At 39.1% G+C, this 288,358-nt stretch overlaps 11 protein-coding genes and 1 long non-coding RNA gene across 36 annotated transcripts; 8 read left to right on the forward strand and 4 right to left on the reverse strand.

The window, feature by feature from the left end:
- Positions 1 to 14,040: 14,040 nt before the first annotated feature.
- On the reverse strand, positions 14,041 to 24,543 carry LOC114473991 (zinc finger protein 184-like). The gene is made up of 5 exons (XM_028463819.1): positions 24,299 to 24,543; positions 16,976 to 17,928; positions 14,545 to 14,576; positions 14,159 to 14,331; positions 14,041 to 14,084 (listed from the first exon to the last, which is right to left on the reverse strand). The coding sequence occupies exons 1-5, from the start codon at positions 24,333 to 24,335 to the stop codon at positions 14,041 to 14,043; spliced, it is 1,239 nt and encodes a 412-aa protein (XP_028319620.1). The 5' UTR covers positions 24,336 to 24,543.
- A 13,968-nt stretch (positions 24,544 to 38,511) lies between these two features.
- LOC114474023 (zinc finger protein OZF-like) lies at positions 38,512 to 160,634 on the reverse strand. 8 transcript variants are annotated; one of them, XM_028463872.1, is made up of 6 exons: positions 151,678 to 151,815; positions 143,827 to 144,050; positions 140,241 to 140,306; positions 139,739 to 139,796; positions 138,391 to 138,561; positions 38,512 to 40,134 (listed from the first exon to the last, which is right to left on the reverse strand). In XM_028463872.1, exons 3-6 carry the CDS (start codon positions 140,289 to 140,291, stop codon positions 38,834 to 38,836), a joined length of 1,581 nt encoding a protein of 526 aa, XP_028319673.1. In that variant the 5' UTR covers positions 140,292 to 140,306; positions 143,827 to 144,050; positions 151,678 to 151,815; the 3' UTR covers positions 38,512 to 38,833. The 8 variants fall into 8 exon arrangements, with proteins under 8 accessions (XP_028319673.1, XP_028319671.1, XP_028319670.1 ...); XM_028463870.1 differs by lacking the exons at positions 139,739 to 139,796; positions 140,241 to 140,306; positions 143,827 to 144,050 and adding exons at positions 154,343 to 154,528; positions 160,392 to 160,634 and having other exon boundaries at positions 151,678 to 151,848; XM_028463869.1 differs by lacking the exons at positions 139,739 to 139,796; positions 140,241 to 140,306; positions 143,827 to 144,050 and adding exons at positions 154,343 to 154,540; positions 160,392 to 160,634 and having other exon boundaries at positions 151,678 to 151,848.
- On the forward strand, positions 52,594 to 67,563 carry LOC114474038 (uncharacterized). 4 transcript variants are annotated; one of them, XR_003675337.1, is made up of 5 exons: positions 52,594 to 52,649; positions 56,889 to 56,954; positions 57,065 to 57,122; positions 65,433 to 66,067; positions 66,206 to 67,563. It is a non-coding gene; the product is annotated as an uncharacterized LOC114474038 (long non-coding RNA). The 4 variants fall into 4 exon arrangements; XR_003675338.1 differs by lacking the exon at positions 66,206 to 67,563 and having other exon boundaries at positions 65,433 to 65,822; positions 65,898 to 66,162; XR_003675339.1 differs by lacking the exon at positions 66,206 to 67,563 and adding an exon at positions 55,916 to 56,012 and having other exon boundaries at positions 52,598 to 52,649; positions 65,433 to 66,162.
- On the reverse strand, positions 74,198 to 78,879 carry LOC114474036 (foot protein 1 variant 2-like). Of its 5 annotated transcripts, XR_003675335.1 has the most exons (5): positions 78,707 to 78,879; positions 74,801 to 75,485; positions 74,530 to 74,620; positions 74,335 to 74,396; positions 74,198 to 74,247 (listed from the first exon to the last, which is right to left on the reverse strand). XR_003675335.1 is itself a non-coding variant. In XM_028463908.1 (2 exons), the coding sequence occupies exons 1-2, from the start codon at positions 78,726 to 78,728 to the stop codon at positions 74,851 to 74,853; spliced, it is 657 nt and encodes a 218-aa protein (XP_028319709.1). In that variant the 5' UTR covers positions 78,729 to 78,879; the 3' UTR covers positions 74,204 to 74,850. The 5 variants fall into 5 exon arrangements, 1 of the variants encoding a protein (XP_028319709.1); XR_003675334.1 differs by having other exon boundaries at positions 74,335 to 74,620; XR_003675333.1 differs by having other exon boundaries at positions 74,530 to 75,485.
- LOC114474026 (zinc finger protein OZF-like) lies at positions 86,686 to 96,749 on the forward strand. Of its 3 annotated transcripts, none has more exons than XM_028463887.1 (3): positions 86,686 to 86,942; positions 92,107 to 92,304; positions 96,308 to 96,749. In XM_028463887.1, the coding sequence occupies exons 1-3, from the start codon at positions 86,906 to 86,908 to the stop codon at positions 96,370 to 96,372; spliced, it is 300 nt and encodes a 99-aa protein (XP_028319688.1). In that variant the 5' UTR covers positions 86,686 to 86,905; the 3' UTR covers positions 96,373 to 96,749. The 3 variants fall into 3 exon arrangements, with proteins under 3 accessions (XP_028319688.1, XP_028319686.1, XP_028319687.1); XM_028463885.1 differs by lacking the exon at positions 96,308 to 96,749 and adding an exon at positions 93,528 to 95,078; XM_028463886.1 differs by lacking the exon at positions 96,308 to 96,749 and adding an exon at positions 93,528 to 95,078 and having other exon boundaries at positions 92,119 to 92,304.
- Positions 102,357 to 116,755, forward strand: LOC114474020 (zinc finger and SCAN domain-containing protein 12-like). 4 transcript variants are annotated; one of them, XR_003675331.1, is made up of 5 exons: positions 102,357 to 102,606; positions 108,422 to 108,864; positions 109,724 to 111,582; positions 112,952 to 113,287; positions 116,258 to 116,755. XR_003675331.1 is itself a non-coding variant. In XM_028463865.1 (4 exons), exons 1-4 carry the CDS (start codon positions 102,570 to 102,572, stop codon positions 113,031 to 113,033), a joined length of 2,421 nt encoding a protein of 806 aa, XP_028319666.1. In that variant the 5' UTR covers positions 102,357 to 102,569; the 3' UTR covers positions 113,034 to 113,331. The 4 variants fall into 4 exon arrangements, 3 of the variants coding, with proteins under 3 accessions (XP_028319666.1, XP_028319667.1, XP_028319668.1); XM_028463865.1 differs by lacking the exon at positions 116,258 to 116,755 and having other exon boundaries at positions 112,952 to 113,331; XM_028463866.1 differs by lacking the exons at positions 108,422 to 108,864; positions 116,258 to 116,755 and having other exon boundaries at positions 112,952 to 113,331.
- LOC114474028 (zinc finger protein OZF-like) lies at positions 118,986 to 127,189 on the forward strand. The gene is made up of 2 exons (XM_028463894.1): positions 118,986 to 119,242; positions 125,058 to 127,189. The coding sequence occupies exons 1-2, from the start codon at positions 119,206 to 119,208 to the stop codon at positions 126,365 to 126,367; spliced, it is 1,347 nt and encodes a 448-aa protein (XP_028319695.1). The 5' UTR covers positions 118,986 to 119,205; the 3' UTR covers positions 126,368 to 127,189.
- A 584-nt stretch (positions 160,635 to 161,218) lies between the features above and the next one.
- On the forward strand, positions 161,219 to 172,841 carry LOC114474029 (zinc finger protein OZF-like). Of its 2 annotated transcripts, none has more exons than XM_028463895.1 (2): positions 161,219 to 161,463; positions 169,693 to 172,841. In XM_028463895.1, exons 1-2 carry the CDS (start codon positions 161,427 to 161,429, stop codon positions 170,994 to 170,996), a joined length of 1,341 nt encoding a protein of 446 aa, XP_028319696.1. In that variant the 5' UTR covers positions 161,219 to 161,426; the 3' UTR covers positions 170,997 to 172,841. The 2 variants fall into 2 exon arrangements, with proteins under 2 accessions (XP_028319696.1, XP_028319697.1); XM_028463896.1 differs by having other exon boundaries at positions 169,705 to 172,841.
- A 718-nt stretch (positions 172,842 to 173,559) lies between these two features.
- LOC114474033 (gastrula zinc finger protein xLCGF3.1-like) lies at positions 173,560 to 185,328 on the forward strand. Of its 3 annotated transcripts, XM_028463904.1 has the most exons (3): positions 173,560 to 173,802; positions 182,921 to 183,406; positions 184,551 to 185,328. In XM_028463904.1, exons 1-3 carry the CDS (start codon positions 173,766 to 173,768, stop codon positions 184,553 to 184,555), a joined length of 528 nt encoding a protein of 175 aa, XP_028319705.1. In that variant the 5' UTR covers positions 173,560 to 173,765; the 3' UTR covers positions 184,556 to 185,328. The 3 variants fall into 3 exon arrangements, with proteins under 3 accessions (XP_028319705.1, XP_028319703.1, XP_028319704.1); XM_028463902.1 differs by having other exon boundaries at positions 182,921 to 185,328; XM_028463903.1 differs by having other exon boundaries at positions 182,933 to 185,328.
- A 6,114-nt stretch (positions 185,329 to 191,442) lies between these two features.
- Positions 191,443 to 197,532, forward strand: LOC114474034 (zinc finger protein 135-like). Of its 2 annotated transcripts, none has more exons than XM_028463905.1 (2): positions 191,443 to 191,698; positions 196,220 to 197,532. In XM_028463905.1, exons 1-2 carry the CDS (start codon positions 191,662 to 191,664, stop codon positions 197,212 to 197,214), a joined length of 1,032 nt encoding a protein of 343 aa, XP_028319706.1. In that variant the 5' UTR covers positions 191,443 to 191,661; the 3' UTR covers positions 197,215 to 197,532. The 2 variants fall into 2 exon arrangements, with proteins under 2 accessions (XP_028319706.1, XP_028319707.1); XM_028463906.1 differs by having other exon boundaries at positions 196,232 to 197,532.
- Positions 197,533 to 201,065: 3,533 nt separating this feature from the next.
- On the forward strand, positions 201,066 to 224,716 carry LOC114474031 (zinc finger protein OZF-like). 2 transcript variants are annotated; one of them, XM_028463898.1, is made up of 5 exons: positions 201,066 to 201,233; positions 209,214 to 209,279; positions 209,389 to 209,446; positions 213,034 to 213,204; positions 223,523 to 224,716. In XM_028463898.1, exons 1-5 carry the CDS (start codon positions 201,213 to 201,215, stop codon positions 224,155 to 224,157), a joined length of 951 nt encoding a protein of 316 aa, XP_028319699.1. In that variant the 5' UTR covers positions 201,066 to 201,212; the 3' UTR covers positions 224,158 to 224,716. The 2 variants fall into 2 exon arrangements, with proteins under 2 accessions (XP_028319699.1, XP_028319698.1); XM_028463897.1 differs by lacking the exon at positions 223,523 to 224,716 and having other exon boundaries at positions 213,034 to 214,426.
- A 39,610-nt stretch (positions 224,717 to 264,326) lies between these two features.
- Positions 264,327 to 266,725, reverse strand: LOC114474772 (dynein regulatory complex protein 1-like). The gene has a single exon (XM_028465283.1). The coding sequence runs from the start codon at positions 266,587 to 266,589 to the stop codon at positions 265,063 to 265,065; it is 1,527 nt and encodes a 508-aa protein (XP_028321084.1). The 5' UTR covers positions 266,590 to 266,725; the 3' UTR covers positions 264,327 to 265,062.
- Positions 266,726 to 288,358: the final 21,633 nt, after the last annotated feature.

Consider the following 288,358-nt stretch of genomic DNA (forward strand, 5'->3'; position numbering starts at 1 on the left):
ATTCAATGCTGTGTATTGTGTCATCCTGGATATTGACTGGTGGTTAGGGTAAAAAGAGAATCTGTCAGTTGTGGAAACAAGTTCAAAGTGGCCCAGGCAGATTTCCCCCCATGCCCCATGAATGCTAAGTAAGTAGGACAGGGGCTCTATGACAAAGAATGTTTGGTTAGGTGAAGCTAACAGAGAGATATCAGGTTATACTGATCCAACTTCATAGTACAGGCCCTAGAAGTTTCTTGGAAGTACAAGTTTTACTTCAAACATCACATCCAAAGGATTTCTCTCTAGTGCAGTGGTATTCAAGACATTATTGAGTAATTTTTCTCCATAATGCAATCCTTCATTTCTTTTTTCAACTTTCTTGTGTGATACTCTCCTGTCGGGTTCTGTTCTGAATCACAATGCTTACCAATGGTAATACACAAACCTCATTGGTTTAGCCGTGTCACGTAAGAGAGAACTTGCATGTGATTGGTTTGAGCGTTTCCTTGGAGACTAGAATGCTACTGTAAATACTGTTATAGCATTAAGTTTTAATTCATAAACCCTGTTTAGTCTGTGGGTCCGGGTCCACATGGCGCCCCCTGTGAGTTCGGAACCAGACCGGGGTCCGTCGTTTGGTGACCCCAACTCTAGTGTGAATTCCCATGTGTCGATTCAGGTTAAATCTTTGAATAAATCCTTTATTACAAACATTGCAGACATAGGGTTTCTCCTTTGTGGTAGTTAACATGGGCATCTTCAGATGCGACTTGCAAGAAAATTGTCTTTGGCAAACATCACAACCAAAAGGTTTCTCTCCAGTGTGAATTTTTATGTGTCTATTTGCTATTAAATTTTTTACCGCAAACATCACAACCGAACGGTTATTTACATACTTTAGTTATTGGTTCGGCCCAATAAACTACAAGTTGAAGTAAAACACATGGCTGCTTTAGCATCTATTCTGATTATGAGTTGGAACAAACGTAGGCTGCACGCAAAACGTGGTGACTACAACTGCACTGTCAGAGTGTGAGTGTAGCGGGTCCCGGTCTGGTCACCGCTAGCAGATGTATAGATAATCCTCCCGAGAGGAGCGCTGTAAGTGTAGGAAAGACACAGCAAAGCCGGACACATGTGACTCTTTCTCCATTCAGTTGGATTATATTTATTTACATATTCAAATTAACACTTTTCTGCATTTATGAATTATTCTGTTTACTGAAGCACTGTTATAACCACAGATGTTATCATTTACACAAAATGTCCTTTTTATATATTTTCACAAAAATACGAAATTCAGTATAAAACCAAAAATAAACATTTCTTCACAAAAATATGAAATTCAGTATGAAACCAAAATAAACATATTTCTTCACAATCATGTCATCTAACTTTGTATCACCAATCATGTATATATTATTGTTTAAACACCTTGTTTTTAACCTCTTAATTAAGAGTGTACATTTTGTAGTATCTATTTATCTATATATTTTAAGTATCTACTTAATGTCACAGAATAACCTTACATGCAGTTATAGATTTACACAGACACCATTAACTAACAAACTTATTAACAATCAAACATGACTAACTCCTAACTCATGAACTCTAACCACACCAACAGTCTCAGTTTGCGTACAGGCCCTAAACCAAGCTTCACATGTAGCACATTTGTATCCCTACAATAGCATTAGCTTTAACAACCCAACAATGTATTGGACTCACACATCACATTTCACACACAAAGATAGAACCACAAACACATTATTGCCCCACAAAACAACCCACAAATGACCAGGAGCCAATACAGATAGGTTTATCAAGTACACAATTACTACGGTGTCGACCGCCATTTTGCTTACTCTCCTCGTCACGTCGCATGAAACTTACATTTCTACACACATTCACACATTTTAGCTAACAGGCAACTTATCACTGGAGCTCCCCATTATGTTATACACACCTGTACTCACATAAAAGGTGAAAAACTAACCTGTAAGTGTAGGAAAGACACAGCAAAGCCGGACACATGTGACTCTTTCTCCATTCAGTTGGATTATGAGGCACGTCCGGTGCGCACCACTTAGAGACCCAGTGACGTTTCAGGCTAGTGTCGCCATCTAGTGTCCGTTTCACAGCATGACATGGTAAAGTAAAATGAAACTTTGCAACTATAATAAACTTAAATTGACTTTGCATGGGCAGGAAACCAAAATAAAAACATTTCAACAAAACAGTCATTTTGTGAGTATCACATCCACCCCGACAAACAAAAATGGCTCCTGACATTTGTTACAACCAAAAGAAAAACACCTAATATTCACTCTAATAAACTTGAGGAATGACGGGCACACAGTATGCGTAATCCATGTACATTTGTGGTATGAAACAAGTAGGTAGAATGTACTGTCTGGTTGAATGTGGCATGAAAGGTAAGGACACTGAGGTAATCTGAGAGGAGATGGAATCTACATGAGTTTGCATTGAAGGTTGGCCAAGTGACTCATACGTGAACACTGGTCTTGGCCTCCTCTCTCTGGCTGACCTCCTAATCTCTCTGTGTGCATCGTCTCTCGGTACAGTCATTACAGAGGGGGTATTTGTCCCGTCCACCTGTATTTGATCAGCATGGTCAATCTGTTCATCTTCTTCAGGCTGAGGTGAATGTACGATTCCACTTTGTTCATTCGTCTGTGATCCATCACTTGCTAATTCCATTTCACTTCCGTTTGAGCTTTGTTTTTCTTCTCCTTCAGGTAAGACAATCTCATCTGCTTTCTCTCAACGGTACCGTATTTGAACGACTCTCGTAGGTCATGACTGGTCCCTTCAGATTTTGGGAGGGAACCTTTGGAGGTAATTGCTTTGGCACTGTCATATGCTCCCAACCCGAGGCTGTTGGTCTGCCTTGTCCAACCTGATCACTTCCCATCTTGACTGCAGGTGTTCTCAACCAATAACCTCCCGTAGACTCAGTCTCATCATCAGTGTCTGTGGTCTCAGCATCGTCGGCAGGGCTCACTTTCTGTTGAGGTAGTTTTTGTCTCTGGGAGCGTTTCAAGATAGTGTCAGTTGGCTGTGCTGGGTTTTCAACAGGCAAGTCATTGGATAGCAGTAGCAAGTTTCTGTGCATGGTCCTGTTCCTCGCATATGGGTCACCTTCAGGGTGAATGACATACACAGGGTTGTCAGAAATTTGCTCTTTCACCACATATATTTTCTTCTCCCAGTATGAGCGTAGTTTACCTGGTCCGCCTCGCTCACCCATGTTCCGAACGAGTACTCGATCACCGGGTTTTAGGACCACTCCTCTTGCCTTTTGATCATAATAGGACTTGTTCTTTGCACTTGATGACAAGCTGGTTTTGTTTGCAATCTTGTACGCTTCTGTCATCCTTTTTGACCATTTCTCCGCATATCCTTTGTGTGTCACTGATTCAGTGTTTTCCAATAGACCAAACAAAAGATCTATGGGAAGACGGGGATGTTGACCATACAGCAGATAATGAGGTGAGTAACCTGTGGACTCGTGGCGAGTGCAGTTATAGGCATGGATCATTTGCGGCAAATGTTCCTTCCATCTCTCTTTCTCCTTGTCTGTCAGTGTGCGCAACATTTGTAACAGCGTGCGGTTGAATCGCTCAGCAGGGTTACATTGTGGGTGGTACGGAGAAGTTCTCGAGTGTCCTACCCCTGATAATTGTCCGAGGGTGCGGAAAAGGTTATTTTCAAACTCGCGTCCTTGATCGTGGTGAAGACGATTTGGATAACCAAGACGAGGTATGTAGTCATTGTAAATGCGTTCAGCTGCAGTTTGACCAGATTTGTTTTTGGTCGGGTAAGCTTGAGCAAACCTGGTGAAATGATCGATCACTACCAGAATGTACTCGAAGCCTCCTTTGCTCTTCTCCAGGTGCAAGTAGTCTATGCAAACCAAATCAAGCGGGGAAGCCGAGGTTAGGCCACCCATCGGTGCACGAACATGTGTGGAGGGTTTCTTTTGTTTTATGCAACTGCATCTTCTCGTGACATAATGCTCTATACATCGCTTCATATGTGGCCAATAGAAGCGTTCTCTGGCAAGGTGAAGCACACGCTCTGTGCCAACGTGTCCCATGTGATCGTGGAGGTGTTTAAGGGCAACTGACCGATACTTGACAGGTAGCACTAACTGTTTTCTCTCTGGTGTTCTGCGGTACAGGACTCCATTCTCCAAGTAGAGTTGACACCACTCATGAAGAAGCTTGCGGGAGAGCCCACCCACTGAGTTTCTGACCTCACTAGTAAGAACACTGTTTGTCTCTTTCAGTTTTATTACTTCCCCTATTTCAGGGTCCTCTCGTTGGGCTTTTGCCAGCTCATCTTGGCTTATTTCAGGCAAAAGTGAATGAGGCTGTGGAATTATATCAACAGAGGAGGCACAGAGTGCAGCTATCCATGCAACATCTTTCTTCTGAGCTGCTCTACCACCTTCCCACGTTGCATGCAGCACTTCATCAGACAGTTCCTCAGTGCACGTTGCTACATAGGTGTCAAAATCAAGCGGGATGCGTGAGAGGGTATCAGCGTCAATATTGTTTTTCCCAGGTCTGTACTTAATATTGAAACGAAACTCTGACAATTCCCCAACCCAACGGTGCCCAACTGCATTGAGTTTTGCCGTACTCATGACATATGTGAGTGGGTTATTATCAGTGTAGATGGTAAAATGTGGGGCGTAGAAAAGATAGTCTATGAATTTCTCGCACACTGTCCACTTCAAAGCCAGGAACTCGAGCTTTCCACTGTGAAGTCTGTAATTTCGTTCTGCAGGTGTCAGAGTTCGTGACCCATACCCAATCACTCGCATTTTCCCACCCTGTTGCTGATAGAGGATTGCGCCAAGCCCTTTCTCCGATGCATCAGTGTGTAAGACGAATGGCTCTTCGAAGTTGGGGTATGCTAGGACTGGAGGATTGGTCAGCATGGTGACTAGTCTTTCCAAGGTGCTTTGATGATTAGCATTCCACTCAATGGGTGTTTTGGAAGGGAGTTGAGGACCTCTAGACTTGCAGTTACGTGGAAGTAGTTGGGGCATGGAGGACTTGACTTGGAGCAGCTCATACAATGGTTTTGCTATTTTTGCAAAATCTTGTATGTATGAACGGTAGTAACTTAGGAAGCCAAGGACCTGGCGGAGGTCACCAACTGTTTGGGGTGTTTTGGTTTTTAAAGCCATCACCGTGTCAAGGTCTTTGGGGTCAACTCGAACTCCCTCAGCTGACACCAAACGTCCAACATAGCGAACTTCCTTTTGGAACATCTCACACTTCTCTGCTCTTAACTTCACCCCATGGTGCTGTAGTGCTTGGAGAACCTTGCGGGTCACCTCAACATGGTCAATGAAAGATCTGGAGTAGCACAGTAGGTCATCCAGGTACGGAATGCAACACTCATCTCTAAGGGGGCCTAGCATTTCCTCCATGCTCCTCTGGAATGCTGCAGGTGCATTTGAAAGTCCAAATGGGATTCTTGTCCATTCATAAAGCCCCCAGGGGGTAATGAAGGCAGTGAGATGGCGTGAATCTTCTGCTACAAACCCTTGGTGATAAGCTTTACCTTGGTCGAGTATGCTGAACATTGAATATCCACCGAGCGTGTCTGTCAAATCCTGTATCCTTGGCAGTGGATGTCGGTCCGGTACAGTTTTTTGGTTTAAGAGGCGGTAGTCTATACAGAGGCGCAAAGTGCCATCCGTACACACACTACTGGGGCAGAATTGGAAGACTTCGATTTTACTATCCATCCCTTTACAAGAAGATCTTGGATGTATTCTTTTACCTCTTTGAACAGTGGTTTAGGGATGGATGTGTACGCTCTCTGTACAGGAATATTGTCTTTGAGGTTGATGACCATTTGCAGATTTGGAATACAGCCAATGTCATTTCCGTCCCTCGCAAAGGCGTTTGACTCCTCATGCAGCATCTTTTTTGCAGCCTCCTGCTGTTCCTCCTCCAGGTGGTCAAGCTTCACCGGTGGGTTCCACAGGGATGAGTCTGAGCTGCTGATTCGAGTCGTGGTGACTTCCCTTACAATCGCAGCAGGCTGTGATTTGTCCAAGGTATCTGCCTCCACCACATTTTCAATATGCTGCAGGATTCCTAGAGTGGTTTTGCCTGATATTGTGATGTCATGGTTAGTATTGTTACATACTGGAATGGTGACATAGGGCTTTGTTGGATTCTGGATCTCTAACAAACCTGGACCTGTATTCCATTGTTCAGCTGACAGGGTGTCCTCATCTGTTTCAAAAAACACCAGCCGAGTGGAGGCATCCATATTTGATGGAACCCGACATTTCACCCATGACACTTGCCTAGCTGGGAGTACAATGTTTTTGGCCCCTGTTCTTAATCGTCCCTGCTGCATGACTGATTTTGCTGTCTGAACAAAGCTGACAAGAGTTTTAGCTGTTTCGTTGGGGACAGATATGGCATTACTGAGAAGGTTAGTAAGTACCGGCATTAGCCTCTCTGGTTGGCCACTGATTAACACTTCCAAAACATTAAAGCCAATCAGTGGTTTATCTGTGGGATAGCTGCTGATCAGAAATGGAACACTAATTGACATATTAGGATCCAAATTCCCTGGCAAGTTCACTGTAATAGCTACCCACCCATCATATGGAATGAGGCCACCATTTGCTGCAATGACCTTCAGTTCCTCCTCACCTAAGATCTCAGAAACTGGGTGAATACTGAGGTCAGGTAGATATTCATCTTTCCAGGCACGGCTGATTATACTAACTTGTGACCCCGAATCGAGCAATGAGGCAACTGCTAATCCATTTAAATAACTCTGAACTAGGGCCTTTTTCCCAATCAGACCAGCAACCACTCTAGCTTTAGCTACACGAGGTAGTTGGAAGGGAGGTTGAGCTACTTGCATGTTGTGACTTCTGGTGTTTATTATTACTGGTTGGGGGGTGCATATTGGAGATGAGAATGGTGTTTTGTCAATTTTGAACTCACCCAATGGCTGGGACTTATTTACAGACTCGGCCACTAGATGTCCCCCTCCAATGACCGGTTGAAGTTTCCCTGTCTCTTTGATCGTTCTAAACAGCCTGCAGCACGGTGTCCTTCCTCCCCACATATGAAACAGTGTTTACAGTCTTGTCTGTCTTGTTCCACGCAGCTTGGACACCCATAGCGTTTCCCACATTTTGATTGTGTCCTATTTTGACTGTACTGGCGGCCATTGTAAGCTTGTTGCTGGTGGGTTTGCATTGTCATAACCAGCTTGGTGAGTGCCTCTACTTTGGTAGTGAGGTCCCTCAGCGGATCTTGTTTTGTTTGGGTTGGCTTTAACTCTTCACTCGCCGACTTTGTGTTAGGTCTTCTGACCCCTTCAGGCTCGAGCTGCGCGCTGTGTGCATTTGTTACATTCTGTCGGCGGGATGAACCAAGTCTTTTCATTCGCTCATTTTCTTCACTGGTGGTTTTCATCACCTGTCGAAGGATCATCTCATCAGTGACCCCACTGTTGGATAATAAATGTTTCAGTTCTCTACGTAAATCAGTGTGTTTGTGTCCAAAGCCTTGGTACACTGTATGCAGGAAGACATCTTGTACTGTAGCTGCTGAGTATTTAATGTCCGTATCAGTCAGTTTTGATGTGAATAGGATGCGTTGTTTTAAACCTATCACACGATACAGAAATTGCTGTGGCGTCTCATTATCGTCTTGTCTTGTACACATCAACTCTTGGAATAGTTCTGTACTATTTTTTTTCTCTTAGGTGAGTTTGGAGAAACCCCCTGAGTTCAGTAACTGTAATGTCATCTTTGTTTATCAGCATCTCTTTGAATATGCCTGGCTTGATGATTTTGAGCACGCCACGAACAATTTCTGATTCAGAAAATCCTTCTTTAATCCCATCATCAATTTGTTTGCAAACATTGCTGTAGCTGATGTCAGAAGATTGATCACCAACTTGACCACCTTGACAACTTGAATTCTCGCCTCGGAAGGTAACTGAGGTCCCTAAAGGATACCATACCCTCACGAGCTGACTGGGGGACAGGCTCACCCAGCATATTACTGCACGGCTGACTAGGTGGGACAGACGGTGATGTAGCATTTATTGGTAGAGACTGTATGAGTTTCTTGCTCAGCTCTTCGTAGTTAGAGAGTGCTTTCAGCAGCTCAGCATTCGCTGTGTCAGATGTGTTTAACACTGTAGCCCTAACTGAGCCAAAACCTTGTGCAGCAATATCACTAGGTGATGCATTACTGGCTGAAATAGGTGTGAGCTGACTCTGAACCTGCGTATAAGTAGTGATTTCAGGTGGTGTTTGGCTAACGACTGAATCATCAGACAAGCTAATAAAGTCAACCAACTTTTCACCATCATGTGCAGTATTTAATCCATAATCACCTTTTACTTTTTCCTGTGACGTGCCATCATGAGATTTCACTAAATCATCAATAGCATCTTTTAACATCAGCAACTGGACCATTCCTTCGTCCTCTCTGTCGAGTAACTCTTTACTATACATGAATGAGTTGAGGTGGTCATAGTATACCTCCTGATCCCCCTCCGAAAACTCTGACTGGTCCACGTCCAATGCTGGGTCCACCGCTTTGGCTAACCGAAGAAGCTCTTCAGCTGAGAAGGTTAGTAGGCTCTTCCTGATGTCCCACACCAGGCTCTTCCTCCCACCATTTGACATGATGGCTCCTCTTCTCCCTCACGGCTGGCAACACAGTTTAACGATGGTGCAGTCGGCTACGGATGGCAGATTTCCAATTGGATAGGACGGTTGGTTGGTGGCTGGATGATGCGGCCTTTCCTCCTAGTTGCTGATCTGTGTTGTCATCAACGTCATTCGGCTTCCGATCCAGTAGGTGGCGCCGAACTATCCCGGACGAGCCCCCAAGAATCTGTAGCGGGTCCCGGTCTGGTCACCGCTAGCAGATGTATAGATAATCCTCCCGAGAGGAGCGCTGTAAGTGTAGGAAAGACACAGCAAAGCCGGACACATGTGACTCTTTCTCCATTCAGTTGGATTATATTTATTTACATATTCAAATTAACCCTTTTCTGCATTTATGAATTATTCTGTTTACTGAAGCACTGTTATAACCACAGATGTTATCATTTACACAAAATGTCCTTTTTATATATTTTCACAAAAATACGAAATTCAGTATAAAACCAAAAATAAACATTTCTTCACAAAAATATGAAATTCAGTATGAAACCAAAATAAACATATTTCTTCACAATCATGTCATCTAACTTTGTATCACCAATCATGTATATATTATTGTTTAAACACCTTGTTTTAACCTCTTAATTAAGAGTGTACATTTTGTAGTATCTATTTATCTATATATTTTAAGTATCTACTTAATGTCACAGAATAACCTTACATGCAGTTATAGATTTACACAGACACCATTTACTAACAAACTTATTAACAATCAAACATGACTAACTCCTAACTCATGAACTCTAACCACACCAACAGTCTCAGTTTGCGTACAGGCCCTAAACCAAGCTTCACATGTAGCACATTTGTATCCCTACAATAGCATTAGCTTTAACAACCCAACAATGTATTGGACTCACACATCACATTTCACACACAAAGATAGAACCACAAACACATTATTGCCCCACAAAACAACCCACAAATGACCAGGAGCCAATACAGATAGGTTTATCAAGTACACAATTACTACGGTGTCGACCGCCATTTTGCTTACTCTCCTCGTCACGTCGCGTGAAACTTACATTTCTACACACATTCACACATTTTAGCTAACAGGCAACTTATCACTGGAGCTCCCCATTATGTTATACACACCTGTACTCACATAAAAGGTGAAAAACTAACCTGTAAGTGTAGGAAAGACACAGCAAAGCCGGACACATGTGACTCTTTCTCCATTCAGTTGGATTATGAGGCACGTCCGGTGCGCACCACTTAGAGACCCAGTGACGTTTCAGGCTAGTGTCGCCATCTAGTGTCCGTTTCACAGCATGACATGGTAAAGTAAAATGAAACCTTGCAACTATAATAAACTTAAATTGACTTTGCATGGGCAGGAAACCAAAATAAAAACATTTCAACAAAACAGTCATTTTGTGAGTATCACATGAGCTGTGCAGTTATCATTGCTGCTGGAACCCCAGACAAGCCCCTAAACAAGAAATTGAGAAATGTTTACTAATTGTTCTGTAATTACTCAATACCAGTGATGTTGATAGGTTTTAAATGTAGTGAGTCCCCGGGACCCACAGGTGGTGATTTCAGTGGGTCTCTGGGAAATTCAATAGGTCCCCAATAAAAAAAAATATTTCTTTCTATTTCTTATATTCTTCTATTTCTCAAATTGTAGTGTTAAACTCTTTTAATGGTGGTATGATAATGCTATAATTAGCAGATATATTCATGTATGTTCAAAATGTATCTGAAATTAAACAAATACAATTCAAATGAAAACAAAATGGTGTCCGCTGTACAAAAATAAATTATCAATAAAAGTGCTGATTTTAACACAAACAAAACATTCTCATCATCATGACAGAGTCAAAGAACAAATTGTCACCAAAATCTTCTTGTCTGAACATCAACTAAATCAAATGAACTGAGTCAATCACTATGAAACTTATAGCACAAAATGTAACTTAACTAACAGTGCAAAGTTTGTTGAGAAAAATAAAGTGATGCAGATATGTTTGTGGGGTATTGTAAGCAGCTAGTTAACTGGCTATTATTGTTGTAGCGGCTAAACTAGCATGTAGTCAAGGTGATCATGTCTGCGCTGATTTAAGGCGTAAAGGGGTCCGCTGACGGCTACGTTACTGTGATTTTAAACATAAGTTGATGTTCACAATGTATCGTACCTAGCAACATCACTGCTTACTACTAAAAAGTTTGTATCTTTGACTTAGGGCCCCATAAAATCCATTTTATTTTTTCCCAAATTCCATTTTTTCCCCCCAAATTCCGTGTTTTCCACTTTATTTTTTTTTTAAATATGTTTTTTTTTTTTAGAAATATTTATAATTTTTTAAAGAAAATGTTAGTTTTTAACTCCTGTGAGGAAACAAAATAAATACTAATACATAAAAAAGTCATAATTAAACAAAAATGTATGTCAAAAATAAAGTAAGATACAATTAAAAGGTAGATATAAATTGTAGTGACATGGATTATTCTGACAGCTCCTTTTTAATTATTTATATGTCATATAAAGATGTATGAGAACAGCATTAATGTCACCCAATTTCCTCTCAGGGATCAATGATTTACTGAATCTGATCAGGTTTAATGATTAGGTTTTGATCAACTTAGTTTAAATGAACCTAATTTAAATGATCCTATCTTCTGTAGCTCTGATGAGATGTTGTTCGAATGTAACATTCTAATAACATTGTTCAAACAGACTTTTATTTTGTAAACCGGAAGATCCCATTGAAACGTTTGTACTTGAGGTAGCTAGCTGACTCTGAATGTGTAGCTATAGACACGGACAAAAGGCTGAAATAAAAAGAACTGAGAACACGGACTGAGTTATTCTTAGTTAGCCAGACACAACAGTTCGAACACTGAGCAGGGGAAGATGATCACGTTTTCACAGAGCACCGCTGCTCTACACAAAGCACGGACAAAGCTTTCAGGGGGGAGGAAGGTGCACTTAATAAGCGGTCCCAGGAAACATTTTAAAATGAAATCCGCGTTAACTGGCTAGTTGGCTAAACTAAAATATACTCAATGGGATCATGTCTGCGCTGAGTTAATGTGTAAAGGGGTCTACTGATGGCTACATTTCTTTTGCTAGTTACTGTGATTTGAAACACAAGTTGTTGTTCACAATGTGTTGTTTTTCATGGGAAAAATGAGGTGCGTCCCTGGGATGCATGGATAGTGGATTTACTGCGTCCTTTTAGATTTTTATGCGTCAGGGACGCAGGACGCGTACCTAGCAACTTCACTGCAATAGACTAGAATATTTTTTTGTTTGATCATATGAATATTTTTTTGAGATATGGCCAATTTATTGAGGAAGAATTGTGTCGATTTTTGCACATCCTATTTAACATTTTCCCCTTACAATAAGGAACTACACCACATAGGAAACTAAAATTTGGCTTAGCAACAAAATTTTGGTGGGGTTTGGGTTTGGAACTTCAGTAAACAACTTAGCATATGTCTCAGCTCCCCGCAATTTGATCAGCTTTGAGCTATGAACATAGACTGTTCACATCACTAATGATTAGTCACATACATGCATTGATTCTGTTTAATAATATTTCATGAGATCATGAGATGTCTCACTTTTGGGATGCACACTGTCTGCAGCCCTCAGAAGCACTATCTCAATCTACCAATTCTGATTGGCTGGTGAAACGTGTTCGTCCGCCAGGGACACTCCCACCTCCTATAAGAGGAGGAGGCGTCATTCAAACACCTCTTCTCATTTTAAAGCATATCTTGCGTCTCTCTACCTGCTCACCTGTCCTCAGACAAATCTTTCTTTTAGCCCCCGTCGCCAGGCACTGATAAGAGTTAGACGCACGCTTTTATTTGGTCACACCAGATCAACTAGCGCTTGCCTCCGCTCAGGCAGCACTGTCTTTGACGCCAGACCACGACTCGTGCTCGGACGTTCACACACCAGTCAACAACCTAGCTCCACACTCGACACCACACCACGGATGTGCAGCAAGTTCTTGCTGAGATGGCTCGGAGTCCCTCCATCTTTCAGGGAAGTTGAGTTTTCTCCTATGCTCTGACTGTGACTGACCTGCTGCCAACCCCAAGAAACCTGAAGATCTGGGGAGGAGAGGAAGATCCATCTTGCAACCAATGCGGAGCAGTCACCTGTACACTCAACCACATAATGACCGGCTGCCCAAAGGCATTGGCAGAAAGGCGGTACAGATGGAGGCACGACAAGGTCCTGACGGAAATCACTAAATGAGTGGAACAGCAGCGAGTCGAAGCCAACAACAAGCAGGCCCAAACGCCTAAAGCCACATCCTTTGTGATGAAAGGAGATAAGGCTTATGAGACCAGCAAGGTGGCCAATAACCCACCCACTGCCTTGCAATGAGTTTCCGACTGGGAGTTGAAAGTGGACCTGAAGACCAGGCTTGTCTTCCCTGCAGGACGTGGCAGACATCACTCCGACCAGATATGGTCCTTTTATCCAGGAGCACGAAAACCATCATAATGGCTGAGCTCACACTGGGAAGAGAGGCTAACCACGTCCCACCAACTGAAAAAAGCCAAGTACCAAGACCTGGTTGATGAAGCTGTTTTAAAGTGGTGGCATGCAACCAGCTACCCCAATGAAGTTGGCTGCCACGGTTTCCCAGCAAAATCGGTGCACTACTTCCTTCAGAAAGTGGGCCTGGAGCCTAAACAGCTGAAAAAAGCCACCAGAGACATAGCTGCAGCAGCCGAGTCCAGCTCGAGATGGCTGTAGCTGAAGAGAACCCACAGTTGAAACCCTACTGCAAGTGAAGGCTAGTCAGTCTTCGCTGCCCCACTCAGGCGAGGGGTTCAGGTTAAGGAGCGAAACACCTGAGACCATGAGATCCCTGCTGATGATGTGGAAGGGTTCCAATAATGTGGAAGCTCCAATAAACACCATCTTGGAAGACGATTTGCATCATAGTTAGGGTAGTTCCTACAGCAGTATCTTGTAGCAAAGCATCTCTGATGTTTATTTAACCAGAAGCATGATTTAAAATTGCATGTGTGAAATGTGAAAACATCTGGCTGTCAATGGTATGGAAACTCAGTATGTAAATATGCATATAAGACTTTGATGTGATGTGTTCATGCCTGTGTGTATTTTGTGTTGATTAATTCTTGCATTAAGATTGATATCTGCGTATGAATACTATAAATAGCTGAGTGACAGACTCTACTGCTCTACGGGACTAATGAACGGCTGATTAAGGACAGGTGCGGGTGCGCTCTAGAAAGGTTAGAAAAGACAGAGGAGAAACGGCAAAGAAGAAACGAACACAGACACAAAAGGAGCCCAAGGATTACGAGTGGACGAGCAGCCTTAACCGGGACGGGCACCAGAAAGCTACGGAAGGACAGAAGGAAAGATTACCGTACAACGCACATGACAGCTAAGTTGAAGGGAAGAGCTCAATTTACCTGTGTGGGTGTGATCTCTACTGTGGTGGGTGGCAATCAGAGGGTGACTGTGTTGCTTCCCTGCCGCAGCCAGGAAGAGGATCATGGACTCGGTGGCGGACGGGTGCCGCAGGGCTCGTCGCATTGAAGCTACAGAGCCGTGCTTGAGGGACAGATCGATTCGCTCGATCCAGCTGACACAGCACAATCACCTTACAGCGCCGTGACCAGATAAGTTGAAGGGAAAAGTTCAGCTTATGTGTGTGTGTGAACTCTATGTGGGTGGCGATCAGAAGGTGACTGTGTGATGCTTCATTGCAGCCAATGTGGAGAGGACCACGGACGGATGATGTGTAGACTGGACTTCAGAGCAGCGCTGGAGTGACAGATCCAGTTGGTTGCTCTACCTGACACAGCGCCCTCTGGTGGATGGTGAACTCTGACAAAATTTAACCATGGAAAAGGAAATATATGCGGGTTTGGATGGATTGTGAGCGGGGCTTGACAGGCATTGAGCAGCCAAACTTGTATAATTTCTAAACATTTAGCTTTACACTCTGTGGATGATTTAACATTTAGATTTAGATTTAACATTTAGAGCCTGTACTAAAAAATGAGATAAGTGAAGCCTGAATTTATCTCCGTTAGCGGGCTTCACCAAACCAAACATTCTTTTTCAGACAGAAGCTGGACTACAAAGCACGATGTAAACTTGATAATTTAACCCAGGTGATTTCAGACAGGGTGCATGCACGCTCCTGTGACAGCGATGGAAATTGCTGTGTCAAACCAAACACATAGAAACTGCGTAGAGATATTTACTTTACAATTGATGAATAATTCTTTAAAAAAATAAATAATTAAAATCCATAATTCAGACCAAAAACAACAGTAATGCTGCAGAAAAAGCAGGAACTAAGGAACACAGGCAGGAAGCTGCTGATATTGTTAATGTGTAAAAGTGTGAGATTATCCAATATTAATCGATGAGATGATAAATGGACAGCGCTCTGATCAGTTTCACTTTATTACAGCCCACACGTTTCTATTCAGGTAGACCAGATTATCTCACACACTGGGATGAGAGCAATTTTTGTTTTGGGTTTTTCAAGTAATTTTACAAGTTTGGATTTAGTTGTGTTTTTTTTTTTTTTTTATTCATTTTGTGTATTTTTATGGTCGCTTCATGTGGTTTTGGAATCATTTTATGTATTTTTTATTGTTGCTCTTGTTTGTTTTAATTCCATGTGTTTTCAGAGTCGTTTTGTGTATTTTGTTGTTTTGTGTTTCGGATTCATCTTGTGTGTTTGAATTTTGTCATTTTGATTGATTTTGGATTAATTTGGGGTTTTTGGAGTCATTATGGGACTTTTGGTGTCATTTTGTAGTTTTTTCAATTTCAAACATTTTTTTTTTCAAACTAAATATTTAGGTAAGTTAAATGAAGTAGGCCATATTACTCATAAGAATAATCATAATTTAAAAAAAATAATAATACAATTATATATATATTAAAATAATTGTGCAGGTATTATTAGCGTGCCAAACAAAAACTACCACATGTGTCATGGCTGACACCAGTGGTGTATTCAATCACGTAAAATACTAAACTCTCACTTATCAAACAGACAACAGTAAGACAAATCAATCCCATTCTCTGACATGTAAAAAAAAAAAAACTATATAATTTTTTTATAAAGACATGGTTGTTAGCATCTGGGAGCATCAGTTGTTCTGTGTTTAATGTGTGTTACTCTTAAATCATCGGATATGAGCATGACCAATCAGGTTGGCAATACTGATTAGGTTTGGCTACTTTGGCTTTTCTAAAGAAGCTGTTTTTATCTTGACGTTTGATTAAATGTGATCACGACTATACAGCACTTAGTCCCATGTGTCTCACACATGCCCACTGCTTTGTTCTGGCCCCCAGGGGATCAATAACACTTGTTTTATTTCAAAATAAAAGAGGCACAAAGAAAAATAGTCATTTACGACAAGAAAAAAAACATCTATCATGTCTTCCTCCTCAGGCTAAGTACACAGAGGTCTCTTCCAAATAGTGGCACACACTAAGGGAGCGTTCACACCGAACACGACTGAAGTGTCACAAAAAAAGGGTTTCTCCCCTGTGTGGGTTAACATGTGTTACTGCAGTTCAGATTTGTGATTAAACCCTTTTTCACAAACATATTTTCAAAGTTTCACTCCTGTGTGAATTCTCTTGTGATTAACCACTTCACGCTTGGTAATAAATCTTTTCTGACAAAAATTACATTCATAGGGTTTCTCTCCTGAGTGGATTAACATGTGAGGCTTCAGCTGATTCTTCTGCCTAAATTGTTTACCACAAACATCACAACCAAAGGGTTTCTCTCCTGTGTGAATTCTCATATGGGTCTTCAGATCAGATCTGGTACTAAATCCTTTCTCACAGATGTCACAACCATAGGGTTTCTCTCCTGTGTGAATTCTCATGTGGATCTTTAGAATTGTTCTGTTACTAAAACGTTTCTCACACTTGTCACAACCAAAGGGTTTCTCTCCTGTGTGAATTCTCATGTGGATTTTTAGATGTGTTATGTCGATAAATCGTTTCACACACAAGTCACAACCGAAGGGTTTCTCTCCTGAGTGGACGATCATGTGTCTTTTTAAAGACTGGTTGCAGCTAAACCTCTTTCCACAAACATTACAACTAAAAGGTTTCTCTCCTGAGTGGATTCTCCTGTGTGCGAAAATACTCCTCTTATGAGTAAATCGTTTCCCACACACGTCACAATCAAAGGGTTTCTCTCTGTTGTGTGATGTTCCTTTGGTGTTGTTCTCAGTCCTAACCTCAGATGTTTGAAAGCTCTCACAGCTCATGTCCATGTGTTCACTCTGAGCTTCAGACTGGGACAAAGGTTCCCTCCAATCCTCACTGTCTTCTGTTTCCTCTCCATCACTGTCTGGTTGTGTACAAGTGTTTGCAGCTTCTGGGCCTTCACTGACGTCTCCATTTGGTTCCACATGGCTCCCCCTATGAGTCTGGACCCGGACCGGGGTCCGTCGTTTGGTGACCCTAGCTCTAGTGTGAATTCCCATGTGTCGATTCAGGTTAAACTTTTGAATAAATCCTTTATTACAAACATTGCAGACATAGGGTTTCTCCTTTGTGTGAGTCAACATGTGCATCTTCAGATGCGACTTACGGGAAAATTGTCTTTGGCAAACATCACAACCAAAAGGTTTCTCTCCTGTGTGAATTCTCGTGTGGACCTTCAGATCAGATCTGCTAATAAATCGTTTCCCACACACGTCACAATCAAAGGGTTTCTCTCTGTTGTGTGATGTTGCTTTGGTGTTGTTCTCAGTCCTAACCTCAGATGTTTGAAAGCTCTCACAGCTCATGTCCATGTGTTCACTCTGAGCTTCAGACTGGGACAAAGGTTCCCTCCAATCCTCACTGTCTTCAGTGTCAGAGCAGTCTGTTTTCTCTCCATCACTGTCTGGTTGTGTACAAGTGTTTGCTGCTTCTGGGCCTTCACTGATGTCTCCATTTGGTTCAACTTTCATGAGTTTAGCTGAGCAGGTTGCAGGTTCTCCTTTGATGTTCTCCTCACTTTGTCTCCAGTGTAGCAGAGAACACTGAGCTTCCTCCTCTTCATCTTCAGTCTTCACAGTAACAGCCGTGATATCTGTCTCCTGCTTTTCCTCCAGACTTTCCCACAGTTCTTCCTCTTCCTTCTTTATGTGGAGATGATCCTGGAGCTGCAGTCCATGTTTAGAGGAAACACCATCAGGAACATCTGCAGGCAACACTGAACCCAAACAAGACCATCAGAGACGTCTCTACACTCATTATTCACATCATTAAACTCAGCTCTACTTTACATATCAGTCTAATGAATGTAAAAATTATTCTAAATTACATTTATAATACAAGTATGAGTGTATGGGTGTGTGCACTGATATTTATGTATATGTGACGCTACACGGCAAAACAAGCACAAACACTAGACTAATTTTCTTTTCATTTTTGCTAAATATGTTAGTTGAAGGTATAAAAAAAGCATATGGAAGTAAATCTGTGCCATCGGGTTTTGAATTTGAATTTTTAGAACTGAATTTTCTTTACATTAAATTTTCAACACTGAATTTTATTTGGCATCTAAATCAGACTTTGAATTTTAAAAGCCATCCAATTTCTAACACTGATTTTTTTTGCCTATAATTTTTTTTCAATGTTTAAAAAAATGATATGTAAAAAAATTCAATATCTCAAAAATTTAATGTAAAAAAATTAAATGTCACAAAAAATTCAGTGCAAAATAATTCAACATCTGAAAAAATTCAGTGTAAAAAATTCAGAATCAACATCCGGGGAACCAAAGAGAAACAATCAATCCCTGTATCAATTGATCCAACGTCCAGCCAATCAAGTTACTGGAAGTAACTTGATTGGCTGGATTTGGTCATGTGATGCCGAAATAGGAAGGCAATGACGTTCAGGTGCTACTGCTTTGGTCACAGCCCAGCATGGCTCAGAATACAAATTTGTAGGGGTGCACCAATTTCAAATTTCTGGCCGATCACCAATTTTTTTAAATGCCTGACCTGCCATTACCGATTTTGGCCAATCACAATTCTTCACCTTGAATTTTCCAATCTTATTTTATTATGAAACATTCAACAACACCTGTGAAACATTACAAACATGTTGTTTTAACTGCATGTGAGGTAGTTATCTCAAATATAAATTCAAAGTTTAGAACATTGCTGTCCAAAATATTAAATTACATCACTTCTTTCAGTCTTTCATTTTTCAAATTTTAAAAACAAAATAAACACGTCCAACAGGTTCCACTGCAGACCTGTTTGGAGCTCTTTGACTAAAATAAAGTGCACAGCAGTATTTTGGTTTTACAAATAAAGAAAATCACAGGGTTTGTGGTAAGTGATAAAATAATAATCTACAGCAGAGATTCTCAACTGGTGGGTCAGGACCCAAAAGTGGGTCGTGGACCTGTACTGGGTCGGTCGCGGACAGCTGGTCAAAAATAAATAAATACTTAATGTCTCTCATGATAGACTTGCCTTTTATTTTGATAGAAACCTTTTTTTTTGACAGGCATGCTGTGAAATGCATGTTGCACAAGAGAATATATATATATATATATATATATATATATATATATATATATATATATATATATATATATATATGTGTGTGTGTTTTCAACAGCTAGTTTTGAAAAACTAAATTTGGTTGGTTGAATTCTAAAAAAAAAAAAAAGTGGGTCGCGATTTAATGACAGTGGCAAAATGTGGGTCCCAGGGTGAGACCAGTTGAGAACCCCTGATCTACAGGACAAACTACCAAAAAATCTTAAACTACCAATAATGTGTCCTGCGTATTAAGTTTCCTTGTATTGCAAAAAAAAAAAAAAATGTCCAAATGCAGCAGCTTTGTGGATATTTAAATGTAAAAATATCCCCCCCGGAGACCGGGCCTGCCAACCAAAGCGGACTGTCTTCGGTCGGACCTGTCTGACAGGGCTTTCAGAGCTTTACCAACGTGTCTCCGCGCCCAGCGCTGAATGGTCCAGGCCATGGGGAAAGTGATGGGTAATTTGGTGCTCCAGGAGTGCCTCACTAACCTTTCCGATGAGGAAAAGAGCGACCCTCAAAAATCCCCGGCCCCATGTCCACCTGTGTGTCCGAAGGTGCTTCTGCAAACTGCTCCTCAGGGCCCGCAGTTCAAGACGCATAGACTGTCTGCTCCTCGGCCCGCCTTGCCGTCTCAACACGGTTTGTTCGGCTGGCCCAAGAAACCTTCGGCCTCAGCTGCAGCTCTGCAGACACAGCCCGCTCAGCGCACCCAGACCAAAAACAAGAAGAGAATGACCTGACCGCTCTCCTCTCTTCCGGTGAAGCATCTGGATGTTCCCCGTTCTCCAGCTCTACCTTTCAGCTTTCATGCGTGCACCATTCGCCCTATCCAAAATTTACGTGCTCTGAAAAGATATGTCAGGATATACAGGTTCAGGATGCTCATTCACGCCTCCCTGCTGCGCCTGGTGCGACAGATTGATTGGTTCACATTTGTTGATCTCAAGAACGCATATTTCCACATCTCGATATATCCTCCTCACAGAAAGTATCTGAGATTCACTTTCCGGGGGACATGTTACGAGTACCGTGTGCTCCCTTTCGGCCTCTCACTAAGCCCGAGGGTTTTTGTGCGGTGCACGGAGGCGGCGCATGGCCACGTATTTGCACAATTGGCTGCTTTTGGCACAATCGGAGACGGAGGCCAGAGTGTTATGTCACCTATCCAATCTAGGTTTTGTGATAAACGCTAAAAAAAAGCATGTTGTCCCCAGCACAGAAAATAGTCTTTCTGGGACTGTCCCTGCACTCAGTTTCTTTCACAGCGCACCTCTCAGCGGAGTGAATGAAAGCGTTCAGGGCATGCCTCGCTGTGTTTTCGACCAGGCAGATCTGTTCAGTTCAGATTATGTCTTCGGTTGCTCAGGTTGATGGAATCTGCCACCCTCTTAATCCACCTCGAAGGCTTTGGTTATGCCAGAGTGCGGACGTGGCACTGCGCCATTGGCAGGCCTTGGGTTTCCTGACGCACAGTGTACCTATGGGCGCTGTCACCTCCAGGAAGGTGATCTCCACGGATGCCAGCCAGACAGAATGGGGTGGGGTTCACGAGGGCCGGTCTGTGAGGGGCCACTGGAATGTGGACCTCCAGCGCTCTCACATAAATTATTTGGAGCTTTCAGCGGTGTTCCTCTCGCTGAAACGCTTCCTCCCATCTCTCATAGGACATCACACCCTGGTGAGGATGGACAATATCACAACCATGGCATATGTCAACCGCCAGGGTGGGTTGCGCTCCAGTCGTTGCATATGCTGGCACGCAAACTGATCCTGTGGAGCTGTGGTTGTCTCCTCTCACTGAGGACGACGCACATCCCGGGGGTCTTGAAGATGGGCATGAACCTGCTTTCCAGGGGGGCACCAATGTACAGGGAGTGGATGTTACACCTGGAGGTGGTGGAACAGTTATGGGCTCTGGTGTCGACTAAGCAGGTCAGTGACATCCATGCACTTTTGGAGCACTCATCATGTGCTCAGCTCTTCCCAGGCAATGAAAAGATGATTTTGAAACCCAACCTGGCCTTTGTGCCAAAGGTGGTGGGCTCATGTTCTCCTACTGACTTGTTGGCCTTTTCTGCCTCACAAGGTGAACAGCGGCCTCATGTGTTGTGTCCAGTCCGTGTGCACTTGGACATGACAGGGAGCTTCAGGAGGAGCAATCAGCTGATCATCTCCTAGGCTAATCCTCATAAGGGGAAACCTGTCAAGAAGCAGCGCCTGTCACACTGGATGGTGGAGGCGATTGCTTTGGTTTTTACGAGTCAGGGTCTGCGCGCGCACTCGACTCAGGGTCTAGCCACATCCTGGGCTTTGTTCAGGGGAGTGCCCATTCAGGACATACATGCGGTGGCGAGTTGGACCTCGCCTATCACGTTTGTCCATTTTTATATGCTGGACATCTCCGCTCCGTGCGTGGCACGAGCAGTTTTACTGTCCTGATATATAAAAAACTAAACTATAAGCATTTCTGCAATACGAGAGCAACCACATCTCATAGTGAGACATCTCACAAAATATTATGAAATAGAACTTTAGGCTGTTTACATAACCCGGTTCTATGGTTAATATGAGAGAGGTCTCAACAGACATCCTTCTTGCTTGGCCGAGTGAAAAGAGCTTATTCTGAATGACGTGCTGCAGTCTGCCTCGAACAGCATTATCTCAATCTGCCAATCAGGATGATTTAGTAAGACACTACTGGCTTATATTTATTATTATTATTATTATTATTATTATTATTATTATTATTATTATTATATATTTTATTATATTATTATAGTGTTTGATTTTTCTCACACAGAGTAACATAATAGCAGCCTTGTATTGCTGCGCGATTTGTTCACTCCCTTCTCTGTGTGCTGTAATCTCCGCCCTCGCTTTGATTGCAGCGGGTAACAGTGCTTCACACTGGTATCTTGTGCCACACAAGAGAGGGAATGATGCATTGATTAGCAGGGCCAGCAATCACAGTAATCACTGACAGCTGTGTCTGCTCCATCATTAATATCAAATACATAAAGCGGTAAAATTACCAACGTGGACAGTTAACTACAATAAGTAAATCAATATAATAACCAGCATGTGACTAAGGTTCAAAGATTTTAAGCTGTGTACAAATTAATTTAATTTTGCTGAATTAAATTAATTTTATGATTACACGTTTCTTAATACAGTCCAAGTATGATCCGTTGATTTTATTCTCCATTCATTATTAGGAGCACAGAGTGCTTTTTTTCTTTTCTTTTTTCCCCCATTCTCTAACAACTAATCACAGATTTTAGCAGACTGCATCATATCCAGCAACAGGGTCCTCCACACCTCCTCACTAAAATAAACAATTCTGTCAACTCGTTGCTCAGAGTTGCTCTCAGAAACTTCCTGAATCACTTTTAGTTAAGATTCCTTGCTAGGAATTTTTAGGCTAAGTTCGGAGCTCTCCAAGAAGCTTTGTGAATACAGGCACAGGTAGTTAGGCTGCTCCAAAAGAGAAGTCCCAATGTATTACAGTGTGAAGATCTGCCTAATTTTTCTGTCCAAGCCACAGTTCAAATATATGTTTTTCCCCTCATACTAACAACAGAATAACATTTGTTTGTGTGGAAAGCCTGATTTTATGAACTTCTTACATTCAGAAATGATCAGCGCACATTAAATCGCCATCATCATCATCATCATCATCATCCGTCATCAATGTTACACCATCCTTCCAAGAAAAGGAGTGGACAGCAAGGAGAAAATATTATTAAATGTAACACATTTTGTCCTGTGTAAAACTGGTAAATTTGAACTTATGAGAAATGCTTATGGTAAATCTTTTGGCTTGCATGTGTAGCTTGGAGGAGCAGTGCGTGTAGCGGGACTATGATGAACACGGTTGGATCCGTCATCTGACATAATGCACGTCGCCACATTGACTGGCTTTATTACCTGGATACGTTTATTCAATACCTCATCCAGGGTCCGTTGGCCTGTATGGGATAAAACTTGTGCTGGTAGGAATTGAATTTGAATTGATGGTTTGAATAATTGCTTTTAAAATCTGAATCTGAATTGGTCTAATTTGCAATTGAATATATTGGTTTGAATGTGTATCATGATGAAAATGAAACTGTATTAAATTTAATTGAAAAGTTCAGCTCCTTAATTCATTCTCAGTTTTAGTTTCTGTACATTCCAATTCAGTTTTTCAATTCAATTTTTTGTGCCACACATCTGGGACCTGGCCTCAGGCGAAACTACTGTAAATAGGAAGAATTTTTCAGCAACGCGCTTTATGTTCGTTTTACATGGCGTGTAGACTGTCCCTGTGTGATGTCCAGCAAGGAGCGGCCCAACACTAAGGTTTGTGAAATAAATTAATATAAGAAATCAGAACATGTATGAGAGGAAGAGTCATGTTTGCATACAAAATCATAGCCACAAAACCGGGAACATACAGGAGACAGCGTAAATTCTGCCCCGTAATACATGTACAGGCTGTAATATCACCAAGTTTATCATTGGTTCGGTTGTTAGAGCTACTGTCTTTACCAGGGAGCAAATATTTATTTTAGTTTTAATGGGCTTTATTTAACGGCGAGTAGTTCTTACAGCATTCCACCAGGCAGCAGCATATTATCTGTAATTCCATAATTTCTCCTACATTGTTTTTTATTCTTTTCTTTTTTGTATTATTCTGTTTTTATTGTAAAGCATTCTTGGGTGGCACTTTTAAATAAAATGTATTATTATTATTAAACCAGCTGATAGTGTATTGTTTTCATTATTAGAAAAAGTTGTATTTTATTATTTTTTAAAAGGTTACCTTATTCAGATGTACACATATAACAGGAACTATTCACAATAATAAAACACTATTTATAAATTGCTAAATATGCAAGTTTATAGCGTGATGTAAAATTTCATCTTCAGGCACAATTTTTCCGGGTTTTAGTATCAGATGTCTCATTGTGGGACTAACAGAGTATTATCTGATCTTATCTGATGATAAAAGTGAAAAGTCCAAACCTGCAGAGTGTTCTTCAGCTGAAGAGTCTGTCATCATGTTGCTAAAGCTAAGCTAAAGACTCGAAGGTGTCGCGGTCAATCTGGTGACCGTGTTAGCTTGTGAACGACCTTCGTTTACGTCTTTTCCCTCCAATGAAGAATGGTTCATTAAACACTCTATTGTACAGCACAGATGTGTGCTCGGTTTATCTGAACTCTTTAAACTGATCATTACAAACACACGGAGAACTGTTCATTTCTTCTTCTTCGGTGGTTTTTAATGGTGGTTGACAGTAACACAAAGCGCACTTTACTGCCACTTAGCGGACGATCAGCAACTTTGACATCGGATCAACTTTTTAATTTCTTATTTTGTTAATAATATTATAGGAAAAATTCAAGGCTACAACATAATGTGACAACATCAACAAATATACAAAGGCTGATTTGAAATACTTTGATTAATATTGGCAAATAAAACTAAATAAACTAAGATAAACAATTAATTCAGGAAACAAAATCTCAATAGTTTGGGAAATCTTGGCAGATGGATAAGATCTGATAAACTTGACATTATTATTATTATTATTATCTTAATTTTCCAATATTTTATAAATGTAAAAAAATTGAATATACATTCAATAATAAAACATTCTACAAGATTTAAGTAAATAAAGCTACAATCATAGTTTCACAAGGAACACTTACTCAAATTAAAGTTAAATCTCTGATGTAAAAAAAACAAAAAAAAACACACACACTACCAGAGTAAAGATTATTTAATATTTTAAAAGGAAATAACATTCTTCTTTTCCTGATGTTTAACATGTATCTTTTTGATGCATTACCGCCCATACGTTTAACACAAACTTATTTTGAGATTGAAAATATGAATCTTAAAAGAAGTTTGTGTTGAAAGCCAAAATGTTTTGCATTTAATCCATAACTAAAACGTTAGGCAGCAGAATAAGAAGCATATGATTTAAGATTGCATGTATAGAAAATGTACTTATATTATGATTTTAAAACGGTATGCAATGAACAAACGTGTACATTTAACATATGAAGCAGCTTACCAATATTTTAATGTGGATATTCATCACTCTGCTGCATTCTTAAATTCCTTCACAATAAAAGCAAAATATAGTTTCTTTTCATTTGGGTGCAGACACTGAAAATGAATCCCGACTCACAGATTGAGAACCTGTGACCTCTCTGTGGGTTAAGGTTCTTCTCCTTTTCTGTTGTCTCCTCCCAGGCAGTGGTGGCTGGTGCATTTTTCTCCAGGGGGGGCTACAACTCCAAAAAAGATATACACCAAAAACAGGGTTTGTGTAGCTTTGAGCAAAATAAGTTAGGAAAATTGCAGTTACTGAACTGCTTTAACTAACCAAATTTATTTCCACAGAACCCAAAAACAACAAGAACAAATGTAGTTTTTACCAGTGGCATATATACAAATGCTAGGGGCGCGGTGTCACGGTCTGAGTTCACATCATAGTGAGATTGTATATGAGCATATATGAGCATGCGTGCACATGCGCACTACCGAAAAATGAATTTTTACTATAAAAAAAATAATAATAATTCATTTTTGTTTATTTTTGTTTTCAAAGTGAATGGACACGTGTTTTATTTGTTTATTGGATTATGTTAGGGTTAAGCTTAGGGTTAGGGTCAGGTTAGGCCTAGGGTTAGAATCTCAGTACGGAGGTAAACTCAAACTGTGACACCGGCCATCATAGGGGGCGCAAAATTAAAAAAAAAAAAAAAATTATTATTTTTTTTTATTGTGTATGTTTTTTTAAAAAAGAAATAATTAAACAATCAAAGCGCTGATATTATTAGCAAATTAAACTTGGTAGTATTATTAATAACTAGCAAGTCTAGTTTTAATAAAAATAATAAAAAAATAGTTTTATTCTCGCCCCCTAAATCTATTGACAGTCCAGTTCGGAGGCGTGACAGCAGTGTCTGTTTTTCCACAGTGAGCTGGTTTAGGGCCAGGAGTTTAACAACTGATTCACATTTAGCAATTTTGCAATTTCTTCCTGTGCATTTTTTTTTTGCAATTCCTATCTCGTAATGCATTTTTGGTGTACTTGGGGGCGCTGGCGCGTCAAATTTTTACATTATTAAAATGGGAAACAGCCAGAAAGCGTGCAAATGAATTTTGTTTGAATTTTTGAGACTGTACATAATGGTTCAGTGGGTGAAAAGTAGTGTGAGTTGGTTCCAATACCGGGAAAGAAAGAAAGAAAGAAAGAAAGAAAGAAAGAAAGAAAGAAAGAAAGAAAGAAAGAAAGAAAGAAAGAAAGAAAGAAAAGATAATAATCCAACCCAATAACAATGTTTCCCCCTTTTTGAGTACCATGAACTATAGCCTACGACATGACAAAGGTCCCTGATCATTGATGGGCACGTGGCGTTCCCATAGGCTCTGCTCCTTCCCTCGTGGTGTGGCCACCACAAGAGCAAGAGGCCCTTCACCAGCTCGTGGCCCTCGGGCCTAATAATAAATAATCCAAACTGCATTTTCATTTTCTTTTTCAATTTGTAACTTCATTAAAAATAATAAAAGAAATTACATTTAAGTTTTAATTTTCAAATGATGGCCCAGAAAATGGTTACCAAAATTATAAGTGAAATGAAAAGTAAAATGTATTAGCAGAAAGGCTAATGCATTGAAGGTTGTATCTGCCTTATTTGACTGATAAATCAAATTGCTAATAAATAATGAAAATTGCATTTTAATTTTCTTCTTCAACACTGCTCATATGGGGGTCTATTCTCCTGTCTGGACTTAAGCGCTTTTTTCCATTACTGCAGTTTCACACTTTTCTCCTATGTATATTCTCCGGTCCAGGATCCTGGCATGCCCATTGCGCGTAGGCAGGAAGCATCCAGCCACCCCTCCTTTCTCAGGAACAGCTCCCCTATCTAGTTGTCTTCGCTGTCTGCAACACTAAAAGTTGGGAACAGCATCAGAACGAGGAAGACCCCAGCCTTCAACCACACCCGTCAGCGAAAGCTTGTTGGCGCCTCCGCCTCGGGCTTCATTGCCACTTTACAGTCGCTCGTTCGGCCTCCGTCCGATGCGCTTCAGTGCCCCTTTCTAACACAGAGTCAACTCTTCACCCAGGAATCTCCCCATAACAGAGTTCATTACACATTGTTTATCAATGAAGGCGTTTCAAATTAAAAGTGAACTTTATAATTTTCACGGATTTCAATGACATTTACAAGCGTTGGGAAAACACCATGTTCAACTGTATTTGTAAAGCAATTTACAACAAAATCATCTGTGCTTATCAAAATATAAAATTCATAATAAGAAAGAAAAAACCCAACAAGATCCACATGAACAAGCATTTAGCCATCTAACAAAATCAACATTGTAAAACACCATTAAAGAAACATAAACAATTATTCAATATAGCCTCTATACTCTCCCAACAAGATATATCTCATGACATGACAGAACATCCGTTGTTTGTGTTGGAAACACAGAAAATGAACAACAACAACAACTCAGAACAGCCTCAGTGAGGAACATCCACAAAACCAATCCTTCCTGTTGTTCCATTCACTGTGAAAAGTATGAAACATGTTCTGACCTTACCTTTGCTGAAGGTCTGGTAACTCATGTGTTGGTCTCCATCTTTTAAAAGCTGTCGTTTTTCCTCAAAAAAAAAGTTTCTCTGTTGTCTCTAACGCTGTCATCCTGCCTGTAGCATTATCCCGCCCAAAGCTTGAGAACGTAGCAGCAGCGGTCACGTGACATCAATTGATTCATGTACTGTGAACTTATGTATAGCATTTACCATAGCGCGGTTACGTCCAAAAGCAACATAGAGAGCTTCCTTTGGACGCAAATAATTGTCATCTTGGGGAACTGACTGCGCATGCGCAAACACATAAAAACACGCTATGGGAACAAAGGCAGAGCAGCCGTGTGCTTTTGGGAGGGGGCGTGGCCTCCTCCTGCCTTACAGCGGAGTGAGACTGCAGCCGTTCCAGGAAATAGCGCTGTTTAGTAATTTGGGCTATGAAACACACAAAATGCGGACACTTTCAAACTTATAGGCACTGTAGGCTATTAGAAATGGAAAAATACATCATTTATAATTATATTATAATTAAAACAAATAATCAAAATATCAATTCACCCTTGGGTAGGCACTGCCTACCTTGCCTATCCTGACGGCACGTCACTGGTGATATCTAGACTGCCCCAAAAAAGCCGCTGTGTGGCTTTTTGGATTTACGTGCATGAGAGAAGAGAGCCCTTAATGACACAACTAAAGAAGACAAAGATATCATTGCATTTTTGTTTTCATGCCCCGCCCTCCGTGAAAAGCGTTTCATAATTCAATTTGACTTCTCAATCCCAGACGGTGCAGCAGAGTGATGTCAGTGGCCGCCCTTCTTCTTCTCGGATTTATTAGCAACCTTTCCTAGCCAATGGATTTTATAGTGGTCATTTGGTTGTTTTCATGCATGTTAATGTACTTGTGATACACTTTCTTTGTACACGTTTGATATATATATATATATATATACAACACGCACATACTGCTTTGAAGTCCTCGATTAACGGCCACACACCACACGTAGGTCCAACACTTCGAAAAAAGGCAGATTTAGTAAAAATGAACAAGTGATATTTGTAAAACAGCCATGAGTTTTAAATGCTGCAACAAATATTTAATCATAGATACAAATGTGTGCATATCAGCCACATCCACGCCCCGACGAGCAAAGATACACTGCAGCTCAGTCTGTAATTTACAGACAGTCACAGAATAATCCATATCACAGCTTAGAGTGTGTGCATTCCCAGTTCATTACATTTCACTGTTTTATACACACTAACATTTTTTTTAAATTTTAATTATAACAGATTTAAAAAAAAAAAGATTCAGAATTCAAAGTATCTAAATCTAAAATAGTGGAGCTCAAACAATGAAGCTGCTTTAGGTTCATAAATGTATAATCGCCTCAGCAGATTAATGTTTCTGAAAGTTTTTTTTATTTTGATCCTTTAACATGTATTTAATAAAAGTTCCAAATTTAAAAAAAATATTTCTACTCTTTGTTGCACATCACATCCTAAGGGTTTCTCCCATGTGGAGTGTCATATGTTTGACTTGAGCGTTTCCTTGATGGCTAATATACAGTTAGGCAAAAAATTATTTGGCAGCCACTGAATATGCAAGTCGTCCCACTTTAAAAGATCAGAAAGCCTGTAATTTTAATCATAGTAAAAACGCAAAATTTCAGCTGTCCTCTGATTTAGACCCAGAACAGTTGCTCTGTATTGATGAAATCCACGCTGAGATGGGAATGTATAAAAAAAACATATTCGATAAAAACAGAGCAAGGAGGGGTGACGCGCTGAACACTGAAAGAGTAAAGCAATATATTTTACAGCATGAGGAGGAGGAAGAGGAGGGTGTGAAGTGAGGAAGGATTTTGATGGAAAATGACTGCTCTCCAGAGCTCTGCTCATCAGTCCTAGCTTTGTTATGAGACCTTGAATCAAACCGGTGCTGGCACTGATGAATACAGCACAACCTGTTTCTGTACTGTACGTAATCTAATCTAACATGATTCCGCAAAGGACCAATTTTTCTGTTCAAAAGTACAATGAATAATGCAGCCATCATGTATAAACATATGAAAAACTGTACACATTAACACACATTTGATGATATGATGATTAATATAATGATTGCCGTAACAATAGTTACACTTCAACTGTAAGATTTATTTGTAATTTTTAATGCAAAATAAGTATTTGGCACCGACAACAAGAATTTTGGCTCTCACAAACCTGTTACCTCTTTTTTAAGAAGCTCTTCTATCCTCCACTCATTACATGTACTGATGGCACCTGTTTGAACTGGTTATCTGTATAGAAGACACCTGTCCACACCTTCAAACAGTCAGACTCGAACCTTTACCATGACCAAGACCAGAGAGCTGTCTAAGGACAAAATTGTAGACCTGCCCAAGACTGGGATGAGCCAATTTACAAAAGACAAGCAGCTTGGTGAGAAGAGATCAACTGTTGGAGATATTATTAAAAAAATGGAAGGAATACAAGACCACTGACAATCTCCCTTGACCTGGGGCTCCATGCAAAATCTCACTTCGTAGGCACGACACAGAGACAGAGTTAACAGTGAACAAGTGATTTAATTTACAAGTGAGGTGAATGTGCAGAGTCTTTCCTTCTTCAGTGAGCGGTGAGGTGAGTGTGGAGCAGAAGCGTAGCAGGCAGGAAGGGAGTATCGCTGAACGCTGGCGAGCACTGGGGTAGATAATAATCCGGCACTGAGTGGAGGTAGAGTCTGGTCTTTATGCACTGGAGGTTGATGAGCTGATGAGGAAAACCTGGCTCCTCTGCTGGGGTCTCGGGCGGGAGGCTCTCTGGGCCCTTCCCTCGGGGGGTTGGGTGCGGGTGGGTGGGGGGTGCTGGATGCTGGCGGGGGGCCTTGGGGTTGGGGGTTGGGGTAGGTGGGGGGATGCGCTGGGTGCTTGGCTGCTTGGGGCTTCCTCGGATGTGTGTGTGGGGGGTGGTGGCTGCCTCTCGGCCTGGGATCTTGGGGGCATCTGGGGGGTTGCTCGGCCGCGGGGGGGTTGCCTGGGGCTCCCTGGCCCCCGCTCTTTCTGCTGGCCTGGCTGCATCTGCGGGCCCAGGGCAGTTCCTGGGTTTGCAGTAGCGTTTTTTTTTTGCACATATACTGGTATACGATGCACTGGCACGCCTTGGGATGTGGGATAAAACTCATTGGGCTTAACTTTAGACACGTTAATCCCAAATACCTGCTTTAGGTACTACCATTCACTCATTCCCCCTGTTCACAGCCACCACCATTATAGCTAAGCTTCACACTTGTCACCATTCTGGCTGGATTACACAACATAATAAGCACAATTTATTCTACAACCTCACATCTCACCCTCACTGTAAAACAATCTATTCTTCCCCACCTTTTCTATTTCCTGCCTTGAGTCTCTCCTCCCTGCTCCCTTTCCCCTCCCCCTCCACTTAGGTGTAACACTGCTCTCCCTTTTTATATCCTCCCTATAATAAAAGATTTCTTACCCTTCCTTAGGGAGGGCTGGTGATGGTCACAATTAAGCAATAAAATAAATCAATGTATTTTATTGCAATAACAAAATATGCATTGCTGTCTCATAATGATTGCACTTCCTGTGGTGTTGACCTTTGACAGCATGTGCAGACAAGTAGAAAAAAAAAAAAAAGGAAAACCTGGCTGCCACACCTGCCGCTGATTACAGGAAACAAGAGGAGGACACACCAGAGGAGCAGACAGAAACAAACACACACAAGTGGGAGGGCACTGCACAGAACTAACCATAACACAATGACCTGAAAAGAGCTGGGACCACAGTAACAAAGGTTACCATTAGTAACACACTACGTTGTCATGGATTAAAATCCTTCATTGCCTGAAAGGTTCCCCTGCTTAAGCAGCACATGTCCAGGCCCTTTTAAAGTTTGCCAATGATCATCTGGATGATTCAGAGGAAAATTGGGAGAATGTAATGTGGTTAGATGAGACCAAACTAGAACTTTTGGGTATAAACGCCACTTGCCATGTTTGGAGGAGGAAGAATGCTGAGCTGCATCCCAAGAGCACCATACCTACTGTGAAGCCTGGGGGTGGAAACATTCTGCTTTGGGGCTGCTTTTCTGTAAAAGAGACAGGACGACTGATCTGTATTAAAGAAAAAAATGAATGGGGCCATGTAGCATGAGATTTTGGGAAAAAACCTCCTTCCATCAGTGAGAGAATTGAAGATGATACAAGGCTGGAACTTCTAGCGTGACAATGGTCCAAAACACACTCACAGGGCAACAAAGGAGTGGCTAAAACAATTTAAAGGCCCTGGAGTGAGCTAACCAGTCTTCAGACCTCAGCCCAATAGAAAAATCTGTGGAGCGAGTTGAAAGTCCGTGTTGCCCAGCAACAGCCCGAAAACATCACAGCTCTAGAGAAGATCTGCATGGAAGAATGGGCCAAAATAGCAGCTACAATGTTAATGCATGCAAACCTGTGAAGACCTACAGGAAACATTTGACCTCTGTCATTGCCAACCAAGGTTACATTACAAAGTATTGAGTTGAAATTTTATTTAATTGTTCAATGCCCCATTATAGAAATATTTTTTTTTCAAAAATCATACATTTCCTGGATTTATTTATTTTTCATATTCTGTCTCTTACAGTTAAAATGTACCTGGAAATGACTGAACTCATCTATTTAGGTGGGACAACTTGCACAATCTGTGGCTGCAAAATACTTTTTGCCCCTCTGTAGAAGCATAATTTAAGTTTTCATTCATGAATCCTATTTAGTCTGTATGTCCAGGTTCACATGGTGCTCCCTGTAGGTTCGGACCTGGACTGCGGTCCGCCAATTAATGAACCCTGCTCTCGTATCACAGCCAAGGGGTTTCTCTCCTGTGTGGATTTGCATGTGGACCTTCAGATCAGACTTGTGACGAAATCCTTTAAAATGGTAAATGGTAAATGGTAAATGGACTTGATTTAAATAGCGCTTTATAACCACACCGAAGTAGTCCCAAAGCGCTTTACATATCAGCTCATTCACCCAATCACTCTCACATTCACACACCAGTGGGACAGGACTGCCATGCAAGGTGCTAGTCGACCACTGGGAGCAACTTAGGGTTCAGTGTCTTGGCCAAGGACGCTTCGACACATAGTCAGGTACTGGGATCGAACCCCCAACCTCTCGATCAGAAGACGACCCTCTACCACATCACAGCCAAAGGGTTTCTCTCCTGTGTGAATTCTCGTGTGATTAACCACTTCATGCCTGGTAATAAATCTTTTCTGACAAACATCACATTCATAGGGGTTTCTCTCCTGAGTGGATAACCATGTGAGACTTCAAATGAGTCCCGTCCCTCACTCGTTTACCACAAACATCACAACCAAATGGTTTCTCTCCTGAGTGGATGATCGTGTGTCTTTTTAAAAAGTGGTTTTGCACAAAGCAATTTCCACAAACATCACAACTAAAAGGTTTCTCTCCTGTGTGAATTCTCATGTGGATCTTCAGATCAGCTCTGTTGCGAAATCGTTTCCCACACACGTCACAACCAAAGGGTTTCTCTCTGTTGTGTGATGTTCCTTTGGTGTTGTTCTCAGTCCTAACCTCAGATGTTTGAAAGCTCTCACAGCTCATGTCCATGTGTTGACTCTGAGCTTCAGACTGGGACAAAGGTTCCCTCCAATCCTCACTGTCTTCAGTGTCAGAGCAGTCTGTTTCCTCTCCATCACTGTCTGGTTGTGTACAAGTGTTTGCTGCTTCTGGGCCTTCACTGATGTCTCCATTTGGTTCTATTTTCATGAGTTTAGCTGAGCTGCAGGTTGTAGGTTCTCCTTTGATGTTCTCCTCACTTTGTCTCCAGTGTAGCAGAGAACACTGAGCTTCCTCCTCTTCATCTTCAGTCTTCACAGTAACAGCCGTGATATCTGTCTCCTGCTTTTCCTCCAGACTTTCCCACAGTTCTTCCTCTTCCTTCTTTATGTGGAGATGATCCTGGAGCTGCAGACCATGAGTGGATTTTCCTTTACAGGAAACAAAAAAGGTTTGTTTGATTTTGTCGTTATTGTGTATATTTTTCTATCAATTGTGTTTATTTTTGTCGTTTTTTATGTTTTGTATTATTATTGCATTATTTTGTAGTTGTCTTGGGAAATGCCAAACATTTATACATTATTGTTCAAAGTAAACTCGTGCTAAATATCACTACAAAATCTCATGATATGACAGACTTCAGCTTCTGGAATATAAATATCTTTATGACACACACTAAACCCTCACCCACACATTTTGGGACAATACCAAACATTTCCACCATATTTTTTACTGTAAAATTAGTGGATTCATGTCTCTTTTTAGCAAGTGTAGCAAAAACAGATGGACACGTCAAATCTCATGCTACATAATCTTGCAGAATTTCAGCACATGTCTACAGCTGACAAAAAATCATTGACCAATAGTATGCTCCATTAACCGCAATGAACAGGATGTCTGGAGTTTTTTTTCGCCTGTAATGAGTATGTTGTTATGCCATTAGATATTTTAAATTTATTAAAGAAATGTTAGGAATATTGACATGTTATAATGAAAAAAAATAAATAAATAATATTTGTACTGTAAGAAAATGGTGATGAATGCCTCATCATTTCTAACTCTACATTCAGCAGATACAGCCACAAGAGATCTCCCCTTCTTCAGTCTTTCAGAGGAGTACAACTGTGCCAATGTCAGACCGGAGATAATGCTACTGGATTTGAGTGACCCAGTTGTAGCCCAAGCTGCCCCCATCCTGGCCACCGGGAGGAAGTGGACTCCACTGGCTGCAATTGAGCAGGCAAAGGCATCACTCAGACACAAGGACATTGTGGGCTGGAGGCAGGAGGGAAGGAGTGGTCTTGGTCTTGGGGCCAGCACACTAGCCTGGAGCAAGGTCACTCCAGCACAGAGATGTAAGCTGGTGGTCCAGGAGGTACGTCATGAAGAGGAAGCGGAAAGGTGCACACAAGCTGTGGCACAGGCAAAGCAAGGACAGTGGATGGCATGGGAAGGAGTGGAGAACAGGAAGATATCCTGGAAAGAGCTGTGGGAGAAGGAGACATTCAGGGTGAGCTTTACCATTAGGACTGTCTACGATGTCCTGCCTTCTCCCACAAACCTAAGCCAGTGGTACAGTGAAGACCCCACGTGATCTCTTTGTCTAAATCCAGCCACACTGAAGCACATCCTAGTGGGCTAGAAAGCCGTTGAACAGATGTCAAAGCCTTCCCACCCCCGTCATCCCACTGGCAGGCAACAACATTTGTCCATGAGGGCGGGGGTCAAGCAAGCCTCACCATGTTAAGACCAGACAGTGGGCAGCTAGGTGATGCATGGGACTGGAAGATGCTGGCAGACTTGGGCCAGCCCAGCTGAGATCACACCCACCAACCTGCAACCAGACCTTGTGTTGTAGTCAGCCTCGAACAAGCTTGTCTACATCATGGAGCTCACTGTGCCCTGGGAGAATGCAGTGGAGGAGGCCTACGAGCACAAAAAGCTGTGATATGCTGAGCTGGCAGCTGATGTACAGCAACAAGGTTGGAAAGCGAAGGATCATCCGGTGGAAGGGTTTCACAGCTGACCAGGTGAAAAGGCAACTGGTGATACTCCACGCTGGTAAAGTTGCAGGACCTGATGGAGTCTGCCCCAGAGTACTGAAGGCTTGTGCTTCGCAGCTCTGTGGAATATTCCAGCACATCTTCACCATAAGCCTGAGTCTGCAGAGGGTCCCTGTGCTGGGGAAGTCATCCTGCCTGGTTCCTGTTCGAAAGACGCCACGTCCCAGCGCCTCCAAGAATTATAGACCGGTTGCGTTGACCTCCCACATCATGAAGACCCTGGAGAGACTTATCCTTGTGCAGCTCCGACCATCTATCAGACCACACCTGGACCCGCTACAGTTTGCCTACCAGCCCAAGGTTGGAGTTGAGGATGCCATCACCTTCCTGCTCAACCGCATCTACTCTCACCTGGACAAGCTGGCGAGCACTGTGAGAGTCATGTTCTTTGACTTTTCCAGTGCTTTTAACTGTATCTGTCCGACTCTACTGGGTGAGATGCTGACAGAGATGCAGGTGGACTTCTCCATTGTGTCCTCGGTTTTGGATAACTTAACTGGCAGACCACAGTATGTACACCTGCAACATTGCGTATCAGCAACACCAGGGCCCCTCAAGGGACTGTACTTTCTTGCTTCCTCTTCACCACATACATCACGACCTTCAGCTACTGAATTGAGACCTGTCATCTCCAGAAGTTCTTGGACAACTCTGCAGGGGTTGGATGTATCAGGGAGGGTGACGAGGTGGAGTACAGGGCTGCTGTGGACAGCTTTGTCCTATGGAGCGAAACCATCTACAGCTCAATGTGACAAAGACCAAGGAGCTGATTGTGAGAAACAAGAGGCCAGTCAGCCCTATCTCCATCCAGGGGGTCAGTGTGGACATTGTGGAGCAGTACAAATACCTGAGAGTGGTGATAGACAATAAATTGGAGTGGAGGAAAAACACTCACTCCCTCTACAGGAAGGGCCAAAGTCACATCTATTTTCTGAGATGGCTGAGGTCCTTCAACATCTGCAGAGAAATCTGAGGATGTTTTGAGTCAGTGGTGGCGAGTGCAATCCTGAGGGTAGCCGACGCCAACAGACTCATCCGCAAGGCCAGTGACGTTGTGGGGATAACACTGGACTCTCTGACAGTGGTTACAGAGAGGTGAAGGCCATCTTGGTGAATGAGTCCCACCCACTCCATGATATGCTGATCAGTCACAGAAGCACCTTCAGCACCAGGCTGATCCAACCACTGTGCTCCACAGAATGCCACAGGAAATTATTCCTGCCTGTGGCAATCAAAGTGTATAATGCATCACTGTAAGCTCACAGCTTCATTGTTGTAAATATGTGTACATTTGTATTATTTTTTGTAAATACCTGTATCATATTTGTATATAAGTTGTACATTTGTGTTATTATTATTATGATTATTAATAATCATAATAATAATCTTGCTTTATTTTTTACGACTGTAATGTGTGTGTATTTGATCCTTATTTTTTAATAGTCTTTTACTTAATTATACTTATTTAACGTTTATTCTTTCTTTCGTCTTGTACGCCCAGAAGATCCAGGGTCACTTCTCCTTCAGTGAGCCAAGAAGTATGTGGAGGGGCAAGAAGTACATCATGGACTACAAACCCAGGGGAACACAATGTTCCAGAGATTCCTCGCTGCCTGACGCTCTGAACCAATCCTACACCAGCTTCGAGAACTCTCCCACCTCTCCCACCACCACCACCACCACCAGACTCATCCCATCACCAGGAGAGGAGCCCCAGCAGATGTGCTGAGGAGGACCCTGCAGAGGATTAACACAAAAGCTGCTGACCCAGACAACATCCCTGGGTGGGTGCTGAGGTTCTATGCTGACCAGCTCTCTGAGGTGATGAAAGACAACTTTAACACTTCCCACATACAGTCAGCGGCCCCCACCTGCCTGATGACTGCCACCATCATTCCTGTCCCCAAAGGCTCCACAGTGACATCCCTGAATGAATCAGCCTGTGGCCATGAAGTGCTTTAAGAAACTGGTCATGACTCAGATCAAGGATACCATTGATATCACTGTGGATCCACATTAGTACGGGTACAAGAGAAACAGATCAACAGAAGATTCCATTTCCTCCATGGTCCACACCGCATGCACACACCTGGACAGTGGACACCAAGGGCTCCTATGTCCGTCCGTCTTCATTTTGTGAACTTCATTTCAGCCTTCAACACCATCAGAGGCTGGTCCACACACTCAGCACACTGGAACTAGGCTTCCCCCTCTGTAACTGGGTCCTGGACTTCTTATCAAACAGGCCAGTCTGTGACGTACCACGACAGATCCTCCTCCCCCATCGTTCTCAGCACTTGAAATCATAGTAAATACTAATTCAGATGATCTGCATATTCTCGTTAATTCCATAATTTATCCTCTTTATTCTTTTTATTCTGTTTTTTTATTATAAAGTGTCCTTGGGTGACCTGAAAGGTGCTTTTAAATAGAAAATATTATCTAACCAGCTGATAGCGTAGTGTTTTCATGATTAAAACAAGGTGTATTTTTATTATTTCTAAAAAAGTTACCTCATTCAGATGTACATATACAGTATGTTCATAACAGCAACTATTCACAATAATGAAACAATACTTATAAAATGGTAAATATGCAAGTTTATAATGTGAGGTAAAATTTAATCTTGAGTCACAATGTCGATCAATGCCAACCACAGTCAAACACATTACAATATACAACTATGGATGCTGCACAGAAAAAAAATGCAAGAATATGAGAAGAAAATAAGTTATTTGACAAAAAATACTATACAATAAAGGTAAAAGAAATGAACAATCATTTATATACATACAAATACATAAGAATATAAAAATAAAATAAGGCATTTGACAAAGAAATGAACTGAATAAATAAATAAAATAAATAAGAATTATATACAATAAAAGTTGAAAAAACTTACAATTATATATATATATAAATGCATACATACACTGTATAATAAATAACAATTATTATTTCCTGTTATAAGACCACATTAAAACCATAGATGGTGACAAAATGTAGAACAGAAGTGTTTTTCCATTGGTCGATCTTAAATGTGTTTTAAAGCATTACAAAATGACATCTTTCAAAATGATGTGATTATTAAGACACGTGAAAACCAGTAAGAAAACCTTAAAATCTATCCTGAAACACACAGGAAGCCAATGCAGAGATTTTAAAATTGGTGTAATGAGTTGATCCCCTCCTCCTAAATCACAAACATGTTTTTTCTCCTGTGTAGCTCCTCATGTGTCAGAAAAGATTTGGTTTATCTGTTACACTTTGACCACAAACATCACAAAACATTAACCTTCAGTGTGAGTTCTCATGTGTCGCTTCAGATCAAACCTGCGGTAAAACCTTCGACCACAAACATCACAAACATGGGGTTTCTCTCCTGTGTGAATTATCATGTGTCCAGAAAGACTAGCCTTAGAAGCAAATTGTTTTCCACAAACATCACAATCAAAAGGTTTTTCTCCTGTGTGGCAACTCATGTGTTCTGAATGTCTCGTCCTTTGAGTGAATCCTTCATCACATGAATCAAAACCACAGGGTTTCTCCCCCGTGTGAATTCTAATGTGTCGTTTAAGTTCAGACTTGCGAAAAAACCCTTTAACACACATGTCACAACCAAAAGGTTTCTCTCCTGAGTGGACGATCATGTGTCTTTTTAAAGACTCATTGCGCCCAAAGCGCTTTCCACAAAAATCACAACTAAAAGGTTTCTCTCCTGTGTGAATTCTTGTGTGGATCTTCAGATTTGCTCTGTTGCTAAATCGTTTCTCACACACATCACAAACACAAGGTTTCTGTCCTGTGTGGATTATCCTGTGTGCGAAAATACTCTTCTTATTAGTAAATCGTTTCCCACAAACATCACAACCAAAGGGTTTCTCTCCTGTGTGAATTCTCATGTGATTAACCACTTCTAGCTTGGTAATAAATCTTTTCTGACAAACATCACATTCATTGGGTTTCTCTCCTGAGTGGATAAACATGTGAGACTTCAGATGAGTCTTGTCTCTAAATCGTTTCCCACACACGTCACAACCAAAAGGTTTCTCTCCTGTGTGAATTCTCATGTGGATCTTTAGATTTGTTCTGTCGCTAAAATATTTCCCGCACACGTCACAACCAAAGTGTTTTTCTCTTTTCCGTGATGTTCCTTTGGTGTTCTCAGTCCTAACCTCAGATGTTTGAAAGCTCTCACAGCTCATGTCCATGTGTTCACTCTGAGCTTCAGACTGGGACAAAGGTTCCCTCCAATCCTCACTGTCTTCAGTGTCAGAGCAGTCTGTTTCCTCTCCATCACTGTCTGGTTGTGTACAAGTGTTTGCTGCTTCTGGGCCTTCACTGATGTCTCCATTTGGTTCTACTTTCATGAGTTTAGCTGAGCTGCAGGTTGAAGGTTCTCCTTTGATGTTCTCCTCACTTTGTCTCCAGTGTAGCAGAGAACACTGAGCTTCCTCCTCTTCATCTTCAGTCTTCACAGTAACAGCCGTGATATCTGTCTCCTGCTTTTCCTCCAGACTTTCCCACAGTTCTTCCTCTTCCTTCTTTATGTGGAGATGATCCTGGAGCTGCAGACCATGAGTGGATTCTCCTTTACAGGAAACAAAAAAGTTTTGTTTGATTTTGTTAGTGTATATTTTTCCATCAATTTTGTTATTTTTGTAATTTTGTATGTTTTTGAAAGTCATTTTGTTTGTTTGTATTATTTTTGCATTATTTTGTAGTTTTTTTTAGGAAACGCCACACATTTACACATTACACATTGTTCAAAGTAAACAGACTAAATGTTTCTACAAAATGTCATGATATGACAAACTTCAGCTTCTGGAATATAAATATTTCTATAACACAGACTAAACCCTCACCAACACATTTCCACCATATTTTTCACTGTAAAACGAGTTCACAGGTTCACAATATAACTAGTTTTTATAGTTTCTGTTTCCACTGTATCCAGAATAACAATAATCTTTCTCAACAACAACTGTTGATTGATTTGTCACATGACTGTTCCAGGGTTTAAGTTTGTTTTAATTAGTTTCACATCTACCTGTAGCTCTTTGTTTTTTAGACTGATGACAACTGGTTTGTAGTTTTATTTTAGCAAGTTTCACTTTTACAGTTACAGTTGGAACCTTTGTAACTGAATATCCTAGTTACATTACAGCAACCAAATTAAACTATACCAACTAAGTGAATTAATAAAAATGGCCTGTGTAAAGGCTTTTTCAATTTCAAAAATTATCTTGTGAAATCTGTGATCAGTTGACCTAAACAACTCAAAGAATCGGAATCGTTTAGACCAGGAATCGAAATTGAGAATCGGAATCAGAATCGTTAAAATTTAAACAATGCCCAACCCTAGCAAACAGGAAAGACTCTGTGGTGTGTAGGTGACCAGCCATGTTATTTCTTGGCAGAAATGCTTTTAAACACTTGCTGTACATTCAGCTGACATAAAAATCTTGTTTTCAAATATGTAGAATAATTGTGAATTTATCAGTAGCAGTAGTAGTTTTAATATTTTAGTTAATTTTTTGCAGGCACCTTTTATGTTCGTCAAATGTATTTAAAAGAAACTAAAATTAAAGAATGTTATATAACTGTTGAACCTTGTCATAATTGTATTTATTTATATATTTTTTTTAATTTAAAAAAAAAATGTTTATTAGTCCTAGTCTCGGCTCCTGGAAGTCTCGTCTTGGTCTCGGTGCATTCTGGTCTCGGATAGAGTGATCTTGAACACAACACTAGGTGAAACAACAGAAGCTATGCCCCCACAGCACAGCTCCTTACCCTGGATGTCCACTGGATCCGTTACTGCACTGTAACTGCTCCGCTGCGTTACTGCAGCGCCATCTGCTATCAAGCAATCTCCACCGCCTCTGGTTTTGCTGCGTGTCTGTTGCAGCAAGGACTCGGGAGATGCTGCTAATTCACATTTAATCATGTGCAAGTTGTATTGTATATAAAGAGCCACACAAAGGCAAACAAACTTTGTGTCCTTCAAGAGCAGCATCTGGAAATCAACTTGGTCCTGTTGGTAAGATCTTCAGCATTTGTGATATAACCATGGGCAAGCGCAATATTTTTACTTGTATACGAAACAGATAATACATGATGGTCATCGATCTACATACAGTATCTATACTATAATGCAAGAAAGGTCTGTGTGTGTGTGTGTGGAACAAATATCTCCTCGACATGGTATGTGTTCGACCTGAGACTTTGTCAATTGCTTCCAAATACCCCGCGTTTGTACATCCGTTATTTTGGAGTAATTTGATCATTTCAAAATGTTTATTTTAATTTTATTTCACCTGGACGGCAGAGTCAGGATTGCCCAGAAGTGAAACTTATTCAGCTTTTGACCTCAGTGTGTGAGGGGGTGCTAGCACACCATCTATATCTACAGTATTTCACTGCACAGCTCCCATCCGGTGCGTGCCAGAGCTCCTGTGGACTTCTCTTTTGAAGAAACATACTTTTTTTACTGTTCCTTATTTGGTGATTACATTTGAATACGTTTATTTTCATGTTAGTTTGACCGTTCGCTATTTAGACCAGACGGAGGGGACCCGGATGTTATTGACGGGCTGTGTTGAAAGCTGCACATTTCTCCGCGGATACAGCATAATAAATGCTGATATTTTCAACACGTGCTATATAACCAAATGCTCACCTTGGATGTACATGCTGAATGCACACACAGCCGTTTAGGGAGAGAGTTGTGACAACGGAAGAGTTCCCGAAAGTTTCAAATAGTTCAGATTTAGAATAACATTTAATACATTAATAGATTCATCATTAACCTAAGAAAAATAATAAACAACATTAATATGTCCATTTCAGTGCCTGTTCCTAGGAGAACAGCTGCTTTGTTGCTTCTGCTTGCAAGACTGCAAAAGAGAACAAGCCTGGACTGGGTCCATTCATTGAATCAGCGCAGGCAGCAACAAGGAGATTGCCGCCTGTGCTGGGCTCCAGCATACTGCAGCAGTTACGGTGCTGTACTGGTGCAGATTTGCATGGGATGGAAATTGACACAATGACTTTAATGGAAACTAAGGATGCACCGATTGATCGGTGCCGATTTCCCTTATTTTGGTGCATGTGAAACCAATCTTTTCGGACGATCTTTTCTACCTCCGCAAACATCTGAAAGCAGAACAAAGTAACCTAAAGGTCCATTTTGGTTAAGTCATTGCCGTAAGCACTCCACTCTAAGCAGCTCCTCTCTCCCGCTTCAGTGAGAAGGGCAGCGGGAGGCTTCCTAAACGTACCACGGCAAAATTTAAGCAGTTAAGAATTACATTCTGCGTGAACTCATCCTTTAGTAACTTAGTAAGTTGACCATTATACCGAAAAACAGAGCCGTTTATGACAAGGGAAGTGATGAGCTAGCTGTCTCTCAGTCTCGCACGCACCCACACACTTCTACTTTCATGAGTTTAGCTGAGCTGCAGGTTGCAGGTTCTCCTTTGATGTTCTCCTCACTTTGTCTCCAGTGTAGCAGAGAACACTGAGCTTCCTCCTCTTCATCTTCAGTTTTCACAGTAACAGCCGTGATATCCGTCTCCTGCTTTTCCTCCAGACTTTCCCACAGTTCTTCCTCTTCCTTCTTTATGTGGAGATGATCCTGGAGCTGCAGTCCATGTTTAGAGGAAACACCATCAGGAACATCTGCAGGCAACACTGAACACAACCAGGACCATCAGAGACGTCTCTACACTCATTATTCACATCATTAGACTCAACTATACTTTACATATCAGTCTAATTATGTAATGATTATTATAAATGACATTTACAATACGAGTATGAGTGAATGTGTGTGTGCACTGATATTTATGTATGTGTGACGCTCCACGGCAAAACAAGCACAAACACTTTAGATTTATCAGAAGACAGTGATATTTTTTTGCTAAATATACTTGTTGAAGTTATAAATAAAGCACTCCATGCTTCAAATAACAGTATCAGATGTTTTAAAATGATAAACTTTGTTTTTAAAACGTCTTGTTTTGGTGCTGAGCAGCTTCTATGTTTCAGAGGAGGAAAATCCACAGCTGATGAACATAAAGGCTTTCTTTAGTTATTTACATACTTTAGTTATTGGTTCGGTCCAATAAACTACATGTTGAAGTAAAACACATGGCTGCTTTAGCATCTATTCTGATTATGAGTTGGAACAAAAGTACGCAGCACGTAAAATGTGGTGACTACATCTGTGCTGTTAAAGTGTGAGCTGTGTTGTTATCACTGCTGCTGACACCCCAGACAAGCCCCTAAACAAGCCACACTACAGAACTCACTCACACATGCTGTCCCTAAGAGACAGACAGACTAAAGTGGGTCACATGCTAATATTGCTATAGAAGTGCATGTGTTACTTTTTGCACCAGTGATGCCTGAATCCTCGTTTTGTGAAACTTTAGTGAGAATAAAAAATGGTCCAAAAGTCCAAACAGGATGTTGGGTCATTTCATGTCATTTTAATAAATGGTCCACGCACTTCTATCTAAAATATTCAGAAAGGTTTACTAATTGTTCTATAATTATTCAATAAGCACACTGTTTTTTTTTTCATCGGATGAATATTTAAATTTTTTTTAGATATGGCCAATTTAGTGAGGGGGAATTGTTTCGATTTTTGCACTTGTATCTTAATACTGTTGACTAATAAAATGCACTTATAGGACTGTTGTATTAAAGCAATATTACACTGGAGGTCGTGCTGTTGTGCTGAATATCAGCATGGCGTGATTATCTACGATGCTTAATTATAAACTAATTTCTCATGTTCTACATTTACGATTTTTGGGGTTTTTTCTTTTAAAATACATGAATATAAATCAGAATGTGATGGCGAGGAGTCGTCGATGGTCTATGCTTGACCTGGAACGATGGGAATAAATAAGTATGTTCTGACTTTAATCTCAGGTTTCTGTTTTTAGGAAACAGTAAACTCATGGTGAAAACTGTTGTTGTATTCATGAGTGATCTAAGTGTGACTGAATATCAATTAACTCTATATAAATGAGTATATAATCTAAATTTTTCTCCTATTATTTGTCTTATTTCTGTATTTGTGGCTGCTGTACCAATCAGACAGGGTGATACTAAAACCCAGAAATATCCATAAACATTTCTGAGACAAAGCGGAGAGGAGACAGAAAATTCTTCCTCGTACTGCTATAATATAATAAGTTCATCATTGTACCGGTTGTTAGAGCTACTATCTTTACCAAGGACATGATATTTATTTCTGATTATTGTTTTGCAGAGTTCTATTGGTCTTTATTTACCAGTGAGTAGTTCCTACAGCATTCCATCAGGCAGCAGCACCGCTCGGAAACACTTGAAAACCAGTTTTTATTTATATATTTATTTTTATTATTGAAATCATAGTACATACTAATGTTTTGCATATTCTCTGTAATTCCATATTTTCGCCTCTTTATTCTTTTCTTCTTTGTATTCTGTTTTTATTGTAAAGTGTCCTTGGGTGGCGTGAAAGGCTCTTTTAAATAAAAAAATTATTATTATTATTATCTAACCAGCTGAGTGTGGGTCACATTGTTTTCATTATTTGAAAAAGTTGTATCTTTATTATTATTAAAAGGTTACCTCATTCATATGTACATATACGTTCATAACAGGAACAATTCACAATAATAAAACAATATTTATAAACTGGTAAATATACAAGTTTATAGCGTGAGGTAAACTTTAATTTTCAGGCACAATGTCGATCAATGCCAACCACAAATCAAACACATTACAATATACAATTATAGAAGCTGCATGGAAAAAAATAAGAAAATAAGGCATTTAACAAAAAAAATTATATACAATATAGGTCGAATACATTTACAATTATATATATAAAGAATTGTGATAACTGTAGTTTTCTTTATAACATTGTGGATACAGAGCATTAAGTGAAAGTCACTGAGAGGTTGATCTACATTAAAACATCTACTGACGTCTGTAGTAAAGTTCTCTGAATACAAACCTGTGGATAATATAAAGGAGGAGATGATAATTTAAATAAATCCACTTTTAAGGCTCGATTGTTTTTTTTATTGTTATAGAGTTAAATCTGTAGATCACACATCTTTGAAGGTATTATAGTGCAGTGAATTGTGACACTGCTCTTGGAAATGATGGGTCACGGGTTCGCGTCCCGCTTCAGTGTTTTTTAATGACATTTTTCAGGACGTAGAGATGACTCTGGCGACAATATTACATTAAAAATCAATATAAATGATTCGATATCAAACGGCAGTCATTGTCTTTATATCCAGTGTAACAGGAGGGCTCTCTATGCAGACATCCTATGCTGCTGACACGTCTACTCAGACACATTTTATTCATCTCTCGTCACGTCACTTAAGCAATAAAGTGATGAAGCGACCAAAAAGTGTGACTAATTACAGGTGATTTGAGCCACTATTGTCACTGAAGACTGAACACACCTTTAGAACAGGCTCATATTCCTCAAACACCGGCTTATTTCATCCATTAAGGTGAATAAATCACTCTGTTCCGGGTGGTTGTCATGGCAGCTCGATTAAATCTCTGATCCATTGATGATGGCTTTTTATCCCGCGTGCATGTCAGTAACCCAAGGTTTACATACTCAGGGTTGATCGACCCACTTCATACCAGCTGTAATGGAATCAGATACCCAGAGTTTCCCATCACTGGGTTTGTTGACCCAGAGTTTATGGATAGACTCAGAGTTTGTTAACCCTCTTTTATGGAACACACCTCTGGTAGAATATTGTAGGAACTATTCACCGGTAAATAAAGCCTAATAAAACTCAGCAAAACAATAATGAGGAATAAATATGTTGTCTCTGGTAAATATAGTAGCTCTAACAACCGGTCTAATGCATTTACTCTGTCTCCGGGTTTTAGTATCAGCCGATCAGATGTCTCATTGTGGGACTAACAGAGTATTATCTGATCTTATCTGATGATAAAAGTGAAAAGTCCAAACCTGCAGAGTGTTGTTCAGCTGAAGAGTCTGTCATCATGTTGCTAAAGCTAAGCTAAAGACTCGAAGGTGTCGCGGTCAATCTGGTGACCGTGTTAGCTTGTGAACGACCTTCGTTTACGTCTTTTCCCTCCAATGAAGAATGGTTCATTAAACACTCTATTGTACAGCACAGATGTGTGCTCGGTTTATCTGAACTCTTTAAACTGATCATTACAAACACACGGAGAACCGTTCATTTCTTCTTCTTCTGTGGTTTTTAATGGTGGTTGACAGTAACACAAAGCGCACTTTACTGCCACTTAGCGGACGATCAGCAGCTTTTTTTTTTTTTTTAAATTTCTAAAGATTCTTCTTGTCTGCACATGCGGTCAAAGGTCAACACCACAGGAAGTGCAATCATTATGAGACAGCAATGCATATTTTGTTATTGCAATAAAATACATTGATTTATCTTATTGCTTAATTGTGACCATCACCAGCCCTCCCTAAGGAAGGGTAAGAAATCTTTTATTATAGGGAGGATATAAAAAGGAGAGCAGTGTTACACCTAAGTGGAGGGGGAGGGGAAAGGGGAGGGGAAAGGGAGCAGGGAGGAGAGACTCAAGGCAGGAAATAGAAAAGGTGGGGAAGAATTGACTGTTCTTCGTATACCAGCATATGTGCAAAAAAAAAAAAAAAAAAACGCTACTGCAAGCCCAGGAACTGCCCTGGGCCCGCAGATGCAGCCAGGCCAGCAGAAAGAGCGGAGGCCAGGGAGCCCCAGGCAACCCCCCCGTGGCCGAGCAACCCCCCAGGTGCCCCCAAGATCAGCAGCTTTGACATTGGATGAACTTTTTGTTTTTCTTATTTTGTTAATAATATTATAGGAAAAATTCAAGGCTACAACATAATGTGACATCATCAACAAATGTACAAAGGCTGATTTGAAATACTTTGAAAAATATTGACAAACCTATTCACAAACAGGCCAATCTTAATAATAACACAGTTCTCTAAAATATTAAAACAAATATTTATAAACAGATTTGACAGTTTTTATAGGGGGAAAATTAATTAATAACAGATAGGCAGTATGGTTTCGGGAATAATCGATCAACAGCACAAGCACGAACATATTTAATTGTAGAAATAACAGATAGTATTGATAAAACAGAATATATAATTGGAATGTTCTTAGATCTTAAGAGGGCAGTTGACCACAGTATACTTATAAGAAAAATAGAAAAGTATGGTTTTAGGTGGATTGTTTTGGACTGAATAAAAAGTTATTTATGCAACAGAAAACAGTTTGTACAGATATCCCAGAACAAATCATGTTGTTTGAATATTAAATGTGGGGTAGCACAGGGGTCAATTTCGTGGCCAAAATGTTCATAATGTATATCAATGATATTGGGGATAGTCATTATGGAGATGTGTAAATTAAAAAAATGGTTTGATCTTAATAATTATCATTAAACCTAAATAAAACTAATTTTATGTTATTTGGAAATCAGAAAAATAAATAGATGTAAAAGTAAATCAATCAATCAATCAATCAATCTTTATTTGTATAGCGCCAAATCATAACCAATGGTATCTCAAGGCACTTTACAGTAGAGCAGTCTTAAGGACGGACTCTTCATTTTATGGATACACACATATGCATGTATACGTATATACACATACATATGTATCCCACACCCAACATGAATTCATCATGGCGGCAAGGAAAACCTTCTGTTAAGCAGCAGGAACCTTGTGTGGATCCCATTCCTATGATGAACAGCCATCCACGTTATGCTGTGTTGGGTGTGTGCAGAGAAAAGGGTGGAGACAGAGCCGCTGAGTCTCTGTAACTCCACACTGAGGATCCCACGGACCTGCAAGACAAAAGCCAGAAGGAGTACAGGAGCAAACACACAAGGGAAGAAGCAGACATAGAGGGAGTGTTTGAAAGAGGAATGGGACCCTCTCCGGTCCCTCTCTAACCTAAATGACCTCTCTCTTAACGCCCTCTCCAACCTCTCTCCAACCGAGCATGCCAGACCCCCCCCCCCCCCCGGCAGTCTATGCCTATTGCATCTTAATTATGAGCTATGAGCTGGTTCCTAACTAAAAGCTTTATCAAAGAGGAATGTTTTGAGCCTAACCTTAAAGGTAGAGATAATATAGGGGGCATATAGGGGCAATATAGACAATTTTGGGTGTGATCTTGGACCACAAGATCTCCTGGAAATCACACATTAAATACATTAAAGGGAAGTTGGCGAGTAGTATTTTTATTGCTGTGCTGGGCAAACAAGGTACGTTCTTAATCAAGAAGCATTGCACACTTTTTGTTGTACAAAGAGTAAAACTGATGAACTCATAACTGATCACTTTCTCCTTTCATTCAATGCTGCTCTCACCATTACTACCACTAAGCTCTCATATCATTCCGCAACATTAAAAATATAAATCTCAACACCCTCACCTCCAGTATTGACCACCACCTGGACATAAATACATTTTCCACCCCTGATGAACTGGTTATGAATTACACTACACACCATTCCATTCTCAACTCCCTGGCTCCGTTAAAATCCATGTCTGTTTCATTCTCTACTCCTGCCCCTTGGTTCACACACCATCTCCGGCTCATGAAAGCCAGAGGTCGCCAAATCGAGCGCCTCCATAAAAAAAAACCAACCTCACTATTCACAAAGACATGTACAATAACCACATCCTCCAGTACAAAGAGTCCATTGCTATAAAGAAATCAAAATATTATTCCAGTTTAATCAGTTCAAATAAAGGTAACTCCAAGTCTCTGTTTTCTCTCCTCAATAAACTCACCTGCCCCCCTGACTCACTGCCACCTCATTTCTACTCATCCTGTTAAACCTTAATGTCATTTCTCTCCTCAAAAATCCAGAACATTCATCGCCACCTCAGTCAGAACTCTCCTATCCCCATCCCACCAGAATCCTTCCCATTTAATCATTCCTTTTCCACTTTCCAACTCCCCACTCCCTCTGAAATCTCAGACCTCATCCGTCAGTCCAACCCATCCTCTTGTCAGTTGGACCCTCTCCCCACATTCCTGGTCAAAGCCTCCCTCTCCTCTCTGATTACCATCATATCTGCCATCATCACTCATCTATCATCACTGGAACTGTTCCCTCATCCTTCAAAACTGCTGCAATAACCCCAATCCTAAAAAAAAACAATCTCAATAACTTCCGTCCCATCTCAAATCTCGCCTTCAACAGTAAAATTCTCAAAAAAAACATTTGCCTGCCATCTTCACTCTCACCTATCACACAATAACCTTTATGAACAGTTCCAGTCCGGTTTTCGCCCCCTCCATAGCACTGAAACAGCACTCATAAAAATAACCAACGACCTCCTCGTGGCAGCTGATTCTGGACTCCTCACCATCCTCATCCTCCTCGACCTGAGTGTGGCATTTGACCATCTCTCACACCACCCTTCTGAACAGATTAGCTTCCATCGGCATTACCCACACCCCCCTTAACTGGTTTAAATCCTATCTCTCAGGCCACACTCAGTTCATCCAGCTCAAATCCTTCAAATCTAAACCCTCCCCTGTCACTACAGGTGTGCCCCAGGACTGAGCCCTGGGGCCCCTTCTCTTAATTATTTACCTTCTCCCCCTTGGCAATATCTTCCGTAAATTTGGCATTCATTTTCACTGCTACGCAGATGACACCCAGCTACCTGACCAGTAAACCATCTTCTACCCCCCCCCCCCCCCCCCCCCCCACCCTTCCCTTATTGACTGTATTACAGAAGTTAAATCATGGTTAAATAATAATCTCCTAAAACTCAACAGTGACAAAACAGAGGTTCTCCTCATTGGTATAAAATCAACACTTTCCAAATCCAATAGTTTCTGCATCCACATGACAACTCCTCCATTTCCCCCTCCCCACAGGTTAAGAGTCTGGGTGTCATCCTCGACAGCACTCGTACAAATCCCAAATCAATAATATCAGCCGGTCTGCATTCCATCTCCGCAACATTAATCGCCTCCGCCCCTCCCTCACCCCTCACACTGCCACTATCCTTGTCCACAGTCTCGTCACTTCCAGGCTCGATTATTGCAATTCTGTTTGGTCTCCCCAGCAAATCCCTCCATAAACTTCAGTTAGTCCAGAACTCAGCTGCCCGCATCATCACCAAAACCCCCTCTATCTCCCACATCACTCCTGTCCTCCGCCAGTTCCATTGGCTTCTCATTCAATCTCACATCCACTTCAAGATCCTTCGGTTAACTTTTCAGGACATTCACCTCACTGCCCCCCTTACTTGACTGATCTCATCCACGTCCACACTCCATCTCGCTCCCTCAGATCATCTTCCTTCATTCATCTGTTCCCTCCACCAGCCTGCCTTACCACCATGGGGAGCAGAGCTTTCAGCCGCTCTGCTCCCCGGCTCTGGAACTCACTACCTCTGGATTTCAGGAGCATGGACTCATTCTCACAATTCAAAGCCGGACTCAAAACTCACTTATTCACAACAGCATTTCCCACCTGACCCCCCTGCTCTGTCTCTGTGTTTTAGCTTCATTTTTACTGTGGTTTTTATACTGTTTTAGCTTAAATTTTATTGTGGTTTTATGTTGTTGTGGTTTTATCATGTACTGTTAAGTGCCCTTGGGTCACCTGGTGACTTGATAATATGTGTACATACATCTTTATATTTGTTTCCACATGGCTTATATACATGATATGTATTAACATAAATACTGCAGATAAACAAATAAACTGCTCATAAGTGAAAGGAGTGTTAAAAAGTCCCCGTGTTGTTGTTGCTCTATATCAGAACTCGTGGAATGTCTCTTGTCCAATCAAATGACTTTGTCGGAACTAGGGGTGAGTATTGGCAAGGATGTTGCAATACAATACGTATCACAATACTTGGGTCACAACACAATATTATCACAATATATATGGGATATCACGATACATTGCGATATTCTACCCAGTTAATAACAAAATTAAACGTAGAGATGAAAAATCAAGTTGCTGTATATGTTCATCAGAAGATATTGTTCATTCAGAGGACAAATTGAGTCAAAACTATTTGCTTCAAATCATTCTATTTATTATTATTATATCTACCGGAGTGGAGGTGCGGAAGTGGCATCATTTTCAAGGTTTTTATGTAGGAACAGGAGCTGGTCAACATGCCCAGTAGTTTGGCTGCTCTTTGAGAAGTGACAATGTCTCCAGCACTAGAAAACACACAAAATGTGAAAAATACAATAAGAAAAATATTGATTATAGAAAAAATATATTTTGTTTCCTCACAGGAGTTAAAAAAAAATTAATAATAAATAATTATATTTCTTTTTTTTTATTTTTTTTTTTATATCACTTATTTGCCTCCGGCCGCGCCACCACACACACCCACCTAGCACGGCCCAGGGGAGGCCCCACAACTCACCCTACCCTCCCCCCGAAGCTACACAAGCCGGCCCCTGCGGTCCTCCAAGTGAGCCCCCGAGGAGGAGGGGGAGGGGGCGGCCCGGCCCACCGCGCCAGCGGCACGCTCAGCGAAGGCGCGCCCCAGGGAACCAGGCCAAGGCGCCCAGACCGGCCGGCGGAGCAACCCACCGAAATAATTATATTTCTAAAAAAAAAAAAAAAAAAAAAAAAAAAAAAAAAAAAAAAAAACGGAATTTAAAAAAATGTAAGTGGAAAACACGGAATTTAAAAAAATAAATAAAACGGAATTTGGTAAATAATAAAACAGATTTCATAAGGACCTAAACTACCTCATCATAACACTAAGTTAGCGGATGTCGGCACGGCTGCAGCATGGCTAGTGTAAAGTAAATAACCGGGGTTATTTACTTTATTTAGTGTAAAGTAAATAACCGGGGTTATTTACTTCATTATTTATTTATTACAAGTCTTGGTCCTCTTAAATTCCGGTCCACCTAAAATCCAGTAGGTGGCGGTAATGAACTTTTTAAGATTGCCAACTGTCTTAAAACCCCCAGGAGAAGAAGAAGAAGAAGAAGAAGAAGAAGAAGAAGAAGAAGAAGAAGAAGAAGAAGAAGAAGAATTTGAAAAAAATAGTAGAAGAAGAATGAGGAGGAGAAGGTAAGAAGCTGCTTTCCGTCTTTAAAGCTGATTATTGTCGGTCAAACCTTCTTTAGGAGAACATCTGTACCGTTTTTATCTTCCTTACACTGACCGTTCCACTCAGCCCAGTCTCAGGGTAACACGGTCACCAGTTGAACCGTAACACCAGCTCAGCACCACAGATGTGGTACTGTGTAGCATCTCACTGTACGAGGACTTCTATAGCAGGAGTTCTCATCTGTTTCACCCTGGGACCCACATTTTGCCACAGGCATTAATTCGCGACCCACTTTCTTCTTTTTTTTTTTTGTTTTTTAGAATTCTTCAGACCAAGTTTTGTTTTTCAAAAACAGCTGTTGAAAACACATACATAATCTTTTTTAAAACATAAATCTATATATTTTCGTGTGTAACATGCGTTTAACAGCATGCCTGTCAAAAAAAAAGTTTCTTTCAACATAAAAGACAAGTTCAACATGAAAGACATTATTTTTTATTTATTTTTGACCAGCTGTCCGCGACCCACCTAGTACTGGTCTGCGACCCACCAGTTGAGAATCACTGTTCTATAGCATACCTGTCAAGTTTTGAATTTGAAAATAAGGGAACTTTTCAGGCGCCCACTGCAGTCAGACATTAACATTTTATTTTATTACATATTTTCTTATAATTTATCATGATCACTCATATGGTTCTCTGGTATTCACTAATGACTTATTAGACACATTTATTGCAGACTTTACATCTGTGGTGCTTACATCTTTTACTTATTATTACATTAAAATACGGGATATTTACAAAAAAATACTAATACGGGAAGATGGCGGAAAAGAGGGGTAAAACGGGATAATTGACAGGTATGTTCTATTGATCTATACTAGATATGTGCACTACTGTTCATATAGATCTATACTAGATATTAGAGCCCTTGCAATTCAGGATATTTGCTGCCGATACTAGTATTGGGGGGCTTAAAAATAGATATAGATATAGACCAAAAACAAGGTTTGTGTAGCTTTGAACAAATAAGTAAGGGAAATTCCACTTACAGAGCTGTTTTCAAACTAACCACATTTATTATCATTGAACCCATAAACAAGTAAGAACAAATATAGTATATAGTAGTAGTATATACCAGTAGTACTTTTTTGGCTCATGTACCCCTTTCTGTCATTTCTGAATCCAAGTCCCCCCTTATGTCCAACTACTGTACCACATTTTGCTCAGAATACTATGAAAAAACATCTATAGATGATAATGATGGAATTAATGAGTGATAACACACATTTTAAAGAATCTAATTTTGTAAATAAGTTGAAAGAAACAGTATTTAGTGCCTCATGAATATATATTTATTTCTATAGTTTTTATCATTTATGATCCTTGTTTTTTCAGTTTGTGATCTAATTAGTATCATTTCATTTTGTGTATTTTGTTTTTGTGTGTGGTTGGTATTATTTGAATTATTACATTTCAATCTGTTTCTTATGTTGTTTTGAATGTGTTTCTGTTATGTTTGTTTAATTTGTAGCAATCTTGTGTGTTTTTCTCATATTTAGTGTGTTTTTGTTGTCATTTTGTGTGTTGCTGATAATATTATCTTTTCTTTCTTAGTGTGTGCTTTTGATGTCATTTTGCATATTTTGTTGTTGGTTGTCTGTTCTTTTTATTATTCAGTATATTTTTCTCTTATTTGGTGTTTTTGTTGTTTTGTGAATTGCTGTTAATATTTAGTATTATTATCATTTTGAACTAAAGAAATAAACATCATAAAACCCCATATTTTTAATGCTTTCATTTGTTAACTTTCCTTCTCTCTCTCTCTCTCTCTCTCTCTCTCTCTCTCTCCCCCCCTTGTAATGCCATTGCGTACCCCAATTTGAGAAACTTTGGTATATACAATAGAGTGAGTGAGTGTGTGTCAGGGTTATTGTACTTCTGTTCTTGGACCTCTTCTGTTTAGCCTCTATATGCTTCCTTTAGGACAAATTTTACATTACTGTAAGGTTGATTACCAGAGCTACGCAGATGACACACAACTATATCTATCACTGAACCCAGATGACTATGGTCCCATTGAGGTGTTGTGTGACTGCTTAGAAAAAGTAAACTGCTGGATGAGTGAAAACTTCCTTCAACTAAACCATGACAAGATGGAGGTGATTTTCTTTGGTAACATGGAAAAGAGGACTGCTGTCAGCAATTATCTGAGTCTGGATCTTTAGAAAATAAAGACCAAGTCAAAAACCTTGGTGTTCTGATTGACTCAGATCTTACATTCAGCATCAGATCAAATCTATCACAAAAACGTCTTCTACCACCTAAAGAACATCTCCAGAGTGAAAGGTTTAATGGCTCAGAAAGATCAGGAGAAACTGGTCCATGCTTTTATCTCCAGCAGACTGGATTATTGTAATGGTCTTCTGACAGGAATCCCCCAAAAGAGCATCAAACAGCTACAGCTGGTTCAGCTCAGGTCTGAACCAGAACAAAGAGGTCAGAACACATTACTCCAGTTTTAAAGTCTTTACACTGGCTCCCAGTCAGCCTCAGAATAGACTTTAAAGTTCTGCTGCTGGTGTATAAATCTGTGAATGGGTTTGGTCCAGAATACATCAGTGAGATGTTAGTCAGGTATGAACCCAGCAGGTCTCTCAGATCTATGGACACAGAGCTGAAGTCAGCATCACATGTGAACATTTTTAAAACAAAGTTAAAGTCACTGTTTTTCTCTACTGCGTATGATTGAGAGGGAGATTTATCTTCATGTTGTTGATGTCATGTGTTTGTTGATGATTTTAATTGATTTTACTGATGATTTTAAATGTTCTTATTGATTTTAAACAATTGAATGTTTTATCATGTAAAGCCTTGTTGCCTTGAGTATGAAATGCGCTATACAAATAAATTTGCCTTGCCTTCTTGAAATTTAATTTAATTTGTTTTGTTTTTTTTAATTTTATTTTTCAGATTTTAAGTTTTTCTTCTTTTTTAGTTTTAGTTAGTTTAACAAGTAATTGGATGAAAAAGGAAGTGACCAACATAATTTAAGACCTGACAAAATATAATTTAAGACCTAGTTTTACAAATATGGACATATTCAACATTTGAAATCATCAAATGTACTTTATGTTTTTTTGCCTTCTCTGAAAAGTGCTTTAAATGGGTCCTACCTGTCTTTATCCATGCTGAGTCAGCAGGTAGGCAGGGAAAGCAGAATTATTTAATTTCTCTTTCTTCATTTTGCTTCTCCTTCTAACGTCCCACGGCTTCACCTGTCAAAGCCACTTTATGACGGACTCCCATGGCAGGAGGAGGGTGTTGTGTAAATGATCCAGCTGCATTCAACTCTGCACTGCCACAAAGTGTATCTGGACGCAGGTAAACTGCGCCCAGAGACACTCCATTGACTCGTATTGAAGAGGAGTTATTGCGAATGCACAATATTTGGTGAAAGTGGACGGTAAAGATTTTTGCGCCCCAAGAAGAAAACACGTCACCAATCAGACACAGATAAACGAAACAACTTTATACATCATTATTATCTATATGATATTTATTCTGATTATCTAAATACAGATATAACTCTGCTTTGTAGTATTTTTAATTCTTTATTAATTTCATATATTTTTTATGTCTACTCAAACTAACATGGTGAGTGGGGGGGCGGCGCCCTTGCGCCCTCTATCCACCAGCCGCCACTGCTTTAAAAAGCTGATAAATCGGGTGATAATAAAACCTGGAAACATACCGGAGACAGAATTAATGTGGCCCCGTACTGCATCACATACATTGGACCAGTTGTTAGATCTACTACCCTTACCAGGGACAATATATTTATTCCTGATTATTGTTGTCATTGATCTATGCTACATACATTCCTGTTTATATAGATCGGTGCTACAAATGTTAGTATTCATATAGATTTATACCACATTCATTCCTGTTCAGATAGGTCTATGATACTTATGTTTCTGTTCATATATACACTAGTGCTACAGATGTTCATGTTCATATACAGTATGTTCCTGTTCATTTAGATTTATGCTACGTACATTCCTGTTCATATAGATCTATTTTACTCATGTTCCTCTTCTTATAAATCTTTAATATGTATTTTGTGTTCATATAGATTTATGCTACGTATGTTCCTGCACATATACTGTAGATCTATGCTGATCTATTCTGACATGTGGACAGTGAGCATTTGATTTAATGTTGACCTTTTGTTTAATTTTTCGTTGTGAATAATTGCAGTTGATGAAGGAGATCATGACTCAGCAAAGGCAGGAGGCCATGCAGACTGTCAGAGAACCTGAGGAGGTAGCATCACAGATCTATTACCATGTTTACTGCAGACTCTTCTAGATTATATATTTCTACAGCTGCTCACACTCATCATTAACTGATTAAATATATTTACTGTTTCCCAGAAACTGGAAATAAAAGCTTCGTTCCAGATCAAGAGGATTCCAGCCGACTTCCTGTTTGGTAATCAATGTTTACTTTTATTTTGAAGTGAATCAGAATCAGAAATGTTTTAATGGCCAAGTACAGTTTTTTAAGACAGTACAAGTAATTTGTCTTGGTAGTCGGTGCGCGAAACAAAAAACAAAGAACAAAGAAACAAGCCAGCAGCAATAATAATAATAATAATAATCAACATAAAGGATGAGGGATAAATAAAGGATAGATAGAGAATATATATGTGTATATATATATATATATACTGTATATATATATATATATAGTGCAATGACTTCTAATTTCAAAAAGTAGGTTATATTCAACCTATTTTTGGGCGCAAATATGGGAAATAATAATAATATGAGTTTCCGATTCTTGAAAGAGAGGTAAGTTCTACTCTGAGTATGTCACCATTATGGTTGAACAATTTATTTCATTTGTGATTACTATTACAGTGCGTATGTATGTAGCGCAAATCTGAGTGTCCCAGACTAGTTGAGCGGCGAACCATTGATGAGGAACCGCCAGCTCCAACATCAAGACTAGGGGTGTGAAAAAAATTCGATTTCACAATATATCGCGATTTTTAAATTTTTTTTATATTTAAGAAATATTTTTGTGTATTTGTGCAATATTTCAGTGGTGGTTACAATGCTTTCAATGTGTTGCAATGGTTATTTGATGGCAGTGTGTAATACCTGCAATATTTATGTATACCCAGACATTTTAGTTTCATATAATCTGTTGAGATCAGTGTTTAAACTGATACAATAGGATCAATTATTTTTTCTTATTTTTATGCATCATCAGTAACTCAGGGTGATTTATCCTTAATGTTCTCACTTACAGTTGTTACAATGCCGTCATTATGTCGTCATGGTTACTTTAAGACTGCTACACAGAAGTTTCAGTGAAAACTTTATTTTATGATGGCAGTAACACTGCATTTTCTTTTTTCAGTGAAAATGTGCAAAAACACTAATAATAAATAATAAATAGGATGTTTTGAAGCAAATAGTTTTGACTGAATTTGTCCTCTGAATGATCAATATCTTCTGATGAACATATACAGCTGATTTTTCATCTCTACATTTAATTTTGATATTAACTGGGTAGAATATCGCATCGTGACCCACGTATCGCGATACGTATCGTATTGCAACATCCTTGCCAGTACTCAACCCTAATCAAGACACCTGAAACAGTACAAATAGCGGAGGGCGAGGTGAAGCACAGACTACAGGAAAAACATGATACACTATGATACAGTCGTTTCTAGTGGTTAGGTTAATATTAATATTAAACATCTAGTGGCCATCCACCATGCTCTGAGTATGCACCATTACAGACGAGATTTTGTCTTGTCATGGGCGCACGTAGTGATCTCAGCGATCACTACAGTAGAGACACTTGCCCGCATTTAAATTATTGCAACTATACGATGTACGCTTTAGTAAATGAATAGGTTATGATTGGAACGTTCTCTCACAATGGTCTGAGATGTTGACCATTTACGTGTAATAGTCTGTGATTGTGACCAAACAACGAGACCATGTTTGTTTTAGGTTATTGCTATTATACGATATAAGCTTTAGCAAATAAGTAGGTTTTGAGTTTGTTTTTAAAGGTGGCGAGAGTAGCAGCCTCCCGTACTAAGACTGGGAGCTGGTTCCAAAGGGGAGGAGCCTGGTAGCTAAGCACTCTGCCCCCTGTTCTACTTCTGGACAGTTTAGGAATTTGCAGAAGACCAGCAGACTGAGAGCGGAGTGATCTGCCTGGACGATAGGGCACTAACAGGTCTCTAAGATACACAGGAGCTTTATCATGTAGAGCTTTGTATGCTAACAGGAGGATTTTAAACTCTATTCTAGATTTTACAGGAAGCCAATGAAGGGAAGCCAATACTGGAGAAATATGCTCTCTACTGTTAGTACCTGTTAGTATTCTAGCTGCAGCATTCTGAATTAACTGGTGACGTTTTAGTGAGTTATTGAGACATCCTGACAGTAAAGAGTTACAATAATCTAGTCTAGATGTAACAAATGCATGGATTAGTTTTTCAGCATCACTTTGGGCCAAGATATTCCTGATTTTAGATATTACATTTCATGTTTGAGTTTTCACTTTTTAACGTTTGGAACATGTTCAAACATTTTGAACAATAATAGAAAACAAATTGTGTGCGTGTGCGTGTGCGTGTGCGTGTGTGTGTGTGTGTGTGTGTGGTTGTGGTACCACACTCTCACGCACACGCATTAGCCGTGTTTGTGTGTGTGTGACTCGCTAACTGTCCGTCTCTCCTCCGTGGGCTCCACGCACGCGCTTCAGCCGTGCCCGTGTGTCTCACGCCCAATGCGTGAGTTAAGAGCTTTGCTAGTATATCAGTGGGACGCACACGCATCAGCCGCACACGTGGATGCACTCAGTAACTCACATCAGGTTGAAATGCGGGAGACTTGAGGGCTTTGCTAGTATACCAGTGTGAGTGCGGCTGCTCAGATGCCCGTCCCCCCTCTTTGGTCTAACCCTCCGTCCGGTGTAACCAGCGTTGAGTCCGCTGTGATTTCAAAATAAAATGAAAATAAACGTTTCAAAATTGAATCACCAAATAACTCCAAAATAACGGATCCACACGCTCGCGCAATGTGGAAGCTATTAAAAAAGTTTCAGGTCAAACCGACACCGCGTTAGGGAGAAATTCACTCCACACGCACACAGAACTTCCTAGATAGATAGATATCGCAATATGATAAAATGAGATTTCCTAACTGCAAAAACTGAAAAAAATGAAAAAAGTTCTGGCTACATGACTTGCAAGCGGAGAAGCGCTAAGCAAAGCAGGCGGATGGAGATTTAACCTGTTGAAAAACGGCCTCAGGCTCAACAGAAACCGACACTGCACAAAGTTTAGCACCAAAGAGGAGCAGAATGTCCTAGATGCTGTGGTCCCCCGCCAAGCAACGTGTTTACGCGGCCCGCTCCGAGGGCCATAACGGACTTGCCGCAGGCGAGCTCATGGGGGATGCGTCAGTGTCCGCGAGGGTGCCCGGTTCGTCACTCGTAACCTAAACCCCAGTCTGGACTGGACTGTCCGACGCCGCCATGGGCACCCTGCATACCTCCCTCTTTCACTTCCTCCTCCACCCCCCAAATTGCTTCCCAGACTGCCCACAATGTTGTGGCAGCCCACTGCTATCTGTGACGGGGATATGGGTGTTGCTGTTATATAATTATTGACCTTAGAGTGAGTGTCGCAATACAAAGGCTACAGTGGCACAGCAGATAAGGAAATGCATAGGGTCAGGGGTTTGAATCCAACCTTGGTCTAAAGCGAGACATGAATCCATAAGCTTTCCAGTGAAAAATATGGTGGAAATGATATTGCCCCAAAACGTGTGGTTTATTCTGTGTCTTAGAGATATTTACATTCCAGAAGCTGAAGTCTGTCATATCATGAGATTTCGTGGCAACATTTAGTCTGTTTACTTTGAACAATAATGTGTAAATGTTACATTTCCCAAGACAACTACAAAATAATGCAGAAATAATTAACTCTATCCTGAATAAAGTATCAATACCACAAAGCGAGTATCCGATACGATACTTGCAAAAGTATCAATACTAACATTGCCTTGTTCATCTCCTAATATATCTATGGTTCATCTCCAGTTTTTTTTTCCTTGCCTGTTTCAATTGTCACAACTTTATTTATGCAGACACAAGTGCAGTCCCTCCCCTCAGCTGCAGCTGAATACACTAATAGGGCCTTATAAAATCCGCGTTAACAAAATCGCGGACGGAATCACGGAATCGACCAATGAAAACAGTTTAATGCGGAAATGGACAGAATCGACATGAAACGCCGTCATCGTGAGGCAAGGGACGTTTGAAATGTTCCAGGAGCGCTCATTAGGTGCACCCTCCTTTCCTGGCTGCACAACGCACTGCCTAAAACACTCAAACACTGTCTAAAATTGCCAAAAATTACTGCGCTAATCATCACTGACTCCTAAATTCAGAGCCACCAGTGCCCGTTTAACTTTGCTGTGCCTGTAAAACTTTGTCCGTTTTTCATGTAGCGCAGCGGCTCTCCGTGAGAACGTGATCAGCTTTAATCAGCTTCACCTGCTCAGAGTGTTTGATCAACATCTCATCTGTGCTACAGAAGATCTGTGGGAAAAAGTTGCATGTTGTTGTGGACGAGACCATCAATACCAGGGATTGTAGAGTCTGAAACATCGTAGATTAATGATAACTTTTGATATTGTCAAATATTCTGACCCCTAGTGGTGAAATAACCTTATATCCTTGTGTCCATTTATTTTTGTGTAATCATTATGGTCTGGAACAATGTCATCAGGATCATTAAAATTAGTTTAATTTAAATTAAGTTGATCAAAACTTAATCAATAAACCTGCTCAGATTCAGCAAACCATTGAATCCTGAGGGGAAATTGGGTGACTGTGACATTAATGGTGTTTTCATAAATTTTTATGACACATATCATTAAAAAGGAGCTGTCGGTATAATCCATACCACTACAACTTATATCTACCTTTTAATTGTATCTTACTTTATTTTGACATACATTTTTGTTTGATTATGGTTTTTTTATTTTTTAGTATTTATTTTCACAGCAGTTAAAAACTATTATTTTCTGAAAAAAATGATTAATAATTTGAGTAAAAAAATGGAATTTTAAAAAATTGAAGTGGAAAACACGGACCTTAGAAAAAAATAAAACGGAATTTAATAAACAATGAAACGGATTTCATAGGGCCCAACACTACCTCATCATAACACTGAGTTAGCTGATGACAACCAACGTTAATGTGGGAGCTTGGCAGCAAATGTTTACAGCCCTGCCTGTCTGTAACATAAACAGACTATGTTTAATTAAAGGATAATACAATTATTTTGTCTGAAAGTGTTATGTTTCTCTTAAAGTCCCAGAATGAAGCTGAGAAAAGTCGTCCAGCAGCTACTAGACAGAAATCATGGCAACCTGAGACTCAGCCTACCCTACCAGCCCTTTTTGTCTGGCAAAGAAAATATGCAGCCAAGTCACCAAAAGCACCAAAAATGAACAGGGCTGTAGCCGAATACTTGAGCATTCTCATTTTTGAGCCTATTTAAATACTTTTATTATGACCAGAACACTTGTTTTTAAATTTGGCACATTGTTCTTAAGAATATTTAATAGTATTTGTTTTGCACTATGTTCTTAAAAAAAGTTTATTTAAGTTTTTATTGTTTAGAGGTGCTGCTAAATTTTGTTATACTTTCTCAAAAAGTGTTGCAGTTTTTGTTGTTTACAAGTGTTGTAAAATGTTGCACTACATTTCACTTAATTTAAAAATACTTTGTATACTGTTCATAGTTTATTAAAGGAGATTATGCATCTGAATTTAGATTTTTTTTTTTGCCCCGTGGTATCGAAAATGGCATTGAGTATCGGTATTGAGTTTTAAATTCCAGTATCGTGACAACCTAGAAATACAGTAGTCCCTTGTTTATTCCGGGGGTTATGTTCTAAAAAATAACCCGCAATAGGCGAAATCCGCTAAGTAGTCAGCTTTATTTTTTACTATTTACTATTAAAACATACGTTTTAAGGCTGTAAAACCCCTCACCACACACTTTATACACTTTTCTCAGACAGGAATTAACATTTCTCTCGTTTAAACACTCTCAAAATTGAAACCTTCGTAGATTTTAAAACATAAACCTGTTTGATTGATGCCAAACGCCATCAGTCTTTGTTGACGATGACATCAGGCCGTCAACACGGACACCGGTCTGTTTACCCTGTCAACCATGGAGTAGAAGCTGTGTGTGACCACCTGGAGCTGTATGACACGGCCTTTATAACCAGGACCGGACTAGGAATAATTTGGCGTGGAGGAGAATCGGCGAGGAGGTGGTAGTAGCAGGTAAAAGTTCTCTCTGTAGTACTGAGCTAGGATAGCATTAGCCGCTAATCACACCGGCTTTTTTCGCGAGTGGTTTATGTTTGTGAGAGGAGAAAAAGGAGCGCAGCTCCTCGCTTCAGCAGGCAGTGAAACTCACTGTGTTGGATGTGTCGCTGGTGGGTGAACGCAGCATTAGCCAATCAGGACGGAGAACACAATGCCCGTTCATACGCTGTAAAAAAAAATGAATCCAAAATTGCACTGTAAAAAAAAAAACGCGGAACACCGAGGCCGCCAAGGTGAACCGCTTCATAGCGAGGGACTACTATGAGAAAAAAAATTTTTACAACCAAAACAAACAAAATTACTCCAAAAACACACAAAACAACAAAAAATAAACACCATTGAGAGAAAAATATACACAATAACAACAAAATCAAACAAACTTTTTTTTTTTTACCTGTAAAGGAGAATCCACTCATGGACTGCAGCTACAGGATCATCTCCACATAAAGAAGGAAGAGGAAGAACTGTGGGAAAGTCTGGAGGAAAAGCAGGAGACAGATATCACGGCTGTTACTCTGAAGACTGAAGATGAAGAGGAGGAAGCTCAGTGTTCTCTGCTACACTGGAGACAAAGTGAGGAGAACATCAAAGGAGAACCTTCAACCTGCAGCTCAGCTAAACTCATGAAAGTAGAACCAAATGGAGACATCAGTGAAGGCCCAGAAGCAGCAAACACTTGTACACAACCAGACAGTGATGGAGAGGAAACAGACTGCTCTGACACTGAAGACAGTGAGGATTGGAGGGAACCTTTGTCCCAGTCTGAAGCTCAGAGTGAACACATGGACATGAGCTGTGAGAGCTTTCAAACATCTGAGGTTAGGACTGAGAACAACACCAAAGGAACATCACACAACAGAGAGAAACCCTTTGGTTGTGACATGTGTGGGAATTGTTTCAACGACAGAGCACATCTAAAGATCCACATGAGAATTCACACAGGAGAGAAACCCTTTGGTTGTGACGTGTGTGGAAAACCATTTAGGGAGAAGACTCATCTGAAGTCTCACATGTTTATCCACTCAGGAGAGAAACCATATGAATGTAATGTTTGTCAGAAAAGATTTATTGCCAAGCGTGATGTGGTTAATCATATGAGAATTCACACAGGAGAGAAACCTTTTAGTTGTGATGTTTGTGGAAAGAGGTTTGGCCGCAACCAGTCTTTAAAAAGACACATGATCGTCCACTCAGGAGAGAAACCACATGAATGTAATGTTTGTCAGAAAAGGTTTATTATCAAGTGTGATGTGGTTAATCATATGAGAATTCACACTGGAGAGAAACCTTTTAGTTGTGAAATTTGTGGAAAGAGGTTTGGCTGCAACTTGTCTTTAAAAAGACACATAATTATCCACTCAGGAGAGAAACCTTTTGGTTGTGATGTTTGTGGGAAACAATTTGTTTCTAAGAGGAATCTTTCTGGACACATGATAATTCACACAGGAGAGAAACCCCATGTTTGTGATGTTTGTGGTCAAAGGTTTTATCGCAGGTTTGATCTGAAGCGACACATGAGAACTCACACTGAAGGTTAATGTTTTGGTTTTGATGTTTGTGGTCAAAGTGTAACGGATAAGCCAAATCTTTTCTGACTTATGAGCAGCTACACAGGGGAAAAACATGATGTTTGTGGTAAAGGAGATGGGCCACATTACACCAATTTTAAAACATCTGCAGTGGCTCCCTGTGTGTTTCAGGATAGATTTTAAGGTTCTCTTACTGGTTTTTGAGTCTTAATCACATTGTCATTTTTGAATGATGTCATTTTGTAATGCATTAAAACACATTACAGATCAACCAATGGAAAAAGACTTCTGTTCTACATGTTCTCATCATCTACGGTTTTAATGTGGTCTAATTACAGGAGATGAAACAGAATATGAATGTAAATGTTTAATTACATTAAACATTTACATGTTTAATGTAATTAACAAACCTGCAACATTCAAATAAAACTGTACATTTTATTTGAAAGTGTTTTTCCAGACATGCAAGCTAAAATAACAGCAATACAGTAATCAAACATAAAAATATAAATCAGAAAAAAGAAAAAAACAGGCATGAAATGAGTGGATGGTTAAATATTAAAAGCAGAGTGAAACGTGATTTGAAAGATAGGAGTTCAGTCCCGTAATGAATATGTCTTGGATTATATTTGGAATACATTAAGAAATGTGTGATCTTGAAATCATTTTAATTAAGCAAAACTTAATTAATTAACACACCTTAAATGCAAAAGAGCTGTAGTTCTGAGAATAATTCAGTATTGCTAAAAGATGAGACTTGAACTGGCATGAGGTTTCCATCTGCATGTCCCAAACTGAAATAATTTCATGCTTTGTTTTTTGACAGAATCTTGATGATACTGATGACACTTGGATGAAGAAAAACAAGTGAACAAGATCCATTCTAGCCTCTCTCAGAAAATTGATGGTGACCTGGACAACGACACAGATGAGAGATGAGGGAGCTGATGAGAAAGAAGAAGGTACGCCAACCAACAGTGAAGAGGTGCCACAAGGGAGAGAAAAAGAAATGGGACAAAAAAAATTACTGCATGTATTGCAACCTGCCACAGAGTAAAATTGCACATCATGTAGAGGCAAAGCACAAGAAAGAAGAACATGTTGCTAGAGCAATATGCTTACCGAAAACTTCAAAGAAACTCCTGCTGTTGGATCAGCTTCGCCATAAGGGTGACAACAACCACAGTGCTACTCTTTTGCAGACAGGACAAGGGGAGTAAGTAGACAACCTTCAGAAGAAGTAAATCTACATGAGTACTTAACCTGCATTTATTTTTATGACCTCTGGAAGGATGAGGTTTCCTGCAAAGGAAAAAAATGATCTCCAAACATCAAAATGATTTGAAGTCCATGGAAGAAAATGCCAGAGAGAAACCCAAAGAAGGTCCTGATCCCAATGCCTACAGCTTGCTAAGTGAAACCAAGGAAAACATCTGGATGAAATTGACTTGTCATTAGAGAGTGAGTATTTAAATCTCAGTTTGAGCTGAGTTTTTTTTCTACTTTTTGGAAATGAGTAGCAGTATACACTCAAAGGGGATCTAGAAGAAACATGATTTATGGCATACAACATGTTTCTTTTCTGTGTTGTCATTACAGTTGCTTTGTCTAATAAACCCAACAAAGGGCACACTTCAGAGCATGTCTTGACTGAGACATCTCCAAGACAACAACAAGATGGTATGCAATTCACTATAGTAGAGGTCATGGTTCAATGACAAAGGGTTAGGGTTAGGGTGGTCTAAAAACCTATTAGTGGGTCTGAAACCTATTGGCCCAAAGACATGTTTTTATCAGCCTGACCTCTCATAGTTGTAATCAGTATTATCACCACTTTTTATTTACCCTTGTCATTTGTAATGTTGCAGGTTTGCGTAAATGTTCCGTGTTTAATTTTTAATGCACAGTGGGGTGGCTTATTGTCACAATGCTTATGTTTGAACTTGTATGAATTCTAGTTCAATTTAATAAATATTTGCAAATGTTGATATGGAACATATAAGACTATCTAATGGTGCCGTGTGCAGGGGCGGATCTACCGGGGTGGCATAGGATGGCAGATGCCACCCCACAACAAAGCCTTGCGCCTATGCTGCCACCCTAATTTGCACACACGAGCACGGAACTATACGGCAGCGGTCCGCAGACCGGTAATGCCCCTCTGCCGCTTTCTGATTGTGGAGCCAACGTTCTAAAACACCAACGAAGAAGACGTGGAAGTATCGCGAGAGCGGCACAAAAGTGCTGCGCACACATGAACACATACACTACATATTTCTCGTGTAACAATTACAAATCAAACATAATGTAAATCAAGCAGCAGTAATTACCTTTCTACTCCTCCAGACCATACACTGTAAAAAAAGATGGCGTTCTAGCTCCAGGAAAGGGCCTGTGAGCAAAAGCTGTCAGACAGCCAATCAAACACAATCTTGTCTCTGATTGGTTCTTTTTGCTCGGTCGCTGTGCATTCTGGCAATCTGCCATAGGCTGCAGGAGCAGCAGGGGGGACTCAATGAGTCTGTTTTTTTTTCACACAAACTACTAGTTTGATGTAAAGCTGTCCTTACATAGTGACAGCTTTAGCAAATATGACAGAAAGTTACTTTTATAAGAGTTGCAGACTGCTCCTTTAACTTAGTCACACACAGAGAGCCCTCATCTTTTAGAATGCAGCATTAGTACTGAGGATGGATGTGCTCAGAATGGAAGTGACATAACTACCAAGCAATTTCAGAATAAAAGAACTGTAAACATAAAAGACTTTATTGCATAGCCAACCCCAAATTTAGCAATCCACCTTGACGTTGTATGGACCGAAACAGTTGACTCCAGTTGACCAAAAAGGTGGTGGATTATTGGGGAGTGTGGCGATGGTGAGATAACACGATAAAAAAATAGGGCAAGCAGTGACACTCGGCATGTCCATCCATTCAACTCTGACCCAGATAGCAAAATAATAATGATTTTGCCATCAAAAGCCCTGTGTCAGTGTTTTATATATATATATATATATATATAAGGGAACAATGTTCAGATGTTAGAGTTGTCACTAAAGCAAAAAAAAAAAAAAAAAAACAAGCTTTAAAGTCACTGACAGGGTTTTTTTTTTTCTTTAGAAAAAGGCTGTTTTCTCAGCTTTTTGTCTCTGAAACTGAAGATTTGTGTAAAACTTGCTCTATTCATCGGCCGATTACGGGAGAACAAAACAAGCCAGAAACAAAAAAAATTCTGATGAAAGTAGAGGCTTCAATCTTTCAGAATCTGAGCTCAGATAGTCATAGTACAAAATATTCTGTGGTTCTTTGAAATCAGTCAAAATGCTCAAAAACGGCTGGCACTGAGGGAGGTTAGAATTTCTGAAAAGGGCTGGCACTGAATGAGTTAATGAGCAGCTTTGTGACATGATGTTTGGGATCAAGGATGATAGGATGTATCGCATCCGGCTCGAGATCTTCTGTTCTGCGTAGTCTGCCTCCCACTTTCACCTACTACTACTACTTGGTAGTCCGTCGGTGTCGACGAAGACATCATTGTGGCGCAAATTTTTATTTATTTATTTATTTATTTTTCAGATATGGCTCCGGATATGACTGGAGAGCCCGATGCACGAAACGCAGCGCCTGCTGCAGGTGGGACACTCAAAATTAGTTCCCATGGGGTCCGCAGTTTGCTATTGCCGGCGGAGTCGGCGCTGCTCCGCAGCAGCGTCGTAAGCCTCGTTGAAGTGCTGCATGCCGGTGTCACAAATGCTTCGCCAGCCAGGTCTGTCGGCAGCGGTGGTTTCGAGGCCAGCAGGTGGGATTCTGCCTTTCTTGAAGGTGGCCTTCAGGTGGTCTTTGTATCGCTTTTTATGACCACCAGCGCTTCTCTTGCTCACGCTGAGTTCAGGGTGTCTAGGGCTGGGAGGGCAGGTAGTTCTGGTAGCTGATGGATGATAGCTGGGTTGGTGTCGTTGGCTCTGTTCAGCAGCTCGCCGAGGTGTTCCAACCAGTGCCTGAGAATTCCAGCACGATCTTTGTGGAGTGTAGTGCCGTCCTTGCTTCGGACTAGGTGCAGAGATCCCCGCTGTGGTCCGTAGATTGTCTACATTGCCGAGTAGATTTGCTGGGAATTGTTGTTGTCCGCAAAGCTCTGGATCTCTAGACCTTTTTCGTCCACAAGTCGTTCGGCATTGTTCTGAGTTTGCGTTGGGCACGTGCACGAAGGTCGGTCCAACGGGACCGAAGGGCAGCTGAGGACGGGTGGCGGAGTACAGCGTCGTGGGCATCGTTCTTTTCTCGCAGAAATCGGTGGATTTCCTCAGCACTCTCATCAAACCAGTCCTGGAGAGGTCTCTGGATGGTTCCGAGAGCGGACTGTGCTGCTTTATAAGCCGCCGTGCTGATGACGTCCCATTCATTGGTCAGTTGCGCGGTGGTGACTGGGGTTTGTGGCTTGACTGGCATGATGGCTGCCAGATTCTCCGCTGTGACACACCTCAGTTCTGCCACACCATTTGGGTCGCAAGCCGCGCGGAGATTCAGTCGAGGGTTTGGCTTCTTCTTTCACACAGGTGGTCGGATGTGCAGACGGAGGACACTTCATATGAGACGATGGTCGGTCCAGCACTCTGCCCCTCGCATGGCTCTCATGACAAGGACATCCTGGAGGTCGGATTTGCGGACAATGACATAATCCAGCAAATGCCAGTGCTTGGACCGCGGATGCATCCACGTTGTCTTGTGCATTGTCCAGAGTTGGAACATAGTGTTGGTGATGGATGGCCCATGTTCTGCGCAGAGGCTGAGGAGCCTGAGTCCATTGCCGACCCGTGTGATGCCCAATGACATCTTTCCACACCTAATAGTTAGTGCCAACTCTGGCGATGAAGTCGCCAAGCAGTAGGATCTTGTCACTGCGAGGGATCTTGCCTTGGGTCGCGTGCAGGGTCTCGTTGAAGCGGTCTTTCTTGTCTTCGTTGGAAGTCAGGGTGGGGGCATATACGCTGAGGATGGTGGCGTACCGCTCCTTAGACAGAGGCAGAGGGATGGTCATGGTGCGCTCGTCAATCCATGCCGGAGTCTCTTCAATGGCATTTAGGAGTGTCGATCGGATGGCGAAACCGACCCCGTGGATACGGCAAGAGTCCGCCGGCAAACCTTTGCAGAAAAAGGTATATCCTTCACCCACTTCTGCAAGGGATCCGTTGTCTGGAAGATGGGTCTCACTGAGAGATGTAATATCGATGTTGAAGCAGCAATGAGCGCCGTGTGCCGCTCTGGGGCGCCCACTGCTAGTCCTGTCGAGTAGTGTTCTAACGTTCCAGGTGGCAATCCGGTATGTTGTATCTTGTCTGGGCCGCCTACGTGTGGGTTGCTGGCTGAGGGCTTCCAGCTGCATCCACAGCCTGCCCCTTTCACCAGCAGGCCCAACGCCGCAGGACTTGGAAGGACGCTCACAATGAGATGTGCGCGATGAAGATTTAAGTTGAGGGAGGGTGCGCTGGCTTTGATCCACTAACTTGGTCACCCACGAAGTGATCTGGTGGCACGGGGAGGTCCACGACAACCGGCTTCAAGAGCGACTGCAGCGTCCTACCGGCAGCTCGGTTTGCTGAGGGCCGTAAGTCTGGATGTTGTCAGAGGAATGGTGGACCTTGGCTCCACCGGTTTGGCTGGCTGAGCTCGAGCAAGGTCATTAGCTGGATAATCAGTGGTGCTGTCGTACTGCAAGGTTGAGCCTTCAGTGAGTTCTTGAATTTCTGCGACTCTAGTTCCCACAAAGCCTTTGTAGCTACACGAGACGGACTTGAGTCACGTCAAAACTGATGTCGAGTCGGTCCAGAGTGTGACTTGCAGGGGAGAGAGTGACATTTCTGTCATACTGCCAGCTGAGCACCAGCTAAAACAGCACACAGTTCGAGGCGTTCACAAATGCAACATGGGCCTCACCTTGATTGTCTTGGGTGCGGAGATAGCGAGAGCCCTGTAAGCTCTTTCAGAGGCATCGCAGAAGATGTGTGCCTCTCATTTTGGTGCCCCAGTATCTGCTACCAACGGAACATAGCATGTGGGGATTTCCACTTTTTGAAGAATAGTTCACTCTCCCTCTGTGTCCAGATATCCTGCAGAGCTTCTAGTCTGATCGGTTCATCCCAGCCAACTCCCACTCTGCACAGGTCTTGTTTGAGGATCTTTGCTCGGGTGGTAAATGGAATGAGGTATCCGAGGGGATCGTATTGCGTTGCCATCACCTTGTAGATATTCCTCAGAAATGGCTGTGAATACTCTACTGGTCTGTGGCGGTACCCAAGGCAATCTGTTAGGCAGTTCCAGCAAAGGCTCCGGGCTGGCTCTTCTGGATCTTGTCGGTGTTGAGAGAGCCACAACTCGGTGCTTGCTGCTTTCGCTTCCACTGGAAGGTGCTCCACAACTGAGGGAGTGTTGCTGGCCCACTGCCTGATATCAAAGCCTCCAGCAGAGAGCAGATTGCGCATCCGGTCGATGATGGTCTTAGCTTCATCAGCATTCATGACACTGGTCAAACAGTTGTCGACGTAGAAGGCAGTCTCCACAAGGTGCAGGATGTCCTCATGACCCCTGCTGTTGTCCTTCACATGCCCCTGGAGGGCGTACGTGACGCAGCAAAGATTGCATGTCATTCCAAATGGCAAAACCTGCCACTTATGCACTGTTGGTTCCTCCTCCCTCGTCATACCTCTCCAGAGAAAACGGAGAAGGGGCTTGTCTTCTGACAGCAGACAAACTTGATGAAACATCGCTTTGATGTCACCACTTATAGCCACAGTATGTTCTCGGAACCGAAGAAGTACGCCAAGGAGAGTAGGGCCTAAGATCGGACCAGGCAGAAGTTGGCTGTTTAGACTCTGGCCATTGTGATGGTAGGAACAGTTGTAGACAATCCTTGCCTTACCATTGTGATGGACAACATGGTGCGGCAGATACCAGGACTCTGTAGAGCTGTCTATTGTTTCAGGATGTAGAGGTTTGGCATTGCCTAGCTGTTCAAGCTTCTGTATTTCTTTACAGTAGGTGTTAGCTAGAGCAGTGCCTTTGGCTAGACGGCGTTCTGTACTCCGTAGCTGTGGAAGCAATGTGAGCTTTGGAGCCCAGAGTGTGTGGCTAGCTTTATGTCTCAACAGTGGAGTGGCATACCTTGTTTCTCCATCCACTTCTACTTTGACTGTGCGCTGTTCCAGCAGCTCTATGGCCTGCTGATCTTCTTTGGATTGGGTTATGTCTACTTCCCACAGACGTTCAACATGCCGCTGCAGCTCTGAGTTGGGAGACATGGTGAAGTAGCAGTGGGAGTGTTCACCAATTAGGTGATTTAAGTTGGCTGGCCTTGTAATGTCCAACCAAGAGCAGTACAGTCAGCTAGCGAACTCCCAGGACGACCAGCTCGGACTGGTTGATTGGGAAGCAGCAGATGTGGAAAGTGAGGTAGAGTGGGTCTAGAAAAACCATAGGAAGTGGCAACCAGGAGCTCCATGATGTTTGTGCCCGATGTTGCCCTGTAACCTGGTGGTGGTGCTGTCACCTGTTGTTGTAAAGGTGGCATTGCGGGGTAAGGATAAGATAGCATATTAGCTGCTGGTAGCACTGGCTGTTGAGTTGAAACAGGTGGAGGCACATACTGGACCTGGGCTTGGCTGTAGACCATCTGTGGCAGAGCACGTGAGGTGACGGCACTCAAGGTTGGTCTAGGAGCCGGCTGCGGAGCTGGGTTGGGGATTGAAGTATGTGGAGGTGCAGCATGAGGAATCATGGTGTTGTACGTAGGCTGTGGCTGGGTTAACACACCAGTAGTAGCTGGGACAATAGTGGCATGAGAGCTCACTTGTGGAGCGGGCTGGGTTTGTACTGATGGGAGACTCATTAAGACAGGTGGACTAATGACTGCACTGGAGACCGGTAGCCATGCATGGGTAGATGGAGTAGAATGGGTTAGGGTTGGCCGCTGAACTAAAATGAGTTTGACGCCCCTGATTTAGAGCAATAAAATCAGCCCGTAATAGAAAGGTAAAAATGACAGAAAAAAAAATGAATCATTGTGTAAGTTACAACATTATTCAGTTGCAGATTTCTCAGTCCCTTTAAATTCACAAATTGAATGATGCTATACAATAATTGCTGGCCTCACAATTCTCCTGTTCTTAAAACACATGACTGCTGTTATTTCTAACCGCACATTTTTGAATTCCTCTCGATGACACAAAAATGGGTCACAGTGAAGATCCTGCATTAAGACTGATATACCTGTCCTTTATTGGTTGGATGTTATCGGTGCATTCCATTCTGTAATATATCATTTATACGTTGAAGTGCAAACTAAAGCACAATAATGTTTTCAAAACTAATTGTTACCTGAACTAAAATCTGTTTTACACCCCTGGTTTAAAAAAAAGCAATGTTTACTTTTATTAACTTTATTTTTAATTATTAATTTTACTTTTTATGTTTTTTTTAATTATTTTATACTGTATTTATTATAGTTTTTTACCGTCACCTGGCTATCTTGACATCAACAATCACCGTAAAACCATTATAAAAGCTACTAAAGTATTATAATGTTAAATCACTCTGTTTTCAATATTAAAACCTCAGATAAAATTTATATTTCTGTCACAAAAATCATTTTAAATGTCCTTATATAAATAATATCCATGTGAACTGATGAAGAAACATCCCAGGGATTAAGATGAGCTCAGATTCTAATAGAAAGTGAGTTTATTAAGCATTTCACCAAGTTTGATTTCATATTATTTATTTTTATATACATATATATATAGTTTAAATGAAAGTAGTCAGTGTAAACACTACTACTATTGCTGCTGCTGTCATATTCTGTGCTGTGGTGATGAACATTTGGAACAGCCTGATTCTCCTCTGAAGTGAATCTGCAATCACACACAAGACATTTTACAGGCATTAGAACAGTAATTAACATCTATTTTTACATTAAACGTGTTTTTCTGTGTAAACGAGAGGCTTTGCCTACATTGTTTTTGAGTGAGTGATTGATTGATTGAAGTCTTTCTTCATCTCCATCCTGTGCTGATGTTTGTTTGTTCCTGTCCTTAGTCTTTCTTCTCCACCATCAGTGGATGCTGGTGTTCCTGTCTGAAATTTTACAGGCATAATTAAAACATGACGTTTTCAGTGTCTTTCTGTGTGAATGAGAGGTTTTGCTTACATTGTTTTGGTTAATGGTCTTTTTTCCTCTGCTGATGTCTCCTGGGGCTGATTGTGGGACACTGTAGTGGATGCTGGTGCTCTTCTATCTTTCTCCTCCTCCATTGGTAGAGGCTGGCGTTCCTGCCTGACATTTTACAGGCATTAGTAAAACGTGATGTCTATTTATACATTAAACATGTGTTCACTGTCTTTCTGTGTAAATGAGAGGTTTTGCTTACAATGTTTTAATAAAAGTCTTTCTTCTCTATTGATGGATTCTGGCGCTCCTCCATCTTTCTCCTCCTCCTCCATCAGTGGATGCTGGCGTTCGTCTGCAATATTTTACAGGCATTAGTAAAACATGTGACCATGTGTTCAGTGTCTTTCTGTGTAAATGAGAAGTTTTACTTGCATTGTTTTTGTGAATAGTCTTTCTTTCCTCCTGGGGCTGATTGTGGGACACTGCAGTGGACATTTTACAGGCATTAGTGTAAAGGAATACCAATGAGAGCATTTTTTACAATAAACATGTATTCAGGTTTTACTTACATTGTTTTGATTGATAGAAGTCGTCCTTCGTCTCTGTCCTTGGCTCTTGTGTCTCTAACTTGCTGGGAATAAAAACGTAATCTCTAAACTCTTAACAAGCTAACTAAACATAAACATATTTACCTATTCCCGAGAGTGACAAAGGAACCACGCCCACTGTGGCCATCAAAAAGAAAGAAAAAATAAAATTCTTACCATATAAAAAGGTCCAGGTGCCAGACGCTGCCCGGGACATCAGAAGCCCCGCAAGACTCAAAGGCCAGCTGTGATTTATCACCTAAAATAACTATTTACAAAAGGGTCAGATTATATACACAAGCCTCGGTGTGAATGTGACCAAAGGCTGAGCTAATCCTGCCAGACACAAGGACTAGCTGTGAAAGATCAGTACAGAATGAACTCTGTTCATGGAGAAGAACAAGAAATTTACAGAAAACTCTAAAATGAGTCACAACTGTCTCCTCACCAAAGACTCACACCGACAGTCAAAGCCGGACGATGGAGGTTCCTCAGAACTTACCTGTGGTCCAAACCCAGAGGGTCAGCCCAGCGGGGGTCGGTCCACCCTGGATCCAAGCCCGGAGGGTCGGACCAGCGAGCGTCGGTCCAGGGTGGAAACAAAACCGCCGGCTCGGCCCGGCCTGCGACCGAACCCTCAGGGTCAGCCCGGCCTGCGACCGAACCCTCAGGATCGGCCCGGCCTGCGACCGAACCCTCAGGGTCGGCCCGGCCTGCGACCGAACTGTCAGGGTCGGCCCAGCCTGCGACCGAACCCTCAGTGTCGGCCCAGCCTGCGTCCCAACCCTCAGAGTTGGCAAAGCCTGCGACCGAACCGTCAGGGTCGGCCCAGCCTGCAACCAAACCCTCAGGGTCGTCCCAGCCTGGGTCCCAACCCTCAGAGTTGGCAAAGCCTGCGACCGAACCGTCAGGGTTGGCCCAGCCTGCGACCGAACCCTCAGGGTCGGCCCAGCCTGCGACCGAACTCTCAGGGTCGGCCCAGCCTGCGACCCAACCCTGCGGGTCAGCCCAGCCTGCGACCCAACCCTGCAGCTCGGCCCAGTCTGCGACCCAACCCTGCGGCTCGGCCCAGCCTGTGACCCAACCCTCAGGATTGGCCCAGCCTGTGACCCAACCCCCAGGGTCGACCCAACCTGAAATAAACAAAGAAAAAAATGTTTAATGAACAGCGATATTGAAACGTCTTTATTTCATTACATTAAAAATATTAAGTTTTTTTTTAACTGAAACATGTTTGGACCTTTCTTTAGTTGTATATTTAAACTGTCCCACAGTCTCACATACAGAAACACCAAATGTTTTCCTTGTTGTTTTTAGAATGTTTTCATTTAAATCCTGATGCCTTTCACTGAATCAATTTGAAATGTCTTGGTGGTCTTGGAAGTAGTCTCTGTGGTGGGTTGGCCTGGGGCGTCCTGTCTGGCTGTCTTGGGGGGTGGGAGGTGTTGCTGTCTGCACCAGGGTTGATGTGGGGTTGTGCGCCCCCTAAGGATAGTGCTGTCTGCGGGGGTGGAGCTCATTGTTTCACTTTTTTTGTTGAGATCTTGCTCGGGGGAGATTTCGTGGTGGAGTGGCGACTGGGCGCGTTATGTCCTACGGCTTGCTCGGGTGTGCTGGGATAATGGGTGGGTATCGCTGTTTGGGCTGGAGTTGTTGGGGCATCTGGGGGGTGGCTCGGTCCCCGGGGGGTTTGTTCATGCTTAGGGGCCGCCTGCCTGGCTGGTCTCGCGGGTCTGGGGCTGCCCTATGGTTCATAATAGTGACTCTTACACGCACAACAGCTGCTGAAGCACCGGCTTTGGGATTGCGCTCATTGAGGTTTAACTTCATATACTAGCTATGGGGAAATCCTTCCTTCAAATGTCCCCTTAAAGCTGCAGTTTGTAGAATTGTGAGACACTCCACATTGTCCAATCAGAACATATGTTCAAAGATGATTATGGATTTTTGACCAAATAACACAAAAAACTTAGATACTGCAGCTTTAAGTCCCTGTCCCTTGTTTTTCCCCCCTCCCTAGGGTATAAAACTGCGCTCTCCTTTTTATATGTTCAGCACTTACCTGGCAACTTCCTGTTTCAGCAGCAGGTGATATGGAGCCAGTTGCTGGGGGTTTGAATTTCATTACAACAGACTTGTTAACTGTTTGAATATACCATTCGACCGGCAAACAGCTTTATTTTAACACTGAAAACTGGCAACATGGGCCCAAAGAAGAATCCAATGGCAGGGGAAGGCATTGATGAGGAGTTGTTTGCTGTTCGACTGAACCAGGTCAAAGAAGTGAAGGATCTACTGCTTCTGAATACCGAGAAAAGTTAAGCGCACTCCCACCTACTTAGAAAGCAGAGTCGCAGACTTACGCGGGTCAATGATGTGATCATCAACGGAAACAAAATAATACCCTGGCCATACGCTAGAGCGCTGACCAATGATGACGGGGGAGATCCCAGTGAGCTGGATGGTGATTCGAGTGACTTCTTACAGTCCAAGGGAATCTGTAAACACATGGAGGCACCCCACCTTCTGCACAGGAGCTACGCCAAAGTCAGACCAGCCGTAATAGTGCGATTCACAAACAGAAAACAGAAAAGCGCACTTCTGAAACGAGGTAGGAAGTTAAAGGAAACAGAGGTTTTCATTCTGCCACTTTCATTAACAATATTTTTGTTTACCAATGGCATTGATAAAAACACAATAAGCAGATTGTTAATAAATGTTATGAATGAATATTTGCCAGTGTTTACAGTTTATGAGATCATTACACCCACTAAAAAAATAATTACTGCAGTATAATTGGGATATATAATATGTAGAGAAAAATAATATGAGTTTTAGGAACATTTTCCTCATTATATGACAAACATTGTCCAATTCCAAAGTATAACAGAAAGCTAGCCTAAAAGCTTTTTTTTTTTTATTTTTATTTTTTTTTACCGATTATCGATAAACATACAGGAGTTATTCAGCATTCATGAGGAGAAAATTAACTTTAATTTAACTCTAATAATACATATACTGTATATATCTTTATCTTAACAGGCAACTTGGGACAATATTTTGTGACGTATACGCTATGCACTTATATATATATATATATATATATATATATTATTACATTTATGCACTCAGTGAAGATTGCCATTGTAATTCATTAGTTTAAATTAGAAGGAGTAGAAGTTTATAAGTTATAGTTCTGTTTTTGATGCCTAATGTACAATTTTTTATGCTCTTTTCCCCCCCATTTTAATTATTTTATTTGCATGTTCAAAAGTTTAGCTAACCCTTCCTTAGGGAGGACGAGTGATGGTCACAATAAAGCAAAAATAACAAATATATTTGTTCATTTTTTTTAATACATTAGATTAAAACATGCACAGTTGTTGCAAAAATATTGCACTATGTAGTGTTAACCTTTGACAACATATGCAGGAAAAACATAAATAAATAATAAAGTTGTCCAGTGATTACTGTATATCACTCTAATGGATGTTTAGCACTTTTTATTATTATTCATTTTTCTATTTTGACATCTATGGACAGCACAATGACATTGGACATTTTTTTTAAATTGTTTTAACGCTAATTTGTAACACTTGTCCACAGGAGACTTTTAATTAAGAAAAATAATGTATTGGATGTATTGTAGCCTACAGGTATGGATGTTTCCTCACACCTCCATACATTAATTTATATATTATGGAAGTATTATTAAACTGAGGGCTATGTGCAGTAATGTGTGATCTAAGTTTTATTAAGTTTTTGAAACTTTGGACGTGTATAACCTTTGAATAAAATTATAATGAAATAAGAGGGTAAACAAATAAATAAGCCAATAATATTTAAATAAGGAGAAATTAAAAAACAGTACAAACAGAATCCATGGTAACTACATATCACCCGTTGAACGTTACTGGCTGCTTCAAAAATAAACCAAAACAAACACTTCATCATCAATTTTATCTTGAAAATATTAAGTAAAACTCGACTTAAAATTATTTATGAACTAAAGTACGAATTTACATCAAAGCTACCTCAGTTCGTACAGGACTTGAGTAAATCTACTTTTTTTTTTTTTTTAAACTAAACAATTCCACCTCTGCAAAACAGTCTGAGCAAGTGTCACATCAGAGTAAAATTATTACAAAAAACAAGAGTAACACATGATAAATTAGCATTTCTTGATTTTCGTTACGTTAAAACCATTTTATGTCGGCCTATAATATGAAACGTTTTAGGTCCCAAACCTGACTTAAACAGACCTAGAATATAAACCATAACATATGTTTAACTTTTTAGTGCTAAAATGATTAAATAAGGTCTATCAGATGAGAATAATTAAAACAGGTCTTACCTTGTGCCACGCGCATGGCCATGGTCTATTTTTCTGGTCTCCGGGTCTTAAAAGTCCCTTTCTGAAGTTGTGGTCCTGGTCCTGTAGAGGTCTACTGATGACTTTTCTCGGTGTTTTGTAGAGTTTTCTCTCCTTTCTCAGCTCAAAAATGCTCACAGCTCTCCTCTCAACGCCTTTCGCTGCTCACTAAGAACGTTGAAGATCAACAGGTGAATTTAAATGTCGCAACCTCCTCGTTTCCATGGCTACGACGCAACTTTATGTAAACACTAAGACAACTTTTCAAGATACACGGTGTTTTTTTTTGTGAGCATTAATATGGGCTCTCTAAATGTTTTATATGACATATTTTAAAAAAAAATAAAAAAAACATATTTACGTAGGGCTAAACGTTCACTTTTACCACGCACGTGACCACCGAGATCACGTGAGGCCAGTGTTTTTCTAAGGAGGACCAAACCTGCCAAAATTTAACATATATGAATTAAGAAATAAAAGTAAAAATCAAAAGAAAACAAAAATACAAATTTTTGTTTTGTATAAAATAAATTGATAATAAATAAAAGTTAAAGATAAAATTAAAATAAATTATATTTGTAGTTTCTTTTTAATTTCCACTTTTATTTATCAATCTATATTTAATTTTTGAACATTTTTATTTTGCATTTATTTATATAATGATGTATTTATATTTTAACTTTTGTTTTTCCCCCATTTATCTATTTGTATTTCATTTTCCTTTTAATGTTTATTTATTGATTCATTAAATTATAAAATAAAAGTGAAACAAATAAATTACATTTGTATTTTATTTTTTATTTCCACTTTTATTTGTCAATGTGTTTTTATTTTTTGCAAAAGATCTTTGTATTTTTGCATTTTTTTAATTTAATGATGTATTTATATTTTAACTTTTGTATTTCTCCCCCCACTTGTATTTATTTATTTGTATTTAATAATTTTGGCAGGTTTTCCAACCTTGGGGTCGCGACCCCAGGTGGGGTCGACTGGAGTTTAAATGGGATCGCCTGAAATGTTGAGTAATTGTGTAAAGAAAAAAAAAAAAAAATTCTTTTACAAATTAAAATCATATGCAACTTTATTCTATACTTTCACTTTGTCAAATATAAATCTGGTTATTATTATTATTATTATTATTATTATTATTATTATTATTATTATTATTATATAAAAATGCACTATAAAAATATCTGAGCTGGCACAACTTGTTACTAATATTCACCAAAAGTGATTTGTACCATGAAAACAGCAATTTAATCTCTGCTTAGCTAAACAAAAGAAGCACTGAGCATTACATTTGATTCTTTAGTGTTTGTTAAATATAGCTCATGATGCTCAAATGTTACAAGTAACAGAAATGGGTTTTTGTTAATAATGCAGGTGTTTTTTTAGATATATTTTTGTCAAATAAAACACTTGTATTAATAAATGAAGCTGAGTTATTAAATGTTAAATGTTGAGTCTATTGCACAGCTCTTTGTTCATTCTGTGAATAATAGGGTTTTGGTTGTTTTGATGTGGTTTTACATAATAAAAACAAGCCCAAATGTTATGTTGGTTCATTAAACACCACATATGTATTTAATTGTACAAAAGTTCAATAAACATGAAGCAGATTGTGTGTCAGTGTTTTCTGTTGGAGTTTTTTTAAATTTTTTTTAAAATTTTTTTTATGGAAATACTTTTTATTTAACTAGCAAGGATCTGTCGACACTGGTTGGTGCCACAATTCAAGGATCGGCTCAAAAAATGAAGAATAAAAAGAGGAAGAAGGCGACAATGGTGGTGGCGGGTAGGCAAGCCTGTATTGGAAATGAACCAGAGAGTGCAGGGAAAGATCTAAGTACTAGTGAAGATGGTATGGAGTATAATCAGGGTGAGTCAAGCAGTGCAGGAAATAGCGATAGAACATTTGGATTAAGTAGTGACAAAGAAAGAAGGGAGCGAGGAGAAATGGGAAATGAATTTAAGGTTATTTTGAGGTTTGCAGAGCAGGGAGGGATTGCGACAATGAATCCAGTCAGGTTGACTACAGTGCTGAGGAAAGAGGTAGGAGATGTTCTGTTGGCAAAAGTGTTAAGGGATGGAAACCCGTTGGTTGTGTGTAAAGATGCTCAACATAGGGAGCATGCATATGGACTGAAAGTGATAGAACAGCGTCAGGTTGTGAGCTCTAGTTGTGTTGAAATGGGCAGGAGGTGGATTAAAGGACTGATATGGGGCGTCCCTGCTGAAATATCAAAGGAGGAAGTTAAACCAAACATATGGGGTGCAAAGATAAAAGAGGCTAGGCATTTGCAAGTGACTCGAGATGGAGAGAGAGGACATAGTGAATCTGTGCTTTTGGAATTCGAAGAAATAGTGATGCCAAAGAAGGTATATGTGGGTTTTTTGAGCTACAATGTCCGGGAATATGTGCCAGGGCCGATTATGTGTTATAAGTGTCAGAGATATGGCCACACAGCAAAGGTATGTAAAGGGAAGCGCAGATGTGCTTGGTGTGGTGAGGATCATTAATATTCTGAATGCAGTGAGGAGCAACCTCGGTGTTGTAACTGTGGCAGGGATCACAGTGTGGCTTATAGGGGCTGTGAGGTGTTAAAAAAGCAGAAAGAAATTTAGCAGGTAAGAGATCATCAGAAAGTCACTTATGCAGAAGCCGTCAAAGTGGTCAATGAAGGTGGAGGAAGAGCTAAAAAGGATGAAAGTGTGAACTTAAGGATAAAGCACGTGGCGGTGGCTGCAGATCAGGAAAGTGTGGTGAAGGTGGATCTAAAGAAGTTGGTCACTTTCATAACTGCTGCGATAAATTCAACTATGGATGTGAAATCAAAGTCAGAAAGAATTCAAATAATTGTTAAAGCTGCAGGGTGTAATCTGGGCCTGAGTGGACTTACTTGGGGGGAGGTAAGCAAAGACCTGTATTATCAAGCCAGGTCACAGAGGCCATGTACTTGATGACATCTTTATTCTGTAAATTATTTTATTATTACATTGGAATGCTAGGAGTTTGTTGGCTAACGGTCAGGAGCTAAAGAAATACATTGATGATTTGCCCAGTAAACCAGAGTTGGTGTGTATTCAGGAAACATGGCTCTGGTCTTGGTTGGATTTTAAAATCCATAGATATATTACTATAAGATGTGACAGTGGTGAAGGTGGTGGAGGAGGATGTGCAACGTTTATAAGGAGGATGTTCCTTTTAGAGAATTGGGCATAGGAAAAGATCAAGAATATGTGTCTTTGGAAATCTGGACAACAGAAGGTGAGGTTGTAGTGATTAAATACTACAACCCTTGTAAAAGGTTGGACCTGGATAAGCTTTTGCAAATGGAAGGAATGGATCATGGTAGGGTGGTGTTATGTGGAGATTTTAATGCTCACAGTACATTGTGGGGAGGAACCAGGAATTACATTAATGGGAATGTGCTGGAAGAGGTGTTGGAGGACAAGAGTATGGTCTGTTTAAATGATGGTAAATGGACCTGTATTGATGTACGGACCGGGAATACCTCTGCCCTTGATCTCACTTTGGTTACAAGAAACATGGCTGGTGTGTGTGAGTGGGAGGTGGTGGAAGATTCAACCGTGGGCAGTGATCATTTCCCTATAATAACTAGAATTTTGTTTCAAGGAATAGTGAGACAGAGCAGTTTATCTGGAAGATGGATTTTTGCTAAAGCTAAATGGGAGGTTTTTAGAAATATATATTATATTTTATATAAGTGAAAGAGAGATTAATCAAGTAGACCTGAAAAATGATATTGAAACTATTGATAGTAAGATATGGACAATATTAATTGAGGCAGCAGGGCAGACCGTACCTTAAAGCAGTGGGAAAATAAAAATAAAATCAGTTCCGTGGTGGACGGAAGAGAGTAGTGCTGCCGTTGAAGAAAGATTTCAGCATTTAGACGTCTGAGAAGAGTTATGAATTATGACAACTTGGTAAAGTACAAAAAGGCTCAGGCTGTTGTACGAAGGGTTATTAAAAAGGCTGAAAGGCAAAGTTGGCGGGTGTTTTGTGAAAAAATTGGTAGAACTGCACCTGTAGGAGAAGTGTGGGGTGCCATAAAGAGTATGCGGGGTATCCGGAAAGAGCAACACTATCCAGTTTTAAAGATGCAAGGTGAGGTAGCAGTTAAGGCATTAGTCAAAATTCACAGTTGTGATAATTTGACAGAGATGGGTATAAGAGGAAGAGAGGAGACTAAAGCAGGGCACCCTGATGCTCTTATGAGGAGGGAGGACAGTGGAGGTGTTATGGATGCCCCCTTTACTATGGAGGAAGTAAATAGGGCAATATCTAGATCTGTTGACTCCTCACCAGGTAAGGACAATATTAGTTATAGCATGCTCAAGAATCTGGATCCTAAGGTGCTCAGGAAAATCTTGGGGTTTATAATAAAGTATGGGAGACGGGTTTTTTGCCAAAAAGATGGAAAGAGGCAGTTATTGTTCCTATTAGAAAACCAGGAAATGATTCTTCTAATCCAAGTAATTATAGACCAATAGCTTTGACATCTCATATGGGAAAGATAATGGAAAGGATGATTACAGATCAGTTAGTGTATTATGTTGAAAGCAAAGGAATTCTGTCACAATATCAGAGTGGATTTAGAAAGGGGAGGGGAACAATGGACCCTGCAGTATGCTTGGAGACAGAATTAAGGAAAGCACCAACTAATAAAGATTCAGTCATGGCAGTCTTTTTATGTAGAAAAGGCTTATGCCATGGTTTGGAGGGAGGGGCTTATGATTAAGCTAAATGAAGTGGGTAAATTAGGTCGAACTTTTAATTGGATTAAGGATTTCTTGTTTGACAGGCATATTCAGGTAAGAGTTGGGACGAAGATGTCAGAGCTGTATTCTGCAGAAAATGGTACCCCCAAGGCAGTGTGATAAACCCAATTCTTTTTTGTATTATGATAAATGATGTTTTTGAACAGGTTGGTCATAGTATTGGACGGTTGCTGTTTGCGGATGATGGAGCATTATGGAAAAGACGGAAGAATATTTGTCATATAACAAGGAAAATGCAAGAGGCCATGAATATTGTTGAAAAGTGGTCTTATTCATGGGGGACTAGGTTTTCTGTGGAGAAAACTAAGCAATGGTTTTACAAGGAAAAAGAGATTTGATGCAAATATTAAGATATATGGACAAGATGTGGAACAAGTGAAGAAGTTTAAGTTTTTAGAAATGTGGTTAGAGTCTGGATTAACATGGAATTTTCATATAAATCATATTGTGTCAAAATGTAAGAAGATTCTAAATGTGATGAGGTGTCTTTCTGGGGATGGGTGGGGGGCAAGTAGGTCAGCATTAAAGAAGATATATAAAGCTCTGATTAGATCCGTTTTAGATTATGGAAGTAGTGTATATGGATCAGCCGCCGTAAGTGTGTTGAAAAAGCTGGAGGTAGTGCAATCAAGTGCATTGAGGATTTGTGGTGGGGCTTTCAGGACTTCTCCTATTTCAGCCCTTCAGGTTGAGATGGGCGAGATGCCTTTGTATTTGAGGAGAACACAATTAGTAATGAATTATTGGGTGAATCTTAAAGGACATTTTGAAGATTGTCACCCTGCAGTAAGAACACTATTACCTTGTTGGGAGAGTGAGAGGGCAAACCATGATTGTTTTGCATGTAAAGGGCAGAGAAATGCGGAGATCATGAAGATAGATCAAAAAAACATTTCTTTGACTGTTCCATTGACGGTTATTCCTCCGTGGTTGTTTCCAGCAGTCTCAGTAGATTTTAGTTTTTTGAGTAAGGAGAAATCACGAGAGTTTATTGGGAATGTGGCAGTGTTGGTAGAGGACCGGTTGAGAACAATATATAGCTCATTCACATCAGTGTTTACGGATGGTTCAAAGGATCCTAACTTAGGAAGTACAGCGTTTGCATTTGTGATTCCAGCTCTTCAAGTAGCAGTGAAAAGGAAAGCCGCAGACCATTTGGCAGTTTTTACAGTGGAGATGTTGGCGAATTCATCAGTGTTACAGTGGATAGAAGAATCACAAGTGAAAGAAATAATTATCTGTTCTGACTCGAGCTCTGTTCTAATAGCAATTCAAAATTTTAAGTCTTCTAGTAGACAGGATTTGGTGAATGAAATTGATGAAAACTTGTACAGACTTTATAGGAGAGGTTTCAAGGTTTTATTTTTATGGATTCCAGCACATAGAGGAATAAGCGGTAATGAAACAGCGGATAAATTAGCAAAACAAGCACTTACTTCAAATGAACCTTCTATGGACATACCTTTTAGTAGGACAGAGGCAAAGTCATTTATTAAAAAGAATATCATGGCAGAATGGCAGGCGTGTTGGGACTCATCAAACACGGGGAGACATTTATACACTATACAGAGTACAGTGGGTTCTAGAAGGAGCACCACTGGAAGTAACAAGGAAGAGAGGATCTTTAATAGATTGAGAATAGGACATACGAGGCTGAATCAAACTTTACATCGCATCAAAAAGCATGATACAGGATTATGTGAGCATTGCAACGACCAAGAGAATGTGGAGCATGTTCTTTTAAGATGTACTAGATATGCAAGACAAAAACAAATTATGCTTCAGGATTTACATCATCAGGGGATGGAGATTAGTGTGAGTAATGTTTTGAATAAAGTTAAAATGAAAAGGGTAATCAAATTCCTTAAAGATTTAGAAGTTTTGGAAAGAATATAGTTTTTTTTTTAGGATAGTGTTATTAAGAATAATGTTACGGGCCCCAAGCTCTGGGGCTGGTGTTGCAGTGATATGTGCAATCTGAAAAACACTGTGAGTGAACAAGAGCAATGAACACGAGGTGTTGCCTTCAATCCAGATTGCATTTTCTTTAGTCATTCACAAATCACTCTATTTCAGTACCACAAATGTACATTCCGCACTCAGTTTCCATCAACAACATATCAATATAAACACACAAAGACACATAACATCATTTCACATCATTTATCACTTTCTAAATAAATGTTCTTCTTTAGCTACTAAACTCACTCACAAAACCAATTTGAGTTTTAGCTAACACTTAAGATGGTCAGAGATCATTAACTTAAATCCTAAAATTAAAGTAAAGTGCATATTAAGAGTTATAAAAATAAATTAAACTCCCAAAAGCGTATTTATTACTATAACATACAAAATAATAAAATAACTATAAACAATGTGGTCACATTTTTAGGTGCACCACGATAAGGATAAATATTAGGAGTTAGGAAAAGGATAAATTGCTGGTTCATACTCCGATACAGTAGGTGGCGGAAAATGCACCTTTATCTGATGAGTGCCACCTGCCAATAAACCACATAAGAAGAAGAAGAAGAATGATTGGCTATGGCTGCGTCATGTTTCATGGTAGCCAATCAGAGCCAGCACACGCACCACACACACACACACACACACACACACACACACACTACAGATTTGATGAATCAGCAGAGATGGTGAGCGTGGAGCAGTCTGATGAAAAGTTGTCATTTTTAAGGTGACGATACAAACACTACTTTATATTAATTGTGGTCAAAGACAAGAACGTACATGTGAAGTGTTCATTATATCCAGGAGTGAAGACTTTGTCCACATCCGTTGTAAACAGCTCAAATTTAATGAAGCACCTCACAACGACACACACATCTAAAAAATCTGAATTCTTTGATACATAGCAACTTTTTTTTTTATTTTTTTTTTTTTATTACAGCAACGCAAATAGTTACTTTCCTTGATAATCATTTACTTTTATTATAGATGAATTCAGTTACTAACTCCGTTACTTTTTGGATCAAGTAGTGAGTAACTATTACTAATTACTTTTATAAAGAAACATTCCCAGAACAGCTTGTAATATTAACAAAATAAGAAATTAAAAAGTTGCTCCGATGTCAAAGCTGCTGATCGTCCGCTAAGTGGCAGTAAAGTGCGCTTTGTGTTACTGTCAACCACCATTAAAAACCACCGAAGAAGAAGAAATGAACGGTTCTCCGTGTGTTTGTAATGATCAGTTTAAAGAGTTCAGATAAACCGAGCACACATCTGTGCTGTACAATAGAGTGTTTAATGAACCATTCTTCATTGGAGGGAAAAGACGTAAACGAAGGTCGTTCACAAGATAACACGGTCACCAGATTGACCGCGACACCTTCGAGTCTTTAGCTTAGCTTTAGCAACATGATGACAGACTCTTCAGCTGAACAACACTCTGCAGGTTTGGACTTTTCACTTTTATCATCAGATAAGATCAGATAATACTCTGTTAGTCCCACAATGAGACATCTGATCGGCTGATACTAAAACCCGGAGACAGAGTAAATGCATTAGACCGGTTGTTAGAGCTACTATATTTACCAGAGACAACATATTTATTTCTCATTATTGTTTTGTTGGGCTTTATTTACCGGTGAATTGTTCCTACAGCATTTCACCAGGTAACAGAAACCATTTTTATTTATTTATTTTTGTTAAATGCCTCAATTTGTCATATTTTTCTTTATATATATATAAAATTGTAAATTTATTCGACCTTTATTGTATTATTTTGTTAAATTCCTTATTTTTTTTTTATATTGTTATTTTTTTCTGTGCAGCATCTATAATTGTATATTGTAATGTGTTTGATTTGTGGTTGGCATTGATCGACATTGTGTCTGAAGATGAAAGTTTACCTCACGCTATTCTTGTATATTTAACAGTGTATAAATATTGTTTTATTGTGAATAGTTCAGTTATGAACATATGTACATCTGAATGATGTAACAGTTTTAAAATTAAAAATACAACTTTTTCTGATAATCGAAACGATGTGACCCACACTATCAGATGGTTAGATTATATATATCTTTTAAAAGCACCTTTCAAGCCACCCTTGGACACTTTACAATAAAAACGGTGCAATACAATTTAAAACTGAATATAAAAAGAAAAGAGAAAAAAAATATGGAATTGCAGATAATATGGAGATCATGTGAATTAGTATGTACTATGATTTCCATAATTAAAAAAGTAAATATAAAAACTGATTTTCAAGTGTTTCTGAGCAGTGCTGCTGCCTGGTTTGATTGGTGTAGGAACTACTCGCCAGTAAATAAAGCTCAATAAATCTCTGCAAAACAATAATCAGGAATAAATATGCTGTCCCTGGTAAAGATAGTTGCTCTAACAACCATACAATGATAAACTTGGTGATATTACAGCCTGTATATGCATTTACTCTGTCTGCGGCATGTCTCCAAAATGTCACAGGTTTAAACAAACTCCCAGGCCACAACAACACAAACACAACAAAAGCCAGGTTGATTTGGTAAAGGTATAAATTTATTAGGACTATGAGTTGAAAAATATAAAAAACCCATGATTTAAGTTAAAAGTTCAGTTAAAATGTCAAATCAGCCCTGCAGGACAGCCACCCCACCAGAGTAGTTCCACATTCCGAAAAGATGGGTGGAGCTACGTATTGCCTTATTATCCACATGTCGTGCTCTCAACCCTGGGCTGTTGTGTGCAGGCACTGTCCCCCAAGTGCATGCAGCGTCCCTGGCCCCCGAAGCATCCCCGACGTTCCGCCTCCGAAGAAACTGCAAGAGGAGTGGAAAATCACTGGCTGCACTATGCACTCTCAGCCGTCACACACACACACACACTGCAGCTGGTGCACGTCCCTGTACTTAACGTGTGTATGGCAGATCAGCCTGTTCCATGCATGCATATGTGTTCCAGGTGCATGCTCTTGTCCGTTCCAACCTCTGGTGTGTCCTCAACGTCCCACTCCCAATGGCCCGCTGCAGCTGCAAGCAACAGGGCAATCACTGGCGGAAACATACACTCGGGTCTCTCACCCCTGCACACTACAGCTCTTGCACATCCCTGTACTTAGCGTGTGTCCCCCTCGTCCAGGTCCGCAGGTGCACACCGTCGTTACGCGGCAAGAGCCTGTCCTTCTGTCGTCTCCAGGGGGAATCCCACAAAGCGTGCTGTTTGCAAAGCGTTCCCTGCGCTCTATCCACCCTCACTCGAAGCCACACAGGTCCACACACTCCCTGCTTCCTCGTTAGTTCTGGGATAGAGCTCTCTGCTTTCTCATCAGGTGTGGCCTTTTATAGTAATTATTGTCAGCATGTGACCAATGGCTGAGAGTCTGGCTCATGAGTGGAGAGTTCATATGTACCCACTGTCACAATTGTTCAAGCAATAAGCCCATGCAGAAAAGATTTACACAAATCAAATCACATACATTTCTAAAACTTCATACATATCGATCCGGGAAGTGACGAAGCTGTGAACCAAGATGGCAGTGGAGTGAGAAAGGGGCAGAATCGGTTTATGTAGAAGTATGCAGACCGGATTATGTTATTGATATGGAAGTGAAATGATAGGGAGCTGTCGAAGATGACACCCAAACTCTTGACCTAAGGGGAGGGGGACACAATGGAGCTGTCAATGGTGAAGAAGAAAGAGTTGAATTTGATGCCAATAAGGAGGAGTTCAGTTTTTTTTGGAATGAAGTTTGAGGAAGTTGGAGATGAACACATTTTTTTATTTCTTAAAGGCAGTGACTAAGGGAGGAGGGGGGAGAGTGGAGTCAGTTTACTGGACAGATTGAGCTGGGTGTCATCCGCGAACCAGTGAAAATGAATACCAAATTTTCTGAAAATATTGCAGAGTAGAAGCAGATAGATGATAAAGAGAAGATGGCCCAGTACGGAGCCCAGGGGAACACCAGAAGTGACGGAGGAGGGCTGGGAAGTGAAGGGTTTGAGTTGGATGAACTGAGTACGGCCTGAGAGGTAGGAGTGAAACCAGTGGAGGGGGGTGCGAGTGATGCCAATGGAGGAGAGTCTATTGAGGAAGATGGAGTGAGAAATTTTGTCAAAGGCTAAACTCAGATTAAGGAGGATGAGGATAGAGATTAAACCGTAGTCTGCTGCCATGAGGAGGTCATTGGTGATTTTGAGGAATGCTCTTTCAGGGCTGTGGAGGAGACAGAAACAGGATTAGAATTTTTTGTAGAGGCTGTTTTGAGTGAGGTGGGAGTGAAGTTGAGAGGCGACTATTTTTTCTAAAAGTTTTTAAACGAAGAGAAGGTGGAAAATGGGGCGGAGGTTATTGAAGTCATTGGGGTCTGTACCGGATTTTTTCAGAATGGGGATGATGACTGCAGATTTAAAGAGAGAGGGGACGATTTCAGTGAACAGGGAGGAGTGCATAATGGCTGATATGAAGGAAGGGGGGTTGAGTGATGCTATTGAACAAAGAAAAAAATGTCCTATTGCCAGCGTTTGAGCAGATGAGAGCAGAGTAATATTGAGATTAAGCATGAGAGATGGAGTCCTTGTAGTGAGATAAATGAGCTGTATATACGTTTTTGTGGATGGTGAGACCGAATTTCGTGTAAAGCCTCTCGAGCTGACGACCTTTAGATTTCAGGGTGCGTAATTCGGGGGTAAACCAAGGGGAGGAACGGGTAAAGAAACCAAAATGTAATTTAACAGTGACAAGTGAGTTCAGAATGCAGGTGAGGCCATTATTGTACTGTGAGACAAGTTCATCAGAGAACGAAGAGGAGTCCAGAGTTAGACTGTTAATGCTGGAGCAGAGGGAGTCCATGTTGATGTTTTTAATGTTGCGAAAAGAGATGACACAAGGTGGCTTGGTGATGGAGAGGCGAAGGGTGATGTTGAATGAGAGAAGTAATGGTCCGTAATGTCGTTCGTCAGCAGTGCAGTTGGTGGGGGTGACTCCAGGGTGTGCCCTTTTATGTGTGTGGGCAAATCAGAAAATTGGTGGAGGCCGAAACTGTTGAGGGATGACCAGTGTTGTCCATGTGTATGTTAAAATCACCCAACAAAATTACATTTGGTGAGAGAGTGAAGAGGTGGATGAGGAGGGCTGAAAATTTGTTTAAAAAGTCACTGTGTGGCTTGGGTGGGCAGTAAACGGTGGCAATGATTGTGGGTGTGGGACCAGATATTTGACAGGCAAGGCATTTTCGTGTTGTCAGAGGGGGGAGTGATACTTAGTCGCATCATTGAGCTGAGAGAAGTGTCCGGGTTTTAGTATCACCCCATCTGATCGGTACAGCAACAACAAATGAAGAAATAAGACAAATAAAAGGAGTAAAATTAATTATTTACTCATTTATATACAGGTAATTGTTTTTCAGTCACACATCACTCATTAACACAACTGTGGTAACATGGGTCAGAGCAGTCATTGGCTGCTCCATAAAAGTGACCTCTTGCTTGGTGCTCGTCTACCCGTTTACTGCCCGTTTACTTCCACGCTCTTTCAGCGCCGGGTGGCAGTGCGAATGGTCACGGCGTAAAGTTGGTGTCATGCCACTCTGGGACCCGTGCTTCTCCTATTACGATTGATGGCTCCGGTGTCTGCGCTCCTCGTATTCTTTTGTTGACGCCACGAATTTAAGCCTTAAGTGATGCTGCCATTTTACCCGACTTAAAGCTCTGTGTGTGTTGCTAAGGTGTGGCCTGCTTCGAGCCGTTTTCCGCCCGCTGAGTCTGGGCTTAGCTGGGATTGTACAAATCAGCTGCCGGCTGGAACAGCTGTTTCTGAGGCTTTTAAATAAAGCTGCCACACTGTTACTGCATCCAGCTTACTGGGACTTTGGCTACAGTCTGGTGCAGGATAGTCAAGAGCAAGAGGTCAAAGGGAGCGCAGCATAGCGGAAGTCACTTTTATGGAGCGGCCAATGACTGCTCTGACCCATATTACCACAAAACAACAGTTTTCACCACGTGTTTACTGTCTCCTAAAAACACAAAGCTGAGATTAAAGTCAGAACATACTTCCTTATTCCCATAGTTCCAGGTGGAGCATAGACCATCAACAACCCCTCGCTGTCACACTCTGATTTATATTAACTAGTACAGTGCCCGTCAGAAGTATGTATTCATATAGTAGGAGCTCATTTATGGCCAAATGAGTATGTGTTTAAAGGTTGGATGTACGAAGAGGTGTACATACTCTGTAGTGTTATAAAAGTGCAAAGTAAAATAGCGTGTGCGATTTCCCTGGTTTAATTCTATGGGACAAAACAAAGTTTACCATTTTAAAACAGTTGATGCTGTTATTTGAAGCATGGAGTGCTTTATTTATAACTTCAACAAGTATATTTAGCAAAAAATAAAATAAAAATATCACTGTCTTCTCATAAATCTAAAGTGTTTGTGCTTTTTTTGTCGTGGAGCTTCACACATACATAAATATCAGTACACACACACATTCACTCATACTTGTATTATAAATGTCATTTATAATAATTATTACATAATTAGACTGATATGTAAAGTAGAGCTGAGTCTAATAATGTGAATAATGAGTGTAGAGACGTCTCTGATGGTCCTGATTGTGTTCAGTGTTGCCTGCAGATGTTCCTGATGGTGTTTCCTCTAAACATGGACTGAAGCTCCAGGATCATCTCCACATAAAGAAGGAAGAGGAAGAACTGTGGGAAAGTCTGGAGGAAAAGCAGGAGACGGATATCACGGCTGTTACTGTGAAGAGTGAAGATGAAGAGGAGGAAGCTCAGTGTTCTCTGCTACACTGGAGACAAAGTGAGGAGAGTGTGTGCGTGTGCGAGTGTGTGTGTGGGTGCGTGCGTGCGTGCGAGCGGGGGGGGGGTGAAACATGAAACTACTAATGTACTCAGCTACTTTAAAGCGAAAGCGGCTCAAGCCATTCCTCTGTCTACATCCCCCAGAATGCCTTCGGTCAGGGGTTGTTAATGGATTTTTTTCTGACGAAGTTCAGTGAAATTATCAAACATTCTATCGCACATATCTTCTATTTCTATTTATTACATGTCTATCACGAAATGTATCGTTATCATTTTATCACCCTGGCCTATTAAATAGTGCTGTTGATTTATCCTAGTCCAACTTTTAACATTTTAGTAAAACTATTTTCATTTTGCGTTTTTAGTTGTAAAATGTCAGTGAGTGCCCTTCAAGGGTTGAACACCGGCTATTACAATTGAATTTTGCTATTGGCTGAGATGGATTATTTGAATTCTCGTGCGTCATCAACTTTCACTGTTGGCCCCGCCCCTCCAATAAAAGCTGGGAGGAGGGTTTCTTCCAATCACAGCTTTCAGTGAGCATTGATTGACAGTTCCATGCAGAACTCCTCTCATCAGCGGAGTTTTTTTGACCAACCTACTGTATGTATGTATGTTCAACACGTGTGTATTCCCGTCTGCCTCCGTGTGTGCGCCAACGTTCTGGTTGCGTGTGCGCGTCTTCCTGTTTGTGTGTAAGTGACATTCCAGGCTGAGCAGAGGCTGGAATGCCAGTGATAGTCTCTGTAGTGTTGTGTGTGTGCGTAAGTGCAGCTTCACGTGGGGATTGTGAGTGTGTGATTGTCGTATTTGATCACAGATGTCACTGCAGCACAGCGCTACCTGAGTCAGCATGTCTTACTGCTTCAGTAGTAACGCCCGTAATCAAGGCAGTTTTTGAATTTCACTCCGAGTGGCAGGTCATCAGAAAGCAGGTTTTTATTACTCTTTAAAGTTCCCTGGATACAAAACTGTTGCAAATGTAAACGTGAGCTTTTAGTCTGTCATAGAGATATTTACTGTACATTCCACAAGCCTGTCATATCATGAGATTTCCTAGCAACATTTAGTCTGTTTACTTTGAACAATAATGTGTTAATGTGACATTTCCCAAAACAACTACACAATAATACAATACTATAAAAAAAAAAACACAAAATTGAAAGAAAATATACACAATTACAACAAAATCAAACAAATTGTTTTTTGTTTCCTGTAAAGGAGAATCCACTCATGGACTGCAGCTCCAGGATCATCTCCACATAAAGAAGGAAGAGGAAGAACTGTGGGAAAGTCTGGAGGAAAAGCAGGAGACAGATATCACTGCTGTTACTGTGAAGACTGAAGATGAAGAGGAGGAAGCTCAGTGTTCTCTGCTACACTGGAGACAAAGTGAGGAGAACATCAAAGGAGAACCTTCAACCTGCAGCTCAGCTAAACTCACGAAAGGAGAACCAAATGGAGACATCAGTGAAGGCCCAGAAGCAGCAAACACTTGTACACAACCAGACAGTGATGGAGAGGAAACAGACTGCTCTGACACTGAAGACAGTGAGGATTGGAGGGAACCTTTGTCCCAGTCTGAAGCTCAGAGTGAACACATGGACATGAGCTGTGAGAGCTTTCAAACATCTGAGGTTAGAACTGAGAACAACACCAAAGGAACATCACACAACAGAGAGAAATCCTTTGGATGTGACGTGTGTGGGAAACGATTTGGACACAGAGGACATCTGAAAATCCACATGAGAAGTCACACAGGAGAGAAACCCTTTGGTTGTGACGTCTGTGGGAAACATTTTAGCAACAGAGGACATATGAAGAACCACACGAGAATTCACACAGGAGAGAAACCCTTTGGTTGTGATGTTTGTCAGAAAAGATTTATTACCAATTTTGAACTGAATAATCACTTGAGAATTCACACGGGGGAGAAACCCTTTGATTGTGACGTATGTGGTAAACGATTTAGAAACAGAGGACATCTGAAGAACCACACGAGAATTCACACAGGAGAGAAACCCTTTGGTTGTGACATTTGTCAGAAAAGATTTATTACCAAGTTTGAAGTGATTTATCACATGAGAATTCACACGGGAGAGAAACCCTTTGGTTGTGACGTTTGTGGAAAACAGTTTAGCAACAGAGCACATCTGAAGATCCACACGAGAATTCACACAGGAGAGAAACCCTTTAGTTGTGACGTGTGTGGTCAATCATTTAATTACAAGGCAAGTCTTTCCAGACACATGAGAATTCACTCAGGGGAGAAACCCTATGGTTGTGATGTTTGTGGTCAAGGATTCAGGTCCAATAGTGAAATGAAACGACACGTCAGAATTCACACAGGAGAGAAACCTTTCGATTGTGATGTTTGTGGGAAACAATTTGCTTACAGGAGTAGTCTTTCCGGACACATGATAATTCACACAGGAGAGAAACCCCATATTTGTGATATTTGTGGTCAAACGTTTTACCGCAGGTTTGATCTGAAGCGACACATGAGAACTCACACAGGAGGTTAATGTTTTGGTTTTGATGTTTGTGGTCAAAGTGTAACAGATAAGCCAATTATTTTCTGACTTATGAGGAGCTACACAGGAGAAAAACCTGATGTTTGTGGTTGAGGAGGGTGAACACGTTACACTTTGCAGTGGCTCCCTGTATGTTTCAGGATAGATTTGAAGGTTCTCTTACTGGTGTTAGTGTTTTAACAATCACATCATTTTGAAAGATGTCATTTTGTAATGCTTTAAAACACATTAAAGATCGACCAATGGAAAAAAACTTCTGTCCTACATTTTCTCACCATCTACGTTTTTAATGTGTTCTTATAACAGGAAAGTTAACAGAATATGATGGGAAATGTTTAATTATAATTTATTTTATTTACATATTGTTTTGCCAGACACACAGGCTAAAGTAACAGCAGCAGCAATACACTGATGAAACATAGAAATATAAATCGAAAAAAGAAAGAACATGAGTAAAATGATCATAATCATAAAATTAGTTAATGGTTAAATATTAAAAGCAGAGTGAAACAGGTGCGTTTTGAGAAGAGATTTGAAAGATAGGTCAGTACAGTTATGAATATGTCTTGGATTATACTTGGACTGCATTAAGAAATGTGTAATCATGAAATTAATTTAATTCAGCAAAATTAAATTAATTTGCACACAGCTTAAAAAGGTTTGAATCTCGTTCCCAGGGGCGGCTCTACCGGGGTGGCATAGGGTGGGGCCTTGCCACTCCTGCTGCCACCAAAATTATTATTATTTTGCTATCTATGTCAGAGTTGAATAGATTTCTTCCTGTATTTCTCTCCAGTTAGTGTGCACACACGCAACTTCCTCTTCCTCCCTGACATACAGAGTGTCACTGCGTTCTCTGTTTTTTTTTTTTTTTTTTTTTATTGTTTTAGCTCACCATCGCCACATTATCCATGACTTCCACACACGCTCTGGTCGAGTATGCGCTGCTGGGAACGTCAACTCTGTACGTAGCGCTATTTTCTCTCTCATAAACTCCTTTCCTCTCTCCCTCTGAGCTCTGCTGAGCACGGATGATCTCACATCCAAAGGTGCACTGCTGCCTCCTACATGTCACCTATTATTTTGCTATCTGGCTCACAGGCTCAGGGTGTTTTCTCGTAATCCTCGTGAAAAAAACGCAAATGACGAGTTATCTCGTCAATGGCACAGAGTGAATTAAAAGCACCAAACAACGTTTTTTGAATATAATACCACTTTCAGTGGAATGACTTGCTTTGACCTTAACTGACCTTAATGTTCACGTTCAGTATGTGTATGTGTACACTTCTTGTTGTGTGCCCATGTCTATATCTTTGTCTTTGTTGTTGTTATTGTTTTTCTTACAGGTCGCTGGCTGAAAATTCGAAGGAGTCCAATCAAATTCTACAAAAGAAAAGGGACATTTTAAATGATTCATCTAAGTCTGAATGTTTCCCCCTCTTTCTGTTTCTGATTGTTTCCATACAGAAAATGCCACTGCTTTTGCGATCCTGCCTCCTACAGCCGTCATGCCGGGTCACTGCTTCTTTTGATGACGAATGGGAATTAAAGGGATGTATTATCCATAACTACAACTGAGAAGCAAAGGGGAAATTGATTAAAATAGACACGTGACAATGACAATATGACATATTGTGGATATTCTAACATATCTATTCCAGAGACTACAGAGACTTCCAATAGAACTCAAAAACTGGTTACATCTTCAATCTTCCAAAAAGGAGCATACAGCATACCCTGGCTTTGACCCTTTGAGGCCGTGGAAGAGGAGGTCGAGGAGGCTGGAGGATACAAAAACGGGTGGGAACAAGAGAGAGGAAAACAAAGACATCCAAAATGATCAGATAAGTGATTTTCCAATGATATTTATCATATAGTTTTAAGAATCCAAATGTATTCTTATGTAAAAAAAAAAAAAAAAAAAAGGAGGGGCCAGCGTCCCTCTATTTTTATTTTTGTTTTATCACAGAAAAATGATTTACCTCAAAACCCTCCAACCCCTTCCTTCTCCCACCAGCACTTAGCGTGCAAAGCCACAAAAACACTTTCAATGGGTTTAAACATTTTTAAGGGTAAAATTAAGTGTTCTCAACATTGAGTTGGTGGCCCAATCTGGGTCGCTTTAGATTTAAATAGGGTCCTCCTGAAATTCTTAATAATTGATCGATATAAATGAGAGATAGTTTAAAGTTAAGTAACTACCGAGCCTTTAAGGAAGCTCTCCAAACCGCTATGGCTCATCACTCCTACGGATGGGATAAATATAGAGAGCAAAAGACAATATGATTGTTCGACTCAACTTAACTTTAATTCTGTCTAACCTTAAAAGGGCCAATAATCTTGCTTAAATAGGAGACACTTTTGCCACCAATTTAGCTTCAAAATTAAGAAAATTAAGTCTCAAATAACAATTATGAGGGACAATAATAAAATAAATGAACTGACAAATTCAGCTAACCCTAACCCCAACATTGTTTAAGGCTATACATTGCATTTAACAGTTATTATTATTATTGTATAATTGTACTACTACTGTATTATTGTTATTGCTATTCTTATAATTATCATTATATTCTCATATTATTGTATTTTTTTTATTATTGTTAATACTTTATATTATAGTTAGCAATGAATAATTCATTTAAAATTAGGTGGGTTAATAGATTGCTCAAGGAAGGAGGTAACATATGGGACATCTTCCCTAACTATTTTTTTGATTCTGCGGGCATTAATTTCTTACTAAGATGCAATTACAGTGAGGAAAAAAATATCATTGAAATTAGCACAATTTCACAAACAAGCTTTAACTGCTTGGAAGCTCATTTACAAACATATCTTCTCTCCAACAAACTGCATAATATGGAATAACACCTGGATTTTGTACAAAAATAAAACATTGTTCTTCTCAAGATGGGTGGAACATGGTATATTATTAGTTTAACAACTGTTAAATGACCAATGTTTTTTGTTAAACGATGAATAATTTCTTAATCGGTGTAAGTTTCCGGTTCCACCCAGAGAATTTGCTATTGTTTTCAATGCCAAACCAAATGGAGTGCTTCAGCTCCTGAAAGGGTGAGATAATACACATCCACCATTATTCCATAAAAGTGCTGGAATTTTCAATGGAAACATTAATACAACTACTACCAACATCCCTAGCCAATATATTGGAACACTAACCCAAGAAACCCTGCTCCCCACTGCTCAGTCCTTTTGGAACAGTCAATACACCAACATAAATTGGAGAAAAACCTGGACCATTGCAGAAATGTTTTGTTTGAGAAATAAAGTTAAAGAAGTGCATTATGAAATAATCCATAATATTTACCCTACAAAAAAAAAAAAAAAAAAAAAAAAAAACACACACACCAACGGTTTGGCATCGAAGAAGAACCCAATTGTACATTATGTGATCATGAAATAGTCAATTACTCACCTGATGTTTCATTGCTCATTTTCTAAAGCTTTTTGGAAGGACATTCAAGAATTCATATCAATGAAAATTCATAAACTTATAATTATCAATGCTAAAGACGCTCTTTTATATGTTAGTGGCCATAGTAAGACATTACATTTATTATTCAGGTAATCATTATTTTGGGCAAATTCCACATCCACTGCATGAAATGGACAGAAAAAAACCCACCTTTATTTGCTTTAATAATGAACTGCACCAAGAAAGCTGCAATGACTCTTTCTGTTATTGAAGAACTCAACATATCCTTTTGAACTCCAACCTTGGAATGATGTTTTCCCTTTGTAAAATATATGTATATATGTGTGTTTGTGCTGTGATGTGTGTTTTGTTAACTGTATAAAAAATAAAAAATAAATAAAATAAAAAATGCTAGGGGCGTCGGCCATCATTTTTTTAAATTACATTTTTGTATTTTTATTAATTAAACAATCAAAGCGCTGATATTATTAGCATACTAAACCTGGTAGTATTATAAATAACTTGCAGGTCTAGTTTTAATGAAAAAAAAAAAAAAAAAAAGTTTTATTTCCGCCCCCCAAATCGATTGACAGTTCAGTTCTGAGGCGTGATGGCAGCAAGTGGCCGTGGCTAAACAACCAAACTAATGATCTGATGCCCGGGGAAGAAAAAAAATGGGAAGAAGAGGAGGAAAACGTGGAAAAGCCAGAGATAAACCAGTATTTGAAGATCCACAACAATTTATGAATCCATGATAGTCAAACAAGCTAGCAGAGCGACCATGCTAAGGCATGTTAGCAGCTAGTGCTAAACAGAAACATTGATTGCATGGCAACAGCTGTATATTAATTTACTTCATTGTAGTTTAACGTCATTTTAGGAGAACTATGTATTATTATTTACAGTATATGTAATGTGACATCACAGTTTGTGTTTTATACAGGGGGCCTTATTTTTTTAATATATATATATATAATGTATAAATGACTTGACATGATCTATAGATGGGTTAACATATTATAGACGCATAAATTATTAAGAATGTTAATATTTCTAATTTAGCTGAGACCTTTTTACTTTTAATAAAACATTATTCTGTATATAAACGTGTGTTTTATTCGTATTCTGTGTCAGTCTAATTCATAAAAAATAAATAACTTTCATCTACTTTTATTTGCTTTGTGCTAAATCTTAAATGTGTACAGCTTTTATTCTATTCATAAATATCTAAATATTTATCCATTTATAATCACATCATGCATATCCTATGACATGGTTTGATTGATAGACTAGTTAATGGGTTCACATTCTGTTTTCTCCTTCAGATTCACTGAGGAAGAGTGACGATGTCATCGATGACTTCGCTGGCAGGAAAACCAGGAGAATCAACTTATAAGGCTGGACTGAAGGATGAAAAGAATGGATTTTTAGCTTGTGTTGGTTAAAGCTGCTTTATAAAGCACCACTATTTTTACTCAATAGTTTTTGTGTGCAATACCTCTGTGAAGTGCAATTGTTTAAATTTATGTTTATTACTGCAATTCCAGTATTGTTACGTTAAACCTGGAAGTTTTGCATCTCTTCACAAAATGTGAATGTCAATAGTAAAACATTTTAGTCACAAGTATTTAGATTAAAAAGAATACTTGATGAGCCAACCCACCACTACCTGTCTATTTTTATCTGTATTTTGTTTTTGTGCAGTGCCTTGCTCTAATAATATTATACATTTGTATTTTGAACGTGTTACTAAGATATTGAAATTGGCTTTTATTTACTTGTTTGTATTCATGTGGATGCGAAACCCTTTTATCAAAATTAAATAAAATGTCAAAGTACTTTTGCTCATGTTTTCTCCTTATGTAAAGCGTCTTTGTGGATATGGTGAAGACCACTATGTAAGTGTTAGAAATGATTCTGATGATAATAATATAACAATGATTTTGCCTAGGCCGCCAAAGAGGCTAGGGCCAGCACTGCATCCACCAACATCACCACATCCCCTCCACATGTCTGCACCTTCACTTTTTCATCATTTTAATGCAATTGGTGTCAGACAAAATTGTTTTTTATTGCTCAAAAGTCATACAATCTCTGACAAAAACTTAAATTGCACCAATAAAAATAATAGTAAACAAAAATATTAAGGAAAACACTGAAGCCTGTTCTACAAATCATAGATTTTCTGCACAATTTAAGAGAGTGTGTTTTAACCTTGGGGTCGGGACCCCATGTGGGGTCGCCTGAAATGTCTTGTAATTGATATGAAATAAAATAAATTACTGATTGTGGATTTATTTTAGATTTTGATTTAGATTTAGACTTTTACAAATTAAAACAAAACACAATATTAAACAACCGTATATTCTATACTTTCACTTTGTCAATTATACATCTAGTTTTAAAAAAATTGTAAGAAAATGCTGTAAAAACATCTGTGATGGCACAACTTGTTACTGATACTGTCAACTCTGTATTTGTAATACAGTATAACAAACATGATCAAAAACTTGTTTGTTTGTTTATGTATTTTATTCAAGACGTAAAGGGCCTGTACTAAGGTACTAGATATGTGAAGCCTAGATTTATCTCCGATAGCAGCTTCACCTAACCAAACATTCACCTTCAGAGAGTTCCTTTACTACGAAGCGGGATATCAACTCACTAAATTAAGCCAGTTGATATCAGCCTGGCCACGTGCACGCTCCTGTGACGGGTGGTGATTACAGCGTCAGACCAATCTTACTTACGTCACAATTGAGAAATAAATCTCAATCTAGATTAAAATCTATAATTCTATAATTCAGACCAAAAACAACACTGTTGCTGCAGAAAAAGCAGGAAGAAAAGAACACAGGCAGGAAGCTGCTGACACTGTTTAGGTGCTTTCACACTCAACCCGACTGAAGCCACTTGATTACATTAAAATCGATGTAAATGATGCAACCTCAAGTTATCTCCTCTAAAGCAAGGTGACGTGTAATTTGAGCGACGAGATCGCGCTCGCCTTCGTCGCTCAAAATTGGAAAATCTGAACTTTTTAAGCGACTTCAAGCAACAAATCCCTCGTCCTTCACTGTCTGTAGAGCGGAGGCTGCAGCCCCTCCATGTTCCCTCCCGCTTCAGTGCTGCAGCGGGGTTCTGTACAACTTACTCAATTTATCGGGGCAAAATTAAAGTGCTTAACTTCTTGAAAACCACAGTAATGCTTATTATTCTGCTGCCTAATTTCAAACTTTTTAGTTATGGATTAAATGCAAACGATTTTGGCTTCAACACAAACTTATTTTAGAATTCACATTTTCAATCTCAAAAGAAGTTCGTGTTAAACGTGATATTTTAAACATTTGCTTTTGTTTTGGTCTCAGTTTATTAAGCCTAAGCAGCAGAGAACCACTGTCATGTGTGACCGAATGATCGTTTTACACTCCGCGGCGGAAGGGGGCGGTAATGCACCAAAACGATAGATGTTAAACATCCAGAAAAGAAGAATGTTCATTCAGTTTGAAAATATTAAATAATCTTTACCCTTGTAATTTTTTTAATACATGTATCAGACATTTAACTTGAATGTAAATAAGTGTTCCTTTAATGATTATGATTGTAACTTTATTTACTTTAAACTTGTACAATGTTGTATTATCTATTAAATATCCAAACATTGTTTCCTACATTTAAAAAATATTAAAAATAAAGATATAATAGATTAGAATATAATAATAATAATAATAATAATATTAATAATAATAATAATAATAATAATAATAATGATGTCAAGTTGATCAGATCCAAATCTGTCAGTATTTCCCAAACTATTGAGATTTTGTTTCCTGACTGAATTGTTTATCTGAGTTTATTTTTATTTATTTTTTGCCATTATTTTTCAAAATAATTTAAATCAATCTTTGTATATTTGTTGACGCTGTTGTCACATTATTTTGTGGCCTTGGATGGTTTCTTATAATATTATTAACAAAATAAGAAATTAAAAAGTTCATCCAATGTCAAAGCTGCTGATCGTCCGCTAAGTGGCAGTAAAGTGCGCTTTGTGTTACTGTCAACCACCATTAAAAACCACCGAAGAAGAAGAAATGAACGGTTCTCTGTGTGTTTGTAATGATCAGTTTAAAGAGTTCAGATAAACCGAGCACACATCTGTGCTGTACAATAGAGTGTTTAATGAACCATTCTTCATTGGAGGGAAAAGACGTAAACGAAGGTCGTTCACAAGCTAACACGGTCACCAGATTGACCGCGACACCTTCGAGTCTTTAGCTTAGCTTTAGCAACATGATGACAGACTCTTCAGCTGAACAACACTCTGCAGGTTTGGACTTTTCACTTTTATCATCAGATAAGATCAGATAATACTCTGTTAGTCCCACAATGAGACATCTGATCGGCTGATACTAAAACCCGGAGACAGAGTAATGGATTAGACCGGTTGTTAGAGCTACTATCTTTACCAGGGACAACATATTTATTTCTCATTATTGTTTTGTACGGAGCCCCCCTGTTTTTTTATTTATTGCAATGCTTATCATTATCGTGATAAATACCAGAAATGATCGGGATAATTGTTTTAGTCCACTGTATATCACCCATTCCTAGTTGCAGCTCAGGTAGATGTGAAACAAAATAAAACAAACTCAAACCCTGGAGCAGTCATGTGACAAATCAATCAACAGTTCTAGTTTAAAAATAATATTATTATTCTGGATACAGTGGAATCAGAAATAATGAAAAGTTATATTTTGAATCTGTTATGTTGTCGGCAAGATATTATATGCATAAATGTAATTGGAGTCTAAAGCCATAAAAGTTGCACCACTTTAAAAAGAAAATACACTAATATAAGACCTCTTTACATGGAGTATAAGACAAAAGAAGTGGAAACTTTAAACATTTTTGAATTCTTAAATCTGTCGATTAAAGTAAAAGACCCCAAGTATTTTTTTTTTTTATGTATATATGTAAATTGAATGACTGTAAATAATTTACATGTTGTATATAAACAGGTAAATGTGTGAATTGTTTATATTGTAATAGTTGTATGGAGTGCACGTGTCAATTTAAAAAAAAAAAAAAAAAAAAAAAAAAGCAACAACTTTCCCGGCCGTCACTGGCCACGTTTACATGTGAGCTTTAATTCCTCTTTAAACTGACCATGTAAATACATAATTCCTAATACTAATTTAATTCTGAATTAAACTTAAATCCAAATTAAGTGGCTGGTTTATTCCGATTTTAATTTCAAATTAGATAATTCATCTTTCTTGTAAACACTTCACTTGCTTAATACAGCTTTAAGGTAATTTGGGTCATTCTGCGCTTGCGCGACTTGCGGCGATGACACGCTGCCGATGACATAATCTAAAATGGCGGCGGCCCGGACTCCAGCCGACATTATTTAATAAGAGCCTTAAAAGACATGGATATAATGAAAAGAGTGGATGGACGGAGGCATAAACATGCAGACTTTCACACAGACACACTCAGACTTATTAAACACACACGGACCTCGGACCTGTTAAACGGAACAGACTTCACCGGATGGCTGGCACTAGGACCCGGAGGCGGAGTAAATGCATTCCGTACTGCATGTACATGCTGTAATATCACCAAGTTTGTCATTTTACCAGTTAAAGCTACTATCTTTACCAGGGAGCAATTCATTATTCCTGGTGTTTGTTTTCCGGAATTTTACTGGGCTTTTTACTTGTGATTAGCTCTTATCTCCCTTCCGCAACGCGGTCCAAACTGAAACCATAGCCAGACACAAACACAGACTGCAGTCGCTACAGTCAAATTCTGAACGCACCTGAAACAAACCCTTCGTAAACAGACAGAGCAATCCGCGGAAACAAACTAGTGTGGGCATCTAGGAATTGAAAAAAACAAATCAAAATTCAAACATCTTTGTAACAATTCCGGAACAGGACGTTAGGAACCGGTTCTCGGTGCCTAACCCTTGTTGAGTTTCACTCAGGGACAGAGCGGGAGAGAGACGGGGCGGGGTTAAGATAGACGGTGGAAAAAGGCATACTGGCGGATCTACAGAAGAAACTTTTAATGTTACATGAATTATATTGATATTACGATATAGTCCATTACTATCTCTTAAATAAATATATCGATATTTATTAAAAACTTGATATATTGCCCAGCCTTAGGGTTCACCACAGATCAGCCGTCTTTACCAGTCTACAAACATTAACCCCCATCCCCACAAACAACCACAGCATGGAAGGTCCAGTTGACAGAATGTTATACAGTGGGGCAGCCACCAATTGTGCAAGTACTCCCACTTAAAAAGATGAGAGGCCTGTAATTTTCATGATAAATAAACCTCAACTATGAGAGACAAAATGAGGGGAAAAAAATCCAGAAAATTACATTGTAGGATTTTTAATGAATTAATTGGCAAATCAGTCGGTAAGATAAGTATTTGGTCACTTACAAACACGCAAGATTTCTGGCTTTCACAGACCTGGAACTTTTTCACCTGTATTAAAGGAACCTGTTTGAACTCATTATCAGTATAAAAGACACCTGTCCACAACCTCAAACAGTCACACTCCAAACTCCACTATAGCCAAGACCAAAGAGCTGTCAAAGGACACCAGAAACTAAATAGTAGACCTGCACCAGGCTGGGAAAACTGAATCTGCAATATGTAAGCAGCTTGGTGTGAAGAAATCATCTGTGGGAGCAATTATTAGAAAATGGAAGACATACAAGACCACTGATAATCTCCCTCCATCTGGGGCTCTCACCCCGTGGGGTCAAAATGATCACAAGAACGGTGAGCAAAAATCCCAGAACCACACGGGGGGACCTAGTGAATGACCTACAGAGAGCTGGAACCAAAGTCACAAAGGCTACCATCAGTAACACACTACGCCACCAGGGACTCAAATCCTGCAGTGCCAGACGTGTCCCCCTGTTTAAGCCACTACATGTCTGGGCCTGTCTGAAGTTTGCTAGAGAGCATATGGATGATCTAGAAGAGGTTTCGGTGAAGGTCATATGGTCAGATTAAACCCAAATAGCACTTTTTGGTAAAAACTCAACTCGTCGTGTTTGGAGGAGAAAGAACACCATACCTAGTGTAAAGCATGGGGGTGGTAAGATCATGCTTTGGGGCTGTTTCTCTGCAAAGGGGCCAGGACGACTGATCCGTGTAAAGGAAAGAATGAATGGGGCCATGTGTTGTGAGATTTTGAGTGAAACCTTCCATCAGCAAGGGCATTGAAGATGAAACATAACTGGGTCTTTCAGCATGACAATGATCACAAATACACCACCCAGGCAACGAAGGAGTGGCTTCGTAAGAAGCATTTCAAGGTCCTGGAGTGGCCTAGCCAGTCTCCAGATCTCAACCCCATAGAAAATCTTTGGAGGGAGTTGAAAGTCTGTGTTGCCCAGCGACAGCCCCAAAACATCACTGCTCTAGAGGAGATCTGCCTGGAGGAATGGACCAAAATACCAGCAACAGTGTGTGAAGACTTACAGAAAACATTTGACCTCTGTCATTGCCAACAAAGGGTACATTATGGAGTATTGAGATGAACTTTTGTTATTGACCAAATACCTATTTTCCGCCATAATTTGCAAATAAATTCATTAAAAATCCTACAATGTGATTTTCTGGATTTTTTTTTTTCTCATTTTGTCTCTCATAGTTGAGGTTTTACCTATAAATTACAGGCCTGACATCTTTTTAAGTGGGAGAACTTGTACAATTGGTGGCTGACTAAGTACTTTTTTGCCCCACTGTATATGTCACTCACATGTACAACCCAAAACAATGTTTGACCTACATAAAGATAAGAAAAACACTAATTTTCTTAATGCTCTTGTGTCTTATTTTGCCTACTGGAAGCACGTCATACATACATACTGTATATCTGTGTTGTCAAATGTGGGCGATCAATCAATTTAACAATGTTGGCTCCAAATCAACTGAAGCATGGCAGATGAGAAAGTGTTTAATTTATAGAAACGACAGGCTGAGTAGGGCCCTATGAAATACAGTAAGACCAATGAAAATGGTTAAACGCGGAAATGGACAGAATCGGCTTGAAACTAGGGGTGGGAACCTCTGGTTACCTCACGATACGATATGTGATGCAAGCTCATGATCATGATTATCTCATGATATGACGATACTGCTATTATCGATATATAGGTCAGAAATCAATCTACAATAATCTGACAATAGCGCAAGCATATCGATAATCGATTGTGCAAAGAAAATATCGCCATATATCGGCGTATCGAGATATCGCCACACTCTTTCCTCACTAGTTAAAAATATTTCTTTAAAAAAATGATAAATATAAAACATGGAATTTGGGGGGGAAAAAACGGAATTTTGAAAAAAAATAAAATAGATCCATAGGGCCCTAGCTGAGAGGAAACGCTGATCCAAGAGGGTACTTCTCCCACTGGAAGCTACAGCATTCATCCTCAAACATAAATGTTTGAAGGGGTACGAACTGAAAAGTTTGGGAACCACTGCACTAGAACAATGGTTTCCAGGAATTTAGTGAACAAAGCTGACTGTTTTTGAACTATAAATAATATGTCTGCAAAGACTATTTAAACTATAAATGAATAATTGCGTGTCTGGACACAAAATTTCCCCACAGTATATGTGTATTAAACACTAGTTATCATCCTGTAGTTGTTCACCATTAGCATCATTAGCTCACATACACACTGTGTAGCTCTGTACGTAGCACAGATTCTAGCATGTTAAGCAGTAAATTAAACTTCTGCGATGAATACAGAGAACATTTTCACATTTTATAGTCTAGTTCAGTTGAAAAACGAGTGTAGAACTGAAACCATTCCAATGACTAAGCATGTTATTCTACTGTAACACAACACAGAAACAAGCACAAAAATTGCTTAATGCACTGTGTTGAATAAAATTCAATGCATTATTATAATTATTCACTGGTATTTGTGAAGTTACCCGTAGTATTGTAGTAGGTTGCTAATGAATTCAACCAGGATTCCAAGCTCCGAGTATGTTTTACGACTGTCCCCTCTGGAACTACAGTATCCTCTTTACCTGTCTGTCACTAATGTTAATGTTGTGCCGACTAGCAAGGAAATCCTTATTATCTTTATATTTCAAAGTAAAAATCAATAAACAGATGAATATCCAGCACTGTGGATATCTCGTACCACGCGTTATCTTGTAGCCACACATTAACTGTGGCCACTAGTGGTGTAACAATACGTCGATACATTGATTCATTATTTAACAATCCAATTACATAGATGCACAACGAAAACATCGATAAACATCGTCATCTTTAAGATACACTTGAATTTTGAAATTCACATAGCACGTCTGTACCATCATTTCCTGCACAGGGATAGTGACCTAACGTAGCAAATGTCAGTGACAACAAAGCCTCGCAACCCCTACTGCCACCCACATTTGTACACGGTACTATGCGGCCGCCAACCAGCAATGCCCCGCTGCCGCTTCCTGAATCAGAATCAGACTTCCTTTATTGATCCCAGGGGGAAATTGCTTTTGTTTCAGCCTCAGAACACATCACAAAGAAAGAATAAAAACATTAACAAAGACAAAGAATAAATAATGAAGAAGTGTATAATTAAGTAAAGACTGTTAAAAATAGGGGTCAGAAACACACACATTACAGTAGTAGAAAAAAGTAGGATAGATAATAATAATAATAATAGTAGTAATAGTAATGTGGAGCCAACCGCTATAAAACACCAACGAAAACGACACGGAAGTAACCCCAGAGCGGCACAGAAGTTGCGTTGTTTACATTGTTGCTCGGCCAAGCGAGTAGTCGAGGAAAAAAAGCCAGGTGAGGAAAGAGTTAAAAATGAACTATATATCAGGAAATTAAATAATAATGACAGCGCAGCGCTATAGTAGTGATGCTGATTTTAAGACGACCAGTACAGTGCCCGTCGGAAGTATGCATTCATGTGGGAGCATAAGGGCAATATTTGCTGGTGCAAAATGTGTGTGCAATTCTCCTGGTTTAATGATATGGGACATGTGCATGATAAATGTGTTTGTTTTTTTACTCACTTTTATATTTTTTGAGTGTAGAGACGTCTCTGATGGTCCTGGTTGTGTTCAGTGTTGCCTGCAGATGTTCCTGATGGTGTTTCCTGTAAACATGGACTGAAGATCCAGGATCATCTCCACATAAAGAAGGAAGAGGAAGAACTGTGGGAAAGTCTTGAGGAAAAGCAGGAGACAGATATCACGGCTGTTACTGTAAAGACTGAAGAGGAAGAGGAGGAAGCTCAGTGTTTTCTGCTACACTGGAGACAAAGTGAGGAGAACATCAAAGAAGAACCTGCAACCTGCAGCTCAGCTAAACTCATGAAAGTAGAACCAAATGGAGACATCAGTGAAGGCCCAGAAGCAGCAAACACTTGTACACAACCAGACAGTGATGGAGAGGAAACAGACTGCTCTGACACTGAAGACAGTGAGGATTGGAGGGAACCTTTGTCCCAGTCTGAAGCTCAGAGTGAACACATGGACATGAGCTGTGAGAGCTTTCAAACATCTGAGGTTAGGACTGAGAACAACACCAAAGGAACATCACACAACAGAGAGAAACCCTTTGGTTGTGATGTGTGTGGGAAAAGGTTTAGCAACAGAGCATATCTGAAGATCCACATGAGAATTCACACAGGAGAGAAACCTTTTAGTTGTGACGTTTGTGGGAAAAGATTTAGCAACAGAGCTGGTCTGAGAATCCACACAATAATTCACACAGGAGAGAAACCCTTCGGTTGTGATGTTTGTGGAAAGAGTTTTGGCCGCAATCAGTTTTTAAAAAGACACATGATCGTCCACAAAGGAGAGAAACTCTTTTGTTGTGATGTTTGTGGTAAAGAATTCAGGTCCAAAAGTGATATGAGGCGACATCAGAATTCACACAGGAGAGAAACCCTTTGGTTGTGACGTTTGTGGGAAAAAATTTAGCAATAGAGCTGATTTGAGAATCCACACAGGAGGGAAGCCTTTCAGTTGTGATGTTTGTAGAAAGAGTTTTGGCCGCAACCAGTCTTTAACAGAATTATGCAACTCAATGCAAAAAAAAACTCTTATAACAGTCAAATAATTTTTTAAAAACGTGCTCTACCAAATGGTTGAAATGTCATTTTATGCTAAAGGTAGAGACGCTAGTTCATGTCGGTACGATTAGCTATTTACAACAAAATATACACATAATATACATAATATAAATCTTCTGATCCTACATCATTATGATAATAATGATGATTAATGATATTTAATGATATTTCATGATATACATGTTTGAATAATTCTGTAAGTATGCTTTTGTACATGTTCGTGTATTACATATGACTAATGGCACATGGTTTGAATAAAAATATTTTTCTTTCTGTTTTACTCATGATAGATGAACACCAAAACATTCTATGGTGCACGACCACGCACTCTTCTGGCCCTTGTGCCTGAAAATCCCCAGGATTCAGATGGAGATCTTAGTGATGATGACCCTACAGATGATCCAGATTATCTGCCCACACCAGCAGATGATAGTGGGGACACTTCTTTCGATTCTATGGATGAGGAGCCCATTGCCTCAACGAGCTCATCCCCTGAACCTCCATCCAAGAAGAGGAGAAAGGGAAAAAACTCCCTCAAAACAGTTTCCTTGGCAGAGCTAGAGGACGAGCCTGGCCCTAAATCAACCTCAGGTACAAAGACGGGTACAAAGAAAGGCGCAAGAAGACCGTGGCGGTATGAAGACATTGAGGCATTCCAGGTTCCAGGCTCAAGTTTTAACCCCCCTGATGCAATAAAGACACCCTTTCAGTATTTTAAAACACTCTTCACTGATGAGATGATTGCACATATCTCTCAGCACACCAATTTCTACTCTGCCCAGGAACTGGGGTATCCAATCAGGACCAGCTCTCAAGAGATTGAAAGGTTCCTGTCTATGTTACTTTTCATGGGTGTTTTCAACTTCCCAGCCATAGATGACTATTGGCACCATGAGTCACGTTTCAGTGTGATAGCTGATACAATGCCAAGGAGAAGATTCAAGCTGTTACGCCGGTTCATTCACTTCAATGATAATCAGCAGTGCGATGGCAGTCCAGACCGGTTCTACAAAATTCGCCCCCTTTTTGACATGCTTCGCCAGCAGTGTCTTCTGATCCCATCAACTTACCAGCACAGTGTGGATGAGGTCATGGTGGCATATAAAGGCACAAGAGCTGGTTCTCTCCGCCAGTACATCGCCAACAAGCCAGATAAGTGGGGCTTTAAGTTGTTCTGCAGGGCCAGTTCATCTGGCATCATCCATGACCTGCTGCTGTATCAGGGTGCATCCACTTTCTTCAACATTACTCTAACTGAGCAGGAGGAGGCGCTGGGTCTAGGGGCCAAACTGGTGACAACGTTATGCAAAACTATACCACTGCCCCGTCTTTCAGTTGTGTTCTGTGACAACTACTTCACCAGTTTTGACTTGATCCAGAACCTGCATGGAAACCTTGGCCTCAGATGCATTGGCACTGTCCGAGCAAACCGCATGGGTGGAGCAACCTTGAAGACGGACAAAGAGCTGATGAAGGAAGGACGTGGAGCTTTTGACTACAGGTCTACTGAAGGGGTGATAGCAGTGAAATGGGTTGACAATAAATGTGTTAACCTGCTTAGCAACGCCTGTGGGATCGCACCTGTTTCCTCTGTCAAACGGTGGAGCAAAGAGGCCAACACAAAGATTGCCGTCCCGTGCCCATCACTCATTCCTGCCTACAATCAGCATATGGGAGGCATTGATCTCTCTGACATGCTGGTGCACTTGTACAAGACCCCAGTGAAATCGAGGCGATGGTACTTTCCCCTTTTTGGATACATCCTTGACCTGTGCATCTCAAATGCCTGGCTTATCTACAAGAGGGACTGCAGTCTCTTGAACATAAAACCGCAGCCTCTCAAAAGGTTCCGTCTGGCAGTTGCCCACACTTTGGCACAAGTCGACAAGCTACCATCCAAAGTTGGCCGACCATCATCATCCTCTCCACCACACATGCCATCTCAGAAAAAATCAAACACCCCAAGACCCTCACAGCCACAACCAGATGTGCGATATGACAACTGTGGACATTTGCCACTTCACTTTGACAAGCGGGGGAGGTGCAACCTTTGTCCAAAGGGAGTATCAAGATGGAAATGCCAAAAATGCAATGTGTTCCTGTGTTTGAACGCGAACCAGGGATGCTTCACAACATACCATCAGAAAACGTAAAAGAAGACCCCCCCACACACACACACACACACACATACACACACACACACACACACACAGTAAAACAAGAGAAGTGCTGTTGCACCCCTGACCATAATCATTGCAGTCGCAAAAAAGGTCAAAAGTCATTTATCAAGAGCCATTTGTGCTGTTGCACGACCTCAAAAACAGTGTTGTAGTGTTGCCTATGCCCATGTAGTTAATGACATAAGAATAAATAAAAAAGACATGGAAGAAATAACCTTTTTATTTGAGTTGTTCTTAATGTTTTTTTGAATGCATAAAGATATCTGACGTTTACTATGAACAGACATCTCAATCGTTTGGTAGAGGCCTATATCTAGAAAACTGTGGGGTCTGAGTTTGAAAAAACAATTGATTTTTGTTATTGCTGTCCTACTTACAAAAGAAATGCAAAAAAATAATTTTTCCATTGCTTTTTTCTTGGTGCGGACCTTAAAGGGTTAACTCATTCAGTGCCAGCCATTTTCAGATTTTCTACCCCCCTCAGTGCCAGCCGTTTTTGAGCATTTTGACTGATTTTACAGACCCACAGAATATTTTCTACTATGACTATCTGAGACCAGATTCTGAAAGATTGAAGCCTCTACTTTAATTTGTTTCTGGCTCATTTCATTCTTTTGTAATCAGCCGTTGAATAGAGCAAGTTTTACACAAATCTTCAGTTTCAGAGCAAAAAGCTGAGAAAAAAGCCTTTTTGTAAAAAAAAAACCGTCAGTGACTTTGAAGCTATTTTTTATTTTTTTGCTTTAGTGGCAACTCTAACATCTGAGCATTGTTTCCTTATATATATATATATAAAATAAAATAAAAACACTGAGACAGGGCTTTTGATGGCAAAATTATTATTTTGCTATCTATGTCAGAGTTGAATAGATTTCTTCCTGTATTTCTCTCCAGTTCGTCTGCACACACGCAACTTCCTCTTCCTCTGCTGCCTCCTACATGTCACCTATTATTTTGCTATCTGGCTCACAGGTGCGGGGTGTTTTCTAGTAATCCTCGTGAAAAAAACGCAAATGACGAGTTATCTCGTCAATGGCACAGAGTGAATTAAAAGCACCAAACAACGTTTTTTGAATATAATACCACTTTCAGTGGAATGACTTGCTTTGACCTTAACTGACCTTAATGTTCACGTTCAGTATGTGTATGTGTACACTTCTTGTTGTGTGCCCATGTCTATATCTTTGTCTTTGTTGTTGTTATTGTTTTTCTTACAGGTCGCTGGCTGAAAATTCGAAGGAGTCCAATCAAATTCTACAAAAGAAAAGGGATATTTTAAATGATTCATCTAAGTCTGAATGTTTCCCCCTCTTTCTGTTTCTGATTGTTTCCATACAGAAAATGCCACTGCTTTTGCGATCCTGCCTCCTACAGCCGTCATGCCGGGTCACTGCTTCTTTTGATGACGAATGGGAATTAAAGGGATGTATTATCTATAACTACAACTGAGAAGCAAAGGGGAAATTGATTAAAATAGACACGTGACAATGACAATATGACATATTGTGGATATTCTAACATAATATTTATTCCAGAGACTACAGAGACTTCCAATAGAACTTAAAAACTGGTTACATCTTCAATCTTCCAAAAAGGAGCATACAGCACACCCTGGCTTTGACCCTTTGAGGCCGTGGAAGAGGAGGTCGAGGAGGCTGGAGGATACAAAAACGGGTGGGAACAAGAGAGAGGAAAACAGAGACATCCAAAATGATCAGATAAGTGATTTTACAATGATATTTATCATACAGTTTTAAGAATCCAAATGTATTCTTATGTAAAAAAAAAAAAAAAAAAGGGAGGGGCCAGCGTCCCTCTATTTTTATTTTTGTTTTATCACAGAAAAATGATTTACCTCAAAACCCTCCAACCCCTTCCTTCTCCCACCAGCACTTAGCGTGCAAAGCCACAAAAACACTTTCAATGGGTTTAAACATTTTTAAGGGTAAAATTAAGTGTTCTCAACATTGAGTTGGTGGCCCAATCTGGGTCGCTTTAGATTTAAATAGGGTCCTCCTGAAATTCTTAATAATTGATCGATATAAATGAGAGATAGTTTAAAGTTAAGTAACTACCGAGCCTTTAAGGAAGCTCTCCAAACCGCTATGGCTCATCACTCCTACGGATGGGATAAATATAGAGAGCAAAAGACAATATGATTGTTCGACTCAACTTAACTTTAATTCTGTCTAACCTTAAAAGGGCCAATAATCTTGCTTAAATAGGAGACACTTTTGCCACCAATTTAGCTTCAAAATTAAGAAAATTAAGTCTCAAATAACAATTATGAGGGACAATAATAAAATAAATGAACTGACAAATTCAGCTAACCCTAACCCCAACATTGTTTAAGGCTATACATTGCATTTAACAGTTATTATTATTATTGTATAATTGTACTACTACTGTATTATTGTTATTGCTATTCTTGTAATTATCATTATATTCTCATATTATTGTATTTTTTTATTATTGTTAATACTTTATATTATAGTTAGCAATGAATAATTCATTTAAAATTAGGTGGGTTAATAGATTGCTCAAGAAAGGAGGTAAAATATGGGACATCTTCCCTAACTATTTTTTTGATTCTGCGGGCATTAATTTCTTACTAAGATGCAATTACAGTGAGGAAAAAAATATCATTGAAATTAGCACAATTTCACAAACAAGCTTTAACTGCCTGGAAGCTCATTTACAAACATATCTTCTCTCCAACAAACTGCACAATATGGAATAACACCTGGATTTTGTACAATAATAAAACATTGTTCTTCTCAAGATGGGTGGAACATGGTATATTATTTGTTTAACAACTGTTAAATGACCAATGTTTTTTGTTAAACGATGAATAATTTCTTAATCGGTGTAAGTTTCCGGTTCCACCCAGAGAATTTGCTATTGTTTTCAATGCCAAACCAAATGGAGTGCTTCAGCTCCTGAAAGGGTGAGATAATACACATCCACCATTATTCCATAAAAGTGCTGGAATTTTCAATGGAAACATTAATACAACTTCTACCAACATCCCTAGCCAATATATTGGAACACTAACCCAAGAAACCCTGCTCCCCACTGCTCAGTCCTTTTGGAACAGTCAATACACCAACATAAATTGGAGAAAAACCTGGACCATTGCAGAAATGTTTTGTTTGAGAAATAAAGTTAAAGAAGTGCATTATGAAATAATCCATAATATTTACCCTACAAAAAAAAAAACAAAAAAAAAAAACACACACCAACGGTTTGGCATCGAAGAAGAACCCAATTGTACATTATGTGATCATGAAATAGTCAATTACTCACCTGATGTTTCATTGCTCATTTTCTAAAGCTTTTTGGACGGACATTCAAGAATTCATATCAATGAAAATTCATAAACTTATAATTATCAATGCTAAAGACGCTCTTTTATATGTTAGTGGCCATAGTAAGACATTACATTTATTATTCAGGTAATCATTATTTTGGGCAAATTCCACATCCACTGCATGAAATGGACAGAAAAAAACCCACCTTTATTTGCTTTAATAATGAACTGCACCAAGAAAGCTGCAATGACTCTTTCTGTTATTGAAGAACTCAACATAACCTTTTGAACTCCAACCTTGGAATGATGTTTTCCCTTTGTAAAATATATGTATATATATATGTGTGTTTGTGCTGTGATGTGTGTTTTGTTAACTGTATAAAAAAATAAAAAATAAATAAAATAAAAAATGCTAGGGGCGTCGGCCATCATTTTTTTAAATTACATTTTTGTATTTTTATTAATTAAACAATCAAAGCGCTGATATTATTACCATACTAAACCTGGTAGTATTATTAATAACTTGCAGGTCTAGTTTTAATGAAAAAAAAAAAAAAAAAAAAATTTATTTCCGCCCCCCAAATCGATTGACAGTTCAGTTCTGAGGCGTGATGGCAGCAAGTGGCCGTGGCTAAACAACCAAACTAATGATCTGATGCCCGGGGAAGAAAAAAAATGGGAAGAAGAGGAGGAAAACGTGGAAAAGCCAGAGATAAACCAGTATTTGAAGATCCACAACAATTTATGAATCCATGATAGTCAAACAAGCTAGCAGAGCGACCATGCTAAGGCATGTTAGCAGCTAGTGCTAAACAGAAACATTGATTGCATGGCAACAGCTGTATATTAATTTACTTCATTGTAGTTTAACGTCATTTTAGGAGAACTATGTATTATTATTTACAGTATATGTAATGTGACATCACAGTTTGTGTTTTATACAGGGGGCCTTATTTTTTTAATATATATATATATATATATATAATGTATAAATGACTTGACATGATCTATAGATGGGTTAACATATTATAGATGCATAAATTATTAAGAATGTTAATATTTCTAATTTAGCTGAGACCTTTTTACTTTTAATAAAACATTATTCTGTATATAAACGTGTGTTTTATTAGTATTCTGTGTCAGTCTAATTCATAAAAAATAAATAACTTTCATCTACTTTTATTTGCTTTGTGCTAAATCTTAAATGTGTACAGCTTTTATTCTATTCATAAATATCTAAATATTTATCCATTTATAATCACATCATGCATATCCTATGACATGGTTTGATTGATAGACTAGTTAATGGGTTCACATTCTGTTTTCTCCTTCAGATTCACTGAGGAAGAGTGACGATGTCATCGATGACTTCGCTGGCAGGAAAACCAGGAGAATCAACTTATAAGGCTGGACTGAAGGAGGAAAAGAATGGATTTTTAGCTTGTGTTGGTTAAAGCTGCTTTATAAAGCACCACTATTTTTACGCAATACCTCTGTGAAGTGCAATTGTTTAAATTTATGTTTATTACTGCAATTCCAGTATTGTTACGTTAAACCTGGAAGTTTTGCATCTCTTCACAAAATGTGAATGTCAATAGTAAAACATTTTAGTCACAAGTATTTAGATTAAAAAGAATAATTGATGAGCCAACCCACCACTACCTGTCTATTTTTATCTGTATTTTGTTTTTGTGCAGTGCCTTGCTCTAATAATATTATACATTTGTATTTTGAACGTGTTACTAAGATATTGAAATTGGCTTTTATTTACTTGTTTGTATTCATGTGGATGCGAAACCCTTTTATCAAAATTAAATAAAATGTCAAAGTACTTTTGCTCATGTTTTCTCCTTATGTAAATCGTCTTTGTGGATATGGTGAAGACCACTATGTAAGTGTTAGAAATGATTCTGATGATAATAATATAACAATGATTTTGCCTAGGCCGCCAAAGAGGCTAGGGCCAGCACTGCATCCACCAACATCACCACATCCCCTCCACATGTCTGCACCTTCACTTTTTCATCATTTTAATGCAATTGGTGTCAGACAAAATTGTTTTTTATTGCTCAAAAGTCATACAATCTCTGACAAAAACTTAAATTGCACCATTAAAAATAATAGTAAACAAAAATATTAAGGAAAACACTGAAGCCTGTTCTACAAATCATAGATTTTCTGCACAATTTAAGAGAGTGTGTTTTAACCTTGGGGTCGGGACCCCATGTGGGGTCGCCTGAAATGTCTTGTAATTGATATGAAATAAAATAAATTACTGATTGTGGATTTATTTTAGATTTTGATTTAGATTTAGACTTTTACAAATTAAAACAAAACACAATATTAAACAACCGTATATTCTATACTTTCACTTTGTCAATTATACATCTAGTTTTAAAAAAATTGTAAGAAAATGCTGTAAAAACATCTGTGATGGCACAACTTGTTACTGATACTGTCAACTCTGTATTTGTAATACAGTATAACAAACATGATCAAAAACTTGTTTGTTTGTTTATGTATTTTATTCAAGACGTACAGGGCCTGTACTAAGGTACTAGATATGTGAAGCCTAGATTGATCTCCGATAGCAGCTTCACCTAACCAAACATTCACCTTCAGAGAGTTCTTTTACTACGAAGCGGGATATCAACTCACTAAATTAAGCCAGTTGATATCAGCCTGGCCACGTGCACGCTCCTGTGACGGGGGGTGATTACAGCGTCAGACCAATCTTACTTACGTCACAATTGAGGAATAAATCTCTAAAAATATGAAAGATTAAAATCTATAATTCAGACCAAAAACAACACTGTTGCTGCAGAAAAAGCAGGAAGAAAAGAACACAGGCAGGAAGCTGCTGACACTGTTTAGGTGCTTTCACACTGAACCCGACTGAAGCCACTTGATTACATTAAAATCGATGTAAATGATGCAACCTCAAGTTATCTCCTCTAAAGCAAGGTGACGTGTAATTTGAGCGACGAGATCGCGCTCGCCTTCGTCGCTCAAAGTTGGAAAATCTGAACTTTTTAAGCGACTTCAAGCAACAAATCCCTCGTCCTTCACTGTCTGTAGAGCGGAGGCTGCAGCCCCTCCATGTTCCCTCCCGCTTCAGTGCTGCAGCGGGGTTCTGTACAACTTACTCAATTTATCGGGGCAAAATTAAAGTGCTTAACTTCTTCAAAACCACAGTAATGCTTATTATTCTGCTGCCTAATTTCAAACTTTTTAGTTATGGATTAAATGCAAACGATTTTGGCTTCAACACAAACTTATTTTAGGATTCACATTTTCAATCTCAAAAGAAGTTCGTGTTAAACGTGATATTTTAAACATTTGCTTTTTTTTTGGTCTCAGTTTATTAAGCCTAAGCAGCAGAGAACCACTGTAATGTGTGAGCGAATGATCGTTTTACACTCCGCGGCGGAAGGGGGCGGTAATGCACCAAAACGATAGATGTTAAACATCCAGAAAAGAAGAATGTTCATTCAGTTTGAAAATATTAAATAATCTTTACCCTTGTAATTTTTTTAATACATGTATCAGACATTTAACTTGAATGTAAATAAGTGTTCCTTTAATGATTATGATTATAACTTTATTTACTTTAAACTTGTACAATGTTGTATTATCTATTATATATCCAAACATTGTTTCCTACATTTAAAAAATATTAAAAATAAAGATATAATAGATTAGAATATAATAATAATAATAATAATAATAATAATAATAATAATAATAATAATAATAATAATAATGTCAAGTTGATCAGATCCAAATCTGTCAGTATTTCCCAAACTATTGAGATTTTGTTTCCTGACTGAATTGTTTATCTGAGTTTATTTTTATTTATTTTTTGCCATTATTTTTCAAAACAATTTAAATCAATTTTTGTATATTTGTTGACGCTGTTGTCACATTATTTTGTGGCCTTGGATGGTTTCTTATAATATTATTAACAAAATAAGAAATTAAAAAGTTGCTCCGATGTCAAAGCTGCTGATCGTCCGCTAAGTGGCAGTAAAGTGCGCTTTGTGTTACTGTCAACCACCATTAAAAACCACCGAAGAAGAAGAAATGAACGGTTCTCCGTGTGTTTGTAATGATCAGTTTAAAGAGTTCAGATAAACCGAGCACACATCTGTGCTGTACAATAGAGTGTTTAATGAACCATTCTTCATTGGAGGGAAAAGACGTAAACGAAGGTCGTTCACAAGCTAACACGGTCACCAGATTGACCGCGACACCTTCGAGTCTTTAGCTTAGCTTTAGCAACATGATGACAGACTCTTCAGCTGAACAACACTCTGCAGGTTTGGACTTTTCACTTTTATCATCAGATAAGATCAGATAATACTCTGTTAGTCCCACAATGAGACATCTGATCGGCTGATACTAAAACCCGGAGACAGAGTAAATGCATTAGACCGGTTGTTAGAGCTACTATATTTACCAGGGACAACATATTTATTTCTCATTATTGTTTTGTACGGAGCCCCCCTGTTTTTTTTTTAATTTATTGCAATGCTTATCATTATCGTGATAAATACCAGAAATTAAAGGGATAATTGTTTTAGTCCACTGTATATCACTCATTCCTAGTTGCAGCTCAGGTAGATGTGAAACAAAATAAAACAAACTCAAACCCTGGAGCAGTCATGTGACAAATCAATCAACAGTTCTAGTTTAAAAGTAATATTATCATTCTGGATACAGTGGAATCAGAAAAAATAAAAAGTTATATTTTGAATCTGTTATATTGTCGGCAAGATATTATATGCATAAATGTAATTGGAGTCTAAAGCCATAAAAGTTGCACCACTTTAAAAAGAAAATACACTAATATAAGACCTCTTTACATGGAGTATAAGACAAAAGAAGTGGAAACTTTAAACATTTTTGAATTCTTAAATCTGTCGATTAAAGTAAAAGACCCGAGAGATTTTTTTTTTTTATTGTATATATGTAAATTGAATGACTGTAAATAATTTACATGTTGTATTTAAACAGGTAAATGTGTGAATTGTTCATATTGTAATAGTTGTATGGAGTGCACGTGTCAATTTAAAAAAAAAAAAAAAAAAAAGCAACAACTTTCCCGGCCGTCACTGGCCACGTTTACATGTGAGCTTTAATTCCTCTTTAAACTGACCATGTAAATACATAATTCCTAATACTAATTTAATTCTGAATTAAACTTAAATCCAAATTAAGTGGCTGGTTTATTCCGATTTTAATTTCAAGTTAGATAATTCATCTTTCTTGTAAACACTTCACTTGCTTAATACAGCTTTAAGTTAATTTGGGTCATTCTGCGCTTGCGCGACTTGCGGCGATGACACGCTGGCGATGACATAATCTAAAATGGCAGCGGCCCGGACTCCAGCCGACATTATTTAATAAGAGCCTTAAAAGACATGGATATAATGAAAAGAGTGGATGGACGGAGGCATAAACATGCAGACATTCACACAGACACACTCAGACTTATTAAACACACACGGACCTCGGACCTGTTAAACGGAACAGACTTCACCGGATGGCTGGCACTAGGACCCGGAGGCGGAGTAAATGCATTCCGTACTGCATGTACATGCTGTAATATCACCAAGTTTGTCATTTTACCAGTTAAAGCTACTATCTTTACCAGGGAGCAATTCATTATTCCTGGTGTTTGTTTTCCGGAATTTTACTGGGCTTTTTACCTGTGATTAGCTCTTATCTCCCTTCCGCAACGCGGTCCAAACTGAAACCATAGCCAGACACAAACACAGACTGCAGTCGCTACAGTCGAATTCTGAACGCACCTGAAACAAACCCTTCGTAAACAGACAGAGCAATCCGCGGAAACAAACTAGTGCGGGCATCTAGGAATTAAAAAAAACAAATCAAAATTCAAACATCTTTGTAACAATTCCGGAACAGGACGTTAGGAACCGGTTCTCGGTGCCCAACCCTTGTTGAGTTTCACTCAGGGACAGAGCGGGAGAGAGACGGGGCGGGGTTAAGATAGACGGTGGAAAAAGGCATACTGGCGGATCTACAGAAGAAACTTTTAATGTTACATGAATTATATTGATATTACGATATAGTCCATTACTATCTCTTAAATAAATATATCGATATTTATTAAAAACTTGATATATTGCCCAGCCTTAGGGTTCACCACAGATCAGCCGTCCTTACCAGTCTACAAACATTAACCCCCATCCCAACAAACAACCACAGCATGGAAGGTCCAGTTGACAGAATGTTATACAGTGGGGCAGCCACCAATTGTGCAAGTACTCCCACTTAAAAAGATGAGAGGCCTGTAATTTTCATGATAAATAAACCTCAACTATGAGAGACAAAATGAGGGGAAAAAAATCCAGAAAATTACATTGTAGGATTTTTAATGAATTAATTGGCAAATCAGTCGGTAAGATAAGTATTTGGTCACTTACAAACACGCAAGATTTCTGGCTTTCACAGACCTGGAACTTTTTCACCTGTATTAAAGGAACCTGTTTGAACTCATTATCAGTATAAAAGACACCTGTCCACAACCTCAAACAGTCACACTCCAAACTCCACTATAGCCAAGACCAATGAGCTGTCAAAGGACACCAGAAACTAAATAGTAGACCTGCACCAGGCTGGGAAAACTGAATCTGCAATATGTAAGCAGCTTGGTGTGAAGAAATCAAATGTGGGAGCAATTATTAGAAAATGGAAGACATACAAGACCACTGATAATCTCCCTCCATCTGGGGCTCTCACCCCGTGGGGTCAAAATGATCACAAGAACGGTGAGCAAAAATCCCAGAACCACACGGGGGGACCTAGTGAATGACCTGCAGAGAGCTGGAACCAAAGTCACAAAGGCTACCATCAGTAACACACTACGCCACCAGGGACTCAAATCCTGCAGTGCCAGACGTGTCCCCCTGTTTAAGCCACTACATGTCTGGGCCTGTCTGAAGTTTGCTAGAGAGCATATGGATGATCTAGAAGAGGTTTCGGTGAAGGTCATATGGTCAGATTAAACCCAAATAGCACTTTTTGGTAAAAACTCAACTCGTCGTGTTTGGAGGAGAAAGAACACCATACCTAGTGTAAAGCATGGGGGTGGTAAGATCATGCTTTGGGGCTGTTTCTCTGCAAAGGGACCAGGACGACTGATCCGTGTAAAGGAAAGAATGAATGGGGCCATGTGTCGTGAGATTTTGAGTGAAACCTTCCATCAGCAAGGGCATTGAAGATGAAACATAACTGGGTCTTTTAGCATGACAATGATCACAAATACACCACCCAGGCAACGAAGGAGTGGCTTCGTAAGAAGCATTTCAAGGTCCTGGAGTAGCCTAGCCAGTCTCCAGATCTCAACCCCATAGAAAATCTTTGGAGGGAGTTGAAAGTCTGTGTTGCCCAGCGACAGCCCCAAAACATCACTGCTCTAGTGGAGATCTGCATGGAGGAATGGACCAAAATACCAGCAACAGTGTGTGAAGACTTACAGAAAACATTTGACCTCTGTCATTGCCAACAAAGGGTACATTATGGAGTATTGAGATGAACTTTTGTTATTGACCAAATACTTATTTTCCACCATAATTTGCAAATAAATACATTAAAAATCCTACAATGTGATTTTCTGGATTTTTTTTTTTCTCATTTTGTCTCTCATAGTTGAGGTTTACCTATAAATTACAGGCCTGACATCTTTTTAAGTGGGAGAACTTGTACAATTGGTGGCTGACTAAGTACTTTTTTGCCCCACTGTATATGTCACTCACATGTACAACCCAAAACAATGTTTGACCTACATAAAGATATTATGTTAAAAAAAATAAGAAAAACACAAATTTTCTTAATGCTCTTGTGTCTTATTTTGCCTACTGGAAGCACGTCATACATACATACTGTATATCTGTGTTGTGTCAAATGTGGGCGATCAATCAATTTAACAATGTTGGCTCCAAATTAACTGAAGCATGGCAGATGAGAAAGTGTTTAATTTATAGAAACGACAGGCTGAGTAGGGCCCTATGAAATACAGTAAGACCAATGAAAATGGTTAAACGCGGAAATGGACAGAATCGGCTTGAAACTAGGGGTGGGAACCTCTGGTTACCTCACGATACGATATGTGATGCAAGCTCATGATCATGATTATCTCATGATATGACGATACTGCTATTATCGATATATTGGTCAGAAATCAATCTACAATAATCTGACAATAGCGCAAGCATATCGATAATCGATTGTGCAAAGAAAATATCGCCATATATCGGCGTATCGAGATATCGCCACACTCTTTCCTCACTAGTTAAAAATATTTCTTTAAAAAAATGATAAATATAAAACATGGAATTTGGGGGGGAAAAAACGGAATTTTGAAAAAAAATAAAATAGATTTCATAGGGCCCTAGCTGAGAGGAAACGCTGATCCAAGAGGGTACTTCTCCCACTGGAAGCTACAGCATTCATCCTCAAACATAAATGTTTGAAGGGGTACGAACTGAAAAGTTTGGGAACCACTGCACTAGAACAATGGTTTCCAGGAATTTAGTGAACAAAGCTGACTGTTTTTGAACTGTAAATAATATGTCTGCAAAGACTATTTAAACTATAAATGAATAATTGCGTGTCTGGACACAAAATTTCCCCACAGTATATGTGTATTAAACACTAGTTATCATCCTGTAGTTGTTCACCATTAGCATCATTAGCTCACATACACACTGTGTAGCTCTGTATGTAGCACAGATTCTAGCATGTTAAGCAGTAAATTAAACTTCTGCGATGAATACAGAGAACATTTTCACATTTTATAGTCTAGTTCAGTTGAAAAACGAGTGTAGCACTGAAACCATTCCAATGACTAAGCATGTTATTCTACTGTAACACAACACAGAAACAAGCACAAAAATTGCTTAATGCACTGTGTGTTGAATAAAAATCAATGCATATTATAATTATTCACTGGTATTTGTGAAGTTACCCGTAGTATTGTAGTTGGTTGCTAATGAATTCAACCAGGATTCCAAGCTCCGAGTATGTTTTATGACGACTGTGTCCTCTGGAACTACAGTATCCTCTTTACCTGTCTGTCACTAATGTTAATGTTGTCCCGACTAGCAAGGAAATCCTTATTATCTTTATATTTCAAAGTAAAAATCAATAAACAGATGAATATCCAGCACTGTGGATATCTCGTACCACGCGTTATCTTGTAGCCACACATTAACTGTGGCCACTAGTGGTGTAACAATACGTCGATACATTGATTCATTATTTAACAATCCAATTACATAGATGCACAACGAAAACGTCGATAAACATCGTCATCTTTAAGATACACTTGAATTTTGAAATTCACATAGCACGTCTGTACCATCATTTCCTGCACAGGGATAGTGACGTAACGTAGCAAATGTCAGTGACAACAAAGCCTTGCAACCCCTACGGTACTATGCGGCCACCAACCAGCAATGCCCCGCTGCCGCTTCCTGAATCAGAATCAGAATTCCTTTATTGATCCCAGGGGGAAATTGCTTTTGTTTCAGCCCCAGAACACATCACAAAGAAAGAATAAAAACATTAACAAAGACAAAGAATAAACAATGAATAAGTGTATAATTAAGTAAAGACTGTTAAAAATAGGGGTCAGAAACACACACATTACAGTAGTAGAAAAAAGTAGGATAGATAATAATAATACTAGTAGTAATAGTAATGTGGAGCCAACCGCTTTAAAACACCAACGAAAACGACACGGAAGTAACCCCAGAGCGACACGGAAGTTGCGTTGTTTACATTGTTGCTCGGCCAAGCGAGTAGTCGAGGAAAAAAAGCCAGGTGAGGAAAGAGTTAAAAATGAATTATATATCAGGAAATTAAATAATAATGACAGCGCAGCGCTATAGTAGTGATGCTGATTTTAAGACGACCAGTACAGTGCCCGTCGGAAGTATGCATTCATGTGGGAGCATAAGGGCAATATTTGCTGGTGCAAAATGTGTGTGCAATTCTCCTGGTTTAATTATATGGGACATGTGCATGATAAATGTGTTTGTTTTTTTACTCACTTTTATATTTTTTGAGTGTAGAGACATCTCTGATGGTCCTGGTTGTGTTCAGTATTGCCTGCAGATGTTCCTGATGGTGTTTCCTGTAAACATGGACTGAAGATCCAGGATCATCTCCACATAAAGAAGGAAGAGGAAGAACTGTGGGAAAGTCTGGAGGAAAAGCAGGAGACAGATATCACGGCTGTTACTGTGAAGACTGAAGATGAAGAGGAGGAAGCTCAGTGTTCTCTGCTTCACTGGAGACAAAGTGAGGAGAACATCAAAGAAGAACCTGCAACCTGCAGCTCAGCTAAACTCATGAAAGTAGAACCAAATGGAGACATCAGTGAAGGCCCAGAAGCAGCAAACACTTGTACACAACCAGACAGTGATGGAGAGGAAACAGACTGCTCTGACACTGAAGACAGTGAGGATTGGAGGGAACCTTTGTCCCAGTCTGAAGCTCAGAGTGAACACATGGACATGAGCTGTGAGAGCTTTCAAACATCTGAGGTTAGGACTGAGAACAACACCAAAGGAACATCACACAACAGAGAGAAACCCTTTGGTTGTGACGTGTGTGGGAAAAGGTTTTGCAACAGAGCATATCTGAAGATCCACATGAGAATTCACACAGGAGAGAAACCTTTTAGTTGTGATGTTTGTGGGAAAAGATTTAGCAACAGAGCTGGTCTGAGAATCCACACAATAATTCACACAGGAGAGAAACCCTTCGGTTGTGATGTTTGTGGAAAGAGTTTTAGCCGCAATCAGTTTTTAAAAAGACACATGATCGTCCACACAGGAGAGAAACTCTTTTGTTGTGATGTTTGTGGTAAAGAATTCAGGTCCAAAAGTGATATGAGGCGACACATCAGAATTCACACAGGAGAGAAACCCTTTGGTTGTGATGTTTGTGGTAAAGAATTCAGGTCCAAAAGTGATATGAGGCGACACATCAGAATTCACACAGGAGAGAAACCCTTTGGTTGTGACGTTTGTGGGAAAAAATTTAGCAATAGAGCTGATTTGAGAATCCACACAGGAGGGAAGCCTTTCAGTTGTGATGTTTGTGGAAAGAGTTTTGGCCGCAACCAGTCTTTAAATAGACACATGATCGTCCACACAGGAGAGAAACCCTTAAGTTGTGACGTTTGTCAGAAGAGATTTATTACCAAGCTTGAGGTGATTGATCACATGAGAATACACATGGGAGAGAAACCCTTTGGTTGTGATGTGTGTGGGAAAAAATTTGGCAAAAGAGCATATCTTAAGATCCACCTGAAAATTCACACAGGAGAGAAACCTTTTAGTTGTAATGTTTGTGGAAAGAGCTTTGGCCGCAACGAGACATTAAAAAGACACATGATCATCCACTGAACAATTTAGGGATAAGACTCATCTGAAGTCTCACATGTTTATTTACTCAAGAGAGAGACCCTATGATTGTAATGTATATAATGTAATGTAAAATATTTATTACAAAGCTTGAAGTGGTTAATCACATGAGAATTCACGCGGGAGAGAAACCCTTTGGTGGTGACGTATGGGTTAAAGGGTTTTGTCGCAAGAACTGAAATGACGCATCAGAATCCACACAAGGGGAATCCTCTTGATTGTGATGTCTGTGGGAAACAATTTGCTTCTAACGCTATTAACACATGATTAACACATGATAATTCACACAGGAGAGAAACTCCATGTTTGTGATGTTTGTGGTCAAAGGTTTTATCGCAGGTTTGATCTGAAGCGACACATGAGAACTCATACTGGAGGTTAATGTTTTGGTTGTGATGTTTGTGGTCAAAGTGTAACATAGAAGCCAAATCTTTAATCTCTGTATTGGCTCCCTGTGTGTTTGAGGATAGATTTTAAGGTTCTCTTACTGTATTTTAAGTGTGTTAATAATCACGTCATCATTTTGAAAGATACCATTTTGTAATGCATTAAAACACATAAAAGATCGACTAATGGAAAAAAATACTTCTGTTCTACATTTTCTCACCATCTATGTTTTAATGTGGTCTTATAACAGGAAATTAAACAAAATATCATGGTAACTGTTTAATTATAATAATACATTTAATATGCGTGTCCGCTGTTTGATGTGCATGTGCTTATTTCCCCCATTTTCACTGCTTTTGATTTGTCCATTATTTTTATTGCAATACGAGTTAAAAAAAAAAAAAAAATTGATTTTTGTGCCCCAAGCAAAACTGTGGCATGTTGAAAATGGAATATTTGGTTTGTTTTTTTTCCCCTTTTTGTATCTTGAATAATGCTTATTGAATGCTGTTTCCTGTGTTCCTACTGCTTTTTCTGCTCGTTTCTCTTTTCTAAAGAATATTGGTGATTGAAAGTCTTCTTCTGTTTTAGAAATGTTTAAAAAAAAAAAGTGTCGGAGCGCTAAAAAATGCAGCTTCTTTCTCCCTGGAAGTTGGTCAGATAATCGGTTAGAAACACACTTTTTAATACATTATATATGAATCTCATTCACTCAAACGATTGACTTTAATGATAGATTTGAAGGTGGATCTGATTGTAAGCTGTTTCACAGTAGGTTCTCTTTTTAGCTCAGTGCCTAGGCCTATGTGTGAGAAACAATGTCTTACACAATAAAAAACACACAGAACAAACCAAAAGACCAGAAAACACTTCATCATGTGAGGAAGTGATGAAGCCGTGTGGCTAAAGAACGTCTGAAGCAGCTGTTCTACCTCAAAACACCTCAGATTTTTATATCTTACAAGATAAAATTTCAGTTGAGTTTTTTTTTCATTTGGCACGTTTCAAAAAGTGTTTTATGGTCGTTTTTCTTTCATTAAAGTGGTTGATTATATGCAACCGTTCTTTCCACTTGTCATTAATATACTTACAAAATGATTTTTTTTATTAACACTAATGGATGAAAGAAATTGATATTTAACTAATGTAATTATAATAATGGTAAATGTTTTTCTTCTGCACATTTTATACACAAGGCAATGCAATGTGCTTTACATGATTGAAGTGCAACAGAAAACAAAAAACTTCGAAAATCAACAATAAAAACATTAAATTATCAGTAAAATGATAAAAAAAAAAAAAAAAAAAACCTCCCCCCTAGTCATAAGCAGTAGTTTTGTACATTTTTTACATCATTTTGTGTATTTCTCTTGTCTTTTTGAGTGTGTTGTCGGTTTGTCTTTACTTGTCATTTGGCGTATTTTCCTTGTCATTTTGTATGTTTCTCTCTCTCAGTAGAATTTTTGTTTCATTTTGAGTGTGTTAAGATGTAATTTCAGTTGCTGTTTTGATTGTTTCACATTGGAAAGTTTTTTAAGCTCTTTATATTCACAAAACTCCAATTATTATAGATTTTAAAAAACATCAATGTTTAAAAGATTTTTGTTAGCATAATGTACAAAAACATGTTTAATGAAAAACCTACTTTACTAGGACTAAAAATCTCATTATAAAAGGGATTTTTTTTGTCATATTTACTAAAGCTGTCACTATGTAAGGACAGCTTTACATCAAACTAGTAATTTGTTTGAAAAAACCATACTCATTGAGCCCCACCCCCTGCTGTTCCTGCTGCCTTTGGCAGATTGCCAGAATGCACCGTGACCGAGCGAAAAGAGCCAATCAGAGCCAGGATTGTGTTTGATGGACTGTCTGATAGCTGTTACTCACAGGCCCCGCCCCTTTCCCGGAGCTAGAGCACCGTCTTTTTTACAGTGTATGGTCTGGAGGAGTAGAAGATGGAATTGGTGACTTTTCTGCTTGAAAGGTAATTACTGCTGCTCGATTTACGTTATGTTTGATTTGTAAATGTTACACTAGAACTCTGAGGTGCATGTGTTGTTCATGTGTGCGCAGCAGCCTCCGTTTGGGCTGCTGTAAGTGATGCTGAGTTGTGGCTGCTGCTGCTGAGGTGTGTGCACATAGAGAGAGAGAAGCGCTGCAGTAATATGCTTTTAACAGAGCATGTTATATTACTGTGATGTTGGTGTCTGGCTAACGTTTGCTTGTTAGCTCCTCTGAGGGAGGGACTTTGGAAAGTTTGGAGGCAGGGCAAGAGAGCGGTGGGGAGGGAGGGATCTGAGAGTTGCAGATTGCACCTTTCGGTTGTGCATTCAAGTAGTTTATTTGTCAAAGGCTTAAAATCTGTCAGGTGTAATTCCACTAATAGTCACCTTTAGGTCATTTTTATCCATACAATTATTCATCCCAGGAAGCCTGTCCAGAGAAATGCATTCTCACAGTATTGTTAGCAAAGTTAGGACAAAATTAGATCAAACTCATTTGTCGTTGGTCATATATATATATAAATAGCTACTATTTTGTATATTTTTCTCATTTTATGTGTTTGTTTTGTTTTTTGAATCGATTTTGTGAGTTTTTCATGTCATTTTGTGGATTTTAAAGTCATTATGCATATCTTTATTTCATATGTGCTGTGTGTTTTGGGAGTAGTCATTCTTGTGCATCTTTGTTGTTAAGCTGTATATTTTTCTATTATTTCATATGTTTTAGTTGTCATTGTGTATATATTTTCTTTAATTGTTAACATTTTAGTTTTAGTTTTTTCTAGAGTTTTATGTATTTTTGTTGTCATTTTGTTAATTTTTCAATTATTTTATGTAGTTTTGTTTTCAATTTTGGATACTTTTCTATCAATTTCTGTATTAATCCTGGGTGTCTGTAATGTTCTGGATCAACTTGTACATTAACAAATGTCACATTATTACATTACAAGGAAATTATCTAAGAATGATCCAGAATATTGATTCTTTCCATTAGCAAAATAACCCCATTTCCTTCTAACCTGTTCAAATATGTCAAACCACAGTAATTTAGAGAAAATCACGTTATTAAAGGAAGTTCCACGGGAATGTTAAATTACATTTTTTTCATAATTGTGAAAGATAAAGATTGATTGTCTTGTAGCAGAAATTGCTGGATGTTTTTGAAATGATCTTAAAAGCTTTGCATCCTCAGTGAAAGGATCATTTATTTTGCACTTGTGGATGTTTATTGTGAACTTATTTGTTTTGTTGTTAATATTTAGATTTAGATTTAATATTTCATATGTGGATTTAACATTGACATTTTTTTTTACAAGAAATGTAAAATATTTAAATTTAAAATTTAGATTTAACATTTATTTTCAGATTTAACATTTATTTTCAGATTTAACATTTATATTGAAATGTATTTATTTATTTATTCAGTTTATTTCCGACATGGTTACATTCACTTTTTTTTTTTTTTTTCTTTTTTGTACATGCCGAAAAAGGAGACGAGAGAAGCAGTTTGCTTATCCGGGACCCGTCCCCTGTTTTACCATCGCAAATTTACATGGGTTTACATGTCTCTCTGGTCAAACATTCTTCAGTTGTTGAACAGTCCTTTTTTGTGTATTCTCATCTGTGTTGTCCTCCTCCTCTCTATCGTTGTTTGTGTTCGCCTTGTTCCCTGCCAGACGTTGTTAGCATTCCTCCAGTTCAAGAACAGTTCCTCTTTCGAAGGTGTTTGGAAGGTTTTTTTCCCTTTTCATCCATAATGTCACCACTCGGGAATGTCTCTTTTGGACACACAAGTTTTCAGCTTGTTTTGTCTCTACATCAAGGCTAATTCAGCTGTTGTCAGCTCTATTGGCAGTGTTGTATTCTCCACTGTCAGATCCAACTTGTATAAACACATTATTATATCCTAGTTCACAAGCTGTTAGATTTAACTTGTATAAACACATTATTATATCTTAGTTCATAAGCAAGGTAGTAATTTCATTGTACAAGAAAACGTGTTTCTAACTGCACATATGACAATAAACACTTTGAATTTAAATTTAATGTAATCCTTAATCACCCCACCACCTAGCAATTGAAATGAATAAATGACAGACCTTTTTTACTCTTGGTTTCCACATTGAATTCAGTCTCCGTAAAATAATCACAGTCTGAGTTTTGTTTCCAGTGTTTATATAGATCTGGGTCCATATCCAAATGTAGCATTTACATTTAGATTTAATGCTGACATATTTTACGAGAAAAGTAAATATCACAAATTTCACAATTATTTCTGGAAATCTGGTCAAAGGCAACATAAATAAAATTCACATATCCTATGTTTTTTTTTTAAATGTGGTTTGTTACTAAACTTGCTGCTTATTTTAACATGTGCAACTCTACAATCTTTACTTTTTTGTCTGTCTGTCTTTTTTTTTTTAAATTATTTCCATCTACAAATATTTTCCTCCTCTTCTCTCTGGAGATACATGTTCTTTGTTGATTTTTGTAAGATGGAAAGATGTGAAATACATTTGATATTTCTACTTTTGAAGTACGGTGTTGAACTGCTGAAGTCAGCATCTAATTTGAAAATCCAAATAAGAAAACTGAGAGAGAGACTTTTCATAATTTAATTTTTTCTAATCATGTAAAGCACGTTGAATTCCCTACACAAATACATCTGCCTTGCTTTTGCCTTACGGAAGTTTTATTGTGAGACGAGCTGACTGTCCACCACACACCGTTGATTTATAACCTTCTAAGTTGCTTTAATAGAATTTGAATTATTGTTCATTTTGCTATGAAACTCCGTCATTTTTGCAGATCATAATCAATGTCTTTAGTTGTTCAGGAATAACTATATTTATTTAACATGTTGAAGTTTTTGTAGGTATTTAGAGTCAGCAGAGTAGGATTAGAGACATATTTACTATACAATTTATTTTTGTTCCTAAACATTTTTAACACATCTGATGTAAACCACAGTTTCTTCATGTTTTACTGATGTTTTCATACTTAGTTTTTGGAACAATAACCAACTGGAAAAGACTCATTGAAGTGAACTTTGATAAGTTGCATTAAATTGTTATATGCATTATTGGCATTATTTTTTACACTGTACACAGTGCTTACCTTACATAAATGTAGGGTATGCACTGTATCCTAAGACACATTGCTTACCTTACATTTATGTATTTCCACTTAATATATATATATTCCACTTTACCAGTATCTTTTTTTTTTTTTTTTTTAGATTTGTAGCTTTTTACATCTAGAGAACAATACTGAATTAGAGGGAAATAATTAGACAATTCTGAATCGATAACATTATTATTTATGTATTTACTTTTTCACTTTGTCTGCACAAGCTGTTGAAGGTCAACACTACAGGAAGTGCAATCTTTTTAAGACAGCAATGCATGTTTTGTTATTGCAATTAAATAAATGAATTTATTTTATTGCATAATTGTGACCATTACTAGCCCTCCCTAAGGAAGGGTAAAACATGCTTCAATAAAGGGAGGATATAAAAAGAGAGGGCAGTGTTACACCTAGGTGAGGGGGTAGGGAAGAGGGAGTCAGGGTAGGAAATGGAAGGGGTGGGGAAGAGTTGACTGTTTTAAAGTGAGTGGGAAGTGATGTTATAGTTGTGCATATTGTGTTCAGATAGTCTGGGGACAAGTGTGGAGAAATTGAAGCGGGTGACACAGCACCCAGCCTAAGTATAATGGTGGTGGCTGTAGACAGAGGTAAGGAGTGAGTGGTTACACCTAAAACTGGTATTTGGGATCTAAGGTTATCCCACAGGCCAAGGCATGCCCGTGCATCCATGACCAATGTTTGTGCAAGAACTGCTTTTGTGAATCCAAGCGTCGCCCAAGCCCAAAGATGCAGCCAGGCCGGCAGAAACAACAGGGGCCAAGGAGCCTCAGGCCACCCCCCCACGACCAAGCAACCCCCAGAGATCCCAGGCCGAGAGGCAGCCACCGCCCCCCATGCACACAACCAAGAAAGCCCCAAGAAGCGCACCCCACCTCCAACCCCATGATTTGTTTCCTTTGATTTTTCACTGAGGATATACAGTACTTTGATGTTCAGCAGTCTCACAGTGTGCACAGCTCACTTGTATTTAAACTCATAACTAGTTATGCAAAAGATGTTTTCAGATAAATATTAAATACACACAAAGTTTTTACCTTGTAGATTATTTTTTATGCTTAATGTGAAGTGTTTAATTAAAACCTGGTGTAATAGACTAGTCGATAAGGAAACATTAAACTACACGGTTATCAACATCTCTATTGTAAATCAAGTCCTTTTAGCAGTAGTTCAGAAGCTGAATCCACTGCTGACCATCAGTCCTGATTCTTAAAGAGAAATGGGAGTTTTATTAATGTCGGAAGACATGTCCTCGGTAGAGTGAGTTATCTGAACCTAAACTCTGAAACTGCAAATTTTGTCTTTGTGGGACAAATAAAGGATATCTTATCTTTACAGGAACTAGGGATGGGCGATATGGACTAAAAAAATTATCCCGATAATTTCTGGTATTTATCACAATAACGATAAACATCACGATAAATAAAAAAAAAAAAAACTATAAATAAATAAAACAATTCCCAACTTAAAGTGTAAACAGGTTCCTTACAAACACAAATACATTTGAATACATCAAGACATTGAAAAAGGCTACAATATCTGCTGACTCAAAGAGTTCATGAGCTGATATTTTATGGAATATATCAGTGCATGTGGATCACTCTATTAGTGTTATTGTACGAAATTAATTTATTTCCTCACTTAAAATGAAATCATTTTCTAAAAAAAAAAAAAAAAAGCACATGAAAAGCACAAATAAACTCCATCAGTGTTTTTACTGTTGCTGAATCTTGTTTCATTTATCTTATGAGTTACATAAAGCTAACCAGGCTACATTTATGTTTGAAATATCACCAAATCCTGATTAATATGGTTTTTATATGGTTAAGAGGTTTTTTATTGCCAGTAAGTATGTATAAATGTTTTCAAAGTAAAGCGTTAATATCTGTACTGTCACTTTAAGAGGCTTCAGGCCTACTACAGGCTGAGAGGAGGTTGGTTCTTATTTTACTCGTCAGTTTTGAACAATTATTTTGGATTTAGAATGAATTGTTTTATCCATGTGCAAATGATGGTCTTTAGGTTATGAACATGCAGTTAATGTGTCAGTTGAATTTAAACTTTGTAAATTAACTTTTTGTAAGTTTTAAGGTGCGCATGTGTTAGTTTACAGATTACTTTGTTGCGCATCTGCTAACAGGAGCTTGGGGCCTGTTTGCTGTCACTGTGTGTGGAAGAGACTGCATGTTACAGAGCCTTGTGTGTTTTTCTGTTCATTTGTACAGACTACATCACTGTGCCTGTTTTAAAAGACCAACCAGCAGCTGATCATGGTCCTTGATTTCACCACAACGCAGAATAGACGAGGGTTAACGAATGTGCATCGAACTTAAATGAAAAACTGATAAAGACTAAGCACACCCGTTACATAAAGTTATGATTAATAAAGAAATCTGATTTCCTATAATTAAACCAGATCAAGCTGATGATTTAATCATTCAGTATATTTATGTGTAATAATCTCAATAGTTACATTAGTCTAATGGGACCAGCTTTGTCTGTGAACACGTGAAATATAATTAAAAATATTACGTTTCACAAGTTTAGACGGATGCATAGTGACATTAATATTATGCTAACATTTATTTCACACATCGTGTGACATGTTTAGCTTTTATTCTTCCATACAAGTGTTAAATCTGATCATAAACAGATCAATGGTTCTCTGTGGTTTTATGACAGTAAGACATGTTCTTTTTATTTTGTCTATTATTCCTTATATGGAGTGGTTAGCGTTAGCTCTGTGTATCGGTGTGTTAGCTTAGCATAGTTAGCTTTAGTTGAGTTTCCAGTTCATGATCGTTGCTACAGGTTCATCTCTGTTCCCGTGTTTGTGGAACTTTGGGTGGATCTGATGGAGGAACTTGGATTGGTTCCCTTTGTTGGATGATTGTCTTCTCATTGATGAACTCAAGAAAGATAAAGGAGAAATAATTAACATGTACAGTCAAATTCGAGATCTCATCACACCATCAACTGACGTAAGAAGACGAGTCGATACGTGTGAGTCAGTGACCACGGAAATGCGTCACCTGCAGACGGCACCGGAAAGCAACAGAAAAGCAAAGGATGGCTGATCTACCCCCTGAACGCGTGGAACCATCGCCCCCCTTCACCTTCTGTGGTATGGACTGCTTCGGCCCGTTCTTTATAAAGCAAGCGAGAAAGGAGAACAAGAGGTACGGTCTTCTCTTCACTTGTCTCAGTTCCCGTGCCATCCACATAGAGATGCTTGAAGAAATGACAACGGATGCTCTTATACTGTAAATGGCCTGAGATGTTTCATCGCCATACGTGGTGCGGTTCGTCAGATTAAGTCAGATCAAGGGAGCAACTTAGTCGGGGCAAAAAAACGAACTCCAAGAAGCTCTCAAAGAAGTCAATGCCGAACGACTGGCTGTATTTCTTGCAGAGAAGCAATGCAATTTTAGCATGAATGCTCCCTACTCCAGTCACGTTGGAGCGGTGTGGGAGAGACAGATCAGGACAGTGAGAAGCATCTTGAGGTCCACACTGACCCTTTCCTCTGGAGGGCTGAGTGATGCATCGCTACGGGCTTTCCTCTATGAAGCTATGACTATCGTAAACAGTTGCCCACTGACCGTTGACAACCTCAGTGACCCTCATAGTCTTGAGCCACTCACCCCTAATCACCTCCTGACTGTGAAAACTGTTAAGGCCCTACCTCCACCTGGTGAATTTGTCAGAGCAGACGTATATGGCAGAAAAAGGTGGCGACACGTTCAATACCTTGCGGAACAGTTCTGAGTCGATGGTGGAAGGAGTACCTTCCCAACATCACTCTCATACCCCTAGAAGGAATCTGCAAGTCGGAGATATTGTGATGTTGAAAGGAGAACTTGCACACAGAAATGAGTGGAAATTGGGCAGAATTTCGGAGTACTGCTGACAAGGACGGATTGGTGAGGAGAGTGAAGGTCTGCCTCAGTGACAGGGAGCTCGGCAGGAAAGGGTAGCGTCTCCACAAGATGTCTGAAGTTTTCTACTTAAAAGGTTTTCTACTTTTGACATGAATATTTATGTTGTTTAAAGGGTATGTCGTTTCTTGTTTAATAATAATTCGCTCATAACGTAATCTGTACCGTTACATTATTTACTCATGATTGGTGGGAGTGTAAAAGACTTAAAAATGTACTTTATTAATACAAAGTGTTATTTCAGTTGTGCCCTTTTTTAAGTACAATGGGTCTTTTATTTTGGTAGTCCTGGGCGGAAGTGAATGTCTTAGCTAAAGGTGTTGAAATTGACAAACAAGGAAAACGGGTGAATGGAGTGGAGCAGAGAGAGAAGGAAAGGAGATGAAAACTAACTTTTGTGTAAACCAAGCGCCTCGCTGGAACCGGGAACAAGGTATTTTGTGTTTGAACTGTTTCACTGTAATGCTAATTTTTAGTCATTTTAGCACCTTAGCATTGTTTCATGTGCCTGTGTTTGTAAGAGCTAATTGTATGCTGTTCATTTGTCCTGTAGCTCTTACGGTGTTTGATGGAGATTTTATGGTGTTTGATGGAGAAACAACATTTATGATTACAATACGGATTAAGGCTGATCATAAATAAAGACTCTAAAACATCAGTAAGCTTCACCATTGTCTGGCTGGGTTCACTACACCTGTGAGTCTTTAGGGGCCTGTACTACGAGGCTGGATAGATATATACTGATATCTCTCTGTTAGCTTCACCTAACCAAACACTGTCTGTCAGAGAGCAGCTGTACTACAATGTAGGATATAAACACATTCACTGATTTCACACTCCTGTGACAGGGGAGCAGCGTCACACCAATCACAGAAACAACAGAGCAACTTACGTCACAATTGAGGAAAAGTTCTATAAAAATATTAATTAAAATCCATAATTCAGACCAAAAACACTGTTGCTGCAGAAAAAGCAGGAAAAAAAGAAAGAGTGAGATGATCAATAATAATCCATGGAATGATAAATGAACAGCGTTCTGATCAGTTTCATTTTATTACAGTACAGACATGTTTTTACTCAGGTAGACCTCATGTTATCACACACACTGGGATGAGAACACATCGTTTCACTGTAGTGTCCCTGCTGACAGGAATCTGCCGTTTGGAGACCCCTGCTCCGTGAATTCTCATGTGTCGATTCAGTTAATCTTTTCTGACTAACATCACATACACAGGGTCGCTCCTGTGCGTGGGTTAACTTGTGTCGCTTCAATGTCTCCTTTTTCACAAACATCACATTGACAGGCTTTCACTCCTGTGTAAATTCTCATGTGCATCTTCAGATCAGACTTGTGAGGAAATACTTTACTACAAACATCAAACATCACGACCAAATGGTTTTTCTCCTGTGTGGATTCTCATGTGGTCAGAAAGACTCGCCTTATGAGGAAAACTTTGACCACAAACATCACAACCAAAGCGTTACTCTCCTGTGTGAACAGCCATGTGACGCTTCAAATGTCTCCTGTGGCAAAAACGTTGACCACAAACATTACAGCAAAACAGTTTCTCTCCTGTGTGGACACTAATGTGGCTTTTGCGATCCTCATTGCAGCCAAACCTTTTTCCACAAATATCACAACCAAAGGGTTTCTCTCCTGTGTGAACCATCATGTGATTTTTGAGATGCTCATTGCGGCTACATCTCTTGCCACAAACATCACAACCAAATAGTTTCTCTCCTGAGTGGATGATCATGTGTCTTTTTAAACACTGGTTGCGGCCAAACCTCTTTCCACAAACATCACAACTAAAAGGTTTCTCTCCTGTGTGAATTCTCATGTGATTCATGACATCACGCTTGGTAATAAATCTTTTCTGACAAACATTACATTCATAGGGTTTCTCTCCTGAGTGGATAAACATGTGAGACTTCAGATGAGTCTTGTCTATAAATCGTTTCCCACAAACATCACAGCCAAAGGGTTTATCTCCTGTGTGAACTCTCATGTGAATCTTCAGATGTGCTCTGTTGCCAAATCGTTTCCCACAAACATCACAACTGAAGGGTTTCCCTCCTGAGTGGACAATCATGTGTCTTTTTAAAGACTCGTTGCGGCCAAAGCTCTTTCCACAAACATCACATCCAAAGGGTTTCTCCTCTGTGTGAATTCTCATGTGGATCTTCAGATGTGTTCTGTTGCCAAATCGTTTCCCACACACGTCACATCCAAATGGTTTCCCTCTGTTGTGTGATGCTCCTTTGGTGTTGTTCTCAGTCCTAACCTCAGATGTTTGAAAGCTCTCACAGCTCATGTCCATGTGTTCAGGCTGAGCTTCAGACTGGGACAAAGGTTCCCTCCAATCCTCACTGTCTTCAGTGTCAGAGCAGTCTGTTTCCTCTCCATCACTGTCTGGTTGTGTACAAGTGTTTGCTGCTTCTGGGCCTTCACTGATGTCTCCATTTGGTTCTACTTTCATGAGTTTAGCTGAGCTGCAGGTTGCAGGTTCTCCTTTGATGTTCTCCTCACTTTGTCTCCAGTGTAGCAGAGAACACTGAGCTTCCTCCTCTTCATCTTCAGTCTTCACAGTAACAGCAGTGATATCTGTCTCCTGCTTTTCCTCCAGACTTTCCCACAGTTCTTCCTCTTCCTTCTTTATGTGGAGATGATCCTGGAGCTGCAGTCCATGAGTGGATTCTCCTTTACAGGAAACAAAAAAGGGTTTGATTTTGTTGTAATTGAGTATATTTTTCAATTAATTTTGTTTGTTGTTTTGTGTTTTTGTATTATTGTTGTAGTCGTCTTGGGAAATGTCACATTTAAACATTATTGTTCAAAGTAAACAGACGGACAAAAAGACGGAAATGTACGAACGCGGGCTAAATGTTGCAACAAAATCTCCTGATATGATTGACAGAGCTTCTGGAATGTAAATATCTTTATGACAAACTAAACTCTAACCCAATATCAAACATTTCCACCATATTTTTCACTGTAAAACGAGTGGATTCATGTCTAGCTTTAGACCAAAGTTGGATTCTAACCCCTGACCCTATGCTTCCAAGCACGTTTCCTTACCCGTTTGTGCCACTGTAGACTTTGTATTGCGACACTCATTAAGACAGGGTGCTGGACTCGAGGGCCGGATTCCTGAGACTTTTAGATGTGTCCCTGCTCCAACACAACTGAATGGCTCGTTATCATGCTTCTGCAGAGCTTGATGACAACACAATGGTTTCAACGAGGTGTGTTGGAGCACGGACACATCTAAAAGTCTCAGGAATCCAGCCCTCGAGGACTAGAGTCTGGCACCCCTGCTCTAAGAAATAATGTAAATGTCGAACCGTAACTGTGTATTCCTTTAAATTGATATACCCCCCTTTACATTTGCCACAGGTTTATTGTATCCAGGGAACTTTAAAAAAGATGGCAGTAGGTGTTTTAATGCAGAGCAGCCTTTCTGATTGTTCTGCATCCCTAATGTTGGAAAGAAAACTACCATTTGCTAAAAAACGTAAAGCAGCACAACATTTATAACAATGTGAGCGCATGTCTGTGGTGGGCAATGTTACAAATGTGTGTCAGGGAAGAGTGTCAAGGTAAATTAAAGTATTTCTTGAGAAGTGGTGTTCAGGTGGGAGGAGGCAGGTAGAAACCCAGGGTTTCTTAGATAAAACCTGCCAGCGAGCAGGCTCAGTTTATGAAGAATGTTACCATGGTGACATTCTCAGTGTAGAAGTTACCTCACTTTTAAGAATCGAAAACTCAAAGTTTCCCATATTTGACCCCGAACATAACCCACTTTCTTAAATACCCCTCAGGTGAAAAACAAATATTTGAACAACGTTCATTTCAAAATAAAAGTAAACTTGATTACCAAACAGGAAGTTGGCTGGAATCCTCTTGGTCTGGAACAAAGCTTTTATTTCCAGTTTCTGGGAAACAGTAAATATATTAAATCAGTTAATGATGAGTGTGAGCAGCTGTAGAAATATGTACAGTGCCTTGCGAAAGCATTCGGCCCCCTTGAACTTTTCGACCTTTTGCCACATTCCAGGCTTCAAACATAAAGATATAAAACTGTAATTTTTTGTGAAGAATCAACAACAAGTGGGACACAATCATGAAGTGAAACGAAATTTATTGGATATTACAAACATTTTTAACAAATAAAAAACTGAAAAATTGGGCGTGCAAAATTAATCAGCTCCCTTAAGTTAATACTTTGTAGCACCACCTTTTGCTGTGATAACTGCTATAAGTCGCTTGGGGTACTGTATGTCTCTATCAGTTTTGCACATTGAGAGACTGGAATATTTGCCCATTCCTGTAGGTTAGATAACTCTGCAATAAACATGGTCATAGATCTGTGATGTTACCTCCTCAGGTTCTCTGTCAGTCTGCTTTGCCTCCTGGCTTTGCTGAGTCATGATCTCCTTTATCAACTGTAATTATTCACAGAGACAAAGATTTAAACAAAAGGTCAACAGGGAATCAAAAGCTCACTGTAGACATGTCAGATTAGATCAGCATTTATTTCATTTATTTGTTTTTTTTTAAGCAGGGACAAGAAAACAAAAGGAAAAAGAAAATTTTGTGTACAAGGAAACTCCAACAGAGAAAAACAATTAGATGTTCACAATAATAGATAAGATCCATGTACACTTATAATTGTAATAATATGTCTGCTCAAAAAGAGTGGAAAAAAATACTTATTGAATCCCACCACTATTTCTTACTCATACAATTTTCATCATATTGTTTCTGTCCGTTTGGACTTTTAGAAACACAAAATAAGCACTAAGCAGATTAACTAATAATCAGTAACTTAAGCTATACAAGAGTACAAAGCAAAATAACAATGGTAGTAAATTCAATTCAATGACAGATGTTATCAGTATAGCTGAGTATAAATATCGATTTAATTGATTTTGTATCGATTTTATTAACAATTATAAAACTTGATGCAAAGGTGCTGATATCAATATTTTTACTTAAACCCTAATATTCTCACGATAGCAGTGCAACGGCCGGCCCAGCTGAAGTCAGAAGCTTGGAAATATTTTGGCTTTAAAGGGCCTATATCATGCAAAATCTAATTTTTTGAGCTTTGACCTTGTTACAATGTTAATTTCTTATCAAAAACACCTCTTAAGTATTATTGGGCTTCCTTCCTGTATCTCTGAGCAATCCTCACTAATCCTGCTCTCTGAGCTGCAACTCTGCCCTCTTCTGAAAAATGAGCAGTCAGACTTTATTGAAGTCACTGAAGTCTGAACAGCCCCCTCCAGTAAGTGTCTACTGCTGGTTTAAGTACCAAATGCAAGTATATCCAACTGCAGCCGCGGGTATAGTACAAGTAACGCCCCTGACAAACCACGCCCAGGCAAGCAATTTTTCAATGCGCTGTCGTTCCATTTTTAGTATCCGTTATATTGCCATGTATCGCCTTTGACTTGATCCGACGTGTTTGTGACACAGCCTGAAGCTCTGAGACGGACTCACAATCACAATAGCCGCTTAAATAGCCATGTGTTTTACTATAATGTGCAGTTTTTTGGATGAAAATAACAAAAGTGAGTGGATAATAAAAATTAAATCAGTTTGGTGATCACTGATCTCCCTCGCTAGAGCGAGGCATTAAGTCAGCGTCTACAGACACACCTACTCATGAATATGCATAAGCAGGCTCCAAAACAGCCCGTTTTTAGAACTGCTCAGAAAGTCACTTTTCAGAGGGCTAAAACTCTGAAAAACAGGCGAGTTTGGGAAAATAAACCTCAAATACTATGTTGTTGGGGCCAAAAACCTGCACATTACAGTAAAACACATGGCTATTTAAGCAGCTATTGTGATTTTGAGTCAGAAAAGTGTGTGTCGCTGCAGAACCAGAGCAACAGAAGCAGATGAGTTGTGTGTTCGCGCCGTACGGGGTTCTCCACGATGATAGTCCTCCGCGGCAGCCACGCTTCTGCCGTCTGTCGCGCCGCCTCCGTCTGCTCGTGACTTGCGATCACATATTATCTTACAGCTAAAACGTTGCGAGTTAATATGGCAAAATGGGTAAAACAACATAGTTAGCCTTGTTGTCACGAGCCAGTGCAACAGCAGCCATCAGAGGCGCAGCTCACTAATTCTCCTATTGCACAATTTTTCATTGTTATGATTAATATGCTTGATTTGAATATTTGTATTGTTTAGATAGTTGGGTTAGTGTTTTGTTAATATAAAAAAGTTATTTATACGGTATTTTTTATAGTTTTATAGTGTTTTATTTAGTATTTTTCATTTATTTTGTGGGCCATATTGTTATAAACATTGTAATAAACAGTATGATGTTCATTATTTTAATTTTTTTTGTTATTTTGTGTTTTTCCATTGATTAAAAAAAAAAGCAATGTAACAACAAGGGTATCGATAAAGCACCGGATTGATAGGGAGTATCGATAAGAGTAGTAGTATCGATTCTTAATGATACCCATCCCTAATGTCGAAGAGGTAAAGCCACAGATTTGTTTGCTTTATTGTTGTAATCTGTGCTTTAAAATCCATATTTTATATCTATTTAAAGTTTAAATAAATCTGAAATTGTTTATTATGAAACGATTAATTTATTGCTTGTGATCATTAAAAAAATGAAAAAATAATTGCATATTAAATCGCAATCACAATATTGAGGGATAAAAATTGCAATTAGATTATTTTCCAAAATCGTTCAGCCCTAATATGAACAGTAACGTATGTAGCACAGATCTACAGTATATGAACAATAATGTATGAAATTCAATCCAATCCAACTTTATTTATAAAGCACTTTAAAAACCCAGGAAGAGGGAGACAAAGTGCTGTATAAAAAAGAGGTATATGCCTAGAACAACAAATAAATGCTGAAAGTTAGTACTTTCTTTTTAGAGTTTATTGAAAAAACACAAGCTGGTCAACATGCCCAGGTTTCAGGGCACTACTTTATGCAGTTACAATGTCTCCTGCAGTGAAAAAGACTTTCCTGGATAAATAAAAGTAAAAAAACACAAAAAAATCGATATGGAAGAATTTAGAATCGAGAGAACCGAGAATCGCGCGACGTAATATCACAATCATTTATTTTTTTTTTTTAACACAGTAAATTCCACCTTTAAAAATACAAAGACAATATATATATATATATATATATATATATATATATATATATATATATATATATATATATTAGGGTATTTCCTGGGTTAGGGCTAAAATAAAAGGATTGGCAAGTTAGCTAAAAATAAATACGAGATAAAATAAAGTGTCTATTTGTACGGTTGCCGTACTGACAACCCATTGGTACGGTTACCGAAGTACAAGTACGTAGCGGGTTAGGTTTAGGTTATAACCCAATATTGCAACATTTTTTAGGGTTGGTTTAGGGCAAGGTTTATTCTTAGTCAGGTGACCAAAACTGGCTAAATAGGGGCACTGTGTACGAATAGAATGTTGGTATATTGATACAGCAACCGTACGATAGCACGTGCCTAAAATAAAACGGACTTTACTTTAAGTCACGTGGTGCACCCATCATGTGACCTAAACTGGCCAATGAGGGGCGCTGCGTATGAATAAACTCCGGATCAATAGCCAAGGCCCATTTATTCTGTCACCGGTAGGTTTCCAGGTTTTAGCATCACCCGATTTATCAACTTTTTAAGCCCCCCAATATCAGTATTAACTCTAATATCTAGTATAGATCCATATGAACAGTAGCGCCCATATCTAGATCTATAGAAGTCCTCGTACAGTGAGATGCTACACAGTACCGAGGCATCTGTGGTGCTGAGCTGGTGTTACGGTTCAACTGGTGACCGTGTTACCCTGAGACTGGGCTGAGTGGAACAGTCAGTGTTAGGATGATAAAAACGGTGCAGATGTTCTCCTAAAGAAGGTTTGACCGCCATTAAACACCTTTAAAGACGGAGAGCAGCTTCTTACCTTCTCCTCCTCATTCTTCTTCTTTTTTTCCTCCTCTTCTTCTGTGGTGTTTATCTGCTACTTACATCCTTATTGTTGCTCTACCGCCCTCTTCTGGATCTGTTTACCTCCTACATCATCAGATCTTCATATTCTCTGTATCAGCCCAGTAAACGTCTCATTCCCAGTCCCACCACAGCCAGTCTGTCCTCTCAGTCCTCCAACATGTCCTCCTGTTTAATAGTCTTCAGTTTTTTTAGCACATAAATCAAAGGACAAAAACAATAATCATCATTTAAAAAAAAATACCAAGGAAGAAGAACAACAATAGAATACATTTAATATGTGCAGGAAGAGGCAGAAAACATATCTTATATTAAAGCCTCCACCCAATAGTAAAAAAAAAAACGTTAAAAAACATACATTTACAATCAGATTAAAACATTAAGAAATTCCATACTGTTACTGATTTTACCAATACATTTTTTAATATATATATACATATATATATATATATATATTTTTTTTTTTTTTTTACCGTCATTATATATGGGTTAAAAACAAAATATAAAGTTCTCAGGTATTGTGCTTTAATTAAACTAGATTTTTGTGCAAAAATACAAATGTTCTATAAATTCATTATACATATTTTGAATATTAAGTTTATCAAAAAAAGGAGCAGATGATGTCAGTGGCTTTGAATGAGTCACAATTCTCATTAAGCGCTTTCGGAAAATTAAAATATAGTTTAAAGTAGATAAGTGCTTGTCCAAACTCTATTACAGCATGAAATGTAAGGATAGATTAACTATAATATAGTGTAAGGATTCATTTTGAATTAATCTATTTATCTTTTTTATAATAATAATTGATTTATTAATCTTCCGAGTTACCCAGTCCACATGCTCTTTCCAACTCAAGTTCTCATCAACAGGAGCTGGGTTTCCATTACCCTTGGAAATGCACAAAGGACCAGATTTGTAAAAAAAAATATCCAAGAACTATCTCTAATTATTAGCCGAATTTTAAAAATTAATTTAGATTTAGATATTTACCGAATTCTGCTTTACTTAGTATTCAGTAACAGGAGGATATCCCACACTTCTCTCTTTCTACAATTCCTGTTCAATTAAAATGTGATGCCTGAACATGTTATTGAGAGCTGAACGGTAATAATGATAGAACTGTATATAATTCACTATGCACAATGCACAATACACTTTATATTTGAGTGTTCAGTCTTTTCTAAATTGTACATATATATCTTTATTACTTAATTATTATTAATTATAAATTTTGATTTCGAGTACAGTGCCCGTCAGTCATATGAATTTATATAGTGGGGGCTTAAATAGAGTTGTCAATTATGGCCAAATGAGTATGTGTTTGAGGGTTGGATGTACAAAGAGGTGTACATACTCTGTACTCTGTAGTGTTATAAAAGGGTTTATTTGCGGGTGCAAAGTAAAATAGCGTATGCAATTTCCCTGGACATGTGCATGAGAAATGTGCTTGTTATTTTTACTCATATATCTTTTTCATTTGGTGTATTTTTCCGTAATGTATGTTTTTGAAGTCATTATGTGTATTTTTGTTGCTTTCTTGGTTTTTGTGCATTTTTTGTATTGATTTTTGATGCCATTGTAGTGTGATCCTGGAGTAATTTTGTGTATTTTTGTATGTTTTTTAGTGTAGTTTTGTGCATTTCTGTTGTTAATTTGTGTATTTTTGCATAAATATTTAGTTTTGTGTATTTTTCTGTAATGTATGTTTTTTGGAGTAATTTTGTGTGTTTTTGGAGCCTTTTTGTATATTTTAATGCATTTCTGTTGTCATTTTGTGTACTTTTTGTAAACATATTTTTTGTATTGTTTTTTGTTGCAATTGTAGTGTGATTCTGGAGTCATTTTGTGTATTTTGTATGTTTTTTGGTGTAGTTTTGAGCATTTCTGTTGTCAGTGTATTTTTTGTATAAATATTTAGTTTTGTGTATTTTGAGTTATTTTCATTTTTTTGTGTCATTTCTGTAATATATGTTTTTTGGAGTGATTTTGTGTTTTTGGAGCCTTTTTGTATATTTTTGTGCATTTCTGTTGTAGTTTTGTGTACTTTTTGTATAGATGTTTAATTTTTTATTTGATTTATTTTACTCAATTAGTTTATTTTTATTATAAATACCTTATGTGTGGTGAGAGCGTGTTTTGAGATGTGTGTGCGCGTGTGTGAGAGAGACTCTCTACCTGTCTTGGTTACCGTGTGGGACTCTCCATCTCCTCCTAGGTTCTCTCACACACACGCACGCACATACTCCGTCACAGGTTGTTGAAATGCATGTTAGAGAAAAGAAAACTAACTATTTGAAACTTCCGGGAACTCTTCCATTGTTGCAACTCTCTCTCTAAACGGCTCTCTGTGCGTTCAGCATGAACATCCAAGGTGCACATTTGATTATATGGCACGTGGTGAAAATATCAGCGTTTATAATGCCGTATCCACGGAGAAATTTGCTGTTTGCTTTCAACACAGCCGTGGCCATTGCCCGCCAATAACTTTTGGGTCCCGTCATAACTTCCGGGTCCTGTCTAAACAGCGAATGGTCAAACAAACATGAATATAAACATTTTGAAATGTAATCACCACGTAAGGAACAGTCAAAAAGTATGTTTCCAAGTAAGGAACAGTCAAAAAGTATGTTTCCAAGTAAGGAACAGTCAAAAAGTATGTTTCCAAGTAAGGAACAGTCAAAAAGTATGTTTCCAAGTAAGGAACAGTCAAAAAGTATGTTTCCAAGTAAGGAACAGTCAAAAAGTATGTTTCCAAGTAAGGAACAGTCAAAAAGTATGTTTCCTCAAAAGAGAAATCCACAGGAGCTCAAAACTTGTCAAAGAGCCTTAAACTATCTTCCTCTCTCTCACTCGTTTGCCTGCGCGCAGGTCTGGTGCTACTCCAGGTCTTCAGCGAGCGATTGGCTCTGGCCGCACACGTAACTCTAGCTCACCACTGTGATTGGCTCTGGCACGCAGCAGAGTGGAGCTGTACAGTGAAATAGATATAGATGGTGAGCTAGCGCCCCCTCACACTGAGGTCAAAAGCTCAATAGGTTTCACTTCTGGGTGAACATGAATGTGCCGTTCGGGCGAAATAAAATTAAAATAAATGTTTTGAAATGACCAGATTACTCCAAAATAACAAATGCACACACTTGTGGCATTTGGAAGCCGTTGACAAAGTTTCAAGTCCAACAGATACAGCGTCGGGGAGATACTCGCTCCACAAACACACACGCACGCACACAGAACTTTCTTGCTTTTATAGATAGTTACTATACTTTTTTCTTTCTTTGTTTCAAATTTGTTGTTTTTTTTTTGTGGCATCCAGTGTGGTGAGCAAAGTAGAAATTTCACGGTGCAGGGAAACATGTTTCTTTACTGTGCAGATGACAATAAACACGTTAAATCTTTGTAATTCTGATAGATTCATTATTTGTTTATTTTGTTGCTTTTTGCATAGTTGCCATAGTTTAATGTGATTGTTGATCACAGTGATTATTGATCAATAATATTGCATCTGCCTGTTGGACTGTTTATTGTTCAATGATTTATAAACGTCAAACCAAATAAATGTCACACATTGCTACCAGAGCTCATTGGTTTGTTTTCAGTTTGATTTGCTTCTTTTGATTCTCACTGAGAAGATACTTTGATGTTCAGCAGAGTCTCACAGTGTGCACGACTCACTAGTATTTAAAGTCATAATTAGTTATACAAAGGATGTTTTCAGTATTTTAAGATGTTTTAAGTATGAAACACAATGTTTTTACCTTGTAGATTTTTATGCTTAATGTTAAGTGTTTTATTTAAAGGGGACATATCATGCTAAATCCACTTTTTTAGCCCTTAAATGCATTTTGTTGTATATATAGAGTGTTTAGAAATACAGAAAAGTTCAAAGTAATCTCTTTAGGTGCTCCGTAGATATCTTTATATTCTGTTTTGGTCATATTTTTCAATCTGTTTTGATTTTTCTATTTTCTATTATGTTTTTGAACAATAACGTCACAGTATTTGCAGCAGAACTGCCAAATTAGGACATCGACTCCAGGCCCAACACTTCGAGCAATCCGCCATTTTTATTTCTCGCTTTTATTTTGTAGTCCAAGCTCAAGGATGTCGAAGTTACGAGAGGATAAGTCAAAATGTTTGGTTGTTGGATGTAGTAACCCACACGCTTCATTACACCGTCTCCCAGCATCAGAACCTTTTCAAAGTGTCTGGTTGAGTTTTATTTTTTACAGAAATGTACCACATCTGTGGGTAAGGTCATTTTTTTGTGTGAAGCACTTCAATGATGACTGCTTCATCAACCTCCACCAGTATAAAGAAGGATTTACAGAAAGACTTTGTCTGATTGAGGGTTCAATTCCTTCTATCTTTGGAGACGATGAACAGAGCACTTCGGTAAGCTGTAAATAATGCTAAAAAGTGTGATAAGACGTCCCTGTCATTGTTTTGTTAGCATTAGCAGTTGCACCGTCTTCAGACTTCACGTTAGCGCTGTGTGCTCGTTTTAGATCCTTGATGATATGGCCTACGTGATTTAATTTAAGTCTAAAGTTTTCATTAGTCATTTCATTTTGCAGGTTTATCATTTTCATCTCGCTCCGCCGGGTCTGACTCTGGCTGGAACATGTAAGGCTGTTGACATTTTGTAAATAACCTCTGAAAAGTTTATGCGCCGCTACATAACCGTATCTCTTCTATCAAACTACAAAACTGGCCAAGCAAGGGGGAGTTGAATCGAGTGTCACCTCTGCAACCTGGAGAGGGGGCGGGGTATGGAGTGTCTCATTTGCATTTAAAGAGACCGCACCAAAACGAGTTGCTCTTAGAAGCACATCAGAAAAGGGGTAGAAAAGGGGTGGAGCTATAATAATGAGGAATTCAGACCCAAGCATTGCAGTTCTGCTTTATATAGACCACAACTGTATGATTTATATGTAAAAAGGAAGGATTTAAAACCATATGACCCCTTTAAACCTGGTGCAATAGACTAGTCGATAACCAACATCCCTTTTTTGCAGTAGTTCAGAAGCTGAAATATTCAGAATTCTAAATATCTAAATCTAAAATAGTGCAGCTCTAACAATGAAGCTGCTTTAGGTTCATAAATGTATAATCGCTTGCGGAGATTCATGTTTCTTAAACAAAAGTTTTTAAAATTTCAGTTTCTTTATTTTGATCCTTTAACATGTATTTAGTAAAAAAGTTCCACATTAAAAAAATAAATAAATACAATTCTACTCTTTGTTGCACATCACATCCTAAGGGTTTCTCCTGTTTGGTTTGAGCGTCTCCTTGACGGCAAGAACGTTACCGTAAAGACTGCAATAGCTGCGCAGGCTAAATACACAGTGGGGCAAAAAAGTATTTGGCAGCCACCGATTGTGCAAGTTGTCCCACTTAAAAATATGAGAGAGGTCTGTAATTTTCATCATTGTTACACTTCAACTGTTGGATTTATTTATAATTTTTAATGTAAAACAAATATTTGGCACCTAAAAGAATTATGTCTCTCACAAACCTGCCACTTTTTCTTTAAGAAGCTTTTCTATCTTCCACTCATTACCTGTATTAGTGGCATCTGTTTGAACTGGTTATCTGTAGAAGACACCTGTCCACACATTCAAACAGTCAGACTCCAACCTTTACCATGACCAAGAACAGATAGCTGTCTAAGGACACCAGGGACTAAATTGTAGACCTGCAAAAGACTGGGATGAGCCAATCTCCCTCAACCTGGGGCTCGATGTAAGATCTCACCTCGCGGGAAACAAATAACGATGAGAACAGTGAGGAATCAGCCTGAAACTACACGAGGGGAACTGGCCAATGACCTGAAGACAGCTGGGACCACAGTAACAAAGGTTACTATTAGTAACACATTACGTTGTCATAGATTAAAATCCTGCAGTGCCTGCTTTAGCCACCACATGTCCAGGCCCTTCTAAAGTTTGCCAGTGTCCAGAGGAGGATTGGGAGAATGTCATGTGATCAGATGAGACCAAACTAAAACTTTTTGGGGATAAACGCCACTTGCTGTGTTTGGAGGAGGAAGATGCTGAGTTGTATGGGGGTGGAAACATTATGCTTTGGTGCATTTTTTTTTTTTGCAGAGGGGACAGGACAACTGATCCATATTGAGGAAAGAATGAATGGGGCCATGTAGTGTGAGATGTTGGCCAACAATCTCCTTCCATCAGTGAGAGAATTGAAGATAAAACAAAGCTGGAACTTCTAGCGTGACAATGATCCAAAACACACTCACAGGGCAACGAAGGTGTGGTTAAAACCATTTCAAGGTCATGGAGTGGTCTTGCCAGTCTTCAGGCCTCAACCCAATAGAAACATTTGTGGAGGGATTGAAAGTTGAAAGCCCCAAAACCTCACAGCTGTAGAGCAGATCTGCATGGAAAAATGGGCCAAAATAGCAGCTACAGTATCAGTGTATCCAAATCTGGTGAAGACCTCCAAGAAAAGTTTGACCTCTGTCATTGCCAACCAAGGTTACATTATAAAGTATTGAGTTGAACTTTTGTTCAATGTACCATTATACAAAAAACAATCTTCCAAAATCTTACTTTTTTTCCACATTCTGTCTCTCACAGTTGAAGTGTAACTACAGTATGATAAAAATTACAGACCTCTCCCATCTTTTAGGTGGAACAACTTGCACAATTGGTGGTGTCAAAATACTTTTTTGCCCTACTGTAGAAGCGTCACATTAAGTTTTCATTCATGAATCTTGTTAAAGTCTGTGTGTCCAGGTTCACATGGCGCCCCCTGTAGGTCCGGACCTGGACCGCGGTCCACTGTTTGGTGAACCCTGCTCTAGTATCACAAATAAAGGGTTTCTACCCTGTGTGGGTTAACATGTGTCGCTGCAGCTCAGATTTGCGATTAAATCCTTTTTCACAAACATCACATTTACAAGGTTTCACTCCTGTGTGGATTCCCATGTGACCGGAAAGACTAGCCTTACGAGTAAAACTTTGACCACAAACATCACAGCCAAAGGGTTTCTCTCCTGTGTGAATTCTCATGTGGTTCTTCAGATCAGCTTTGCGATGAAATCCTTTACTACAAACATCACAACCAAATGGTTTCTCTCCTGTGTGGATTCTCATGTGCCTAGAAAGCCTTGTCTTATGAGGAAAACTTTGACCACAAACGTCACAACCATAGGGTTTTTCTCCTGTGTGAATTCTAATGTGATGAATCAATTTAAGCCTGGTAATAAATCTTTTCTGACAAACATCACATTCATAGGGTTTCTCTCCTGAGTGGATATACATGTGAGACTTCAGAGTAGTCTTGTGCCCAAATTGTCTACCACATACATCACAACCAAATGGTTTCTCTCCTGAGTGGATGATCATGTGTCTTTTTAAAGAGTGGTTTTGCACAAAGCTCTTTCCACAAACATCACAACTAAAAGGTTTCTCTCCTGTGTGAATACTCATGTGGATCTTTATTCTTCTTCGGACGCTAAATCGTTTCCCACACACGTCACAACCAAAGGGTTTCTCTCTGTTGTGTGATGTTCCTTTGGTGTTGTTCTCAGTCCTAACCTCAGATGTTTGAAAGCTCTCACAGCTCATGTCCATGTGTTCACTCTGAGCTTCAGACTGGGACAAAGGTTCCCTCCAATCCTCACTGTCTTCGGTGTCAGAGCAGTCTGTTTCCTCTCCATCACTGTCTGGTTGTGTACAAGTGTTTGCAGCTTCTGGGCCTTCACTGATGTCTCCATTTGGTTCTACTTTCATGAGTTTGGCTGAGCTGCAGGTTGCAGGTTCTCCTTTGATGTTCTCCTCACTTTGTCTCCAGTGTAGCAGAGAACACTGAGCTTCCTCCTCTTCATCTTCAGTCTTCACAGTAACAGCCGTGATATCTGTCTCCTGCTTTTCCTCAAGACTTTCCCACAGTCCTTCCTCTTCCTTCTTTATGTGGAGATGATCCTGGAGCTGTAGTCCATGAGTGGATTCTCCTTTACAGGAAACAAAAAGGGTTTGTTTGATTTTGTTGGAATTGTGTATTATTTTACTATCAATTGTGTTTATTTTTATTTTTAATGTTTTTGGATTCATTTTGTTTCTTTGTTTTTTAAAGAATCATTTTGTATTATTATTGCATTATTTTGTAGTTGTCTTGGGAAATGACAAATTTACACATTATTGTTCAAAGTAAACAGACTAAATGTTCCTACGAAATCTCATGATATGACAGACTTTAGCTTCTGGAATTTAAATATGTCTATGACACAGACTAAACCCTCACCTTTACATTTGCTGTAAGTAAGACATGCTGACTCAGGCAGCGCTGCACTGCAGTGACATCTGTGATCAAATACTACAATCACACACACACACAATCCCCATGTGAAGCTGCATACACAAAACACTGCGGACACTATCACTGGCATTCCAGCCACTGGTCATGGCTCAGCAGACACTGGAATGCCACTTACATACATACAGGAAGACACACACTTAACAAGAACGTTCACGCACACGCAGAGACAGATGGGAATACACACATGATGTGTCTGTACATACACACATAGCTTGGTGAAGCCTCTGATCAGCACAGAATCTGTTCTTTATTGAAGCACAGAGTCATAAACCCCACAGTTGAAGAGAGGAGTTTTGCATGGAGCTGTCAATCAATGCTCACTGAAGGCTGTCATTGGAGGAAACCCTCCTTCCTCCTTTCAGCTTTAAAGGGGACATATCATGCTAAATCCACTTTTTTAGTCCTTAAATGCATTTTGTTGTATATTTAGAGTGTTTAGAAGTACAGAAAAGTTCAAATTAATCTCTTCAGGTGCTCCGTAGATATCTTTATATTCTGTTTTGCTCATATTTTTCAATCTGTTTCGATTTTTCTATTCTCTATTACGTTTTTTGAACTATTACATCACAGTATTTGCAGCGGAACTGCCAAATTAGTACATCAACTCCAGGTCCAACACTTCGAGCAATCCACCATTTTTATTTCTCGCTTTTATTTTGTAGTCCAAGCTCAAGGATGCTGAAGTTACGAGAGGATAAGTCAAAATGTTGGGTTGTTGGATGTAGTAACCCACACGCTTCATTACAACGTCTCCCAGCATCAGAACCTTTTCAAAGTGCCTGGTTGAGTTTTATTTTTCACGGAAATGTACCCACATCTGTGGGTAAGGTCATTTTTGTGCGCGCGAAGCACTTCAAGGATGACTGCTTCATCAACCTCCACCAGTATAAAGAAGGATTTTGCCAAAAGACTTTGTCTGATTGAGAGTTCAATTCCTTCTATCTTTGAAGACGATGAACAGAGCACTTCAGTTAGCTGTAAATAATGCTAAAAAGTGTGATGATAAGACGTCCCTGTCATTGTTTTGTTAGCATTAGCAGTTGCACCGTCTTCATATGTTAGCGCTGTGTGCTCGTTTTAGATCCTTGATGATATGGCCTACATGATTTAATTTAAGTCTAAAGTTTTCATTAGTCATTTCATTTTGCCGTTTTTGTCTTTGAAAAGACTGTATTAAAATGCATTTCTTGACGTTAGCTTGGCGCTAGCGTTAGCTCGGTGCTTGTGTTAGTTCACTTGTTAGGGTTCTGCAGGTTCATCATCTTCATTTTCATCTCGCTCCGCCGGGTCCGACTCTGGCTGGAACATGTAAGGCTGGATGGACAAGTATTCCGTTGTTGACATTTTGTAAATAACCTCTGAATAAAAAGTTTATGCTCCGCTACATAGCCGTATCTCTTCTATCAAACTACAAAAATGGCCGAACAGGGTGGAGTTGAACCGAGTGTCACCTGAAGAGGGGGCGGGGTATGGAGTGACCGCACCAAAACGAGTTGCTCTCAGAAGCACATCAGAAAAGGGGTAGAAAAGGGGTGGAGCTATAATTATGAGGAATTCAGACCCAAGCATTGCAGTTCCGCTTTATATAGACCATAACTGTATGATTTATATGTAAAAAGGAAGGATTTAAAACCATGATATGTCCCCTTTAATAGGAGGGGCGGGGCCAACATTTAAAGTCGTTAACGCACGATAATCCAAATAATCCATCTCAGCCAATAGCAAAGTTCAATTGTAATAGCTGCGTTCAACCCTTAAAGGGCACTCACTTTGGCATTTTACAACTAAAAACGCAAAATGAAAATACTTTTACAAAAATGTTAAAAATTGGACAAGGATAAATCAACAGCACTATTTAATAGGCCAGGGCGATAAAATGATAACAACATATTTTGCGATAGAAATGTAATAAATATCAATAGAAAATATGTGTGATCTCCGTGAGAAAAAACCCGAAAACCACCCCTGACCCAGAACCGCAAGGCATTCTGGGGGATGTATGCAGAGGAACGGCTTGAGCTGCTCCAAAATAGCTGAGGACATCAGTAGTTTCATGTTTCACTACCTGAAAGGATGAGCTGAGCATGCTGCCATGCACACACACACGCACGCACACACACTCTCCTCACTTTGTCTCCAGTGTAGCAGAGAACACTGAGCTTCCTCCTCTTCATCTTCAGTCTTCACAGTAACAGCCGTGATATCCGTCTCCTGCTTTTCCTCCAGACTTTCCCACAGTTCTTCCTCTTCCTTCTTTATGTGGAGATGATCCTGGAGCTTCAGTCCATGTTTAGAGGAAACACCATCAGGAACATCTGCAGGCAACACTGAACACAACCAGGACCATCAGAGACGTCTCTACACTCATTATTCACATCATTAGACTCAGCTCTACTTTACATATCAGTCTAATTATGTAATAATTATTATAAATGACATTTATAATACAAGTATGAGTGAATGTGTGTGTGCACTGATATTTATGTACGTGTGACGCTACACGGCAAAACTAGCGCAAACACTTTATATTTATGAGAAGACAGTGATATTTTTTGCTAAATATACTAGTTGAAGTTATAAATAAAGCACTCCATGCTTCAAATAACAGTATCAGATGTTTTAAAATGATAAACTTTGTTTTTAAAACGTCTTGTTAAATCCACAGCTGATGAACATAAAGGCTTTCTTCAGTTATTTACATACTTCTGTTATTGGTTCGGTCCAATAAACTACATGTTGAAGTAAAACACATGGCTGCTTTAGCATCTATTCTGATTATGAGTTGAAACAAACGTATGCAGCACGTAAAATGTGCTGTTAAAGTGTGAGCTGTGTTGTTATCACTGCTGCTGACACCCCAGACAAGCCACACTACAGAACTCACTCACACGTGCTGTCCTTAAGAGGGTCACATGCTAATATTGCAATAGAAGTGCATGTGTTTCTTTTTGCACCAGTTTTGCTAAAACTTCAGTGAGAATAAAAAATGATCCAAAAGTCCAAACAGGATGTTGGGGCATTTCAACAAATACTCCACGCACTTCTGTCTAAAATATTCAGAAATGTTTACCAATTGTTCTATAATTATTCAATAAACACTAATTTACTGAAAGCGTATTTGTACGGTTGCCATACGGACAACCCCCGGTGCTATTGGTAGGGTTGGGGTTAGGATTAGGATTAGGGGAAGGTTTAGTCTTAGTCACACAACCTAAACTGACCAATGACTGACCTATCACGTGACCTAAACAGGCCAAATACGGATAGAATGTTGGTTTATTGATACGGCAACCGTACGGATAGCCACTGCCTATTTTATTTGTTTGATCAGATGAATATTAAAAAAAAATTTTTTAGATATGGCCAATTTAGTGAGGGAGAATTGTGTTGATTTTTGCACTTGTATCTTAATACTGTTGACTAATAAAATGCACTGTTGTATTAAAGCAATATTACACTGGAGGTGGTGCTGTTGTGCTGAATATCAGCACTGGTGTAATTATTAAAAGATGCTTCATTATAAACTAATTTCTCATGTTCTACATTTACTGTTTTTGGGGTTTTTTTCTTTTAAAATACATGAATATAAATCAGAATGTGATGGCGAGGGGGCGTTGATGGTCTATGCTCCGCCTGGAATGATGGGAATAAATAAGTATGTTCTGACTTTAATCTCAGGTAAAAACTGTTGTATTCATGAGTGATGTAAGTGTGACTGAATATCAATTAACTGTTTATAAATGAGTATATCATTTATTATGCTCCTATTATTGGGGTCCAAAGGCCAGAATGGCCTAGAACCTATTGTCATTGCTTTTATTAGGCATTTTAGGTTTTGCCCCTTAGAATGCCTAAAGTCTCACCAAATTGTGCCCGCACCTCAGGCCTTCTGAACAATTAGATAATTCAGTGCAATGAAAGAAAAAAAAAAAAAAAATGTGCTCCAAAAATACGATGGAGCCGCACGACCGGCAGGTTTGCCCGATTAATATGAAATGTGCCACATGTGTTCTTGATCCCAAGATGAATAAAAAGTTACCCGATGACCCACGCCCAAAACCAAACAAGACTTTGTTTTTAAGAAATTGCAATCAAATTCCAGTAGCCCTACAATTAAATTTAAATAAATGTGAAATTATAACAATACACGACCACCCTCTACAGCCATTATATTATATAAATTATAATACATAAATATTTGGGAATTATCATATCTAAGGATAAACGGGAATAGAAAAAAAGATTATTTGTAATAGTGTAAATAAATATAAACTTATGTTAAACAGATGGTTACAAAGAGACCTCACTGTATTTGGCAGGATATTGCTTACAAAAATGGACAGTCTATCTAGAATCATCTATATCTGTCCTTTTCTTTAGACGTTACACAAAACATTATTAAAACAATTAACCAAATAAATTTTAACTTCATTTGGAATAAAAAATATCACTATATTAGAAAGGAAGCTATTGTTAAATATTATAAAGATAGAGGCCTAAATGTAATTGACGTTAATGTGATGAATGGAGTTATAAAGCTCAAATGGTTCAAAAGTTTTCTCAGCAATCAAAAGTTCTCTGTGTTTTTCAGTGACTAGACTTATCTTTGATAAAGTGGGAGGTATAGATTTTTTACTTTGTTGTGATTTTGAGTAAAATAAGTTACCCATAATGCTCTGTGATTTCTATCAGCAAGTTCTTCTCTACTGGAAGTTGACTTTTTAATACAACTTTACTCCTCATAACACACCCATATGGAACAATCGATACACTGATCAACAGAAAATCTGTTTACGTTGAAAATATTTTTTCAAAAAGTATTTGGACATTTGTACACTTCTTTAATAATTCAGGAAATATATTGTCTTATGAAAAATTAACAAAATAAATCCTCGTACCTGTTAAAATAATGGTGAGAGAGGATTTATTATATTCTAAAACTTCCCCTGAACTTAGGCAGCTCCACATTGATAATATTTATTCTTATGATTTAAAATAACTAACAAATGAATCAGACAATTACGAACAAAAAATGTTTTCCCTAATCAGACTAAAATCATATATTGAGAAATTTTAAAACTGGCCATGTAACTATAAGAACTAAATTTAACATTTCCACTCTGTCCAAAAGGTAAAAAATTCAATTTTAAATTAAATTTATCCGACAAATAATTTTACCAGACTTAAATTGAATGGAGAGGTGGAGGGCTGTACCTTCTGTGTCAGTGAAATAGAAGATGTGGAGCATCTTTTTTTCCATTGTATTGTGGTTTGTATATTTTGAGAGGAATTGTGGAGCTGGCTGCGACTAAAGGGAATAAACTAATCCACACTAACGGTTGATTGTATTCAATTTGGTTACTTTTCTAAAGATATAAATATAGACTTTGCTGTTAATAATTTAATATGGACAGCCAAATTCTCCATACATAGATGCCGATTTAAAAAAAAAAAAAACATCTTCGTTTCTGATTTTGGAAAAAACGACTTTATTCTGAAAACTTTGATAAATGAGTCTGGACTGAAACTCTGTACACTGTTAGAGCAATTTATGTTAATATAATTGAATTTATGTCCTGACCCCTGTACGCTTTTGTTGATATTTTATTGGTGTTACTGGAAAATATGTGATACTATTTTATTTTGCTTTCGTTTATTATAATTAGCATTTATTTTTATCTTATTTTATTACAGTATATACCGCTTTTCAATATTGTATGTTCAACCTGTGAAGATGGCATTCTTAAGTTGTTTACGAATATGTGCCTATGTTTGTTTGTGTATAATGTTCATTAATAAGTATATAAATAAATAAATAAAAATATTACAATTACATGTAGGCTGTTGCTATCGGTCCGAACCAGGACCTCAGACAAGCCTCTGGCTGGATGGAAGTAGAATACCAGTAACCGTATCCACTGTTCAGGCAATACTTATGCTGGCTAAATTTGAGGTTTATCTTTTTTTTTATTTTATTTTATTATTATTATTATGCAAACAAACAGTATACAAGGACAAACAAAATACACAAAAAGAGTGCCAGGGGGTCCACATACAATCAAACATTTTAGAAAGTGTACAGATGTAAATGGTTTTCTGAGCCTTTTTATTTTTAATTTTCATAATGAGATTTATGTAATTTATTATATCAATATGAAAGTGAATGAAGGTTGGTTTTTGTTTGCTGTACTTACACTTTTAAATGTAATATTTTGCCAAAAATATTCAAGGTTTATTAAAAAGAAAGCATTTTCTTAAAAAACACAAGTCAAATTTGAGGTTTGTCACATTGAAAAATAGCTTCCGCTGTCACGTCAGAGGCTTGTGTCCCGTCGGGCTGCAGTTGGATACTATTGGGAATTTGTCGTGTTAAATATGTTAAAATGAAAAAAAAATTAAAAATGTTAGAACTGGGATTCAAACCCACATAGGCAGAAGGAAAAACCCTTGAGTCTAGCACCTTTGATCACTGGGTAACACAGGCACATTACGCTTCAGTAGAAAACACAAAAATGGAAGTTATATCTGGACTCATCTATCCTGCAAGCTCCTTAGCAATTTCCACAAAGATTATTAAGGAAATTAACAAAACTACTTCAATTTTATTTGGAAAAACAAACATCATTACATTAAAAAAGGAGACTTGGTCAAAAAATATTAAGATGGTGGAATAAAAGCAATAGAATTTGACATTATGAATGGTGTATTAAAATTTAAATGGCTTCAATCTTTTCTGAAGAACGGTGAACAGATCTGGTTCTTCATACCTTCACTTTTTTTTAAAAAATTTGGAGGTACTGATTAGTCATTAAGGTGTGATTTTCTCATATCTAAAATAGCTGCTAAAATCTCTGTCTTTCACCAACAGGTTTTGTGATACTGGAAAATGATATATAAACATAACTTCAGCCTCCACAATATACCTTTTTGGAATAATCGAGTCATTCTGTTTAGAGGGAGGTCAGTGTTCATGGAGGAATGGATGTCTAATCATATTTGGTCAATTGTTAGATGACAATGGTGACATAATCGATTTGAACTGATTTCACAATAAATATCATCTAAATTGCTGAATTAAAGAATATACAAAGGTGACAAAAAAAAATACAGATTTAATTCATAAGTTTAATTAAAAATAATCCACATAAAAGCTTATTAACAAAATGACCTCCATTACATGATAACAGTGTAGATTTTTTTGCATAAAGGGTGTAGCAATTCTTTCCTTAGATATGACCTTGTTTCCACAGTGTATCCTGGATCAAGGAAAACATACAAATTCTTGAAGGGTGTAATAAAAATAAAATTTCAGCTATCAGAACTAAATTTTTTTAAATATCCTTTTCCCCCACAGTATAAGGAAACATACAATTTAAAATGATGAATTAAGTTCAAATGACTTTATCCAAAATAGGCTGAATTTGTGGTGTAGAATCATCTTTGTGAGGAAACGAAGACAAAAAGACATGTTTTTTTCATTGTGCCCCTGTACTAAAACTATGGAAGGAGATTTATCTCTGGTTGACATCCTGCTCTGTGATCACAGACACTATCTCATTTCAAGTCTTACCAATTGGATTGTCCGCAACAAATAAAAACATTGACTTTTTAAGAAATAACATTATTATTACTTCTAAATTCCATATTCACAAATGCCATTTGGCAAAAATCTCACCCTCATGGCCTGCTTTAAAAAGTGATATTTCTTAGTTATTTAAATGCATAAAGAACATTATTAATGCCCATGTCTTGTTTTTGAGTTCAAATTGCTGTGTAATATCCCCTTTGTTGATTCTTGTGCCTTTTTTTTTTTACTTTTGGAAGATTTTCTGTGAAATGTCGTTGATGTGTTTTTAGGTGTTTGTTCATTTAATTAAAATAATTGGGTAAAAATGTAGAAAAGGCCGGCAGTGACGGAACTGCGCATGCGCACAGGAAGTGCCAGAAATATAGTCAGGTTTGTCTGAGGTCCGGAACTATAAAAACTTCGTTATGTATATATTTGTAGGAACTACTCGCTGGTAAATAAAGCCCATTAAAACTCCGCAAAACAATAATGAGGACTAAATAAGTTGTCTCTGGTAAAGCTAGTAGCTCTAACAACCATCAGATGTCTCATTGTGGGACTAACAGAGTATTATCTGATCTTATCTGATGATAAAAGTGAAAAGTCCAAACCTGCAGAGTGTTGTTCAGCTGAAGAGTCTGTCATCATGTTGCTAAAGCTAAGCTAAAGACTCGAAGGTGTCGCGGTCAATCTGGTGACCGTGTTAGCTTGTGAACGACCTTCGTTTACGTCTTTTCCCTCCAATGAAGAATGGTTCATTAAACAGTCTATTGTACAGCACAGATGTGTGCTCGGTTTATCTGAACTCTTTAAACTGATCATTACAAACACACGGAGAACCGTTCATTTCTTCTTCTTCTGTGGTTTTTAATGGTGGTTGACAGTAACACAAAGCGCACTTTACTGCCACTTAGCGGACGATCAGCAGCTTTTGTTAATATAAGAAAACATCCAAGGCCACAATATAATGTAACAACGTCAACAATTATACAAAGGCTGATTTAAAACACTTTGAATAATATTGGCAAATAAAACTAAATAAACTCAAATAAACAATTCATTCAGGAAATAAAATCTCAATAGTTTGGGAAATATTGACAGAAAGTTTACATCTGATAAACTTTACATTATTATTATCAGTTATTTTTAAAATGTATTCATTCTAGATTTTAAATGTAGGAAACAACATTTGGATATATAATAAGTAATAAAACATTGCACAGTATGTAAGTATAAAAAAATCATAACCAAACATCAATTTTTGTATATTTGTTGACGCTGTTGTCACATTATTTTGTGGCCTTGGATGGTTTGTTATAATATTATCAACAAAATAAGAAATTAAAAAGTTGATCCGATGTCAAAGCTGCTGATCGTCCGCTAAGTGGCAGTAAAGTGCGCTTTGTGTTACTGTCAACCACCATTAAAAACCACCGAAGAAGAAGAAATGAACAGTTCTCCGTGTGTTTGTAATGATCAGTTTAAAGAGTTCAGATAAACCGAGCACACATCTGTGCTGTACAATAGAGTGTTTAATGAACCATTCTTCATTGGAGGGAAAAGACGTAAACGAAGGTCGTTCACAAGCTAACACGGTCACCAGATTGACCGCGACACCTTCGAGTCTTTAGCTTAGCTTTAGCAACATGATGACAGACTCTTCAGCTGAACAACACTCTGCAGGTTTGGACTTTTCACTTTTATCATCAGATAAGATCAGATAATACTCTGTTAGTCCCACAATGAGACATCTGATCGGCTGATACTAAAACCCGGAGACAGAGTAAATGCATTAGACCGGTTGGTTTCGTATATAATTCCTTTGTTAAATGCCTTGTTATTTTTTTTTAATAATTGTACATTTCTTTGACCTTCATTTTATATAAGGCATTGATCGACATTGTGCCAATCTTAGAGGTGCCAAGCTTTTGGCTTCATATTCCAAAAGACTTGAGGCCGTAATTGCTGCCAAAGGTGCCACAATAAAGTACTGTGCAATGACTGTGAATACTTATATACATGTTATATTTTCATTCTTTATTTCTAATAAATTTGCTAACATTTAAAAAAAATGTTTTTCATGTTGTCATTATGGGGTATTGTGTGTAGAAATTTGAGGAAAAAAATGAATTGAATCCCTTTTGGAATAAGGCTGTAATATGATGAAATGTGGGAAAAGCGAAGCACTGTGAATACTTTCCGTATGCACTGTATATGAGAGTTATATCGGTTTTCTATTATGACGTGCGCCATCTGAGAACGCAAAGCATGATGGGTCATTTTCACAATGATTCTTGTTTAGGGCTGGACAATCATCATGTGTATCAGATATGAGGCTGTTTGAGCGTTGTGTATGAGAGTTATAGCTGTTTTTCTATTATGGCATGCAAATAAGCACCAGTCGAAAAAACCCTATATTAAAGGGAAAACCAGTTAAAAATCACTCTCAGTGAATTTGATGCGAATCCATTGAAAAATAGCCAAGATACAGCATTTAGAATGTGATGGCGAAGGATTTTTCGGTGACCTTCTAGGCCCCTCCCACTCATCACATTCTGTTTTTTCTCCATCAGCAACCTGCACCCATCTTATAAGATTCATCTAACACTATTTTGAAATCAACACGACATATTGTCTTTCTGCTAGAGCTGTTAGCATCGGACGCCACTAAAAGTGGCGCCCTTTGAGAACGCAAGGCATGATGGGTAATCTTGACATTGAGTCTTGTTTAGGGATGGACAGTCATGGTATCAAATTTGAAGCAGTTTGAACTTTGCATTTGAAAGTTATATGCATTTTCCTATTATCGTGTGCTAAATGGTGCCAGTCGCGCCACAAACAAACCGTTAGGACATACGCAAATTCTTTCAATGATTTTTAATTTTCAGTGGGTTTTAAGTGTTCTGGCCGAGTTTGAAGCGAATCGAGTGAAGCCCCTCAGACTAGTTTGTGCAAGAGCAAAACGCCATTAACCCAAGATGGCCAACTTCCTGTTTGGTTTTGGGCAGGGTCATTGTGCAACTTTTTGCTCATCTTGGGGTCAAGAATACATGTGGATCTCGTTGTTGAACGTGATCTGCAGCCGTGCAGGGAATATGAGACCATTGTGGACATAGACGGCACAAAGCTTCTGTTTAACACTGGCAAAGGCAGCTCTCTGCTTTGCGACGTCCATCGCAAAGTCTGGAAAGATGCGTACCTGGTATTTGCCGTTTGGCTTGAAAGTGGTGGACCTGCTGTCCATATCTTGAAGTGACGTTCCCACAATGGTGAGTCGAGTGGCAAAAGAATCAATAGTGGATTGTAGAGTACACATGGAAGACTGGGTCTCGTTCCTAAATGACTCTATAAGCTAGGCAAAGCAGGAGAGAGAGGGTTCTTCATGGCCTTTGTCATCGCCATTTTGTGGTTGATTAGCACTAGCCTTATCGGTGGTCTGTGCTGGCCGGCTTTCTCGTCATCTCGTATATTTAAGTCATAAATGTTTTACTGAAACCTGGCTCAGTGAACTCATCCCGGACAGCTCTTTACATCTACCGGACTTTCAGCTCCTCAGAGCGGACCGCGTAAAAGAGCTCTGTGGGAAGACGAGGGGCGGTGGAATATGCTTTTACATTAACCAAGGTTGGTGTACAGATGTCACAGTGTTGAAACAGACGTGTAGCCCTAATCTGGAGAGTTTTTTTATAAACTGTAAACCGTTTTATTCTCCGCGGGAGTTCTCCTCGTTTGTTATGGTCGGTGTTTACATCCCACCTCAGGCTTGTGTAACAGAGGCGTTACAGCACCTGGCTGACCAGATAGCAGACGTGGAGAAACAACATCCAGACTCTTTGCTAATCATTCTCGGGGATTTTAACAGAGCAAATCTAACCCACGAACTCCCTAAATACAGACAGCATATAAAGTGTCCCACCAGGGGTGCTAACACACTGGACCACTGCTACACTGTAATAAAGGATTCATATCACTCTGTTCCCCGTGCAGCTTTGGGGCTCTCTGATCACTGTCTGATTCACCTCATCCCCACCTACAGGCAGAAGTTTAAATCTGCTAAACCTGTAGTAAGGACTGTAAAGAGGTGGACAGAGGAGTCAAAGCAGGAGTTACAGGACTGCTTTGACTGCACTGATTGGAGTGTTTTTGAAGCTGCATCAGACAACCTAGATGAACTGACTGATACTGTGACATCTTACATCAGCTTCTGTGAGGACATGTGTGTGCAGACCAAGACTTTCTGCACATACAACAACAACAAACCCTGGTTCACACCTCAACTTAGGATGCTACGTCAGGCTAAGGAGGAAGCCTACAGGAGTGGGGATAGGGACCTGTTCAGGCAGGCCAAGTACACACTATCCAGGGAGATCAAAGTAGCCAAGAGGTGCTACACTGAGAAGCTAAAACAAAGCTTCTCAAACAAAGATCCCTCTGCAGTGTGGAAAAGCCTGCATGAAGTTACCAACTATAGGAAACCCTCCCCCCACCCTACTGGTAACAAAAGACTAGCTAGAGACCTGAACAGCTTCTACTGCAGGTTTTCACACCCACCCCCCAGCTCATTAGCATCAGCCCATCACCTGGACTCTGCCCTTCCTGCTCCCCCTACTTCCCCCCCTACCTCTCCCTCTGTCCCCCACCTGCCCTGAAGATCAATGAAAGAGATGTGTGCCAGCTTTTCAAAAAACAAAAGATCAAAAAGGCTCCAGGACCAGACGGAGTATCTCCCTCCTGCCTGAAAGCCTGTGCTGAGCAGCTGGCTCCCATCTTCACACGGATCTTCAACACATCACTGGAGCTGTGTGAAGTACCTTCCTGCTTCAAAAGTTCCAGCATCATCCCAGTCCCCAAGAAACCTGCCATCACAGGACTTAATGACTATCGACCCATTGCTCTGACGTCTGTAGTCATGAAGTCCTTTGAGAGGCTGGTTCTGAGCCACCTGAAAAAGATCACAGGACCCCTGCTGGACCCCCTGCAGTTTGCCTATCGGGCAAACAGGTCTGTCGAGGATGCAGTCAACATTGGTCTGAACTACATCCTGCACCACCTCGACTCCCCAGGGACCTACACTAGGATCCTGTTTGTGGATTTCAGCTCTGCATTCAACACCATCATCCCGGACATCCTTCACCAGAAACTCACCCAGCTCACAGTGCCGGCCTCCACCTGTCAGTGGATCACCAACTTCCTGACTGACAGGAAGCAGCAAGTAAGGCTGGGAAGCATCACATCTGGCACCCGGTCACTCAGCACTGGCGCCCCCCAGGGGTGTGTTCTGTCCCCACTGCTATTCTCCCTCTACACCAATGACTGCACCTCAGGGGACCCCTCTGTGAAACTCCTGAAGTTTGCAGATGACACCACCGTCATCGGTCTCATCCGGGACGGGGACGAGTCTGCCTTCAGACGGGAGGTGGAACAGCTGGCTCTTTGGTGCAGTCAGAACCATCTGGAACTGAACCCGTTCAAGACCGTGGAGATGACAGTGGACTTCAGAAGAAATCCCCCCCCACTCCCCCCCCTTACCATTTTAAATAGGGAATTGGCTACCGTGGACTCCTTCAGGTTCTTGGGATCCACAATCTCACAGGACCTGAAGTGGACCTCCCACATAGACTCAACCAGGAAAAAGGCACAGCAGAGGATGTACTTCCTGCGTCAGCTGAGGAAGTTCAACCTGCCCCAGGAGCTGCTGATCATGTTCTACACCTCCATCATTCAATCTGTTCTGTGCACCTCCATCACTGTCTGGTTTGGATCTTCAACCAAACTAGACAGACACAGACTACAAAGGATAGTCAGGACTGCAGAAAAGATCATTGGTGTTGATCTGCCCTCCATCCAAGTCTTATACCTGTCCAGGGTCAGGAAACGGGCAGGTAGCATCACTGCAGACCCCTCTCACCCTGCACACAATCTGTTTAAACTCCTCCCCTCTGGCAGACGCTACAGATCACTGTACGCCAAAACAACCCGCCATAAAAACAGTTTCTTCCCCCAGGCTGTCACTCTGATCAACACTGAACAGTCAAAGAGTGTCAGTCCTGTTTCTGTGGAAAAACCCTGGAACCAAACATAACAACCCTGGATCAATCTGACACTGAGAATGTTCATGTACATACCTTTAATTTAAATGTTCTCCTGCACTACTTATCAATGCTCTACTGCACTATTTTCCTTTTATTATTATTATATTTTATTATTATCTTTCTTTTCTATTATTTTTTTCCTTCTTTTATCTTATTTTTTTTAATTTTTATTTTGTATTTGTTTATTGTTTTTATACTATTATTATTATTATTATTATTATTATTATTATTATTATTATTATCATCATCTTGTTATTTGCACATTCTAGTCTAACTACTGTTTATATTTATACTTATGTTTATACTTATTATCATCTCTTCTAGTGGATTGTTTATTATTGAATGTTTCACTATTGGAGAGAGCACAGTTGACCGAGTCAAATTCCTCGTGTGTACAACATACACTTGGCCAATAAAGATGATTCTGATTCTGATTCTGATTCTGATAAAAACGCGGGCAGAATTGTAAGTTAGAAAGTAGTTTGCTAAAGAATATTCACAAAATATGCAGTAGCTGGTCAAGACGCGTCTACTCCCTATCCATGCTCAACAGCGCCCCCTTGCGTTGCGTTTGTAATGCGTGCACGACCAAACCGTTAGAGATACGCAAATTATTTTGAATATTTTTAATCTTCGGTGGGTCCTAAGTGTTCTGGTCGAGCTTAAACCGAATTGCATGGAGCCCCTCAGACTAGTTCGCGCAAATGCGTTTCCAGGGCGAAACGCCATTTTTGACCAAAGGTGGCTGACTTCTTTTTTACTCATTTTGAGGTCAATAATACATGTGGCGAATTTCATATGAATCGCACAGACCTGCCAGTCGTGCAGTTCTTTCGCATTATTGGCATCTATATTTTTTTGCGATTTTCTTCATTGCACCAAATTACTGTTTTTTTTTTTTAGCAGGCCTGAGGTGTGTGCAAATTTTGGTGAGACTTTGGGCATCCTAAGGGGCAAAACCAAAAAGGAATAATAATAATAAGGAAAAAGAGCAAGAACAAGAGGTTCCTACGACCAGTATGGGCTTCAGACCCTAATAAAACTGCAACTTTTTCTAATAATGAAAACAATGTGACCTACACTATCAGCTGATTAGATGATGATAATAATAATAATGATAATAATAATTTGTATTTCAAAGTGCCTTTCAGGCCACCGAAGTACACTTTACAATAAAAACAGAATAATAATAACAGTGCAGTACATTATAAAGCAGAATAATACACACACAAAAAAGTATGAGAGGAAAAATTATGAAATTACAGAGAATATGCAGATTATGCCGGGCTTTCCCCAACTTTTCCAGTGGTGGCACTGACTTTCCGTTAGGTGACGTCACCTGTCAACGTGGGCAAAATCCAACTCACCCGTTTTGAGCTCACTTTTATAACATGTAGAATAACAAGGGAGTGAGGAAACAGAACTCTTTCAACTTTGTTCCTCTGAATGAGGCTAAAGGATGTGTATCACTGTAGCAAAACCATTATAAAGGGATTTTTTCATCATACCTCCCCTTTAATGCACTTTATTTTTTTTTGGAATGCATGTTTTGTTTTATTTGAAGGGCTAATATAAATTGAAAAAAAACAAAAACTTTGTTGTGCTTTTTTTGTAAAAGCAAAGGCTACTGGAATATTTAAAAAAACGTCAGAATAATCAATAAACATTTACTTTCTTTAAAAAAAACATGTCTAAAAATGTATTCTTGACTATTTATGCACTATTAAAAAAAATAGTGAAAAACACAACAACCGCATTCTATATTCGGTATTCGGCCAAGAGTTGATATTTTTTTCGGCTTCGGCCACAATTTTTTATTTCGGTGCATCTTTAATACATTGATATTATGAGTGTTTCAATTGTCTTTCATAATCAATGTGCTTTAAAAAAAAATATTGGCTTCCAAAATGAGCTTTAGATATCGGCCATCGGCCTTTGACAATCCCATATCGGTCGACCTCTACTTTATAGCCACTGTAGCGAGAGGGCTGTCTATGCAGCAGCCCTCTGCTGCTACCACTGCTCCTCTGCCACATTTTATTCATATTATGAAATGGTCATCATGTTCCTGGTGCGATGAAGCGACCAAAGAGCGCGACTAATTTAGGCAACTATAGTTGCTGAAATGGTGCCCTGTGTGAACACACCTGTAGAACAGGCTCATATTCCACAAACGCCGGCTTATTTCACCCATTGGGGTGAATAAATTGCTCTCTTACGGGTGGTTGCCATAGCAACTTGTGTAGTCTTTGCTCCATTGATGATGGCTTTTTATCACGCACGTAAGTAACCCAAGGTTTACATACTGAGGGTTGATTGACCCACTTCATTCCAGCTGTAATGGAATCCGATACCCAGAGTTTCCCATTGTTGGGTATGTTGACCCAGAGTTTATGGATAGACTCAGTTTGTTAACCCTCCTTTATGGAACACACCCCAAATGGAGCCACTACGTTTTGCGTGCTGTGTACGTTTGTTCCAACTCATAATCAGAATAGATGCTAAAGCAGCCATGTGTTTTACTTCAACATGTAGTTTATTGGGCTGAACCAAAAACTAAAGTATGTAAATAACTGAAGAAAGCCTTTATGTTCATCAGATGTGGACTTTCCTCCTCTAAAACATAGAAGCTGCTCAGCACCAAAACAAGACATTTTAAAAACAAAGTTTATCATTTTTAAAATATCTGATACTGTTATTTGAAGCATGGAGTGGTTTATTTATAACTTCAACTAGTATATTTAGCAAAAATATCACTGTCTTCTCATAACTCTAAAGTGTTTGTGCTTGTTTTGCCGCACACATAAACATCAGTTCACACACCCATTACACTTATTTATAAATGTCATTTATAATAATTATTACATTCATTTGACTGATATGTAAAGTAGAGCTGAGTCTAATGATGTGAATAATGAGTTTAGAGACGTCTCTGATGGTCCTGGTTGTGTTCAGTGTTGCCTGCAGATGTTCCTGATGGTGTTTCTTCTAAACATGGACTGAAGCTCCAGGATCAAATACAAGTACAAATACGCTTTCAGTAAATTAGTGTTTATTGAATAATTATAGAACAATTGGTAAACATTTCTGAATATTTTAGACAGAAGTGCGTGGAGTATTTGTTGAAATGCCCCAACATCCTGTTTGGACTTTTGGATAATTTTTTATTCTCACTGAAGTTTTAGCAAAACTGGTGCAAAAAGAAACACATGCACTTCTATTGCAATATTAGCATGTGACCCTCTTAAGGACAGCACGTGTGAGTGAGTTCTGTAGTGTGGCTTGTCTGGGGTGTCAGCAGCAGTGATAACAACACAGCTCACACTTTAACACCACATTTTACGTGCTGCATACGTTTGTTCCAACTCATAATCAGAATAGATGCTAAAGCAGCCATGTGTTTTACTTCAACATGTAGTTTATTGGACCGAACCAATAACAGAAGTATGTAAATAACTGAAGAAAGCCTTTATGTTCATCAGCTGTGGATTTAACAAGACGTTTTAAAAACAAAGTTTATCATTTTAAAACATCTGATACTGTTATTTGAAGCATGGAGTGCTTTATTTATAACTTCAACTAGTATATTTAGCAAAAAATATCACTGTCTTCTCATAAATCTAAAGTGTTTGCGCTTGTTTTGCCGTGTAGCGTCACACGTACATAAATATCAGTGCACACACACATTCACTCATCCTCGTATTATAAATGTCATTTATAATAATTATTACATAATTAGACTGATATGTAAAGTAGAGCTGAGTCTAATGATGTGAATAATGAGTGTAGAGATGTCTCTGATGGTCCTGGTTGTGTTCAGTGTTGCCTGCAGATGTTCCTGATGGTGTTTCCTCTAAACATGGACTGAAGCTCCAGGATCATCTCCACATAAAGAAGGAAGAGGAAGAACTGTGGGAAAGTCTGGAGGAAAAGCAGGAGACGGATATCACGGCTGTTACTGTGAAGACTGAAGATGAAGAGGAGGAAGCTCAGTGTTCTCTGCTACACTGGAGACAAAGTGAGGAGAACATCAAAGGAGAACCTGCAACCTGCAGCTCAGCTAAACTCATGAAAGTAGAACCAAATGGAGACATCAGTGAAGGCCCAGAAGCAGCAAACACTTGTACACAACCAGACAGTGATGGAGAGGAAACAGACTGCTCTGACACTGAAGACAGTGAGGATTGGAGGGAACCTTTGTCCCAGTCTAAAGCTCAGAGTGAACACATGGACATGAGCTGTGAGAGCTTTCAAACATCTGAGGTTAGGACTGAGAACAACACCAAAGAAACATCACACAACAGAGAGAAACCATTTGTTTGTGATGTGTGTGGGAAACAATTTTGTGACAGAGCACATCTAAAGATCCACACAAGAAGTCACACAGGAGAGAAACCCTTTGGTTGTGTCATATGTGAAAAACAATTTAGTACCAGATCTGATCTGAAGACCCACTTGAGAATTCACACAGGAGAGAAACCCTTCAGTTGCGATGTTTGTGGTAAACAATTTAGGCACAAGACTAATCTGAAGCCTCACATGTTTATTCACTCAGGAGAGAAACCTCATGAATGTGATGTTTGTCCGAAAAGATTTACCACCAAGCGTGACGTGATGAGTCACATGAGAATTCACACAGGAGAGAAACCCTTTGGTTGTGATGTTTGCCAAAGACAATTTTATCGTAAGTCGCATCTGAAGATGCACATGTTAACTCACACAAAGGAGAAACCCTATGTCTGCAATGTTTGTAATAAAGGATTTATTCAAAGGTTTAACCTGAATCGACACATGGGAATTCACACTAGAGCTAGGGTCACCAAACGACGGACCCCGGTCCATGTCCAGACTCATAGGGGGAGCCATGTGGAAGCAAATGGAGATGTCAGTGAAGGCCCAGAAGCTGCAAACACTTGTACACAACCAGACAGTGATGGAGAGGAAACAGACTGCTCTGACACTGAAGACAGTGAGGATTGGAGGGAACCTTTGTCCCAGTCTGAAGCTCAGAGTGAACACATGGACATGAGCTGTGAGAGCTTTCAAACATCTGAGGTTAGGACTGAGAACAACACCAAAGAAACATCACACAACAGAGGGAAACCATTTGTTTGTGATGTGTAAAGGGAAACAATTTTGCGACAGAGCACATCTAAAGATCCACACAAGAATTCACACAGGAGAGAAACCCTTCAGTTGTGATGTTTGCGGTAAAGTATTTCATAGTAAGTCTGATCGGAATCGACACGTAAAAATTTACACTAGAGAAAAACCTTTTGGTTGTGATGTTTGCCTGAGACAGTTTTCTCGTAAGTCACATCTGAAGGTGCACATGTTAACCCACACAAAGGAGAAACCCTATGTTTGTGATGTTTATTCAAAGGTTTAACCTGAATTGACACATGGGAATTCACACTAGAGCAGGGGTCACAAAACGGCGGACCCTGGTCTGGGTCTGGACCCACAGGGGGCGCCATGTGGTCTCTGACCCACAGACTAAGCAGGCGTTTTGAATGGAAAAAATAATGTATCGCTTCTATAATTAGCCTGCGCTGCTATTACAGTCTTTACGGTGGCGTTCCAGTCGACAAAGAAAGCTCAAACCAATCACATGAGAGTTCTCTTCTTACGTGACACGGCTAAACCAATCAGCTTTGTGTATTACCGTTGGTAAACATTGTGACTTAGATCAGAGACGGACCAGAGAGTATCGCAAGAGAAAGTCGAAAAAATAACAGAAAGATCTTAATGTAAAAAAAAAACATACGACTGAGCTGAAGGAAGGGAGAGACTCAGATGATTCCTTTGGATGTGATGTTTGAAGTAAAACTTGTACTTCCGAGAAACTTCTAGGGCCTGTACTATGAAGTTGGATCAGTATAACCTGATATCTCTCTGTTAGCTTCACCTAACCAAACATTCTTTGTCATAGAGCCCCTGTCCTACTTAGTTAGCATTCATGGGGCATGGGAGGAAATCTGTACTTTGAACTTGTTTCTACAACTGACAGATAACCTTCTTACCCTAACCATCAACATCCAGGATGACACAATACACAACAATGAATGGTTTATGGTGCTACTCTATGACCGCACCAGCCCATACATGGACGTCAACGAGGCTAGAAAGACACTCTTCACCAAGAGGAACTCTGTCCAGCACATCCCATCAACCTATGATGCTTTGGAACAGCATATGAAGAGATCAGTCTTTCAGGGTGGCTACGTCTGGGGGCAGGTCTTGGTCCCTCAACCCGTGCTTCTATCACCAACAGGCAGGGGCTGGAGGCAAACAAAGGATGGGTCCTACCAACAACTCTGGACCATGAGGCTTCAAAAAGCTGCTTTGAGCTGGTGTCATGCAGCTGTAGAAAAGGCTGTCGAAACCACTGCAAATATAAGAAGGTTCTGCTATGCACTGAACTGTGCTTGTGAAGGAGAATGACAGTACCTACAAACTGAGATATCGACCAAGCTTTGAATGTGAAAATGCAAAGCTATATTGCCTGTAGAAGTGTTGACTTATTGATCCAGAGCCAGTGCACTTGAGTTCAGAAACTCGTATTGTACTAGACTGATGTATGCGTGTATCAGGTGTGCTTGTAAAATGGTAGTACGGGAATAAATCGTACTGCTTCAAAGTGGGCACTAAATTCACTAAATATTCTGAGTTTGTCATTATTATGACTATTGGTTATCTTTAAGATACAGTAAAGTAATCTATAATATAATTTTTGTTGACTATAAACCAATTGAGTGTGATGAATATCATTTGACTAGTTGTCTATGCAACACTGGGTACTTTTAAGCAAAACATTTTAGGAGAGCAGCTATTTACAAATCTTTTTTTTTTTTCATTAAAAATACTGTCACAGTATTTAGTAATGTCTTTTCAAGGTCAATTTACTGGCTTGATTATTTGATTATTTTTTGTATGTAATAGTGTATTTCTATAGACATTGAGTCTGCTGCTGAGACATTCATTCATTCAAAAAAAAAGTAACTTGATGTTTTAATGTTTTTTACATGATTATCTTTTTAATGACCTTCTTTATGTTACAGACAAGGAGAGCTGAGGTAAAGGTAGCACTGCCTTGGGCCACAGTGTTTTAAGTGGGAGCCTCTGTCATCATCAATATCTGTGATAAACACCTACAACATGAGACATGTCCCCAGATAAATGATGGACAGTTGGTTGAAATGAAATATTGACAAATAAATGTATTTTGTCAAAATTCTTGTTAGTTTTCATTTCTAATTTCTGGTTGATTAAAATTAGCATTAGGAGGCCACAGTGCATGGAGAGCTGCTGGTATGGAGGTGATGACATCAAGTCTTTAGGTGTAAATCAATGTTAAAACAGGTCAAAGCCATGTTAAAAAAGGCCACGTTTTTTGTTTTGCTGGAATGCATTAGGTCACTAAAGTCTCTCTCTGGCAGCTTTGAAACCCTCTATTGATATTTTGTTTCCTGAATAATACATTGTTTATCTTAGTTTATTTAGTTTTATTTGCCAATATTTTTCAAAGTATTTTCAACCAGCCTTTGTATAATTGTTAATGCTGTTACATTATTTTGTGACCTTGGGATGTTTTCTTATATTATTAACAAAAGCTGCTGATCGTCCGCTAAGTGGCAGTAAAGTGCGCTTTGTGTTACTGTCAACCACCATTAAAAACCACAGAAGAAGAAGAAATGAACAGTTCTCCGTGTGTTTGTAATGATCAGTTTAAAGAGTTCAGATAAACCGAGCACACATCTGTGCTGTACAATAGACTGTTTAATGAACCATTCTTCATTGGAGGGAAAAGACGTAAACGAAGGTCGTTCACAAGCTAACACGGTCACCAGATTGACCGCGACACCTTCGAGTCTTTAGCTTAGCTTTAGCAACATGATGACAGACTCTTCAGCTGAACAACACTCTGCAGGTTTGGACTTTTCACTTTTATCATCAGATAAGATCAGATAATACTCTGTTAGTCCCACAATGAGACATCTGATCGGCTGATACTAAAACCCGGAGACAGAGTAAATGCATTAGACCGGTTGTTAGAGCTACTATCTTTACCAGGGACAACATATTTATTTCTCATTATTGTTTTGCTGAGTTTTATTGGGCTTTATTTACCGGTGAATAGTTCCTACAGTATTTTACCAGAACCGCTCAGAAACACTTCAAAACTTTTTTTTTTGTAAAATGCCTTAATTTAAATATATACAATTGTACATTTCTTCGACCTTTATTGTTAGTATTTTTTTTTTCCATTAAATGACTTATTTTCTTTTCATATACATCTGTATATATATTAGTAGTGGGAACCTCTGGCTACCTCACGATACGATACGCGATACAAAGCTTACGATATGACGATACCGCAATTATCGATATATTGGTCAGAAATCAATCTACGATAATCTATGACATAACAAGAAAAAAAGATTTCGTGAAAAAATACAATTTTTATTTATATCGCTGAAAGTCAATAAATTGAAAATGTGTCCCATGAACAGTGACACGATTTTAGTGCAACATTTCTGTAAATAAGTGTCAACATACCGATGTAAACGAATAAGTATCTCCAATAGTGCTTAATGTAAACTAAAATTAGGGTCTTTCTTACCAGTGACACCATTATAGTGCAATATTCCAGTAAACAATATATTGGTTCCTTCAACAAACAGTGATAAAATTTCTGTGAAGACGTACCTGCACATTTTAGTGAAAAATCAGAAAAAGTTAAAAAAAAAAAAAAAGAAAGAAATCGAAAAAAATTGATACTTAGCGGGAGAATATCGATAACGGGTCGTGTGGAAAAATATCGTCACACTTCTAATATATATATATATATATATATATATATATATATATAATTGTATTTCTTTGATCGATATTGTGCCTGAAGATTAACGTTTACTTCACTCTATAAACTTGCACATTTACCAGTTTATAATATTGTTTTATTATTGTGAATGTTGGCCTTTCGGACGCTGGTCTTGTAATCAGAAGGTTCCCGGTTCAAGCCTCACCTGGGCTATCACTGTGGGATGTTGAGCAAGTCCCTTAACCCCGAACAGCCCCAAAAATGGCTGCCAACTGTTCCCCAAGGAATGGTTAGTGAATTTCTCCATTGTGAGATAATAAACTATACAAAATCCCCCCCCCAAAAAAGAGGTGTACATACTCTGTAGTGTTATAAAGGGTAGTAAAATAGCGTGTGCGATTTCCCTGGTTTAATTCTATGGGACATACGCATGATAAAATAGTTTGTTTTTTTAACTCACTTTTATATTTTTGTCGTTTGGTGTAATTTTTTTTATACATTTTATAATGTATGTTTATTGGAGTCATTATGTGTATTTTTGTAACTTTCTGTTGTCTTTTTGTACTTTTTTTGTATTTTTATTGCTTTTTGTTGCTATTTCAGTGTGATTCTGGAGTCATTTTGTGTATTTTTTTTGTATATTTATGTAGTTTTTACTCATTTTCATATTTTTTGTTGTCGTTTAGTGTTTTCATCTGTAATGTATGTGTTAGAGTTATTTTGATGGTTTTTGTTGTAATGTTGTGTGTTTCTGGAGTCGTTTTGTACTTTTTTGTGCATTTTCGTTGCCATTTTGTGTACTTTTTGTATAAATATTGTTCAGTTTTTACTAGGGATGTAACGATTCACTCAACTCCCGATACGATTCGATTCACGATACTGGGTTCACGATAGGATTTTCTCACGATTTATTTTACAAAATGGGAATGTTGACAAATGACTGAAAAACATTCCTTTATTTTTTTGGGGAAAATACTATACTATTTTCCTTTTATTTTTCATTGTCAAAAGAATCCCTTGATAAACTATTCAAAATGATGCAATTTAACTAAAAATAAATCTTGAATGAAATAAATAAAGGAATAATACAAATGAAGAAGAAACCTATTAATTTAAATTCTGGTTCTATAGTAAACAATTCAAAACTGCATAATAGTTCTTTTTCTTTTTAAAAGTGCAACTGAAAATGTATTTTGTACCTTAACAATTGGACTTTAAAAAAAAAAAACAGTCATTTTACTGTATTTACGTCAGATATCTGTTTAGACCCAGGTAACCCAGTGGTCGGTTGGCATGCAGTTATTCCACCAGTGAAGAAGAGTAGCTATGCTAGCAGACTGAGCTAATAGAAAAACTTGACTTTTACAGATATTCACATAATATTACAGATATTCTTTCGGTGCTAAAGGAGTAAAGAATCATTTATGAGCATGTTTAACAGTAAATGGCGGCCAGAAAGAAAATAGTAGCAGATTCCGCCCGTCACGTCCGCTTCTGGAAGGATTAATATATAGCGCCCTCTGCTGGTTAAAAAAAGGACTGCGATTCAATTTTCAGAGCATCGATGTGAACCGTGGTACCTATGAATCGATTTTTAACTGCCTTACGATTAATCGTTACATCCCTAGTTTTTACCCTCAACCAACTTTGGCCGAAGGGTATTGTCATCAGTTAGTTTTTTGTTTGTCTGTGTGTTTGTGTAGAGTGGTGTAGGTCTTTTACTGCAATACCCACCAACCATTCTCACACCAAAGCATTGGTACTAATGGGGGGATTCTAGGTAATGAAGATCATTTTTCAGTCGGTCCATTTTTGGTGATAAAACAGTGTTTTTGAGGATTTTTTATTTTATTTTTTTATTCATTCATTTATTCAGTTTATTTTCGACATGGTTGCATTCACAGAAGTTTTGTTTTTCTTTTTTTTTTTTTTTGTACATGCCGAAAAAGGAGACGAGAGAAGCATTTGCTTATCCAAGTGTGGGTTACTACATCCAACAACCGAACATTTTGACTTATCCTCTCGTAACTTCGGCATCCTTGAGCTTGGACTACAAAATAAAAGCGAGAAATAAAAATGGCGGATTGCTCGAAGTGTTGGATCTGGAGTTGATGTACTAATTTGGCAGTTCCGCTGCAAATACTGTGATGTAATAGTTCAAAAAACGTAATAGAGAATAGAAAAATCGAAACAGATTGAAAAATATGAGCAAAACAGAATATAAAGATATCTACGGAGCACCTGAAGAGACTAATTTGATTTTTTCTGTACTTCTAAGCACTCTAAATATACAACAAAATGCATTTAAGGGCTAAAAAAGTGGATTTAGCATGATATGTCCCCTTTAAATAAGGGTTTAAGATACGTTTTGTAGGTGTTTCCCCAGATTTCTGAGCAGTAATTTAAATGTGACCCAACAAGGGAAGAATAGATTGTCTTCAGTGATTTGGTATGTAGTATTTGTTGTAATTTCCATAAGATGTAGCTGCTTTTGGCAACTTTGTTTTTAACTACTTGTATGTGCTTTTTCCAGGTGAGTTTCTCATCTATCCACACTCCTAGTGCTCTATAATCTTTTACTTGTTCAATTATGTCCGTGTCTAGTTTCAGTCTAATGTTTTCTGTTATTTTTTTTATTTCCAAAGCTGATGAATTTTGTTTTGCTGACGTTTAGGGCTAGTTTATTTACATTGAGCCATGTTTGGATTTTTGATAGTTCCTCATTCGTCATTTCTATTAGAGTTTCAATGTCTTTACTTGAACATAGGATGGTTGTGTCGTCTGCAAACAACGTTAGTTTGAGGCAATTTGAGACTTTAAAAATGTCGTTTATATATAGAAAGAACAGTTTTGGCCCTAAAATCGAACCCTGTGGCACACCACATTGTATGGTTTGGCATATTGATATGTTTTGTTCAAAGTCCACATATTGTCTCCTATTTCTCATATAACTTTTCATCCAGTTTAGGGCGTTGTGCCTAATGCCGTAGTTTTGAAGTTTTTCTTCCAGAATGCCATGGTTTATTATGTCAAATGCTTTTTTAAGGTCCAAAAAAAATGCCGAATACAAATAAATTATTTTCTAATGCATCTCTTATATTTTCCGTGATGTCAGTTATAACCATTGCTGTTGAACGTCCTTTTCTGAACCCATATTGGCCTTCATGTATGATATTATTATCTTCTATGAATTTGTCCAGCCTTTTCATGAACAGTTTTTCTAGAATTTTCGATAATTGCGGTAATATTGAAATAGGTCGATAATTGGTGAAATCTCGTTTGTCTCCACTCTTGTGGATCGGTCTTATTTTTGCGATTTTCATTTGGTCTGGGAATATACCATTTTTGAATGAGAGATTGCTGATATGTTAGTGGTGGGGTTATTTCAGCTGTTATAGTTTTTAGTAGACTCATAGTTAGATTATTAATGTCTCTGGATTTTTTTAAATTACAGGTTGTAATGATTGCTTTCATCTCTGCTTCCGTTACTTCTTCAAGTGTTCAATACTTATCATTCTCTATATTCTCACTGTCAAAATGGTTCCATTTAAGTGTTGGATGTTGAAAGATTCCTCTCCCAGTCTCCATTCCAATATTTATGAGGAAATTATTAAGTTCTTCTGCGATTTTTTTCTTATTGTATTCCTTTAAGTTGTTTATTATAAAGTGATCTGTGGCTTCTTCTTTGCTTTTACGCATAGGTATGGAATTTATAATTTCCCAAAGTTTTTGATTTTTGTTTTTATTCTCTTTTAATTGTTTTTCATAATATTCTCTTTTCTTTTCTCTTAGGAGAGTGTTGACTTTGTTTCTGTATTTTTTGTATCGTAGTTCTGTTTTCAATGTTTTGTCTTTAAGATATTTTTTATAAAATGTATTTTTTTTTTGCATGCGTTTGCTAATTTTTTTATCAATCCATGGTATTGTGTTTGTCTTACGGTTGATTGTTATTTGTTTCAAAGGGCAGCATTTATCATATATTGTAGTTATTATGTCTGTGAATGTGTTATATGCACTGTTCACATCCTGTTTTGTGTAAACCTCCTTCCACGTTTCTGTTCTTATCTGTTGTTTAAAGTTTGAAAAAAACTTTGTCATGGACTGATTTTAAAGAAGGAAAGGAGGTGGACTATTGATACCTTGTTGTAAGGTGACATTCACTCAGGGCTTTAGATTAGTGCTAAAATATTTCTGATCTGATCATTTTTGGCAAAAAAAATGCATTTTAAAAAAAAAAATGCATTTAAAAAAAAAAAAGTCTATTTTTGAACTTTGATATTTTATGGAGGTGTGAATCTGAATTCATAACCTAGCAACAATTCATGCATCAAAACATTGGTACTAATATGGAGATTCTTGGTAATCAAGAATTTTTTCCAGTCAGACAATTTTTGGAGAAAAAAACAGCGTTTTTGAGGATTTTGAAAAAAACTGTTGTGGACAGATTTTAAAGAAGGAAAGGAGGCGGACCATTGATACCTTACCGTAAGTTGACATTCACTCAGGGATCTTGATTAGTGTCAACATGTTTTGTCTTTGTGTTTGTCAGAAACTACTACGTAATAAAATTCTATGCATAAACAGGTGAGTAATCATATTTAACAATATGTTATTCTCCTACCAACATTATACATATAATGGATGAACCATTTCAACTATAAATTCACTGAAGTGCTTAGCTTGGTCACAATAAATCAATGTAAATACTTTTTCGTGACAGCTAATATTTTGAGGATTTTTCAAATGTCAGGCCGAAGGTTTTCAAGTGCGGGCATGTTATGTTTTCTTTTATTTTCCTTAATTAGTATATTTTTATTATGGTGTGTGAGAGACTTGATACCTGTCCATCTCTCCTCCGTAGGCTTGCTCTCTCACACGCACATGCACTTAGTGACACACAAATGAAATGAAATGCGTGTCTCACTCATGCGTGAGACTTGAGAGCTTTGCTAGTACATCAGTGTGAGTGCGGCTGCTCAGACGGCCCTCTCCGGTCTAACCGTCCATCAGGTATAACCCACGTTGATTTCAAAATAAAATGAAAACAAACGTTTTGAAACGTAATCACAAAATAAGGAACAGTCCAAAAGTATGTTTCCTCAAAAGAGAAGTCCACAGGAGCTCAAACATTGTGAAAGAGCCCACCGAGCATTTTTAAGTTTATTATACGTCTAATATACGTCTAAATGTTCCTTAGACTTCTAGTCTAAAATTGGTCTACAGGGGTATAGAAATAAAAGTTTTTTAGACGTCTAAATGTAGACTAGATGTATATTAGACGTCTAAACAGCGTATATATAGACATCTTAGACGTTTAAATAATGTACATTTAGACATCTAGATTTTAGACTTTCACCTGACGTTCATGCATATGGTAAATGGTAAATGGACTTGATTTATATAGCGCTTTATAACCACACTGAAACAGTCCCAAAGCACTTTACATATCAGTTCATTCACCCAATCACTCTCACATTCACACACCAGTGGGACAGGACTTCCATGCAAGGCACTAGTCGACCACTGGGAGCAACTTAGGGTTCAGTGTCTTGCCCAAGGACACTTCGACACATAGTCAGGTACTGGGATCGAACCCCCAACCTCTCGATCAGAAGACGACCCTCTACCACCTGAGCAACGGTCGCCATATACCAAACATATACCCAGGTATAGACTTAGATGTCTATTAGAGGTCTAGTTTAAATTTAGACAACTAAAAAACCTGAATGGGGTACCTTTTTTAAAAAATCTAATTAAAAAAACAATAATAATAAAATTGCAACTTTTTCTAATAATGAAAACTGTGTGACCTACACTATCAGTTGGTTAGATAATAACAATAATAATAATAATAATAATTTTTCTTTAAAGTGTCTTTCAGGCTACCCAAGGACACTTTACAACAAAAAACAGAATAATAAAAACAGAACAATACAATTTAAAACAGAATAATGAAAAAAATTAAAGAATGAAGAGGATAGTTTTTGGAGTTACAGAGAATATGCAGATCTTGTAAATTAGGATGTATTATGATTTCAATAATTAAAAAAATAAAATGAAAATACTGGTTTCCAAGTGTCTCCGAGTGATGCTGCTTCCTGGTGGAATGCTGTAAATAAAGCCCAATACAATTATAACCAGAAATACATATTTGTTCCCTGGTAAAGACAGTAGCTCTAACAACCGGTACAATGATAAACTTGGTTTACGAATATTTCAGGGTTTTAGTATCACCCCATCGGATCGGTACGGCAGCGACAAATACAGAAATAAGACAGATAATAGGAGCAAAATAAATGATATTTATATACAGTTAATTGATATTCAGCCACACTTACATCACTCATGAATACAACAACAGTTTTCACCATGAGTTTACTGTCTCCTAAAAACAGAAACCTGAGATAGTTATTTATTCCCATCGTTCCAGACGGAGCATAGACCATCGACGCCCCTCTCCATCACATTCTGCTTTATATTCATGTATTTTAAAAGAAAAAAACCCCAAAAAGAGAAAATGTAGAACATGTTTCTAGTTAAGCATCTTTTAATAATTACACCAGTGCTGATATTCAGCACAACAGCACCACCTCCAGTGTAATATTGCTTTAATTCAACAGTGCATTTTATTAGTCAACAGTATTAAGATACAAGTGCAAAAATCGACACAATTCCCCCTCACTAAATTTGCGGTTGACCTCATTTGGAGACATGATTTATTGCTCTGGTTGAATGATGGAGTTCAGTCGAAGCGTGATGATTTTATGTAAAAAAGATTTATTATAAAACTAAATGAAACGAGTACAAAAGAAGCTTCCATCCTGTAAGAATGAAAGGCAGCGAATTACAAGGATGGTCAAAAGGCTCCGGGAGAGGAAAAAGCAAGACTGACTAAAAAGTTCTTTACACACACATTTCTACACCGTTTAACCGTCCTACCCCCGACAGATAAGAAAGAAACAACAGGGAGGAGGACAGTTTGTTCTGTTCAGTCAGAGATGGCGCTCCCGGTATCGGGGGTGATAGTGAGATGTGCGTGTGTGTGCGTGCGTGCGTGTGTGTGTGTGAGATATGGATGTGTATTGGATGTGTGTGTGTGACTATGTGAGTGTGTGTGTCTCTCACCAAAAGGGTGCCTTTATGTCTAGCTTGAGGGATAAGATGTGTTTTGGGAAGCTGACCTCGAGAAGAGAGCAGAAAACATGAGACAGCAGAAATGAAAAGTCTCAACTTAAAGCCTTAAAAAGAATAAGGTCTATGAATAAATATATGAATAAATGTATTTGTAAACATAATTAACCAATTTTGCCCTTACAATCTGATCAAACAAAAAAACAGTATCTATTGAATAATTATTGAACAATTGGTAAACATTTCAGATTTTTTAGATAGAAGTGCGTGGACCATTTATTAAAATGACGTGAAATGATCCAACATCCTGTTTGGACTTTTGGACCATTTTTTATTCTCACTAAAGTTTCACCAAACGAGGATTCTGGCATCACTGGTGCAAAAAGTAACACATGCACTTCTATGGCGATATTAGCATGTGACCCACTTTAGTCTGTCTCTCTCTTAGGGACAGCACGTGTGAGTGAGTTCTGTAGTGTGGCTTGTTTAGGGGCTTGTCTGGGGTGTCAGCAGCAGTGATAACAACACAGCTCACACTAACAGCACAGATGTAGTCACCACATTTTACGTGCTGCGTACGTTTGTTCCAACTCATAATCAGAATAGATGCTAAAGCAGCCATGTGTTTTACTTCAACATGTAGTTTATTGGACCGAACCAATAACTAAAGTATGTAAATAACTGAAGAAAGCCTTTATGTTCATCAGCTGTGGATTTTCCTCCTCTGAAACATAGAAGCTGCTCAGCACCAAAACAAGACGTTTTAAAAACAAAGTTTATCATTTTTAAAACATCTGATACTGTTATTTGAAGCATGGAGTGGTTTATTTATAAGTTCAACTAGTATATTTAGCAAAAATATAAAATAAAAATATCACTGTCTTCTCATAAATCTAAAGTGTTTGTGCTTGTTTTGTCGTGTAGCGTCACACATACATAAATATCAGTGCACACACACATTCACTCATACTCGTATTATAAATGTCATCTATAATAATTATTACATAATTAGACTGATATGTAAAGTAGAGCTGAGTCTAATGATGTGAATAATGAGTGTAGAGATGTCTCTGATGGTCCTGGTTGTGTTCAGTGTTGCCTGCAGATGTTCCTGATGGTGTTTCCTCTAAACATGGACTGAAGCTCCAGGATCATCTCCACATAAAGAAGGAAGAGGAAGAACTGTGGGAAAGTCTGGAGGAAAAGCAGGAGACAGATATCACGGGTGTTACTGTGAAGACTGAAGATGAAGAGGAGGAAGCTCAGTGTTCTCTGCTACACTGGAGACAAAGTGAGGAGAACATCAAAGGAGAACCTGCAACCTGCAGCTCAGCTAAACTCATGAAAGTAGAACCAAATGGAGACATCAGTGAAGGCCCAGAAGCAGCAAACACTTGTACACAACCAGACAGTGATGGAGAGGAAACAGACTGCTCTGACACTGAAGACAGTGAGGATTGGAGGGAACCTTTGTCCCAGTCTGAAGCTCAGAGTGAACACATGGACATGAGCTGTGAGAGCTTTCAAACATCTGAGGTTAGGACTGAGAACAACACCAAAGAAACATCACACAACAGAGGTAAACCATTTGTTTGTGATGTGTGTGGGAAACAATTTTGCGACAGAGCACATCTAAAGATCCACACAAGAAGTCACACAGGAGAGAAACCCTTTGGTTGTGTCATATGTGAAAAACGATTTAGTACCAGATCTGATCTGAAGACCCACTTGAGAATTCACACAGGAGAGAAACCTTTCAGTTGTGATGTTTGTGGTAAACAATTTAGGCACAAGACTAATCTGAAGCCTCACATGTTTATCCACTCAGGAGAGAAACCTCATGAATGTGATGTTTGTCCAAAAAGATTTACCACCAAGCGTGACGTGATGAATCACATGAGAATTCACACAGGAGAGAAACCCTTTGGTTGTGATGTTTGCGGTAAAGTATTTCATAGCAAGTCTGATCGGAATCGACACATAAAAATTCACACTGGAGAGAAACCTTTTGGTTGTGATGTTTGTCAGAGACAGTTTTCTCGTAAGTCACATCTGAAGGTGCACATGTTAACCCACACAAAGGAGAAACCCTATGTTTGTGATGCTTATTCAAAGGTTTAACCTGAATTGACACATGGGAATTCACACAGCGGTCGCCATGTGGACTCTGACCCACAGACTAAGCAGACGTTATGAATGAAAACATAATGTATCGCTTCTATAATTAGCCTGCGCTGCTATTACAGTCTTTACGGTGGCGTTGCAATCGACAAGGAAACGCTCAAACCAATCACATGAGAGTTCTCTTCTTACGTGACACGGCTAAACCAATCAGCTTTGTGTATTACCGTAGGTAAACATTGTGACTTAGATCAGAGACGGACCAGAGAGTATCGCAAGAGAAAGTCGAAAAAATAACAGAAAGATCTTATTGTAAAAACAAAACATAAGACTGAGCTGAAGGAAGGGAGAGACTCAAATGATTCCTTTGGATGTGATGTTTGAAGTAAAACTTGTACTTCCAAGAAACTTCTAGGGCCTGTACTATGAAGTTGGATCAGTATAACCTGATATCTCTGTTAGCTTCACCTAACCAAACATTATTTGTCATAGAGCCCCTGTCCTACTTAGTTAGCATTCATGGGGCATGGGAGGAAATCTGTACTTTGAACTTGTTTCTACAACTGACAGATAACCTTCTTACCCTAACCATCAACATCCAGGATGACACAATACACAACAATGAATGGTTTATGGTGCTACTCTATGACCGCACCAGCCCATACATGGACGTCAACGAGGCTAGAAAGACACTCTTCACCAAGAGGAACTCTGTCCAGCACATCCCATCAACCTATGATGCTTTGGAACAGCATATGAAGAGATCAGTCTTTCAGGGTGGCTACGTCTGGGGGCAGGTCTTGGTCCCTCAACTCGTGCTTCTATCACCAACAGGCAGGGGCTGGAGGCAAACAAAGGATGGGTCCTACCAACAACTCTGGACCATGAGGCTTCAAAAAGCTGCTTTGAGCTGGTGTCGTGCAGCTGGAGAAAAGGCTGTCGAAACCACTGCAAATATAAGAAGGTTCTGCTATGCACTGAACTGTGCTTGTGAAGGAGAATGACAGTAGTTACAAACTGAGATATCGACCAAGCTTTGAATGTGAAAATGCAAAGCTACATTGCCTGTAGAAGTGTTGACTTATTGATCCAGAGCCAGTGCACTTGAGTTCAGAAACTCGTATTGTACTAGACTGATGTATGCGTGTATCAGGTGTGCTTGTAAAATGGTAGTACGGGAATAAATCGTACTGCTTCAAAGTGGGCACTAAATTCACTAAATATTCTGAGTTTGTCATTATTACGACTATTGGTTATCTTTAAGATACAGTAAAATAATTTATAATAGAATTTTTGTTGACTTTAAAGCAATTGAGTGTGATGAATATCATTTGACTAGTTCTCTATGCAACACTGGGTACTTTTAAGCAAAACATTTTAGGAGAGCAGCAATTCACAAATCTTTTTTTTTTTTGTCATTAAAATTACTGTCACAATATTTAGTAATGTCTTTTCAAGGTCAATTTACTGGTTTGATTATTTGATTATTTTTGTATGTAATAGTGTATTTCTATAGACATTGAGTCTGCTGCTGAGACATTCATTCATCAAAAAAAGTCACTGATGTTTTAATGTTTTTTTTTACTTGATTATCTTTTTAATGACCTCCTTTATGTTGCAGACAAGATAAAGGTAGCACTGCCTTGGGCCACTCTGACAAACAACTACAACATGAGACATGTCCCCAGATAAATGGACAGTTGGTTCAAATGAAATATTGACAAATGTATTTTGTCAAAATTCTTCTTAGTTTTCATTTCTAATTTCTGCTTTAAATAAAACTAGCATTAGGAGGCTACAGTGCAGGGAGAGCTGCTGGCATGGATGTGATGACATTAGTCTTTAGGTGTAAATCAATGTTAAAACAGGTCAAAGCCATGTTAAAAAAAGAACACTATTTGTTTTGTTTTTTTCTATTTTTTTGCTGGAACGCATCAGATCACTAAAGTCTCACTCTGGCAGCTTTGAAAACCTCTATTGATATTTCTTTTCCTGAATAATGAACTGTTTATCTTAGTTTATTTAGTTTTATTTGCCAATATTTTTCAAAGTATTTTAAATCAGCCTTTGTGTTATGTATTGACATAAGCAGCTATGGTTAGTACTGTGTAAGAGGCACTACTTTATGTTGTGCATGTGTACAGGCGCATACGTTGTGTACAGTGTCAGCGCACTAATGTTAGAGTTGTGATAAGGCACCTGTGGAGTAAAAGATGTTTAAAACATACCGGAGCTTTCGCCTATTATTTTACAAGGTTATGTAAGTGACAAACGTAACAAAACTGGCGACGAGGATTCACATGAACCCGGGCAATTGCTGCGGATGCTCAAGGACAAGTAAAAGGTACAAACGGACTTGGTTTTGTGAGCAGTATTTCGTTTGCTCAACCCGGAAATAGGATTGCCGGTGCTGGGGACGATTATAACACGAGACTAAAGAAAGTGATTGGACACGATAAAGAGGCATAATGTCGGCGTTTGTGGGACATATGGACACTTTTGACAGTTCAGTGGAGGACTGGACAATCTATGTGGAAAGATTTGAACAGTATTGCTTAGCTAATGACATCAGGGATGAGAGAAAAGTGGCTGTTCTTTTGAGCCTCATGGGTGCAAAAACCTATAATCTCCTCCGCAGCCTCACTGCACCAGATAAACCGGCAGACAAAACGATCGATGAGATTACGAGAACTCTCAAAAATCACCTGAATCCAGCCCCGTTGGTGATCGCGGAGCGCTTCAGATTCCATAAGAGAAACCAAGCAAAGACTGAGACCGTGTCGGAGTACATAGCTGAACTGAGGAGGCTGGTGGAGCATTGCTAGTTTGGAGTGGGACTATCTGACGCACTGAGAGACCGGTTCGTCTGTGGTCTACACAATGAGAGCGCTCAAAAACGCCTTTTAACAGAGGATAGGCTCACCTTGCAACGTGCGGTGGATGTCGCTGTGTCGGTGGAAACAGCAGCGAGAGACGCCACTGAACTACAAGGTAAACAGGCCGCTGCATATGAATTACAAACCAAGCAACGTAGTTTCAAATCGAAGCCGTGTTTCAGATGCGGTAAACAATCACATGACCCAGCTGACTGTTGGTTTAAAGATAAAGATTGAAGGCAATGCAGAAAAGGGGGGCACATACAGAAGATGTGTAAAGCTAAATACAATAAAGAGAAATCAAATGCAAAATGGGGGAAAAAGCTGCATAAAGTCACAGAAACGGAGTTCGACAGCTCAAGTGAGGACGAACTGTCTTGTGTTGGACTATATGCAACTGATGAGGATGATAGTGATGTAATATGGGTGACACCAAAAGTCAATGGAGTGCCATTAAAGATGGAACTGAACACTCATATCCAACAAAGATTACATGAAAAACTTTCCAGACATGAAGTTGTCTCGCACAAGTGTGAAACTGAAAACCTATACAGGTCAAAGAGTAGCTCCTCTGGGAAAGTTGAAAGTAAAGGTGAAATATAAAAATCAAACATGTAATCTGGAACTGTTTGTTCTCAAAGAAGGAGGTGCGCCGCTGTTTGGACGGCAATGGCTAAGACAAATCAAACTGAACTGGCAAGAAATAAAGACTATGAACATTGCTTCTAAACAGCTCACAGGCCAAAGGCTGTCAGAAATAATAGAGAAACATGCAGCAGTGTTCAGCGAGGGCATAGGAACCATGAAAAACTTTAAAGCGTGTCTGAAGCTTCAAAATGATGCAAAGCCAAAGTTTCACAAAGCACGCCCGGTACCGTATGCTCTACGCCCAAAGGTTGAAGCTGAGCTACAACAACTAATGGATCAAGGGATCTTGTCCAAAGTGGATTGGTCTGAATGGGCAACGCCAATCGTACCAGTGGCTAAGAAGTCTTCAGAACGAGTGCGTATTTGTGGTGACTTCAAAGAAACAGTTAACCCTGTACTGCACGCAGTCCAGTATCCACTTCCTCGCATTGATGACATTTTTGCATCTTTAGCAAATGGTGAGCACTTTACAAAAATAGACCTTGCTCAGGCCTATCTACAATTGGAGATGGACGAAAGTTCACGCAAGTATTTCACCATAAACACAAAGGACTGTACCAATACAACCGACTTGTGTTTGGCATCACAAGTGCCCCGGCAATCTGGCAACGAGCAATGGACCAGGTGCTCCAAGAGATCCCAAGTACACAATGTTATTTGGATGACATCATTGTTACTGGCTCAGACAGACTCACACTTAGCAAGCTTGGATGCAGTTCTCACAAAACTTGAGGACTATGGACTAAAGGCTAACAAAAAGAAATGTGAGTTTTTCAAGGAATGCATTGAGTACTGTGGGCACAAGATAGACAAAAATGGACTACATAAAACGCAAGATAAAATCGAGGCCATAGTGAATTCTCCTCAACCTGAAAATGTAAGTCAATTACGCTCATTTCTTGGCCTCATTAATTACTATCACAAGTTTTTGCCAAATCTGTCATCTTTGTTGCACCCACTCAATGGTCTTCTCCATCAAAACACAAAATGGAGCTGGAATAATGACTGTGAACAAGCCTTTAAAAAGGCAAAGAGACTCATTGTGTCAGAAAAAGTTTTGACACACTTTGACCCGAAGTTGCCCCTGCGACTCGCTTGTGACGCTTCACCATACGGCATTGGTGCTGTTTTGTCACACAAAATGACTGATGGCTCAGAACGCCCCATTGCTTTTGCATCACGCTCTTTGGCACCTGCAGAGCGTAACTATGCACAAATAGACAGGGAGGCTTTAAGTTTAGTGTGTGGAGTGAAAAAGTTTAACCAATATCTGTATGGCAAGCATTTCACTCTCATTACAGATCACCAGCCATTAATCTCCATCTTCAGTCCACAGAAAGGTGTTCCAGCGATGGCAGCAGCTCATCTACAACGTTGGGCTCTGTTCCTGGGAGCACACACGTACACCATTGAATACAGGGGAACAAAGCAACATGGAAATGCGGATGGACTGTCTCGCCTTCCTTAGACATGCACAGGTAAAGACACTGACCCCACTTTACCCCTGCACATGCTTCAAATGGAACCTCTCCCTGTGACAAGTGCACAAATAAGCAAAGAAACAAGAAATGACCCTCTACTATCTAAGGTGTATGACTTAACTGTGACCGGTTGGCCTTCCCAGAGAGAAACTGAACTATCGGACTATTTCACAAGGAAGGATGAACTTACTGTGTGCCACGGTTGTGTCATGTGGGGTTCACGTGTTATTGTACCACCCAAACTGCGTGCTAAAGTGCTTAACGCACTGCATGATGGACACATGGGGGTTGTAAAAATGAAAAGCCTTGCGAGAAGTTATGTGTGGTGGCCTGGCCTTGATAACCACATAGAAACTCTTGTCAAAACATGCACAGGTTGTCAACAAACCCAGCGCCAACCCCAGCTTGCTCCTGTTCACACTTGGGAATGGCCGACGACTCCATGGCAACGCATACATGTGGACTATGCTGGACCTTTTATGGACCACATGTTCCTTATTGTGGTCGATGCACACTCGAAATGGCCTGAGGTTTTCACAGTAAATAAAGCAACTACGACGAAAACGGTGACTCAACTCCAGATGCTTTTTGCTCGCACTGGATATCCGCTTCAGCTTGTCAGCGACAACGGAACGCAGTTCACCAGTGAGGAATTTCAGGTTTTCCTGAAAAACGTGGAATAAACATGTCACCTCTAATCCTCATCATCCGGCTACCAATGGACTGGCTGAACGTTTTGTGCAGACTTTTAAACAGTCCATGAAAGCAAGTAGGAAGAAAAAAGTGCCTCTGCAACAGAAGATAACTAACTTTCTCCTAGCATACCGAAACACACCACACTCAACGACAGGACAATCACCTGCAATGTTGTTCATGGGAAGAAACTTATGGTGTCGTTTGGATCTACTGAAACCTGACATCCGTCAACATGTCACTAATAAACAATGTTCTCCCACTCAACAACAAGGGAAACTAAGATCATTCGATATTGGACAAAAAGTTCTGGCTCGAGACTATCGCAACCAAAGTGACAAGTGGCAGCAAGCTGAGATTCTGTCACAATCAGGACCACTCTCTTACACTGTGGACCTACAACCTGATGTCGTCTGGCGCAGACATGTCGATCAACTTTTGGATGCCTCACCTGGAAATGACACTAACCGATCTGTGACACCAACTGGTACTGCAAATAAAAAAGACAGTATCTCAACACCCGACTTGACAGAAGTGGAAATCAACTCCACACCAGAGACTGTGAACAGTCCCAGACCAATCACAAACCTGCCTGACCCTCGGGACGTAGATACCCTGGAAGGAACCCAAAACCACCTGAGAGACTTGATTTATAAAAAGAAAAATAAACAAGTGTTTGTATGTATTGACCAGTGGCGGATGCTTTAAGACTACAAGGGAACCTCAGCTTCCCCTAAAATCAGTGGTCAAATATGTAGTGTTGTGTGTACATTTCATTGACTAAATATATGACAGAACACATGTATGTTTAGTTCAGAATCAGCTTCTTATAACAGGAAACTGACAGTGACAGCGTGACGTTCTTCATTCATTACCGCAGCGTCACAGTGTTAATAAACAGTGGTGAAGTTCAGCTTCAATTGACTTCAATGGGACAGGATTTAGGGGTTGATCCACTGCAGTCAAACTAGACGCTCATTGGATAAATGCTCGGTTATGACGCACTTAGTCCCGCCCATCGGACGCCGGGATTCACAGGAGGTCTATGGAGCAGTGGGCTGGATCTGTCTGTTCCGGACGCTGGAATAATGGATGATGATTGGATGATCTGTCTCAGGCTAATTCAATTTTGATTGACAGCGAAATGAGCCAATCAGAGAGTATGACGTTTTTCAACGGCGGGTTTTTCAAATATTTCAGTCCGTTGCTCTGTGTTGACACGGAGATTTTGCTGATCCTCTCATAGCGAATCAACTTCTGACAAACCTAGTGTCTGTTTTTGGTGTTTGTGGAGACTGTTACTGCTTGTGTTGTGAGACTCCTGGTTGGTACGACAGGGTCACAGATCATTTTCTTTTAAAGGAACGTAGGGTAGAATTCACATTTAAATAAACAGATACATTTTCTGAAGTAGGCAGAAAATGAGCTTCCCCTGCATGAAAGACCAGCAGCCGCCACTGGTATTGACATAAGCAGCTATGGTTAGTACCGTGTAAGAGGCACTACTTTATGTTGCGCATGTGTACAGGCGCATACGTTATGTGTACAGTGTCAGCGCACTAATGTTAGAGTTGTGATAAGGCACCTGTGGAGTAAAAGATGTTTAAAACGTACCGGAGCTTTCGTCTATTATTTTACAAGGTTATGTAAGTGACAAACGTAACACTTTGTATAATTTTTAATGCTGTTACATTATTTTGTGACCTTGGATGTTTTCTTATATTATTAACAAAAGCTGCTGATCGTCCGCTAAGTGGCAGTAAAGTGCGCTTTGTGTTACTGTCAATCACCATTAAAAACCACCGAAGAAGAAGAAATGAACGGTTCTCCGTGTGTTTGTAATGATCAGTTTAAAGAGTTCAGATAAACCGAGCACACATCTGTGCTGTACAATAGAGTGTTTAATGAACCATTCTTCATTGGAGGGAAAAGACGTAAACGAAGGTCGTTCACAAGCTAACACGGTCACCAGATTGACCGCGACACCTTCGAGTCTTTAGCTTAGCTTTAGCAACATGATGACAGACTCTTCAGCTGAACAACACTCTGCAGGTTTGGACTTTTCACTTTTATCATCAGATAAGATCAGATAATACTCTGTTAGTCCCACAATGAGACATCTGATCGGCTGATACTAAAACCCGGAGACAGAGTAAATGCATTAGACCGGTTGTTAGAGCTACTATATTTAGCAGAGACAACATATTTATTTCTCATTATTGTTTTGCTGAGTTTTATTGGGCTTTATTTACCGGTGAGTAGTTCCTACAGTATTCTACCAGAACCGCTCAGAAACACTTCAAAACTTTTTTTTGGAAAATGCCTTAATTTATATATATATATATAATTGTACATTTCTTCGACCTTTATTGTATCTATTTTTTTTCAGTTAAATGCCTTATTTTCTTTTCATATACATATGTACATATATTAGAGGTGGGAACCTCTGGCTACCTCAAGATACGATACGCAATACAAAGCTCACGATATGACAATATCACAATTATTGATATATTGGTCGGAAATCAATCTACGATCATCTATGACATAAGAAAAAAAGATTACGTGACAAAATACAATTTTTATTTCATGTCTCTGAAAGACAATTAATTGAAAAAGTGTCCTTTGAACAGTGACACTATTTCAGTGCAACATTTCTGTAAATAAGTGTCAACATAACAATGTAAATGAATAAGTATCTCCAATAATGCTTAATGTAAACTAAAAATAGGGTCTTTCTTACCAGTGACACCATTATAGTGCAATATTCCAGTAAACAATATATTGGTTACTTCAACAAACAGTGATAAAATTTCTGTGATGACGTACCTGCACATTTTAGTGAAAAATCAGAGAAAGTTTAAAAAAAAAAAGAAATCGATACTTAGCGGGAGAATATCATCACACTTCTAATATATATATATATATATATTATATTTAGTAATTGTAAATTTCTTTGATCGACATTGTGCCTGAAGATTAACATTTACTTCACGCTATAAACTTGCACATTTACCAGTTTATAATATTGTTTTGTTATTGTGAATAGTTCCTGTTATCAACATAATATATACAGTACTGGTACAGTGCCTGTCAGAAGTATGTATTTATTCAGCTTAAGTAGAGTTGTCAATTCTGGCCAAATGAGTATGTTTCTGAAGGTTGGAAGAGGTGTACATACTCTGTACTCTGTAGTGTTATAAAGGGGTATAGTTGCGGGTGCAAAGTAAAATAGCGTGTGCGATTTCCCTGGTTTAATTCTATGGGACATACGCATGATAAAATAGTTTGTTTTTTTAAACTCATTTTTATATTTTTGTTGTTTGGTGTATTTTTCTGGAATGTATGTTTATTGGAGTCATGTGTATTTTTGTATCTTTGTGTCTTTTTGTGCTTTGTATTTCAGTGTGATTCTGGAGTCATTTTGTGTATTTTTTTGTATAATTATGTAGTTTTTACTCATTTTCATATTTTTTGTTGTCGTTTAGTGTATTTATCTGTAATGTATGTGTTTTGGAGTCATTTTGATGGTTTTTGTTGTAATTTTGTTTGTTTCTGGAGTCGTTTTATACATTTTTGTGCATTTCCGTTGTCATTTTGTGTACTTTTTGTATAAATATTGTTCAGTTTTTACCCTCGACCAACTTTGGCCGAAGGGTATTGTCATCAGTTAGTTTTTTGTCCGTCTGTCTGTCTGTGTGTTTGTGTAGAGTGGTGTAGGTGTTTTACTGCAATACCCACCAACCATTCTCACACCAAAGCATTGGTACGAATGGGGGGATTCTAGGTAATGAAGATCATTTTTCAGTCGGACCATTTTTGGTGATAAAACAGTGTTTTTGAGGATTTTGAATTTTTTTTTGTCATGGACTGATTTTAAAGAAGGAAAGGAGGTGGACTATTGATACCTTGTTGTAAGGTGACATTCACTCGGGCTTTAGATTAGTGCTAAAATATTTCCGATCTGATAATTTAAAAAATGCATTTTTAAAAAAAAGTCTATTTTTGAACTCTGATATTTTATGGAGGTGTGAATCTGAATTCATAACCTAGCAACAATTCATGCATCAAAACATTGGTACTAATATGGAGATTCTAGGTAATGAAGAATTTTTCCAGTCAGACAATTTTTGGAGAAAAAAACAGCGTTTTTGAGGATTTTGCAAAAAAACTTTTGTGGACTGTCAACATGTTTTGTCTTTGTCAGAAACTACTACGTAAAAAAATTCTATGCATAAACAGGTGAGTAATCATATTTAACAATATGTTATTCTCCTACCAGCATTATACATATAATGGATGAACCATTTCAACTATAAATTCACTGAAGTGCTTAGGTTGGTCACAATAAATCAATGTAAATACTTTTTCGTGACAGCTAATATTTTGAGGATTTTTCAAATGTCAGGCCGAAGGTTTTCAAGTGCGGGCATGTTATGTTTTGTTTTATTTTCCCTAATTAGTATATTTTTATTATGGTGTGTGTGAGACTTGATACCTGTCCATCTCTCCTCCGTAGGCTTGCTCTCTCACACGCACATGCTTCAGCCGCACACATACACGCACTTAGTGACACACAAATGAAAGAGAAGTCCACAGGAGCTCAAACATTGTGAAAGAGCCTTTTTAAGTCTATTATATGTCTAATATACGTCTAAATGTTCCTTAGACTTCTAGTCTAAAATTAGTCTACCAAGGGGATAGAAATAAAAGCTTTTTAGACGTCTAAATGTAGACGAGATGTATATTAGACGTCTAAACAACCTATATAGAGACATCTTAGATGTTTAAATAATGTACATTTAGACATCTAGATTTTAGACTTTCACCTGACGTTCATGCATATACCCAGGTATAAACTTAGACGTTGATTAGACGTCTATTAGACAGAACAATACAGTATAAAACAGAATAATACAAAAGAATAAAGAGGATAATTTATGGAGTTACAGAGAAGATGCAGATCTTGTAAATTAGGATGTATTATGATATCAATAATTTAAAACATAAATTAAAAATACTGGTTTCCAAGTGTTTCCGAGCGATGCTGCTGCCTGTTGAATGCTGTAAGTAAAGCCCAGTACAATTATAACCAGAAATACATATTTGTTCCCTGGTAAAGACAGTAGCTCTAACAACCGGTAAAATGATAAACTTGGTTTACGGATATTTCAGGGTTTTAGTATCACCCCATCGGATCGGTACGGCAGCGACAAATACAGAAATAAGACAAATAATAGGAGCAAAATAAATGATATTTATATACAGTTAATTGATATTCAGTCACACTTACATCACTCATGAATACAACAACAGTTTTCACCATGAGTTTACTGTTTCCTAAAAACAGAAACCTGAGATTAAAGTCAGAACATACTTATTTATTCCCATCGTTCCAGGCAGAGCATAGACCATCGATCACTCCTCGACGTTGCACCGTCATTTATATTCATGTATTTTGAAGGAAAAACACCCCAAAAAGAGAAAATGTAGAACATGAGAAATTAGTTTATAATTAAGCACCTTTTAATAATTACACCAGTGCTGATATTCAGCACAACAGCACCACCTCCAGTGTAATATTGCTTTAATACAACAGTGCATTTTATTAGTCAACAGTATTAAGATACAAGTGCAAAAATCAACACAATTCCCCCTCACTAAATTGGCCATATCTAAAAAAAATTATTCATCTAAAGTATCTATTGAATAATTATTGAACATTTGGTAAACATTTCAGATTTTTTAGATAGAAGTGCGTGGACCATTTATTAAAATGCCAACATCCTGTTTGGACTTTTGGACCATTTTTTATTCTCTAAAGTTTCACCAAACGAGGATTCTGGCATCACTGGTGCAAAAAGTAACACATGCACTTCTATAGCAATATTAGCATGTGACCCACTTTAGTCTGTCTCTCTCTTAGGGACAGCACGTGTGAGTGAGTTCTGTAGTGTGGCTTGTTTAGGGGCTTGTCTGGGGTGTCAGCAGCAGTGATAACAACACAGCTCACACTTTAACAGCACAGATGTAGTCACCACATTTTACGTGCTGCGTACGTTTGTTCTAACTCATAATCAGAATAGATGCTAAAGCAGCCATGTGTTTTACTTCAACATGTAGTTTATTGGACCGAACCAATAACAAAAGTATGTAAATAACTGAAGAAAGCCTTTATGTTCATCAGCTGTGGATTTTCCTCCTCTGAAACATAGAAGCTGCTCAGCACCAAAACAAGACGTTTTAAAAACAAAGTTTATCATTTTTAAAACATCTGATACTGTTATTTGAAGCATGGAGTGGTTTATTTATAACTTCAACTAGTATATTTAGCAAAAAAATAAAATAAAAATATCACTGTCTTCTCATAAATCTAAAGTGTTTGTGCTTGTTTTGTCGTGTAGCGTCACACATACATAAATATCAGTGCACACACACATTCACTCATACTTGTATTATAAATGTCATCTATAATAATTATTACATAATTAGACTGATATGTAAAGTAGAGCTGAGTCTAATGATGTGAATAATGAGTGTAGAGACGTCTCTGATGGTCCTGGTTGTGTTCAGTGTTGCCTGCAGATGTTCCTGATGGTGTTTCCTCTAAACATGGACTGAAGCTCCAGGATCATCTCCACATAAAGAAGGAAGAGGAAGAACTGTGGGAAAGTCTGGAGGAAAAGCAGGAGACAGATATCACGGCTGTTACTGTGAAGACTGAAGATGAAGAGGAGGAAGCTCAGTGTTCTCTGCTACACTGGAGACAAAGTGAGGAGAACATCAAAGGAGAACCTGCAACCTGCAGCTCAGCTAAACTCATGAAAGTAGAACCAAATGGAGACATCAGTGAAGGCCCAGAAGCTGCAAACACTTGTACACAACCAGACAGTGATGAAGAGGAAACAGACTGCTCTGACACTGAAGACAGTGAGGATTGGAGGGAACCTTTGTCCCAGTCTGAAGCTCAGAGTGAACACATGGACATGAGCTGTGAGAGCTTTCAAACATCTGAGGTCAGGACTAAGAACAACACCAAAGAAACATCGCAGAAAAGAGAGAAACCCTTTGGTTGTAACGTGTGTGGGAAACGATTTCGCAACAGAGCTGATCTGAAGATCCACATGAGAATTCACACAGGAGAGAAACCTTTTAGTTGTGATGTTTGTGGAAAAAGCTTTGGCCGCAATGGGTCTTTAAAAAGACACATGATCGACCACTCAGGGAAGAAACATTTTGGTTGTGATGTGTGTGGTAAAGGGTTTTTTCGCAAGGCTGAACTTAAACGACATAATAGAATTCACACAGGGGAGAAACCCTTTAGTTGTGATTTATGTGGTAAAGAATTTACTCATAAAACGAGTCTTTCAGAACACATGACTTGCCACACAGGAGAGAAACCTTTTGATTGTGATGTTTGTGGGAAACGATTTGTTTCTAAGAGGAATCTTTCCGGACACAAGATAATTCACACAGGAGAGAAACCCCATGTTTGTGATGTTTGTGGTCAAAGGTTTTATCGCAGGTTTGATCTGAAGCGACACATGAGAACTCACACTGGAGGTTAATGTTTTGATTGTGATGTTCGGTCAAAGTGTAACATAGAAGCCAAATCTTTTCTGACACATGAGGAGCTACACAGGAGAAAAACATGGAAAAGGAGTAAAGGTTTGTGGTAAAGGAGGAGGTCATCTACCCTCTCCAGTGGCCAGGCCGGGCTCCCACCTGACAGGCCTCCTACATTAGAGGTTTGATTTTAGGCCCAAGCCCGACGTGAAATTCGGGCCGGGTTGGGCCGAGATGTCGCACATTCGAGTCGGGTTAGGGTCGGGCCGAGATTTTAAAACCTCTATTACATTATTATTTTTCAATAAACACAAAAACTTCTATATTGTTATGGTATCATTTCTAAAGTGATTTCTGTTAGTAGTGGGACGGGATGTTGACGGCGTTGTGTTACGTTATATTGTTCAGCGTTTTATTCACTGAATATTATTTGCTGATTTGGCTCATTCCTCACTTGCTGCTGGAGCACAGGGAACAAATACGATTGCGTGCTTCAGTCAGGTCTGCGCTCCACGCACGGGCCGCCTGATCTGGTCTGTAACGGACTGGGTTCTATGTTTTATGTTCTGGTTATGTTGTGTGTATTCATTGGTTAACTGATTTCCAATGGCCGAGAATGCATCATGGTTAGATGCAGCTTTCTCTGCCAATGTGTGTCTTTGTTTTCATTTGATCTGAGCGTTGATTGGCTGGGAGGTTGGGGAAAGGGCGGGCGTAGTCGAGGAGAAGAGTGAACAATTCTGTTTCCACGGTAGTGTGAGTGTATGACGGTGTAAGACGGTTCTTTGTGTGTTTGGTTGTTTTTTTTGGCGTAATACTACAGAGCTGCCATGAAAGGCGCTAGATCAGAAGATGACCCTCTACCACCTGAGACACGGTGGTGGGTGGGCTGAGCCACTGCGTAGAGCACAAATGCATCAACGTGGTGCGGTGGCGGGCCGTAGCAAGAGTTTCAGCAACAGTGGGCAGAACAAACCTCACATGTGGGTCCATACAGAGGAGAGACACTTCTGACGTGACATCTGTGGGAATCGGTTCCGTAGCATCGCAAATATGAAGAATCACGACACGCCACAAGGGAGGAAATATCTAATATTTGTAGGGTTCTCATCAGCACTGTTGAGTGTAGGGGCCCCTGATGTTGTAATTTTGCTCCCCTACGGACTAATGTTGCCCCCTACAATGCATTTTCAGCAGTGTAGGAGGGATTTACTATTGATTTTTCCTTTCTAATCGGTACCGCCCTAATAATTGTTGCACTCTTGGACACAAAGTGTCGAGTTGTTTTAACTCTCTTGCTAATCTGCATAACCCAGAAACACATACATCTATAAATTACCGGCCTATATCTAAACTTTCCTTTTATGTCAAAACTTATGGAAAAAGTAGTGCTAAGCAGCTAACCTCATTCTTGGAACAGCATGATTTTTTGATAAATATTAATCGGCTTTAGGTCAATCTACTCCACTGAAACTGTTCTTGTGAAAGTTTCCAGTGACATGAAAATGGCCGCTGACTCTGGTCGCTGTTCAGTTTTGGTTTTACTTGACAGATTTATTGTCAAAGGCAGATTTATTTGACATCTGCCTTTGACACTGTAGATCATGGTATACTGATGATTGATTCAAATCTGAGATCAGGTTTTTTGGTGCTGTTTTCCACTTGTTTACTTCATATATAAATGGAAGAACTTTCAATGTTGCTATTAATGATGTAATGTCGAATGTGTCCAACACGTCGTGTGGAGTGGCCCAGGGCTCTGTTCTGGGGCCTGTTTTGTTTTTATTGTAAGTGATGCCTCTTGGTTGGTTAATCAGTGGTTTTAAAATTGTCATAATTTCTATGCAGATGATATTCAGTTGTTTTGCTCCTTCAATAACTCGGTTTCACTTTGTATTTGAGTTCTTGGATTGTGTATCTTTTATCAAAAAATGGTTGTCATCGAAATACCTTCAGATACATTCTAACAAAACAGAAACTCCGATCATCGCTGCTGCTAAAAAGATCCCCCTGATTAAAAACTCACTTGGTGCTCTGGGCTCATCTGTGAAAACCAGCCTTTGAAACCTTGGGGTTGTGTTTGATCAGTCCATGTCTTTGGAGGGTCACTGTCGTTAACTGACTAAAAGCTGTTTTTACCACCTGAGAAATATCTTTGAAGTGAGAAATTTCTTGTCAAAATCAGATCTCAAAATGATCAGCCACGTGTTCATATCGTCACGCGTTGATTATTGTAATTCTGTTTTCACTTGTTTCAACAAGTTGACTCTGAACAGACTTCAGATCGTACAGAATACTGCTGCCAGTCCTTTTCCTCTTACGTGCTTCTCACCCTGGAATAAGTGCAGCGCCCCCATAAGGTGAAACATTATATTGCACTAGAAATATGTACTTAGTTACATTTAAAGCCACACAGACTCGTGTGTCGTGCAGCAGCAGCTGTGATCACTCATTAATTAAAACTCTGACAGATACAGACTTCTGTCCATGTTGGTCACAGTGATTCAACTATGTTTAACGTAAAGTCACAGTTTGATCCACTACAGAGTGAGGATGAGGATGGACCACAAACTGTTCCACACATATTTTAATGAGGCTCAGCTCAGGTCACTTTAAACAATTTATATATATGTATATATATATACGTATATATGGAAGCCAATAGTTCTGTTTCACTGCAAACATCCCTCTGTATTAAGCAGGACGCTCTGCGGCCGCGTTATTTCCTCATATTTCCTCAATGAGTTATTTTTGTGTGTTGTAATTTTTTTTTCTGTATGTTTACTGTTTTTCCATCATATCATATTTTTACTTTGGGGGCCACACAAAATCACGCCAAGGGCCGTTTGATTCTGACTAGTACCGGTACATTTTCCACCTCTGCAGTTGTGTAATCAGTTTAATTAAACCAGTCTGGTGACAAGTGTGAAGAAATGAAGCGGGTGACACAGCACCCAGCTTAAGTATAATGGTGGTGGCCGTGAACAGAGGGAAGGAGTCAATGGTTATACCTAAAACTGGTATTTGGGATCAACATTTCTAAGGTTAAGCTCAATACGAGCTTTTCCCACAGCCCAAAGCCAGTGCATCTACGATCAATGATTTGTGAATGAGCCACTTCTGCTCGAGCCCCAAAGTGCAGCAAGGTCAGCAGCAACAATGTGAGCTAAAGATCCCATACCCATCCTTACACTATATTGTAGTTTAATTTATCCTTACACTTTATATTGTAATATAGTTTGGACAAGCTCTCACCATCTACTTTAAACTACATTTTATTTTCACAAAAGCCTTTCATAAGAATGGTAACTCATTCAAAGCCACTGACATCTGCTCCTTTATTTTCATCCATCCATTTTCAGACCCGCTTGTTCCTGTTTGTCAGGGTTGTGGGGGTCTGCTGGTGCCTATCTCTGGCTCACACTGGGCGCTAATCCATCACAGGGTAGCATACAGAGAAACAACCACTCACACCCGAATTCACTCCTACGGCCAATTTAGAGACTCCAATCAACACAACTGTCCTGTTTTTGGGATTGTCGGAGGAAGCATCACGTGGAGAACATGAAAACTCAGACAGATAGGACCACCCCAGGGCTAGACCCCGGAGCTAGACCCCAGGGCCTTCTTGCTGTGGGTGGACACGCTAATCATTACTGCACTGACCATAATAAAGACTTTTATGTATCAAAGTATGTGACAGCCAGAGTTCAGTTTATTCTAAGAAATGGAGGTTGCCAATTGTGGTTACAATTTTCTTAATATTGTTTGAGTTCTTTGAATTATGTGTTAAATAAATAAAAAGTGCATTAAACAGGAGGACTGAGAGGACAGACTGGCTGTGGTGGGACTGGGAATGAGACGTTTACTGGGCTGATACAGAGAATATAAAGACCTGGATGATGTAGGAGGTAAACAGATCCAGAAGAGGGCGGTAGAGCAACAATAAGGATGTAAGTAGCAGATAAACACCACAGAAGAAGAGGAGGAAAAAAAGAAGATGAAGAATGAGGAGGAGAAGGTAAGAAGCTGCTTTCCGTCTTTAAAGGTGATTAATGGCGGTCAAACCTTCTTTAGAAGAACATCTGCACCGTTTTTATCTTCCTAACACTGACCGTTCCACTCAGCCCAGTCTCAGGGTAACACGGTCACCAGTTGAACCGTAACACCAGCTCAGCACCACAGATGTCTCGGTACTGTGTAGCATCTCACTGTACGAGGACTTCTATTGATCTATACTAGATATGTGCGCTACTGTTCATATAGATCTATACTAGATACGAAGTGTCTATTAATAACAGTGACGTGCCGTGACCACTAGGGTTGGGTAGTCACGTTGCAAATCGAGACCACTAATGACAATTTCATATGTTTCTGCTGTCAAGTGTTAATTCAAATCAATTTTATTTGTATAAAGCAATTTACAACAAAGTCATCTCAATGTGCTTATCAAAATATAAAATTCATAATAAGAAAGAAAAAACCCAACAACATCCACATGAACAAGCATTTAGCCATCTAACAAAATAAATCAACATCATAATTACCATTAAAGAAACATAAACAATGATTTAATATAGCCTTCATACTCTCCCAACAAGATATATCTCATGACACGTCAACACATCCGTTGATTGTGTTGGAAACACAGAAACACGGAGAAAAAGACAACAACAACAACAACTCAGAACAGCCTCAGTGAGGAGTCGATCCTTCCTTTTGTTCCATTCACTGCGAAAAGTATGAAACATTTTCTGACCTTACCTTTGCTGAAGGTCTGGTAGCTCAGGTGTTGGTCTCCCATCTTTTAATAGCTGTCGTTTTACCTAAAAAATAGTTCATCCTGCCTGCCTGTCATCCTGCCTGTAGTGTTATCCCACCCACTAGCTAGAGAACGTAGCAGCAGCGGTCACGTGACATCAATTCACTCATGTACTGTGAACTTACGTATAGCATTTAGCATAGCGTAGAGAGCTGCCTTGTCATCTTGGGGACCTGACTGTGCATGCGCAAACACGTAAAAACACGCAATGGGAACGGAGGCAGAGGAGCAACGTGCCTTTGGGAGGGGGCGTGGCCTCCCTCTGCCTTACAGCGGAGTGAGACTGTGCAGCTGTTCCAGGAAATAGCGCTGTTTAGTAATTTGGGCTTTGAAACGCACAAAATGCGGACACTTTCAAACTTATAGGTACTGTAGGCTATTGGAAAAGGAAACATTTATAATTTATAATTATATTATAATTAAAACAAATAATCAAAATATCAATTCACCCTTGGGTAGGCACTGCCTACCTTGCCTACCCTGACGGCACGTCACTGATTAATAGGGAAATGTATCAATAGACCTCGGGACTATTGACATGGGAACATACGTTAGTGTTACATTAGATCTATGCTGCATATGGCACTGTTCATATAGATCTATGCTACATACTTTACTGTTCATATAGATCTATGCTAAGGCTGGGTATCGCCAGATAGGGCTGTGCGATTATGACAAAAAAAAACGTAATTGTGATTCTTCTGACAGATATTGCGATTGCGACTCAATTTACGATTAAAAAAAAATATATATTTTATACATTGAGATGCATGTGTTTTTTTTTTTCCAAATTCCATTTTTTTTCCCTCATTTCTGTTTTCCACATACATTTTTTTTTTTTAAATTCCATTTTCTAAAGAAATATCAATAAATCAATTTTTTTTTTAGAAAATATTAGTTTTTAGCTCTTGTGAGGAAACAAAATAAATATTAATAAATAAACTCATAACTAAACAAAAAAGTATGTCAATAAATAAAGTAAGATACAATTAAAAGGTAGATATAAGTTGTACTGTGAGGTAATAAAATATATACTATTTAAGGGATCAATGATTTACTGAATCTGAGCAGGTTTATTGATGTAGTTTTGATCTACAATTTATTTTAATTTAAATTAACCTAATTTGAATTATCCTGATGACATCATTTTCAGACTAATGGATTACACAGAAATAAATGGACACAAGGATACATCAGTTATTTCACCACTAGGGGGCAGAATATTTGACAGTATCAGAAGTGATCATTAATATGCAATGTTTCAGACTACGATCCCTGGCATCGATGGCCTTGTCAACAACAACAGAACAACTTTCTCCACAGATCTTCTATAGCACTGAGTTGTTTAAATGCTCTGAGCAGGTGAAGCTGATTAAAGCTGACTCATAATTTCACGGAGCGCTGCAGTGCTACATGCAAAACGGACGGAGTTTCACAGACAGGTTTAAGTTAAGCAGGCACTGGTTGGCTCTGTATTTAGTAGTCAGTAGGGTTGGGTATCGTTTGGATTTTAACGATTCTGATTCCGATTCTCAATTTCGATTCCTGTTTTAAACGATTCTAGATTCCGATTTTTTGAGTTGTGCAGGTCAACAGGTCAGATTTCACAGGAGAATTCTTTTTACAAAGGTCCCCAACTGCAACTGTAAAACTGAAACTTGCAGTTACTACTTACTACAAACAAATTGACAGCAGTCTAAAAAACAAAGAGCTGCAGCCCAGGTAGATGTGAAACTAAATAAAACAAACTCAAACTCTGGAGCAGTCATGTGACAAATCAATCAACAGTTCTTGTTGAGGAAGATTAAGTTAATGTTGATTGTTCTGCGCTTGCGCGACTTGCGGAAATGACCTTGCGCTGGTGACACCATAATCCAAAATGGCGGAGGCCCGCACTCCAGCCGACACTATTTATTAAGAGCCTTAAAAGACATGGATATATCGAAAAGACTGGATGGACAGAGGCATAACAATACGTGATTTTCACACGGACACACACGGACCTCGGTAAACGTAGTAAACGGAACAGGCTTTACTTGACGGCTGGCACTAGGACCCAGAGGCGGAGTAAATGCGTCCCTGTACTGCATGTATAGGCTGTAATATCACCAGTTTATAATTGTACCTGTTGTTAGAGCTATTATCTTTACCAGAGAGCAACTATTTATTCGTGGTTATTGTTTTCCAGAGTTTTACTGGGCTTTTTACCGGTGATTAGTTTGTATCAGCCTTCCGCTCTGTGGTCCAAACTGAGACCATAGCCACACACACACACACACACACACACACACAGACTGCAGTCGCTACAGTTGCGTTCGGAATGCATCTTATACAAACCCCTCATAAACAAACAGAGCAAGCCGCGGAAACAAACTAGTGCGGGCATTTCGAAAAAAAGAATCAAAATGCAAACATCATCGTAACAGTTCCGGAACCGGTTCTCGTTGCCCAACCCTAGTGGTCAGTGATGATTTGCATAGTTTTTTGGCAGTTTAGACAGTGTTTGGTGTAGGGATGTAATGATTCGATTCACGATACCGGGTTCACGATACGATTCTATCACGATTTATTTTACAAAATGGGACTGTAGACAAATGATGACTGAAAAATATTCCTTTATTTTTTTGGGGAGAAATACTGTACTATTTTCCCTTTAATTTTCATTGTCAAAAAAATCCCTTGATAAACTATTCAAAACAATGCAATTTAACTAAAAATAAATCTTGAATGAAATAAGTATAGGAATGATACAAATGAAGAAGAAGCCTATTAATTTAAATTCTGGTTCTATAGTAAACAATGCAAAACTGCATAATAGTTATTTTTTCTTTTTAAAAGTGCAACTAAAAATGTTTTTGCATGTTTTGTCATTGCATTGTATTTATGTCAGATATTTGTTTGGACCAGCAGAGGGCGCTTGTAACCCAGTGGTCAATTGGCATGCAGTTATTCGAGCAGTGAAGAAGAGATGCTACGCTAGCAGACAGAGCTAATAGAAAAACGTGACTTTTACAGATATTCACGTAATATTACAGATATTCTGTCGGTGCTAAAGGGGTAAGGAATCATTAATGAACATGTTTAAGATTAGAAGGGGGCCAGAAAGAAACTAGTAGCAGATTCTGCCCGCCGCTAACACTTTTAAACAAGAGAAGGATAAATATATAGCGCCCTCTGCTTTTTAAAAAAAGTACTGCGATTCAATTTTCAGAATATTGATGTGAACCGTTATACCTATGAATCAATTTTTAACTGCCTTACTATTAATTGTTACATCCCTAGTTTGGTGCGGTTTAGACTGTGTTTGAAGCGACCAGGACGGGACGGGGAGGGCGGTGCACCTACTGTAACAAGTGGTCCCCGAAGCATTTGGCCATAAGACACGTACTTTTCCCTATGGTGAAGGCGTTTCAACCCGATTCTGTTTATTTCCGCGTTCAACGGTAGATTCTGTTTTCATTGGTCGAGTCCGTGATTCCGTTAACATCAATTTTGTAGGGCCCTAGTGTAGTTTTAGTTAGCACACAACTGAGGGATCACTGAGACTCACTGCAGCGAATACTAGCTTGTGTCCTGTAACCATCTCTGATTTGCCAGCAGCCCAGGAAGACAGTTCTTGGCGATTCTGATTAGTGAACGTGGTGGTGGGGGGGTGGTGGATAGTGACGAAGTGCATGTGGGGCACCGAGCAGAGAGGTCGTCAAGCATACATGCACATCGCATACATGATTCCACACCAAAGGGGAGGACCTCATCAGAATCAGCATTGAGGGGCCAAAATTGATGGACTATGATGCCAGGCCAGATGTTCAGCTGTGGTTATCCCAGGGGAAGAGGGTTAGGAGACCCCACTATAAGAGCTCTGAATTGAATTCCATGGGGTGAAGCAATGCAGGGCAACATTTCTGTTCGTATAGATCTATGCTCGATACGGTACTGTGCATATAGATCTATGCTACATATTAAATAAAATCATGTTCATATAGATCTATGCTACATACGTTCCTGTTCATATAGATCTGTGCAACATACGTTGCTATTAGGGATGTAACGATTAATCGTAAGGCAGTTAAAAATCGATTCATAGGTATCAAGGTTCACATCGATGCTGTGAAAATTGAATCGCAGTACTTTTTTAACCAGCAGAGGGCACTATCCAGAAGTCATGGCGGCGGGCGAAATCTGCTAATACTTTCTTTCTGGCCGCCTTCTACTCTTAAACATATTCATAAATGATTCCTTACCCCTATAGCACCAAAATAATATCTGTAATATTTCATGAATATCTGTAAAAGTCACGTTTTTCTATTAACCCTGTCTGCTCGCATAGCATCTCTTCTTCACTGCACTTAGCTGCATCCCAACCGACCACTGGGTTACCAGCGCTCTCTGCTGGTTCAAACAAATTTCTGACGCAAATACAGTGCAGACTGTTTTTTTTTTTTTAAGGTCCAATTGTTAAGTCCTAAAATACATTTTTAGTTGCACTTTTAAAAAGAAAAATAACTATTATGCAGTTTTTTATTGTTTACTATGGAACCAGAATTTAAATTAATAGGCTTCTTCATTTGTATTATTCCTTTATTTATTTCATTCAAGATTTATTTTGTAGGAGGATGAGTTATTATTAATGGGTTATATAACTAAGAATATTAATTATGATTATTAATATTACTTCAGATTTTGCGGGGTGCCACTCCTTTTAACAGGAGAAATATGTCTACGTTTTTAGACTAAACTCATCAATTTCAAACCAGGGAAAAGTGAATTCTAACAGCAACATCTACACCATAATCACAGCTTTAATGAATCAGAGGAATCAAAGATTATGTTTGACCTTTTATTCAAAAGTCAACAATTAACACAGTCAAAATATCAATTGAAATGGGATAATTAAATCATGATAAAATGCATTTCTAGGCTAATAAAAGTGATTATATGTAATAAAGTGAAATCACTATTCTAGGAGAATGCTAGTCTACTAAATATTGAATAAAAATGCAGGATACATATTCGAATAATAAGATCATAAAATCAAAGAATAAAATCAAAAAGAGAGCTCATAAAACAAAGAGAGGAAGACATACAGGGGAAACGAACAAACATGAATGAGATGAACTGTGTGTGGAACATGTTGTGAGTGTGTGTAAGTTTGTAGTTATGGAAGTATGTATGTGATCTATTGTGGATGAAGTTTGCTGATGAAAGTTCATTCAGGTACCTTACAGATGATGTCAGGGTTGGACCTGGAGGTGCTGTTTGAAGAAATGCAGCAGAACGTGCCACCGTTGAGTTCTGTTGCGTTTCAACAGAGTGTAGCCCCTTCAGCCGTTCCAGGCGGTTCTGGCCTTCGCAGCTGGCTTAGAGAATGGCTCGTGGCTTACCCCAATGGGTCGCAGGCCGGGCTTCTTTCGGCTGTTACGCACGTCACTAGATGCTGGATTCATCCGAACCAAGCAGCTGTTCATTCCAAAAATCTAACTGTTTCAACTAAAAATAAAATGAACTAAATGAAAAGGTGGGGAAGGGAAACGCGTTGAGTATGAAAGCGTCCCAAAACTGAAGTTAGGAGCGGCTTTCTTCCTTTTAAAAGCTTATCTTTGGGACTTGCCTCCCGAGAAGGAAACTTCGTTGATTGGTTTAAAGTTGCCAGCATCTCAGCTGGCTGCCCTTGGGTGTGTATTTATGTGAGACAAAGACAAACAGGAGGGATGATTCCTAGATTTACACATAAACCATAATACTGAGTTCAACATATTCAAATAATCTTTTCAACATCATATCTTGAAATATCATGTATTACGAAAGAGTTTGATACCAAACACGACTGGAAAATAGCCTAGGATCACTTTCGGAACCGGTTAATGAATTTTACTTGTAATTACTCATAAACATAAATGTCAAAAATCATGTTACGCCTCTTTACTATATGGTTGCAGTAGATACCTCGAACTAACTTTTGTGATGTTTTCTGTTATTTTAAGCACTTTGTAAATGATGGAACATTTAAAATAGCATTCTGTGGGTATTAAATTATCTGAAAAGAGTGGAATAGGACAGACAACATTTGCAATTTCAATTTCTGTAGAAACCATTCCAATAATGTTTTCATTTGTAACTTTTCAAACATAATACAGTTTCTTTGTTCTCCCTTCTTCACTGGGACACATCTCAGAGAAGAGGCCTGGAAAGTGTCCTTCTGTGACATCTCACCACAGGGGGTCAAAGGGTCATTGGGACAGTTCTGTGATCTTACAGCATCCCCAAAAGTATCTGTTTGTAAAGGAGGGAGAAGACGGATGTTCTTCCCCCATGTGGAGTCGTAAAAAGAGTTTGTACTGAATATTTCAAAGAGTTGGGTCAGTCTTTTCGGCTACGGTTTTGGGTTCAAAGGCCGCATAGTGGGGTTAGCTATGCACCTCAAAGTTGCGGGGGCAGTTATTGTGTAAACAGTTTGTGATAAAGAAACAGGCTCCTTGGTTAATTCCTGCTAGGAAGAGGGTCTTTAGGCTTGATGTGGTTTGGTTCCCTACAATTTTTAGTTAAATTGCATTGTTTGAATAGTTCATCAAGGGATTCTTTTGACAATGAAAAATAAAAGGAAAATAGTACAGTATATTTAAGTACAGTCCCTTTTTGTAAAATGAATCGTGAGAGAATCGTATCGTGAACCCAGTATCGTGAATCGAATCGTATCGGGAGTTGAGTGAATCGTTTCATCCCCAGTTGCTATTCATATAGATCTATGCTACGTACATTCCTGTTCATGTAGATTTAAGCTACATACTTTTTTGTTCACATAGATATATGCTACATACGGTACTGTTCATATAGATCTATACTACATATTACATACAATCCTGTTCATATATCATTACACAGCTACTTTGGAGCCTTGCCGTTCTGGGTCGCTGGTTGTTTCCGTTTTTTTTTTACAGAGTTCAGTGAAGTCATCGAACATTCTATCGCACATATTTTCTATTGATTACATCTTTATCGCGATATATATTGTTATTGTTTTATAGCCCAGGCTTACTACATATGTTTCTGTTCACATAGATCTATGCTACATATGCTCCTGTTCATGTAGATCTATGCTGATCTATCCTGACATGTCTACAGCGATTTTTTGATTCCATGTTGACCTTTTGTTTAAATCTTCTCTGTGAATAATTGCAGTTGATAAAGGAGATCATGACTCAGCAAAGCCAGGAGACAAAGCAGACTGACAGAGAACCTGAGGAGGTAACATCACAGATCTATTATCATGTTTACTGCAGACTGCTCTAACCTACATAGTTTTACAGCTGCTCACGCTCATCATTAACTGTTTAATATATTTACTGTTTCCCAGAAACTGGAAGTAAAAGCTTTGTTCCAGACCAAGAGGATTCCAGCCAACGTCCTGTTTGGTAATGAAGTTTACTTTTATTTTGAAATGAATCTGAAAAAAGGAAAAAAGCTGTTCCTCACTCTGGTGGTCCTCCTTTTTATGATTCATAACCTCTTGAGGGAAGGGTTTAAAATATGTGTGTGTGGGATGAGTGGGTCCGTCATGGTGCAGGAGGCCCTGTTCTTGTATCTGGTGGAGCAGACGTCCATGGTGGTGGGTAGGCTGCCCCCCTTCCTTCACTATTTTATGCAGAGACTTGTTCTCTGCCACAGAGCAGCTTCCACAGCACATAGTGATGCTGGACCACAGGACACTCCCCACCACACATCTATGGAAGGATTTCAGTACTGAGCCCCCCAAAAGAAGCACATTTTAGCCTCCTCAGGAAGTAAAGGCGCTGGTGAGCCCTTTTTACCAGGCTAGAAGTGTTGGTGCTCCAGGTGAGGTCCACACTTTGGTGTATAACCAAGTATTTGAAGCTGGAAACCATTTCCACCACAACCCCTCTGATGTGCAGGAGTGGGGCGCTTGCCCCTCCTGAAGTCCACGACCATCTACTTGGTCTTTGTGTTGATACAAAGATTGTTTTCTTTGCATCAACCATCCAGATGTTCCACCTCCTTCCTGTAGCTGGACTCATTGAGTTTGTGAACCAGCCTCTGTGGTATGATGGTGTTGAAGGCTGAAGTGAAGTCCACAAAGAGGAGACGAGCATACTCTAGGAGTCCTTGGTGTCCAGGTGTGTGCATGGAGTGTGGACCATGGAGAAAATGTAATCCTCTGTTGATCTGTTTCTCCTGTACGTGTACTGATGTGGATCCACAGTGGCATTGATGGTGTCCTTGATCCGGGTGATGACCAATGTCTTGGAGCACTTTATGACTATCGGAGTGAGGGCCACAGACCAATTCGTTCAGGGACATTACTGTGGAGCCTTTGGGGGCAGGAATTATGGTGGCAGTCTTCAGGCAGGTGGGGGCAGCTGTATGAGGAAGATGGTAAAGATGTCTTTCATCACCTCAGAGAGCTGGTCTACACAGAGCCTCGACACCTGCCCAGGGATGTTGTCTGAGCCAGCAGCTTTGTGGGTGTTAATCCTCTGCAGGGTCCTCCTCACCTCAGCACATCTGCTGTCATGCTGAGGGGCTCCTCACCTAGTGATGCGGTGTGTGGTGGTGATGGGGGAGGTGTGAGGGTCCTTGAGACAGGTGTAAGACCGGTTGAGAATGTCGGGCAGAGAGGAGTCTCTGGGACATTGTGCACCACTGGTTTTGTAGTCCGTGATGCACTTCATGCCCCTCCACATACTCCTTGGGTCATTGGAGAAGTGACCCTGGATCTTCTGGTCGTATGTGTTTTTGGCCCTCCACACTTCAGGTGTTAATGTAAAGGAGGGGGCTACTGTAATCTTTCCTGTTTTATTAACAGGAATGTCTGCTGTGTTTTCCCACTCCACAGGAGGGCAGAGGCTCTCTGGCATTTTTTCCAAGGTCAAAGTGTCAGTTCTGTTGTGTAGGATTCGATGTTAGTATCCCTTGTCTTAGGGTGCTGATGAGACTCTGTGGGGTGATCATTTGGGTGAAGCATTCTTTGGGTTGTCAAGTGGACGCCCTCCTTTTTGGGTGTTTCGCTGACAGGCCCACGACACCTCCAGAGAGTTCAGCAGTGAATCCCAGCGTATCCGGTTCACCCCCTAGATGACATCAACTCAATTTGACAGCCCAGGTTTATCGTTCCTCTTCATCCACAGCCACTGACTGCCCTTTTCAGCAGCCTTGTAGAGGTCTTTGATCGCCAGCCGGTGGTCCGTCCCTCACACCCCCATCTCCTTAAGAAGCCTGGAGGTGGTTACAAACCCTGTAGCCGACATCCACCAGACAATCCTTCGCTTTACATCTTTGTTGCTGCTCATCTGCTGTCTTCACAGCTTCTTGTGCTTATAGACCTCCTCCTCTGCACTCTTCCAGGGCATTCCATGATTGAGACAAGCTTGAGCGAGGCTGACCACTGCACAAGGTCTGGTTGCAGGTTGGTGGCTGTGATCTCCAGTCTCATGCATCACCTAGCTGCCCACTGTCTGGTCTTAACGTGGTGAGGTTTGCTTGACCCTCGCCCTCCCAGACAACTGTTGTTGCCTGCCAGTGGGAGGGTTTTGACACTTGTCCGACGGCTTTCCAGCCCTCTAGGATATGCTTCAGTGTTGCTGGATTTGGACAAAGTGGTCCTGTGGGGTCTTCAGCATACCACTGGCCTAGGTTTGTGGGAGAATAATAATAATACATCAAATTTTATATAGTACTTTTCTGGACACTCAAAGTTGCTTTACAGAATTAAGGGTTTATTCTTTCACTCCACACTTCGAGGTGGTAAACTACTATTGTAGCCACAGACTGACTGAAGGGAGGCTGCCATAGTGTGCCATCTGCCCCTCCAACAACACTCACTCACACACTACATTTATACTAAGCAATGTGGGTGAAGTGACTTGCCCAAGGACACAATGACTGCCACCCAACTGTGGCACCTAGAATTCTCAATGGTCTCCCATCCAGCTACTAACCAGGCCCAGACCTGCTTGGCTTCCGAGGTCTAACAACATTGGATTTTCTCCACTCCTTCCCATGCCATCCACTGTCCTTGCTTTGCCTGTGTCACAGCTTGTGCGCACCTTCCAGCCTCCGCTTCCCGATGTACCTCCTGGACCACCAGCTTACGTCTCTGTGCTGGAGTGGTCTTACTCCAAGCTGGTGTGCTAGCCCCAAGACCACTCCTCCCCTCCTTCATCCGGCCCATGATGTCCCCGTGTCTGAGTGATGCCTTCGCCTGCTCAGTTGCAGCCAGTGGAGTCCACTTCCTCCCGGTGGCCAGGATGGAGGCAGCTTGGGCTACAACTGGGTCACTTCAATCCACTAGCATCATCTCCAGTCGGACTTTGGCACACTTGAGATGGGGAGACCTCTGGTGTCTGCATTTGCTGAACATAGAAATTATGAGGCATTAATCGCCATTTTTATTACACTACAAATGCTTTTTTTTCATTTTAAAATGTGATTATTCCTAGCATTTCTTTAATAAAATTAAAATGTGTAATGGCATAACACCTTATTTATTACAGGCTAATAAACTCCAGTCGCCCTGCTTAATACGGTTAATGGCATTTACTATTGATCAATTATTTTTTTTCTCCGTTGTAGACATCTTGCAAGATTACCTAGCATGTGATTTGATGTGTCAATGTGTTTTTGCTGCACTTGCTAAAGCTAGACATGAATCCACTCATTTTACAGTGAAAAATATGGTGGAAGTGGTTGATATTGTCCCAAAACTTGTGGATGAAGGTTTAGTCTGTGTCATAAAGTCTGTCATATCATAAGACTTTGTTTTGACATTTTCATCTTTCTATTTACTTTGTTAATGTGGCATTAATGTGGCATTTCCCAAGACAACTACAAAAAAATGCAAAAATAATACAAAACTATAAAAATTTACAAAACAAACAAAATGACTCTAAAAACATTAAACATGACAAAAATAAACACACATTTGATTGGCAAATATACACATCAACAACAGAATCAAACGAAACCTTTTTTGTTTCCTGTAAAGGAGAATCCACTCATGGTCTGCAGCTCCAGGATCATCTCCACATAAAGAAGGAAGAGGAGGAACTGTGGGAAAGTCTGGAGGAAAAGCAGGAGACGGATATCACTGCTGTTACTGTGAAGAGTGAAGATGAAGAGGAGGAAGCTCAGTGTTCTCTGCTACACTGGAGACAAAGTGAGGAGAACATCAAAGGAGAACCTGCAACCTGCAGCTCAGCCAAACTCATGAAAGTTGAACCAAATGGAGACATCAGTGAAGGCCCAGAAGCAGCAAACACTTGTACACAACCAGACAGTGATGGAGAGGAAACAGACTGCTCTGACACTGAAGACAGTGAGGATTGGAGGGAACCTTTGTCCCAGTCTGAAGCTCAGAGTGAACACATGGACATGAGCTGTGAGAGCTTTCAAACATCTGAGGTTAGGACTGAGAACAACACCAAAAGAACATCACACAACAGAGATAAACGCTTTGGTTGTGACGTGTGTGGGAAACGATTTGGACACAGAGGACATCTGAAGAGTCACATGAGAATCCACACAGGAGAGAAACCATTTAGTTGTGATGTTTGTGGTCAAAGATTTCCTTATAAGACAAGTCTTTCTGGGCACATGAGAACTCACACAGGACAGAAACCCTATGGTTGTGACGTTTGTGGTCAAAGATTTCCTTATAAGACAAGTCTTTCTGCGCACATGAGAATTCACACAGGACAGAAACCCTATGGTTGTGACATTTGTGGTCAAAGTTTTCCTTATAGGACGAGTCTTTCTGGGCACATGAGAATTCACACAGGACAGAAACCCTATGGTTGTGACGTTTGTGGTCAAAGTTTTCCTTATAAAACAAGTCTTTCTGGGCACATGAGAATCCACACAGGAGAGAAACCTTTTGGTTGTGATGTTTGTAGTCAAGGATTTCGTCACAAGTCTGATCTGAAGAACCACATGAGAATTCACACAGGAGAGAAACCTTTTGGTTGTGAAATTTGTGGTCAAAGTTTTACTCGCAAGGAAAGTCTTTCCGGTCACATGAGAATCCACACAGGAGTGAAACCTTGTAAATGTGATGTTTGTGAAAAAGGATTTAATTCCAAATCTGAACTGCAGCGACACATGTTAACCCACACAGGGTAGAAAGCCTTTATTTGTGATACTAGAGCAGGGTTCACCAATTGGTGGGTCTGGGTCCGGATCCACAGGGGGCACCATGCGAACCTTCACACACAGACTAAACAGGATTAATGAATGAAAACTTATTGTAGCGCTTAAACAGTGGGGCAAAAAAGTATTTTACTGCCACCTATTGTGCAAGTTGTCCCACCTAAAAAGATGAGGTCTATAATTTTCATCATAGTTACACTTCAACTGTGGGAGACAGAATGTGAAAAAAAAAATCCAGGAAATCACATTATATGATTTTTTTAATATTTGTTGCAGCATTTTGAAGCTCATTGTTTTACAAATATTGTTTATTTTTAATTTCTGTCCATTTTTAATAAATCTGCCTTTTTTCCTGGACTTACGTGTGGTGTGTGGACATTAATGGAGGACTTCAAAGCAGAAAATGTGTGTTTTGATGGTTCCTGTAAACCCAGTTCATACCTGTCAAGTATCCCGTTTTGGCTGGGAAACTCCCGTATTGTACCCCCCTTTCCCACCATCGTCCCGTATTAGTATTTTCCCATAAATATCCCGTATTTTAATGTTATAATAATTAAAAGATGCCTTACTAAACTGAATGCCGTCACTAGCCTCGCGAGAACTGCCACCTGAAATGGCCTGAGTGACAGTTCTCGCGATATTAGTGCCGACAGCGACAACAAACCCGGAAACAACTCAGAACAGAGATGATGAATGAAGACGTTCCGGCAAAAAAGATTATTTTTCTCCAGCTTTGCCACTTGGATCTGATGCCAGATCATGCGAGAGTGTTCCATGGATGGGATGTCTGAAGGAATGGCCAGATGTTCATAGCGCCTTGGATTGTTTCCTTAAATTCTCTGCTTTGCAGAGGGATGCCAGATGAGTTTTAATGTCAGCTTGGAGAGTATTTATGCCCTCCTTTTCCACTTTAGAGGCTTTCTTCCAATGTTTCCTGAGCTGTCTCCTTTCTCGGATGAGATGCTTAATCTCCTGCTGCCTTCTGGAAACTGGTGGGGTTGTAACCTTTTTAGCATCTTCAACCTCTTTAACCCCAAACCTTCTGCCCCATAATGGTGGAAGATGTCTCCCATTTTCTCCAACTTTTTTTCCACTGTGCATCGAAGTTGCTCAAGGGTCTGTGTCAGGTCAGTATTCACCATTTCCCACAGCTTCTTGTCAGCAGCACTGGGCCACTTCACATGCAGTCTGCACCCTGGGAGCCTCCTTTCAACTGCAGGTCTGGGAGGTTGGTTTGTTCCACCACTGATTCTGTGCTTGAGTTTTCATCTTCCATGACATTGGTGCTGATGCACTGCAAGCTATGGTTTGTGTCCAGTTGCTGTGCTTCACTCGACTGATTTGATCCCTTTCGCAGAAAGTAGTCAATGCGAGGCCCTTGTCTCTCTTTACTCAAGCACCTTTTCTTTCCCTGGTGAATCCTCAACCCACGGTGAGATGTAATCTTCCTCCTTCCACAGGCACATATCTGTAGTATGTGGCCTGCTGTTGCGTCAGTAGATTTGACAATTGCTGTGGTGTTCTCTTGCACTGTGCTTATGTTACTCGTAGTCGTTTCCGGTCCAGTCGTTACCATGTTATCAGCCAATGAGTCTTCTTCCGCCCCCGGTCTCGCAGACTCTGGGGGTATTCTTTTACAATGCCTTTTTGTAGCTACGACGGGTGTCTCTGACATGCTACAAAGCATGAGAGACTACGGTCATGGGCAGCTAACCCATGACTGTCCCAATGGAGTCTATTCCCTCCTGCCAGCTGTCTCTCCATGCCGTCACAGGGGCTTTCCCCTGTTGTCAGCTGATCTTTCTCAGCAGTCACTGAATAGGTCCAGATAGTTAGATTCTAAAACACAGGACAAGATGTTAATATCCTTTTTGTGTCAGCACGTACAAAAGTTGATGAAAGAGCCTGACCCAGGAAACAGAACACCCCCCCCCCCCCCCCCCCCCCCCCCCCCCACAGGGCAAGCAAGGGCCTAGAATGCATCGTCAGTAGTGTTCCTCTGGATCATAGGGTGTTTTGGCCATTCACTATACACCCTCCCCAGAGGTGGCCAGCCACAGGGTGATCAGCCCATAGCTTGCATCCAAGGCCCATGCATGGCATGGGCGCCCTGCTCCCCAGAGCCAAGCCTGAGCCGACCGCATACCCCAACCTGCTATTTGGGGGCCCAAGAGGTATTGTCCCTCTTCAGCCAGAGCCACTGGCTGCTTCTCTCTGCTGACTCCGATAAAGCTTTGATGGCTGCGCGCTGACTCTGGCCCCTGACTCCCAGGTCTCAGAGTAGTTTGGTGGTAGATGTTGCTACAAACCCTCTGCATCCAACCTCCACTGGGTGGACTTCTGTATTCCAGCCGCAATGTTGTGCTTCTGCAGCTAGTTCGGCATAGTGCAGGTGTTTTCGCTCATATGCCTCATCTATGGAATCCTCCCAGGGTACAGTGAGCTCTATGATGTAAACCTTCTTTATGGAGCGGGACCAAAGCACCAGATCAGGTCTTATGGTGGTGGTGGCGATCTCTGCAGGAAACGCCAGTTGTTGGCCAATATCTACCAGCATTGCCCAGTCACGTGCTAAGCACAGCTGGCCTCTCTCTGATGGTGCAGAGCTGCTCCTGGTTGCTTTCACCCCCCCACCGACAAAGGCAGTTGTCCATGTGGGGTTGGATATTGGCAGTGGTAGGGAATTGATGGCAGATCTTTTGCCCTCCAAGGCGCCGCAAGGCTCTTTAGGACTTGGTTGTGACGCCAAGTGTACCGTCCTTGGGTGAGACTGGCTTTACATCCTGTTAGAATGTGCCAGAAAGAGGCTGGCCTGGAGCATAGGGTACAAGCTGGGTTATCCCTAAACTACTGATGGAGATTGGCAGGTGTTGGTAGGACATCATAAGTAGCCCTGATGGTAAAGCGCAGACTCTGTGCTTCCATGGCCCACACCTCTCTCCAGCTGAGCCTTCTCCTCTCCACATTGTCCCACCATGTCCACTGTCCCTGTTTGCCAAGGGAGACCCCCTTGGCCCACCTTGCAGCCTCCTCCTGACGACAGACTTCATTCGAAATAAAATGATCTAGATTTATATCATATATCACCATTTTGAGAAAATATATTGAAATATGAGTTTTGGTCCATATCACCAGCCCTAGTAGGAAAGTTCACAGCATTTCAGTGTTAATAAAGGTCGACCTACCAGATTCTAATCACATAATTGTATTTAGTAAGTGGTTGACAAGTGGCTATTTTAGATTTCTTGTACATCTATCTTAAAATATAAGGGATACTGGAGCTTGGTTGGGCGGGTGGGACGGCTCGTTGTGGGCGCCAGAAAAGTTCCCTTATTTTTAAATCCAAAACTTGACAGGTATGCCAGTTTGAATCAGTCCACTATGATCCCAGCATAACGTAACACAACAATGTGGAGGCTTCATTCTCAGATCATCTAACTCCACCTTAACATAACCATGTTGCCTTAAGAATCAGGACTGATGGACAGCAGTGGATTCAGCTTCTGAACTACTGAAAAAAAGACTTGATTTACAATACGGATGTTGATATCCGACAGGTTTGATGTTTCCTTATCGACTAGTCTATTACACTAGGTTTTAATAAAACACTTCACATTAAGCACAAAACAAAACTACAAGTTAAAACATTGTGTGTTCAATACTTATCTGAAAACATCCTTTGTATAACTAGTTATGAGTTTAAATACTAGTGAGTTGTGCACGCTGTGAGACTCTGCTGAACATCAAAGCATCTCCTCAGTGAATAATCAAAGGAAGCAAATCAAACAGAAAACAAATAATGAGCTCTGGAATCAATGCTTGACATTTCTTTTGTTTAAAGTTTACAAATGTTTGAACAATAAACAGTTCGACAGGCAGAAGCAATATTATTGATCAGTAATCACTGTGATCAACAATCACAATGAACTATGGCAATTACACAAAAAGCAACAAAATAAATAATAAATCAGTTATTACCATTCAGCTCTCAATGATGACATGTTCAGGCATCAAATATTAATTGAACAGGAAATGTAAAAAGAGAGAAGTGTGGAATATCCTCCTGTTACTGAATACAAAGTAAAGCTTTGACTACTTTATGATTCAAATGGAGCAGCCATGGAATCATTAGCAGATACCACCACGTTTCATTTAAAAACACCTCCAATAAAATAAACTCCTCACGTCCAGCTACTGTTTAATGAGGCTCATCTTTCACCTGTAGCATCATAGTCTGAAAGTTTTGTCTTTGACTTAAACTTAAACTTGTTTACTTTTTATCAAAAAGGATTTTCCACACAGTGACTTTTTTTTTTTTTTTTTTAGCATAACCTCCTACGGTGCAGGTGAGAGTATATCAGCACAGCAGGTTTAAATACTCTGCAGTTTTTACATTTCTCACCTGAACATTGATCATTTAAAAGTATTGTTGTTCGTTTTTCACGTCTTGCTTTGTATTTATCACACTTAGTTTTATAAAAAAATTAAAAAAAACATGCTGCTGATACATTATTATGTCACTTAAAAACAAATCAACAAACAACTTGTTTTTATGCAGTCGACTACAATACTGTGGACGTGTAAACGTTTACACACTGAAATTCTTCATTTACAATCAGAACAGATTAATTTCATGCCACGAATCAAAGACTATATTATTTCTCTTGACATTATCAACACTGTGATTGGTCAAACCTGAAGCTGATGTGTTGACTGTCACAGCTTTACTCACAGACGGCTGCATTTGTTGTTGGAGGAGGAGACGGAGTTAGAACAAAATGACCCAGCTTTTCTGCTGACTCAGCATTTCTGGAATGAACACGTGAAAACCAAGATTCAAACCTCCTCCAAGATCCAAATCTGCTTTTTTCGAGATATTGTCGCTTATCTTGATCAATGATCTTGATCATGGTACCAGGATCATTCACACTTTAAAGGCTTGGAAGACATTTTTACCCTCATTAAAAACCACACAGTAGGTCACAATGTATGGACACACCCATTTTTTTGTTTGTTTGAAAAATCTTGATAAAAACGGCAATATGGAACAGATCGGTCAACTACAAACACAGATTTTTTTTTTTTTAATTTTAGTATATTAATCTGGATCCTGTACTCTAAAAGTTAAAAGGGATGCCAATGTTGATGGCCCTTTATTCCAGATTTTTTTTCGCTTCTTTTTTTTTTTTCGATTCAGATTTGTTAGATAATTTCCCTTTATTTCAGTATTGCTCTCTCGATGTAAAAAGATATAAAAAGCTACAAACCTAAAACAGAAATACTGGTAAAGTGAAATTTAAGTATATATAATGTGGAAACACTTAATATAAGATAAGCAGAGCCGGCTCGCCCAATAGGCAGTATACGTAAATGCTAAGGGCGCCATGACCTAAGGGGAGGTGCCAGAAAATTGGGAATAATTTCCCCTTAAATATAATCATATTAATACTAGTTATTACTATCAAGTCCTAAAATGGAAATGCAAACACAGATTCAAATATAAAGCAATGCCCAATTCATAAATAATATTACAAAATAAGTGCCTGCCCCAACCCCTTTTGTACAGCTTTTGTATATAGTTATTGCGTATTATAAATGTAGCTTATGCATGGATTTCATATTTTTTATTTTTCATTTTTTAAGCATCTGTGTTTTGTGACATGTGGTGTTATACATTAAAGACAATGGTAAAAACAATTCTATTCAATGTCTTTTGTTCAGTAAATCACTGATTGGGGCGCGGGTGGGGGGGGGGTGGGGGGGCACCACACTGAGTAGAGCCGGCTCTGAAGAAAAGCAATGTCACTTATGATACAGTGTACTCTGAAACTAATGCCAATAAAGCATGTAACAATTTAATGCAACATATCAAAGGTCAATTCAGTGAGTTTTTTTTTACAGTTGGTTATTGTTTCAAAAATAGAAATTAAAAAGTAAAGAAATCATACATCAGATGTATTAAAAAAGTTTGGGACCAAAAATACATTGTATAATAAATATGTTTCTAATCCTATTCTGCTTACTCTAAATATCTACAAAAACTTCAGGAATAACTGTATACATTCATTAATATACACAAAAAGGAAGTATTTTCATGGCAAAATAAACAACAATTCAAATGATATTAAAGAGACTTGGAAGGTAATAAATAAACTTGTGCAAAAATAATTTTTTTTCCCACTTTGTTTGGAGCAGATGACAGAAAGTGTTTTAATATCTATAAACCCATATCTACCATGTTTCTCAAAAGTATTAGAGAGAGTGATTTATAATAGGATTGTCTTTCATTTACCCTAAAACTCAATTCTTTACAAACATCATTTTTGGTTTTCATAAAAAATCACAGCACTTATATGGCCTTAGTTCATCTAATAGACTTTGTTTCCTCTGAATTAGATTTGATGAATACATTTGTTTGCAGTAATCATAACATTCTTCTGGCAAAATTTAAAAAATCTGGTTTTCAGGGCTTTGCTTTCAAATGGTACCAAATTATATTAGTAGTAGATTTCAGTTTGTTTGCCTTAATGGTAAAAATTCTGCTGGGGCTGTAATTCATTGTGGTGTCCCACAGGGATCCATATTAGGACCATTATTATTTTTAATTTATATAAATAATTTATGTAATGCCTCACAAGCTCTTATTTCAACAGTGTTTGCTGATACAACTTTAGTTATATTTAATACACGTATAAACCAAGCCAATGTGGAATTATCTGCATTGGATCCATGGATTAAGTGAAACAAACTCTCTTAACATTAGAAAATAAATAAAACTATATTATATTTTGTGGTAAAAAGAGTTTTGTAACGACTTTTAAACTTTTCATTTCTTTTGTTCAGTTAACTCGTGTCTCATCTACGAGATTTCTTGGTGTCATTGTTGCTGCTGCTCTGTGGATGTGACATGTTTTTCCCCAAAGAAAAACTAGGCCAAAAACACAAAGAAAGAAAGAAAGAAAGCGAGAGAAGGTGAAATGAGGGAAATCTGCTGCTTCCGCAACTTTTCAGAGGTGAGCTTTAAAACACTCACATCTTTTTTTTTGGCACAATATTATTTTGTTTCAATCTTAGTTGGAAATACAAATATTAAAATATATATTTTGCTGCCACCAAGTCTTAAGTAGGTAGTTAGTGTCCCTATGATTCTAATCATTCTATCTTTACCTTTTATTAAACTTGTGTGTGTTAGTTATACCCCTCCTCCCCCCAAAATGTGGTGCTACGCCCCGTACTGCATCACAGGCATTGGACAGGTGGTTAGAGCTACCATCTTTACCAGGGACAACATATTTATTCCTGATTATTGTTTTCATAGATCTATGCTATTTATGTTCTTCCCGTTCATATAGATCTATGCTAAATATGGTCCTGTTCATATAGATCTTTGCTATAGACTTTACTGTTCATATAGATCTATGCTACATACGTTCCTGTTCATATACATCTAAGCTGATCTATCTTGACATGTCTATAGTGAACTTTTGATTCCACCTTTTGTTTAAATCTTCTCTGTGTATAATTGCAGTTGATAAAGGAGATCATGACTCACCAACGCCAGGAGTCAAAGCCGACTGACAGAGAACGTGAGGAGGTAACATCACAGATCTATTACCATGTTTATTGCAGCTATTCTTAGTTTTTTTCATTCATCATCTCTGTTCTGAGTTGTTTCCGGGTTTGTTGCCGCTGTCAGCACTAATCTCTGCCACCTGAAATGGCCTGAGTGGCAGTTCACGCGAGGCTAGTGATGGCGTTCAGTTTAGTGAGGAATCTTTTAATTATTATTACATTAAAATATGGGATATTTACGGGAAAATACTAAAATACGTGAGTTTCCCAGCTAAAACGGGATACGTGACAGGTATGGTAATGGCATAACAACATATTTATTATAGGCTGATAAACTCCACACATCTCGCTAAATACGGTTAATGGATTTTAATATTAGTCAATAATTTTTTGTGGTAGAATGAGATTTGATGTGTCCATCAGTTTTTGCTAGACCTGAAAAATGATGGTGGAAATGTTTGATATTGTCCAAAACGTGAGGGTGAGGGTTTAGTCTGTGTCATAAAGATATTTACATTCCAGAAGCTGAATTCTGTCATATCAGGAGATTTCATACCAACATTAATCGCAAGTTCTGACATTTCCGTCTTTTTGCCCGTCTGTTAACGTTGAACAATAATGTGTAAATGAGTCACATTTTCTTATACAGGGTTTCTCAAATGGGGGTACGTGTACCCCTAGGTGTGCGGGATGGCACTCAAGGAGGTACTTGAGAGAGTGGAAAATTATTAAATGTGATCTTGGGTCTCATGATGTTTATTTTTAGTTAAAAATGATCATTTTGATAATGATGATGTAAATTATATTTATTAGAACATAAAATAAATAGTCTTGGTCCCACACTAGGCGGGAGATGGCCGGAAATGATAAAAACTATAGAAATAAATCTGTTCTGGAGGCACTAAATCAGTGTTTTTCAACCTTGGGATCATGACCCCTTGTGGGGTTGTCTGAAATTGAAATGGGCTCACCTGAAATGTCTATTCAATTCATTTTAACTTTATTTATATAGCGCAAATTACAACAAAGTCATCTCAAAGCGCTTAACAAAATAAAGTCCATAGTAAGAAAGAAAGAATCCAACAAGATCCACATGAACAAGCATTTAGCGACAGTGGGAAGAAAAAACTCCCTTTTATATACAGGAAGAAATCTCCAGCAGAACCAGGTTCAGAGGTGGAGAACATCTGCTTCGACTGGTTGGGGTTAGTGAACAGAAGAGCAAACAGAATAGGATAGAATGATAGACCATCAGAGTGTTCCAGACTAGTTGAGCTGCGAGCCATTGATCAGGAACCAACAGCTCCAACATCAAGACACCTGAAACAGAAAAGAGGGCAAGGAGAAGGCACTGACTGCAGGAAAAACATGATACACTATGATACACTCGTTCCTAGTGGTGAGGTTAATATTAAACGTCTTGTGACATCCTCCATGCTCTGAAATGCTTCCACTACAGACAAGGTTTCATCTTGTACTGGTCACATGTAATGATATATGAGGTGGACATCAGTGTAAATGGTGTGAAGCAGTGTGAGCATTATGATGGGTTCGAGTAACTGATAAATAACTCATTTTTTAAATTTAAAACAACACAAAATGTTAACTGTATTCCATACTTTCACTTTCTCAAATATAAATTTATTTAAAATAAAATGCTCTCCAAAAACACACACAACAACAAAAATAAACAAAATTGATAGAAAAATATACACAATTCAAAATCAAACAAATGCTTTTTTTTTTTTCCTGTAAAGGAGAATCCACTCATGGTCTGCAGCTCCAGGATCATCTCCACATAAAGAAGGAAGAGGAAGAACTGTGGGAAAGTCTGGAGGAAAAGCAGGAGACAGATATCACGGCTGTTACTGTGAAGACTGAAGATGAAGAGGAGGAAGCTCAGTGTTCTCTGCTACACTGGAGACAAAGTGAGGAGAACATCAAAGGAGAACCTGCAACCTGCAGCTCAGCTAAACTCATGAAAGTAGAACCAAATGGAGACATCAGTGAAGGCCCAGAAGCAGCAAACACTTGTACACAACCAGACAGTGATGGAGAGGAAACAGACTGCTCTGACACTGAAGACAGTGAGGATTGGAGGGAACCTTTGTCCCAGTCTGAAGCTCAGAGTGAACACATGGACATGAGCTGTGAGAGCTTTCAAACATCTGAGGTTAGCACTGAGAACAACACCAAAGAAACATCACACAACAGAGAGAAACCATTTGGTTGTGACGTGTGTGATAAACATGAGAAAAGTCTTTTGGGACACATGACAGTCCACACAGGAGAGAAACCCAATGAATGTGATGTTTGTCAGAAAATATTCATCACCAAAACTAATCTGAATAGACATATTAAAATTCACACGAGAGAAAATCCATGTTTTTGATGTTTGTATTAAAGGATTTTCTTCCAAGTCTGATCTGAATAGACACCAGAGAATTCACAGTAGAAAGAAACCCCTTACAATGTGACGTTTGTGTTTTAACCAGAAGACATATCTGACACGTCACATGCTTGTTCACATGAGAGAGAAACTCATTGGTTGTGAAGTGAACGTGTTGGTCAGAAAACAGATGTTGCATGAGAATCCACATGGGAGAAACCCTTAGGATGTGTTGTGTGTTAAAGTGTAGAAATATTACAATATGTGGAACTTATTTTATTAAATACCTACTGAAGGATCAAAATAAAAACAAAATTTAAGATGAAAAACTTTTGTTTCAGAAACATGAATCACCTGAGGCGATTTAAACATTTATGAAGCTAAAGCAGCTTCTTTTAGCTCAACTATCTTAAATTTAAAGCTCATTGGTTTATAAACATTGTTGATTATTGTTCATCTTTATCCATTCTTAATAAATCAGCCTTTTTTCTAAGTGTTGGACCTACGTGTGGTGTGTGGACATTAAAGGAGCAGTCCACAACTCTCAGATCCCTTCTCTTGCTTGCTGCTCTCTTGCCCTGCCTCCAAAGTTCCTCCCTCAGAGGAGCTAACAAGCTAACGTTAGTCCGACAGCAACATCCCAGTAATATGACATCCTCTGATAAAAGCATATTACGGCAGTGCTTCGCTCTCTCTCAATGCAGCAGCAACAACACAGTGTCCCTTACAGCAGCCCAAACGGAGGCTGCTGCGTGCACATGAACAACACATGCACCACAGAGTTCTAGTGTAACAATTACAAATAAAACATTATGTAAATCAAGCAGCAGTAATTACCTTTCAAGCAGAAAAGTCACCAATTCCATCTTCTACTCCTCCAGACCATACACTAAAAAAGACGGCGCTCCAGCACCAGGAAAGGGGCGGGGCATATGAGCAACATCTGTCAGTTAGCCCATCAAACACTGGCTGTGATTGGTTCTTTTTGCTCGTTCGCGGTGCATTCTGGCAATCTGCCAAAGGCTGCAGGAGCAGCAGGGGGCGGGGCTCAATGAGTCTGTTTTTTTTTTTTTACAAATATGACAAAGTCTCTTTTATAAGAGTTGCAGACTGCACCTTTAATGGAGGACTTCAAGTAGTAACTGTGTGTTTCGATGGTTCCTGTAAGGATCCCAAGGTTTGCAAAAATATTGAAACAAATAAAAATGTGTTGACATCAAAAAATTCTCTCTAAGCCTGGCTGCTGACTAAAATTGAGACGAAAAACACGTTTTGCAAGTTTATTGTAGCACCCCCATAATTTCCTAAGTTGGCAGCATTAGAAAAAAAATTATCTTTGTTTAAAGAAACTCTTAGAGACATTTAACCTGTAAATAGACCGACTTTATCATAAAAATGATTACAGAGTAAATGATAATACACAATGGCCTCATGTAAAGGATTTTCAATATTCACGAGTGGTGAAATAACCCAATGTTGGGGTCCAAATAAAAAATGAAGTCGCGTAATGAAAAAATAGTTTCATATCCCAAGAAATTGTTTTATACAACTTCATACTTTTTTCCAATTTTGAGGGGTTTGCATGTCATGTCCACCAGATACGATGTACATCAGATCTTTTTGTATATTCTGAGAGAGTAATTAAGAGTAATAGAATTAATATTATACCAAATTTCAGTTTCATATGTGATGTAGTTCCTGAGATATTGGAAGCTGAAAATGGAAGAAAAATAAGGGTGTGTGAAAATCGACACATACCCCCCCCCCCCCACTAAATTGTCCATGTCTCAAAAAAATATTAATCCATCAAACTAATAAGTTACAGTGTGTTTATTGAATAATAACGGAACAATTGGTACATTTCAGAAGAAACTGGAGATGTGTTGGTATAACCCTATTATTATTATTATTATTGATCATTGATTGTCGTCCATTCTCATTTCAATCGTCATTCGACCCTTCATTTACTGTATTGCACTTTGCTCTTGCTGTTCCTTTTTTTTCAACATGTTATAATTGGCAGAAATCATTTTGACAAAGAAGAGTGAAGATGTTAAAACTAATGTTATTTTCAATCAAACATGAATTATTTGAGTTGTTGAGTTGAGTCTTGTTGTCAGGTGAAGTAGGAAAACCACATTTTCTCTTGTCTCGTTTGTTTGAGATCATCATTCTTACTCATTAAACAGCTGACGAACACTGATCTGACTCCATGATCAGCTGTGTTGTGTCTACTACTTCCTTCAAACATCTTTCTTCATCATTTCCCACAGCAAACAGATGAAAACCACTAGGTGGCAGTGGTTACCAGCTAAAGTCATCTGTTCATGAACCCGATAACCTCTCAGCATTACATCACAGGAATAAACCTGTGTGTGTGTGTGTGTGTGTGTGTGTGTGTGTGTGTGTGTGTGTGTGTGTGTGTGTGTGTGTGTGTGTGTGTGTGTGTGTGTGTGAGAGAGACTCCCTAAGTCCACCCTGCTTGTTTATTGGAGCTTTAACACTATTAGAACCTATACCTTGTGTTATCAACTTTGGGGTCAGGACCCCATTTGGGGTCAGGAGACACTGGGACAGGGTCGCCAGATGTCTTCAAGAAACTAGAAATATTTTTTTTAACAGTTTGAGCCCATTTTATCAGATTTTTACCCTTTTTCTGCAACTCCACCAATATTTTAACCTATTTTCATATTTAATGCATTTTTGCATTAAATATGAAATTTTGCATTTTACTCCCATTTCTGTCACTTCTCTATCACATTTCAATGCCTTTTCAGCACATTTTTTTTCACTTTCAGGATATTTTCTGCACTTATAAACTCTTTCCACCACTTTTTCCACCTAATCTCACATACTGTATGTTGACCCGTTATTGTCACCTTTAACCTCTTTTCACCATATTTCATGTTTATTTTTGCCAATTTTACCACATTTACGATTTGTCATGCCCGTTATTTTAAAGCATAGACTAATTGTTCCTACTTTTTAAATGACATTACACCAACCCCCCACCTCCATTTCAGCCACTTTTAACCCAATATTGACACTTTGAACCCTTTTTTACCACTTTTTCTGTGTGTTTTTGACCACTAATTTGCAACTTTTAATCCATTTCTGTGGTTTTTAAAATCACATTTCATCTCCTTTTCCACCATTTTTGGTCACTTTTAACCCATTTTATTTCTAATTAAAACAAGGATTTACATCTTTAAGATGATTATATATCAGTGTTTCTCAAATCAGGGTGCATGTACAGGGGGTACTTCAGAGAGAGAGAGCGAGAGAAGGAGAGAGAGGAAAATTAACAAATGAAAGCATTAAAACATGGTTTGTTTGTGTTTTTATCATGTTTATGTCTAGTTAAAAATGTTAATGATGAAAAAAAGCACACGTAAAATAAGATAAAATATACTGAATAATAAAAGCAGACAAAGAACAACAAAACACACAAAATGATGATAGAAATGATCTTGATTAGAACATGAACTGTCCTGGTCCCACACCAGGAGGGAGATAATTAGAAATGATAAAAACTAATGAAATAAATATATCCAGGAAGCACTAAATACAGTTCCATTCCATTTATTTACAAAATGAGATTCTTTAAAATGTGTTATCACTTATTCATTCATTCCCTCATTATGATTTATAGTTGTTTTTTCACAGAATTCTGAGCAAAATGTGTAGTCCTACGTTAAGTTAGAGAAAAGGGGGAACTTGAGCAAAACAAGTTTTAGAACCACTGCTGTATACTGTTGGACAAATATTATTAAACGTTCCTGGATAACAGTGGATATTATTCAGATGAATAAATAAATGTGGTTATTACAGATTCATAGAACTATGGACCATCATTTTACTGACTTTATGGATGGACCCCAAAAATCTCTCCCCTTTATTCCCCCTTATAGATGGTCCTGTCTCCACATGACTGTTCTTCAATGTTCATGTCTGTGTTCAACCACCTTCAGGTACAGTGGGGGTCCCCGCTCTCTGGGACCTTTATTTTGGGGGTCTTTGGGGGCTGAACATGTTGAGAACCACTGCTCTATACAGAACCCATCTTTGGTCGTGTTTGGGGCAGACTGAGGTTTCATGTGTTCACCCAGAGTTCGCTGCTTCATCACGTCTTACACTTTGAAACCAAACTGGATAAAGCTTCAGATCTAAATGAAGTGTTGGAAAGCCTCTCCTAACGGTGCAACCACTCATCAGATAAATTAATCATTGACTTTTCCTGCAGCGTCCTCGTCTGCACTGACTTCACATTCCACTGTGGTGTGTGTGTGTGTGTGTGTGTGTGTTTTCCCAGTGCTGTCTAATCCTGACCCACTTTGACTGAGAGGAAGTGGAAGGACTTCCCATGCTTCTTCTTCTTCCTCTTCTCTCTGCAGCTCATGTCACACGGTTGTGTATTGAAGGAAAATATTTATACAGCACTACTCATCACAAGGACTTCTGGGATAACTCCCCCTCCTCAGCACTTCAAAAATTCATACGCAATCCTGTCTTTCTCTCCCACTTCTTCTCTCACCCAGAGAATTTAACACCCACGTCATCTCACCACATTTATACGACTGCGTTTAACGGCACATTGAAGATTTTTCTTATTTCGAGAGTTAGAAAATAAAGGATGAAGTTGTAATAATGTTAGAAGAAAAAAATAAATGAATAAAAAGGTATAAATTTTGAGTTTCTTCTTGTAATATTATGGTTTAATTCTATTTCTTTTTCTTGTTAAATTATGGCTTTTTAAAAAGTTTAACTTTTGCTTCTACAACAGATTCTGATTCTCTTAAGTTCTTAAATTCTTAAAAAAAATAAAAGTAACCACATACGTCTATAAAAGTACCCAGTATGTTTTATGAAAATGAAATGCAATCATCGTCCAAGTTAAAATGCCTCTAGGATTGATAGTTTAACAAGGTCTGATGTGGTTCACTGACATCTAGTGACCGAGCATTTATTAATTCATTAAATGGTTTTATCATTTAAAAAAACAGTAGTTTTTTGTGTATTTGTAGTTGTTTCGTGTGTTTTTGGAGTCATTTTGTGTGCTTTTTTTGTTTTGTTTTTTGAGTTGTCATGTATTTTTTAGTCATTCTGATTGTTTTATTTGTCATTTTGTGCAGTCATTTATTAGTATTTGAAGATGACATGTGCTTTTGGAGTATATTTGTGCATTTCATTTTTTTTTTTTTTGGTTGTTTTGTGTGTTTTTGGGGTCATTTTGTGCCTCCCACAAAGTTAAACCGAGGGCCACATGTGGCCCCTGGCCTAGTTTTCTATGATCTTTTCTCTGTAACAAAAAACAAATGAAGAATGGTGAGAAATGGAAACGATGGAGCAGAAAAAGCCTTTTTTCTTTTTTCCCATGCACTCTAAATCTGAGGACAGAGCCTCTGCCTCTCGTCTCTCACTCCATCAATAATTGATGCGAGGGACTAAAACCAGCAGTGTAAACTCCAAAGACCTGTGACAGCTGAACATACTGCGAGGAAAGAAGACTGCAGTAAAAAATCATTTGGAATGTATGTGCTTGATCAGCTTTTTAATCCTATATGTTAGAACTTTTTCATACTTGTGTTGAATGTTTATTTTTGAATAGTTGGTTTGAGGATGTTGAGTCATCACAGGAACACATGTATGCTCCAGCACTTGCACACGACACGCTGACACACTGTGGCAGGTCTAGTGAAATATTGATAGAGGTGCTACCCTTGCTGTAATGAAAAATCGTCCTCCGATAAATGTTTTATCCCTCCACATGCATCACCTTGCCATTTTTAACAGATGAGGTAATCCGCTGCAGCAACACAAACACTGGATTAAACTAAAGGGGACGGACTAAAACAAAGAGGAAGTATCATCAAATCCGTGTACCTTTGTTCTTTGGTTATTCTGTTTTAAAACCAAAATAAAGTAATAAATAAACAGTTTAGTTATATTGTTTTATTGAGTTAAAACCAAAACAGAATTACAGCAAAATCAAAAACCAGACATAAGCTCTCGTCCTAGTTTCCCCGTAAACACCCAAATATCACACAAACAGAACAAGATTTAATTTTAAAACAGAAAAACCCTTTTTTGTTTTATTAATTTAAAGCCAGAAACAGGAAAGAAAAAAAACAAAACAAAAACCAAACAAGTAGCGTTTTTGTTTTAAAATTAAATCTCACCACACAGACAGACAGACAGACTTTTACTCTGCTGCGTTTGATAAAAAATGTATCACGTTGTCCACCTCACACTGATGGCAGATGTGTAATTTATGTCGATGACTTTTCGTTAAAGAGTTATTGATGCTGGAAGTCTGAATCTGTGAATATCTGCCAACTTTACCGAACAGTGTTACGGTCCAAATAGTATCCAGATAATGGTGACTGGGCGGACTTTTGCTCCCTGTTCGGACATAAAAAGAAGCAACGCACGAGTCTCATTACTGGTGAATTGAATTATTATTAACTCATTCAGTGCCAGCCATTTTCAGATTTTCTACCCCCCTCAGTGCCAGCCGTTTTTGAGCATTTTGTCTGATTTTAAAGATCCACAGAATATTTTTTACTATGACTATCTGAAATCTTCGTTCTTTTGTAATCAGCTGTTGAATAGAGCAAGTTTTACACAAATCTTCAGTTTCAGAGAAAAAAGCTGAGAAAAAAAGGCTTTTTCTAAAAAACCCTGTCAGTGACTTTAAAGCTATTTTATTTCTTTAGTGACAACTCTAACATCTGAACATCGTTTCCTTATATAAAACAAAAACAAACAAAAAAACACTGAGACCAGGCGTTTGATGGCAAAATTATTATTTTTTATCTATCTGAGTCAGAGTTGAATGGATTTCTTAGTGTATTTTGGCATTCCTCTAAGTTTTTTCTCCCATCAGTCTGCACACACGCAACTTCCTCTTCCTCCCAGACATACAGAATATCACTGCGTTCCCCGTTTTATCTCACCATCGCCACACTCGATGAGTTCCACACATGCTCTGGTCAAGAATGCATTGCTGTGAACATCAGCTCTGCACGTAGCGCCATTTTCTGTCTCGTAAACGCCTTTCCTCCTCTCTCTCTTAGCTCTGCAGAGCATGTATGATCTCTCATCCAAAGGTGCGCTGCTGCCTCCTACGTGTCAACTATTATTTTGCAATCTGGCTCACAGGCTGGGGGTATTTTGTACCCCTCCCCCCTCCTCCCAACACGTAGCGATGACACGTTTAGCCCTGTTAGTTGATGGTCTTTTCATCCACACATGTTCTGTGTTAGTGTGTGGAACTGTGAGCTGCTGGATACATCACAATATCACTCTGTAGCGCCATAATCTCCCTTCTTTTCCTGCTTCTTCCTCCTTTGCTGGGTTGCATCAGTGGCTAATCTCTCATCTAAAGGTGTACTGCTGTCATCTTCAGGGCACAGTTGGTCACTACAACACCCCACAGCTTAGATATTGATGAGTGACCTCTGCCAGGATGTTTTCTAGTAATCCCCGTGAAAAAACGCAAATGACAAGTTATCTCGTCAATGGCACTGAGTGAGTTAATACATTAATAAATCAAAACCAAAAAATTTATGTTACGTAAAACATGCACATGATATGTGTAACCAGAGGTGGTGTAATAAATCTACTGGTGCTCCTTGTTTCTTGTGATCAACTTCCGTGCGCGTTGACAGCTGCTGTTAGCGGTATTTACAACATGCAAAATAAACATTTTACTGCCCTCAAAAAAGCTGTAATTGTTTTTGCAAAAGTGTCGTAGAAGTTCTAACTCACACCAGCGTCACAGTACACTTTTTTTGATTGAAAAGTTGTTTTTATTGAATAATAAAGACACAAATTTACCTCCATACCAACGCAAATAAATGAAAAGCATTTTTCAGAGAGAGGTTTGTAAGTTGTACGGTAGCTATTACAGAAAGAAAAAGACAGATATAAGGGAAACTGTTTTTTTTAATTTTTTTTAGCTTTCAACAGTCTGTAAATGTCACATAAAACAAAACCTTACAAACAGCAATGCAAACAGTGGTAAACTAGAAGTTTAATAGACCTACTGTTTCTAACTAAATCAAAATAAGATATTTAGAAAAAAAAATCCCAACTTAAAGTGTAAACATGTTCTTTAGACACAAATCAAATTGAATACATAATCTCTAGAATCTGATTCAGTTAAAGCATTAAAACAGGCTACAATAACTGCTGACTCAAAGAGCTCATGGGCTGATATTTGATGGCATTTATTTGTGCATGCTGGTCACTCTATTAGTGTTATTGTAAACAACTCATTTATTTCCTCTAATTTATAATCATTTATTAAAAAATTAAAAAATTAAATCAGATCAGACAAAATAATTTAATCATTAATTACTGAGAGCAGTACTAACAGGATATTTAGGTGTAATAATCACAATAGTTACATTATTGTCGAATGGGGCCAGCTTTATTTTGTGAACATTAACTATAATAAAATATATTTCATTTCACACATTGGATGGATGAATAGATTCAGATTCAGAAAACTTTATTTATCCCCGAGGGTCAATTCAGTTTCAGTTACATCCCGACCAAGAAACATGAAAGACAATCACACATCACATGGAGGGACAGGAACGGGAATACTGGGGAGCAGCCACAGCAGGTAGCGCTCCGTTTCTTAGATGGGAAATATGAAACAATCGGCAGGAAGAGGAGCTAAAAAAAGGCAAAAACCAAGGCCATTGTAGAGAGTGTAAACGTTAGTTTTATGCTAACATTTATTTCAACATGGGGACAAGCTTATAGCCACAAATATTATATCTTACCATAAGCAAATCGGTGGCCGTTTGTGATTTAATGACTTGTGGGGAAATTTGACTCGTGGAACAATGTTGTTGGGGACATTCTTTGCTAAATTAAGGGGCCAGTGGTTCTCACTAATTTCCAACACTGGTGGCTATTAAAAAAGGAACACAATGATTTTCCTTTAAATATCTCAAAAGGGGTAATTTCAAAATTAAATAATTTCATAAAGTATGAGAAATAAAGATGATATTGTTGAAACTTAAGAGTTTCCTTATTTTTAAAGTTCCTACCTGCCTTCCTTCCTTATCATTTCCTTTAATTACATGTGAAACCATGGAATGACGTGTGTAGTATCAGTGAAAGGCTTCGAAAAAATAATTGTAGTAACCCAAACCAACCTGACATGACAACATTACCAATGTATAAAGATATAAGTAAGAAAAAAAACAAAAAAAAGACCTTTTATTTGTCTCGCGTAGGTTTTACACTAAATAAAGCCAACAGTAGAATAAACTCCACTATAGAGCTAATGTCCAAGGCTCTTATTGTGAAAGGGAAGAAACAGAATCTGTCCTGTGTGCATGACATCGTCTGTATATATATATATATATATATATATATATATATATATATATATGTTTCATACTTTATCCATAAATCTTTATTTTATTACCTCTTTCTTCTGTAAGTAGCTTTTATATTTATATTTATTTATCTGTGAATCTTTATCTTTCAGTTTAATTTGTATCTTATTATTTATATTTATCTTCTGTAAATAGCTCTTGTATTTCTGCACACTGTTTTGTTTCACTCCACTGTGTAAAGACAATAAAAGTCTGAACGTTGCTTACAGAGAATCAGAATCAGAATCAGAATCAGAATCAACTTTATTGACCAAGTAATATATGTTATACACACGAGGAATTTGACTTGTTGAACTGTGCTCTCTCTAAAAGTGTAAACATTAAATAATAACAATCAACTAGAAATAAATAAATAAATATATAAACATAAATATAAACAGTAGTTAGACAAATATGTGCAAAACTAAATAAAATAACAAGATAACAACAACAAGATAATAATAATAATAATAATAATAATAATAATAATAATAATAATAATAATAATAATAATAATATAATAGTGCAGTAGTGCATTGATGAGTAGTGCAGGTGAATATTTAAATGAAATAGTATACGTTTATGTCCATGAACATTCTCAGTGACAGGTTGATCCAGGGTTGTTATGTTTAGTTCCAGGGTTATTTCACAGAAACAGGTCTGACACTCTTTGACTGTTTAGTGTTGATCAGAGTGAAACTGTTTTTATGGCGGGTAGTTTTGGCGTACGGTGATCTGTAGCGTCTGCCGGAGGGGAGGAGTTTAAACAGATTGTGTGCAGGGTGTGAGGGGTCTGCAGTGATGCTACCTGCCCGTTTCCTGACCCTGGACAGGTATAAGTCTTGAATGGAGGGCAGATCAACACCATTGATCTTTTCTACAGTCCTGATTATTCTTTGTAGTCTGTGTTTGTCTAGTTTGGTTGTAGATCCAAACCTGACAGTGATGGAGGTGACAAGTAACAAATATTCCGTTACTGTACTTAAGTAGTTTTTTTCTAGTATTTGTACTTTACTTGAGTATTTAATTTTTTGGCACCTTTTTACTTTTACTCCTTATTTTTCAAAACAAATATCTGTACTTTCTACTCCTTACATTTAAAAAATAAGCTTATTACTTTTAAGACCTTCAAAGATGACATCACAAAGTAAAAAGACGCAAGGTCTAAAAAGTAACATATTTCCTCATATATATATATACTGTATATATATATATATATATATATATATATATATATATATATATATATATATATATATATATATATATATGAAATTAGCTGGTTTATAAACCCTGTCTTATTATTGAAGGTACACTTGTTGTACTTTTAATAGCATTTAATTGTACGGGAGCAACTTCAATACTTTTACTTTTACCAGAGTCATTTTGTATTCAAGTATCTATACTTTTACTTGAGTACTGAAGACTAGTACTTCTGCTCATATTTACTGTGAACATATTTTGATTTGTTTTGGTCATTTATTGCCAATAGCTCGACGTTCATGTTGTAGTCAAAGAAACAACATTTATCCTTAATTCATTCTTTATGGTCATGCATTTCCACATTTGGATAAAAGCCTGTTTTCTTTTCCAGCGTCCAACTTTCAACTCCACGTTCCACTTTGTAGCACGCCGAGCTCACTGATTGGTCCATGCATGTGTTGTGCTGTTCAGCCCACGCCACCTGCCCGCCTATATTTGAAGGAGCTTTTTATATCCTACATATGGATCTCACATCACATGCCACATGTCATGACTGCCAACGAGCGGCAGTTTGCCTTTGGACTGTGTTAGATCTCTGTGGTGACGCTCGGTGAAATGTTAACTAATGATGGTTTGGGTCTTATTGCGTGTCACCCAAAGCATGAATAATGTGATGAATGTTGCACTGGGTGTGGCTCAGGGCTCAGGGTTACATTACAGCACAGCACACACTTGTTAGGGACATGTTTTCCTCCGTAATTAGAAAAGCTTTCCTGCTGCTAATGTAACTGGAACTCCTCTACCAACGCTCTCTACATTCCTCCCAGCCTGTAAATGACTTGCTCCTTGTTCCATTGGCAGCGTATGAGAGCTGCTTGTGAAAAGCCGGTTGTATTAAAAGCACCATCTGTATTGAGATTGTGGAATGATTGGCTCATCCTGTCTTTATTACGGGACTCTTTGTGTCTCCATTGTTGTGGAGCGAGAAAAGCTATTAAAGCTGAGCTGAGATTTGACGAGCCTGTAGGACGGAGCAGATACCACATTGTCTGCACCCCTGATACCTTTGGCAGTTTGCCGCGCTCAGGCTGAATGAAACCATGATTGGAATTCTGCTGATTTCCCTCAGCGGAGCTCGGACGCTTCTCCCGCTGCAGCGACACACAATGAATGAGGTGAAAACGGCTAAATTGAAATATAAAAACAACTTCCAGAGTCTTTTTTCAGAGACAATGGTGCCAACGGTGAATAGTCTTGAAGACATGAATGAGAAACAGGGAATGTGTGTGGATGCCAACATGCTTCCATCAATACTGCAGGGAATTAAACTCTGCTGATGGTTTTCCTGCTAAAGCTGTAGTAACGACTCACCACAGGAGGGTCAACAGGACCAGTTCCTCAGGGAGGACTCGTCTCTTAGACCCTGACCACACATCTGCTAAAATGAATATATTTTTCTGTCACCCACACAAAAACGGAGTATAAGGTCACTAAAAACAAGGCTTTTGGAAAACACAGACCAGACTTGGGAAAATTCTGGTTTAGACATAGATAACCAGAGTTTTAACTTTTCAAATGTGACAGGGACATTGCTGGCGGCATTGGTGTGGGGTAGCGGTGCTTGGTTGGGGGTGCTTGGGTCTGCCTGCTTGTCAGTCTGTGCAGGGTGGCCCTGCTTGGGTGGTTGCTGGCGTCCTCTCTCGTCGGGGGGTCCGGGGCCACCTCCCTGTGGACAATGTTATATCGTGGGGCCGTGCGGGCCTGTGCTGGTCTGTGCCGGTCCTGGTGTGGGCGCATGCTTGGGGGCCGGACATGCGGGGGGAGACGCCCCGTAGACCGCTGAGAGGTGTGGCTGGTGCTCCGCTGTGCCTGTGGAGTGGGGGGTGCGGCCGTGCTGCGTGGGGCCGATATGGTTCGGGGGTGCTGCAGGGTAGGTTTCCGGCCGTGTTGCTCGGCGCGTCCCTGGGGCCCACAGTGCCACGTGCCGTCTGTGCCATCTACCCTCTCCGGTGGCCCGCTGTAGGAGGCCTGTTTGGTCTCACATCAGACAGGTCGACATGGACCGCGTCTCAAACACTGTTAGGCAGGTGTGCAAAGCTATAACAATGCACTTGGGACCCCAATACATAAAGCTGCCAATAGCAGAGAGTGACGTCCATTCACTTGTCGATATCACATTTCTACGGTTTTGTGTGGATGGATTTTTTTTTAAACGATGATGTGTGGAAGTTAATTAATTAATTCCACCAAAATGTAATGTAAAAATACATTATAGAGTGAGTCAATGATTTATGGATTAAAGGGCCTATTGCTTCAAAGTAGACAGTAGTATCATACACAAAATGTGTATGTGTATGTATGTATGTATGTGTGTGTGTGTGCGTGTGCATATATATATACCTTGACATTTTTGTTAACTTTTTTCTTACCTTCAAATGAGAACTGGGTCAGAAAATTATGATAAAATGGTTTTACTATTATGATAATAAGTCAAAATATTATGAGAATGAAGTCAGAATATAACGACAATAAAATCAGAATGTGATGAGAATAAGGTCTTGATATTACAAGAAGAAAGTCATATTTTTAATCAATCATCTTCTTTATTCCAGTTGCAGTTTTTGTTCCATTATTATTATTATTTTTCAAATAAAAAAAATCTTCACTTACATTAAATCAGCAACATATGTTCAACAAGTGTTTTCTTTATTTGTTCCCAGAAAAAGACAAAAAAAAAACCCTCTGACTGAAAAACTGTTGGAGTTGCTCATCATACTTTTTTTTTCAAGTAGATTTTTTCATTTTATGTATTTCTTTTTTGCGCTATAGGAAACATCTGATTAAAGCCATAGATACTGAGTGAGTGAGTGAAAAGTGTTGTATTTTATTGATTCAGTGGTGGTGGCAGTCGGGTTGGCAGAGTGACGCTGGGGTAAAGCTGCTCCCTACAGGCCAGGGCATTTATTGCTCTGCCATAATGAGCGAGTGATTGATGGAGACCACAATAGGGGCTCCTGCACTCCAGGCTCTGCTGGGTTAGAAGCCCCGTGGGCTCCATTGCAGATTAAAGGGTTACATTAAAACAGCATGAACAAAATATTGAAATTATTCTTTTTTATGGCCAACCCCACAAGGGAGAGTCTTGGAAGTGTGTTTATGTCAGTGCATGCTGGGAAAGGAAGCTTTTTTCATCATTTCCTCCAGAAAACACACATGTAAACACTCAATATGTACATGTATTATCAGTCAGACATCTTCCAAACTCATATATAGATGGTTACAAACGTAGCAGAGGTTGAACATGTCATTAAGGCAAATGAAGTGTGTGAGAAGAAGCAAGAGATAATGTTACACTTTAATGAGACTCTTTTCAAACGTTACTTTGCCTAAACTGTGAGCAAAAGGCTGTTTCTCTCATTTTAATCTTGGTAATTGGGTGTATAGTGAGCTTTTGTTAGGAAAAGGAAGGCGGGCCAGGGGGCGGGGCTCCTTAATCAACCCTAAGGATGCTGGGAAAACCAGTTATTCATTTACTGATCACTTAACCAAATGAACAGGAGGGCGGCATGTTGTCACAGTGATTCACACATTTTTTCCAGTATAATTAATATGACTGCTTTCCTTCAGCCTTTCAGTACGGGCAGAGATTTGTCTCAAACATATTCACAAATACATCCACAATTTTGTGTGTGTGCGTGCGTGTGTGTGTGTGTGCAAGCGTGTGCATTTACCGTTAATTATTATGTATTCAACTGTGCTTGTGAATTGTGGAAAGTGTATTTGTGGATCGAGCTGTGTATGAATTTATTTCTAAGACAAATGCAACTCAGGCCCCGTCCACACGGAGACAAAACAAAAACGCTTTCCCCAAAAACAAGTAAATATGTGCGCGCCCACACAAAAAGGCGGACAACGCTGTAGTAAACATTAGGGGCCTCTATGTGGTGCTGTGATGCTGCTACAGAAATACACTGAGCAAAGCAGCATCTATTTACAAGCACGTCTGGATTAGGAGTCAAGGTTTTTTTTATATTTATCTTTATTTGGTCAAGATGAGAACCACCAGATGATTTTTAAGGCTATGCTGCAGTTCTTGCATGTCACTGGAATGTAAGGGAGGATATAGTCGTCACGGTAAAGACCAGTGGGGGGCAGTAATACTCCTTGTGGTGTTCACACTGTCATAAATACAGAGGAAAAAGAAGGAGAAACCCGAGGATGGACATCGTGTGATGAAAAAACAGGACATAGTAACGAAAAGGGGAAAGAGATGGTGACAAAGACATGACAGGAAATTTGCTTGTGGGCCGACGACAAGGTAGGGTTGCATGTGCGTGCTCTTAACCCCAGCGGGTGGTGTTCTCAGACTTTCCCACTCTGGGAGCAGTTTTCAGAAGTTATCGTATTCAGCTTTCAAATCCTCGTTGCCGTGTGGACGCGAGGCGTAAACGATAAAAAACTTGACTGTTTACATTCAAACCTGTATTTGTGTGGACGGAGACTCAGTTTTATTCAGATTCACACACACAAATGTCCTGATCAACATGTGTGTAAAGCACCGCCTCTCCACTAGGAAGTACCAGTATTGAAGTTTCTGCTGAAGATTATTCTTTTTTTCTGGGAGTCCAATGATACCTGATGGTAAAGTTGGAAAGAAATTCATAGGGGGACGGGACTTAGATAGCAAACTGCTTCTCTCGTCTCCTTTTTCGGCATGTACAAAAAGAAAAAAAAAAAAAAGTGAATGTAACCATGTCGGAAATAAACTGAATAAATAAAATAAAAATAAATAGACTTATACTTCCGTCATCGACTCACAAATTAGGCCTCTTTACCATCGGTGTGAGGTAAACAACATGCTACAACAGACATAGGCAACTAGCGGCCCAGGGGCCACATGTGCAGCCTCCAAAGCAAATCCCCAAAAATCGTAATTCATGAAGTTGAAAGGAATATGAAGTCCAACATAATACACAAAGAACAAAACATACATAAAATGACTTGTAAAACATACAATCACAACAAAGACAGACACAACATCCACTTAAACAAACAAAATGAATATGAAAACACACAAAACAACAACACATTACAGAATAGCTCCAAAGACACACAAACTGTTCATAAAATGACAGGAAAATACAGAAAACAACAACATAAATACAGACAATGACCCCAAAAATACACAAAGCGACAAAAAAGGCAGAAAAACACAAAAAAATAACAAAAACACACAAAATGACTAAAAACTGACAAAACATCAAAACCAAAGACAAAATAAAGACAAAACCATTTTCCCCCTGTATTAATGCTCAGATTGGTCACTATTCTAATGCTGTCATGAATATTGATCATGTGGCCCTGGATCTGATACCCATGATTATTTATTCAGAATCAAAGCTCAAGCACTGCTTTAAAGTCAGGCTCAGTTTGATGATAAATCTGCACCAGTTCTGTTTGTGTGTTTTACTCTTATCCAACTGTTACTGTAGATTTATAATCTATCATTTAACATGAAGCAACAGCTGACACAGAGAACAACACAACAAGAGCTGGCACCAGCTGATGAGAACAAGTCCCACACAATCAATAACTGATAATGACGCCACCTCTTTGATTATTGACGACTGAGGCTGGAGCTCCCTTAGGGGGGAGAAATAATTTGGGAATCTATAGAAACTGGTGTGAGAATTCAAAAATGTGTATTCTGTGTGTCTTGATGTGAATGTTTGATGCTGAAAAGGATTATTTAGTAACACACATTCCATGCATTTCCCTCTAATTGTAAAAAAACTAGAGCAGACACTAGAGCAACAGGTGGCCCTTGTTCTAATTTTCTGTGCCCCCCCCCCAAGGTAAATTAATCCAAAAACACACAAAAAAACAAAAGTAAAAATACAAAGTGTCAAAGCAAACAACACTCATCCTGGGATGGGTGTAAATGTAGCTTTTCCTGATTATTTAGACCAGGGCCATCCAATTTGGGGCCCACGATTAGTTTTGGTCCGCTGCCCATATTTTAAATTGTTATTTTTTGATATTTCTTAAAATATAAAAAAAACATGTGATACAGTACAGTGTTTTATAAGAAAAAAAATCTAAAGTTGATTTTCTATTTACATTACTTTTCTCGAGTTTTGATCGTATAGGCTGGGTATGTTGTGTCCCATTTTGTTGAATTTATATTGCACTAAATATCTTCAAAGACATTTAGATGTTTCAAAATTTTCGGCCATGAAACACAATAAATTAAAGTGTTCTTCAATTTCAAACTACTTTAAGTGTTTATTTTGCACAGTTATGTTATTGGCATATTTCATTTCAGGCACTGCAACATGAATTTTTCATTTTGTCCCTCCACCGAGATTCATTTTTGGCCCTTCAATAAAAAGAATTTGGGAACCCCTGATTTAGAGCAACCACAAGCAGCACAATTTGTCATTTTGACTGAAAAAGCTTCTAAATGATCTAATAATCAGGCTGAATGTTTCACTCCAATTGAAAACAATGGGATGTTTACAGGCAGTGGGGCCGTGTGACATCATCAATCACGTGATTTCAAGATGGAGGAACACAGGCTGTAAAACTGTAAAATAGTACCATTTTTAAAAGACAATTAAATTAATACTGTGCGCAATAATGTGTTTCGTTAGGCATAGATCTTCTAATGCGTACATTTCAAAAAAATTTTAGGCCACCAATGATAGAGTTTGGATATCTCATGTTTTTGCTGGTGGAAATTTAGAGTTAATTTCAGACAAACAAGATAATTATCTCACATGGTGGTGTTACTACTAATTCACGAGTGTTAAAACAGTTTGACTGAATTGTCCTTCCATATATAGTCAGCTTTGTAACAGTCCACCTCCTCCTTTAGCGTGTTACTAGCTAACTCTATCTCTTCATGATAAGGAGTGCTGAGTGCAGATAGGAAAGCAGTCATCCATCTCTCCTCCACATTCCCAGTGTAAATGTTTGGATTCTCCACCGTGTTAACACAGTCCATTAGACAGACAAAAGTGACCTGGCTGGAGTTTCTCTGACCTGCCGACTCTTTATCAATGAGACGTTCTGCAGATGGATGCCGTACGTGTGGGAACAGTTAGTATGTGGGTTTAAAATCATGTAAAAACCTCATAAACTCATAAAACAAGTTGTTCTCACGGTAACAAACATTTCTTATGAAGTTTTGTGTTGATCTGCAAAGTGAAAAATTACAGCCAAAAGTTCGAAGACTAAGGTTTTGTGTTGATGCAAATGATGTTTTGTGAGTTTTGTTGGCAAGAATTTAACTCCAGACATTTGTTTACTTTCTGAAAGCTTCATGGATGTGTGAAGTGAAAGTGTGACATCCGGAGTTTGTCATTGTTTTAATGTTGCGCGTCTGAGTGAGAGAACCTGGACACACACACACACACACACACACACACACACACACACACACACACACACACACACACACACACACACACACACACACACACACACACACACACACACACACACACACACACACCATTTCTTATTCCCAGTCCAACTTTCTTGTTTGAATTAGGAGGTGCAAACATCAGCCTGCTTTGATAAATGATGTTTATCCAGGGCCAAAGGATCAAGGCAACCGTAATGTAGAGTAAACTGATGAAGAACAAACAAAAAGAGACGACAAAAGAAAACACAAAGTCAAGAATATGGGGCAGAAGTGAAGAAAAAAAAAAGGAAGGCAAAAAGTGAAGCTTAAGGTTTTTTCTCTATTGCTAACAAGCATTGGTTGAAACTGAAGTCACATGTTCAAAACTCTGTTGTTTATCATGATCTCAGCTCAACAGTTAACCTCATCATTAAAATGTGTTCTCACCAACAAAACACTTCTTACACGTCTCAAAAGAAGCTCATTCAACCACAACAGTAACACATAGTCTCACTGTGGAAACACGAAGGGCCTGTACTACAAAGGTAGATGACCTCTTATCACGCTAACTTCTGGGATTTAATCAGTGTGCTGGACTACAAAGCTGGCTAACGTCTTATGGAGCTAAATCACCATGGTAACTTAGGCTGAACACCTTACCTGGTCAGGACCAGGTTTTGTTCTGGATAAGATCTGAGGGAGCACTAAAGTCCCGCCTCCTGACCAATCAGATCTCTTAGAAAACGACCTGACCAAAAAAAGGTGACAAGTGAACACGTCTCTGTGTGGATCTGATGTGATGCTGACAGGAGAGAGAATATTTAGACATTGATACAATCCTTTTATTTATCGATGACATCCTATAGAAACATATATATTTTTATCTGTTATATTGATAAAGTAAAATAAGTAAAATAATTGTGTGCTTTCAGACCGATAAATTAATTAATCAATTCATTCATTCATTAAGTCCTGTAAGATAAAATAAAATATAAATAAATTCCACCTTATGATGTAGGTTGATCTGAATGAACGCAGCATCAAAGACACAGACAATGTAAAAGTGAAAGTGAAATTGATCAGTGTCTGTTTATTCTCCGTTGATCTCACTAATTTAAAGGGCCCACGTTAAGCTAAATGTAATTTTCTGTGCTTTAAACATGATAAAGGTCTATCAGGGCTTCATACACATGCCCAAAGTGTTAGAGGGTGATTTGCTCCTTTGTTACTGCAGGGTGAGCCCAAACACCTCGCTACAATTTGATGACATGTTCCCACTTTGATGACGACTTTGACGCGGCACTGAGCTGGAGAAGCCACGCCTCCAGAAAGCTCCCTGCCGTGATTGACATGTAAACAGACACGCCCACGAAGGTGAGCATTTCAGCGTCCTTCGCGCAGTGCTATGTATGTATTTTCTACATTCTAAGCCAGTCCCGGCGAACAATCACCCCCACGCTCTGTCTGATGTTTATAAAGCAGCATGAGCTCAGCTATGGATTGGGTGGGAGGAGAGCGGGCCATCCTCTGGCCCTACGTCACCGTGCTGGTTACGTATATAGTTAATCCATTATATAGATAAACCAAAAAGTGCTCACAATCAGTTTCACTTTTAGGAACCGTTATACCACCTTGTACCGCCTTTATGGAATGATCTGATGTGTTTGTGACCCAATGCGACGCAGCGGTTGGACAAAACAATGAACTATCATCTTAAATGGACTATGTCTGTGTTCTGACGAGTAAGGAGGAGCAGGAAAACTGTTAATGATTTACTGCTGCTGCTGCTGAGATAAACACAAACGCTGAAGCAGTGTGTGTGTTTACGCCCACTCATGCATATGCATGAATGGGTGTATATGTCATGACAGTGACTTTTCAGAGGCTAAAACTCCAGAAAACAGGCAAGTTTGGGAAAATAATCCTCAAATATTATGTTTTTGGGGTTCTTAAAACAAATAAAAATGGGTGAAAAATAGCATAATACCTGACCTTTAAATTGGGAATCAGGACTGCCCTACTAATAAGTATATACAGGTATACTCTAGATCTAGTGACAGTGTTACATGAAATAAATAAATGCAAGTAATGCATTGTCCTGTTGACTTTTTGTTTTAAATATCACTTCAAACCTTATTAACAAAGCTAATAATAGACTTGTTAAATGCAGCAACTGGTAAATTTCATATAGACGACTAAATCACATTAAAGATGATTTATTTGATCAACAGATCACATTTATTATTCTCATTTTATGAAAGCAACGGTTGATTATTATATCAGCTGATGGATGTATCCAACATTATTTCACTCTCAAAGCGACGGCCATTTACTGTCACTGTGTAAAACACTAGCCTAACTTTCCCATAGCGTCACCTGTACTAATGCAGATTAGCCTGTGGATGAATGACATCACACACCTCTAACAGTGGGACGTTGGATCTATTACCGTATTTAGGAAATGAACCAATCACAGTGTGTGTGTGAGGGGGTGACTAAGTAAGTAAATATTTTGTGTTTCGTAACATTTCCAGGAACTGTATGTGTGTGTGTGTGTGTGTGTGTGTGTGTGAGGGTAATCAGTCTTAATTGGTCCACTGATTATTATTTATTATCGTTTCCTCTGAGCCTTTATTCAGAAACCCTCAGGATATACTCTCAGAAAACAAAATTACTAATGATGATTAAACAGCACGGTCAGTGTGTGTGTAGGTCTGTGTGTGTGTGTGTGTGTGTGTGTGTGTGTGTGTGTGTGTGTGTGTGTGTGACAGGTTTAATGAAATAGAAACAAAGGTAAAGGTAAGAAAGTTTTTTTTCCATTTCCAGTTTCCCCTGGATATGTAAGTTGCAGTTTCACTTCACGGTGGTATGACTGATACTGATACGTTTCCTTTAAAGTCAATGTGTCCGTTTTCATCGTCTGCATATACGCTGTGTCACGAATCCGTCAGTCCGGAGCCCTCTGCTCTGCAACCCATTCTTTTAGTTGCAGTGATGTCACTTCCGGGTCATGTCAAAGACTGAAGCTGGGTTTCCATTACAGATTTTAACAAAAGAAAAAGTAATATTTCTGAATGTCGACAAAGTATAATTGCGCTTTGAACCTGTTTTAGGCAGGAGCCTCGCATCTACCGCAAAATCTCATCCTGCGAGACTTTGCTGCAGAAAGACGCTCCAAACCTCCCTCTAACACTCTGCATTCCTTTGTTATTTCACGTCTAATGTAGCACTAATCATTTATAAGTTTAATGTTAAGAAGTGTTCCGGTCTCCTCTTCTGTTTACACGTACCGCACCATGGCCATGTGACCAGCTACCTCACATCCTGTGACCATGTACGTCGCGTTCTGTGACGTGTATTTGCGGATAAAAGTGTTTCCATTGAGCTTTTGCGACACATTTCAAAATTGAAGTCTGAAATACCTCCTCATAAAAGCGTAAAAACTTCTGAGTGATATTTGAGTGATTTTTCAAAATTCAGGTGTTTCTATAACCAGTTTTTTATTGTGTTATTTAGATTTTGCACATTTCTAAGAGTAATGGAAACAGCTTGTGACTCTTTAAAAGCAGTTTGTCTCGTTTCTTGTGGTCCTTGTGTTATTATTATGGTGTGGAAGGAAGTTCTTGCTTTGGGTAACAATGGTGGGATTGAACCCACGGTTGTTCTTCTTCTTGTTTCCTGGAGCACACTAACCTCCATAAGGTTAGGGGTGTGTTCTACTAGGTAAGCCCACATTCACATGAGGGATTCCCTGCTGCCGTGGCCTTAAACCTTCCTTCAGTCAAAGAGGATCGGAGCAGTCGGCCTGACAAGCTCACCAGGAGACTGCAGCGAGGAGGATCGCTTTGAGTGGGTGTGTGTGCCCGTTTGAATCCCCCCGTAGCTAAACCCACATTCCTCACACTCACACACACACACACTGGAGTCCTGCCCTAAAGGTAGACTTTTGTTCCTGGGAAGGTTTTAAACTGCTCATTGATTTCTGTTCTTGAGTCCACATCTTGATTTAGCTTTTCTTTGTGTGTGTGTGTGTGTGTGTGTGTACATTCCTTTCATTGAACAGATAATAGTAGCCTCCAGACATTCTTCATGCCCCCCTGCTTTGCTCTTCTTTAACCCAGTTAAAGTCCTCATCATGCTTTATTTAATACGGAAGAGGCTTAGGGCCAATTTTGATGGAGAAAATCATTTTGGGCAAATGAAGAATAAAGTCAAACCATTAGCATTGCAAGAGCTATTAGCAGGAGAGCTAACGCTGTAGCTAAACCAAAAATATAAATATATAAACCCATGCAGTAGATGTTTGAGGTGCCGCTTCATAAAGATGCTAAGAAAAGGTACGGTTATCAACCCTTCATTTCTTTTGAAAAGTATTATTTGTAATGCGAAAAAAAGAAAAAAAATGATTCCAACATATTATTTTGTGTTTAGCATTCATGCTATGCTATGAAAGCGGATTAGGGCCAATTTTGATGGCTATAATAATTTTGGGCCAATGAAGAATAAAGTTAAAATGTCGAGAATAAAGCTGAAATTAAAGTCGAAATTTTGAAAATGAACTCAAAATACAATATTGTGAGAAAAGTCAAAGATTTGCTAATAAAGTCAAATCTGCAGAAGCTGACTAGGGCCAATTGACCATATTAACTGTAATATCAACCTGCCTTCGCTATGTTTGTTTTACCTGTGAGGTAGTTTGAGAGGGAGGAGCTCACATTCTTATGTAGGGTAGGAGGAGTTTCCCCATTATGAGTCATAAGGGGAAAAAAATCCAACTCGCCCGTTTAAAGCTGACTTTTTACAAAATGTGGAATAACAAGGGTGGGAGGAAACAGAACTTTTTCAACTTTGTCCCTCTGAATGAGGCTAAAGGACTGTATATCACTCTACCAAAACTTTTTTTTATTTTACTGCCCCAAACAAAGATTAAGATGAACTGCTTTCTGTTTTAATAAATAGAGATCATAATTTGGAAAAAACAAACAGATTAGTCAAAATACAGATTCCTCTTCTTTTATTTAATTGGTAAATCATTTTTAAACTTGTCTCAAAACCTCCTTACAAATCATTTGAACTGTTTGAACTAATAAACTAAACTAAACTAAATAAACAAATTTTCTTTATGTATCACCATGGAAAGTTTTAAAATCATAAATACAGTGAAAACTTAGAGGTGCAGCTTATGTTCTTGGTTTGGTTAGTTGTGCTATGTGTTTGCTGCAATACTTACATACAGTCTTTATTTTGCCTGTTATCTTCTCACTTTTTTTCATTTTCCCACTTCACAAAGCCTAAATGTTGCCACACCTGCTCTGAATTCAATCTAATAGAGCTAAAATTCTATGGGATCAAAATATGGTCATAAAAATTTTGTGTGCGCAAAAAAATCTGTGTGCATAAAAAAAAAATGTGTGAAAAAAAACATTTGTATTTGTAAAACACATTTTGTGTGCGTGTAAGAACTTATCTCTTCCAAATACAAAACCAAATACACAGACGAACTGTGGCCCTGGTTTAACTGCGTTTGTGGATCAGCCAATCAGCACTCAGCTTACAAAACACCATCGGAGGGCTTCCCGCCGGAAACGCCCCCTTCCTCCTTCAGTGCGCAATAAAAAATGGTGGAGTGGCAAAATACAAGTGAACTCTTAACAAGGGGCGTGGAAGTGACGTTTAATTGTTATTTACAGTAGTTTAATTACTTTCCCGCGCTGTAGTTTAAGTTCTCACACACACACAAAAGCAAATTTGCAGAAAGAAAATGGTTTTTACATGGGTAAATATTTGTCACACACACACAACATGTATTTTACAAATACAAAAAAAATTTCACACTGATTTTTTTTACGCACATAGACATTTTTTGCGCACACAAAATCTGTATGACCCTAATTTGATCGCATAGAATTTTTTGCTAAAGAAACGATCAGGTGATGTGTTTAGATCAGCACGAGAAAGACGCACAAATGGATTCTGACTCGTTATGTGTGTTTTAACACATGCTTTACAGTAGAAGTAAAAACATTGTTCATGATATTGTTTTATTACAGAAAAGGTCACTCGATTAATAAACAAAGCAGGCTATTATGACCACACACGTCCATTATTTGTTAAATCAAAACCTGTGAAATTTAATGATATTGTTTTTTCTAAAATAACTATTATTATCATTGTTCAAAGCTACATGAAATGCTCTTCCAGAAAGCGTTCCAAAATACTTCTCTCTACAGACCAGCAAATAGAGCCTAAGGGATCAATTTATGTTTATTGTGCCAAAGGTAAGATTGGAAGTAAAACAAAGATGTCTCTCTGTTTTAGCTGATTTAGGATAAATCGTTACATCCCTACTTATTATTGTTGATCAAAGATTTTGGTATTAGTTTCTTTGCCGATATCTGATAATTCTGATTTTCAATCTTAACTGATACCATGAAAATAATATTTAAAGCCTACTTTTTATGTGATGTCCCACTGGATGTATTCTACAAATAAACATCTGTGCAAAATAAGAAAACATCTGTTACATAGTGTGTACATGTAACAGGTTGACATTAAGATAGTGTTAGCTTAGCCTGTGAGCTAGTTGATTATGTAGGAAACAGGGAACACAACTGTATTACTGTGTAAAATGACTAAAACACATCATAAACTGTTTATGAACTGAAAACACATACAGACATTACATCAGCTACATAATGGAGGTTAGCAATAACAAATGATTTCTAATAGGTCAGAGCACGTCACGAGAATGCGATCCGGCACTTCTAGTTTGGACAAGAAATGACCCGTAATAAAAGGCCAGGACGGGAAACCCAAACTGTATGTTTTTCCCCACTAGTTAGCGCTGTAACACCATAAATAAAGGAAATTCAGTAACACAAATCTTGAGGCAGTTTTTCAATATCTGAGGAAAAATCCATACCGACGTCAACTGATATTACATTTCATGGAAACATCGGTGGGCCGATAACATCACCCATCTCTAGTGATTATCAAGATAATCCAAATAGAATAAAATCCAATCTGATCTGGGAATCTGTTAACCCTAGAACACTATCTGGGCGACCATGGCTCAGTGGTAGAGTGGGTCATCCAATAACAGAAGGATTGGGGGTTCAAATCCCGCTCTAGCCCAGTCATTGTTGTTGTCTCCCTTGGTAAGGCACTTCACCCTCGTATGAATGTGTGTGAGTGTTGGTGGTCGGAGGGACTGATGGTGCAGTATGGCAGCCTCACTTATGTCAATCTGCCCCAGGGCAGCTGTAGCTACATTAGTAGCTTACCACCACCGTGTGTGGAGTGAAATAATAATGTACATCAATGTAAAGTGCTTTGAGTGTCTATGAAAATGCTCTATATAAAATCCAATGCATTATTATTATTAATAACACGAACACCAGGTGATTTTTATCTGATATATACCCAAGAAGTTGTATATCATTCCTAACAAAATGAAAACACGACCATGGGTGGACTCTAAGAATATTAACCAAAATTACTGAAAATGTAAGAACAAAAAATGTTTAGAAAAAGAAACAAACATGGTCTTTGATCCATCCATTTCTGGGGCATGTGAGGCTTTCCTGGTGAAGGCATTGTCTCCTTGAAACAGAAACAGAAAATAATGGAAAAATCATCTGACTAAAATATTTTTATCACTATATCAATTTCCTTGGCTATCACCATTTTTTATGATGCATTTAAAACTACTGAACTAAATAAAGATACTGTAATATGGAAATTGCAGGACCACTTTTAATTACTTTATTCCTTAGATGCAGTCAGTACATAAGTAGTAATAATGGGACACTATCACTATTGGTGGGTGAAAATCACCTGAACGTGTGTCTGTAGGAAAAATTGGGCTTTGGAGTATGAGAACATCCACTCCTTCTAAAAAATGAGAAAAAATGCTGAAGTTACCCACAAGACACTCTGACAAACACAACTTCTTCAAAATGTATATACGTTCAAAATCACCCGCACGTAGCGTTCTAGAGTTAAAATGTGACTAATCCCATATTCTCAGTCTGACTCTCAGACGCCACAACCCCTCCTCCTCATTTTCAGTTCTTAACCGAAAACAAAAGACAAGCAGCTTGGAAGGGATCAGGAAAATGTGTGGTGGAGGCAGGACATCCTCAAACGTGATCAAGTGTTTGGTAAGTGACTGTGAGGGACCACAGATTAAAATCTAGGTGTTTTAAAAGGCAGACTGAGCCTTTTCTGATGGTAAATAAGGCTCAGGAGGGATAAGAATCGGAGGGAAGACGCAGAAGAAGTCAATAAGGAACGTTGGCCGCTGACAGGCAAGATGCCGTTGCTTTTGTTGCAGCGATGTCCTGAGGTTGGACCATGGGGAAATATCAATACACAGCTGTCCTAATCTGCACTCGCTCCTGCACTTTTTGTTGGAATGCAAATTCTTCAAGCTGGCTTCAACAAAATTTGCACATTTCCCTATTTTTCACTCGGAAATTCCACCTTCCTTCTGTTTGCTGCTGGGCTGGTGTTAATGGGTTTTTAATAGCATGTAACTGTCATCTGTCAGTGGCCCGTAGGCCTAGTCCCAACGGCGGATTGGGACCTGACACCCACAGCCGCTCTCTAAGAAGTGCCAGATGGCTACAGTTAACACTTGATGTGTAGGACTGTAACCCATCCTCATGGGAAGCTGCTGTGTGTATCACTTGTGGAAGCCATGGAGAGCAACAGATTGGCTTTTAGAGCTTTTAGAGCTATCATTTTCTGCATCTGATCAGATGATTAGACGAGGTGTTTGTGTTTGTTAAGAAAAATAAAGTCTGCGGCTGATTTGCCTCTCGTGCTATGGAAAACAGTCACAGAGTTGTAACAAAATAGTCAACTTACGATACGATAGGAAATATGATATATGGCGATGAAAAACGATGATGAAAAACTATTTAGAGACAGTGTTTGGGAATGTTTTGTTTCACAAACAAAGAATGAAAACAAGTTATTTGTTAATTCTCAAACATAAAAGTTTAGAAATCTTTTGTCAGAGTGCCTTTATACTTTGGACTTTCCATTCATTAACTCCTCTTTCAGCTCCGCACCAATATTTGGGCCTGTGTGTGATTGAAATATCACTCATGTTTTGAGCACGTAGCTTTTCATTTCCCAGTTCTTACAGCCCTGGTTGTAGTATATTCTTGTGTGTATGTCTTAGCTTAAGTAAGGGTTATTTCTGTTAGTTTGATCACTTGTATATATTGTGCACTTAGTTATTTATTTTCTCACTTAACATTTATTTCTAGGGATGTAACGATTAATCGTAAGGCAGTTAAAAATCGATTCATAGGTATCACGGTTGATATCGATTTTCTGAATTGAATAAGCCAAATCAGCATTATCAGTACGCATGCGCGATTCCCGGGTCAATATATCCGGCTCAGAGTTCACGACTGCCCAGCGTGTCAACAAAGCCCCTGTCTAGCGGAACAACCGGCTACTTATACGGACTTTTAGGCATTTACTTTGCTTAAGGTCGTTTTAAGGCAATATGCCAGGGTCCCATTGTTCAGTGCGTGGCTGTTCCAACGGTACACTTGGGCTTAATACGTGGATGAAAGAGTTTTGCCCCGTTCACGAGTGCAATAAAGGAACCTCACGATGTATATGCGACCCGCCATACGTACTCATCCCATTTCCTACTGAAAGAAAAGATCCAGAACGTCGTGGCGAATGGATTAAATCAGTAAGTTTGACATATACTGTACTACATTAAAGCTAACTAGTAAACTAGTATATAAATATTATATTGTGGTGTACATGTTAGAGAGGTGTCTCTCACCCAGCAGGTTTCGGGGGTTTGTTGGCGTCCTTTTCTTTCTCGCCACAATATGCCCGATCCCCCCAGGATCAACTGTCAACATCGATCTCGAGCAGAGATTTATAATCAAGGTTGACAGCATCTCGTTCCTGCTGTTTTGTCAAAACTATAGGCGCTTTTTGAAATGACAATGCCCAAGCGAGGGCCACCAGTTCTTTCTTCCTCTTCCCAGTAACAACGTGTCCACGTCTCTTACAATATTTTTTTAAAACATCCACTTTACAACGCTCAAAATATTCAATATCTTTGTCAGACTCGGCCATGTTTACGTTTTATGATACGAGCTAGGCGGGAGCTGGGTAGTCCTGACCTTTGACCCGGACCAGCATGCTTTGCGCGCAGCGAGATGCCGAATCCGCTTATTGAATCGCAGTACTTTTTTTAACCACAAGTGTAGGTGGCGGGCGGAGTCTGCTAATACTTTCTTTCTGGCCGCCTTCTATTCTTAAATATGTTAATAAATGATTCATTACCCCTTTAGCACCGAAAGAATATCTGTACTATTACTTGAATATCTGTAAAAGTCACGTTTTTCTATTAGCTCTGTCTGCTAGCATAGCTTCTCTTCTTCACTGAAAGATATCTGCATGCCAACCGACCACTGTATTACCAGCGCCCTCTGCTGGTCCAAACAAATATGACGTAAATCAGTGCAGTCACGGTTTTTTTTTTTTAAAGTCCAATTGTTAAGGCACAAAATACATTTTCAGTTGCACTTTTAAAAAGAAAAATAACTATTATGCAGTTTTGCATTGTTTATTATCGAACCAGAATTTAAATTAATAGGCTTCATTTTCATTTGTATTATTCCTTTATTTATTTCATTCAAGATTTATTTTTAGTTAAATTGCATTGTTTTGAATAGTTTATCAAGGAATTCTTTTGACAATGAAAAATAAAAGGAAAATAGTACAGTATTTTCTATTTTTTTTCCCAAAAAAAAAATTGTCTACAGTCCCATTTTGTAAAATAAATTGTGAGAGAATCGTATCGTGAACCCAGTATTGTGAATCAAATCGTATCGGGAGTTGAGTGAATCGTTACATCCCTATTTATTTCTCTTTGGCGTGTGCCATTTTTTTGCTTCTTAGTATTTCATTGTAGTTTTATATCTGCCTCTTTTTGTTAAACAATAAATCTGTGTTCTTTTAGAAACCGTGTCAATGTTATTTTGGAGACCTGAGTTTTATTTCTATTACCTTTTATGTTGCGTCCCTGCACTCCTAGACTGGGGGCGTAACACCAATCATCATCTCAATGCTGAGAGCGTGAACATTTCATTGTTTTCACTCCCTGCTCCGTCTCAGTCTCTGCTTAGAAGACAAATGCGCGCTGACCGCAGTGTTTGCTCGCTGTTTCAGCTGGGTTGTTTTTTCCGTGCATCACTAAATACAACCAACAGTCGACAGTGCATCCGCTTTGTCCTCCATCTTGTAAACACTAGAGCGTCTGAGCTGCGCTCTTCAAAATCTTTATTACTTGATTTAATTTCTTGCACCTTTGAATTTTATATTGCCATTTTTTTATTTCTCGGAATTTCGTGCCACAAAATTTTGTTACATTCCTAGAAATCAGTCATCACCAGTCCTAAAGCCTCTTTATTTACCATTTCAAAATCTGTTTCAGAGTTTTCCCATTTCCGTGTCATTGCTGCATGTTTACACATTTCTGTTTCTGTTTCATTATCATTTCATCATCTTTTGCTAATCAAAGTCATTATGGGCTATTAAACTTCCTGAAATCACGTCAAACATGCTTGATAGATCCCTCCCCAGTCTCCATTCCAATATTCATGAAGAAATTATTAAGTTCTTCTGCGATTTTTTTCTTGTTGTATTCCTTTAAGTTGTTTATTATAAAGTGGTCTGTGGCTTCCTCTTTGCTTTCTACGCATAGTTATGGAGTTTATAATTTCCCAAAGTTTTTGATTTTTGTTTTTATTCTCTTTTAATTGTTTTTCATAATATTCTCTTTTTTTTCTCTTAGGAGAGTGTTGACTTTGTTTCTGTATTTTTTGTATCATAGTTCTGTTTTCAATGTTTTGTCTTTAAGATATTTTTTATATAATGTATTTTTTTTTGCATGCGTTTTCTAATTTTTTTATCAATCCATGGTATTGTGTTTGTCTTACGTTTGATTGTTATTTGTTTCAAAGGGCAGCATTTATCATATATTGTAGTTGTTATGTCTGTGAATGTGTCATATGCACTGTTAACATCTTGTTTTGTAACAACCGCCTTCCACGTTTCTGTTCTTATCTGTTGTTTAAAGTTTTCTAGTTGTTTTTCTCCTTCCAGTATTTTGTATGTTATTGGTTCGTGTGTTTCTGGGTGGATGTTGTCGTTAGTATTAAATATTGTAAATATTGGTAAATGGTCGGAGATGTCATTTATTAATATTCCATTGGTTAGATCTGAATTTTGTATGTTTGTGAAGATGTTATCTATCAGTGTTGAGCTGTGTTTATTAGGGATGTAACGATTCACTCAACTCCCGATACGATTGGATTCACGATACTGGGTTCACGATACGATTCTCTCACGATTTATTTTACAAAATGGGACTGTAGACAAATTTTTTTTTGGGAAAAAAACTAGAAAATACTGTACTATTTTCCTTTTATTTTTCATTGTCAAAAGAATTCCTTGATAAACATTTTAAAACAATGCAATTTAACTAAAAATAAATCTTGAATGAAATAAATAAAGGAATAATACAAATGAAAATGAAGCCTATTAATTTAAATTCTGGTTCTAAAAAAAACAATGCAAAACTGCATAATAGTTCTTTTCCTTTTAAAAGTGCAACTGAAAATGTATTTTGTGCCTTAACAATTGGACTTTAAAAAAAAAAAAATGTGATTACACTGATTTACGTCATATTTGTTTGGACCAGCAGAGGGTGCTGGTCATACAGTGGTCGGTTGGCATGCAGATATCTTGCAGTGAAGAAGAGAAGCTTTGCTAGCAGACAGAGCTAATAGAAAAACGTGACTTTTACAGATATTCAAGTAATATTACAGATATTATTTCGGTGCTTAAGGGGTAATGAATCATTTATGAACATATTTAAGAGTAGAAGGCGGCCAGAAAGAAAGTATTAGCAGACTCTGCCCGCCGCCTACACTTGTGGATATCGCCCTCTGCTGGTTAAAAAAAGTACTGCGATTCAATTTTCAGAAAATCAATATCAACCGTGATACCTATGAATCGATTTTTAACTGCCTTACGATTAATCGTTACATCCCTAGTGTTTATTGATTCTAGTTGGTTTCATTGTAAGAGGTTTTAGTCCATTTGTGTACATGTAGTTAATAAAGTCTTCGATGTGTGTGTTTTTTAAGGGATTTAGAATGTTTATATTGAAGTCTGCACAGATTAATATGTTCTCTCCCTTTGGTCTCGTTATTTTTACTGTTACACATTCCATTACTCCTTCCACAGTTGTACTCATCGATTCTAGTATCTCCATTTCATTGTTATTTTTTATGTATAATGCTACTCCACCACCTGGTTTATATAATCTGTTCTTACAGACAAATTTATATCCTTTTATCGTAAAGTTCATACCTTTCTGTTTATTTAACCAAGTTTCTGACAGTGCTATTATTTCAAATTTGTACAAGGTTGTAATGTAATCCTTATTGTGTTCAAAATTTGCAGACATCCTACGACAATTGAAATGAACAAGTAACAGACCTTTTTTACTCTTGGTTTCCACATTGAATTCAGTGTCTGTAAAATAAGCACAGTCTGAGTCTTGTTCCAGTGTTTATATAGATCTGGGTCCATGTCTGTGATTACCATCATTAATGTTGTTGTTTAGGTGGATCCTTCGTATTTTCCCAAGTCTTCCATCGTTTTGATGAAGATTGGTTTTCCGTTCTCTTCTCCCAGTGGTGTGATATAAATCCTGCAGTTTCTTGTCCACGTCTTTAGAATTTCTCCTCCTATTTTATTTGGCGTGCCTTCCATGCAATGCTTGCGTTTTGTTTCGTTAGGTTTTCGTTCATGAACACCTTCGTTTCCTTCAGTTTCCTGCCTTGCTTCAGTAGTTTTCCTTTAAATTTCACATTCGTGAAGGTGATTTTTACAGCTCTGATGTCATTACGCTTAGGCAGGAGTTGATGTTGTTATGGTTCAAGGCAATGTCCTTCGACTCCAAGTAATCAATGACCTGTTGTTCAATCGATTTTGTGTCTTTGTCACTCGGTTCCATTGCCTGTCTCAACGCACTCGCATAACTCCTGGGTATTCTCTTTAGGCCTGTAATGATGACATCTTTCTCTCTTTCCTTTTGTTCCAGCTCTTCAACCCTTGCGTTCAGCAGTTTTATCTCTTCAGCATTCATTATATTGTGTTGTTTCAGTACCTTTACTTCACTTTGAAGGCTTTCCTGTGATCTTTCCAGCGTCTTTTCCAACGACTCGTCTTTGAGGTTTCGTATCATCTCCTTGACCTCTTCCAAACCCGGATCAGGTTCTGTAGGGCCTGCATGCGGTTTTTTAACCATTTTACTTTTCGTCTTGAGCCCAAGATTTCTTTTCTCAGGCTGTCCAGCTGCAGCTGGACAGCCTCTCTTGTCTTCTGGTCTCTCTCCGAAGACCAGAAGACAAATTTGTCTTCTGGTCTTCTATTTCTATTGCAACAACACATCATCAGTAGGGTAAAACTAACATTACGTTCTAAATTACTAAAGTTCAATTACAATTTTACTTACTTTTATTCATGTAGTGTTGTGATGATTGTATGTAGTTTTTCATGTGTGTACAATGTCGTTTTAGTATCTTTACATTTATATTTTAGTGCATTTATTATCATATCTTATGTAAAATTCCAACTAGGGACAAACATCAGTTACATTCATACGACTGTTACAAGATTAAAAAAGAAAATCAATTATATCACAACTCTAACCCGTTTCGGTAGTGGGAAGATTTAATATGAAACATATTTTAACAATTGATAACTACATACGTGTAAGCCATAGACCTGTTTTGCGTTTAATTAAATTGTAATTGACAGTTTGGAGTTCATTTCCATGGTAATTACAATTACAAAGTCAATTATCTGAACTCAATTACAACTAAATAATGATTACAACAGTGACAGATTTTTTAAATTAAAATCATGATTATAATTATACAATAATTGTAATTAATTATCAATTATGCGATTACAAATATAATTGACCCCAACCCTGGTGCATAATAACACATTTTGTTATGCATAGTTCTTCTGATAAGTACATTTAAATAGGCAAAATTTGTAAAAACAGTGCAAGGATCCATTTGTCTTTGTAGAGCAGCCAGGAGGACATGGTCGCCACCATTCTGCTGACCTCAGAGGCTTTTAGTGAAGTTGGGACGTCGTAGAAAAGTTCACATGAGCTTGTAGAGAGAGAGAAGTGGTGGATTGCTCACTGTGACACTGTACTATGAAGTGTGTGCATGATTGACGTTAATAGGACAGTAGTTAGAGACTCTGAGGAAGAGCTGGAGGTGGGAGGGACTAGGACGGATGGATTAGAAGTGAGAACACAAGAGGAGCAGCTTATGTGGAGCAGTTCAAGAAGTCAGGTGGAGATGATTCAGCATGTGGAGATGAGAGAGAGTGGATTCACAATGGATGTTACAGATGGAGTTGACAGGCCAGAGGAAGAACACAGAGATGGTTCATGAATGAAGTGAAGGGGGTGATGCAGATGTTTGGAGCAGTCAAGGTTAAAAGTCCAGTTTGGAGATGGTTAAAGGCACCACCATGACAATACACATATGCACACACAATATACATCTATAATAGAGGTGCAGTTGATAAAAAAAATCTAATTAATTAGAGACTTTGTAATTAATTAATCTTGTTTAATCTAAATTAACCGTCAAACAATATTTGACACAAGAAGCGTGTTTTTCTGGACTCAAAAAAAAAAAAAAAAACACCCCATGATGCATTGCGAGCGGAACGTGAAATGATCCTGGGACTGGCTTCAAGCTAAAAATCAAACATCCCCTTTTCAAAATAAAAGCATCTCTTCTTGTCTTCCATTATTTTTTTCATTTTTTTAAACTCTTTTGTAAATAGGGCTCTTGTTTTGAAGTTATCCTGAAGTTTTGTCAGTAGCACAATGGAGGGTCTCTGAAATCTCTGAAATGTGTGAATAAAATGTGTTTACGTGAGTTTTATGGATGAAATGAGCACATGTTGATATTCTACTTGGTCACTTTCTCACTTCAAATGTTTTCAGAACTTTAAGAGGTGGAGACTCAATAGAGATACAGTATATAGCCTCAGTGTGATTCAGTGTTTTGTCCTTGTAGGTTCCAAATGCATCTTGGGAAATTTGAAAGTATACTTCAGTGGGAATGCTCACCATCCTAATCTTACTTACTGTATAGTATATAGTAGACAGTATATACTCTTTCAGTTTTGTAGTGTATAGTATGGAGTGAACAATTTCATTTTCTTATTTCCCCCAAGACGCACGTCAGCCATAACTTCTGGGTTTAGTTACTCTTTAAAGAAAGTTACTCGATGAAACCTTGAGTATTGTATATGACATTTGACAGAGCTTACAGTAAAATTGACGACAGGTAGTAGGGTCCAATTGGACCCCTTGGGTCACATCACACACAACTTTTTTTGGATTTTTTATGACTTTGTCTAGTAACATCTGCCCCTCAGGAAACACATGTCTGTTTAACTCTGTAATGCAGTACTGTCAGTATAGAATAGTTTTTCTTCTGGGGTCTGATTGGACAGATGACAGCCTGACACCAAAAGGAAACAAATGTAATTGTAATTGAATTGTAATTTAACATGGCTAATTGAAAACGTAATTGTAACTCGAAAATTTAATTGACCCCAACCCTGGTACCACTGCACAGATTGTACGCTGGAGAAAGGTTTTCTACTGCCCCCGCTCTGATCTGAGCGTCTACCCTTGGCTTCATGTGATAAATACGAGCTGTCTGTGCTGCTCTGTGCTTTGTGTCAGTGAGGGATGGAGGAAGTGTTTTCTTACAGAACTGTGTCTGCTAAATGACTTGGACCCTGGCTGAGGCCTGGGTTATCATTAACCGAGGCACTACACCGTTTCACCGCTGTCAGTGCACTAAACTGTGACACAGACATGACAAGGACACGGAATGCTTCTCCCAGCTCTGACCTTGTGTTGAGTTAAAAAGAATGGGTTTGGCTGTTTTTCTTACTGTCAGCCATTCTGTCATATTTACAATACTAGTGCAGTGTCTGTAGGAATTATGTATTGCTATAGAAAAGTGGGAGGTTAAGTAGCTTTTCATGGATGGCCAAATTAGGTTGTGTTTGAAGCAGGGACATTTAGGTTTGTTGTGAAATGTGTAGAGTGATCACTATTGTGTTTTCATATATTTTGGCTTTTAGCAAGAACACTGTAGGGCAGGGCTATTCAATTAAAAATTGAATAGCCCTGCCGGGGCCGGATTTTCAGACTTAGGATATGAGCTGGGCCGGACATTTTTAACAGACAGTGAAGAAAGTTAACCATCTATAATCAACACAAATAGAAAAGATAATGAACACACTGGATGTTTATTAACGTATTGCCACATCCAAAAGGACATAAACACAACAGAAGAGCAGTGCTTAACTAAACCAGTACCGAAATGCTGTTTCTTTAAATTTTACATTTCAAACACATAAACACAAAACACATTTTGGTGCAATACACTATAAGCACATGTTAGGGTGCATGTGAACATAAAAACAAAGTGCAGATTAGAAACAACATCTTTGGTTTTGGTCACATCTTAAAGTGCAAAAAAAAGTAACTTGCTTGACAGCAACTTTTCAGAACTTGAGGTATTTTTCTTCTCTTGAAAAAACAAAAAACAGTCCCTGTCCCTATTTGGTCTCATCTGAGACAGTCACATTCTGAGTGCATATAATCAAAAAAATAAACAATGGGCACGGTGACACAGTTACTATCTCTTTGAAATGAAATAAAGTTGACACTGTGCATAACAAAGTGCATCTATGTGAATTAACAAGTTAAAAGAAAATAGTCACATAAATACATAAAACTACATTTTGTTCCTGCTATAGCACACTACTTTGTTGCACTTAAGATGTTGTGTAGATGTGTGTGTAACACTTCCCTAGTTGATTTTTCTAGTGGGAGAAATGACACCTCTTGTTTTGAACAAGAGCATTGGCATTGGGTTGTCATCCAGCCATGGATGGAGCCCCATCCGTAACAAGCATGCACAGGTGCTTCATGTCCAAATCATTATATTCAAAAAATGAGGATATTTTTCCAAACAGTATCTCACCTGTTGTTTGTCCATCTAATGGCAATAAGCCCAGCAGTTCCTCTTTGAAAACGTTCCCGTCAAAAAAACGGACATACATGCAAAGCTGGGCTGTGTCAGTTCTATCTGTAGGCTCGTCTACTGCTACTGCCATATTGTGAGCTTTTCTGAGCTCTTTTAGCAGCACCAACGGTTTTCCGCTTTGTTAAAGTGTGTCCTAGGCTAAAGTAGGTAAAAAGGAAGTATTGAGCGTCTTTTCCTTTATCATGGCCATCACGTAAACACTTAGGGGGTGAAGGAACGGTGGATAGTAAAGGAGATTCAAGGCTTTTATAGAGAGCAGATGTATTTTCCTGATAGGTATGCTTTCAAAGCCTCTTTATTTGAATTTCTTCAGTTATTTTTTTAAAAGCATGAAGAAAACCCCCTGCACAGTTAGGCACAACATGCAAACTGCAGACGTATAAAGAAATGTGGTGATTTCCAAGGAAATTCATAAGGTGATAAAAAATATTTGTTAACAATTTACTTGAAGTTTTATATAAGGCTGACATTACGCTGTAATTTTCTTCATTAGCGTGAATAAGTGCTCATGAAGGCTGTCATTAAGCCAGAGTTGCCAAGCCTCACCCTTTGAGTGTGACAGTCACGCAATTTGACCCATTCTCACACCACACACGACATTTCTCACGATCAACATCTGTGACAAACACCTACAACATGAGACATGTCCCCAGATAAATGATGGACAGTTGGTTGAAATGAAATATTGACAAATAAATGTATTTTTTTGAAATTCTTATTGCAGTTTTCATTTCTAATTTCTGGTTGATTAAAACTAGCATTAGGAGGCCATGTTAAAAAAAGGCCAAATTTTTTTATCGCCGGAACACATCGTGTCACTAAAGTCTCACTCTTACCATTTTCTGAAACTTGGCAGCCCTAATTAAGCTGTCATTACGCTGTCATTAGGAGGCTTTGGCAAAATTTTGACACTTTTGGAGCTATGTTGGCCCACCATCTACTTCAGGTACCTTTTAAATGTTCCTTAGTTTAAAAGAGTTTGATAAAAATGGGTCTAAAGGGTTGTTTTTTGAATGAACACTGACTCTCCAGGTTGATGAGCTGGAGCAGGATAAACCTTTTCTCTCCACCACTGATAATCTTCTCTTAGGTTTACATGCAATGTATCCCATCTGTTCTCACTCTCCCTCTGAAGCCAGTACGTGGGGCAGACTATGCACAGTCACAGGAATCCGCAAGGATATAAAATTGTACGTTTCTCCCAAGTATATTTATGCCTTTAGATCAAGGGTGCCCAACCTTTTTCGGCTCGCGTGCGACTTCTACCACGGACAGCTCTTTGCGATCTACTTTTTTTGGGGGTTTATAATTGTAAATAATCTGATTTTGTTATTTCAACTATTACAATTGTTAAATTATTATTACATTTTTTTGTTATATTAAAATACAATAATAATCTTGAAGCAGTAACACATTACATTAAAAAATGTAAATACAATCAATAAAAGTATTTAGAAAATAAAATGAATAAAATATACAGAGTAAAAATTTTGGATTTCCATTTCATCGTGGCAGAACCAAAACTGTGTGAAAGTGTGATGGCCTGCAGTTTGTTTATCTCAGATCAACTCACAGTTCTGTTATAGCAGAATTATATGCACATATTGACCCACAAAAGCTCCAAACACAGCTGCTCACTTCATAAAGACCCAGGTTAAAGAACTGAATCTTTGCAATGAATCAGAACACACTAATGCCTTGTCTGCTTTAACAAAAAACTGATGTGAGTGATGGTGAATACATGACTTATTACAAAGTTATAGAGCCGGTGAGTGTGTGGGGAATTAAATCACAATAAAAAACACATTTAGAGGTCCCAGTCAGTAGCACACAGAGACTTACACTATTTATAGCTCACTTTGTTCTTTAGAAGTTCCATGGCTTCCACACACTTCGGTGGCCTGATGATGCTGATAAAAGTACCTGTTCGTCCCGCTGTGACGGTCTTTGGGCTGGAGGAGGGTCTTCTTCTACTGATTATTAAAGGTTGTAAACAAACAAATTAGCGCACTAGCGCCCCCTTAAATTGAGGTCAGAAGCAGAATTGTTAAGTTTTACTTTTTAGTACTGGAGCACTGCCCATATGAAGCATACCTGTCAAGTTTTGGATTTGAAAATAAGGGACATTTTCTGGCGCCCACTACGAGCCATCGCACCCCCCAACCAAGCTCCAGTATCCCTTATATTTTAAGACAAGTGTGCAAGAAATCTAAAATACCCACTTGTCAACCACTTACTAAATACAATTATGTGATTAGAATCTGGTACATCGACCTTTAACATTGAAATGCTGTGAACATTCCTACTAGGGCTGGGCAATATGGACCAAAACTTATATCTCAATATTTTTTTCTCGTCCTTTAAATCGTAGGAGTCAACCTTCCAGTAACTACAGTCCCTGTACCACATGTGTTCCTGGCTGATGCTGCATTTCCTTTTCAACAAAACCTGATGCGGCAATTTCCAGGTATACTATATATCTATTGGTGATCATTTTGAAAACATTTTTGTATGTCAACTGTTAACATAACTTTTTTCCTTTTTCTCCCAACATGGTTTTCTCTCTTTCTATCTGTACTGTGTATAACCTGAACTTTTTTTTTAAAGTATTCGTAGAGTTGTATACTTATATATTCTGTGCTTTTTATTTTTTATTGTGCAATTTCCTTTTTTGCAACATTATTTTCCCTTTTTCTATCTGTACTGCATACAGGCCCATGTATGTGTGTAAATATATTTCTATTTTTCTGTTGCTGAAACTCTGCAAATCCCCCCTTGTGGGATGAACAAAGGACATCATCTCATCCTCATCTCATTGTAATAACAGGAAAAACCTCAGCAATGCCCAGCAAATCTACAACTACTGCTACGTATGTGCCAGGAGGGTGATAGAGAACAGCTTCAACATACTGGCAGCACGATGGCGAATCCTGGGACAACCGATGGAATTTCACCCACAGAAAACTGTAAAGGTTGTGAAGGCCTGTGTAGCTCTGCACAATTATTTAAGCAGCACAGATGCTGCCAACTCCCCAGCAACCAGTTCCATCCCTCCCAGATTCACAGACTCCTCTACACACAAGGGCTGATCCTGTGAGTGGAGGACCGTGGAAGCAGGCCACAACAACTTGTTGGACATTGGCCGTCTCAGCAAAGCACGAGCTAGCCGGGCTGCACTCTCAGATCCAAGTGCTCTCAGGTCATTGTTCCTGACACCACAGGGACTTGTTCCCTGGCAGGAGAATGTAATCAAATGGTATGCTGAACAGGAATAAAGAAAATACAGGACTGCAGTGAATTTGAAATCCAAAACTGTTTTTATTACAACACACTGTAACAAAAGACCTCTATTCTTTGTGACCTCTATTCTATATTCTCATACAGCACTTGGTCGATTGTTTGTTTGACTGCTGAACTTTGTGTGTTGGGATGTATTCCAGCATGTCAGCAACAAGAGCCAAACCATGTGTGTGCTGTGTCCTTAATGGTGGCTGCAACGGTGGCTCTCACTTTCTCAATATCTACTCATCTATTTTCAAGCAGGTCAGCATCTTCTTCTTCAGCTCTGGTCCTGGTGACACACTCCTTGAGGCACTCCTTTTATCTGAGCAGTACAGCAGAAGTGATCAGAATCAGAAAACACTTTATTTATCCCAGAGGGGTAATTAGGAAGGCACTGAGCGGCATATAAAGAAACAATAATAATAATGAACCAACACTAATAATAATTATATATATAATATAATTATAATTAAAAGCACTGCACTTTTCTGGACCGAGATGTCGAATGTATTTCCTGGGATCTGCTGTAGCTACTCTTCCAGTTTGGGGGTCACTGCCCCAAGTGCCCCGACGACCACGGGCACCACTGATGCCTTCACCCTCCAGGCCTTCTCCAGCTCTTCTCTGAGCCCCTGGTATTTTTCTAGTTTTCCATGTTCCTTTTTCCTGATGTTGCAGTCACTCTGTATTGCTATGTCAACCACAATGTCCGGTTACCATTCTGTCCGTCTGTATCTGGAAATCCCACAGGATCTTCGCTTGGTCATTTTCTACCACCTTTGGAGGCGTTTCCCACTTTGACTTTGGAGTTTCCAGCCCATACTCTGCACAGATGTTTCTGTACACTATGCCAGCCACTTAGTTATGGCGCTCCATGTAAGCTTTCCCTGCCAGCATCTTACACCCTGCAGTTATGTGCTGGATTGTGTTATGGCAATTATTATATTCATCATCATATCATCAAATGTGTGTTCATGTGTACAATTTGTCATGTTTTAATACATGATGACTGCATTACTCGCACGAACGCACACTATCAGGGACAGATACCAGTGGCACCAGCCTGTCTTCCACTTCCACTGTTCGGAGCATCTGACTCCCTCCTTTTCTTTCTCTCAGGGTGCAACGTTTTTCCCTATCCCTATTTGAAATGGAGGCAGTGCTGGGCCTTTTTGATTGTGGATGTTGTGTTTGTGGTCCAGGAGAGGGTGTCCATGATATGTTAGCCTAAGGATTTGTAGCTTTGCACTACTTAAACACAGTCACTGTTTATGGAGATGGGGAGAAGGTCGGCTCTGCTTTTTCTGAAATCTTTAATGATTTTTTTTTTAGTTTTGTTTGTCAGATGATGGATCTCATCCCGGTAGGCAAATTCACCACCTAAGATGAGTCCTTAATGCCATACTAACGTTCTATTTAAATAATTTCTGTTGGTTTGCAATCGTGCACTCTTCAAATAAGTGTTTCTTACTTGTTGGAAACACTTATTTGGCTGATACACTATTGTGCAATTGGAGATCTGCTCTGGCCTTTGATGCTTCTGTATCACTGTGGACAGCTTGATAGTGTTTCCATTGTTGGGCAAACGAAAATGATGGTAACGCAGCTCTGCGTTCAGCTGCTTCTGTCTTTCATTCTCAGCCACAACATCTGAGAGCTCTTTCAGGATTTTTATGTATTCTTGAATTAAGGTCTCAACTGCATCCAACTGTTTAAGTTCATTCCTAGAAATAGCGTAAGCCAAACTTTTCCAGTGAGCTGTCTCCATTCTTTTGACTGATTTGACTCTTGATCTTCCGTTCTGCTTGAGGAAACTTTTCAGAGCAGGAAGGATGTCGTTGCATTTCATTGCAGCAGTGTCACATGGTGCACCAACGACTTCCTCGGCTGGTTTGTTGTTCATCCGAAGGAATTGCACCAACTTGGGCAGATCTTTTTCCTCAATGCCCGACTTACGAAGGATTTTGTCGAGCTTCTTATCCATCTGTACTTTCTCCTCTGGGTCGTCCTCCAATAAAAATATATTTTCTATGATCATGTCTCCTTCCTCCACTCCCTTGTTGTGCTGAAAATCTTTATTTTGAGAGGCTTCTTCAGATGGATGCTCCTGGGTTAAACCAAGATACTTCTTGCGGATCAGGGAGTTCAGTTTTAAAGCTTTCTCTGCAAGTTGATTCACCTGATTATTAAGTGTACGCCACACCTCCTCAAACTTTTTATCTTCAGCAACTTTGAGGTGCATTGCTTTATTTTGGATGCGAATATAGTCCCCCAGGTAGCGTTTGTGTTTCTTTGTTAAACATTGATGGTTTTTGGCATGTTCTACCATCTCTTCTTGAGTCTTCGCTTTCACCTTTTTCATCTCAGCCTGCACACTGAGGATGGGCTGTTTTATACTTTGTAGGCCGGTGCTGAATTTCTGGTGCCGATGTTCTTCTCGAACATTGGCCACCTTTCCCTTTAAGGATAATTTCTTTAAGTCTTGTTCATTTTTTTCATGACCTAGTTGTTCATCAAGATTGTCCAACCATCCATGTGTAAGTTCAAAGCATTCCCAAATCCTCTTAATGTACTCTATTTCATTGTTCTTTGATACTTTTTCTCGCTTCTTCGTCATCCTCTTCACCTCTTGCCAGATTTTCCCCAAGTCATCGAGAACTGTTTCTTTTTCTGAAAAGAGGGATTCGAATTGCTCCTGTTGAGTTGCCTCTGTCACAGCCAGTTTCTTCCTGTACTCCTTGGTCAGTGTGTTGTACTTGTCTTTCATTGTCTCCAACTTCAGGTCAGTCTCTTCTGCATTTTTCTTTAACATATCCTCATAGGAAAACTGACCATTTTTAAGTTCCCGTTTTAGTTTTTCAACAAGTCTTTTCTTGTCCTCCATTGTAGCAGAAGAAGGACCATTTGCATTTCTGTTCATTTTCCTTCCCTTTTAGTGTGCTTAAAAGTAGGTAGCTCTTCACAAAATTCTTCTTCGTCTTCTTCTTTTGTGTAGTGTTACAGCGGTTAGCAACCAAGGCCAACACAAAATACTTTTAGAGAACCTCTGACTTTGATTGTTGAGCACATGAAAGGCCTCAGCATGATAAAACAGGTATTTTCAATAGCCAATCAGGAGCCAGTAAAGGAACATGTTTGATGATGTCATAAGTGCTCTACAGCCACCAATCAGAAGTTAGCAAAAAACATGTTTGATGATGGGTTTGGGTCAGGCATGCTGTTGTGCAAAAATTGCTGTGGGCAAGCGTGTGGGGGCGTGGCCTGTGCTTTCCGGCCTGGCTGGTCTGCATTGGGCGGGGCTTGTTCACTGGTTGTGCCTGCAGGTCCCCATGGGTGCCGTGGCAGTGCTGGGATGTTTCTGGGGCAGGTATTTGGGTGGGGTGGGGGTGGCAATTTAGGGTGTGTCGTGCTCCAGACTGTGTTGCTGGCGCGGGGGGGGGGGTGGTCTCGTGTCTAGATGTAGGTTAGCGGTGGTGGGTTCCGTGGGCGGGGTTGTACAGGTTGCATAGCCTTTGTTGTGGTGTGGTGGAACCCAGTTGGTGGTGCTTGGGTGCACTTGTTTGTCGGTCTGTGGCTGCTCTACTGAAGTCAATGTGCGTTTATGTACCATCTATAGTAAAAGTGCAATAGTGCAGAAGTCTCCATCGTGGCATTAGGCACAACGGCTACACGACAAAGCAAGAGGAATAAGGAAGATTGAGGTGGAGAAGCAACAGTCTAAAGTCTGAAACATTATCAGATGGAACGGACTCACAGAGGCAATTCATTCAGGGCTCTATTCTCCCAGTTACGCACAGTAGGTGCAGCAGCCCCGAAATGTGGGTGTTCCCGTTCAAATCTGGCTTTACGCTCATCTTCCGGTGTGCATAAGTCCTTTTGCTCTTATGCGCTTCTAACCCTGGAATAAGTGCAGCGCCCCGATAAAGTGATACACTATATTGCACTAGAAATATGGTCTTCGTTACATTTGAAGCCACACGGACTCGTGCGTCGCGCAGCTGGGATCACTCAGCTGCTGCTGCGCGATGAATTAAAACTCTGACAGACACAGACTTCTGTCCACGTTGGTCACAGTGATTCAACTATTTTCATACTATGTCCAACGTAAAGTCACAGTTTGATCCACTACAGAGTGAAACAAGCTGTCATATGTGTTTCACTGCAAACATCCCTCTATATTAAATCAGGATGCTCTGCGGCCGGTTTATTTCATCATATCTCCAGCATCTAACTCTGTCACGCTTTACAGCGATGATGATGATGATGGTGATGATGATCAAGGAAAGAGATTTTAACTGTGACTCAGTCACACTGCAATAATCAATGATCTGATCAAATCAACCTGTCACACTGTTTATCAATGAAGGCATTTTAACGGATTTCAATGACATTTACAAGCGTTGGGAAAACTTCATGTTCCGTGATTTCTAGACAACGCAAAAAAATTACATCACCGCCTCTTTTCTTTCAACCCGCCTTCATTCACACATACATGCTTTTGGTCTACCTCACGCCTGGTGGCCGTGTCAGCAGCCTGGACCGGAGAATACACATAGGAGAGAAGCGCGTAACTGCAGGCACACAAAACAGCGCTTAAGTCCAGACGGGAGAATAGACCCCTTGCAGTCTGTACGTGGAGTGTCTGCTCTGCAGGGATCACTGCTGCTGCTTGTGTGTGAACTTTGTGGCAGAGGAGGAGCTGTGAGCCTCTTACTGTCCTCACAGTAGTGAGTAATACGTGCTTTCATGTCTTTTAAACTATGGATGTCACTTTAACGCGATTCATTAACAGAAAAAAATTGCTTGTTTTACCGCACCCCAAACAGCGCGTAACTTTTTCATTGCAAGAAATAATAAAAACAACAACTGAGAAACATGACCAGCTTCTGTTTTAAAAAACAGTAACAGCACAAGTTTGCGTTTTTATTTCGGAGACATAACGGACACAGTCAATTCTGCCCCGTACTACTACTGCATTCACAGGCTGTAATATCACCAAGTTTGTACCAGGTGTTATAGATAATGTATTTACCAGGGTGCATATATTTATTTCTGGTTATGGTTTTCCAGAGTTTTATTATTATTTACCAGCGACTAGTTCCTATTGCTCACATAGAAACCAGTTGTATTTTTTACGATTTGTTTATTTTTTACATTATTATTATTTAAAAGGTTACCTCATGCTTTCACAACGCTAGATCGCTAGCAAACAAAGCTCATCTCTTTATATCTCGCGAGCTGGATTTGATTGGCCTCTAGGAGACCTGGCAGAGGGAGAATGAGTTCGTTCATCTGAATGAGCTTTCAACTTCAACACTTTCAATTCCTTCGAGCTCCAGATGTGTAAGGTTGGAAACAAACACTCTTTTTATACTGTGTTTTAATTAACCGACTGCCTGGTCTTGCTCATTTATTTCTAGATGAATATGTCATCCATTGTTAAGCTGGAGAGTGTATTAACTATTGGTGATTTTAATCTCCATGTTGATAACTGTTCCTGTGCTATGGCAGCCGAGTTTGTGTATCTTATGGATTCTTTTCACTGTCAACATGTGTCGAGTCCAACGCACACTAAAGGTCTTTTCTTTTGGTCTAAAAATCGACCAACTAAGTGTTGACAATTTACAAAAAAGCGACCACTGCTGTATTTTATTCAATCTGTCATTTACATTCACTCTAAGAAATGATTCCTGGGGTTAGTTATTTAGTTGAGATTTTTCAACATAAAAGAATAAATGTGTTACATGGACTTATTATAACAAGTTGATGACTTATTTTAATAAGTTGGTCCAGCTGAAAATATAGAAAACTGTTAACTTAAATATGTATACATTTTCAACAAAACATTTGCCTGACCAAAAATCAGTTCCACCTCCTTCATTGTCTGAGCTGAATCACAACCGGCAACTGGCAGATGATAAATAACTGAAAAATATACATTTAAATAAATAAACGTAAAATAAGTAAGACAAAATGTTTTTCTAAATGTCTTACACTGTAAACCCAAAAGTTAATTGCACTCAAATGGTTTAGCTACTATCACTTATGGTGATTCATTTTCTTCGTAAAACTAAAATCATATAACTGTGGCAGACAGAACTCATTGGTATAAGTTGAATGCACTTAACCTTTATTGTTTTGCATGTGATGCACTTGAATAAATAAGTTTAACATGGTCCTTTCAATTTTAAGTTTATTCAAAAGTATAGTTTGAGTGCAAATTTGTATAGGAGATTAAGTTTTATAGGCAACACTCAAATAATAAAAGTAAATTATATTATTACTGATTGTTTTAAGTTTAAAGCACTGTCGCTATTTTTAAGTTTTTATAGCCCCTCCCATAATTTTGCCCGGGACTGGAACCGAGGACACGTCTGGACTTGTTTGTCAGAACAGTTGAAGAAACAGTCCATTTTGATGGTTTTCCTGGGCTCGGACATTTTTTACCCCAGTTTACAGTCGATAGACAGCAAACATCCACACAAACTGAGTTAAATCTTTTTATTTCAACTTTAAGCAAAAATGTTTTTATGTTACATAATTACGCAAATTCGCATGCTAATTGAATCTACTGAAAATGCTTTTCAGCACATTTTTTCTCTTCATTTTTGTTGGTTTTTATTTTATACGGTACACAGTGGCTTGTCTCTGTCAGTCTCCGACTGGCAATGATTCTCCGCACCACGCATGTTAGCATGCTGCTACTGTTAGCATGAGGAGTACACGACGGCAAAGGCAAGTTTCAGACATGAACGTCACTCCTTTCGATTTAAGACAGCGGATCAGCGCCGTTAGCGTTTACTAGAGGCCGCTCTAAACTCGGGCGAGTCCACGTTGTAGCTAACGCTAGCTCCGATCTGCAGCCGCGAAAGGCCCCACTGTGACGGTGAGCTCTGCTATTAATGACCCTGGCATAGACCGGTAACCAGCGGGATCCACACGGTGCCCGCAGGCAGCTACATTGTGAGGTTACGAATTCCCTTGTATTGTATAACGTGATTTTCAGCGGATGTTTTGGTGACTGGTGGGTAAACAGCTGATTTTTCCGAGCTTGAAGAGCTGTTTATTTGAATCACAGATCTCTTACAGCACCGATCTTTTTACAGAAGCAATGCTCTGTTTGTGAACGATGTTTTCACCCACCATAGAACTATTATTATCTATTTAATACATTTGCGTTGCCCAACAGTGCCTCGGACGTGACGACACAGCGGTGTGTGTCGTCATCTAAATTTGATTAGATGTTCACTATATTTCGTAGATATTTAATTATAAGTAGTTATTTGTAATTTTTTTTTTTTAATGGTCCAGACTATATCCTATTGTTTTAATGGAGGTTGATTTCACGAAAAGTGTCCAAAAATGAAAATTGAAATGCTCATAACTGGAAGTATTTTCAAACTAGTCAAAAAGCCTTTTCACCCTCTTGCTGACCTCTACCACCCTATGCTATCATGAATATTATCTGCTGTATTTCAAAGGCCCAGAAGGATTTTATATTAAATAAAGAGACATAAAGAGCACTTGTAAACAGGACCAAATTTATTTATTTATTTAGTTATTTATTTATTTGAATTAGGACAGTAAATATTAATCAACATCTCAGCAAAGAGCATCAATGTAAATATGCCGGAGTTAGCACAGTAGCTAATTTTCATCCGTTGTCCTAAGGCAGGTGAAGAATTGAAAGTATTAAGAGTGGTTCACAAATTGTGGCTCATAAAGGGAATGTAAAGCCTATGAAGACTGGTGTGACACTGTGCACACATGATAGTAGTAAGTGGTTCTCCAATGGAGTCGCTGCCAAATTAAGGTTTTATCATTTTACACCCCTGTCTTGTGCATGAAACTGTACTTGTTTGTTTGATTTTTTTTTTTTTTAAATAACATTTTCAGACGTCTCAAGGTTTTAACGCTTGTGTGCTTTTATCTTCAGGAATTCATTCATGTTTCATTCATAAAACATGAAATGAACAACACTTTTGCCTTAAGAAGAGCTGAAGTGGTCAAGGACAAGCCTGACATTAGCCAGATGGTTCAGCGGTGGCCAGCGCTTTTTACTGAAAACCAGGTTTGTGATTTTATTTTAATTTTTGATGTATAGTTATATTTTTTAAAATAATGACTGGGCTTGCTTCATAGGTCAACTTGGAATTCAACAGAATTACTGGAAAAAACCTCATGGGAGAATTATTTTCTGTTCTGGATGGTTTGTACCCTGGCTTAGAAGAGGTCTTCACCAGAAAGACAGGACGTGTGGGCCAAGAACTGGCAGACCTTCGAAAACAAAAGAAGGTGAGTTGCCATCATATTTTAATCCTTTATTTGTACAGCATGTCCCATCTCATGATTTAGAGTGGGAAATGTGTTTGTTTTAACTTGTTGCAGAGCATGGAGCCCACTGTCAACAGATGTTACGCCTTGAGGGGACTTCCAATTCTCCTTAGGGACAATGCCTCCAAGTTCTTTACGAGTCACAAAGTACGTACATTTGAATGTTGGAATTTGACCTTTTCTTTTGGTATACTGGTTTATTAGTTTTCCATATTCCCAAAAAATACACAAATACACCTTGATTCATGTATTTTATTGTTTGTTTTCTTGATTTTTATACAAAGGTCGGTCTCTTGAGACTCTTGAATCTCATTTGCAAGAGAGACCTGTAAACAGTTTTACAAATTTAAAGGGATATTTCAAGATTTTTGACATAGGGCCTAGTTATCCGGTGTTGTGATGTCTGGAGATATTTTTTCTTAAATTCACGCAGTTCTTATATTTGATGAGCTTAGTGGCGCAAGGCTAACGTATTTCTACGTATCAGCAATCCTGCATTAAAAACTGTCTGGCCCACTCCACAGTGCACCTGATGCAAATCACTTATAACGCCAGACTAACGATATAAATGTCTGTGTTGATAGAATAATTTTAACCATTTTGCAGTTATAATAACTCATATTTGAGCAGCATCAGCTTTGTGGTTGTAAGCTAACGCAGCGGCGGAGTCATCTGCTAGATAATAGTCCCTAAAAATGCAGTAATTCATGTGATACAAGGTCAGATATATTTCAAAAATAATTCTATCGACACAGACATTTATATGGTTAGTCTGGTGTTATAAGTGATTTACCTCAGGTGCACTGTCCAGTGTGTCAGACTGTTTTTCATGCAGGCTAGCTGATACCGTAGAAATGCTTTAGCCTAAGACTAGCCTAGTGCAACTAAGCTCTTCAAACATAAGAACTGCGTGAATTTAAGAAAAATATATCTCCAGACACCAACAACACTCTGGATAACTAGGACATGAGGCCCAATGTCAAAAATCCCAAAATATCCCTTTAATAAAACATACAATGTAGACAAACTCCTTCACATGGGGTTTAAAATGTTGAAGGGTCATAAGGCTGTCCACAGACATAAGATATTATTGTTCACAAAATGAAATTATTTTTCATGTACATGGTGCATAACAGGTAAAGAAACGGACTAAACACACAGACATACTGTAGACTGAGGACAATGGGATCTGCTGTTAAGAAATGTGATGGCTTTTTTGAAAACGAGCCTTCCTGCATCTGAGTGCCATGTACCTCTATCCTGAGTGTAAAGGGTTGAGCAGGAAGACCACCTCGTATAGTAGTGATGTGGACATGGAGGACATGAGAAATAAGAACTTTGATTACTTTAAGATCACCACTGAAGTGTTTTCTTTGCTTTTGACCCAAAATCACACATAAAGATAGAAATGGGTCACAAATTATTTTAATCCAGAAAGTTAGGACACAGTGTACATTTTATGCAAATTATTTTTTTTTTAATGCCTGAAATGAAATGTGAAAAAATATGAAAACATTAGATTAAGCAGAGGAATGGAGCTAAATTTGGATATTCCAGAGATTGGGCAAAATAATTGTGCAAAACAAACATAGGAAGTACTATGTTGCATGTTTCATCAAAACATGCAGTTAAATGTGAGAAAATATTATAATATATATTAGGCCCTCTCTGACGTGTTGCCCCAGCAGCATTGATGGATTGGTCAAATACAGAGGACAAACTTCATTGTACAGTTGTATAATGACTATAAACCATACAAATTCCCAAAATGTGTCTTAGTTTTTTAATTTGGAAATATAACTTGTACTCAAATTAAAAAAAAATATATTTCTAGAAATACAATAATTTGACCTTTTGTACTTGTGTTACTCTCCACCAACAGGTTCACTCACTGACTCTTCTTTTCCCCTCTGTAGAATGCTGCGGATGGTGACCTTGAAATCCCCATAGGAATCATCTTCAATGGTGAAAACGGAAGTCCAAGTCAAATGTGTTTTAAAGAGACTGCATCGAGACCACAATTAATGTTTAGAAGTGGCGTTGAACTACTAAAATGTAGTGTTTGTGAAAGGAATGTTTTTTAGAAACACGATGTGTGCAAATTGTAGGACTGTTCACAGGAAAACTAAATTATTGTTTTTGTTATGAATAAAAAGGTTTTCAAAATACCTTTTGTGGTAATTGGCAACTGTACTAAGAATAAAAATACTTTTTTTTTATTGATAGTACTAGAAGTATTGAGTGTTTGCCTTGACATGTTAAGTTAACTTTAATTAAACATATGAGCTTTATAGTTGCACTACGCAAACAAGTGAGTTTTATAATATTGGCACTACTTAAACAATTGAGTTTTCTATTAGTACTTCCCGTAATGATTTAAGTTAATCATACTTAAACAAATTAGTTTTGAAATATTGAATACTTAAACACATTACCTGGCTATGACTCAATATAGTAAGTTGTGACATTTCTACTTTTGAGTTCACTCTACTAAATCATTTAGTTTTTTGTTTTGGGTCAATAACTCAAACCATTTGAAGGGAATCGGTTTCCTCAAACGATTTAAGTGTTCTGAACTTATCCGGGTTTACAGTGTAGGGCTGAATTTAAGTAAGAATTTCAAATCATACTTTAAGTAGAGATGTTGCATTATTCTCTTTCATAAGTCTTAAAGAGGTGAGGTTACAGTCTGAGGTTTCTTTTGAAGACCTTTGAGCAACCGACCGACCACATTAAACATCCTTTATTTCAAAACAAAAGCACAGGTCATGTTCATAGTAATATGAGCTTTTATTTTGAAATAAACAGAGAGGATGTTCTTTCCTAGTGACAGCCTAGTTCACATACAGAGAGGAGCCAGGCTGCAACTAATATTAACACCTGTTGGAAAATTTAAAAAATCAGAAGAAAACAAGAGTTTCTATGAAGTATCACTAGGTAAGTACCTGTTTTGCTTTATTTTGTTCATAACCGCTACTAACTGTCAGCAAACGGTACAAGAATTTGTTTTAACACAGACAATATTTAAATTAAGCTAATTGTTAAATTAAGTGATTGTAAATGGTAGATACTTGGCTGCTTCAGCAGTGACTTCCCTCCGCGGCACAATTTTGAAATTTCCTCTGTCCTGGCGCCGCCGCTCAACCGTTTATTTCTGCCAAAGTGACCGTCAGACACAGACGTCTTCTGCTGCAAGGTTTGTGTTTTTGTTTACTGTGGCAGGCAGCCGAATGATTTTAATTAGCTTTAAACGTTAATTGTGTAGCTGCAAAGGTACGAGAGATTGGTATTTTGTTTGGTCCAAATTTAAAGTTTGCACTCCATTGAAGAAGCTAACCAGTAGGTTAGCTACAGGTGCATGGTGACAGCCAATCGCTTGACGGTCACAACTTAACCAATAACAAATAATTTTGTGAGAGAAATTTAAGTTTTAAGTCTATAAGTGTTGGTCTGTGTTTATGTGAAATGTGTTAACACAGCGACATAGAAAAGGTTTCCTTTTGGTAAGGCTGCAGTAGGCCTGGGTATTTTTCTGTTTTGCTATTGAGACATGTTTTCTGAAGTTAGGAATGATCAAAATGTGTGTGTAGTCCACACAACTTCTGTTGATTCATTTTCATTATTTTTTTCTTGTTAAATTCACTTTAAAAAAAACAACAACGATGTGGTCCAAACATATTTAAAATATTTTATAACCTAAGACAAATGATCATTTTTGTGCAGTTGGTTGCTAGCAAATTTTTAGTTTTTCCATCTTCAATTTAGAAACACATGATAGGTTTTCTAAAAGTGATGCTGCACAGGCTTTAAGCACTATAGCTTTGAAATACCTAACAATTAAAAAAAAAAAAATCAAGCAGTTTAGACAGAGTGTTATTGCTCGTTTAAAACATGGGGCAGCCTGAGAACCCATCTGTCAAGAAGCCATTCAACACGTGATTCAGAATTTCTGTCCTTTAAATGTTCATGTGCTTCTTTAAACACCATCTCCACAGAAAGAGAATACTTTGAACACATTGGCCATCGTTTAAAAAAGCAGGAAACCGTGTCTTGTGTTTTTGAAAATTGCTCTTTTAAAACAAACATTTATGGAACATTTGCTTCTCATAGGAGCCGGAAACACACTCCTCATTCCCTGGGTGACTTCAAGCCTGAGCTCTTGCAGATGTATGTTAATCTTTCAAATACAGGAGATGATCCTATTGAGGAGGATATGGAGACTACAGTGAGTAAAGATCCTGAAGATGAAGAAATGAGAGAACTGCCATACTTAATTGAAAAAAATGTTGCCCACCTGCTGCTGAAAATGGAAAGCATATTCAATGTACCACAAAGGTGTATTGATGAGTTAGTGGAAGAACTTCACTTTATTTCTTCATCAGCTTCAGGTCCTTTTTTAAAAGATATTTTACGGTCACGCTGAAAGAAGCATAATTTTGAGGTTGATGATTTGATCATTTCAGAGATGGCGACAGACCTATGCAAGTCCAACCCAATTACATTAGCTCTAGGATATAATGCTCCTCTGTCCACCTCCTACAAAAGAAGAGAGTATTTCAAGGAGAATTTTTCCATGGTGGAACCTATAAACTACATTCTTAGTGCTAGGGAGAAAAGAAGTTTCCAATATGTACCTATTTTGAAGTCCTTACATGAGGTTTTGAAGAAGAAAGAGATCCAGGATTTGCTCAGACATAGCTCTGAAGCAGACAGCAGGTCTGATACTCACTACTACAACTCATTTCATGATGGCATACATTTTAAAAACAATACACTGGTGTCAGAAAACAATCCAGGCATTTCTCTCATTCTGTATGTGGATGATTTTGAAGTGTGTAATCCACAAAATGACTGCTGTGTATTGGGTTTTAGCTAATGTGCCACCATTGCTCGGATCCTCGCTGACATCAATCTACCTTGTCATTCTCTGCAAGGCTGATAATGTTAAAGAAAAATGGCTATGGTGCTGTGTTAGAGCCACTGCTAAAGGACCTTGCCAGCCTAGTAGAAGAGGGACTTTACATTCCTTCACTCGGTCTTCGAGTCAAAGGTACTGTGTATTGTGTCATTGCAGATAACCACTGGTGCCCACTCTATCGGAGGGTTTGTGGAGAGCTTCTCAAGTACACATGTCTGCAGGTTCTGTCTTGGTGAAAGATCCCAATTCCAGGTGAGTGAAGTTTAAACAAGAGCAACACAAAAGCACAAGGTGCTTGTTCAGACAGCGCAGAGAGATACAAGTGCATCTCATTGTTATGGAGTAAAGAGACAGTGCCCACTGACTGACAAACTAAAATATTTCAATGTATTATCTGGCTACCAACCTGATTTGCCACATGATCTATTTGAAGGTATTGTGCCTTTAGAGTTAGCACTATGCCTAAATGCCTTAATCAAAGGGAAATATTTCACACTCGATGAATTAAATAAAATAATCAAAGTTCCCATACAGATGGGCAGATAGAACGAATGCACCACAACCAGTTCCACTGACTTTTGCTGCAAGGAAAACTGTTGGTGGGAATGCCCATGAAAACTGGGCTTTGCTTCGCCTCCTTCCTTTGATAGTTGGAGAAAGAATCCTTGAGAATGAACCAGCATGGCTGATCCTTCTGAACCTTAAGGACATAGTTGAACTTGTCCTTTCTCCTGTTCATACAGACCTCACTATTTGTTTCCTTGACAGCAAGATTTCTGAGCATTCCTGGAAAGACTTATTCCGAAGCATCATTTTCTCGAACACTACCCAAACCTGATAAAGGCTTTTGGTCTACTTGTGTCTTTGTGGACTACGCGCTTTGAAGCTAAGCACAGCTTTTTTAAGTGTGTGGTCAGGCATACACATATCTTCTGAAACATTCTGTTGTCTCTTGCAGTGAAGAATCAATTAATGATTGCATACCAACTACATGGCAGTACAATTGTTAAACCTCTACAGGTAGCAAAACTGTCAACAGTGGATTTGACTGTGCAGAGGGAAGACATTAAGAAAGCAGTGGAATTAAAATTCCCTGGTGAATCATTTGTCCACATGGCAAACACAGGGTGGTACAATGGCACCAGTTACACTCCTGGCATGATCTTGGAACATAGTTCAATTTTGTAGAATTGATACAGCTTGTTGTCGTAAATGGGAAGGTTGGCTTCATTGTGAAATGTTTAAATTCATGGTATATTGAGCATCTTAGAAGCTATGAGCTCGAAAACACTAGAAGTGTTAAACTCATTGAGCCTTGTGAGTTGTGTGACATCTTCCCTATGGCAGCATACAGTATTGCAGGAAAGCGCATGGTGAACCCAGAAGTGCTACATTTATGTACCATAGATGGCAAAGGGGTCGGCATACCTGTTCATTTGTTAGAGTTTATTGATGAGACCTCAAAAATTGCATCATCCTCTCTATATATGGGGTTACTGTTTCATTACGAAAACAAAGATGTTGTTTTTTTAATGAATGTACTTACCCCATACTTGAGCACAAATGATAATTTTCACTTGCAGGTGTAGTGAGAATATACAACTCCTCCAATGTGTGTATTCAAATAATAATTTTGAAAGTGTGATAATGTTCAATCTATAATCAAACATTAGGCAATACTAGTGTCTCAATTTGCCAGAAGCATGGTATGACTTTTAAACCCAGACCACATTGATTCTCGCTGAGGAGGAGAGGATGTTTGGCTCTTCATGACTCCGCTAATATGGAGATGTAAAAACGTAATCTGAGTTGTAGTTGTCGATCTCAGTATTATGGACCTCATATTTACATCAAGATGGCAATCTTTGTAGTTTTACTTTTATTACATTATTTTTTTAGAGGAAAATGTTAAAGTGAACAAAGCTTTCTTGTCATTTGCCATAGACATAAATATATTCAACATGTAGTCATAGTATAAGCAGACATATAGGATCTTTTGCAGTAGAGTCTGTTGAAGTATTCTTATGGACACAAACGTAAGACTTGCTGCGAAGTTTGATGATGAGGAAATGTCACAGTGTAATGTAAAAACCTCTCAGCATACTAGTTCCTGTCCCTAAAAAGCTGAGGATCACAGGACTTAATGACTACAGACCCATCGCTCTGACATCTGTGGTCATGAAGTCCTTTGAACGCCTCATGCTCTCCCACATCAAGGACATCACCGACCCCCACCTGGACCCCCTGCAGTTTGCCTATAGATCCAACAGGTCCGTAGACGATGCTGTAAACCTGGCTCTCCACTTCATCCTCCAGCACCTGGACTCCCCAGGCTCCTACGCCAGGATCCTGTTTGTGGACTTCAGCTCTGCTTTTAATACAATAATCCCAGCTCTCCTTCAGGACAAGCTTTCCCAGCTGAACGTGCCAGACTCCACCTGCAGGTGGATCACAGACTTCCTGTCTGACAGGAAGCAGCACGTGAAGCTGGGAAAAACCATCTCTGCTCCCCGGTCCATCAGCACTGGATCTCCTCAGGGCTGTGTTCTTTCTCCTCTGCTCTTCTCCCTGTACACCAACAGCTGCACCTCCTCTCACCAGTCGGTCAAACTCCTGAAGTTTGCAGACGACACGACCATCATCGGTCTCATCGCTGATGGAGACGAGTCTGACTACAGGTGGGAGACAGACCGGCTGGTGTCCTGGTGCAGCCAGAACAACCTGGAGCTCAATGCTTTAAAGACAGTGGAGATGATAGCAGACTTCAGGAAGAACCCAGCCCCCCTCACCCCCCTCACCCTGGGAGACTCTACAGTGAGCTCTGTAGAGTACTTCTGCTTCCTGGGGACCATCATCACTCAGGACCTCAAGTGGGAGCTGAACATCAGCTCCCTTATCAAAAAAGCTCAGCAGAGGATGTACTTTCTGCGGCAGCTGAAGAAGTTCAGTCTGCCAACAAAGATGATGGTGAACTTCTACAGCTCCATCATCCAGTCCATCCTCTGCTCCTCCATCACCATCTGGTACGCTGCAGCTACGGCCAAGGACAAGGCCAGACTGCAGCGTATCATCCACTCTGCAGAGAAGGTCATCGGCTGCAATCTGCCCTCCCTCCAGGACCTGTACGCCTCCAGGATTTTGAGGCGTGCAGGAAAGATTGTGGCCGACCCCTCCCACCCCGGTCATAAACTGTTTCAATCTCTCCCTTCTGGTAGGAGGTTTCGGTCCATCAGGACCAGAACCTCCAGACACAAAAACAGCTTCTTTCCCTCTGCCACCATCCACATGAACACACCCCAAGTCACCCACTGAACCCCCCCCCCACCCCCCCCCACCACCCGATCACCACCTCCACCAGCTTGATACCATGCTGCACTGTATATATATATATATATATATATATATATATATATATATATTTATATTTATCCTATTTATCCTTTATTCTCTATCTATCCTTTATTTATCCCTCATCCTTTATATTTATCATTATTATTATTATTATTGTTGCTGGGTTGTTCTTTGTTGTTTTGTTTTTATTTCTTTTATTTCTTTTTGTTGCTTGTTTTGTGCACCAACCACCAAGTCAAATTCCTTGTACTGTCCTCAAAACTGTACATGGCAAATAAAACATTTCTGATTCTGATTCTGATTCTGATAAATGTGATGAAAGGTTGTTTTTATCTAGAGTACTTTTTAAGGGTCATATTCTTCTCCCATACTGAATCCTTATGTGATGTGTCTGCATGCATTCTATAACCCAAACTGATGTAATGTTTTCTTCTATAGATACCCTGATGTCTTCTCAAGCCAAACATGAAATTCGCAAACTGGACTTACCTCATGGAATCCCTGATATTGTGGATGAACTTGAGTCTATTGTGAGAGAAAAATTTGGGCTTGATGGGAACTGTACCTTGCATTATAAGGATGCTGACTTTGGAGAGGAATATTTTTGTCTTACATCAACAAGTGACATCAAAGACACAAATGCCATTAAGGTGGTTCACATTGTTGAACCTCCTGCACTTACTCTGACCTTTACTGATGTGGACAGTTCTTTTGAAAGTGCATTAGTAACCTCGCTCCCTAATTCAGAGAACTCTGTCCATCCTGCTAGCAGCGGCTGCTCTTCTGGATCGCAGGACACACTGATTCTTTCATCACCTGAATGTGTTAGCGTACACAGCGTTGGCCTACTTTTGCCTATAACACAGACCTTGTGCTGGCCTCAGGAAATGAAGATTTAAAAATTGATGGAATTTAGCTCAGCTTTGCCACAATCCTTTCAGACATCCTTGAGAAGCTGGCTGAAAGCATCTTTCTGTATGTTGCCTACCCCACAAGTGCGCAATTGAACGATGTTGCTGAGGCACTGATTGAGAAGCATCCTCGCCTTAAAGAACCAGGTTCATATAATGGATGCTATGGATGGCAACAAATGTCTGGCTATAGATCTAAATTGAGAGGGCTTGGATGCCCTGAGCTTGATGTGAACTCTCTTAAAAAGAAGCTAGCACATGAGAAAGCACCTGCAAAGAATATCAAAAAGCAAAAAAGGGCAGAGGTGAACTATTTACCTCCTCACCCACAAGGAGAAATGGAAAAAACTTTGGAACATGTAAGACTAGAGCTCCTTGATGAAGTAAAGAAGAGGAACAACAGCGGGGGTCATCAGTGAGAAAATGGCAAAGACATTCTCCATTCGCAGGCAGGAAGTTGTCAATGAAGCACCACCAATCAGTGATTTAAGAGACCGATGGCCTGCTCTTTTTGATACAGCACAGGTTAATATTGTTTCATAAAATGGTTTGCAGTATGTGCAATGTCAGTCAATTTTCTACATTAACAAATCACGCCTTTTAATTTGCATTCGTGTTTTATACAGCCTCTCAGCCTGCCCTTCCTCCTCTCTCCTAACACACCTGATTCACATCAGCAACCAGGTAGGAGAAGGAGGAGGAGCTTATAAAGGGCTGAGAGGACCAGAAGGAGGGAGGCACAACAACTGACCAGCAGCAGACATGTGGGGAGAGTTCATCAGCTCTCCAATGGAGATCTTTGTAAGTTTGTTATTTTAGTTTGGACTGGAGATTTCTGGTAGTCCTGTTTTTGTCTTTAGGCAGTTTTAGTCTTTTGTATGTTTTTGTAGTTTAGAGGGTGGATGCTGGGACGACGGCCCTGTATAGGGTTGGCCCAGTGTCGTCCCAACTTTTGTTCAGTTTGGCCAGGGTCTCCAGTCCCTTTTAGTTTGTTCTGTTGCTACTTTTAGGATTTTGTTAATAAATACTTTTGATAAACCTTTGATTTCTGTGTGGCGTCTTGTTTATGTTGCAGCCCCTCAAGCCTTGACATGACATCCTAGAGGGGGTCGTAACATAAATAGTGAGCTTGTCAGGGATCACTTTTGGGGAGCCTCTGTCTCAAGTGGGTTACCCTCCCAAAAGTGACAATTGAATTCGTGTTGATGGGTGCAGTATTTCATCACTGGCTTTGTGTATGTGGTAAATTGTGCTTCAGTGGCATGATGCGTGTGTTTAGTTTGTTATAGTGCACTGCAGTACTTGGTTTAATTTACCACTAATTCGTAGTCGGTGGTGCAGTAACTTTGGTAATAGTCCAGTTTGATACTGGCTATGTAGCTGTGCTACTTTAGTTCATCTGTTGTCGCTCCTTGAGGGGAGAATATTATCGAGATTCATTTTGCCCAGAGTTATATTAGTTTTAAGATGACTTTGGGATATTATTGGGACATTATTGTCTTCTAGTGATCTGCTTACCTAATGACACAGTATCAGACCTGGCTGACAAAATCTTGCATATCGTTGCAAATTACCCACATTTGAAAAATGTTGTGATTCATTTTGGGTTAAATGATTTAGCCAAGGAGGAGTCTGAGGTGTTAAAGCAGGATTTCACCCATCTGCTAAAAACTGTGAGCTGTATACAGCCTAAAGTGTTCATCAGTGGCCCGATACCTCCAGTCCGCAAAGGAGATCTGAAATTCTCAAGGATTTACTCTTTGAATAAATTTCTGTCTTCGGCTTGTGCTGCCCTTTCACTAAATTTTATAGAAAATTTTCCTATTTTTTGGGAACGTCGTCATCTTTTTAGAGCAGATGGACTGTGTCTAAACAAGGCTGGAGTAAAACTCTTCACATCCAACTTGTTTTACTTCACCAGTCACACTGCTATCAGTTCTGATAAAGACAGAGGACAACATGTACCATTGGAGAACAAAACAACAAGGAAAGAACATGGAGTCAATGAGCTTCCAGCAAGAAATAAAAATCGCCAAAATGAAGAGGTCAGCCCAACCCCCGCATCTCAGGACCCACCTGCTTCACCCCAAAATTCACCTACTTCCACCTCATCCAGCTTCTCTCCTACCCCTGCCTTCTTGGATTTAACTGCCCAGATGAACGAGCTGGTTCTGGCTGGCACAAGACTGACACCCCACCCTTTACCCCACCATGGTCAATCTGCACCACCCATCCCTCCTCGACGATACCAGGCTCAGGATCACTCTTCTCCTCAGGCCAGCTGTGTTCAACTTAGAGCGACACAGGTCTGATGTGTGCTGGGTCTAGACTGCAATAGCTCTATTTTTAGGAACAACCAGAAAAAGTCAGGGCCCTATGGAGTTAATGCAGCTTCTTTAATTCCTGTGGTGACAGGTAACACAGGTAAAATTGTGAAATTAAAGAAAAGCAAAAAGCTTTATAGAGATAAAAATTTGACTCCTATAACATGTCATCCAAAAAGTCCACCAGTGTCTCCAGTAAAGTCTTTAAAATTAGCTCTTCTTAATGTTAGATCTATTGTTAACAAGTCACTAATAATTAATGATTTTATTTTGACACATCACTTGGACTTTTTATTTCTTAATGAAACATGGTTGAATGATGGTATCAGTAATACTATTCTCAATGAAAGTGCACCACAAGACTTTATTTATTTAAATAAGTGTCGTACTTGCAGGAAAGGTGGTGGAGTTGCTGCCATTTTTAAATCAATATTTCAGTGCAAAGAAATAACATTTGGTGATTTTATCTCCTTTGAATATATGTCATTCTTACTGAAGGTTGATTCAAGAGTTCTGTTTTTAGTCGTTTATAGACCCCCAAAATATTCTGGAGAATTCATGGATGAGTTTGCTGAACTGCTGTCAGTTGTATGCACTGAATACAACTTTTTAATAATAACAGGTGACTTAAATATTCATGTAGACAATAACATGGACAATACTGCCAAAGAACTGTATGCTTTAATGGATACTTTTGGTCTTACACAACATGTGACTGGTCCGACACACACTCAAGGTCACACTTTGGATCTGGTTATCTCTAATGCTACGTTCACACCAAACGCGGTGTCTGCGGCACAAGCGAACAGATTACATGCAAAGTCAATGGTTTAGACGCGCTGGGAGGCGAATTATTCGCCGCTGGGGCGGCGCGAACTGTTTCGCGCGTTGAACGCGAATGCTGCGGCAAGCGCGCTCCCGATTTTCGCGTTATTCGCCGTTCGCTTGAGTTGAAAATATTGAACTCCAGCGGCAGTTTCGCGTGACGCGCAGGCGCGAACGCCAATCAGAGTCCTTGTTGGCAATGACGTCAGGCAGGCAACACGGAAACCAGTATTTTCACCCATTCAACCATTGAGGAGAAGCTAATCGTAGCGGTGTGTGACCACCGGGAGCTGTATGACACGGCCTGTTATTTTATCCAGGACCAGGACAAGGAAGGATTTGGTGTGGAGGAGAATCAGCGAGGAGGTGGAGCAGCAGGTAAATGTTCTCTCTGTAGTTTTCATCTTTGAAAGTCGGCAGTGAGTGAGGATAGCATTAGCTAATGATAGCATTAGCCGCTAACACCAGCTATTTTCACTTATGGGTTATGAGAGGAAAAAAAAGTCAGGAGAAGCGTAGTGGGTCAGCTGCAGGAACATCCAAACTGTGGAAATACCCTGTGGTCATGTCCTTCATCGACCCCTTTGTTTCACCGCGAGAGACAAGCAGCAACATGGGGCAGAGGGTTGAGGAAGACAGGACCGCAGAGTATGGTCAACCATCAGAGACTGGAGGTTTGTTTATCAGTGCAGACATATAGAAATATATACCAGGTTAATATTCAGGCCTTTATGCATCACAGGGCTTCTTCTAGTGGGGGGATCTAAATCTAGTTTAGTGATTTAAAATCTATAGTCATGTGTTTCATATATTGTGTTTGCTGTCACTCAGAGGTAAACAATCAGATGAGTGATGGAGAAGGACAGGGAGGGGGAACAGATAGTGCTCAGGGAGCAGGAGAAGATGATGATGATGGTGATGGTGCTACAGCAGCATCTCCTGCAGAAACAAGTGCAGCCAAACCATCTGATATGAACATGACAGAAGTTGTTTTGCATTCTGTTATAAATAAAATGTATCTATAAATGCTTGGTATATCAGTGATGACAATGTTGATCATTACCTCATTTAATGTTTAATTAAAATATATCTATGATCTTATTTAAGTAACAGTGACTTGATAAGCTATTTTATATATATATATATATATATATATATATATATATATATATATATATATATATATATATATATATATATATATATATAATGTTTGTTTATTTTGAAGGAAAAAGAGCAAAGAGGCCCAGCCAAGGCTCTCCAAGAGAGGTGGAGCAGCTTATCCTACAGACCTTCAGGAGACCACCTCCTCACCACCAGCTCTGACTGAGGATGAGATGTTTTTCAGAGACCTGCTTCCTATCCTGCAAAAAGTGCCACCAGAATTTAGGGAACGTTAAATTTCAAAGTTTTAAACTTCTTGATTATCATCCGGTAACACTAAATTTGGAATATTTTAATTAGGTTTTGGATTGGGCTGGATGGGCTGGGGTGGGCGGCACTCTTTGCATGGCAGGAACCACATTGTGAATAGTTGTTTATACTAGTTTGTTTATTATGTAAGTATTATAATATTGAAGTAAACAGTTTGTTTAAAATTGAGGTATTATATTGTTAATGTACATGGTGTTCTTTCAGAATTGTTGATTAAAAACACATTTTAAAGTGTACTTTTGCTTTCTTTTTAATTTCTATCAATGCATCTTAACAGCTATGTGTACACCACATCAAGGTTATATATTTTGTTCATACAAGAATATATAGTTTCCTCATATTGATTCTCTGTGAGACCTTTAATGCCTTTAATTAATTTCAGAGGTGAGGTTTCTGTGATTATTTCTTTCTGGTTAAAAATGAAGCTGACAGACGTTTCTCTCCCCATTCTTCCATATTTATTATACACATGTTAATACAGTAGGAAGTTTGCTCTATAGAGGTAGGTGGTTGGCTCTTTAAATAGTCGTTTTGGGTGTTCTGGTGCAATATGTCTAGCCATGGAACGGCTCCTGCAGAGAAGTACGATGTGAAGACCTCTCGTCCATAGCTGTTAGCTGTGGTCCTGAAGAAGTCACCTGTGGCCAGATACCTGCACAGTGAACAACATAGAAAAGCTCAGATCATTGATAATCAGATATATATAATGTGGGTGTGTACGTGTGCATAAAAGGTGGAGAGATTAGAGAGAACAGGCCTTATCTGCCAGATGACAATAATTAACAGTAGTAAATAAATAAATATTTATTAATAAGAGTTAAAAACAATAAATATTAATGAAACAAGCCTCATCTTCCAGAATAGATCTCCAGAGGACAAAAAATAACAATAGTAAATAATTTATTATAATGATTAACTTTTATTTTAGTTGTAATATATTTATGATAAAAAAAATAATAAAGCAGGGATTAATATAGTATCTCTTTATTGTGTATTTGAGAGATGTGTCTGATGAATCATGGCATCTTCGGTTGCTTATGAAACTTACCGGAGACAGACACACAGTCGTTCGGCTGCAGAGATGGAGCTCCGGTAGTTGGTATCCTGCCGGGACATCCGTGGGCCAATCCGACCCAGCAGGTCGTCGAATCGGGCGCTGGTCATCCACAGGTACCGCTGGAAACAGTCATCATCCAGGCGTAGCTCCTGAAGCAGGCAGTGAAGCTCACCCAGTTGGATGTGGCGCTGGTTAACCTAGTGAAGCCAGGAAAGCCGACGTTCCTTCCGAGGTTAGGAGCAGTGAATTAACGGAGGTCCTCCATAGTTGATGGTGGAAACAAACAGAGCCTGGTTGTCGCCGTTTGGGAGTCTGGTGGGCGGAGCTTCGCTTCAGACGCGAATGAAGCGAATAGGGAAACATTTTATGATCCCGCGAATCCTGCGGAAGGTTTCGCGCGACAGACGCGAACAGTCCCGCAGAAAACGCGTTTGGTGTGAACGTAGCATAAAGGTGTTGATATCTCTGCTGTTGATGTAAGAGACTTAGCTCTATCTGATCATTTCTGTGTCTTTTTTGACCTAGAGACTGTAACATCTGTTCCTCCTAGTTATGTGTGTTTAAAGAAAAGGTACATAAATGAGAACACAAGTGCACAGTTTATGGAAGCCATAGCAATGACACCAACATTGAGTGCTGAGACAGTTGATGATCTTCTGGATGAGTATAATAGAAACGTCTGTAATGTCATAGATGTGGTGGCTCCAATCAAAACTAAGAGAAAACCAAACACACAGAAAACACCTTGGAGGAGGACTGAGATAATGCAGAATTTGAAATCTGACTGTAGAAGAGCTGAGCGTAAATGGAGATCAACAAAACTCCAAATTCATCTAGAACTGTACAAAATAAGTCTGCGAAAATTCAATGATGGCTTGTTCAAAGCAAGGCAGCAATACTTTTCTGAAATTATTGCCAAAAATGTCAACAACTCTCGCACGTTGTTTTCTGTAATTGAAAAGCTCACAACCCCCCCAGATCAGATAGCCCCTGAATTACTGTCAGCTGGAAAATGCAATGAATTTGCTGTATATTTCAATGAAAAAATACAATCAATAAGGTCAAACATCAGAACAAACCAGCAAAATCACAAAAAGCTTGAACAGCTTCAACCACTGAGGGATGAGTCAACTACAATGTTAGAGTTTATTACAGTGAACCCAAAAACAATAGAGGAGACTGTTCAGCAGCTGAATCCATCAACGTGTTGCCTTGACACAATACCCTCAAACTTCTTTAAAACTGTTGTAAAGTCAATTGTCACTGATTTGTGTCAGATCATTAACTGATCATTCCAATCAGGCACCGTACCAAAATCCCTGAAAGTAGCTGCTGTGAAACCGGTGTTAAAAAAGAGAACACTGGATGCCTCTATACTGGCTAACTATAGACCAATCAGAACCTTCCATTCATGGCCAAGATCATTGAGAAGGTGGTCTTCAACCAACTGAGTCAATTCTTAACATTCAACAGAATATTTGATAAATTTCAGTCAGGTTTTCGTTCTCATCACAGCACTGAAACTGCTCTGATCA

The sequence above is a fragment of the Gouania willdenowi genome, chromosome 13, assembly GCF_900634775.1.
Source record: "Gouania willdenowi chromosome 13, fGouWil2.1, whole genome shotgun sequence".
NCBI lineage: Eukaryota > Metazoa > Chordata > Actinopteri > Blenniiformes > Gobiesocidae > Gouania > Gouania willdenowi.

Coding starts and splice junctions, on each gene's coding strand:
- LOC114474023 (XM_028463869.1), bottom strand. CDS start 160,428: ATGATGACAGACTCTTCAGCTGAACAACACTCTGCAG. Junction 138,562..151,677: donor TCTGCTACACTGGAGACAAA/GTGAGGAGAACA, acceptor TTTCCTGTAAAG/GAGAATCCACTCATGGACTG. Junction 40,135..138,390: donor TCTGCTACACTGGAGACAAA/GTGAGGAGAACA, acceptor TTTCCTGTAAAG/GAGAATCCACTCATGGTCTG.
- LOC114474020 (XM_028463865.1), top strand. CDS start 102,570: ATGATGACAGACTCTTCAGCTGAACAACACTCTGCAG. Junction 102,607..108,421: donor AGCTGAACAACACTCTGCAG/GTTTGGACTTTT, acceptor GGTTGTGTTCAG/TGTTGCCTGCAGATGTTCCT. Junction 111,583..112,951: donor ACAACATACCATCAGAAAAC/GTAAAAGAAGAC, acceptor GTTTCCATACAG/AAAATGCCACTGCTTTTGCG.
- LOC114474029 (XM_028463895.1), top strand. CDS start 161,427: ATGATGACAGACTCTTCAGCTGAACAACACTCTGCAG. Junction 161,464..169,692: donor AGCTGAACAACACTCTGCAG/GTTTGGACTTTT, acceptor GGTTGTGTTCAG/TGTTGCCTGCAGATGTTCCT.
- LOC114474026 (XM_028463885.1), top strand. CDS start 86,906: ATGATGACAGACTCTTCAGCTGAACAACACTCTGCAG. Junction 86,943..92,106: donor AGCTGAACAACACTCTGCAG/GTTTGGACTTTT, acceptor GATTGTGTTCAG/TGTTGCCTGCAGATGTTCCT. Junction 92,305..93,527: donor TCTGCTACACTGGAGACAAA/GTGAGGAGAGTG, acceptor TTTCCTGTAAAG/GAGAATCCACTCATGGACTG.
- LOC114474034 (XM_028463905.1), top strand. CDS start 191,662: ATGATGACAGACTCTTCAGCTGAACAACACTCTGCAG. Junction 191,699..196,219: donor AGCTGAACAACACTCTGCAG/GTTTGGACTTTT, acceptor GGTTGTGTTCAG/TGTTGCCTGCAGATGTTCCT.
- LOC114473991 (XM_028463819.1), bottom strand. CDS start 24,335: ATGATGACAGACTCTTCAGCTGAAGAACACTCTGCAG. Junction 14,577..16,975: donor AGAGCTTTCAAACATCTGAG/GTTAGGACTGAG, acceptor AAATTTTGTCAG/AGTTCACCATCCACCAGAGG. Junction 14,332..14,544: donor ACCAGAGGGCGCTGTGTCAG/GTAGAGCAACCA, acceptor GTGCTGTGTCAG/CTGGATCGAGCGAATCGATC.
- LOC114474031 (XM_028463897.1), top strand. CDS start 201,213: ATGAAGAATGAGGAGGAGAAG. Junction 201,234..209,213: donor TGAAGAATGAGGAGGAGAAG/GTAAGAAGCTGC, acceptor GAATAATTGCAG/TTGATAAAGGAGATCATGAC. Junction 209,280..209,388: donor CTGACAGAGAACCTGAGGAG/GTAACATCACAG, acceptor ACTGTTTCCCAG/AAACTGGAAGTAAAAGCTTT.
- LOC114474036 (XM_028463908.1), bottom strand. CDS start 78,728: ATGGCCATGCGCGTGGCACAAG. Junction 75,486..78,706: donor GGCCATGCGCGTGGCACAAG/GTAAGACCTGTT, acceptor TGTTTATTTCAG/GTTGGGTCGACCCTGGGGGT.
- LOC114474772 (XM_028465283.1), bottom strand. CDS start 266,589: ATGAACAGAAATGCAAATGGTCCTTCTTCTGCTACAATGGAGGACAAG.
- LOC114474028 (XM_028463894.1), top strand. CDS start 119,206: ATGATGACAGACTCTTCAGCTGAACAACACTCTGCAG. Junction 119,243..125,057: donor AGCTGAACAACACTCTGCAG/GTTTGGACTTTT, acceptor GGTTGTGTTCAG/TATTGCCTGCAGATGTTCCT.
- LOC114474033 (XM_028463902.1), top strand. CDS start 173,766: ATGATGACAGACTCTTCAGCTGAACAACACTCTGCAG. Junction 173,803..182,920: donor AGCTGAACAACACTCTGCAG/GTTTGGACTTTT, acceptor GGTTGTGTTCAG/TGTTGCCTGCAGATGTTCCT.